The sequence below is a fragment of the Schistocerca cancellata genome, chromosome 9 (genome assembly GCF_023864275.1).
Source record: "Schistocerca cancellata isolate TAMUIC-IGC-003103 chromosome 9, iqSchCanc2.1, whole genome shotgun sequence".
Taxonomy (NCBI): Eukaryota; Metazoa; Arthropoda; class Insecta; order Orthoptera; family Acrididae; genus Schistocerca; species Schistocerca cancellata.
In genome coordinates, this window is record NC_064634.1 from 184,868,995 (window position 1) to 185,157,352 (window position 288,358).

The following is a 288,358-nucleotide window of genomic DNA, read 5'->3' on the forward strand; positions in this document are numbered from 1 at the left end:
TGACCTTAGAAGTTAAGTCCCATAGTGCTCAGAGCCATTTGAACCCTACTCCCGTCCCCTACCGCCCCCCGCCACCCAATGACCATGGACCTTGCCGTTGGTGGGGAAGCTTGCGTGCCTCTGCGATACAGATAGCCGTACCGTAGGTGCAACCACAATGGAGGGATAACTGTTTAAGAGGCCAGACAAATGTGTGGTTCCTGAAGCTTTTGCAGGGGAAACAGTCTGGATGACTGACTGATCTGGCCTGATAATATCAACCAAAACGGCCTTGCTGTGCTGGTACTGTGAACGGCTGAAAGCTAAGGCAAACTACAGCAATAATTTTTCCGGAGGGCATGAAGATCTACTGTATTGTTAAATGATTATGCCATCCACTTGGGTAAAATATTCCAGAAGTAAAACAGTCTCAACATTAGGGTCTCCGTGCGGGGACTACTCAGGAGGACGTCGTTATCAGGAGAAACAAAACTAGCGTTCTACGGATCGAAGCGTGGAATGCCCGATCCCTTAATCATCAGGTAGGTTAGACAATTTAAAAAGGGAAATGGGTAGATTAAAATTAGATATAGTGGGAATTGGGAATTGTAAAATTCGGTGGCAAGAGGAACAGGAGTTACAGTCAGGTGAATACAGGGTTATAAGTACAAAATCCAGTAGGGGTAACGCAGCAGTTGGGTTAATAGTGACGAAAAATATGGAAACGTGGCTAAGCTACTATGAACAGCATAGTGTACGCATTATTGTAGTATCATTGACACGAAGCCCACACCCACTACAGTACTACAAGTTTATAAGCCAATTAACTCCGGAGATGACGAAGGGGTTGAAGAATTGTATGATGAGTTAAAGAAATTATTCAGATAATTAAGGGAGACGAAAATTTAATAGGCTGGAATAGACTGGAATTCAATAGTAGGAAAAGAAAGAGACGTTAAAGTTGCCTGTGAATATGGACTGGGGTAAAGGAATGAAAGAGAAAGGCATCTGGTAGAATTTTGTGCAGAGCGTAATTTAATCGTGGCTAACACTTGGTTTAAGAATCATGAAAGAAGGCTGTATACGCGGAAGAGACCTGGAAACATCAGAAGGTTTTTAATTATCTATATAATTGTAAGACAGAGATTTCGGAACCAGGTTTTAAATTGTAAGCCATACCCACGGGCAGACGTGGAATCTGACTACAATTTATTGGTTATGAACTGTAGATTAAAACTGAAGAAACTGCAAAAAGGTAGGAATTTAAGCAGATGAGACTTGAATAAACTGAAAGAACCAATGGTTGTAGAGAGTTTCTGAGGGAGCATTGGGGAACGATTGACAAAAACAGGGGAAAGGAAAACAATAGAAGAAGAAAGGGTAGCTTTGAGAGATGAAACAGCGAAGGCATCAGATGATCAAGTAGGTAAAAAGACAACAGCTAATAGAAATCCTCGGGTAACACAAGATATATTGAATTTAATTGATGAAAGGAGAAAATATGAAAATGCAGTAAGAAGCAGCAGAAAGGGAATACAAACGTTTAAAAAGTGAGATCGACAGGAACTGCAAATTGGCTAAGCAGGAATGGCTAGAGGACAGATGTAATGATGTAGAAGCATATGTCACTAGGGGTAAGATAGATGCCGCCTACAGAAAAATTAAAGAGACCTTGGGAGAAAAGAGAACCACCTGTATGAGTATTAAGAGCTCAGATGAAAAACAAGTCCTAAGCAAAGACAGGAAAGCAGAAAGATGGAAGGAGAATTTAGAGGAACAATACAAGGGAAATATACTTGAGGACAACATTATGGAAATGGAAGAGGACGAAGATGAAGAGGGGACGGGAGTTATGATACTGCATGAAGACTTGACAGAGCACTGAAGGACCTGAGTCGAAACAAGACAGTGGGTGTAAACAACATTCCGTTAAACTACTGATACCCTTGGGAGAGCTATCCATGACAAAACTCTTCCATATGGTGAAACTGGCGAAATGCCCTTATACTTCAAGAACAATATAATGATTCCAATTCCAAAGAAAGCAGGTGCAGACAGGTGTGAAAATTACCGAACTCCCATTTTACTAAGTCGCATTTGCAATATACTAATACGGATTCATTATAGAAGAATGGAAAAACTGGTAGAAATCGACCTCGTGAAAGATCAGTTTGGATTCCAGAGAAATGTAGGAACACGCGAGGCAGTACTGACTCTATGACTCATCTTCGAAGATAGGTTACGGAAAGGCAGACCTGCATTTCTAGTATTTTTAGACTTAGAGAAAGCTTTTGACACTGTTGGCTCAAATTTTCTCTTTGACATTCGAAAGGTGACAGGGATAAAATACAGGGAGCGAAATGCTATTTAAAATAGGTACAGAAACCAGATCGCAGTTACAAGAGTCGAGGGACACGGAAGGGAGGCAGTGGTTGAGAGGGAGTGAGACAGGGTTGTAGCTTATCCCTGATGTTATTCAATCTGCATATTGAGCAAGCGATATAGGAAACAAAAGAAGAATTTGGAGTAGGATCTAAAGTCCAGAGAGAAGAAATAAAAAATTTGAGGTTTGCCGATGACACTGTAATTCTGTCAGAGACTGCAAGGGATTTGGAAGACCCGTTTAACGGAATGCACATCAATAAACATCAACAAAAGCGACAATGTCATGAAAGAAGGATATAAAATAAAAATCAACAAAAGCGACAATGTCTTGAAAGAAGGATGTACGATGAACATCAACAAAAGCAAAACGAGGATAATAGAATATAGTAGAATTAAGTCAGAGGATTAGATTAGGGAAAGAGAGACTTAAAGTAGTAGATGAGTTTTGCTCTTAGGGCAGCAAAATAACTGACGATGGGCGAAGTAGGGGTGAGACAAAATGTAGACTGACCATAGCAAGGAAAGCGTTTCTGAAGAAGAGAAATTTTTTAACATCGAGTATAAATTTAAATGTCAGGAAATCTTTTCTAAAAGTATTTGTATGTAGTGTAGCCATGTTTGACAGGACGAGAATAGAAGCTTTTGAAGTGTGGTGCTACAGAAGAATGCTTAAGATTAGATGAGTAGATCACGTAACTAATGAGGAAGTACTGTACAGAACTGCGGATGCGGAGAAGAGAAATTTGTGGAGGGATCGGTTGGTAGGACATTTCCTGAGGCATCAAAGGAAAACCAATTCAGTAGTGGAGTGAAGATTGGGGGGGGGGGGTGTAAAAATCGTAGAGAGAGATTAAGAGATGAATACAGTAAGCAGGTTGCAGTAGTTGCTCGGAAATGAAGAGGCCTGCTGTGGATACAGTAGCAAGGAGAGCTGCATCAAACCAGCCCTTGGATTGAAGACCACATCAAACAACAACATCCTACATTCTCTATCGAGACAGTCTGTTTGCATAACACTGCCTGTTGCGGGATCGCCAGTGGTTATGCCGACCGTACACGACGTTGTTAGAGCACCGCTTCGAAGTTAGTCGGTTATAATAACTCCAGGCTGGCTACTAGTGGGCGCCCGGATCGCTCCAGATTCACCGCAACATTGACGGGTGGCAGTTCACATGAAGACAGAGACCGCCACAAACGGCCACTCGCAGAATAGACTAGACTGTATCCTTCTGCCCTCTGTATAATTCGACGCACGCAGAGAAGACACAAAAGGGTTGCAGGCGCAACTTGATTTGATAGCTCAATTGTTAGGTAAAACAAAATTAAAATTAACCACCTAAATACTGTATACGTTTGCAAGAAACATCCTAACTTAGACCAAACATTAAATCTTGAAGGACAGGACATCCCATGGACTCCTAGTAACTGTAGAGTATGCCTTATTTCACAACCATATACAAGACCTATGGCACAAGGCATCCCTGATGGCAAAAGAACTGCTTCCCATATTTAATTGCACTCAGCTTGCTTCCCAGAGCAAAGTGCGAATGCATCGGCTATTGCAATCCAAAAATGTTGTGTGATAGCATCATCTGGGATCTGACAAGCGACACACAAAGGAGAAAAAAATATCAGGTCTGCAGAACAAATGCCTCAGGTAGATCCTGAAAGAATTCAGATAGCCTAGAGTAATATATTTACATTTGGAGACAGATGTGCAAACTATAGATCACGTGATCTACACTCCTGGAAATTGAAATAAGAACACCGTGAATTCATTGTCCCAGGAAGGGGAAACTTTATTGACACATTCCTGGGGTCAGATACATCACATGATAACACTGACAGAACCACAGGCACATAGACACAGGCAACAGAGCATGCACAATGTCGGCACTAGTACAGTGTATATCCACCTTTCGCAGCAATGCAGGCTGCTATTCTCCCATGGAGACGATCGTAGAGATGCTGGATGTAGTCCTATGGAACGGCTTGCCATGCCATTTCCACCTGGCGCCTCAGTTGGACCAGCGTTCGTGCTGGACGTGCAGACCGCGTGAGACGACGCTTCATCCAGTCCCAAACATGCTCAATGGGGGACAGATCCGGAGATCTTGCTGGCCAGGGTAATTGACTTACACCTTCTAGAGCACGTTGGGTGGCACGGGATACATGCGGACGTGCATTGTCCTGTTGGAACAGCAAGTTCCCTTGCCGGTCTAGGAATGGTAGAACGATGGGTTCGATGACGGTTTGGATGTACCGTGCACTATTCAGTGTCCCCTCGACGATCACCAGTGGTGTACGGCCAGTGTAGGAGATCGCTCCCCACACCATGATGCCGGGTGTTGGCCCTGTGTGCCTCGGTCGTATGCAGTCCTGATTGTGGCGCTCACCTGCACGGCGCCAAACACGCATACGACCATCATTGGCACCAAGGCAGAAGCGACTCTCATCGCTGAAGACGACACGTCTCCATTCGTCCCTCCATTCACGCCTGTCGCGACACCACTGTAGGCGGGCTGCACGATGTTGGGGCGTGAGCGGAAGACGGCCTAACGGTGTGCGGGACCGTAGCCCAGCTTCATGGAGACGGTTGCGAATGGTCCTCGCCGATACCCCAGGAGCAACAGTGTCCCTAATTTGCTGGGAAGTGGCGGTGCAGTCCCCTACGGCACTGCGTAGGATCCTACGGTCTTGGCGTGCATCCGTGCGTCGCTGCGGTCCGGTCCCAGGTCGACGGGCACGTGCACCTTCCGCCGACCACTGGCGACAACATCGATGCACTGTGGAGACCTCACGCCCCACGTGTTGAGCAATTCGGCGGTACGTCCACCCGGCCTCCCGCATGCCCACTATACGCCCTCGCTCAAAGTCCGTCAACTGCACATACGGTTCACGTCCACGCTGTCGCGGCATGCTACCAGTGTTAAAGACTGCGATGGAGCTCCGTATGCCACGGCAAACTGGCTGACACTGACGGTGGCGGTGCACAAATGCTGCGCAGCTAGCGCCATTCGACGGCCAACACCGCGGTTCCTGGTGTGTCCGCTGTGCTGTGCGTGTGATCATTGCTTGTACAGCCCTCTCGCAGTGTCCGGAGCAAGTATGGTGGGTCTGACACACCGGTGTCAATGTGTTCTTTTTTCCATTTCCAGGAGTGTATATACTTTAGCAAGAAATATCCTAACTTAGTCCAAACATTAAATCTTGAAGGACAGGACATCCCATAGACTCCTAGTAACTGCAGAGTATGCCTTATTCCACAACCATATACAAGACCTATGGCACAAGGCATCCGTGATGGCAAAAGAACTGCTTCCCATATTTAATTGCACTCAGCTTGCTTCCCAGAGCAAAGTGCGAATGCTTCGGCTATTGCAATCCAAAAATGTTGTGTGATAGCATCATCTGGGATCTGACAAGCGACACACAAAGGAGAGAAAAATATCAGGTCTGCAGAACAAATGCCTCAGGTAGATCCTGAAAGAATTCAGATAGCTTAGAATAATATATTTACATGTGGAGACAGATGAGCAAACTATAGATCACGTGATCTAGAACAGAACCACGCAATACAGCTACGACTAGATCAACTTAGAAACTCATCCAGACATGTTCAGGACTTCAGAGTCATCGCTGTAGCACTTTGGCACATATATAAAACACTAAAATTCCTCACTCCTTGACTAAATACAAAAAGTAGGAAATATAGAGAACTGAATAAGCAACAATATAGGATCAGAATAACGGAGCTTCTCGGTCCTTAAAAGTCCATCTCAAGAGACTAATAACAGAGAATTAAAACCTTCGTGCCAACATCCAGGACCTATGGCTTACGAAAGTGTTGAGTATTCCATCAACAACAACACAGAAAAGAAGACACGGGCAAGACAGGGAGGAAATACGACGAACCCTGGTGCACTGCCATCGACGCCTGCTCTGCAAACTCAATTACGAGGACAACAGTATAAAAGCAAATAAACTTTGTTAACATTCTGTATCTTTACTCTTCATGACTACATATTTTCAGCCCTCTGTGGCTATAGGTCTCCGAACTTACGGCGTAACGTGGGGGTGTGTAATATACACTACTGGTCATTAAAATAGCTACACCAAGAAGAAATGCAGATGATAAACGGGTATTCATTGAAACAAATATATTATACTAGAACTGACATGTGATTACATTTTCACGCAATTTGGGTGCATAGATCCTGAGAGATCAGTACCCAGAACAACCACCTCTGACCGTCATAACGGCCTTGATACGCCTGGGCATTGAGTCAAACAGAGCTTGGATGGCGTGTACAGGTACAGCTGCCCATGCAGCTTCAACACGATACCACAGTTCATCAAGAGTAGTGACTGGCGTATTGTGACGAGCCAGTTGCTCGGCCACCATTGACCAGACGTTTTCAATTGGTGAGAGATCTGGAGAATGTGCTGGCCAGGGCAGCAGTCGAACATTTTCTGTATCCAGAAAGGCCCGTACAGGACCTGCAACATGCGGTCGTGCATTATCCTGCTAAAATGTAGGGTTTCACAGGGATCGAATAAAGGGTAGAGCCACGGGTCGTAACACAACTGAAATGTAACGTCCACTGTTCAAAGTGCCATCAATGCGAACAAGAGGTGACCGAGACTTGTAACCAATGGCACCCCATACCATCACGCCGGGTGATACGCCAGTATGGCGATGACGAATACACGCTTCCAATGTGCGTTCACCGCAACGTTACCAAACACGGACGCGACCATCATAATGCTGTAAACAGAACCTGGACTCATCCGAAAAAATGACGTTTTGCCATTCCTGCACCCAGGTTCGTCGTTGAGTACACCATCGCAGGCGCTCCTGTCTCTGATGCAGCGTCAAGGGTAACTGCAGCCACAGTCTCCGAGCTGATAGTCAATGGTGCTGAAAACGTCGTCGAACTGTCCGTGCAGGTGGTTGTTGTCTTGCAAACGTCCCCATCTGTTGACTCTAGGATCGAGACGTGGCTGCACGATCCGTTACAGCCATGCGGATAAGATGCCTGTCATCTCGACTGCTAGTGATACGAGGCCGTTGGGATCCAGCACGGCGTTCCGTATTACCCTCCTGAACCCACCGGTTCCATATTCTGCTAATAGTCATTGGATCTCGACCAACGCGAACAGCAATGTCGCGATACGATAAACCGCAATCCCGATAGGCTACAATCCGAACTTTATGAAAGTCGGAAACGTGATGGTACGCATTTCTCCTCTTTACACGAGGCATCACAACATTTCACCAGGCAACGCCGGTGAACTGCTGTTTGTGTATGAGAAATCGGTTAGAAACTTTCTTCATGTTAGCACATTGTAGGTGTCGAGACCGGCGCCAACCTTGTGTGAATGCTCTGAAAAGCTAATCATTTGCATATCACGTTATCTTCTTCCTTTCGCTGAAATTTCGTGTCTGTAGCACGTCATCATCGCGGTGTAGCAATTTTAATGGCCAGTAGTGTAATTGTCTGTGCGTGAGAAACAGCGTGCTGTAACGAGATTCTAACGACAGAAAACATGGTCCACACATGGAGCACCCCCTCCTTCAGAATGACAATGCCAGATCACACACGAGCGCTGCGACATCTGCCTTGGGTTCTCTGTCGTCGATCATTCTCTATACAGAGCGCGACTTCGGCCCATAGGATTTTCATCTGTTTACAAAACTTAAAGAATACCTTCGAGAACTTCAGTTTGATAGTGATGTAGCGGTGCAACAGAGGTGAGGTTATGGCTCCATCAACAAATTTAAACATTCTACAGTGATAGTATCGAAAAACTGGTCTCTCATTAGGAGAACTATGTTCGTCACCAGGTGACTATTTTGAGAAATAAGTATGTAGACTTGAAGAATAAGGATGTATAATGTTCATAACATTTGTTTTATTAAACATGCGCTAAGAGTTTCCGCATAAAAGGATTCAGAGGTATTACTTTGCAGCGCGCCTCCGTACTGGAAGCATCTAGTCAGAAGCAAGGACAGTCTTCAGTGAGACAAACCAGTCTAAATCTAACAGAAGTTAAGTCTCTGTTATCGATTTTGCCAGCTGCGCTACATATTGATATTGTAAGTAAAAGTGTGTGAATTTTACCCATGTAACTATCTCTTTGTGTTTGCAGCATAAATATTTACGAAGTATCCGCCGTCCAGAACTGCGGACGCCATAGCACAAGTATCTTTTTCCTCTTACCAACTTAAACGTCCACAGTATTACAGTCGAGTTGAAGGTATCTAGTTTCTACTACGTTGCAACAAATTATTTTTTTGCTAGATAATGTGTTTTCGGTGTTCACAAATTAATGGCATGTGTGGACGCAGATGAACTCACGTACGGCGTACAAATCTTTCTTTTGACAAATGCTCTCTTTGAATATTCGTGTGGACATTGGCAGTGGGATTGTAAATGAGTCACACATCCTTCCTCGCGGCCGTGTCCTCCTTCCTCTTTACGCTCCTAGAACGACTACCTGCCTCAGGAGTCACACACTGAACTGTGGTACATGTATGGCAAAGTGCAACTAGCATTCAGCTGCACAGTAAGGTCGTTAATGCACCGTACCTAAGGCGATGGATTGGCCAATATCTGTCATAATTTTAACATCTAGTTGCGCCGTCGTTGAAACTATAGGTGTATTAGACTCGAATCAACAACTGAATGTGCTGTATATGTGGAAACGTTCACTACTGGCCATTATAATTGCTACATCACGAAGATGACGTGCTACAGACGCGAAATTTAAGCGACAGGAAGAAGATGCTGTGATATGCAAATGATTAGCTTTTCAGAGCATTCACACAAGGTTGGCGCCGGTGGCGACACATACAACGTGCTGACATGAGGAAAGTTTCCAACCGATTTCTCTTACATAACAGCAGTTGACCGGCGTTGCCTGGTGAAACGTCGTTGTGATGCCTCGAGTAAGGAGGAGAAATGCGTACCATCACGTTTCCGACTTTGATAAACGTCGGATTTATGCCTATCGCGATTGCGGTTTATCGTATCGCGACATTGCTGCTCGCGTTGGTCGAGATCCAATGACTGTTAGCGGAATATGGAATAGGTGGGTTCAGGAGGGTAATACGGAACGCCGTACTGGATCCCAACGGCCTCGTATCACTAGCAGTCGAGATGACAGGCATCTTATCCGCATGGCTGTAACGGATCTTACTGCCATGGCTCGATCCCTGAGTCAACAGATACAGACGTTTGCAAGACAACAACCATCTGCACGAACAGTTCGACGACATTTGCAGTAGCAGGGACTATCAGCTCGGAGACCTTGGCTGTGGTTACCGTTGACGCTGCATCACAGACAGGAGCGCCTGCGGTGGTGTACTCAACGACGGACCTGGGTGCACGAATGGCAAGACGTCATTTTTTCGGATGAATCCATGTTCTGTTTACAGTATTATGATGGTCGCATCCGTGTTTGGCGACGTCGCGGTGAACGCACATTGGAAGCGTGTATTCGCCATCGCCATACTGGCGTATCACCCGGCGTGATGGTATGGGGTACCATTGGTTACACGTCTCGGTCACCTCTTGTTCGCATTGACGGCACTTTGAACAGTGGACGTTAGAATTCAGATGTGTTACGACCCATGGCTCTACCCTTCATTCGATCGCTGCGAAACCCTACATTTCAGCTGGATAATGCACGACCGCATGTTGCAGGTCCTGTACAGGCCTTTCTGGATACAGCAAACGTTCGACTGCTGCCCTGGTCAGGACATTCTCCAGATCTCTCATCAATTAAAAACTTGTGGTTGTGGTTGTTCTGGGTACTAATTTCTCAGGATCTATGCACCCAAGTTGCGTGAAAATGTAATCACATGCAGTTCTAGTATAATATATTTGTCCAATGAATACCCGTCTATCATCTGCATTTCTTCTTGGTGTAGCAATTTTAATGGCCAGTAGTGTATTTGCAGTACTTGCCTTAGCGATCGAGCTGATCTCGGTGTGCTACAACGTGCAACAAGTCATATGCGAGTATAATGTCGCAGTCCTATATGCGTGGGAATGGGTGCATCATTCTTAAAAACACTGTATGCTTTAACCGCAAAAAAGCGTTCTATTTGAAATTAATGATAATCAGTTGTTTATAATTTGTACGTATTTTAGTTTTTGTCCGTCCCAATGTAACACAATTTAATGAAAAATTGATTAGATGCATTTGTATCAAACTATAGGCCAGGCTGTCGATTGGTTACGTCTGTAGCACGCTGAATGGTACAACCCGCCCGGATATCAGTTCACACGCTGCGCACGACGGTAGTGCGGGTGGCCTGCCTCCCAGGCAACATCTTTCCTATTCACCGAGGAAATGATTTCTGCGTTAACGATGGAGGTTGCTCTTATTAGAGGACGACGTTTTTAATTCTTCTGAAAAGCAGCTTTTAACACGTGTAAACGAGTTTCAATTACATTTCAGTGTCCGACCACTTGTTTAATGCATGAAGAGATGTAGTCTTTGTAATATCGTGTCGTGTCTTAGTCTATTGTCTATTGTGGACATTCGTCTGTATGAAATTTTCGTTGTTTTGTAACTGGCGTCTTTCACTCCTTTCTTGAAAAACGTATATCGAAGTGTGTAGCTCATTCACCAATCATTTTAATTTGTACTCGTATTGCTCTATCTGTTCCAAGGAATGTGCTCTCGGCGGGTAAGATAAAACATATTCAGACGCGCCTACAGCAGTGCCTTCAGAGCTTGACATTTAGGTCTGTTAGAACTTCTTATTTCTTCTACCACCTTTTATTGTGACGTGTGAAGATAACACTACAAACCTGCCAAAAAGTTTTCGCTGTTTCTATAACAGCACCTGTTTGCAGTGTGGTTCAAATGGCTCTGAGCACTATGGGACTCAACTGCTGTGGTCATAAGTCCCCTAGAACTTAGAACTACTTAAACCTAACTAACCTAAGGACAGCACACAACACCCAGCCATCACGAGGCAGAGAAAATCCCTGACCCCGCCGGGAATCGAACCCGGGAATCCGGGCGTGGGAAGCGAGAACGCTACCGCACGACCACGAGATGCGGGCGTTTGCAATGTGATTTATTTTTCCATTATAACGTGTTTATATTTGGAAATTGTTTGTGGTTTTCATACTGTTCATTATCTATGTAGAACTGACAGTCCGAGATAGAATCCACTGTAATCAGGTTCTTCTTAACTACCACGCGAACTGGTGGTGAACGATAAGGGATCCTAGTTCGTAGTATTTGGAGGGGTAATCCTAGTTTGAGCATTTGCTTTACAAGAAAGGGAATCCCACCGGAAGCCTTCATAAAAACTGGGGGATGGAAGCTAGTTTCAATTAAATTTAATATTTTGTTCCATAGATCCGTAGTGAGGAGATCCTCAAGAATGTAGAACAAGTTATAAAACAAGAATACATAATACATATCTATAGAAAAAAGATATGTCAGTATCTCTTTCACAGATTCCAAATAAAACAGATTTCATATGGAATACGCCAAAGAATTTGAAAAACATTTTCGTTCCAAAGGTAGTAACAAATCTGTCACAAAACATATAAATATACAATACATGGTGTATAAACAAGAGACGACAGTAGCAGAAAGATTACGTAGGATTGGGATTCAAGAGGCCAGTAAAATTCTCAGAATTCTTGATGAAGAAAAATCAGTTTCTGAACGTGCCATGCGAACCAGGATAGATAGTCAGTCACTGCTATAAGAAATTTCTACCATATCACAAGAAGTTTTAACTGGGAGATGCGACATGGATAAATACTGCTTGGCACACGCTAGATAAATAAGAGTTTGTTTTTAATGCTGTGAAGTCAGACACGATTATGAAGGACACGTTGACGGACACTCGCTTCGGCAGAGGCAAGGAAATTATGATAACACGAGAGGATATTCAGCAAATGGAAACCAAGACTCGAGTACACCAGGAGGAGCAAGCTGGAACAATTATGGGCCGAAGAATGGAGACTGGAATGATGACAGAAGAAACAGTAATGGATTCCAAAACGGAGGTTGGAGCAGCCAAAGAAACTGCAGTAGTGGACTAAAAAGCACCAGATGGCGCAATCCAGAGAATAATCAATGTGGAGAACGTCTTGAAGCTCACAACAGAGGTGGTGTGGTGAACCAAAACAGAGTCAAGATCGTGGAAATACGAGGACCAAACCGGCAATCCCATAAATGCGATTACAACCTTCCTAGAAATTGGCTGCAGGAAAGTTAGGTGGCGGCAGATATAACGCACACAACATCTATCAGACCCAGCCTCACCTACATAATTCAGCACGACGATGATTGGAATACAGTACTTGATGAAACTAGCACAAGTGAGGGAGTACCATGTAGGACAGGAAGTCCAGGTTAGTCTTTCCGTCTGTCAAATAAACAGAAGAAAGTTTGGTACAAGTTCTTTTCGGTGTGCAACGGACTACACTCCTGGAAATTGAAATAAGAACACCGTGAATTCATTGTCCCAGGAAGGGGAAACTTTATTGACACATTCCTGGGGTCAGATACATCACATGATCACACTGACAGAACCACAGGCACATAGACACAGGCAACAGAGCATGCACAATGTCGGCACTAGTACAGTGTATATCCACCTTTCGCAGCAATGCAGGCTGCTATTCTCCCATGGAGACGATCGTAGAGATGCTGGATGTAGTCCTGTGGAACGGCTTGCCATGCCATTTCCGCCTGGCGCCTCAGTTGGACCAGCGTTCGTGCTGGACGTGCAGACCGCGTGAGACGACGCTTCATCCAGTCCCAAACATGCTCAATGGGGGACAGGTCCGGAGATCTTGCTGGCCAGGGTAGTTGACTTACACCTTCTAGAGCACGTTGGGTGGCACGGGATACATGCGGACGTGCATTGTCCTGTTGGAACAGCAAGTTCCCTTGCCGGTCTAGGAATGGTAGAATGATGGGTTCGATGACAGTTTGGATGTACCGTGAACTATTCAGTGTCCCCTCGACGATCACCAGTGGTGTACGGCCAGTGTAGGAGATCGCTCCCCACACCATGATGCCGGGTGTTGGCCCTGTGTGCCTCGGTCGTATGCAGTCCTGATTGTGGCGCTCACCTGCACGGCGCCAAACACGCATACGACCATCATTGGCACCAAGGCAGAAGCGGCTCTCATCGCTGAAGACGACACGTCTCCATTCGTCCCTCCATTCACGCCTGTCGCGACACCACTGTAGGCGGGCTGCACGATGTTGGGGCGTCAGCGGAAGACGGCCTAACGGTGTGCGGGCCCGTAGCCCAGCTTCATGGAGACGGTTGCGAATGGTCCTCGCCGATACCCCAGGAGCAACAGTGTCCCTAATTTGCTGGGAAGTGGCGGTGCGGTCCCCTACGGCACTGCGTAGGATCCTACGGTCTTGGCGTGCATCCGTGCGTCGCTGCGGTCCGGTCCCAGGTCGACGGGCACGTGCACCTTCCGCCGACCACTGGCGACAGCATCGATGTACTGTGGAGACCTCACGCCCCACGTGTTGAGCAATTCGGCGGTACGTCCACCCGGCCTCCCGCATGCCCACTATACGCCCTCGCTCAAAGTCCGTCAACTGCACATACGGTTCACGTCCACGCTGTCGCGGCATGCTACCAGTGTTAAAGACTGCGATGGAGCTCCGTATGCCACGGCAAACTGGCTGACACTGACGGCGGCGGTGCACAAATGCTGCGCAGCTAGCGCCATTCGACGGCCAACACCGCGGTTCCTGGTGTGTCCGCTGTGCCGTGGGTGTGATCATTGCTTGTACAGCCCTCTCGCAGTGTCCGGAGCAAGTATGGTGGGTCTGACACACCGGTGTCAATGTGTTCTTTTTTCCATTTCCAGGAGTGTATTATATATACGCAGAATCGCACGTGTCCAGATGGTGAAGTGGTGTGTGCATCTAACTACCAAACAGGAGACACACTTTCAAATTTCGGTCTGTCACAAATTTTCAGGTTGCCCTATTGATATAAATCAGTGCCCACTGGCAGCTGACGTCTTTAATTCCTTTGTGTCTTGATTTTCTAGTGCCTACAAGATCAAAATGGTGTCTGTTCTTTTGGAGAGAACAGACACCACATAGATATTTCCCAGATTCCTCATTATGTCTTGTAGACAATGATGCTCAGGAATTTCTGTAACTGTTCATCCGGCTTCTCCAGATGTGTTGATAGAGGGATGATAGTCTTGTTAACAGCACTCATGTCCAAAATTAAACGAACATTGCCATAGTTTGCTGTATTCAAGCCATGGTCTTGCTCTACAGTTTTTACTCCTCAGGTTGCCCGCCATTTCCAAATCGACAGTTGCTTGATGCCTCTGGCTATGTCCTATCAACTGATCCCTTCTTTTAGTCAAGTCATCCCGTATCATTCTTCTTACTCCAATTCAGTTCAATACCTTATTAGTTATTCAATTTACCTATCTATTTTTCAGCAATCTTCTGTTCAACCACATTTCAAAAGCTTAAATTCTCTTCTTTCCTGAACTGTTTGCAGCCCACGTTTCACTTCCGTACAAGGCCTCACTCCAGACAAGTACATTAGGAAAAGTCTATACTAAAATTATTAGTCCTTACTAACAAATTTCTCTTTCTAAAAAATGCTGTTCTTGCTATTGATAGTTTGCATTTTACATCCTATCTACTACTGCCATTTTCATTTATTTTGATGTTCAAATGCCAAATTACGAAAATACGAATATTTAATAGTTACGGCTGACTGGAATTCGTGTGTAGGGAAAGGGAGAGAAGGAAACATAGTAGGTGAATATGGATTGGGGGTAAGAAATGAAAGAGGAAGCCGTCTGTTAGAATTTTGCACAGAGCATAACTTAATCATAGCTAACACTTAGTTGAAGAATCATAAAAGAAGGTTGTATACATGGAATAAGCCCGGAGATACTAAAAGGTATCAGATAGCTTATATAACGGTAAGACAGAGATTTAGGAACCAGGTTTTAAATTGTAAGATATTTCCAGGGGTAGATGTGGACTCTGACCACAATCTATTGGTTATGAACTGCAGATTAAAATTGAAGAAACTGCAAAAAGGTGGGAATTTAAGGAGATGGGACCTGGATAAAATGACTAAACCAGAGGTTGTACAGAGTTTCAGGGAGAACATAAGGGAACAATTGACAGCAGTGGGGGAAAGAAGTACAGTAGAAAAAGAATGGGTAGCTTTGAGGGATGAAGTAGTGAAGGCAGCAGAGGATCAAGTAGGTAAAAAGATGAGGGCTATTAGAAATTCTTGGGTAACAGAAGAAATATTGAATTTAATTGATGAAAGGAGGAAACATAAAAACGCAGTAAATGAAGCAGGCAAAAAGGAATACAAACGTCTCTAAAACGAGATTGACAGGAAGTGCAAAATGGCTAAGCAGGGATGGCTAGAGGACAAATGTAAGGATGTAGAGGCTTATCTCACTAGGGGTAAGATAGATACTGCCTACAGGAAAATTAAAAGAGACCTTTGGAGAAAAGAGAACGACTTGTATGAATATCAAGAGCTCATATGGAAACCCAGTCCTAACCAAAGAAGGGAAAGCAGAAAGGTGGAAGGAGTATATAGAGGGCCTATACCAGGGCGATGTACTTGAGGATAAAATTATAGAAATGGAAGAGAATGCAGATGAAGATGAAATTGGAGATACGATACTGCGTGAAGAGTTTGACAGAGCACTGAAAGACCTGGGCCGAAACAACCCCCCCGGAGTAGACAACATTCCATTGGAACTACTGACGGCCTTGGGAGAGCCAGTCCTGACAAAGCTCCACCATCTGGTGAGCAAGATGTATGAGACAGGCGAAGTACCCTCAGACTTCAAGAAGAATATAATAATTCCAATCTCAAAGAAAGCAGGTGTTGCCGGGTGTGAAAATTACCGAACTTTCAGTTTAATAAGTCACAGCTGCAAAATACTAACGCGAATTCTTTACAGACAAATGAAAAAACTGGTAGGAGCCGACCTCGGGGAAGATCAGTTTGGATTCCGTAGAAATATTGGAACGACTTATCTTAGAAGAAAGATTAAGGAAAGGCAAACCTACGTTTCTAGCATTTGTAGACTTAGAGAAAGCTTTTGACAATGTTGACTGGAATACTCTCTTTCAAATCCTAAAGGTGGCAGGGGTAAAATACAGGGAGCGAAAGGCCATTTACAATTTGTACAGAAACTAGATGGCAGTTATGAGTCGAGGGGTGTGAAAGGGAAACAGTGGTTGGGAAGGGAGTGAGACAGGGTTTAGCCTCTCCCCAATGTTATTCAATCTGTATATTGGGCAAGCAGTAAAGGAAACAAAAGAAAAATTCGGAGTAGGTATTGAAATCCATGGAGAAGATATACAAAACTTTGAGGTTCGCCGATGACATTGTAATTCTGTCAGAGACAGCAAAGGACTTGGAAGAGCAGTTGAACGGAATAGACAGTGTCTTGAAAGGAGGATATAAATGAACATCAACAAAAGCAAAACGAGGATAATGGAACGTAGTCGAATTAAGTCGGGTGATGCTGAGGGAATTTGATTAGGAAATGAGACACTTAAAGTACTAAAGGAGTTTTGCTATTTGGGGAGCAAAATAACTGATGGTGGTCGAAGTATAGAAGATATAAAATGTAGACTGGCAATGGCAAGGAAAGCGTTTCTGAAGAAGAGAAATTTGTTAACATCGAGTATAGATTTAAGTGTCAGGAAGTCGTTTTTGAAAGTATTTGTATCGAGTGTAGCCATGTATGGAAGTGAAGCATGGACGATAAATAGTTTGGACAGGAAGAGAATAGAAGCTTTCGAAATGTGGTGCTACAGAAGAATACTGAAGATTAGATGGGTAGATCACATAACTAATGAGGAGGTATTGAACAGAATTGGGGAGATTAGGAGTTTGTGGCACAACTTGACGAGAAGAAGGGACCGGTTGGTAGGACATGTTCTGAGGCAGCAAAGGATCACAAATTTAGTATTGGAGGGCAGTATGGAGGGTAAAAATCGTAGAGGGAGACCAAGAGATGAATACACTAAGCAGATTCAGAAGGATGTAGGTTCCAGTAGGTACTGTGAGATGAAGATACTTGCACAGGATAGGGTAGCATGGAGAGCTGGATCAAACCAGTCTCAGGACTGAAGACCACAACAACAACAACAATACCAAAACCTATCTACCAGTTTTTAATGTCTCATTTCATTATCTAATTCTGTCAGCTTTGCCTGGTTTAAACCGACTACATTCCATTACCCTTGTTGTAGTTGTGTTGGTATAAGGGTCGATCAAAACGTCTCCGTTCGAAGGCCTTAAAGTCCAAAGCCTGAACGCCAATCAAGAAAAATCGCCGTGAACATTCAGCCAGTCGTTCCACTAACGAATCACGCTGAAGATACTCGTTTGGTAAAACATCACGTCCTGCTGCGTGAAGAAGTCCTTAACCGCCTGTTGCTCATCCTCGTCGGACAAGAATCGTCGACCCTTCAAGATCTTTTTTAAGGGACCGAAGGCGTAATAATCGCATGGGGAGTTATCAGGACTCTAGGGCAGGTGGTCGAATGTCTCCCCTAGTCCGTAATGGACGAGCTTTTCCCCCCAGATCGATCGGCGTCTTTTGTGTCGAATAGCGATGAGAACGGAACTTGGCGCACCATTCCATAACGGAGGCCTTAAACAGAGACACGATGCCCTATACAGATTCTTCATTCCCCGATGGATGTCTACCCGTGTTTGTCCTTCGGTAGCCAAGAAAAGAATAACGACTTGTTAGCCTGTTATGACACATTTTATATTTATCTTACAAACACTTTTCAAGATACAACAGATATTTCAATTTTTGCTGTCCTTGACAGCAACACACTTTCATCTGCAAACGTCGTAGATTTTATTTCTTCTCCCAGAACTTTAATTCTGTGTCTAAATCTCTCTTTGGTTTACTTTATTGCTGATTAACATGGTGATAGGTTTCAACTCTGTCTCACTCCATTCCCAATCACTCTCACCCTTTCATGTTACTAGAATGTTATTACTTAAATCTGGTTTTTGTACAAGTAGTAAATAACGTTTCGCTAAGTGTATTTTTTTTATCCCTTCTACCTTAAGAATCTCCAAGAGTATATTCCAGTCAATGTCATCAAAAGCGAATGGCATAAACGTAGGCTTGCCTTTCTTCTGAGGTATGGCATACGGTCAGTATTTCCTCATGAGTTCGTATATTTCTCTGGAGCCCAACTGGGCATGACCTAGGTCGGCTTCTATCATTTTTTTCCATTCTTCTGTAAATAATTCAATTCATGTCAGTACTTCGCAACCATGACTTGTTAAACTGGCGATTCGGTAATGAAATAATAAGCAACCAGTTGCATAAACGAGGTTAAATTTCTTTACCGGTTTCGGGCAATTAGCGCCTTTCTTCAGAAGGTTACGCCTATCGCACTGTTTGCGAGTGTCAGTAATAAATTGCATACAGCAGAATGCCATGGTCATAAAAAGTACATGCAGGAGAAATAAGTGATACAGTACTTATTTTTCCTGAATGTACTTTATAGGACCATGGCATTTTACTGTATACAATTTAGTACTGACACTCGCAAATAATGCTGCATGCACAACCTTCTAAAGAAGGGCACTAAGTGCCCGGAACCTGTAAACAAATTAAATTTCTTTTAAGAAAGTGGCTGCCTGTTATTTCATTATATACGACTGGAGTTGCTGAAGATGGATAAAATACGAAACAGGTGATTCTGTACTATAGCCTCTGTATTAAAGCAGTGTATGTATAATCAATTATATGACTGCATTTACATAACATCGTTTATCACTTGCAAGATTTCATTTTCATTTAATCAAAAGACGCTCCCAGACAAAATAACAGGTGGTTAACTGCGAATAATATCGAAATTTGTGCCTTACTATAGTGAGATCGTCAGTGCTTAACGTTCAACCTTCCGTCTTAGCCGTTGATCATTTATTTTAAATGAGTTATATTGAATCCCTCATCCACATATAAAATTATAAAATATTACTTGTTTTGGTATTTCGTTGGTGGCCTCACTGTTTTCGTAGGATATGACCCTCGTCCCGGATCCTGTTTCTAATATGAAGAAACATTAACTGGTGAAAGGATTGTGTTATTCAGGCGGCTTGCAAACATTATTCAATTAAATAATGTTTCTGAACCTTTGGAAATGAAGTCCCATTCTTTGTGACAGAGCGTAGGAGAACCATAATAGGGATGAATGATGATGATGACGACACAAAAAACCCAGTCATCTCGGGGCAGGTGAAAATTCCTGACCACGCCGGGAATAGAATCCGGGAGACCGTGCTCGGGAAGTGAGAACGCTACCGCGAGACCACGAACTGCGAACTCTGAACCTTTAAACAACTATTTTCACTAATATTTGCTGACACTGAACTATTAACAGAAGATAGTTCTGCCTTCAGTAGTATTACAAAAACACTTTAGCTCCATTTACAATAGCTCTTCCGCCAAGACCGTCCATTTCACATTAAATTCTCACAAAGGCTGTCCATTTAAAACCACTCTCCCGACAAGACTCTGCACAACGAAGAAGAATAGCTATGTAATATAAAATCAAAGAGTTTACAGATTGTCGATGGTAAACTCTGGTACATCTTCGAAGTAATTCAAATGAGTATAACATAAAAGTATAAGTATGAAACTTTTTTTTAATATGTGCATATGCAAAATTACACTACTGGCCATTAAAATTGCTACACCCAGAAGAAATGCAGATGATAAACGGGTATTCATTGGACAAATATATTATACTAGAACTGATGTGTGATTACATTTTCACGCGATTTGAGTGCATAGACCCTGAGAAATCAGTACCCAGAACAACCACCTATGGCCGTAATAACGGCCTTGATACGCCTGGGCATTGAATCAAACAGAGCTTGGATGCAGCTTCAACAAGATACCACAGTTCATCACGAGTAGTGACTTGCGTATTGTGAAGAGCCAGTTGCTCGGCCACCATTGCCCAGCCGTTTTCAATTAGTGAGAGATCTGGGAATGTGCTGGCCAGGGCAGCAGTCGAACATTTTCTGTATCCAGAAAGGCACGTACAGGACCTGCAACGTGCGATCCTGCATTATCCTGCTGAAATGTAGGGTTTGGTTCAAATGGCTCTGAGCACTATGGGACTTAACTTATGAGGTCATCAGTCCCCTATAACTTAGAACTACATAAACCTCACTAACCTAAGGACATCACACACTTTCATGCCCGAGTCGGGATTCGAACCTGCAACCGTAGCGGTCGTGCGGTTACAGACTGTAGCGCCTAGAACCGCTCGGCCACCTCGACCGGCCAAATGTAGGGTTTCGCAGGGATCGAATGAAGGGTAGAGCCACGGGTCGTAATACATTTAAAATGTAACGTTCACTGTTCAAAGTGCCGTCAATGCGAACAATAGGTGACCGAGACGTGTAACCAATGGCACCCCATACCATCACGCCGGGTGATACGCCAGTATGGCGATGACGAATACACGCTTCCAATGTGCGATGTCACAAAACGGATGCGACCATCAAGATGCTGTAAGCAGAACCTGGATTCATCCAAAAAAAAAAAAATGTCGCTTTGCCATTCGTGCACTCAGATTCGTCGTTGAGTACACCGTCGCAGGCGTTCCTGTCTGTGACGCAGCGTCAAGGGTAACCGCAGCCATGGTCTCCGAGCTGATAGTCCATGCTGCTGCAGACGTCGTCGAACTGTTCGTGCAGATGGTTGGTGTCTTGCAAACGTCCCCATCTATTGACTCAGGAATCGAGACGTGGCTGCACGATCCGTTACAGCCAATGCCGATAAGATGCCTGTCATCTCGACTGCTAGTGATACGAGGCCGTTGGGATCCAGCACTGCGTTCCGTATTACCCTCCTGAACCCACCGATCCCATATTCCGCTAACAGTCATTGGATCTCGACCAACGTGAGCAGCAATGTCGCGATACGATAAACCGCAATCGCGATAAGCTACAATCCGACGTTTATCAAAGTCGGAAACGTGATGGTACGCATTACTCCTCCTTACACGAGACATCGCAACAACATTTCACCAGGCAACGCCGGTGAACTGCTGTTTGTGTATGAGAAATCGGTTAGAAACTTTCTTCATGTTAGCACATTGTAGGTGTCGCCACCGGCGCCAACCTTGTGTGAATGCTCTGAAAAGCTAATCATTTGCATATCACAGCAATTTCTTCCTGTCGGTTAAATTTCGCGTCTGGTCATATTCGTGGTGTAGCAATTTTAATGGCCAGTAGTGTATTTATATCTAGCAGTAGATATCGATACGCACTGGTGTCGTACGTTTCCTATTCTTTTGTTGACTTCATTGCGTTGCATTATACTTGTATCTGTTGTAGCATAGGTGCAGCAGATCTGAAGTTAGTGTTCGAAACCAAAATCACCTAAGAAAGTGTTCGAAACCAAAATCACCTAAGAAGAAATGAAAATTTGTGAAAATATAAACAGCAAAATTATAGGAACAGTTTACTCAATAATAGAATACTTTCAGAATGATAGAACGTAGACGTTTATGCTGTTACTTATTGTTGATTATCTGCATTAGACGAGTGTGGGCAGAAGTAATCATCAGACACAGTTGAATATTTTATTTGAAATACCCTTTTGCCCGAGAATACAATCAGAATATGTAGGAAAATAGTGTTCTTTCACACTGTTACTACTTCATATTGTGCAAGTTATACATACATTCCTTTAATCCATTATTCTGTGTTCCTAGGTCAAGATCTACATCTCTCAGGAATCTTCCAACGAATTTCAGTCTGAAACGTGTTTTTCCTAAATTTAGTTGCACGTGGTCGTTCTACGTGAGGTCGTACCCGACGGCGATTCCCAGTTGTTTTACAGTTGTTCGTGTCTCCAGTGATTTATTGACAATAGCGTAATGGAACAACAGTGCATCATCCACCTATTCATGTGAAAGTTATTACATTTATTTACTAATGGGTCAACTGCAAGTCCTTTCACCAAACATCAATCTTCTGTATCACTTCGCACATTTCGCTAAGATTATCTTGCTTTACGACTATCCAAAATTCCATTGGATCAACTACGAACGGCCTGATGGATCTTCCTACGATGACCGACATGATACTTACAAACATAGTTAACAATAATTGTTCGTTAATACTTCGGTGGAGTATTCCGAAAAAAATGCATTAACTTTCGATAGTTTCGCGTCTTTGAGAATGACACGTTGAGTTCTGTCTGCCGGATAACCCTGAATGTAATCCTTTTCCACATTTAGAAAGCCCGTATTTAGTTCACACAGTTTTAGTGGGAAACTGCTTGAGAAATTTCTTGCATGAGTCAAGGAAAACGGCGTCAATCTTGGCGCCGTTATCTGCGGTCATCTGGATCTCATGGACGAACAGAATATGATGGGTTTCACAAGACAAGGGGGGCACATGTTGACTCGTACAAAGACGGTTTTAGTTCATCTTCTTCAAGAGAATCATAATGCTATAGCATATGATATGTTCTACACTTCCACAAAACTTTATCAACTGCGAGGAACATCCATAACCACGTGCAACAATCCGGCGATCCTTCTTGAAAACGATAAGGAACTACCCATTTCCTCCAATCGCTTCGTGTATTTGGTGGTTCCAGTGACTCACAATAAACTTCTGTTTGAAAGAAAACAAAGGCCTTTGAATTAATCTGTTCAGAATAGAGTAAGTGTGTCATGAGATCCAGATACCTTTCGGCTGTTGAGAGATTTTCGGTTGATTTTCTGTTTCCCAGTCACTTATCTCACTGTCTTTCATTCCAGCGTCTTCATGATGATTGGAATCAGCAACCACAATATAATCTTCCTCAGTGAATCAGTTTTAGAAGACCGAATTCAGAATTTCGACTTTCCGTCTATTTTTTCCCGTTTCAATTCTTAAATGATGACTAAATGATATTGATCATTCATTTTACCCAAGATCAACATTTATGAGGTTGTTCTCCCTCCTCACCTGTCACTAACGGACGCCTGTGCTGTGACACTCTGCTCGCAGCTACCTGTTCGAACCCCGGTGGAAGAAATGTTCACTGCCAGTATTTGGTCTGAAAGCGGGGTAAGGAGGTGGTGTGAAATTCTTGATCACCATACCATTGACTGTTCAATGACGTGGCCATTATTGAAAGTAGCGTCAAAGCAATGGCACTGAATAGTCAATCACGTTCCTTTACAAAGATAAACAACGGAATTTGCTCTCCATAAATTTTTGCAAAATTTTGACACTTCGCACCGTGTGCAGGCATTTCCAGGAAGATAATCTCAACAACAAGGCTGAAACGTTAGAGTGAAAAATTCTGTGCAAGAATGAAGCGATACCAAAACCGAAGAACTTTCCAGTCACAGTTAGCATCGGGAATAACAGTGACGCGAGTTCTTGTGCTAATGAGCAACGTGGCTTCTTTCAGAGGAAAGCCAGAGTGTGTAGAAACACATACTAATGAAATGAACCTTATACCACATGTTAGCTGCATGAGAATACATAAATGGCTTGAAATCAATTCCATACGGAATTGTGGCAGTCACACGAGGTCTAGAGGTAGCGTCTCTGATTAATAGTCCTTTGAATAATAACGCCCTCCGTCCGGGATTAGAACCACGCCACTGTCTAAATTTTAAATAAAAAGCGTCAGGAATGGTGGTCGATGGCTTCAGACACCGTCTTTCCACCATTGGCCATGTTGAAAAGGACGGAGGAGCGAACTGAGTTTCAAGGTACTCTCTTGTCCTTCGGGTGGGGAACTGCCTCTAAAGGCTGAAGGATCAGCAGTGATCAACAGCTCGAGGATGCAGAAAGCAATCAAAACCACTGCATTAAAAAATGAATATGTGTATCCAGACGACATGTGATCTGTAGTTGATAAAGTGTCATGATTGGCAACAGACTCCCTACTAGTGCCCCATTCGGATCTACGGGAGGGCACTGCCAAGGGTGATGTGATCATGACAAAAAAGTTGAATAACCAACGTAAGGATAACGTTCTATGAGTCAGGGCGTGGAATGTCAGTAGTTTGAAAGTGTGAGGCTCCATCTAGATATAGTGGAAGTCAGTGAAGTGAAATGGGAAGAAGACAAAGATTTCTAGTCAGATGATTATAGAGTAATACCAACAGAAGCAGAAAATGGTATAACGGGAGTAGGATTCGTTATGAACAGGAGAGTCAGTTACTGTGAACAGCGAAGTGACAGAATTGTTCTCATCAGAATCGACAGCAAACCAACACCCACAACAGTAGTTCAGATACAAATGCCTACGTCGCAAGCAGAAGATGAAGAGAGAAAGAAAATATATGCAGATATTGAAAGGGTATTTCAGTACGTAAAGGGAGATGAAAATCTAGACGACATGGGTATTGGTAAGCAGTTGTAGAAGAAGGAGAAGAAGAAAGGGCTACGAGGTAATGGGGGCTTGGTAGTATGGATGTGAAAGAAGAGAGACTAAAAGAGTCCAGCAATAAATTTCAGCTAGTAATAGCGAATACTCTGTTCAAGAATCACAAGAGGAGCAAGTGTACTTCTGTAATACGGGAAGATGTCAGACTATATCATGGTCAGGTAGAGATTCCGAATTCAGACATTGGATTGTAAGGCGTACCCAGGAACAGATACAGACTCAGATTAGAGTTTATTAACGATGAAGAGTAAGCTGAAGTTTAAGAAACTTGGCTTCAAGAATCAGTGAGCAAAGGAATGGGAAACGCAAGTATCAAGGACTCAAGAGATACGCTTTAAGTTTTCTGAGGCTGTAGACATTGCGATAATGAATATCTCAGAAGCAGTTCAGTTGAAGAGGAGTGGACATGTCTAAAAAGCGTAATCAAGGAAGTAGAAGAGAAAAACAGAGTGCAACGAAGGTAACTCCAAGGAAACCATGGGTAACGAATAAATCTAATGCCAGTTGATCGGCGGAAGAAAAAAGTAGAAAAATATTCAGGGAAATTCAGGAATGCAGCAATGCAAGTCACTTGCGAACGAAGCAAACAGAAAGAGCAGGCAAGCTAAGGCGAAATGGCTGTAGGAAAGATGTGAAGAAATCGAAAAAGAAATGGTTGTCGGAAGGACTGAATCAGCATATAGGAAAGTCAAAACGATCGGTAAAATTGGAAGTAAGAGCAGTAACATTAAGAGTGAAATACGAATTCCATTGTTAAATGCAGAGGAGAGAGCTTAGGTGGAAAGAGGACACTGAAGCCCTCTATGAGGGGGAGCACTTGTCAGATGTGATAAGAGAAGAAACAGGAGACGATAGGGAATAGATAGTGAATCCATTATTACAATCAAAATTTAAAAGAGTATTAGCAGAAGGAAAAGATAACATTTCAACGGAAGTTCTAAAGTCATGGGGAAAGTGGCAACAAAACGACTATTCACGTTGGTGGGTACGTCTATGAGGTTGCCGATATGCCATTAGACTTTCGGAAAAACAGTAACGACACAATTCCGAGGATAGCAAAATTCGACAAATCCGAGAATTATCGTACAATCTGCTTAACAGATCGTACAATCTGCTTAACAGCTCATGCGTCCAGTTTGCTGACAAGAATAATATACAGAAGAATGGGAAAGGAAATTGAAGATGTGTTACATGACGATCAGTTTGGCTTTTGGAAAGATAAAGGTACGAGAGAGGCAATTCTGACATTGCGGTTAATAATGGAAGCAAAGCTAAAGAAACATGAAGACACGTTCATAGAATCTGTCGACCTCGAAAAGCGTTCGAAAAAGCCAGATTGTAGAAAATGTTCAGAATTCATAGAGAAGCAGGGGTAAGGTTTAGAGCAAGACGGCTGAAATCCTATACGTACAGTAACCAAGAGGGAACAATAAGAGTAGGCAACCAAGAACGAAGTTCTCGGATTAAAAAGGAGTAAGGCAGAGATGTAGCCTTTCGCCTCTACTGTTCAATCAGTATATTGAAGAAACAACGACGGAAATAAAATAAAGGTTCAGGGTGGTATTAGAATTCAAGGTGAAAGAATACTAGTGTTAAGATACGCTGATGACATTGCTATCCTGAGTAAAGGTGAAGAAGAATTACAGGATGTGTTGAATGGGATCTAATGGGTACTGAATATGGGGTGAGAATAATTCTAAGAAATACAAAAGTAATAACAAGCAGCAGAAATGAGAACAACGGGATACTGGTGATCACGAAGTAGATTAAGTTAAGAAATTCTGTTACCTAGGCAGAAAATAAATTATGATGGATGAAGGAAGGAGGACATAAAAAGCAGACGAGGGCAGGCAAAGAGGGCATTCCTCGTTAAGAGAAGTCTACTGGCATAAAAAAGGCCTTAATTTGATGAAGAAATTTATGTGAATGTACGTTTTGAGCACAGCATTGTATGGTAGTGAAACATGGACTCTGGAAAACCGGAACAGAAGTGACTAGAAGCATTTGAGATGAGGTGCTACAGAAGAATGTTTAAAATAACTGATAAAGTAAGGAATGAGGAGGTTCTGCGCAGAATCAGTAAGGTAAAGAATATTTTGAAAACGCTGACAACAAGAAGGGACATGTGTTAAGACATCAGGGAATAGCTTTCGTGGTACTGGAGGGAGCTGCAAAGGTTAAAAACTGTAGAGGCAGACTGAGACTGAAATACATCCAGCAAATAAATCAGTACGTAAGTTCTAAAAGCTACTCTAAGACGAGAAGTTTGGCTCAAGAGAGAAATTCATGGCGGGCCGCATCGAATCAGTCAAAAGACTGAAAAAAATAATCAACATGGAGAGAGATCACCATGTACTCATCCATTCAATATGTAACCAAGATAGGCATGGATACATTTCAAGGGAATATGACTCTATTTGACTTTCATGAAGCCCACATAGCATCAACAGCTGTTTTTGGTGGTAATGTGAGGAATTAGTTACTCATCAACTTTATCTCAGAAACGTTCGAATGGCGACGTGTCAAACAGATGCGTACCAAAATGTGTGTGAAATCTTATGGGACTTAACTGCTAAGATCATCAGTCCCTAAGCTTACACACTACTTAACCTAAATTATCCTAAGGACCAACACACACACCCATGCCCGAGGGAGGACTCGAACCTCCTCCGGGACCAGCCGCGCAGTCCATGACTGCAGCGCTTTAGGCCGCTCGGCTAATCCTGCGCGGCAGATGCGTACCCAGGGAAATCAATCGGATTCATCGTTCTTGGAAGAGAGGTAGCACTGTCCTCGACACACTGACCGGGAATTGTCGTGCTGAAACATTGCGTCTTAACTTTCCTGCAGGAGGTGCAGAACCATGGCCTTTAACTTTCTATGATAGTGTGGTTATTACTAAGTTTTCCCACAGTATCCAGGAATCAAGATCGCTTGTTGTATCAAATCGAACCATCAAACTTGACATTGAACCACTATGGCACCAAAGAACGAACACGGTCTGAATGTAGTGTTTTTCGAAAACAGTACGTTTTGTCCCTCAACAGACAAGCGACACCGGTGATACACTTATTGAAGTTTGCGGTACATGAAGATCCTCGACGACGGAGGAGTGCGAAATGAAATACACACTAACACTACAGCCGTCAGCTGTGAAGGATGTTGTACAACCTGTTAAGTTAATTTGGGTAAACCGACGGTTATCACGTAGTCTGATTACATTGCCTCGGCATATACCAAATCGCTGTTGTACACGAAGGTCCGTCTCTGTTAGTTTCACACATGGATCACCATCATAACTGTATATTCTCTATACTCCCAAAAGAACGTACACCTATTTCGTGGAGGCCGATATTTCAGGCTTTCAGAACTCGCGCACATGATTATAGAGTGGCCTACGAAATCGAACAGTCATACCCAACATTACATTTTTTGTTCAGACTTCGCTTGCTGGCTCTTCATCGAAAGAGTATGGCGCGAAACAAGCCTTCCCAGTCATGCATGAGAGGACAAGATGAAAGTGAGGCTGCCTTCCGAGCCACTACGTTAGTTTGGTTGCCGACCTGCAAGGCGTTAACTTTGAATACTAGGGCTATTCGGAAAGTAAGTTCAGATTCTTCGCGAAATGGAAACCACTGTGATAATCAAAAATATTTTATCAGCAACAGTTAGCTACTGCTTCCAGCCAATGATCTACATAGTCACCACTCCGACTTAGAAATTTGTCGTAGCGTTGTACCAACTCTCCAATACCCTCGTCATAGAATGCAGCCGCCTGTGCTTACCGCCAATTCTCTACGCTCATCTACAGCTCGTTGTCTGTGCGAAAATGTTATCTTCATAGCCAGTAGTTGATGTGAGAAGAGATGAAACACAGAGAGAGCCAATTACGGGCTGTAGTGCGGGTGATCAAACACTTGCCATCGAAAACGCTGCAGGAGCATTTTCAGTGCCCCTGCAGATTGCGACCGAGAATTGTCACGAAGTAGGAACCATATGACAGTTCTGTAATGTAGGCCGCATAACATCAGGCGAAATCTCTCACCAGGACCTCATATTTGGTGGGAGACAATATTTTATAAGCATCTTTACGTGCTCACCACACGCTCAGAACTGAAAAGAGCGGAGTGATGTAACCGACAGACATACTAGAGACACTGTCGAACACATATGTGCAAAGATTTATTAGATTTTCACTGTGGTTTCCATTTCTTGACCGATCGGAACTTACTTTCCGAATGTCCCTTGTACGTCCAGCGCGGAATTTATCGCTGCGAGTTTACTTAAGGCACATGTCCCAATTTGCTAGCGGCGTTCTTGAAAATCCGTATAAGATGTGCTTAGCTACAAAATTCGATTTCCGAAAAGCGTTCAACGCTGCTACATTGTCGACTACCAGCCAATAAAAATGGATGACTGATCGAGGAATATATCTCTAGAAAATTGACAAATGTTCCACAGGAACGAAGAAAACGTTGAGAGCGCCTACAAAGAAACGTAATAAAACTTCTGTTTACAGCTACATCTACATCTACATGGGAATTCTGCAAATCAGATTTCAGTGATTGTCAGAGTGTTTATCGAACCACCTTCACAGTTCTCTGTTATTACAATCTCATACAGTGCGCGGAAAGAACGAATATCTAGATCTTTCCGTGCGAGCTCCGATTTCCCTTATTTTATCATGGTGATCGTTTCTCCCTATGTAAGTCGGCCTCTACAAAATATTTTGCATTCTGAGGAGAAAATTGGTGACTGGAATTTCGTAAGAGGATTCCTCCTCAACGAATAACGCCTTTTTTTCAATAATGTCCATCCCAAATCCTGTATCATTTCAGTGACACTCTCTCCCCTATTTCGCAGATAATAAAAAACGTGCTGCGCTTCTTTGAACTTTATCGATGTACTCAGTCAGTCCTATGTGGTAGTCTTTTTAGTAGATCTGTCACATTGTCTATGTGTCCTGCCAATGAAACACAGTCTTTGGTTAGCCTTCTCCACAACGTTTTCTATGTGGTTCTTCCAATTTACGTTCTTCGTAATTGTAATTCCTAGATATTTAGTTGAATTTATGGCCTTTAGATTTGACTGATTTATGGTGTAACCGAAGTTTAACGGATTCCTTTTAGCACTCATATGGATGACCTCACACTTTTCGTTGTTTAGGGTCAATTGCCACTTTTCGCACAATACAGATATGTTTTCTAAATCGTTTTGCAATGTGTTTTGATCCTTTGATAACTTTACTTGTCCATAAACGACAGCATCATCTGCAAACAACCTAAGACGGCTGCTGAGATTGCCTCCCAAACCATTTTTATATACATAAGGAACAGCAAAGGACCTATAAAACTACCTTGGGGAACGCCGGAAATCACTTTTGTTTTACTCGATGACGTTCCGCCAGTTACTACGAACTGTGACCTCTCTGACAGGAAATCACAAATCCAGTCACATAACTGAGACGATATTCCATAATCACACAATTTCACTACGAGCCGCTTGTGTGGTACAGTGTCAAAGACCTTCCGGAAATCCAGAAATACGGAATCGATCTGAAATCCCTTGTCAATAGCACTCAACGCTTCATGCGAGTAAAGAGCTAGTTGTGTTTCACAAGAACGATGTTTTCTAAATCCGTGTTGACTGTGAGTCAATAGGCCGTTTTGTTCGAGGTAATTCATATGTTCGAACACAATATATGTTTCGAAATCCTGCTGCATATCGACGTTGATGATATGGGCCTGTAATTCAGTGGATTACTCCTACTACCTTTCTTGAATATAGGTGTGACCTGTGCATAAACGATTTATCAGACAGGATCTACGACAATGTCATATTATTGGTTGATGATGCTGGCGTTTGCAGGAAGGTATCGTCCTTAGACGATAGTTACGAAATGTACAAACACTTGGACAAAAGTTACACTTCGTGGAGAGAATGTGGTGTGGATAAACGCAAGATAATAGATTATGCTTACATCAAGCAGAAAGAATCCGACAGTGTCTGATTACAAGACCTTGATCATGTATCATAACTATTTAGAGAGAATATTAAGAAACGACACGAAATGAGATGACATTGCAATATAAGTAATAGGTCGGTGAATGGAATACTTAGGTTTGTTGAAAGAGCTTGCGAAGGAAATCCCAAACGAGAAGCCAGCATGACAAGTTATAAAGCGTTGTTCCAATGTTCGGAGTCCTTATCAGGTACATGTGATACAACAGCGAATTCATAGACGCGTTGCTAGGATGGTAACAGATCGGTAAAGCCCATATGAAACTGTAACAGAATAGCTCGAGTAACTTTAACTGGAATCGTTGGAAGAAAGATGACGTAGATCTCGCGAAACTATGTTGGATGAATTTAGAGAAGCAATATTCGAAGAAGACTGAGTGAATATTATGCTGCACTATCGTATGTCTCTCGTAGGGATCATGGGAGTGAGAAAAGATAGATTAAAGCAGGTACAGGTTCATACAGATTGTCATTTTTGCCTCGCTCAATACGCGGTTGGAGTAGGAAAGCCAACCGGTAATACTGCTGCGATGAATTTTCCGCCATACACTCTACAGTGTGCTGCAGAAATTATATGCAGAAGTTTTCACGTAAGCTGTAAGCGAGGATTATGTAACAGGGAACACGTATTTTGAATTTCCTTGGTACAGCTTTCTGAGGAAGGTTAATAAGTAATGCAATTTTTTGAATGATAACATTCTGCCATTTGGTAGACTGGCCTTCATTTCGTTTTCATTATTGTACAATTTCAGCAGTGTGGCCATTTTCAAATTATTGTATAATGCAGTCCGTCAGAAGAACATACTGAGGTAACAGTAAAGTATTCATGAAGGGTGACGCAATAGACAGAAGCCCTAAGGGGTTGGCCGGATTTTACAATGAAAGATATTACATCTAGTACTTCCTTGACCAGTAGTGTAGTGACTACCTCGTGGAGGGGTAAGCGAAAAAAAATTGTTTTCATCCATCCAGTGGCCGCCATTGTGGCAGGATGTCATCATGCAGGCGAACTGACAAGGCTGTGGACCATACTACAACGAAAACATTACTGAAAAATTTCATTGCAAAATGTAATTTAATATACATCATTTTAAAACTGATTTTTGTATCCATGCAGTGAAAAAAATGAAATGTAAAATAGTCCAGACTTTTTTTTCCAAAGTATACTAGGGGAGAGTACTGTACCTTGGAACACTTTTCAGACCATAGCCTCTTGCTACCTCTGTAGTATAAGTTTACTATATTTCCTTAGTCCATTTTTAAATGATAGAATTCTTTTTATGTTTGGTGCAGTCTTTTTCTGAAACCTCAAATGTACTTCAGAAAAGTAAGATTTTTCAAAATGTGAAAAAATTGTTTCAAGTTATAACTTGTTAATACACCAAGTAACGAATATTCTGTTGTGGCGTATCAAGACAGCCACGCCACTCGGAAGTAGCCGAAATGCACGCGTTACACACGCCGGCTGGCGTGAGGTCTGAAACAGGATACGTAATGAATGCTATAAAGAAAAGTACGTAGCTGCTGTAATACTTAACTTTAATCCATCATTGTGGTACATCGCTCTTGACGATACAAATGAGACTCTCTCTAGAAATGGTTAATGGCGCCTTGCTAGGTCGTAGCCATGGACTTAGCTGAAGGCTATTCTAACTGTCTCTCGGCAAATGAGAGAAAGGCTTCGTCAGTGTAGTCGCTAGCAAAGTCGTCGTACAACTGGGGCGAGTGCTAGTACGTCTCTCTAGACCTGCCTTGTGGTGGCGCTCGGTCTGCAATTACTGACAGTGGCGACACGCGGGTCCGACATGTACTAATGGACCGCGGCCGATTTAAAGCTACCACCTAGCAAGTGTGGTGTCTGGCGGTGACACCACATATTCTATTCAAATTTAATCTTATTGCAATGGAAAAAATTTTGTCAATAATGTACATGTACACAACTGTTCCTGTGTTAACATAATTACTCTGCTACACACCAACAATCAGTAAGCGAAATCAAACTAAGCAGCAGCATTGTCAGAGGCAGTCAGAAGTAAGAAATAGTAGCTATTGGACACTAACATAAATTACCATTTTCAAGATAGGGGAAACTCTTACGACATTAAAGAAATTCAGTTCATTTATAGAAACCACTATTTTATGCTAGAAGACCTTCTCCCGTTTCAAGGGACAATGTATGGGTTAACCGTTCCCACGATATGTAACTAGTTTTAAATATATACAGAATTTCACTCAAAATAAAACTCTGTAACTGAAGGATTAATAGAATCCTCCAAATAGATTTGACATATTATACAGCAGTTAAATATGTTGAACTGGTAATACACACATCAAAAAAGTGTTGCATCACCTCGGTTCCAAGGTCTCCTGAACACCGGCGTCGAATGTGTATATTTCATCAATAACGAATAACGCAGTTCCTTAGATTTCCTATAAATGTCACTCAACCCACACAAAGATGTAAACAACCATTCAGGCGTACTGCCTATGCGACGGAGTGGGTAAGACAGCCAGTCTGTTCCAGTCATAAAACCAGGAAGGAAGTACACTACGTGTACTTAGTACCGCCATGCCTAGAAGGTCAATACCAAAGCTTGGTCGTATCAAAATTGCGTCGATGTGTCAGGAAGGATTCTCATCAAGGGAAGTTCCCAGACGTCTCAGAGTGAATCAAAGCTACGTTGCTCGGACATGGAGGAGGTACAGAGATATAGGAACTGTCGATGACTTGCCTCGCTCAGGCCGCCCAAAGCCTACTACTCCAGCTGATGACCACTACTTATGGATTTTAGCTCGGATGATCCCTGGGAGGAGAGCCAACATGCTGAATAATGATTTTCGTGCAGCCACTGGACATCGTGTTTCGACTCGAACAGTACGATACAGGCTGCGTAATGTGCAGCTTTTCTCCCTACGTCCATGGCGAGACCAACTTTGACACCTAGACACCATGAAACGTCCCCTTAGAAAAATTTATGAATTAGTGTGCTGGTAAACCTCTTACGTTATTTGATTTACAAACAGCTGAGCAAAACTCAACGTACTCAAACAGCTATCTCTTTACTTATTCTGATCGTCACTAAACTGACACACGAAATTTTTAGCACAACGCAATCTGACTTTCAACAATCCCTACAAAAGATTATACCTTTCATGAATCACTTACCTCACAAAAATCTTCGTTACTCGAAATACTGCAACACAGCGAGTGCCAATACTACCAGCTAAATAAAAGATTCAAACTACTGAAGGCACTAACTACTGATAGGCATAGTTAGCAAATGAAAGATTTTGATAGAGAACGAACAATATATTTACCTTAATAACGTTCAAAAGTCATCATATATACCAATTCATGACCTCCATCTTTACAAATTCCCTTTTTCTGGCGGACACACGTACAGATCGTCCGCTTATAGTAACCTCTCAAAAGTCTGGCATCTCTCTCTCTCCATCCACCACTGCTGGCGGCTCACCTCCAACTGCCCAACGCTACACGCTGTTCACATCGAACTGCCGAACACTACACAATCGAATATTCCAACAATGAGTCCAACCAGCCACAGACTGCACACATCATAGTCACTGATTTTCATACAGAGCGCTACGTGGCGTTACCAACATAAAAACCTTAACAGCCTACTTACACCCATGCAGCGAGGTACAGATGGGTCCAACAGCGTGCTGAATGGGCATTGTCAGAATTGGCATCAAGTTCTATTCACAAATGAGACTCTCATACGCCTTCAACCAGACAATTGTCGGAGACGGTATTGGAGGCAGTCTGGTCAGCATGAACGTCTTAGACACATTCTCCAGCGAGAGCTCCAAGATGGCGATTCTTTGATCTTCTGGGGTGACGCTATGTGTACGCCACTGGTCGCTGACGGCAACCAAACAGTAACAACACAGGGATGACATCGTCCGGCGCATAGTGCAACCATATCGGCAGCATTTCGGAGTTGGATTCGTCCTAATGGATACAATTCTCGCGTCCATTGTGTACATCTTGTGAATGTGTTCCTTCATGCTAACGAAATCGCTATATGAGAATAGCCAGCATGTGATCCACACATGAACCCTATAGAACATGCCTGCAATACATGGGCTATTTTTTGACGAGATGACCCACCAACCAACCTGAGAGATTTACGCCGAATCGCAGTTGAGGGGTGGAACAGTGTGGACCGGCAATGCCTTGATGCCAGAATGACATCTTCACTCTGCAGTGGTGTGTGCGCTGATATGAAACTTCCTGGCAGATTAAAACTATGTGCCGGACAGAGACTCGAACTCGGGACCTTTGCCTTTCGCGGGTAAGTGCTCTACCAACTGAGCTACCCAGGCACGACTCACGACCCGTCCTCACAGCTCCATTTCCGCCAGTACCTCGTCGCCTACCTTCCAAACTTTACAGAAGCACTCCTGCGTACGAGGGCTGGCGGAATTAAGGCTGTGAGGACAGGTCGTGAGTCGTGCTTGGGTAGCTCAGTTGGTAGAGCACTTGCCCGCGAAAGCTCCCGAGTTGGAGTCCCGGTCCGGCACACAGTTTTAATCTTCCAGGAAGTTCCATATCAGCGCACACTCCGCTGCACAGTGAAGGTTTTAGTCTGGAAACATCCCGCAGGCTGCAGCTAGGCCATGTATCCGCAATATCCTTTTTTCCAGGAGTGCTTGTTCTGCAAGGTTCGCAGGACGACTTCTGTGAAGTTTGGAAGGTAGGAGACGAGGTACTGGCCGAATTAAGGCTGTGAGGACAGGTCGTGAGTCGTGCTTGAGTAGCTCAGTTGGTAGAGCACTTGCCCGCCAAAGGCAAAGGTCCCAAGTTCGAGTCTCGGTCCGGCACACAGTTTTAATCTGCCAGGAAGTTTCAGTGCCTTGATGACCTAGGGGACACGACGAATGCAGGCATCCATTAGTGCAAGATTGCGTGTTACCGGTTATTAGAGGTACTGTGATGTGCTGCAATCTAGAACACAAATTCAGAAAGTCTACATTATTATTGAACAACTTACATTTTTTTGTTTTCATGGGCAATAAAAGAGGACTGAAATATTGTTTTTATGTATATCTGTTCAGTTTTAAGGCCAGGAAATCGTAGAACAGCGGTGATACAACACTTTTTTTGATGTGTGTATTTGCATAGCTGCACAAAATACAGCCTCATGTCTCACAACAACAAAAACAGAAGAAAATGCCAGTAGCTGCTTATGGCGATTTTTAGTGCGCATTCCTCCCTTTAATTCCAAAATTAATCATTTAATTGAACTACTGACAACGAAACATAATGTGTTCCTGGCTACACTATCCTTCAGGTACGACAGTGTCCCCTACATAACGACCAAGTCGAAACTCTCAGTTTATAGAGTAGGCACAAACTTCACCAGATCAATTACATGTATTGTAATGATGCAAACTGCTGGGCAACAAAACTGATACATTAAAAGATGGCATCAACAAACGTCACAAAATGTAGCTCATGATTAGATGTGCAAGTGTTTAGTATCTCAGTGAAATCACTGGAAGCAGTTGGGAGTAACACCATTCACATTATGTGTATGAGGACAGATTACGCAGCTGGTTTCTCATTCAGAAATTGATGAGAAGATAGTGTTATTTCTCATGTGAGAAGAAGAAACATCGGTTAAATTCTAGAATAGGACCAGTGGCGCACTTACGTGTTTTCTGCAGGAATCTTGTCAGCGGTTGGCGGGAGGTACGATGGGAACAAAAGATGTGTGAGATGTTTCTATTACGTAACCAATGAGAGAGAGCAGCAGGTAGACGACGTGTATCGAAGTAATGCATTGGAAGAAAGGGTGAGGCACTGCTGCAAATGTAAATTTAATTGCTCCCTGTTTGAGTCGCAGCTGTTTACACTGTGCTAGTATCTGCAAACCAAGGATAGCGTCGCGACCCGAGACATATTCGACAAAGCAGTGAAATATTTCTCGTATTTCTCTGCTCTTGTGTTGCTCTGCAATCGATCTGCGCGAGCACGCTGAGTAAGTGGATAAATTTTTTTTTTATTAAATCGTGGGAGAAAGTAGAATGATCAATGTTTTCTTAATTAAATCATGGGAGAAGGTAGGTGGATCAATGTTTATTAATAAATCTAACTTGCGACCAAGGACGCCCATACGATAGTTTGTGAGGGGGGAAGGGGGAACCCTGTGTAGTACTGACCTTTACATGCTTTTCTTGAAAGAAAACACCTGAAAACGCTATACCTCTTCTTTTCCCTGAGAGCTGTGGGAATGGAGGGAGGCTTGCTTATAGGTATGGGCGCCCTTATGTGCGAATCTATCATTAATAAACATCGATTCACGTACCTTCTCCCATGATTGAATTAATAAAACATTGATCCTCTTAACTCAAAGTGGCGGCTCTTGCTGTAGTTCCAGATGATTTCATCCATACAAACCTTTCAGTCTTGAAGAGGCATTTCACGACCACATTCGGTTGATATTCGTGTCCCTGTAATTAATCCATGAGACATGCACCAACGGACGACGTCCCGTGTAGAATTAAATCACTTAAATCATTCGACTTTATAGCACTCGCTGACATAATCACAAAATATTTCTCTCAGGACTGGCCAATAGAACGACAAACAGCAAACAAGAAAATGGTTTTAATTTCGGCGCTAGAAATACATTGCATCTGTTCTGACCTTCCATTGATTGTAAGAATCATTCCACTGGCTACGCGAAACTGATGCGTTGCCAACCTATGAGGAGTAGATACGCACCGCTATGACTGCCGCTCGGTCTGATCTAGACTTTACCCGAAACGTCTACCAGCACGTGTCAGAATTCGATTCTATGACATCATTTTGAGTTCAGGACGGTCTTACACAAAGTCATGCAGGATCTGAACGGTTCCACGCGACTAGCGCTTGAAAGGATAGACATATTGTTCACTCGGTCAAACATTATTGTACAGCCACGTCACTTACCTTCAGTCAGGAAATGGGCTTTTCTGCAACAAAACAAGTGGCATCGTGGATAATGCGACGCCCGGAGCACCACGAACTGTCAGCACGGAGACAATAGCCACGGTGTCCTTGAGGCGGTAGCAGAGGGAGGCTACAGTGGTGCGCTTTAAGACAGCACTTGTCACAGAAATGGAATTACGTCGTCTTCCACAGAAGTCTCTGTCCTGCGTACAGCATCACGATGGACGCATCTGTGTATGAAGGTTCTAAGTAGAACGAATCTGGCCAGACTGCGTTCCTTATTGTCACCTAGTCCCAGCACCCTGCATGATGGTATGGGGTGTCATTGGGTACAAAACAGTCGCTTCTGATAGGCCTACACAGATCTTGTAATTAGGACCGCAAGCTTTACATTTCAGCCGTGTTAAGGTCAGTGGTTTCGCCATATTTTTGATGTCTCTGTGACAATGCAGCGTAACGAGACAAATCAAGACCGCATATAGGCTGTTTCAGAAGTGATGGCCAATAATTCACGTAGGTAAAGAACAGGCCAAAAGTAGCTAAAAAACTGCTGTAAACATGTGTCCACAAACCAACCGTTGTCGAGATGCAACACATTTTCTATCAGTGTCTAGAAGCGCATGGCATCCCTAAACGTTAAAATAGGTGTTCGAATTGTTGTCCATGCCTCTGAATGCAACACTGAACTCGTATTTTAAATGAGTTGAAAATCATCTCAGGCAATTTTGGGGAATTCTGTACACGTTGGAAGGCTGCTTCAACCCGCAAACGTAATTCCACAAGAGAGTTGTCCTCGGTAGCATATAGCAGGCTTTTGACATGAAACACAGAAATCCATGGGATTTAAATCCTGAGGCCTTGGAGGCCATGGCACAGGTCCCCCAAGTGTTGACCATACATCCAACTTAAAAACAGGTGGACTCTTAAATGCAGTTGTGCTGGAGCACCGTCATTCATGAATCACCTGTTCAGGTGTTGCTTCAGTAGGACATCATCATGTACATCTGGAAGTACAGTCCGCAGAAACCGACTGTTGTCCAGTTAGTCTCTGTGGTAGGAAGTGTGCTCCAATTGCGCGGTCTCCAAACAGTCCTGCCCAGACGTTCAACGAATAACGCTGCTGATATCGTGATACGTGGGTTGCTTTAGGACTGACATCGGCCCAAATATGACAGCTGTGGTACTTGAAGATACCGTCACGTGTAAATCCAGCCCCATTCGTGAACAGAATACTGCTTATAAATAGTGTATTCAGGGTACACTGTTGTTGCATCCGTTGGTAGAAATTCTCTTTAAGATGGAAGTCTGCAATGTTGAGGGCTTGCACTCGCTGGAGATGATATGGATAGAGTACTCGCCGATGTAAAATCCGCCACACACTATTACGACCCAGATCACAGTCTTGGGCAGGAATTCTCCTTGTCAAAGTACTCAGACGTTCGTGTACAATGCGTAAGACCGTTTCCTCAACATCTGGTGTTATGCATCTGGATCGACCTTCTCGTACATGTGCGAAAGTTCGGGTTTCTCTAAGGCTCTGATGTAACAGCTAAATGTACGCCTGCCAGGCTGCCTGCGGAGGGGAAGAGCTTCTCCATACAGTCGTGCAGCCTCAAGGGCACTGCCATTGCTTTGCCATAGATGAAGTGCATGTTAGCGTAAGCTCTGTGCATGATGCCTTCACGTTGATAACCGAATGTGAGGCCGGTACGGCACAGTGCACGAAGGGGGAAAGGGAAGTAGTTGCGCATGCGTAAACATACAGGTACTCGAACACAAACCTTGAGATATCAGTGTAAATACTGCTGTATCCAGAGGCGTTTACAGTTGGTTCTCAACTCGAATTAATGCGATACGTTGACTAAGATTGATTCGAGGACCCACGTTTATTAGAGCTTTTTACCTACTTTTGACCTTTACTTTCCACGTGTGAATTATTGACCATCACTTCTGAAACACCCTGTATTGTCCTTGCTGTCCTTACTTCTCGGTACAGAGGGTGTTCGACTGTTTCACTGGAAAGCACGTTCTCCAGGCCTTTCATCCATCGAAAACAGTCGGCCATCAGTTGACATCACTCAACAGCTACTACGACTGGTGAACAGTTGAAGCAGCATGGGCTGACGTATCCATACACAAGGTCAGTTTAACTCACACCCAAACCTCCAGACGTCAGACACTCAGATCATTACCAAACGTTGTACATCGATAAAGTATCAACCAAAATATCAATTTAGTTCGTTCTGTGTGCTGTCGTTCAGCAGAACATGTGTAAATGGCGATTAAAAATAACACCAGAACTACGGAGTGTACCATAAGCACATCTGTGTGGTAAAACAAGTAAAATCCATGGTAGGTGAGTTGGCAGAGTGTCAAGTCGTCGTACTAATAGTCTAGAATTTGGAACCCACTACATAGAGGGCGCTTTGGCTATACTCCGTAGTTCTGGTATTACTTTTAATCACCAATTACACATGTTCTACTGGACGACAGCACACAGCACGAACTAAATCGGGGTTTTGGTTGATACCCTATCGACACACAACCTTTGGTATCGATCTGAGTGTCTGACGTCTGGAGGTTTGGATGTCAATACCGAGCTGGCTGTGGAACATTGTTATTGCCAGATGCGGTAGGTCTCTGTACTAAATTTCTCACCTCGCTCACCCACAGACCACCGGCAAATTTAACCATACACTGGTCAGCCAGAACATTGTGACTTAGAGTCCTGTATGACCGAATAAGCGAGCACAAAATACGAGATGGGGCGAGCACACCGTAACCTGATTGGCTGCCCGCACTACTTATAGTGACCGAGCATAGAAGCCGTGACAGAATACGTAGCACGTAACTTCAAACATATTACATGCGCCATTATCCGTGTGAGACTGGAGCCAGTACGGGCTTCTCATTTGTGGACACTCTCTGTAATCATGTAGCGCGAGGAAGCCAGTGCAGTAATGCATAAGATTGAAACCAATGTTTACACATTGAAGAAACGGGAAGGTCTAAAAACCCAAGTATGTAGTACATTTCTGTTGGTTGTAGACGAAATCAGTGCGTCTACTGGGTACGTATCGTGCATAAACTGCTCCACAATATTGTGTTTCCAGTCGGGAACCACTCATTTAAAGAAACACAGTTGCAAGAAACCTCACAAAGATACAGCTCCTTCAGGGATACCGGCAGTAATAAAAAAAAAAAAAAAATACAGCAAAGTGTGTTGCAATGTGTACTAAAGGTATGAGACCTTTTAATGCTGTCTCCGGTGAAGGTTTCAGAGAACTAGGCCAAGAATTAATACATCTAGGTGCGCATTATGGAGAAGTTAACGTGGCAGATGTCATGCCACATCCCTCTTCTATAAGCAGACATGTCAAAGAACAAGCTGATGCAATACGAAACAGCATAATGCCTTCTGTTATTGCGGAAGTTATTAATAAAACATGTGCTGCGACAGTTGATATGTGGACTGATTCGCATAATCAGGTGCACTATTTGACGCTTACAGCACATTACAAAATGGCTCAAATGGCTCTGAGCACTATGGGACCTAACTTCTGAGGTCCTCAGTCCCCTAGAACTTAGAACTACTTAAACCTAACTAACCTAAGGACATTACACACATCCATGCCCGAGGCAGGATTCGAACCTGCGACCGTAGTGATCGCGCGGTTCCAGACTGTAGCGCCTAGAACCACTCGGTCACTCTGGCCGGCAACACATTACATTAACACAGATTGGTCTCTTGTGAACAATATTTTATTTAAACAAAATTCCCGGGCGTTAAAAAGACGGGAGTAAATATTACGAAATAAATTGAAGAGAGGATGGCTGATTGGGACATTTCGCCGGACATGTTGCACAGTTTTGCTGTTGTCTCCGACCAGGGTGCCAATGTAATAAGGGCTTTGGAAAATCACGAAAGGATTCCTAGTGCTGCTCAAAGTATACACACAGCACTTAGCCATACTTTCGATGAAGATAACTTCCTGTTAAATCATCCCCGAACAACACATCAACAATAAATACTGCAAAATGCGTTGTAAGATACATTAAGAAAAGTGGCCTCTGCTCGTCGTTGAAATCATCGTTGAAACAAGAGGTCTGCACACGTTGGAACACTTGTACGCTATGCTGGAATCCTTACACACTCAGTATAACGAAGTTGCTGCCTTGCTTACAGAAAAGAACTCCGCTTACAGATTGCAAGGATATGATATTGAGCTTGCAGGAAAAATTGCACATTTTCTGAGACCATTTAAAGAGGCCACAGATGAATTAGAAGGCGACAAAGAACCGAAAATCCAATTTGTTGTTCTTTGGTTTCACACACTGCAAAAGATTTGCAGTGTCAGTGGCACTGACTGTCAGGTGGGTAATTACTGCAGTTAAAAACACTGTTTCATTATGGTACGGAATAGATTTATAATTAACCAGCGTAACAGGATGTACAAAGGATTAAAAATCGAGCCTTGACTTTCGTTTGTGAGAAGATTGTGATCACTTCCAGACATAAAATTGCTACGTTTCTTTGGCCGTCTTTCCGTGATCTTGATATGTTTGAAACAAATGAAAAGCAGAAAATTCTTAGCAATGTGCGGCAAATGTGTGCTACTTACGGAGGTACATCATGCAATGCAATCATTAACATAATCGTTTTTGTATAGTTAGTGTATAGTGTATTATAGAGAAACGGGAATGTTATAATTCGTATAATATTTCATTAACATAAAACACCTCATTTTTACGGGAACGTTTCGATGATTTCCACATCAGTTCTGTATTACTTGTATCTTTTGTTTATTATCATAGATCCTTCAAATATTGTGTCATCACGATACAGAAAGAGAAATCGTTTCAAGAAACGGCGGAACAACAGATCATCTGCAGCAGATGAAGTAGATTTCTACATTGTAATGCACCCCGGAGATGATGATGACAGCTTAAAGTGGTGAAACAGACATGAAACAGATCTGCCAGGCCTGGCTGCAGTTGCAAGACGTATTTTATGTATCCCAGCAACAAGCGCACCTAGTGAAAGATGCTTTAGTAAAGCCGGCATGTTACTAACAAATCGCCGCAGTCAATTACATCCGGAATGCTTTATTGTTGACCAGCAGTGAATCACTAACTATAATTTTGTTTCTGTTGCAAACAAGTGAAAAGTATGACAAGTTACGTCTGTAAATGTTTAATGTTCTTTGCACGCTTTCTTTATGAAGATGGTTGTCTTCTAGATTACAGGGACAGCAGTTATTTAATGTTTCCTATTAATGAAAGGCAAAAATGTCTTCTGTTTGGAAATGAGACTCGTCTTCTATCCGCGACTGTATTGGAATATAATTTTAGTTTCCAAGTGCTTCATTAATTTAGCTGTGTCACGTACCCGTTCTTGGAGACTTTACTTTTGTATTAAAAGAGAGAGAGAGACAGAGATAAATACATTGTGTGTGTGTGTGTGTGTGTGTGTGTGTGTGTGAGAGAGAGAGAGAGAGAGAGAGAGACAGACAGACAGACAGAGGCAGAGAGGCGTTGGATTTGTACAGTAAAGTACAGTGCAGCGATCCGGGGAGAGGCGAGGTGAGATGTCAGCGGTGACCGGTCATGCTCGGTTATCCGCGTGTCGGGAATACGGGCAACAGACGTGGGGCGACTACGTGACCGAACCGAGTCGTGTGGGGCCGGACACGAGCGGCTCGGTCCCTCTGTCAACAGGCGAGTCGTGACCGGTCAACCATTGAGCGTTGCAGCACTCTAATTGTGACCACCCAGCTAATAGCCGATACCTCCACCTTGTGCACGGAGAATAGCGACGGCGCGTCGTGGCACGGAACCAATGAGGCCTTGGTACGTCGCTAGAGGGAGTTAGCACCACATCTGCACACACGAGAAGTTAATAAATTCCCGTAGATTCCGGAGAGGGGGCCGATGATCTCTGACGCCACGTTCAATCACATCCCAGAGGTGTTCGATCAGATACAGATATGGGGAATTGGGGGGACAACACATCAATTGGAACTCGCCACTGTGTTCCTCGAATCACTGCATCACCCTCTTGACCTTGTGTCATGGCGCATAATCTTGTTGAAAAACGCCACTGCAGTCGGGAAACATGATCGTCGTGAAGAGGTGTACGCGGTCCGCAACCAATGTACAATACTCCTCGGCCGTCATGGCGCCTTGCAGGAGCTCCGCTGATCCATAGATGCCCAAGTGAATGTTCCTCAGAACATAATGCAGCTGCCGTCAGGTTGTCCCCGTCTTGCAGCATAGGTGCCAAGGAGCTGTCCCTCTGGAAGTCCACGGATTCATCAGACCATGCAACGCTCTGCCAGTGCGCCAACGTCCAGTGCCTGTGGCCACGTGCCCATTCCAGTCCTAGCTGCCAATGTCGTGGTGTTAACATTGGCACTTGGATAGGTCGTCGGCTGCGGAGGCCCATCGTTAGGAGTGTCCGGTGCACTGTGTATTCAGACACACCCCTTGCACTCTGGCAGGCAGTAAAATGCAGTTTCAGAAAAGATAGTGCGAAGCCTCCAGGCCATCACAATTTGCTCACACTCAGATAGATTGCGCGCTTCCTCAGTCTACACACGGACAGCACGCTCTCTGATACTGGATGCACCATGCGTTTATTTAACTAGCAGTTATTCCTCGACAGGTGACGTTATTATCGTGTGGACGCGATTCTATCGATAGTAGGTCGGTGGTCATAATGTTATGGCTGATCAGTATATTCTCCATTCTACACTATAGGCAAAAAAGTTATATTTCGTTGTTCAAAATGGCTCTGAGCCCTATTGGACTTAGCTTCTAACGTCATCAGTCCCCTAGAACTTAGAACTACTTAAACCTAACTAACCTAAGGACATCACACACATCCACGCCCGAGGCAGGATTCGAACCTGCGACCGTAGCGGTCACGTGGTTCCAGACTGTAGCGCCTAGAACCGCTCGGCCACCCCGGCCGGCTATTTCATTGTTAGCTATCCCTTTTGGTGTTGCTGTTTTAATGGCCAACATTGTATATAACTCAGACAAACGAAGTGCATTCAATAACTAATGCATGTTTTTCTCAACCAATTTCGGTTGAAAAAATTTGAATTCGTTGAGGGATATCGTCGTATACTTTCGCTTCTGCCCATAGTTTCATGAAGCTCCTATCAGTAGCGGCGCTATTGGTGAATTCAAAATGGCATCTGTAACAGAGATGCGCTCCGACCAGAGCGTTCTCGTTGAGTTTCTTTTGGCGGAAAACCAAAGCGTCGCAGATATTTGTAGGCGCTTGGATAATGTCTCCGGAGACTTGGCACTGAACAACAGCACGGTGAATCGTTGGGCGAAGCGTCTCTCATCATCGCAAGAAGGTGGCGCTAGCCTGTCCGATACCGCCCGTGCCGGCCAGCTGGCCGCACACAGCTGTGACTCCTACAATTCTGGAACGTGCGGACACTCTCATTCGAGGTGGTCGACGGACCACAATCAGACACCTTGAAGTGGTGATGAAATCCAGTGAAAGCGAGGATAAAATACAAAAGATAAAGCATACAAAATGCTGAATTACAGATGATGATATTGAAGAGGAAAATAGATGACCTGTATCATGTATATCATTGATCTGGGATTAAGTGACACATACACCGATCATGTGAAAATATTCTGAATGGAAAATACAGCACCTAAATCACGTACATCACGGATATGGGAGGAAGCGACACACACATAGCATTCACGTGGAAACTTTCTGAGACTCATGGCATAAGAGCATCTGTTTCAAATCAATTAAGTGAATACCCAGGATTATTAGAATTATTTTCTATTATGTTTGATGACTAGTTGTGGGAAATATTGCAGAAACAAATCTTTTCGCACGGCGGATATTAGACAATGAAGGGAAAGGACGGGAAAGTGGATGACACTTGATACTTCTTTAGTTTTTGACGTGACGAGAGACTACTATGTACTGTATTTGTTAATGGCTCAATTCATAAAACCAAATATCCAAATGTATTGATGTAAAAGCCACGCCAGTATCTAAAAAATAGTGCCTTTTTAAAAGAGTTAAACAGGTTTCGAGATTCTTACATTTTTGCGATAACAAAGCTGCTGATAGCACTGACCAGGTTCGAAAGATAAGACCTATCATAAACCTTTGGAAAGAGAAATATAAAAAAAAATACACAAACCGGATAGAAATGTCAGTACAGATTAATTCTTAATGAAAGACACTGAAGCGCCAAAGAAACTAGTATAGGCATGCGTATTCAAATACAGAGATATGTAAACAGGCAGAATACGGTTCTGGGGTCGGCAACGCCTATATAAGACAACAACTGTCTGTCGCAGTTGTTAAAACAGTTACTGCTGCTACAGTGGCAGGTTATCAAGATTTAAGTGAGTTTGAAAGCTGTGTCATAGTCGACGCACTAGTGATGGGAAACAGCATCTCCGAGGTAGTGGTGAAGGGATTTTCCCGTACCACCATTTCACGAGTGTACCGTGAACTTCAGGATTCCGGCTAAACATCAGTTCTCCGACATCGCTGTGGCCGGAAAAAGATCCCGCAAGAACGGGACCAACGACGACTGAAGAGAATCGTTCAACGTGACAGAAATGCAACCCTTCCGCAAATAGCTGCAGATTTCAATGTTGGCCCATCAACAAGCGTCAGCGTGCAGACCATTCAACGAAACATCATCTATATGGGCTTTTTGAGCCGAAGATCCACTCGTGTACCCTTGATGACTGCACGACACAAAGCTTTACGCCTCGCCTGGGCCCGTCAACATCGACATTGGACTGCTCATGACGGGAAACACGTTGCCTGGCCGGACGAGCTCGTTTCAAATTGTGTCGAGCGGATGGACGTCTATGGATATGGAGACGAGCTCATAAATCCAAGGACCCTGCATGTCAGCAGGGGACTGTTCAAGTTGGTGAAGGCTCTGTAATGGTGTGGGGCGTGCGCAGTTGGAGTGATATGGGACCCCTGATACGTCTAGGTACGACTCTGACAGGTGACACGTACGTAAGCGTCCTGTCTGATCACCTGCATCCATTCATGGGAAATCCCAGCAGGGCAATGCGATACACACACGTCCAGAATTGCTATAGAGTGGTTCCTGGAACACTCTTCTGAGTTTAAACACTCCATCTGGCTACCAAACTCCCCAGACATGAAGATTATTGAGCATGTCTGGGATGCCTTGCAACGTGCAGTTCAGAAGAGATCTTCACCCTCTCGTACTCTTACGGATTTATGGACAGACTTACAGGGTTCGTGGAGTTAATTCCCTCCAGCACTACTTCAGACATTAGTCGAGTCCACGCCACGTGCTGCGGCAACTATGGCGTGCTCTCGCGAACCTTACACGATATTAGGCAGGTGACCAGTTTCTTTGGCTCTTCAGTTTATAAGGGACGTTTAGCACGAAAACTATGTAATCCATTGAAAAGAGCGAGATTATGATTAAAAATTCACAATATACCGGTTATTGTTTCGGAGTCACAACATGTGCTGTCCAGGACTAAACCGACCGTCATAACTGTGCAGAAGAGAGCGTTGTCATGAAGTTACCAAATTCATTTTGCATAAGGGATATATTTTGTTTCTTCGCAACTGGTACTCCTCCCACAGTATTTCTTTAAATTCACGCGAGAAAACAAAAATGTTATTGGGACAGTACGTATCAAAAGGTGAAATATGCGAAAAACATTCAAATCAAACTTTAAAGAAAGGTGATTGTTAATGGAGAAGTTGTAACATTTAGTTGACTCTGAGATGGAAAGTCTAGATATGACGGGACACATTGACCAACAGTTAAGAAAAACAATGAAGCGCAAATGTAACCCCTCATACAATAAGGGAATGGTTGGAATTGATATTCAAGATCAGATGTTGATCTGCTTTCTAATCATGAAGAAACTCGTCAGAGGTTACCGACAACCTTTTTACATGTCATATACGGCTCTATTCAATATGTACGTCGTTCACAAAACAATACACGGACAAACAAAGGAAACGTTTGTTGACTACTGAATAAAAATAGGAAAAGCAATTTTAAAGATGTACAATTTCCTCATTACGAAAAGCGTGCAAAACCTTCAGTAGATCTAACACCTATTCGACTCCAAGCGCCATGCTGGGACCATTTCCCAAAACATATCGATTTGACGCCTAGAAAAAGACAGCCAACAAGAACATGGCGAGTTTGCTAGGATTATAATTTTTATTAAAGTATTGTTTATATGTACCATTTTATAGATATATTGGTGTTTTGAAGTATTGTTTCATACAAGTAAAAAGAATTAAATTAGTGTTGACGGCCGCAAGGGCAATATCGTGTCAAACAAAAAGAAAACATCTGCTTGTAGCTAGTTATCAAGCATCCACATGTAGGCTTTTATTGTGATTCTCTCGTGCATCATGCTGGCCTATTGAACACGCTTCGTCTCCGACTGTTATGGCATGCATTTCGCCGAACTAAGCGGTAAGGCTAGGGATTAATACATTACTCAACCATGACAGCACCCTTGCACTTCGAAACTCGCTATAACAGATCTTTTGATAAAGTCTCATGGGTTATCTTTTGTGCCTAGTTGAATGGTCCTTGATGGACATGATAATCTGAATTACAAGTTGCTATATATCAGTATAGTATTAGGGCATCATCAGAATGAGATGCTTCAGGAGAACTAATTCAATCTGAGTTATATCAGATTAAACCTACACTAAGTAGGGACCTCTCTGATTTGTGTCACAATGTTTTCCACTGTTAAATGAATTACGCATGACATACCACCCTTAGTAATAGGACAGGTGCTGCTTACAGCATTTCGGATCAGTTTGATAGGATACATCGAGATGACGTAGATCATATTAGCCCTTCGTCTAACCGTGTATCTTATAATTGGGGTAGCTTCTACTTTGTCATCTGTTCTTTTACAGGAAAGTCTGAGAAAGCAAGGGCAGTACCAGGTCCTCTCACCTCATAAAAAAAGCACGCATGCAGTCATTTTCATAATATTGTTTAAATGAGTTTTATCTGAGACGTGGTCTTATTCACAAAAAAAATTTAAAAAATAAAATAAAAATAAAAATAAATGCCGTTCACTACAGGATTTACAGGGAATAGTAACACAATGGTAATAGAAACTGCCGAGTGTTGTCAGTGTTGTAAACAATTCAAAAAGGCTTTTTTATTCTAATATTGGTCTACATGTGTACAGGAAAGACTCAGGAAAGAAGTTTATAATCCAGAGCCCTTCTATAGCCGACAAGGTAGTTCACATAAATACTTCGAAAAATATTTGACCGAAGCATAAAATTGGGATGAACCGATCTCCCACCAAGAAATGCTGCGGATTCTTCCAAGGTTTCCTGAAACAAAATTACAGCATTTTATATCGATGCTGGTCTCTGCTGACTTGATACATGAGGACTGTAAAAGAAATAATATTACTTGCACCGGCCACTCCACTCCACTCCACCGCGTAACCGTATCAACAATCAACGAATAACAAACGATTGCCGCAACAGCTGTGTAGCACCGTCAGTAGGGCCTGTGATGAATAACCTTATGCAAGGAAACTAGAGTCCAACAAACCTAAATAAAAGAAGACGACACAACAGTTGGTACAATCCCGGCTATTTTGCCAATCAGTGGTAAAACTGTTATCACAATTGGTGGAGTACTAACTTAAGAAATCATGATCAATCAAACAGAAATAATACTATGTTACTTATAATCCGTCTTGAACGCAAAAATGTTTATTCACATGACCGATTTCGGTTCATCTAGAACCATCTTCAGATCTGAAACGACAATGATACTACTTTCCTATATCACAAATGCAAGCCTTTTTCATCCTATCCGATCAACATTTGATGTTGATTTTAGGCATTTTGTACCTAATCAGTTACGAAACTGTGAGGTACTCCTGAATTTATTGAAAAAAAAGCAGAGTGTTTTTGGTCGAAAGACTGTCAAGTAGCTTTTCATTCTATTAAGTTAGCCTTGATAAATCCTTAACTTTTGCACCATCATCATGTATCTAAAAACATCTGTACTGCATCAGGTGCTATCTTCTAGCGTTTGAAAACTTCCTTATTCCAAATCAATAAAGTTGAGAGCAAACCTTACATTTGCATCATAGGATTCGTTAGCCATGTCCCTTGTGAGTATGAAGGGGCGATTCTACAACAGAATTAGAGACTTAAGCCACATGGACTTTTAAAATGACCCATTATTGTATTTATGGTAATCATGTAAAAAAAAATTGTGATTATTAGTCTCTGAGTTTTCTTTTAAGCTGCAAACTCTTACACACCCAGCTAGCATGCTAGTCTTTATTTTTGCTGGAATGTGATTTAAATAATTAATATTAGTGGAAACAGTAATGTAGTGGTATATGCTTCATTCTGCCTTCCACAAAAACTTCCGCAAATCCCAGAATTAACTGAACAAACTTCAAGCTACAGAATCTTCCGTATAAAGAAGAATAACTCTTAGAGGCTATATACATAGACGTAAGTAAGAGTATGGAGACTCTCCAAGATAAATAAGTGCTGTCGAAACGAACTACATTCAAAATCGGTAACTAAACCACGACAAATGATGTCGATTAATGTTTCCATTCCCATGCCACAAGCTTGGAATGGAGTGAAATGCTTGGTCACTCTTTACAGTAGCTTTTCGAAATATATCAGGTTGTACGAAAGCAAACTCTACCACAGTAATACCTATTATTAACCTATTGTTAACAAAAGAGCATGATTCCTTGTAAAACATCTACTCATCTCGAACAAAAAGAAATTTTCATTTTTACATTACACAAATGTATGCTGCTTTTGTAAAAACTATTATAATCTAACGAACTCTATATAATTTGGTTATTCGTTCTTGGACAAAACATACTTAACAGAACTGTATGTTACTGCTCATGGATAAAATTTAAAATTTGTTTGTGTACTATGTATTGCGAAATCTCTGTACTTTTACTAATCTTGGTTGAAAAATGTTCAAATGTATGTGAAATCTTATGGGACTTAACTGCAAAGGTCATCAGTCCCTAAGCTTACACAATACTTAACCTAAATTATCCTAAGGACATACACACACACACACACACACACACACATGCCCGAGGGAGGACTCGAACCTCCACCGGGACCAGCCGCACAGTCCATGACTGCAGCGCCCTAGACCATTCGGCTAATCCCTCGCGGCAATCTTGGTTGAAGCATATGAACTTCATATAAAAGCCATATACTACAATGGTTTTCAAGAATCTTAATTTCATTATCAGGTGTGTGCAAAATAAATTCTAAACTTTATTTGGCATGTATACTACTTATAATCATCAATTATGTTAATGTCTGTTGACTCGGCCCCAGTTTTTAGCTCAGGTTACCCATGGAGTTCAGCTAATTAAGGGCGGCAAACATATGAAATATGATCCTGAGTGCTGATAAAGTAATTGGGAATTCAACAAAAGATGTGGCCTTTAATTGTCTAACACAGACTTAATCAGATTTGCAATTAATTGATGAAGTGGATACCTCAAAATGGAAAGATCCTAATGATAACGACTGTTTTACAAAGTTACATTCGAATGACAACGAATATTATTCAGTCAAATAATTCTTTTATCCCAAACACTACGTAATTATCTTGTTAAGGTAATTATGAGCTTGGAAATACTTTATAAAATGCATGACACACGGAAGCTGGCTTATTTATATTTTATATCGCCCAGTTTTTGTCATAAACAATGTTGACAGACGGCGAAAATCTAATCCACAGCCAACATTACATAACAAAACTAAAATTATTGTTCATTTCGAACATTACAAGTATGATATCTGTGTGAAGAGCAACTGACTGAGGAGTTCTCATGTTGGTTCTTTTCAGTTACTCTTCACACAAATATCATATTTGTAATGTTCGAAATGAACGACACATACAGTTGGCTGCCGATTCAGTTTTCGACGATCTTGAACATGGCTTATGACAGAAACCGGTAGGAATAAAATATAAATAAAGTCAACATTGGTTTATCATGCTTTCTATAAACTATGTAATCAATTATAATAACTAAGTATCTCAAATTTACTGTACATTTCCAAAATTTTGGTAACAACTGAACTGAATAATATGCAGTCAAATGGCTGAAAGTAAGTTACACTAATGAACATAGCCTACATCATTCAAGGGGGCTGTATTAACATATCTTTTGATAAAGTCTGATAATAATAGTGTGAAGTAACTTTCTTGCTTATGAATTGACACGTAACAATTCCTAATATTACTTCAGTGAAATGTTTGCAAGATTACGCGAATTACATTGAATGAATAGCAAATAATTATTTCTTTCGACTGTGCTTATATTAAAGCCAAGTCTTAGAACTGATGTTATACCAGTCTTTGTTGTTCGATAATTCTAATTGTTCTATCTGAGAAAACCCGACTCTAGATCGTTGCCTTCTTCTTGTTCAGCCATTTAGGAGTACTCCATGTACTTTTTTGCCTAAAATAATTGGATCATTCTATTTCAAACTTGCTTTCATTAGGTAAAACGACAAAGCTCTCAGTTCTCATGTTCTAAGTGAAATAAGAAATTAATTTCTGGGCATTTAAATTAAACTGGAAGCGACTTGTTTGATGACGCAACGTGCGGAGGCCTTAAGCACTCAATCTTTAGTTATTTTACTATTCTTGAAAAGTCTAGCCTACATCTTAGTTCGACGACCCATTAACTCGTTACAAAATGTTTTGTTCTGTATGAACAATTAATTCAATACATGTACATTCATCACCAAGCACGCCGTTAACCTTTCTGCCCTGAAGCTCATTTTTATTCATTCTGTTAAACTTAATCAATATAATTTTATTTAAAGTAAAAAATAATCAGCATTTAAAACAGTTTAGAAATGAAAACAACTGCACATTCCCTCCTTTAACGCCTTTGGAGTTTATCCGTTTGTTTGAAATTTTATGATACTTATAATCTGGAAATGAGTCAATTTTTACGAAAGGAACCACTTCAGCGCCGATCTGAACACCAATCAAGTCCGTTTGAACCGCAAGTTCCCACCTGAAGATGTGGCGCGTAGCTCTCTGACTGGCTGGCGTTACAGCTCGCCAGTGTTTCACCTTATACCCTTATCAGCTACAACATTATGACCACCTACCTAATAGCCGGTATGTCCGGGACGGATAACAGCGGCGACGCATCGTGGCATGAAAGAAATGAAGCCTTGTCAGGTTTCTGGAGGGAGCAGGTACCATATCTGCTCACACACGTTACCTAAGTCACCTAAATTCCATGGAGGAGGTGGGTGAGCTCTGACGCCACATTCAATTACATCCTATCAGGATCAGATCCGACGAGGTGAGGGGTCAGCACATCAAATGGAATTTACCACTGTGTTCCTCAAAGCACTCCATCACATTCCTGGCCTTCTGATATGGCGCATTATCTTGTTGATAAGGGTATGTGGTCTGCAACCAGTGTTCGGTACTCCTTGGCCGTCATAGTACCTTGCACGACCCATGGACACCCTCGGGAACGTTCCCTAGAGCATAATGGAGCCGCCGCCAACTTGTGCCCGGCTTAGGGTGTCCATTTCATTTTCACTGAAAAAGGGGACATTTAAAATAAATTAGAGAAAAATCTGGGACAATGAAGAAAAAAAACGGGATATAAATATTGTATTGACTAAATTTAATACACATACAAGTTTACCTTTACAACGTGCACTCAGATGATCTCAAATCACTTTTTACAATTATTCTGCCACACTTTCAATTTCGTTTGAAATTGTATCACAAAAGTCAGTACACTATGCACCATTAAGGTGTGTTTTGACAATGAGCAAGGCCCTCACTGTTTCAACTTTCATTCTGTTTTTTTCATCTGACCACAAAGAGTTCATTAACGAAAACACACGTTCCACAGCAGCATTTGACCCAGGAATTGCCAGACAAAACTCCACCAAGTGAATCATGGTTTTCATGTTAATGTTTTTACTTTTGAAATAAGCAAATATTTTACACCACGTAGCACTAACACTTTCTTTGTCTCCTTCTTCACTTTTTATGAAGTTCTGTGCACATGACATGAAAATTTGGTACAATACTTTTAACAAAAACACAACAGTCCTGAATATCCTTCCACTGTAGCTGCTCCTTTTCACTATTAACCCAGTCAGATGCTTTAAAAGGTGTGAGAAATGGTAAACACCATTCTTTAATACACTCAATGCAAGAGTCATAGAAGATGTCAGCATAAATATGAAATTGTTCTACAGTAATTTCACCCTCTTCTTCCAGCTTTCTTAGAGTTGTGAGAAATCTTTCAGATTTTCTACATTCTAATTTGCCCAATAATTTGTTTATTTCTTGATAAACTTCTACTATTGTGATTTCTTGTTTCTCAATACATTTAATTGTTGTGGAGAAAGGTTTTAGCTGGCTAACAAGAAAATGTAGAAGAACAATAGACACAGGGTTATCAAAGAATTGTTTAAGGATAACAGGACACTTATCAATGGAAATGAAATATGATTTCAAAGCAGGAAATATCTCTACAATTCTTTCCAATGCTGGTCGCAGAGATAGCCACCTTGTCTTGCTGTGCCCAAGTACAGTTTTGTATTCAGTTTCAGTAAACTTACAGAATGACTTCAGAGATTCAACCCTTACTGTATATATGTGTAAATGCTGGTAGATTTTGTTTACAATTAACTGCAGTCGATGGGTAGGCAATCTGAGCCAGTTTGTAAGGAATTGTGCACCACATGTGCTGGACAGCCAACACCTACTATATTATTCGCTGTGTTCTGTTGCAGTTTATAGAACATATTGTCTTTTTCCTTTCCTCTGCTCTGCCACCAAAATTGGTGTTAGTATTGTCTGCAGAAACTGCAATCACTTTTCCCTCAAGATCATATTTCTTTAAAACCTCCAGCACATAATTCTGAAGTAAATCTGAAGCTTCTCCAGCTAAATTAACCAATTCGAGCACTTTCACCGTGATGCCATTTTCAGGGTGAAAATACCTGATGAGGAGAAGAACCAACTTCAAATCGAGATGATTCGATGTATCAATCATTACAGAAATGAATCGAGCACTTTTCAGTTCATTTAAAACCTGCTGAGCTGCATACGGAGCAATAACATTTCGAATGATTGCATTACATTTTGTGTGTCCACATGTGAATTTAGGATTGAAAAGTTTTTTAACAACTGCTGTAGTACAGTCCATTGACTTAAACCTATGGTTATACAGTGCACTGTATTATGCAAACGTAGCTTCTTGTGCTGCCAACTGCCTATCCATTTCTGTTACTGACTTTATGTTTACATAGTAGTCACTCACGCATTAATTTGCTCTTTTCGTTTGATCACTCATGCGATGTTTCTTCGTCTTGATGTGATTCACAATGTCAGACCTTCCACCATGACCAATAGCAAATTTTGATCTGCACAAAGTACATTCAACAGTCAACAGTTTCTCCACTACCAGTGATTAAAAAAGTCGCTTTTTATATTGCTGTTGAAATTACACTTTCGTTTTGGCATAATGAAACAGTGATTGCACAGTGCAAAACATTAACAGTGTGGTGACGAAAGCCAGAGAGCAAGTATCAGTGGTGTAGAGTATCTTTGGACCGAAAGGACGGATTCAGTGGATCGATTTAAAAGAATCTGCGTTGTTATTCGTAACCTATAGTGCGTTTAAAATTACTTGCGATTTTTGACAGTTCGGTACATGTTTGGGGTATGCTGAAAGTCATCACACGCTTCCTAGCATAAATACACTCCTGGAAATGGAAAAAAGAACACATTGACACCGGTGTGTCAGACCCACCATACTTGCTCCGGACACTGCGAGAGGGCTGTACAAGCAATGATCACACGCACGGCACAGCGGACACACCAGGAACCGCGGTGTTGGCCGTCGAATGGCGCTAGCTGCGCAGCATTTGTGCACCGCCGCCGTCAGTGTCAGCCAGTTTGCCGTGGCATACGGAGCTCCATCGCAGTCTTTAACACTGGTAGCATGCCGCGACAGCGTGGACGTGAACCGTATGTGCAGTTGACGGACTTTGAGCGAGGGCGTATAGTGGGCATGCGGGAGGCCGGGTGGTCGTACCGCCGAATTGCTCAACACGTGGGGCGTGAGGTCTCCACAGTACATCGATGTTGTCGCCAGTGGTCGGCGGAAGGTGCACGTGCCCGTCGACCTGGGACCGGACCGCAGCGACGCACGGATGCACGCCAAGATCGTACGATCCTACGCAGTGCCGTAGGGGACCGCACCGCCACTTCCCAGCAAATTAGGGACACTGTTGCTCCCGGGGTATCGGCGAGGACCATTCGCAACCGTCTCCATGAAGCTGGGCTACGGTCCCGCACACCGTTAGGGCGTCTTCCGCTCACGCCCCAACATCGTGCAGCCCGCCTCCAGTGGTGTCCCGACAGGCGTGAATGGAGGGACGAATGGAGACGTGTCGTCTTCAGCGATGAGAGTCGCTTCTGCCTTGGTGCCAATGATGGTCGTATGCGTGTTTGGCGCCGTGCAGGTGAGCGCCACAATCAGGACTGCATACGACCGAGGCACACAGGGCCAACACCCGGCATCATGGTGTGGGGAGCGATCTCCTACACTGGCCGTACACCACTGGTGATCGTCGATGGGACACTGAATAGTGCACGGTACATCCTAACCGTCGTCGAACCCATCGTTCTACCATTCCTAGACCGGCAAGGGAACTTGCTGTTCCAACAGGACAATGCACGTCCGCATGTATCCCGTGCCACCCAACGTGCTCTAGAAGGTGTAAGTCAACTACCCTGGCCAGCAAGATCTCCGGATCTGTCCCCCATTGAGCATGTTTGGGACTGGATGAAGCGTCGTCTCACGCGGTCTGCACGTCCAGCACGAACGCTGGTCCAACTGAGGCGCCAGGTGGAAATGGCATGGCAAGCCGTTCCACAGGACTACATCCAGCATCTCTATGATCGTCTCCATGGGAGAATAGCAGCCTGCATTGCTGCGAAAGGTGGATATACACTGTACTAGTGCCGACATTGTGCATGCTCTGTTGCCTGTGTCTATGTGCCTGTGGTTCTGTCAGTGTGATCATGTGATGTATCTGACCCCAGGAATGTGTCAATAAAGTTTCCCCTTCCTGGACAATGAATTCACGGTGTTCTTATTTCAATTTCCAGGAGTGTAATTGCGCAGTTAATTGCAAGTCAAATAACCAGTAGCGTAAAATACTCTAGCCAAGCGGATTCTTAAAAATCGGGATATTTGAGCGTCCCCAAAAAAACTTTCGGGACAGCGGGCCAATTTGGTAAAAAACGGGACTGTCCCGGGAAAAACGGGACGAATGGACACCCTACCCCGGCTCGCAGTACAGGTGTCAAGGAGCTGTTCCTCTGGAAGTCGAAGAATTTGCACTCTCCCATGGGGATGATGAAGAATGTATCGGGATTCACAAGACCATGCAATGCTCTGCCACTGCGCCGACATCCAGTGCCTACGGTCACATGCCTATTCTAATCGTAGTTGCCGATGTGGTGGTGTTAACATTAGCACATACATGGGTCGTCGGCTGCGGATGCCCATCGTTAGGAGTGTTCGATTCACTGTTTGTTCAGATACACGTTTACTCTACCCAGCATCAGATTGTGAAGTTAGTTCCGCCGCAGTTCGCCGCCTGCCCCCTTTTGCCAGTCTGCCCAGCCTACGACGTCCTACATTTGTAATGAGGGTGGCCGACCAACTCCACGACGACTGGACGTGGTTTCACCTTGGCTTAGCCACGTGTTGAAGACGCTCACCACAGCATTCCTCGGACACCTGATAAGTAGAACAGTTTCCGAAACGCTCGTGCCGAGCCTCGGGGCTATCACAGTCTGTCCTCGGTCAATCTCAGACAGATCGCTCCCATTCCCTGTTCTGCGCACGGACAGTGCGTTCACTGATACTTCCTGCACCTTGTGTTTCGTACTAGCAGACATTCCTCGACAGGTGAAGCAGCTGTACTTGGACGGGTTTATATTGATAGTAGGTCGGCGTTCATAATATCCTGGCTTATCAGTTTATGTCATAACTGAATTCGTCAAAGACAGTAATACTTTCAGAGATCGATTGCTCGGCACAGAAGTATCGTTGCAGCGAGTGTGCGGTTTAGAATGCGTGGAAGAAAGTTAATTCTGGAAGTTGTGTCAGCGGCAGACAACTTTCAAGCTCTAACTGATGAATTCCCTGCTTACTGTTTCCCTTAGGAATTGCGAGCACAAGATTAAACTAGTTACAGCGCACAAAGAGGCATTTACGCAATCATTCTTACCCCGCTCCTTCCATGAATGGAACGAGAAGAAGCCCTCATTACTTCCACAATGGGAAGTTCCCTTTGCAATGCACTTCACAGCAGTTTGCGGTGTATGACTATACTATAGTAGTAGTAGTAGTAGTAGTTATAGTAGTAGTAGTAGTAGCAGTTACTTAACCTTCCTGCTAAAATTGTAGCCTAGAGAATGATATTTCTCGATAATGTTTGCAATTTATGGATATCGAGGGTAATCAGCTGCCTCACTTCACATTAGTTCACTCCCATCCCCTACACACACCACGTACACACACACACACACACACACACACACACACACACACACACACATACACATACAGGCCAGCCGCTGTGGCTAAGCGGTTCTACGCGCTTCGGTCCGGAACCAAGCGGCTGCTACGGTCGCAGGTTCGAATCCTGCCTGGGGCATGGATGTGTGTGATGTCCTCAGGTTAGTTAGGTTTAAGTAGTTCTAAGTCTAGGGGACTGATAACCTCAGATGTTAAGTCTCATAGTGCTTAGTGCCATTTGAACGTACACATGCACATGCACACACGCGCGCGCGGGTCATGTAACTCCGAAAAATAACTAAAAACACAGTATGAAAATCAAAAGAATTACGTTGACGTGGTGTTTACACTTCCAGCATTTACGAGACACTAAAACTATGTCCCAAACTGAAACTTGGAGGCGAATACCAGGTGTCCGCCGATAGTACTTGCTTCAGTTCAGCCATTCCGATCGGCTATAATTTTCTATCCACCCAACCTACCTTCTTGCAATGTTAAATCTATTGCGATTCTCCTATCTGTGCACTGTTAACAATCCTACTCTCTAAGATAGTCGCCTGTTGCCACTGTGGGAAATTGTTTGTAGGAGAGTTTTTCTAGTATATGGCCTGCCTGGTGCCAATGCATGATGTACCAGATGCCTGTATAGTCCCAGTTGTAGCGTTCCGCATTGTATTCAATGCACCAAAACAGTTTGTTGAATTTTTTCTCACATTTTAATGGGATTTGTAGCAGCTGAGGCCTTTATTCGTTTAAGAAAAAAATTTGAGCAAGCAACTATTACACATACCTATTTTCCAAACAGGTTATAAGAGAATATAGCGTGTATTTGAGTGATAAAAAATCATCTATGATTCTTTAAGGAGCACAAGCGTATCAAGTTACACGAATGTCCCATCGAGAGGCGTGAGAAAAATACAAAGGCTCTAGCGCACGTATTATTTTCACTCCTATCAACCATCTAGAAGTTGCTCAAGGAAAGTATGTACCTGGGAAAAACAGATATTTGTATGAAGGTCATAGTCAGATGCAGAATGCCCAGAATGTGTTTAACCCTTACTGTACTGACTCTTTCTTAAAAAAATACCGTAAAGCAGATGGAAAAAGTTTATGCTCGAGGATACAGCTCTTATACGCTCTGAGTATATCAGTATTTCCATCCGTTTCTTTCAGAAGTTCAAGCCTATACACTTCTACCCTTCAACAGGCACATGTAACGCTTCGTCAATCTGAAACTTCTAATTTTGTTGACGTTAGCTTCGATGGTGGAAGCCAAGTGCGTATGGAGCAGATACATCGATTTAAAGCAGAAACAATATCGGACACAATCTACCGTACATTTGAACGTTATCCTTTTCTTATCGGGATTTTAGCAAAAAATCTGTAAAATATTTGAAACATGTTGTAACAGTTCTTAAAAAGTTCACCATTTAAAAGAATGATCTTCGTTACCCCGAGTCACAATGTGAGTACGCCGGCACTCTTGGTTGAAAACCAGCTATCAGCAGCAGTAACGTTGTAAAGCCGTGATGCACGCTTCGAAGGCAGTCTGTCGGTGAGCTGAGTTCTCGTAGTTCCCCAAATACACTGCTGCGGAGAAAGTAGTTCGTGAACAAATGTTCATAAACAGATTCAAGGTATAGCGGGATACGACGTAAGCAGATGTCTACTACTCTGATAGGATCTCATGAAAAGTTTGTAGTGCCTATCAAGTGCTAGGAACTGACACTTTGTTATGAGGGTCGAGTCTATTAGCGCGGGCTAAAAAATTTCATCAACTAAATAATTCTTTTTAGTAATAAACTATTGCCTTACAAGAATGTAATACAACGCTTTTGTGCATGCCTTTGCATTCACCATTTGGTGATTTCTGCCGAGGCGATTTAATTCAGTGAAACTAAAAACGGGACTTCAAACTGAATACGTGTATAACAGTTGCCACTATGAGTAGTAGGCTCGCATTAGCCCAAAGATCTTCACTTATTGAGAGATGTAGTTTTAGTACGTCCATTACAAATAGCTTAATACAATAAGTATATATTGTTTACTGTAAGTAATTCAACGTTACTATTTTTTAAATGACGCAACTTGTAATATAAAGAAACATACACATGTACACAGTATTACCGTTTCGTCGAAAGTGTGTATTGTGGTGTGGTGGCTTAACTCTACAGTGTTTCCTGTAATATTTCTATGGATTTAGTTTTCCTACTTCTGAGTTCTATAGCCCAAACGTTTGAGCTAATGTATTTTGCGTGTTGAGAATTTTCTTCGTGTACATCATTAATTGTTTTTGGCAGTCTGACGCTATATATCCGCTTCAGATGATCTATAGTTAGGCCACTCGACAGTTCTGTCACTAACTTACGGGGTGTTCCAGTGAAAGTGTTTGCCTCTGTAACTTACAAAGTAATAGGTGACAGGAAAATTTATTGCGGTACGTGTATTGGGACTTATGGTGGGTCATCTATATGTGTATACTTCCTGTTTTTTCGGTCCATCTTTTACCATTCATTCGCCTAAGTAATTTATGTGCAAAGGTTATAACGCGGTATGTCCGTAGCAATCAAACTTCCGGACCTAGCGAGAAAAGATTAAGATTAATTTCCTTATGTTTTTAAAAACTACTATCGGCTGTTTCATCGATCTTGTAATGTCTGTCTCTTCCCGTCATCGATAAAGAGAGGACATGGGTTGCTGTTTGGTTCACTAATAAGGTAAAATACATGAATTCTTATATTCTTCATTAATTAATTTGCTAATTCTACCTTTCACGTGATTATCTCTGTTAACGGTATCTGTAATACTTCGGAGAGGCAAGAAATTTAAGCAGAGCAAGTTCGGCGCCCTAGCATTATCTTGAAAGAAGAAGAAAAGAGGAGGTAAACAACTTCAGCGCTCGAAAAACTATAACCTTATAATCCAACTTTATAAGTAACAGATTTTTCGTGTGTACGAAAAATCATAAGCATGACTGTCTTTAATGTTCGTCGGTCTGCATAAATTAGCTGAGACACATGCTCCCGAGCGAATTCACTATTGTTGCGCCTCTTGTGTGGCGCCAGCAAATTCCACTGTAATTGTTATTCTTAAAATTATTAACTAATCAATGGACATGGTGTGGGTTCCTGTAGTCATGTCCTAGTTCATGAACCACGGGCAACGTATGAGTGGCCAAGTAAGTGGTCCCGACAGTAGGGATAACAGTTACTTTGGAATAAGGCTGGGCATCTCGGACATATTCTGAGTCGTGGTCACCTTTGTGCTCATACGGCAAAGACTACTAAATCCACCGGTTAGTCCCTCAGCCGTTAGGGGTAAAACCCAATAGGACTCGGGGCAAGTAAGGCTAGCAACCTGCTTCCCTGGTACTTTAAATATGATGCTGGCAACAATCAGAGCAAAATGCCTCGGACCTTTGGAGGTGACGGAGTCCCCCCTCTAACTGACAAACTAGGGACTCCTAAGATACGACTTGGCAAACAAATGGTAATGAGATGGGGAGCTGTTAATATCAATGGGGGCTACTCTGGGAAGAAGGTAGAGCTGGCAGAGGCTGCAAGTAAGATGGGGCTGGACGTTTTAGCTGTTAGTGACATTCGGGTAAGGGGTGAGAAAGAAGAGGAAGTGGGAGAATACAAGGTCTACCTGTCAGGAGTCAAAGCAGGAATAGCACAATGGGGCGTAGGGCTTTACATCAGGAAAGAAATGGAACCCAGCGTAGTTGGAATAAGATATGTAAGCGAACGACTGATGTGGATAGATTTGACAGTGTCTAGCAAGAAAATTGGGATTGTGTCAGTATATTCGCATTGTGAAGGGACAGATCAAGATAAGATGGATAGTTTTTATGAGGCACTCAGTGATGTAGTTTTTAGAGTAAAGGACAAGGACAGTGTTCTGCTCATGGGTGATTTTAACGCCAGGATTGGAAATCGAACAGAAGGGTATGAAAAGGTTATGGGTAAATTTGGAGAGGATATGGAGGCCAACAGGAACGGGAAACAACTCTTGGATTTCTGTGCCAGTATGGGCTTAGTAATCACAAACTCCTTTTTTAAACATAAGAACATTCACCGGTATACCTGGGAAGGCAGGGGAACCAGATCTGTCATTGACTATATAATAACAGATCAGGAATTCAGGAAGGCTGTGAGGGACACACGTGTATTCAGGGGATTCTTTGATGACACTGATCATTATTTAATCTGCAGTGAAATTGGGATTGTGAGGCCGAAAGTGCAGGAGGTCAGGTCCATATGTAGGAGGATAAGAGTGGAGAAACTTCAGGATAAGGAAATCAGGCCGGCCGGTGTGGCCGTGCGGTTCTAAGCGCGTCAGTTTGGAACCGCGTGTCCACTACGGTCGCAGGTTCGAATCCTGCCTCGGGCATGGATGTGTGTGATGTCCTTAGGTTAGTTAGGTTTAAGTAGTTCTAAGTTCTAGGGGACTGATGACCTCAGTAGTTAAGTCCCATAGTGCTCAGAGCCATTTGAACCATTTGAAAGGAAATCAGGCACAAGTACATAACAGCGATCTCAGAAAGGTACCAGTTAGTTGAATGTAGTCAATTACAGTCAATGGAAAAGGAATGGACAAGGTACAGCGACACAGCACTAGAAGTGGCTAAAGAATGTCTTGGAACAGTAGTGTGTAAAAGTAGGATGAAGCAAACAGCTTGGTGGAATGATACAGTCAAGGCAGCCTGTAAAAGGAAAAAGAAGGCGTATAAAAAATGGCTACATACCAGAACCCAGGTAGACAGAGAAAGTTATGTTGAAGAAAGAAACAAAGCCAAACAGATAATTGCAGCATCCAAGAAGAAATCATGGGAAGACTTTGGAAACAGGTTTGAGACTATTGGTCAAGCTGCTGGAAAACCATTCTGGAGTGTAATTAGCAGTCTTCGAAAGGGAGGTAAGAAGGAAATGACAAGTATTTTGGACAGGTCAGGAAAACTGCTGGTGAATCCTGTGGATGCCTTGGGCAGATGGAGGGAATATTTTGAAGAGTTGCTCAATGTAGGTGAAAAAGCGATCAGTAATGTTTCAGATTTCGAGGTAGAAAGGGATAGGAATGATGATGGAAATAGGATCACATTTGAGGAAGAGGAAAAAATGGTCAATAGATTGCAGTGCAATAAAGCGGCTGGGGTGGATGAAATTAAGTCGGAACTCATCAAATACAGTGGAATGTCAGGTTTTAAATGGCTACACAGGATAATTGAAATGGCCTGGGAGTCGGTACAGGTTCCATCAGACTGGACAAAAGCAGTAATCACACCAATCTTTAAACATATAAAAAATAGTAACAACTACAGAGGTATCTCTTTAATCAGCGCTGTGGGTAAAATCTTCTCAGGTACTGTTGAAAGGAAAGTGCGAGTATTAGTTGAGGACCAATTGGATGAAAATCAGTGTGGGTTTAGGCCTCTTAGAGGTTGTCAGGACCAGATCTTTAGCTTACGGCAAATAATGGAGAAGTGTTATGAGTGGAACAGGGAATTGTATCTATGCTTTATAGATCTAGAAAAGGCATATGACCGGGTTCCTAGGAGGAAGTTATTGTCTGTTCTACAAGATTATGGAATAGGAGGCAACCTTTTGCAAGCAATTAAAGGTCTTTACATGGATAGTCAGGCAGGGGAATTCATGGTTCAGAGTAGTTTCAGGGGTAAGACAAGGCTGCAACCTGTCTCCACTGTTGTTCATATTATTTATGAATCACATGCTGAAAACAATAGACTGGCTGGGTGAGATAAGATAAGTGAACACAAATAAGCAGTCTTGCATATGCGGATGACTTAGTTGTGATGGCAGATTCGATTGAAAGTTTGCAAAGTAATATTTCAAAGCTAGATCAGAAATGTAAGGACTATGGTATGAAGATTAGCATCTCCAAAACGAAAGTAATGGCAGTGGGAAAGAAATATAAACGGAGTGAGTGTCAAATAGGAGGAACAAAGTTAGAACAGGTGGACGGTTTCAAGTACTTAGGATGCATATTCTCACAGGATGGCAACATAGTGAAAGAACTGGAAGCGAGGTGTAGCAAAGCTAATGCAGTGAGCGCTCAGCTACGATCTACTCTCTTCTGCAAGAAGGAAGTCAGTACCAAGACTAAGTTATCTGTGCACCGTTCGATCTTTCGACCAACTTTGTTGTATGGGAGCGAAAGCTGGGTGGATTCAGGTTACCTTATCAACAAGGTTGAGGTTACGGATATGAAAGTAGCTAGGATGATTGCAGGTACTAGTAGATGGGAACAATGGCAGGAGGGTGTCCACAATGAGGAAATCAAAGAAAAATTGGGAATGAACTCTATAGATGTAGCAGTCAGGGCGAACAGGCTTAGATGGTGGGGTCATGTTACACGCATTGGAGAAGCAAGGTTACCCAAGAGACTCATGGATTCAGCAGTAGAAGGTGGAAGGAGTCGGGGCAGACCGAGGAGAAGGTACCTGGATTCGGTTAAGAATGATTTTGAAGTAATAGGTTTAACATCAGAAGAGGCACCAATGTTAGCACTGAATAGGGGATCATGGAGGAACTGTATAAGGGGGGCTATGCTCCAGACTGAACGCTGAAAGGCATAATCAGTCTTAAATGATGATTATGATGAAGATGATGATGATGATGGACAGGTTAACATAAGAATCGTTACACTTTCTGCGGAGCTATGAACATAGTTTATTGGGTTCCAAAAGAGTTAGAGCATACAGATACAGTTATTTAAATAGAACAATGGTTGTTGTACATAATACGTGACTGTGTGCTGATGATGGATGTTCTGGGGGCGGAATATTGATGCAAATGAAATGTTCAAATGTGTGTCCATATTCCTGAATGTACGACATAATGCTCCTTCGAAAGGATCTGCAGACGAGATGTAACGTCTCCGGTGCCACGGAGCGACAAGCTTCCTCACTGCGACGTTTTAGATCACTTGGGGTTGTGGGTTCAGTGACACAGACACGATTCTATAGATATTCCCACATAAAGAAATCTACCGGTGTTAAATCGGGAGACGGTGCGGGCCATTCATGAGGACCGTGGCGCTCGAACGATTTTCCACAGCAGCACAAGCAAAATTGGCCGGGTGACCATCGCGCTGCATTCACATATAGATTCTGATGTCTAGACACACATGAAACTTCCTGGCAGATTAAAACTGTGTGCCGGACCGAGACTCCAACTCGGGACCTTTGCCTTTCGCGGGTAATTGCTCGCAGGAGAGCTTCTGTTAAGTTTGGAATGTAGGAGACGAGATACTGGCAGAAGCAATGCTGTGAGGACGCTCCGTGACTCGTGCTTGGGTAGCTCAGTTGGTAGAGCACTTGCCCGCGAAAGGCAAAGGTCCCGAGTTCGAGTCTCGGTCCGGCACACAGTTTTAATCTGCCACGAAGTTTCATATCAGCGCACACTCCGCTGCAGAGTGAAAAGGAGGGCGCCCAAACTGTCGACTGTAAGAGGCCGATAGATCTCACCCGTCAGTGCACATGTGAAGTAGTGTGAACCGATGATTTCTTCCACAAGCATTCCACACCATACTCTGGTAGACCACCGACGTTCATGTTCGACAGGTCCTATCCACCGAGGATGGTCTGCGGCCCAGTAGTGCATGTTATGACGGTTCACTGCAACAAAATTTCCGAACGTGGACCCATCGGAGAACATAAAACTTAGTAAGGATTCCGGAGTGAAATTAGATATGACCCACTCACAGAAATCAATACTCCTCTTGAAATAGTTCCCATGCAGATCCTCTTTCATCGACAGGCGGTATCAGTGAAATCTGTCACCCTGCACTATACACCACAAAGATGTGAGGCTGAGACCAACGACCACAGCAACGTCTCGTAAGCTGACATGTGAATCATGGTGAACTGCAGTTAAAACAAACATCTGCGTCTAGTCACTTCTTGCAGGTCTTCGTCTGTTACTTCTGCGCCTTCGCAAGCTGCCTCTTTACCGAAATCATTGTTCAGCACGTAAGACCGTAATGGCCGCAGGAGCTCTGCTCCTAGGATACCTCACGGCATACGCCACGACTGCTTCAGTGGCACCGTGTCGGCATTCGCCGAGCATCAGCAACATGTCGAGTACTCGTTGTACGTGTTTCCCGTCTTCGAGGCCTACGAGAAGGACAGGCCGTGGCGCGTACGTCACGAAGGTAGGCCTGAACTCGCTGGCTCGCTCAACTCCGCAAACAAACTACGTTTCTACAACTGTTAACTTGTAACTAGGTGGGTACGTACAAACGAGAAGCGCATCTTCTACTGGAATCCACTATTACGGAGTCTTACTGCTATTAGTCCTGCAATGATCGGAAGTCCATAGGCCTACTTATAATTTGTTAGGGCTGTACTAGGATACAATAAAATTAATATCATCCCCAAATGATTATCATTTGCATAAGGCACCACTTCTTGAGTGAAATGAGGACTGTCAAGCAGAGTAGACTAAATGCTATAAGGCCGGCAGTTGTGGCTGAGCGGTTCTAGGCGCTTCAGTCCGAAACCGCGCTGCTGCTACGGTCGCAGGTTCCAATCCTGCCTCGGGCATGGATGTGTGTGATGTCCTTAGGTTAGTTAGGTTTAAGTAGTTCTAAGTCTAGGGGACTGATGACCTCAGATGTTAAGCCCCATAGTGCTCAGAGCCATTTGCATTTGCACTAAATGCTGTAAACAAGCCTTATACCGTTTATATCGAGTATTGGTCTTAAAGTTTAGTGTAGTACTGTAAATTAATAACACTTCATAATAGCATATTCCAGTAGAACATGGAATTCTCGTTGGTACGTACACGCCCAGCTGCGAGTTAACCGGTTCAGAAACGCATTTTGTCTGCTGAGCTGAGCTAGCGAGTTCACGCCTACCTTCGTGCCGTAAGCGCCGCGGCCTGTCTTTCTTGCGGGTCTCGCCCGTCTCCATCTGACGTCAGTGAGCACGGCACACAAAACCCCGTTTGTGGTTCGACCTGTCACGTATAGGGCCGTGTCTAACAGCGCATCGAGGAAGCTCGTCGGTGCGTGACACCGGCTGCTTTACATATAGTCCGCAGGACTTCTAGAAGGCGCATTGTGTTACGTACAGCGTGTGGTATTCGCTCCTGAAACATGAAAGGGTTGTAGCTCCCAAACTAAACATGATAGGAATGTGATTTTAGTTGGTTTGTACATTGATCGTTTAAATGATTCCAATGGATGACAGAAACAACTGTTGTTCCATTTAGCCGCGCGGGGTAGCCGTGCGGTCTACGGCGTCTTGTCACGGTCCGCGCGGCACCCCCCTCCCCTCCTCTCCCCGCATGGGTATGTGTGTCGTCCTTAGCGCGTAAGTTAGTTTAAGTTAGATTAAGTGGTGTGTAAGCTTAGGGACCGATGACCTCAGCAGTTTGGTCTCATAAGACCTTACCACAAATTTCCAAAAACTGTTCGATTTAAAAAAAACTGTATCTCTTTTCTAAAGCTCTTTGGAAAATAACACAGTAAACTATGTTCATTTCTCAGCAGGAAGTGTAACGTTTCCTATGTTTACCTGCCGCAATAGATTTTCCCGTCAACTATTACTTTGTAAGTTACAGAGGCAAACGCTTTCACTGAAACATACTGTATGGCGTTAAGTCATGTGTATTTAGATTCTTTTACTGCGGGGACATGGTTCATTACACACAATAGCCACCACAGAGTATGTCCCTGCCAGTCAAAAGCGTGTAACAACACTTGCAGCGCGTCATGTTTATATTCTTGACACTAGGAACGTTCATTGTTTGTGCTGGTACGAGTATAAAAGTGAAAGTAAACCAATTAATTATATTTTGTTCCACGACCCATTTTGAGGGTTTACACTCATCTTCAGGTGTATTAGTGGATTGTATTACGGTTTGTTTGTCTGGTGCACTGAGTCGTCTGTTTTGAGTTTCATTTCACAGATATTCCAGCAAAAAGATATCCAAAGATCGTTATAAATATTCATTTACGTTGTTGAACGTCACACAAACAGCCAAGAGACTTAAAATGTATGTTACAGCGTACCTCAGGTTTCTTTTTGATGGAATACTTCAGAAATGAAGTTAAAAACAGACAACTGGTTACTTCCGGACGAATAAATAGAATTTTAATCCACTGATCCATTTGAATGTAAGAATGAAAGCCCACGAAATGCGTCGTTGACGAAAATAAAAGTGGTTACACAGATAATGATTTTAATTTTTGGTTTATGTAGTAACCAGTCGCAATTTACTAACTACAATGCAACATGAACGACATAAGGTGAAGTGAGTACGCTAATCTCTGTGCTCCCTGGCCTACTGCTAAAGCATCTCTACACTGCATAGAGCGATGAGAACCGCACGAGGTGGTCACATGTGCACTGGTCATTTATACGAGGGCGTGCTGAAGAGTAATGCCTCCGAATTTTGTATGTGAAGACTGTTAAAACTTTTTAAATAAAGCAAATTTTATTAACAGTCTACATATTCATTCTTCATGACTACAAATTTATTTCTCAATGTAGACACCTAGCGACGAACTCATTTCTTCCAAGGAGAAGCCAGTTCGTTGACACCGCCACTGTAGAATGTTTCACTCTATCGACGGAGTCGGAACCTCACCTCTGCACCGCTTCACCACTGTCAAAGTGAAATCCTAGATGGTGCTCTTTAAGTTTTCGAAACAGATCAAAATCGGGTGGGGCTATGTTGGGATTGTATGAAGGATGGCAATGAAACCAAAGCCTTGGGCAGCTGCAGATGCTGGGCTCGTGTATGGTCTCGCATTGTCATGCTGAAGGAGACGGTGCTCCATGTGTAGACGAACTCTTCGAATTCGAAACTCGATTACAGCACGCTGTTTCTCAGGCACCGACATGGTTACGGTACACACTGCCACGTTACCCATTACAGTTCGGAGCTCTCTAGCGACAGACGTCGGTAAATTATGTAGACACGAAGAATAAAGATGTGGAATGTTAATAATATTTAGTAACGTAAATGGTTCAAGAGCGTCCACATAAAAAATTTGGAGGTAGTACTTTTCAGCACGCCCTCCTAGTGATGTGACAGTGTGTCTGGCCAGATCTAGGGATGGGAAACAGTGCAGAATGTCACACAGAAAGAAACCAAGTCAGATGTTGTCATATATGAAGGCGAGATAACGTCTCCCAAAATAACGGTTCCAATTTATTGTCATGGATGCTACAACAGGTGCAGAATTAGTAATAACTCACTTAAAAGTGCAAGATTTCAACTACATAGTCGTCACAATTCTCTATGCACTTTTGACAATGATGAACGACAGCGCTAGTGATGACCTGAACCAGCTGGGGCGTGCAAATGTGTTACGGCTTTCGCGACAGCATCTGCATCCGTAAATGTTGGCCAAGTAGTCGGTATTTCATAGGCCCAAGGACATGAAAATTAGAAGGTCCTTAATCGCTACTGCACAGTGAATGTGGTAGGACAATGCAGCCAAATCTGACAATGAGCTCCGTTATCACAAAACTGTTGTGGTGCCTGGAATCATGGTATTGCAAACGGAATTTATCTTCTTCTCGGGCCTGACTTTCGACATTCCGGCTTTCAGACTAGTCAATGTCATCATGTACTGTTAGCAACTGACATTACTTTAGGCTCCAAGACCTCCAGAACAACAGCACACTAACCCAGAACATAGTGTGCATCATTTTCCCTATAGATCGCTCACTTCCCCTGCAACTTCACTGAAGAATTCAAACGTCGTTGTGGAAACGACAGTCTTCGTGGCAGAACTGATTTTATTCTTTCATTTATTCGTGAATTACGTTCCGCCTTAGTACAGTGTATCAGACCGGAGAGCGAATAACGGTGCCTCCAGAGTATTTTCCATGTGACAGACCATGTACAGGCCTCATCCTGCCGTACATCCAGTGGTGTATGCTACATAGACTTGCAAGGATTACACGTGTTACCCTAGTAGTACATGACGTGAGCACATACTTGCTTCGGTTTATTTTACTGTATGTGATGAAGGCAATCTATTTTTGCTGATCCCCCGATCACCCAGAAGCCATTTACCAACACTATACTGGTCAGTCTGAAGAATCTTTATACTAGGCGAAACGCGCGTCATGAATAAATAAAGAAATAAAATTAATTCTGCAAAAGAAGACTTGTTTCAATCACATTCTGCATACTAATTGCTGTACTAACATGCCATGAAGTGGAATCCTTTTGCCGAGCGGTCTGAGGCGCTGCAGTCATGGACTGTGCGGCTGATCCCGGCGGAGGTTCGAATCCTCCCTCGGGCATGTGTGTGTGTATGTTTGTTCTTAGGATAATTTAGGTTAAGTAGTGTGTAAGCTTAGGGATTGATGACCTTAGCATTTAAGTCCCATAAGATTTCACACACATTTGAACATTTTTTTTTGAAATCCTTTTAATTCACATGTCTTCAATCCATGGACTGTCCTTTGGATTCCGGCTCCTGTCAATGACATTACGTTTCATTACCTTCACTCTCGTATTGGTCCAGCATAGACCAGTAAGTTTCCGTTCGAAGACACTTTTGGACGTCCATATGGCCCGTCTCGCACACGTCGACACTCTGACGTACATACGAAGGCGGCCCTTGCAGGTCGAGACAAGGATGGGGATTTCAGCGTTGCCAGTTTCAAACGACAGTTGCGGTACCTGCATGGAGATTCTTGCTTGCTCTTTAAGAAAAAATATATATGCTGAAAATTGTGTTTCTCGCTTGCATATGTGCAATTTGTCGCCCACCGCCAACATCAGTCATCACATCTCGCAAGAAACGGACCAAAAAAATCACTAAATAATTCGCAACGGTCGTGTGTATTCATCGCACTGGTTACGACATTGACAGCAAAGCGCTGAAACCAATAGCGTATGCTCTATTTCCATTGGAGGATGCTCGACGTTAGATGCGCACAACGAGCCTAAACTCGACCACCGTAGTTCGTGATTCCGACTCTAACGATAACTAAGACTGTGTAACATCTTTTGTGTAAGACATTACAGCGAGTATCCTGTTGTGCACACAATTCCTTGGTAGTAGTCCACATATCATCCCACATGAGTCGATGGCAACACTGTTACTTACGTGAATGTCGTATGACAATCCTGGCTGGGATATCAAATAGGATGGCTTCAGCCGCCTGTCGAAAAAGACGTTCTTCCTACATGCATACTGCTCCATTTCCTTGCAGATATATGAGAACCACACTTTAAATGTATTTATAGGGTGTAGGTGAGTGTAAAGGATGCCTGTATAGTGTTCAGTTTTGGTTATATGATAATGACTGTGTCGTAAATGTATTTTTAGGGTGTAGGTGAGTGTAATGGACGCGTGTATAGTGTTACGTTGTGTTTTTTTTATTTTTTATTTACAAGTCAAGTTCTGTAGGACCAAATTGAGGAGCAAATCTCCAAGGTCATGGCACGTGTCAGTACATGAAATTACAACATAAAAGTAATAACAGATAAAAGTAAATGTTCATGCACCCGAAAAAAGTCAATCCATAAGTGTAAGTAAACGCTATCAGCAGTATAATAGGTTTCAGCTTAATTTTTCAAGGAACTCCTCGACAGAACAGAAGGAGTGACCCACGAGGAAACTCTTCAGTTTCGATTTGAAAGCGCGTGGATTACGCTAAGATTTTTGAATTGCATTCCCACTGCCTTGTTATTGTTGCAACAATAAGAATGCAGTGGGAATGCATTTACATCTGTTGGACGAATTTTATGAAAACAAACACTCGAAACTGACGTTTCACATAAGTCACATGCAACGAAAATCTGTAACGCAACCACCTGTGTGTGGCGTGTTTATAATTATGTATTATTTATATTTTAGGACAATTAATCTGTAAAAAACACACTACATGTCATAAAGAAAGCATGTAAACCGTCTGAGGATGAATCACAACGATTCGAAACCGATAACGGTACCCTTTGAATAAAGGAACTGAAAGTAAATTTGTGGCTGGTTGCTGTCCTAACACCGTCAACATTTGTCAACGGGATGGAAGGGAGAAGATTCAAAAATTGGTACTAAGCCAACATAAAATGGCCCGGGCCCTGAAAGTAAACACAAATTGACAACAGGTATCAGTTTCGGAATGACTTCTATTAAACCTCAAACCTCGTCGTTGCAATATTAATATTCTGAATTGGGACTTGTGGGGACAGTTATCAGCCTATGTGTTAGAATTTCAAAATAGTGATTGAAATTTAGATGATAAAATTAGTTCTACTCAAATGCATGTCTTTATTTTTGATATTTGCATGTAAACACATATTTAATGATACATCATATTACGGTCTGATTTCATTCACTTTGGGAAGATATGTTTATACGGTAATTGTACTTAAATAACAGAAATTAAAAAAGGAACAGCCGGATGGCGCTCAGTCCACGGTGAGTTGTCGGAAGGAACCCTCCAGACCGAAGAGGTCTGTCTGCGACTTGGGCTTGCCCGGCCGCTTCGACTCGTCCACGCAGAACTTCTCGTCCTCCCTGAAGTAGGCGGCGTGCGACTCGAGCCGCTTCTGGCACGCGGCTGCGGAGAAAGCAGGAAGCGTTAAGAGTGTGCGGCGCAGCTGGGTGGGCGGACAGGGACGGGAATTGGAGGGATGCTAGGAGAACAGTACCTGAGGAGCAGGACAGAAATTTTTTAGAATTTGAGCCCATTTTGACTATTTTTCGATCGTGACTGTCTCAAGGAATATGTAAAGGTTTTTTTAAATTACTGCTACCAGTCACAAATTTTGTCACCTGTTGTATTACTTATTTGTTTGGCGACATGTTTCGATGTAATACTTCATCTTCAGGCTAGATGGCATTACAAAAACAACTTTACAATAAGGCCATATTGACGTTACATAGTCTTTTCGTAAACGCTGTGGTCATCCTGCTCAATTTGTAATGTATTTTGTCTACCTACATCTGTAATACTATAAAAACACATCCAGAATATAAAAAACTGGCCTATTTTGCTTATTTTCACTCCATTATGTCATATGCTATCACATTTTGGGGTAACTCCACAAACAGAGAAAAATGTTTAGAGTACAGAAGCGTATAATAAGAGTAATGAGTAGTGTAAATCCAAGAACATCATGTCGAAACCTACTCAAAGAATTGGGCATATTAACCACAGCTTCTCAGTATGTTTATTCCTTAATGAAGTTTGTTGTAAATAATACATCTCTTTTTCCAACTAACTCCTTAGTACACAGTATCAATACTAGGAATAAGAATAATATACATGTTGTTGTTGTGGTCTTCAGTACAGAGACTGGTTTGATGCAGCTCTCCATGCTACTCTATCCTGTGCAAGCTTCTTCATCTCCCAGTACCTACTGCAACCTACTTCCTTCTGAATCTGCTTCTTGTATTCATCTCTCGGTCTCCCCCTACGATTTTTACCCTCCACGCTGCCCTCCAATACTAAATTGGTGATCCCTTGATGCCTCAGAACATGTCCTACCAACCGATACCTTCTTCTGGTCAAGTTGTGCCACAAACTTCTCTTCTCCCCAATCCTACTCAATACTTCCTCATTAGTTATGTGATCTACCCATCTAATCTTCATCATTCTTCTGTAGCACCACATTTCGAAAGCTTCTATTCTCTTCTTGTCCAAACTATTTACCGTCCATGTTTCACTTCCATACATGGCTACACTCCATACAAATACTTTCAGAAATGACTTCCTGACACTTAAATCTATAATCGATGTTAACAAATTTCTTTTCATCAGAAACGCTTTCCTTGCCATTGCCAGTCTACATTTTATATCCTCTCTACTTCGACCATCATCAGTTATTTTGGTCCTCAAATAGCAAAACTCCTTTACTACTTTAAATGTCTCATTTCCTAATCTAATACCCTCAAGATCACCCGACTCAATTCGACTACATTCCATTATCCTCGTTTTGCTTTTGTTGATGTTCATCTTATATCCTCCCTTCAAGACACCATCCATTCCATTCAACTGCTCTTCCAAGTCCTTTGCTGTCTCTGACAGAATTACAATGTCATCGGCGAACCTCAAACTTTTTATTTCTTCTCCATGAATTTTAATACCTACTCCGAATTTTTCTTTTGTTTCCTTCACTGCTTGCTCAATATACAGATTGAATAACATCGGGGAGAGGCTACAACCCTGTCTTACTCCCTTCCCAACCACTGCTTCCCTTTCATGTCCCTCGACTCCTATAACCGCCACCTGGTTTCTGTACAAATTGTAAATAGCCTTTCGCTCCCTGTATTTTACCCCTGCCACCTTTAGAATTTGAAAGAGAGTATTCCAGTCAACATTGTCAAAAACTTTCTCTAAGTCTACAAATGCTAGAAATGTAGGTTTCCCTTTCCTTAATCTTTCTTCTAAGATAAGTCGTAAGGTCAATATTGCCTCACTTGTTCCAGTATTTCTACGGAATCCGAACTGATCTTCCCCGAGGTCTGCTTCTACTAGTTTTTCCATTCGTCTGTAAAGAATTCGTGTTAGTATTTTGCAGCTGTGGCTTATTAAGCTGATTGTTCGGTAATTTTCAAATCTGTCAGCACCTGCTTTCTTTGGGATTGGAATTATTATATTCTTCTTGAAGTCTGAGGGTATTTCGCCTGTTTCATACATCTTGCTCAAAAGCTGGTAGAGTTTTGTCAGAACTGGCTCTCCCAAGGCCGTCAGTAGTTCCAATGGAATGTTGTCTACTCCGGGGGCCTTGTTTCGACTCAGGTCTTTCAGTGCTCTGCCAAACTCTTCACGCATTATCGTATCTCCCATTTCATCTTCATCTACATCCTCTTCCATTTCCATAATATTGTCCTCAAGTACATCGCCCTTGTATAGGCCCTCTATATACTCCTTCCACCTTTCCGCTTTCCCTTCTTTGCTTAGAACTGGGTTTCCATCTGAGCTCTTGATGTTCATACAAGTGGTTCTCTCATCTCCAAAGGTCTCTTTAATTTTCCTGTAGGCAGTATCTATCTTACCCCTAGTGAGATAAGCCTCTACATCCTTACATTTGTCCTCTAGCCATCCCTGCTTAGCCATTTTGCCCTTCCTGTCGATCTCATTTTTGAGACGTTTGTATTCCTTTTTGCCTGCTTCATTTACTGCATTTTTATATTTTCTCCTTTCATCAATTAAATTCAATATTTCTTCTGTTACCCAAGGATTTCTACAAGCCCTCGTCTTTTTACCTACTTGATCCTCTGCTGCCTTCACTACTTCATCCCTCAAAGCTACCCATTCTTCTTCTACTGTATTTCTTTCCCCCATTCCTGTCAATTGTTCCCTTATGCTCACCCTGAAACTCTGTACAACCTCTGGTTCTTTCAGTTTATCGAGGTCCCATCTCCTTAAATTCCCACCTCTTTGCAGTTTCTTCAGTTTTAATCTACAGCTCATAACCAATAGATTGTAGTCAGAGTCCACATCTGCCCCTGGAAATGTCTTACAATTTAAAACCTGGTTCCTAAATCTCTGTTTTACCATTATATAATCTATCTGATACCTTTTAGTATCTCCAGGGTTCTTCCATGTATACAACCTTCTATCATGATTCTTAAACCAAGTGTTAGCTATGATTAAGTTGTGCTCTGTGCAAAATTCTACCAGGCGGCTTCCTCTTTCATTTCTTAGCTTATCCAGGTCCCATCTCCTTAAATTCTCACCTTTTTGCAGTTTCTTCAGTTTTAATCTACAGCTCATAACCAATAGATTGTGGTCAGAGTCCACATCTGCCCCTGGAAATGTCTTACAATTTAAAACCTGGTTCCTAAATCTGTGTCTTACCATTATATAATCTATCTGATACCTTTTAGTGTCTCCAGGGTTCTTCCATGTATACAACCTTCTATCATGATTCTTAAACCAAGTGTTAGCTATGATTAAGTTGTGCTCTGTGCAAAATTCTACCAGGCGGCTTCCTCTTTCATTTCTTAGCTTATCCAGGTCCCATCTCCTTATATTCCCACCTTTTTGCAGTTTCTTCAGTTTTAATCTACAGCTCATAACCAATAGATTGTGGTCAGAGTCCACATCTGCCCCTGGAAATGTCTTACAATTTAAAACCTGGTTCCTAAATCTCTGTTTTACCATTATATAATCTATCTGATACCTTTTAGTATCTCCAGGGTTCTTCCATGTATACAACCTTCTATCATGATTCTTAAACCAAGTGTTAGCTATGATTAAGTTGTGCTCTGTGCAAAATTCTACCAGGCGGCTTCCTCTTTCATTTCTTAGCCCGAACCCATATTCATCTACTACGTTTCCTTCTCTCCCTTTTCCTACACTCGAATTCCAGTTACCCATGACTATTAAATTTTCGTCTCCCTTCACTATCTGAATAATTTCTTTTATTTCATCATACATTTCTTCAATTTCTTCGTCATCTGCAGAGCTAGTTGGCATATAAACTTGTGCTACTGTAGTAGGTGTGGGCTTCGTATCTATCTTGGCCACAATAATGCGTTCACTATGCTGTTTGTAGTAGCTTACCCGCATTCCTATTTTGCTATTCATTATTAAACCTACTCCTGCATTACCCCTATTTGACTTTGTATTTATAACCCTGTATTCGCCTGACCAGAAGTCTTGTTCCTCCTGCCACCGAATTTCTAATTCCCACTATATCTAAATTTAACCTATCCATTTCCCTTTTTAAATTTTCTAACCTACCTGCCCGATTAAGGGATCTGACATTCCACGCTCCGATTCGTAGAACGCCAGTTTTATTTCTCCTGATAACGACATCCTCTTGAGTAGTCCCCGCCCGGAGCTCCGAATGGGGGTTCAAATGGTTCAAATGGCTCTGAGCACTATGGGACTCAACTGCTGTGGTCATAAGTCCCCTAGAACTTAGAACTACTTAAACCTAACTAACCTAAGGACATCACACACAGCCATGCCCGAGGCAGGATTCGAACCTGCGACCGTAGCGGTCGTGCGGTTCCAGACTGTAGCGCCTGTAACTGCTCGGCCACTCCGGCCGGCCCGAATGGGGGACTATTTTACCTCCGGAATATTTTACCCAAGAGGACGCAATCATCATTTAATCATACGTAAAGCTGCATGCCCTCGGGAAAAATTACGGCCGTAGTTTCCCCTTGCTTTCAGCCGTTCGCAGTACCAGCACAGCAATGCCGTTTTGGTTATTGTTACAAGGCCAGATCAGTCAATCATCCAGACTGTTGCCCTTGCAACTACTGAAAAGGCTGCTGCCCCTGTTCAGAAACCACACGTTCGTCTGGCCTCTCAACAGATACCCCTCCGTTTTGGTTGTACCTACGGTACGGCTATCTGTATCGCTGTGGCACGCAAGCCTCCCCACCAACGGCAAGGCCCATGGTTCAATTGGGGGGGAGGGGATATTATACACATATAATATACATAAAGATTTAAAATCACTTACTCTTGCCCAGTAAGTAGTCTAGTATTCAGCAATGCAGATTTTCAATAAGTTACCAGCAAACATTAAGAGTTTAGTTTCAGACAAGGCACAATTTAAACATAATTTAAAAGAATTTTTGGTGGCGAACTCCTTCTATTCCATCCATGAGTTTCTCAACAAGTGCAGTAGACCATTTTAACGAAAATTATTATACTTTAATTTTTGACAATACTTGGTTGTGAATGATGGATGTATGGAAAGCAGATGTAAGTCTTAAGTCTGTAAATAGTGGAAGTTTAATTTTAAATCTTGTACATAATCTGACTGTTTTTAACTGAAGATCACTGAAATGAATAATTTACGTTAATTTTTAACAATACTTGGTTCTAATAGCCAAGAAACTAGCAAATGTCTGAATGATGGATTTAATGAAAGCGGATGTAAGTATTAAACCTGTAAATATTATAAATTTAAATTTAATTCATGTACATAATTTTACTGTTTACTGACTGAGGATCATCAAAATTAATGAAACTCAGGTTTTTCTAATTACATTTTTTGTAATGTGTTTATCTGACATGTTCCACACCCAGGTGGATTCCCTCTTTTATGAGTCTATGGAATGAATAATTAATCTGATTTAATCTATGACAGGTAAACATCTGGCACCACATAGATCGACAAATCGATAGTCAAATCGAAACCAGCTGTATTTCGACCGCCATCTTGTCCACTGCAGCACAGAACTGTTTGTAATCGTGTTTCCAAGTTACTGCTAAGTTACTGACAATTTGTGAACTGTGACCAGCAGAGCCACGGAAATGGAGGCATCCCAGCGCATCACAACGAGATTGCCTCGCCAGAAGAAAAAAGTGAGTGACCGTTACAAAACATTTTCGTGCAAACACCAGTCCAATTTACAAAGTTGCATCACCTCTTGCTAAGTTTTCTCTTCTTCCACAGGATGACCACAGCATTTACGAAAAGACTACGCAACATCAATATGGTTTTATTATAAAATTGTTTTTGTAATGCCATTTAGCCTGAAGATGAGGTATTACTTCGAAACATGTCGCTAAATAAATAAGTACTACAGTAGTTGACTAAGTTTGTGACTGGTACCGGTAATTTTAAAAAAAACCCTTACGGAAATTTTTTACTTGTTAGGGAAGCTGTCGGCGAAAATCTATATTGAGATTCTTAATTTTATTCATAATTTGGCAGTGCGGACGTGTCTATAATGAGTACATACATACATCAGTCACACATATTCGTCCTTAAATGTGTTGTAGTTTTTGTTCTTGCCTCTGCGGTCTTCAGTCACGAGACTGGTTTGATGCAGCTCTTGACACTAGTCTGTCCTGTGCAAGTCTCTTCATCTCTGTATAACTACTGCTACATACTTCCTTCTCGTTTTTGAATCTTGGTCTGCCTCTAAAATTTTTGCCCACGACTTTCTACATTACCAAATTGACGATACCTTGAATGCTCATGTTCTCAACGAATCCCTTCTTTTAACAAAGCTGTGCGACAAAATTCTTTTCTCTCCAGTTCGGTTCTGTACACGTTTATGGATTACCTGATGCACTCATCTGAACACAAGACTTCTTCTGTTGCGCCACTTTTCAAAAGCTTCTGTCCCCTTCTTGTCAGAACAACCGAGCGAAGAGGCGCAGTGGCTAGCACACACTGGCCTCACATTCGGGAGGATGACAGTTCAGATCCGTGTCCGGCCATTCCAGTTTATGTTTTCCGAGGTTTCCGTAAAGCGCCCCAGTCAAATGCCGGCGTGGTTTCTTCTAAAGAGCGTGGCCTGTTTCTTTCCTCATCCTTGAAACTATCCAAGCCTGTACTCCATCTCTAATGAACTCGATATCGGCGGTACGCTGAACCCTAATATTCGTTCCTCTCTAACTGATCTGAATCGACTATCGTCCACGTTTCATTACAGCACACGGTTAAATTCCTGTCAAATACCTTCCTGATACTTAAATGTATATTCGATGTCTTCAGTATTATTTTTTTGCCTCCCAGTCTCCATTTTACATCTATTCTACTTAGGTCATCGTCAATTATGTTGTTGCCAAACTAGCAGAACTTCTATACTACATCTGGGCTCTCAAATAAAATTAGAGCCACAATGGATAAATGGCACATTCATTTAAATAGTTTATGGTTATGACGCCTAGTATGAAAAAATAATAAGTAATACCTGAGATTTCATCGAATGTTCCAGCGTCTCCACCATACTCCTTTGGTAAAGAAGACTTCGGGAAGAAGTCCAGAAGCGTGTCTAAAGTCGTATGTAAGTGTATCTGCAACCAACAATACAGAATATTGTTACCCACAGTTTAATATACGTTCAAATATAATATACTTATCAACCCTCTCCAAGTTTCATATTCATTCAAATGTAACATGCTTATCAACCCTCTTCCACAACATAGCATAACAGTCAATTATATATGACACTAAGGCGTGATAATGGTTATTCAGTGAATATTTGCTCTGCCACACATCTCATAAAAAAAAAAAATTGTGACAAAGATTTTCGATAACTGAACCTTTCACAAGAAATGCAACAGAAAAGTATTTCTTTCTTGTAATTTTCGCCTACATATTTCGAACCTCTAATGTGTCCTCACAAAATGTTATGTTTTCGTATTAACGAGCACCCAACTGTCTAGACCTTTAGAGTCAAAAGTATACGAAAAGTAAACATTCCGACAATGCATATTTATTTACGCTACTGGCCATTAAAATTGCTACACCAAGAAGAATTGCAGATGATAAACAGGTATTCATTGGACAATTATTTTATACTAGAACTGACATGTGATTACATTTTCACGCAGTTTGGGTGCATAGATCCTGAGAAATCAGTACTCAGAACAACCACCTCTGATACGCCTGGGCATTGAGTCAAACACAGCTTGGATGGCGTGTACAGGTACAGCTGCCCATGCAGCTTCCACACGATACCACAGTTCATCAAGAGCAGTGACTGGCGTATTGTGACGAGCCGGTTGCTCCCCCACCATTGACCAGAAGTTTTCAATTGGTGAGAGATCTGGAGAATGTGCTGGCCAGGGCAGCAGTCGAACATTTTCTGTATTCAGAAAGGCCCGTACAGGACCTGCAACATACGGTCGTGCATTATCATGCTGAAATGTAGGGTTTCGCAGGGATCGAATGAAGGGCAGAGCCACGGGTTGTAACACATCGGAAGTGTAACGTCCACTGTTCAAAGTGCCGTCAATGCGAACAAGAGGTAACCGCGATGTGTAACCATTGGCACCCCATAGCATCACGCCGGGTGATACGCCAGTATGGTAATGACGAATACACGCTTCCAATTTGCGTTCACCGCGATGCCGCCAAACACAGATGCGACCATCATGATGCTGTAAACACAATCTGGATCATCCGAAAAAATGCCATTTTGCCATTCGTGGACCCAGGTTCGTCGTTGAGTACACCATCGCAAGCGCTCCTGTCTGTGATGCAGCGTCAAGGGTAACCACAGCCATGATCTCCGAGCTGATAGTCCAAGCTGCTGCAAACGTCGACGAACTGTTCGTGCAGATGGTTGTTGTCTTGCAGACGTCCCCATCTGTTGACTCAGGGATCAAGACGCGGCTGCACGATCCGTTACAGCCATGCGGATAAGATGCCTGTCATCTGGACTGCTAGTGATACGAGGCCGTTGGGATCCAGCACGGCGTTCCGTGTTACCCTCCTGAACCCACCGATTCCATATTCTGCTAACAGTCATTGGATCTCGACCAAGGCGAGCAGCAATGTCGCGATACGATAAACCACAATCGCGATTGGCTACAATCCGACCTTTATCAAAGTCGGAAACGTTATGTTACGCATTTCTCCTCCTTACACGAGACATTACAACAACGTTTCACCAGCAAGGCCGGTCAACTGCTGTTTATGTATGAGAAATCGGTTGGAAACTTTCCTCATGTCAGCTCGTAGTAGGTGTCGTCACCGGCTCCAACCTTGTGTGAATGCTCTGAAAAGCTGAATATTTGCATATCGCAGCATCTTCTTCCTGTCGGTTAAATTTCACGTCTGTAGCACGTCATCTTCGTGGTGTGGCATTTTTAATTTCCAATAGTGTATAAATTTTTCCTTGTTGTTAGGGGAGACTCATGCGAAAATTTTGTTGCACATTCACTTGTTGCAATACTCCGTCTTTTTTGAACCCACTTGTTATTAAGCTTCAGAAAATGTAAACAAGAGGTAAAAACACCCTACGTAAACTATCCGTCAATTTGGCAAAAAAATTCTGGTGGTAAGTTCCTATGGGTCCAAACTGCTACTTGGCTTCCACACTACTTAATCTAACTAAAACTAACTTACGCTAAGGACAACACGCATACCCATGTTCGAGGGAGGACTCAAACCTCTGACGGGGGTACCGCGCGAACCGTGGCAAGACACCCGAGACTACGCGGCTACCCCACGCGGCTAAAAATCATGGCTTTAACTTGTAAATATCAAAACGTAAAATGATATTGTGTGTATCACACAGTGAGGCGACAAAAGTCATGGGATAGGGATATGCACAAATAGAGATGGCGATAGTACCGTGTACACAAGGTGTAAAGGGCAGTGCATCGGCGGAGCTGTCATCTGTACTCAGGTGATTAATGTGAACCTTTCAGGCATTACCTTCCACCAGGGACAACGCATGGGCCGTCGGCCTTCACTTAAGGATCCAGAGCAGCGGTGTTTGCGCAGAGTTGTCAGTGCTAACAGACAAGCAACACTGCGTGAAATAACCGCAGAAATCAATGTGGGAAGTATGACGAATGTATCCGTCAGGACCATGTGCAAAATTCGGCCTTAGTGGACTATGGCAGCAGACGACCAACGCGAGTGCCTTTGCTAACAGCACGACTTCGCCTGCAGCGCCTCTCCTGGGTTCGTGACCATATCGTTTGGACCCTAGACGACTGCAAACCGTGGCCTGGTCAGATGAGTCCCGATTCCAGTTGGTAAGAGCTGACGGTGGGGTTCGAATGTGGCGCAGACCCCACTTAGCTGTCGACCGAAATTTCCAATAAGACGTTGCGCAAGCTGGGGTTCGCTGCTTTACTACGAGTGAATCTATGTGAAGATTCCATTTCACGGCGAATCGACGAAGCTGGGACTCAGAATCTCGCTGGAAGTCCCCTGCAGCAATATTGAGCCATGTTGCCTGTATAGCCGTCCATAATTGCGGAAATGTTGCTGGTGCAGGATTTTGTGGACGAATTGAACTCTGGATTATGTCGCATAAATGGTCAATGGGTGGCCAAATCATTCGCTTGAACTGATCAGAATGTTATTGAAACCAGCCGGCGAACAATTGTGGACCACTGACATGGCGCAATGTTCTCCATGTAGCCGAATACGACCATTTCCAGTCAATGATCAATTCAGCTGGACCATAGGATCCAGTCCATCCCAAGTAAACACTGCCCACATAATTATGGAGCCACCATCAGTTTGCGCAGTGCTTTCTTGATAATATTTTGACTAAAGTTCAGTCTTGATCACTCATGTATGTTTTAATGATATAGGTAACCGGTTTCGGTTCTTTCTACAGAACCATCATCAGACCCATGGCTCCCTTAGGATGGTAGGCGGAGCTCTCCTCGCTGCTACGCGTTGACTGCGTAGCAGCGAGGAGAGCTCCGCCTACCCTCCTAAGGGAGCCATGGGTCTGGGATGGTTCTGTAGAAAGAACCGAAACCGGTTACCTATACCATTAAAACATACATGAGTGATCAAGACTGAACTTTAGTCAAAATATAACAATTAATTGATCACTGCTTTCCAAAAAATGTTAACCAAAACTTTGTTGATAACTTGGGTCTATGGGTTTGTGGGCTCCGTGCCACATTCGAACTCTGCCATCAGCGCTTACTAACTGAAATCGGGAGTCATCTGACCATGCCACGGCTTCCCAGTCGGCTAGGGTCAACCGATATGATCTCGAACCCAGGAGACGTGCTGCAGATGATTAGCAAAGGCACTCGCGTTGGTCGTCTGCCACCATAGCCCATTAACGCGAATTTCGCGGACTGTCCTGAAGCATACGTTCGTCGTACATCCCACATTCATTTCTGTGGTTATTTCATGCAGTACTTCTTGTCTATTATCACTGATAACTCTACGCCAACATCTCTGCTCTAGGTCGTTAAGTTAAGCTGTCAGACACTGCTTTATCCGTGCTGAAAGGTAATGCCTGAAATTTGGTATTCTCTTGACACTGTGGATCTCGGAATATTGAATTCCCTATTGATTTGCGAAATGGGATGTCCCATGAGTCTAGTTCGAACAACCGTTCCGGGTTCAAAGTCTGTTAGTCCCTGTCGTGTGGCCATAATCACGTCAGAAATTTTTTCTAATCAACCATATGAGTACAAATGACATATCTGCCAATGCACCGCTATTTTTTGCCTTGTATACGCAATACTACCGCCATTTGTTTACGCACATAACGCTATCCTATGCCTTTCATCACCTCAGTGTAACTTCACAAAATAAATACAACTAGACGACTACAGCAACAATTTAATATCCTTATTTTCAGTCCATTCAAGATTGCGTCAATCCCTTAAAAAAATTATATTTTCTGAGAAAGCTAGTCTGCTACAGCTTAGATTGGAGTAACTTCATGGATCTTTGAACCGAATCTGTTTTGTAAATGAAAAGAGCCTTTTATTGCTGCACTTTATTTTATTTCTCCCAGATACGTTTCGTATTTTTAGCTTTAAGGCATCTTCAGTGGGATCTATAATGATACAGTTTTATTTTGATATGTGTTATTTGTAGATTATAAAACAGTTCACTCTCGTTTTCTTTGTAGATAAGTGATTAGTTACAGTTCTTCGACTTTTTGGTTGGCATCTGCGTTTCCTGTCATCTGGTTATATGCTGGATGTCACACCACAACTTCATTCATGAATGATAAGCAAGTTTATATCTTTCAGATTCGGAACATAAAACGTGATTATGTTTCGTAAATGAAGTTGTAGTGCGACCTCCAGCATGTGACCAACGGAGAGGAAACGCCGATGCCGATCAGGAAGTCGGAGAACTGTAAGGAATCACTTATTCACACATAAAACGAGAGGTGAACTGCTTTATAACCTACAAATAACACATATAAAGAAAACCTATCATTCCAGATCCCACTGAAAATGTCTTAAAGCAAAAAGGCGAAACATGTCTGGGAGAAATAAAAAACAGTGCTCTTAGTGTGTAGAAAGTTCTAAGTTCCTAACCGAAAAATGGTTACAGTGATATGTATACTATTTGAGCAATAATCAGGAGATGGATCAGAATGTTATGGACGAAAATAACCAATAGATCACTTGTCACTGACTTTCCCGCTGATTTGAAATGCCCCAAAAACAACAAAGTCTGCTTTAAAAGGTAACTGTGTCGTGTCGTCGACCCCTCGTTATAGATGGGGGACACAAAATGATACGTGGAAAACGAGTCGAAGTTAAAAGAATGATGTAGTAAGGTAAAAGATAACGACACAATACATTTTATTTAGTCCTGTGATGAGAAAATTAATCTGCGGGCTTCTGGGATTAGAATAATAATAGAGATGTTACGCAGGCGTACAAATAAGGGGAAATAAATGCTTTGACTAGACAACATGCGTTTCATTCCTGTTTCGAACACCGTACAAAAAGGAAATGTGAGCGTATTCAACCTACATCTCATAAACATACAGGACTAATTTGGAACTGTTCTGTCGGAAAAGTACTTAATTTTTCTGTACGTCAAACCAATGCATTCAAACGAAAATCAGATTTGTGTGAGCTGTATACGTTGGTACGAGTACGGTTGTAATTTAAGAGAAAATTAATATGGTAAGCGAGTTAAAGAACTACCCATAATCACATTAGCGGGATTAGTGCCCCTTCTATATGAGTTGTGTTTCTGCTCTTTGCGTCAGAGTACTGCGAGTCCCAAATGCAAATTTACGAACTGGTAGACGAAGACGAAGTATATAAAAACGAAGGTCCACGAGCGTTTGACGTCACGGAGGGAAACAGCAGCCCAAGGACAGATAGGCTATGAAGCGGTCACAGGCAGCAGAGAAGTTAAGGCTACTGAAGGCAGTATCGCTGAGCATATACAGTCAAAATCTGTTTTAATCACGGTAAGATTAACAACTAATGAATTTCAGAGCGGGAGACGGAATTACTCATTAAATGTTTTGGTGTAGTCTCTCATAATATCATAATAGTTTGAGTTATTGCATTCCTCTTTTCGAGGAAACGTTCTAAAAGAGTTATATAAGGGATTCGACAGGATCAGAGGCATGCGTACAGAGAGTGTTGGAGGTATGTCCTTGAGAGTCACCATACAGCGTCACCGAACATCACAGCACCCCCAATATTTTCTGTTTTCTACATTCCACAGAGTCTCGAACCCTGTGGGCTAGTAACGAATACAGAGAGAATATCCGAGGCATTATGGATTCTCTTGATGCAAACTAGATTTGGAATTAAGCAACAACACACTTACTTTTCGGTTACGTTCTTGAAATTCGTATAAAAGTGGCTTTTCTTTTTTCCTCAGCCATAAAGCACACAAAGCTGTATTCCACTTAAAAATGGCTTAAGGCCGAAACAGCATTCACGAAGTTCATAAATAATTTCTTAAATGAGAGTGGGCTCTCATTAGTAGCCGTAACGCAGATGATAAGAGATTGAAATGAGTAGTTGTAGAATTCACTGACTATGCTTTGCGTAGTTGCTTTGGAGAGCCAGCCGCATCTCCTGCAGTTTCCGTATTAAATGTATGTCGAACTTACTACCATTTCCAACATTCCCTGTGGACATAAATTCGAAACGCAAATGCCGCACTTCTATGTGCTGCCGACGAGCACTTTTGAAAAGCGTCGTAAGTCTGAAAGATGTTCAGAACGGAAAATAAAGGTATGTAGTGCAGTAGAAGGCGTTAAAAAGAAAGATATTTATTGCAGTTCAAGGTGCTCAAGGACTTCTAAACCTTTCACCTAGCACGAGGACCTATTGCAACTACAACAAATTTAATCAGACAGTCAATTCATCAGATCCTGCTTTCATATATTAAACAAGTAAGGATTGCACAGTAATCAAAAGATTGTTGAAAACTGGTAATTTTCTGACTTTAACGATGCTTAAAGTCATCACCATCAAGTGCCGCACAGAGCACAGTGGACGGCGAGAAGTTAGCTAGTTGTGTGCTTTGTGAATCATTTTCAGCTACGTCCCTGACTGATTTATCGAGACCTGGTTCTCTACTCTCTTGAAGTGGTGCACACTACAGAGTTACTTTCCTGTGTCTGCATTTGTAAATACGCATGACGTATCATGAATAGTGCATCTTGGGAGCAGTTACTGTTTGGGAGACAATGAGCGATGGCAGTGAAGGAATTTTTTTTCTCTGAAACCTGTGCCGCGAGCGGCGGTGTCGTTCGTCGTACGTCTTCTCACATCTCATTACTGTGCCACACTCCCATGTATTTCAGTGGGATCCAACTAACAGGACGAAAGACATCAGAGTGTATTTAGTAAAGGCATCAGATCATGCCTTTGAGTTGGTAGTGGTCGTTTGTGAGGGCTCTGTTGAGCAGGCATCGACATACAGGACTTAACTCTAGAATCACAGTGTGCGAAGCCACCTTTTCCGTTCACCGTGTGGCCATAAAGAGTGCGAGATAAACATAGAATGTCATCTATCCTATTTATATGTTATTCCTGAATAATAATGGAGATTTTCTTGAAGTGGGTCAATGACCTCGAACACACAACTGTCACTTTCAACGTGCTCTCCCTAATGTTCGTTAAGTCCCACTGGCAGTATATTGGCCCGACCTGTTCTTTACTGAACATCGTTTGTGTATAATATGACGATGAATAATAATGTGTTTTCTGCATTGTTGGTAGTACCTCTTGACGATTAGCGTCTGCAGATAGGAGCAGCGTGGGGCGACATCCTCTAAGACGGCACTCAACGCCTCTTCGATAGTATGCAAAACTGAAAGACTCTAGTGCAGTTATAGAAGGCTATACAATGCGCTTATGTTGAAGTGCGTCAACAGGCATATGACGCAGTAATTCTGTTCACAGTCAGTGCTCAGCTAGTACACAACATGCATAAAACGTCGTTAAAGTGCGGTCTTTTCAGCGTTGAAAGTTCATTTTCCACCAGCGTAGTTTCGGTTTCCTAGTGACTGCGAAATATTATACTGCTATCAGGATCTCTTATCTTACATCTTCCAACTTCTTAATTTTCGCCTGGTGTCAAAAAACCGAACTTCAGATTATCGCTTCCTATTGTTAATATACAGCGTGTTTCAAAGTCTTTGCATTAGTTGTCTAAAGTGAAGGAGAACAACTTCTGTTCGAGACAAAATGTTCGCTGACGTTTTCTGACACCGTTAGGCCTCCTTTAGTACGCAGCGGCCCTGGGACTACGATATTACACCGAACTAACAGGGTCTATTAACCAGATACGCTGCAAACTACCTACCCCAGTGAATGATTTTCAACCAGAAAATCTTAAGAATGAATGTCTCTAAGAAGGAGACAACATTTTCGTAATTTTTTGTATTAACGGTGCGTGAAGTTAACTCAAATATAAATCATCCAAAGCAGTTAGACGCAACTCTAAAACATTCGCTAGGACATCGAGTCTAAAGTTTTCCGAGTGTCTTTGAGACCTTACACTAAGGTCGATTTCTATACAGGCCACACGGCTGTGTGGTAGAATGCTCGCCCGCCACGTAGGGCAGACCAGGTTCGATTCCTGGCCGGCGTAGAGTTTCCAAACCAAGGTACGTGTTCCACGAGCATTTCCTTGAAGCGTGAAATACTTAAAGAGGAAAAAAAATCAATTCGTAATGTTTTAATTGAAACAATCTTTATTAAAAATCTTTTACAAAATATAGGTAATTAAGATTTTTTATGGAAACGCGTTTTGTGGGTGTACATTTTCACGAAAAATGAAAATTATATATGTATTAATGAGAACATATTTAATGAATTTTACATATGTATAATGTAGGTATACGAAACTAATAGAAAAAAAAAAACGAAAAAGATAATGACAGAAAGTAAACTCGATCCAGCTATTGCAAGACTGACGGAAATGTATACCTTTGTTTAAAGGTATGCATCGATCAGGAATCGAAAAGGCCTGCCACTTAGTAAATAAGCACTGTACCAGACAGTCACACACAGGCCATCGAAAAAGTCGACCTTACTTTCCATTTTTAAAGATTCTTAGAAAACTTAAGAGTCGAGTTTATCGAGAATTTTTGCGTGTTCCGTCAAACTGTTGGAGAGTGTTAGTATTGGCGTTCTGAGCTTCACGTATGGTAAATACACAAAAAAATACAAAAATTAGATTGCTTTGCGGTATCTTTATAAGTGGAAAAGATGTTTTAGAAGCAAATCAGGTAATTTAATTTTCCTGCGCCTAACCTCTTTCACACGGAGCAGGTGACTGCATTGTAGGCAGCACAGAAGGCATACCAACACAGCAGTGTGTCTATGCTCTGACGCCTCTCCGAGCATAACCAATAAGGAGGCCTAGCATTATGGGGAAGCGTCAGTGTACATTTCGTCTCTGACAAAAGTTATTCCCCGTGATGTGATCTGTCATGCCTAGAAGTCTGATGCAAAGACTTGATACACGCCGTACATATGGTCTGTGTAATGTGGCAAATTGATCTCTGTTCTGTCTGGGTGATTCTGGTAACTGTAGGTAGCTACTATCCTGAAACGAAGTGCTAGCGAAAGTATACATAACCTTACGTAACTTGTTCCAGTCTCTTAAATCATGACTAATTGTTCAAAAATAGCTTGTAATTTATGTCACTACTATTATAATAGTTGCTAACATTACGTCTTCATGAAGTGTTAAAAATGGATGAAAAGTGTATGACAACATCTTTTTATAGTACACTTTTGTTAATGTACATGCGTAATTTTCGAGGTACACCGCCAATTTTGATTTATCTTTTAACAATCCGGATCGCTATCCCTATTAACCTGATCTCTCTCTCTGTTTCCCTCTCTCTTTCTCTCTCTTTCAAAGACACACACAAACACACACACACACACATACATACAAAACGCTTTTGCTTGGATGTGAAAATGAGCAGCACTGTGTAAAGATAGAAGAATCACTTGTATACAGTACAGAAAGCAGACGAGTGTAGCGGACCATGTCAGGGGGAGAAACTCATTCTGCCGCCTGACAGCCGTGCGGTACCCACCCTCTTCTTGAGCTTGTCCTTCATGACCGCCTGGAAGAGGTTCATCACAGTCTCGTAAGACGGTGGCGCGTGTACATAATGGATGCCCTTCAGCCGCAGTGGGTACCCTTCCTGAAAGACAAAACAAGTAACTCAGTAAATTAGAAAGAAAAGATTATATCGATTCTCAGCAGGGAACTACACTCCTGGAAATTGAAATAAGAACACCGTGAATTCATTGTCCCAGGAAGGGGAAACTTTATTGACACATTCCTGGGGTCAGATACATCACATGATCACACTGACAGAACCACAGGCACATAGACACAGGCAACAGAGCATGCACAATGTCGGCACTAGTACAGTGTATATCCACCTTTCGCAGCAATGCAGGCTGCTATTCTCCCATGGAGACGATCGTAGAGATGCTGGATGGAGTCCTGTGGAACGGCTTGCCATGCCATTTCCACCTGGCGCCTCAGTTGGACCAGCGTTCGTGCTGGACGTGCAGACCGCGTGAGACGACGCTTCATCCAGTCCCAAACATGCTCAATGGGGGACAGATCCGGAGATCTTGCTGGCCAGGGTAGTTGACTTACACCTTCTAGAGCACGTTGGGTGGCACGGGATACATGCGGACGTGCATTGTCCTGTTGGAACAGCAAGTTCCCTTGCCGGTCTAGGAATGGTAGAACGATGGGTTCGATGACGGTTTGGATGTACCGTGCACTATTCAGTGTCCCCTCGACGATCACAAGTGGTGTACGGCCAGTGTAGGAGATCGCTCCCCACACCATGATGCCGGGTGTTGGCCCTGTGTGCCTCGGTCGTATGCAGTCCTGATTGTGGGGCTCACCTGCACGGCGCCAAACACACATACGACCATCATTGGCACCAAGGCAGAAGTGACTCTCATCGCTGAAGACGACATGTCTCCATTCGTCCCTCCATTCACGCCTGTCGCGACACCACTGGAGGCGGGCTGCACGATGTTGGGGCGTGAGCGGAAGACGGCCTAACTGTGTGCGGGACCGTAGCCCAGCTTCATGGAGACGGTTGCGAATGGTCCTCGCCGATACCCCAGGAGCAACAGTGTCCCTAATTTGCTGGGAAGTGGCGGTGCGGTCCCCTACGGCACTGCGTAGGATCCTACGGTCTTGGCGTGCATCCGTGCGTCGCTGCGGTCCGGTCCCAGGTCGACGGGCACGTGCACCTTCCGCCGACCACTGGCGACAACATCGATGTACTGTGAAGACCTCACGCCCCACGTGTTGAGCAATACGGCGGTACGTCCACCCGGCCTCCCGCATGCCCACTATACGCCCTCGCTCAAAGTCCGTCAACTGCACATACGGTTCACGTCCACGCTGTCGCGGCGTGCTACCAGTGTTAAAGACTGCGATGGGGCTCCATATGCCATGGCAAACTGGCTGACACTGACGGCGGCGGTGCACAAATGCTGCGCAGCTAGCGCCATTCGACGGCCAACACCGCGGTTCCTGGTGTGTACGCTGTGCCGTGCGTGTGATCATTGCTTGTACAGCCCTCTCGCAGTGTCCGGAGCAAGTATGGTGGGTCTGACACACCGGTGTCAATGTGTTCTTTTTTCCATTTCCAGGAGTGTATTACAACAACATCGGTGTTCAGCATCAGCTTCGTGGTAGTAATTTTCAGTTGGAGGACTATGTTTTATACGGTTAACTATGGACGACCATGATGATTAATTGTAAAGTTACTCCTGTTTTGTAGACGAGAGTGGCATGTAAGGTCAAAAGAATACATTCTATCTAAGAGTAAAGAAATTTTACAGGATGTCCTCAATCCTTTTAGAAACACACTAGATGCACATGAATTTACTATAACCTTGTATATAGCATCTTCTTACCCTAAGGTAAGAAACACAACACATCCCGTATGTTTCCTGACGGAGACATCGCGCTGTTTACCACATAACCGATTTCGAAGACAGTTTTACCAAGGTCAAAACGATGCATACAATTAACTGGTGCTGATACACTTGTCCTCTTCGTAAGTTGTATTGCACTGGGCAGACGTACTGCAGCACGTTCCATCAACGACCATCCAGAGGTTGTTAACCGCGCAGGTGGAGGAACAGAACAGTCTACCATTAAGAAGTCCTTACCAACCTTGTGCCCAGCGTGGGAGCACGTTGTGAGGTAGCGTGCGAGTTGTGGCGCCCTAGAAATAGTCTAAGTTCGGAGTTGGCGTGGCCGCACGGGCCGCTCGGCAAGCCGGGGCCCGGCGGCGGCCACGCGGTGCCGAACGTTAGCTGAGCAACAGGGGCAGCCCCAGAGCGCGGTCCAGCGAGCGCGTGGCTGGGAATTTCTCGGTGACGCTGTGTCCATGAAAGAGACTTGTACCCCAGGAGAGCCAAAGATGGCGAACTTTGTGAAACCTTAACGGCAGACATTTCACAGTGCGTATAGAAATTAATAGTAGCCACATGAATAGTGATAACTCAAAATGAAACATGTACTTTACCATTATTTTCACGACTATTCTGATGGTGTAATCAGATTTTCAATATCTTTATTAGTTTAAATTTTAGTATCTGACTGTAAATTATACAACAAATTTCCAAAATCCAAAAGATTCATCCGATTTCGTCAATCGACGTGTCTTTAGAAAGGTGTTAGTGTAAACCTAAATGGGTATAAATTACAGGCATGTAACTTGAATAGTACGTGAGTTATTGGAGATCAAAGTGGCCGACTACTATTGCTCACGTCAGGCTATAACTACTCCACAGTTACACGAAAAAGCGGTAGCAGCATGCTTATAAATATATTGATTCATCTATGTCTTTGTTTATATCCGATATGTGCTATTAATGAAGAAATTGACGAATTATTTACTGTGTTTTAGAAAACACAGAGACATTAGGCAAGTGGCCTACTTTGCTTGCTATTCCTTTGATATATGTCTATTTATATATGACGGTAGTATCTGTTCCCGAAAGAACAGTTACCGTTGATGACCATGCAGCTTTGATAGAATGAAATGATAATTAAAGGGACACCCTCGCTGCAAACAGGCGTTTATATACTTCATTGGGGGCATGTTGAAAATGTGTGCCCCGAACGGGACTCGAACCCAAGATCTGCTGCTTACATGGCAGACACTCTATCCATCTGGGCCACTGAGGGCACAGAGGATAGTGCGCCTGCAGGGCCTTATCCCTTGCACGCTCCCCGTGAGACCCACATTCCCAACATGTGCACGCCACTACATTCGTAGTGCGCTTAATAGTTGTTTGCCCATCATATTCATTACTCGTGGCAGATTAATCTACCAAGTCCAGTACGAGCTCGGGCATAGCGTGTGCGTTCTTACAAGAAGGTCAATGGCCAGGAAGCCATATTTTAACCCTGCAGGGGCATTATCCTCTGTGCCCTCGGTGGAGTCTGCCATGTCAACAGGAGATCCCGGGTTCGAGTCTCAGTTGGGGCACACATTTTCAACATGTCCCCAATGAAGTATATAAACGCCTGTTTGCAGTGAGGGTGTCCATTTAATTATCATATGTCTATTTAATTTATTAATATATTTAATAATATGTGTTAGAGCGTGTTTATAGTCCAGCCGTAGGAATATTTATTTAATTTCAAGTTATTTAAATGTAAATCCACTATTTAGAAAGTGTTTTATGTTTGTGAGTATGCATTGGCTTGAAGACATGGTGGGAGCGGTCTAGCCAATGACAGTGCTCGTGAATGAGGAGACTCGATAGAAGTGGGAGAACAGACGGGGCAGGACACGGGAAGTGCGGGACAGTTGGCGGGAGGACTTGGTCTACGGAGCAGTTTGCGCGTGGTCGCGAAGGATACAAATATTTCGGAGTGCCGACGTGTGCTCTTGTGTGATTTCCGTGGCTTCTGCAGTGAAGATGTAGTATGCATTCAGAAGTGAATATCCCGCGAGCTATGTTGTTGTCAATAACTAATTATGTGAAGTAGGAATCTATTGTTGCCCTGTTATTCAACTTACATTTTACTTAAATGCTGGACCATCAACACCAATAAGTGTTTTGCAGAAATATGCCGCATTCTCAAAAGTGCTTCTACTATCGTACTCATCATTTACAGTCGTTAAGATAGTACCAGCAGATTTTATTTAATTGCAATCTTTCATTTATTAATTTGTGTGTTTAACTCGTAATTCGCAATTACCGAATGATAGAAACCTTTCTACCATTCGATTCATGTGTACAATTTTATCGTATACTGTAGACTCAGCAGTATTTGGCCTGTAATGCAGCAACTTCGTATCCCAGCCCCTACACAACGCAACCAGACAAAACATTTAATATTGCAACTCCGAGACGGAGGGTACGTAGTTGAGGGCTACCATCACCATAATTTAATTAATATTTGAAAGCCCGCGACGTTAAGAGCATGCACTGCCGCCCGTGGCGATCACACGCCTATTAAGAACCATCTCCCGTTGTTTTTAACGTCCAGAGGGCCATAATAACTAGCGGTAAATTCAATGTAATTATCGTCTATGAATAAGAGTGTCATTTCTGTTCATCTCACTGCACATTTCTTTCAGTTCCCTTGTGTAGTGTAATGATGCAGTTCAACTGCGCAGTGACTGAGAAATGTAGATGAGCACAGGTGGTCTTAATGCGTTAAAAGAATCACAAACTTACTGTAAGCTGTTCCGTGAAACTTCTGACTTCCAGCTGTAGGAAGTCAATTTCTACAACAAATGCACTACTGCCCATTAAAATTGCTACGCCACGAAGATGACGTGCTACAGACGCGAAATTTAACCGACAGGAAGAAGATGCTGTGATATGCAAAATATCAGCTTTTCAGAGCATTCACATAAGGTTGGCGCCGGTGGCGACATCTACAACGTGCTGACATGAGGAAAGTTTCCAACCGATTTCTCATACACAAACAGCAGCTGACCGGCGTTGCCTGGTGAAACGTTGTTGTGATGCCTCGTGTAAGGAGGATAAATGCGTACCAACACGTTTCCGACTTTGATAAAGGTCGGATTGTAGCCTATTGCGATTGCGGTTTATCGTATCGCGGAATTGCTGCTCGCGTTGGTCGAAATCCAATGACTGTTACCAGAATATGGAATCGGTGGGTTCGTGAGGGTAATACGGAACACCGCTCTGGATCCCAACGGCCTCGTATCACTAGCAGTCGAGATGACAGGCATTTTATCCGTATGGCTGTAACCGATCGTGCAGCCACGTCTCGATCCCTGAGTCAACAGATGGGGACGTTTGCAAGACAACAACCATCTGCACAAACAGTTCGACGACGTCTGCAGCAGCATGGACTGTCAGCTCCGAGACTATGCCTGCGGTTACCATTCACGCTGCGTCACAGTTAGGAGCGCCTGCGATGGTGTACTCAACGACGAACCTGGGTGCACGAATGGCAAAACGTCATTTTTTCGGATAAATCCAGGTTCTGTTTACAGCATCATGATGGTCGCATCCGTGTTTGGCCACATAACGGTGAACGCACATTGGAAGCGTGTATTCGTCATCGCCATACTGGCGTGTCACTCGGCGTGATGGTATGGGGTGCCATTGGTTACACGTCTCGGTCACCTATTGTTCGCATTGACGGCACTTTGAACAGCGGTCGTTACATTTCAGATGTGTTACGACCCGTGGCTCTACCCTTCATTCGATCCTTGTGAAACCCTACATTTCAGCAGGATAATGTACGACCGCATGTTACAGGTCCTGTACGGGCCTTTCTGGATACAGAAAATTAAGGACTGTTGCCCTGGCCAGCACATTCTCCAGATCTCTCACCAACTGAAAACGTCTGGTCAATGGTGGCGGAGCAACCGGCTTGTCACAATACGTCAGTCACTACTCTTGATGAACTGTGGTATCGTGTTTAAGCAGCATGGGCAGCTGTACCTGTACACACCATCCAAGCTCTATTTGACTCATTGCCCAGGCGTATCAAGGCTGTTATTACGGCCAGAGGTGGTTGTTCTGGGTACTGATTTCTCAGGATCCATGCACCCAAAATGCGTGAAAATGTAACCATTGCCAGTTATAGCATAACATATTTGTCCAATGAATACCCGTTTATCATCTGCATTTCATCTTGGTGTAGCAATTTTAATGGCCAGTAGTGTACTTCGACGCTATAGCTCGGGGCCATCATTCGACTGAAACTACAGATTGAAGATACACGAGGAGACATGGCCATTATAAAGCAGAAGGTCCACAGAGCAATGTCCCATGTTTCTGCAGCTGATTAGAACAAATCTGGTGCAACGATCTACGAAATACGTTACTTTTTATGTGTATGAGAGCGACGTCTTTCACGACGGCGCTGTTGTATAAAACATTCTCGGTCTTTTTGTCGCGTTAGTTGAGGTTAAAACATCGAGCTTTCTACGGTTACCTCCGTCGTCTTCGTCAGGAGCAAATCACTGTCAAAACTGCTGCTGAGGTTGCCTCATACAGCGCAAAAGCGTATTCTAATTGGTCGTTAATTACGTCATGCTGTCGCATGTGGTGTCACCGTCTGCGCTTTTGACGCCACCGCTCCCGCCATAGCGTAAACATTGCGATGAATATGTCTAGCTCTCCTCTGAAGATGTGTGTCATATGAGTTCTTAAAGTGGCATGTAAGAATCACCTCTGGTTTTTTTCTGAATTGAATTTAGGGGCTGTTGGTCTACTAAATTTATGAGGTTAGGGGACGAAAAATTTGTTTTCATATAAACTGTAATGAATTTTCTCTAAATCACTTTGTTGATTAATGGTTGGCCTATGTGTTGTCTAAGCTGACTGTAAAGCCAGGAGAATTTATTTTAACCTGAAATATCTTGTTTGGAAGACTTTGCAGTCGTTTCAAATACGTGTCGGAGCCATTGACCACACTTTCGAATCATACAAGATGGCCGAAAATAAGGAGGCGCTCTTACAGAGCGGGTACAGATATTAGATGGGCCGCAACCCTTACTGATCCTACTGCTTATTTGCGATATGCAAGACTGTACTCTATAGTAAGTCCGTTCCAACAATTCTGAGATCGCGGATTTGGTGCTTGACCTTGGTGGGGAACGAAATTGCTCGGCGTTTTTTGGGACTGAATTTCACCTTGCTTACAGTGCGCAATCAGGTCCATTTATCGAGATGTCTCTGGACGCGCATAACAATACAGGGAGTTTAAAGCGAAATAGTAAATGTTTTAGGACGTGCTACTAAAAACTAAGTCGAATGAAAGCTTTCGTATAGCTATGTCTGTTTTCTAGTATTTACAGAGATACAGCTGTTAGAATGTAACTCAAACAAATACTCACAGGAGGTGTTAGTAAAGGCTAAACACAAAAGTTCATCGTTTATTTTCATAAATTCCATCTCTGATTTTATTGCACTTTCGAATGCTCTTAGCCGGCCGCTGTGACCGAGCGGCTCTAGGCGCTTCAGTCCGGAACCACGCTGCTGCTACGGTCGCAGGTTCGACTCCTGCCTTGGGCATGGTTCAAATAGCTCTGAGCACTATGCGACTTAATTTCTAAGGTCATCAGTCGCCTAGAACTTAGAACTAATTAAACCTAACTAACCTAAGGACATCACACACATCCATGCGCGAGGCAACCGTAGCGGTCGCTCGGTTCCAGACTCTAGTGCCTAGAACCGCACGGCCACTCCGGCCGGCCCTTGGGCGTGGATGTGTGTGATGTCCTTAGGTTAGTTAGGTTTGAGTAGTTCTAAGTCTAGGGGACTGATGACCTCAGATGTTAAGTCCCATAGTGCTTAGAGTCATTTGAACCATTTTTTCGAATGCTCTTGAAAACACAGTGTGTAGTAGAGATGAGTCATATGTGATCTAACGGGTCCAAAGGAACGGTTCACCAAGATGAACGGAACGAGCGAGGAACGAATTCTAAGGAACGGTCTTTCATAGTTCACTTTGGTCGCGACTTTCTACTTATAGATCCCGGGAACGGGAAACGGTCGGTCTCGTTCCCGAACGGCACATCGGCCGGTCTCGTTCCAGACTCGGTTCCGTTCCCGTCTGTCTCGCCCAAGGCAGACCATCTTACAACGGAATGAAGCCCGCGCTTCGTAATAGAGTGTATGATGCCACATTTTGTAAGGAGGACATGATAACTACTCCAATATTATTTCAGTGGTACAGTGTGGTGCTCGAAATATCGGCGCCGAGTACTAGACTGCTCATTGTCGCTTACCAATCGTCATCTGTTGTTTCGAAGGTGTTTCCATTATCTTATTTGATATTTCTTAACCGCCTAATTATTACATGTTTATCTATTCTGCTCGTAGCGGCCAACAAATAGTGCGTAATTGGCAAGCAGTCTGTACCCGGGGCCAGTTTTTCGTGCGCCAGCTTATATTATTTCACTGCGATCAGTCACATAACGCAGCAGTTAGCTAATCGAGATGTTTGACAGAATAATGAAAATTACAAGTGCATGAAAATTTTGTTATGAATAAAACTTCTCTACTCCAGGGGAAGGCAGGTGCCCCCTCTTGGCGACTTCCATCTTCAGTCACCTATGCTACTAATTTTCAATTTTGCATAAGAACCATATACCAAGCACAATGAACGGTGAACGAGTAAAAACGAACGGATCCCAAAAAAGAGCGATCACCAGTGAACTATTTACCGAGGATGAACGACTCTGCCCATCTCTAGTGTGTAGCACTTCTGTGATCACCTTGATATTCTTTTAGGGGGGCGGCGCTAGTCATAATCCGAAAGATCAGTTCGACTATTGTGTATGCTTTTTCTTTGTACATTTCCCCTTTTAGCCATCCCAGGTAAAGGGTCCTGTACGACGATGTGGCAACACAACATGCCCAGTCAGTCTTGAAAATGAGCTTCCAGCAATATTAGAAGATGTTCCTTTGGCTACGAGTGTATGACCCTTGTACTTGACGGAGTCCTGCACATTCTATTCGTCAAGTGACACATCATCTGCAGCTGATATTCCCTGGAAGATGGATTGGCAGAAATTGTCACGATTCCTGATCACCAAGGTACTCCGACTTTACGTTTTTGGCTTTTTGCCTATGGGTATGATCGAAAGATGAAGTTTACAAAGAACAAAGTAAACATAAGAGATTAGTTGATCGCCCGGATTATTAACAATTCTGTCTCATAAAAGAACGCCAAGTGCCCATGTGGCAACACAAGGACCGGAGACGTTGTTCGGTAGCAAAGAACTTTGCATGAACTGAATGTACTGTTAAACACTTGATCTATGTGTACGGCCTAAATTTGAGTTACAGAAACAAAGTTTCTGTGACAGTACGACCGAGACCTGATGTATCAGTCAATGTACCGCGAAAACAGGAAGCTGCTCGCACTAAACGACGAGCTTACCTGACTGCACGTCATGACTCTCTTGACGAACCACGGCGTCAGCGGCGTGGCGTGGCCCAGGGTGACGTCCTTGAGGTCGATGATGGCCACCTCGCCCGCGATGACGGCCGCGTCCTCGTCCAGCATCATCACCTCGGTGGACATGAAGTTCAGTTTGAAGCTGCGCTCGGCACCAGCGCGGCTCGGTGTCATCCTGCCGGCGCGCACCACCACCGCCAAGCGGCCCTCCAAGTCCGGGCCAGGCAGCATCGTTATCACCCTGCAAACACGCAGCGCCAGTGTAAACCCTGTATCCAAAGAGACGCCTATTTACGTCAGCGTCTACATACAGCGGATGCAAACCATTACAGTTACCTTCCACCCATTCTTTAACCAAACTTTTGCTTGCAACTAGTTTGAATGCACGTCAACTTTCATAGGTCTTTTCCTGTATGTCAACTCGTCTTATTACGGTCGAAAACGGATAGAAAAATCTTCCAGTCCATATAGTACATACACTGAGATGACAAAAGTCTTGGGATACCTCCTTGTATAGTGTCCGATCTCCTTTTACCCTGCAGCAACTCGACATGAACGCAACAAGTCGTTAGAGCTCCCCTGCAGAAGTATTGAGCCAAGCTGCCTCTATACCCGTCCATAATAGCGAAACTGTTGCTCGTGCAGGATTTTGTGCACGAAGTGACCTGTCGACTATGTCCCGAGTCAGGCGATATGGTGGGCTCGAAGCGTCCCGAATATTCTTCAAACAATTGTGACCCTCTGACACTGCGCATTGTCATCCACAAAAATTCCATGGTTGTTTGAGAACGTGAGGTCCATGAATGGTTGTAAATGATCTCCAAGTAGCTGAATATTACCATTTCCAGTCAACGATCGTTTCAGTTGGCCATTCCATCTAAACACAGCCCACTCTATTGTGGAGTCACCAGCAGCTTACGCTGTGCTTTGTTGACAACTTGCGTTCTTGGCTTCGTGGAGTCTGCGCCACACTCGAATCAAACCATCAGCTCTTCCCAACTGAAATCGGAACTCATCTGATCAGGGCGCGGTTTTCCAGTCGTCTAGGGTCCAGCCGGAATGATCACAAGCCCAGAAGAGCCGCTGCAGGCGATGTCGTGCTGTTAGCAAGGGCACTCGCGTCGGTCGTCTGCTGCTATACCCTGTTAACGCCAAATTTCGCCGCATTGTCCTGACGGACACGTTCCAGGTGCATCGCACAGTGATTTCTGCTGTTATTTCACGTACTGTTGCTTGTCTGTTAGCAATGACAACTCTACGCGAGCGTCGCTGTTCTCAGGCGTTAAGTGAAGGCCGTCGGCTACTGCGTTATCCTCGGTGAGAGGTGATGCCTGAAATTTGGTATTATCGGCACACTCTTGACAGTATGGATCTCTGAATTCCCGTATGATTTCCAAAATGAAATGTCCATTGTGGATAGCTCCAACTACCATTCCCAGACCAAAATCTATCAAATATCGCTGTGCAGCCGTAATCACTTAGGTCGTCTTTTCACATGAATTACGTGAGTACAAATGCGTTTCCCTTTTACACCTAGTGTACACGATACTACAGGTATATCGCTATTCCATGACTTTTGTCACCTCAGTGTACAGTTTGCATGGGGGCTTTCTTAAATAAATTTTATAATTATGCAAATAATTTTTTTTTTACTGTCTGTCCGGTTACGCAGTCTCTCGTAAACGGCTGGCCCTGACTAGTATTAGTACGCAATCTGACTGCATAGAACAACAACAAAGAATGAAATGAAAATTTCAGTTAATACAATTAATTAATTAAGTCCCCAGCAACTATAAAACCTACGAAACCAACAAAGCACAAGTGTAGCTGTTCTGTATGTGGTAGTATGACTCAACGCACATCTGGCACGGTTCTTCTTCAACAAGAGAAGAATTTTTAAATACCAGTTATACTGACGTGATAAAAGAAAATTAGAAATACTATAATTGTGCAAGAAAACCAAAATTACACTCTAATACAAGAACACAAGCCAGATGCTTTGTTGACTGAACCTGTAATGATGCATTATTTAGGTCACTGAAATAATGAGAGAGAAAAATAAAAGTAGTTTGTTACCTTAATTTATATTGACGAAATGCACTCTGATCATTACAATGTCTCCATTAGAATAACATCTGCTATCTCTTCCATCAAATAGCTGCATAAAACATGGAACAAACACTCACTACTACCCCATCTCACTCCAACTTCACGACAAGCAGTGTCCACCACAACTTCTCGGTGAGAACTGCCTGTCGCTGCGTCTCAATAATCACTGCCAGTGGAGGCGGCGGAACAATACTCTCTGGCGCGATTTCTGGCGCTGTGGCTCAGTGTAGCCACCTTTCAAGTTCACAATAGAATATGAACTGCACAGAATCATCAAACTATGCATTACCTGACAGTAAAAGTGAAGCACCCAGACAATATGGTCAGATTCAGTGTAATTTCGTACACATGCACGCCATCGCCCCAGGCATATAAATGATTGAGAGGTGCAGTTATCTGTGACAGGTAGAACGACCACCACGGCGCATTAGTGTTGCTCGTGTTTGGTGTTGTTGCCAGGGCTGCTAGGATATTGAGGCGTCGTGAACGGCGTCAGGTGCTGAGTGCTTGGCGTGAAGGACACGGACATGCAACGTACTCGTGTGTGAGAGCGTTAGCGTCATCTGACAGTTGAAAGGTATCTCATCGTATGTTTCCTTTTGGCTGGCTGGGCGAATTGTATAATATCCAGACTTCTGTGACATTAGGATGCTGGACTGCATGGGAACGTGAGGTTTGCTGTGTCTTGCACCAACAACTCATAACTGCGTCTGCAGTCTGAGAACACGTAATGTACTCACTGCATGGTTTTGTGTCATTCTGTACCACTGATCAGAGAGTAGCTGTATCCGGATCAGGTAGTTACCATCCCATGCATAGGCTGCCGTTAACGTCTCAACACAAACAGCTGCGTTTGGAAAGGTGCCATGAACAGAAATCATAGCCGCCTGATAAATGGCTTCGCATTGCGTTCAGCGATGAATCGTGGTTCTGCACTTCCCCTGGATGACCATAGTCGGCGAGTATGTCGGCGACCTGGTGAGAGGTCGTATTCCTCTAATATTTTGCAGAGACTCACTGGTGTTAGTCCCTACACGGTACACTTCGTGATTAAGGTTCATTGTTAAGCTGCTTCATAATCTGTCACCAAGGTTGCTGAATTTTGTTAAGTTCATAACTAACCTTCATTTCCAGCATTTCTAATGCCACAGTTGTGCACACATGCGGCTGTACCAATGTGTTCAAACTAACTTCTACCAAATATATAAGAAACTGTCAGCCTCGATTGCGGTAATGAAACCAACCTTTACCTTGGTTTCAGCCCAAGTAATTGAACCTTCCTCAGAAGATACACCTGAATCTATAATTTGTCTAAGAGGGCATGATCTAGAAATAAAACTAAAACAACCGGTGACTACGACTATTCAGGCTCTTTTAGTTTTATTTCTACACCATGCCCTCTTAGACAAATTACAGATTTAGGTATATCTTCTGCAGATGGCTCAATTATTTGAGCTGAAACATAGATAAAGGTCGGTTTCATTACCGCAGTCGATGCTGACAGTTTCTTATACATTAGATTATCACGATTGCTGACTGTGCTGCAATGTTCAAAGTAGAGTAACTCCTATCACGTCTTCACTGTACCGCGAACAACATGCAAGTCCCTTCGTCCCCGTGACCAAACCAGTTCTTTCTTCACTACAATCATGAATGATACAAGTGACTATGAATTTCTTAAAATTCTTAACTTTCAAACCAATAGGGTGGTATGAAATTCAAAAAGAAGTTCACACTTAGCACATTGGTATAAAAATGCTATAGGTAGGTAAGTTAATAATGATGAAATGATAAATTTAATATCTACTTTCACTAAAAACATCCTACAAACACATGTAAACCATCATTTTACATTTTTTCTTCATTGCGTTTCGTCTTATGCTAGCAAAGCTTCATTATCTTACACTGTTTGCAACTGAATCACTACAGTAGGATAACGAGAGTTAACAAAAACATAATTGCACATATTCACTACACTATGGAAAGAAAGAATGAAGGAATATGGTGAGTAAACTTTTCGTGCTGTGGTGTGTTATTACCTGTTGATTAATGTTACTCAGTGGTTGTTAACGCTGATGGCCACATAAAATTTTTTAGCCTAAATATAGTTCCGACAGCAGATATCTCTTTCCAAGTGCCATCTAAAGACAGCTTGCTGATATCTGCTTTAGTTCATCAGTATTAATTTTAACTACATGATTTATTTCTCGAACGATGATGTTAAATGTCCTTTTTTAAATAAATAAAATGTAGCAATTTTCCATATTTTATATTGATCTGTATGGTATTACAGTCGGAGGAAATTAAATTATTTTTGATTTCATACTAACGTTAAGCAACAGAATTATTGTGGTAACCATTTCTCGCAGCAGCTGTATGTCAATTGCAGTAAGTTATGAAAAAACATCTTTTGCATGCTGCACATTAATTTGTTGTCTCATTTGTGCACTCATTCACATTTCACCTTTTAAAAAGGCTTCTTCAGTGGGTGTCTTGGAATATAACATGATTTTTTCGTTGCTGTACATTGGGTACTGTATAGATGCAAAAATTGTTCATGTAAGTTTTAAGTAATAAAATGGAAAGGTAGTTGCAGCACAACATCTGATTCATTATTTGAAACCCGTGCAATCTTCCCTCGTGTAGAAGCTTTATTGAAAAGGTGAAACATGTCTGGGTGCATGAGCAAAACAAAAAAAATTGATGTTCAGCAATTAAAATATGTTTTTGTTATAAACTATTCCAATCTATACACAGCTGGTGCGAAAAATGGTCATCACAAGGATCTTGTCACGTAATTTCTACCAGGCAGTTGTAGGTGGCCACTATTACAGATTCAAAAGACTGCATCTCATGGCTCCATAAAACCTTCAAACACATTAAATTTAACAGTATTTGTCAATCCAGTATTCTTGTATCTAAATCAGTATAAATATTAAAGTAGCCCAACCAGTGGTCTTAAACAATGCACGTAGCAGAGAGAGTTAAAAACACTTGACTCAAAAATTATATAAAATCAATTTACAACTTGGAAATATGTTCTTTTTTCTCTTAGCTACTCAACAAGATTGGAATTTGTGCAGATACTGTCATGAGGGAAATCGAAGAAAACATAGGAAAATATAATGGAGCTCGTGATATGACAAACTCAACACAGAAAAATAAAATGTGAACAGTTAAAAACACATGCGCCAATTTTATCCCAGAGTGATGAATCTCACAAACATACAACTAAACAATGAAAAATGACAGCTATTAGCAAAAGGAGTGGAACATGATTTGAACACAAAAGTAGATCAAAAATACATAGAAAACCTCATAATACAGTCAGACACTCTTCTAGAACAGAAAAGGGGAAAAAATAGATTTGATGGAGAAAGAACAATAAACCGACAAAAAGCATGAGTTAATTACACAAAATAACATTAAAAATTGAAATCGGCCCGAGACAGACTTTCAACAAAGTTAAAAACACTTTTAAAAATACAGACCACACACTAAGTTGGAGAGAAAAAGAAATCTTAATACAGAGTAATCCACTGTACCCATCCTCCAATGCCAACCAAAAATTCCAAAACCAAACATCCCTGTAATACCCACTGTAATCTCCAATAAAGCTCCCACTTATAAACACGCAAGACACGTATTAAAATTAGCATCTGAAAACAAAAGATGACGGAACTATAAGGAATATCTCCCAGTTAATACAATTAATGAAAGATCTAAAAATTCTACACAAAGCTGGTCTTCTTCCTTTTGATAAAGGAAACATGTACTCAAACATACCAGTAACACATACAATAACCATCATAAAAGAAAACCCAAAACATACAATGTGTCTCAAGATAAACACACAAAAATATCGAATAAATAATGGAATGAAAATACTTTCAGTTATAATGAATACCATTTACAAGATGATGTGCTAACAAGTCGCTTCCCACTGTCAGGAGCTCCAGCGAACATTTTCAGAGTTCATGTAGAAGATGAGATTCTTAAAAACGTAATCAAAAATAGATATAAGACAATCTGAAAACCTACAACAGTTGACACTTTCGTACATTAGACGTCAAATTACCCTCCCTCACAAAAACAAGCAGCACAAAAGCACATGCTTTGTAGACGCAATACAGTGTCACTCAACACAGAAAACTACCAGAAAGAACTAGACATTGTCATACAAACAGCCACAAACAATAGGTACAGTAGTGACCTAATCATAAAATTTAAAAAATAAAAAAAAATTCAGTCAGTAACTGCAATAAACACACAGCCACAAATGACAACACAACCAACACAACAAAACTCCACACCAACAAGTGCAAATAGTTACAAAACAACAATAGCACACAATATACGTGACAAAAAGGAAAAAGGTTCTAGTTCGTAACAGTGATTTACAAGCACAAACTCCTACATAAAACGTAAAACATTTTCAAAAGACAAGGCGTAAAGACAGCATTCAAATAGACATTTCAATTCAAAAGTACACCCTAAAAGTAACAATAGACACAGACATCTACAAGAAACAGAAATATACCAGCTACTATGCAACACCTGTGAGATATGGTATGTAAAGTTATTCGGCAGGAATTTCGTCACTAGATAGAAGAAGACATAACAGGGTCTGGAAATATGGGACAAGCCTCTCATCGTTTACAGAACAAGTAAGATATACTAACCAAAAGCCAATTACTCGAGAGAAAGACAGAGAAAGGTTAGAATAGATAATGAAAGATGACTGATTACTTTATAAGAAAATTATGAAATATACAAAATAAAGGAAAAGAAATCAGTACTAAATTATGCATTATGTAAACGGCAGTCAAAGTGTACATACAGACACACAAACACAAACACTCACGCACACACACACACACACACACACACACACACACATACACATACACATGCATGGAGGTGCATGTACGTGCTCTATACACAAACTTAATCCTGAATGGAATAAACTGATTGTTCTGGATAAGAATTTACAAAACGGTCGATCAAAGAGACAGAGGCCAAGGTACCTCACAAATAATTATTGTAACACTGGAATCTGAAGATTCGGTGTTGGATTATTTGAGAAAACATTCATCAATAGACATCTGCCAACTTACGAAATTGATACTTCGCTCGACATAATGCACATACTTTGAAACGGCAATCACAGTTCTTTCAAAAACAATAACTGGTAATAAACTCGAAGTAAATTAAAATTTTAAACATTAAATATTATCATCTTATTTATGGACGTTAAATACTAATAAAGATATGTAAAGTAAAACTTTTATTAATAATAACAATCACGAAGTTTTTCCCTATTTTTTGGATAATTACTATTAAACAGGAATACAATGCCCACATAACATTGATGTTTCCTTATATTATTTTAATTTTTTCAGATAACTTTTGAGAACGAACGCAATTTTCTTCACACCACTCGTAAACTGATAATCTGAAGTTGAGTAATTACCAGTTACGAAATTCATGATTTACATCTTATTGCAACAAACCGAGGTAATATTTGTATCACAGTCCCAAAGGAATTACTCGTAGTATTTCAACAACATAAAAACTTATAAGAAATTAAAGGGCCTTACGACGTGTGCTGGGTGCTGGTTGTATCTTCAGGCACTACAATGATCTTCTTTTGGGGACGTTTACACATATTTTTGATTGAAAAAGTATAGTTTGTAGTATTTCGCCTTTTACGGCTGTCAGTAGGCTATAACAATATTTTTTATTTTTTATTTTTGGAGTGACAGAAATTGGCTTTTGGGTTGTGGTATAGGACATATCAAAAGTTTATCCCTTACTACATCTTCGCTGTTCATGCAGTAAAACTGCCCTGATGCATGACGTTTTATCTTGTTACTTTTTCACTATGAGCTGTATTTGTGACACATTCTGCAGAAAATAATCACATATACCAGTGAAGGTACCAGAAAAATTACATCATTGTTTGGTACTTAGTTTAGGAGATGTGACGCCGCAAACACTGAGATAAAAATTTACGGCATCATGCTTTGTTGCTACTAAGTCTATTCGCAGCGCTTTTCGTAGAAAATATCCACAGCTGAAGGTAAATGTACCTACAAAAATATATCACTGTGCGACACAGAGTGCAGAAGATTTGACGTCATAAATATTGAGATGCACGAAAAACTGCCGCATCACGCATAACGTTTTAATTTATTACTTCTTTACTACTAACTCGAACCACAATAGAATTCTCAGACAGTTGACGTACCTGCAAAATTATATCACTGCACAGCACATAGTTCAGTAGATACATCATGAGCATTGAGCTGCGTGATGAAACTGTACGGAGAAATTCATTAGGCTTACAGGTGAAATATGTGTACAAATATGTGTAAAAAATGTCAAATATATGTAAAATGTATTCGACTGGTGCGTATGTGGACAAATCTACGGGTAAAAAGCTCACCATAAACCCCCGGAACGATGTCACCCAGTTTTAGTACACATTTTAGTTAGAATCTGGAAAGTAATACAGCAGCGTTGAGAAGTGGAGAGGCAAGGGAGGGGGAAATGGACAGAGAGATAGTGGTAAAGAGATGGTAGGCACAGACAGGAAGAGGAGGACATGGACAGAGAGAGGGGGATAAGGACAGAGAGAAGAGAGAGGAAGAGATCGACATAGAGAGGAAAGGGGACTAGGGAGAGGGAAGGAGGAGATGCACGACAGAGGAAGGGGGAGGAAGAGATTGACAAAGAGTGGGGGCAGGAGAGGGAACATTAATGGGGAGGAGGAGAGAAAGAGAGGTGAAAGAGAGGGTGGACAGGGGAGAGGAGGAGCAGATTGACAGGGAAAGGGGGAGGAGGAGATGGATGGAGAGTGGTGAGGGGAGGAGGTGAACAGAAAGAGGGGTGTAGAAGAAGGACAGAGGGGAGGTTAAGGACGAAATGGACGGAGAGAGGAGGGGGAGAGGAGGAGATGGACCAATAGCATAATGGAATAAACACACAATCGGGCAATGCCAGGTACTTAGCTAGTTGGTAATTAGACACTAGCAGGGTATGAGAATAACCGGAAAGAAGGCCAATTCTCCCAAATATAAGGCTGAGTAACTGTCAGACAAGGTAATAACACAGTTTGGAAGAGCTCACCCGGATTTCATGGTGGCCTGCATCTCCTCGGAGAAGGGGTCCCTGTTGGTGATGAATTCAGGGAGCGCGGTGCGCATCGTGTAGTACATGTCCAACTTTTGCTTGGTCTTCTCCAGCGAGAACTTGCAGCCGCGGAGGAACGTCAGCAGCCACTGGTCGTCTGTAAAACATATACGGCGGCAAAGGGATAACACCGCTGTTGATCCAAGTAACGAACCACAAATACTTCATAAAGACGTTACCGCGAAAACTAGTTTGATTCTTTCTCCGTTGGTGGAGGCTTGAGGCCTACACTACGTTCATACATTCCTTCCCATGGAAGTCACAACATACCGAAAAATTTCCATGTAAGACATGCATCACATCATAAGCAGAGCGAAAATGATTCATGGAAATAAAACACCATCTGCCGTTTTTGATCTGCTAAAGTATGGGCTTCGTGATGGGAAACCTTAGATGAAAGGCGATGTAGACTGCCGTAAAAAAAGCTATACCATCAAGGACAAGGTCACTTTCATAAATTTTGACAAAATAGTCCACAGAGAGTAGCGACCTGATTGTATATTACAAAGTGAACAGTCGAAATCGCAATAATATTTCTTTATTAACCGGTTTCGACTTATCTATAAGCCATCTGGAGCCATATGGAGCCTAAAAATTCTGAAGATGGCTTGCAGATAAGCCGAAACCAGTTAACACAGTAATGTTATTGCGATCTCGACTGTTCTTTTTTTCTTTTTTTAAAAAAAAAGAAGAGGTCATTTTATTGATAAGCGAGGTAACAGGTAGTTCATATCGAAACACTAAACACCCCCCCCCCCCCCCACACACACACACCTACACATAGAGCTCATCACATGATAACAAACCCAGACCAAATGAAAAACAGGTATCACTGTATTGGGTGCCAAAACAGTCACATAAAAACGCAGGGTACCCCTGTCTGACGGCAATTATGGCGATATTCTCACATGCAAACGATCTTAAAGGTGCCATCTCGCGATAGACCTCGACGGTTCAATCCCGCGTCCGGCCATCCTGATTTAGGTTTCCCGTGATTTCCCTAAATCGCTCCAGACAAATGCCGTGATGGTTCCTTTGAAAGGGCACGGCCGACTTCCTTCCCCGTACTTCCCTAATCCGATGAGACCGATGACCTCGCTGTTTTGTCTCTTCCGCCAAACAATCCAATTCGCGATAGACTGTACCAGGCAGCTCGTCGCAATTCGTGAATGGTGCTTGGAGAAGCTGAACAACTTATATGTTTCCGTTTCACTATGTCCAATACGTGTTCAGTTGACAGAGATCTTGTGATCTTGCTCGCCAGGTTCAAAATGGTTCAAATGGCTCTGAGCACTATGGGATTTAACATCTGAGGTCATCAGTCTCCTAGAACTTAGAACTACTTAAATCTATCTAACCTAAAGACATCACACACTTCCATGCCCGAGGCAGGATTCGAACCTGCGACCGTAGCAGTCGCGGCGGTTCCGGACTGAAGCGCCTAGAACCGCTCGGCTACCGCGGGCGGCTGCTCGCCAGGGCAGCTGTGCATCACGCAGGGCACAATGCGTCGCAGCAGCCGTATGTGGACGTGCATTGTCCTGCTGAAAAAGTACGTCACCATCAAATCGAAGAAATGGAAGCAACACGAGGATAATAGCCTTTGCAGGGTAGAGGGCACTCGTCACTTTACCCTTCATAAAGATCAGATGTGACAGCGAGTTGTATCTGTTGACCAAGCACACCATGAAGCTTAGGATGGGGCCTGTGTGTCGTGAGCGAAAATACTCTGAAGAAAGCGGCTCACCTCGTGTACGCCATACAAGTGTACGTCCATCACTCGCATACAGACACACTCACAACACTCAAGACAACAGAACGCCATTCCTTCACTCTCCAGTCGACAGCAGGATAGCCGTGCTTGGCTCTCTCGCGGCGTCGCTGGTAGCCTCGCCAGAGGGACACGTGACCTTAGTCCTCCAGAACACGGTCTACAGCTGTGGGACTGTTCCACAGACCATTGCTGAAAACAGCCACACAACCCACAAACACGAACATCAATCCGTTAATACGTCTATCCAGCTCCCCCAGACCCGCAGTGTGACCCCGTTTAAACGGGTGAAGTACGTACTCGCCGGCGGGGAATGGTTGTACCCTAGAATAAATGTTGCAAACACTGTTAACCTCTAAAACTCAGCACAGTTACTGTAAGCAGAGTAAAAACGCAGGGTGTACAGACAGGCCTACTAAGCAACATCTGATCGTCGATGACCATGACAAATGAATAACTAACACTACAGTATACACATTATTGAAGCGCCAAAGAAACGTATAGGCATGCGTATCCAAATACAGAGATACGTAAACAGGCAGAATACGGCGCCACTGTCGCCACAGCCTATATAAGACAAGTGTCTGCCGCAGTTGTTACATCGGTTACTGCTACAATGGCAGGTTAACAAGATTTAAGTTAGTCTGAACGTGGTGTTATAGTCGGCACTCGTCCATTTCACGAGTGTACCGTGAATATCAGGAAAATATCAAATCTCTGACATCGCTGCGGCCGGAAAAAGATCCTGCACGAACGGGACCAAAGACGACTGAACAGAGTCGTTCAACGGGACAGAATAGCAACCCTTCCGGAAATTGCTGCATATTTTAATTCTGGGCCATTAACAAGTGTCAACGTGCGAACCATTCAACGAAACATAATCGATATGGGTTTTGGGAGCAGCAGGCCTACTCGTGTACCCTTAATGACTCCACGACACAAAGCTTTACGCCTCGCCTGTGCCAGTCAGTACCGACACTGGACTGTTGATGACTGGAAACGTGATGCCTGGTTGGGCGAGTCTCGTTTCAAATTGTATCGAAGGGATGGACGTGTACGGGTATGGAGACAGCCTCATGAATCCTGGACCCTGTAGGGGACTCTTCACGGTAGCAGAAGCCCTGTAATGGTGTTTGGTGTGTGCAGTTCGAGTGATATGGGTCCCCGATACGTCTAGATACGACTCCAACAGGTGACACGTGCATAAGCATCATCTGCAGCCTTTCATGTCCATTGTGTATTCCGACGGACTTGGGCAATTCCAGCAGGACAAGGCGACACCTCACTCGTCCAGAATTGCTACACAGTGGCTCCAGGAACACTCCTCTAAGTTTAAACACTTTCGCTGGCCTGAAAACTCCCCAGACATGAACATTATTCAGCACTGCCTTGCAGCGAGCTGTTCAGAAGAGATCTCCACCCTCTCGTACTCTTACGGATTTATGGAGAGCCCTGCCGGATTCACGGTGTCAGTCCCTCCAGCACTACTTCAGAAATTCGTCGAGTCCATGCCACGGCGTGTTGTGGCACTTCTGTCTGCTCGCGGGTGCCTTGCCCGATATTAGGCAGGTGTGCCAGTTTCTTTGGCTCTTCAGCGTAACATACCGTAGCAGTCACTGGAAACAGTCGAGGGTGTTGTGTTTTTTTTAACGGTAGCTTATTTCCTGTGGAACTCTGATGAGTAAATTCAGAAGTATTCGAAGAAGACTGTGCGACCGTTATGCTGCCAAAATCGTAAATTTCAAGGATGAAGAGAGATTAAGGCGGCTGAAGAGACATACGAACACAACCCTCCTGGAGAGCGACTCACGTTAAGAGGCCGTTTCCAGGAAACTGAGGCACGCCGGCCCCATATAGAATCCGCCCTGTGGGCTACCGACGAGAGCATGCAGGCTGTTTGCCACATACGACTAGGTGAAAACCATGCTAGTAGCCACATCACGCCACAGTTATACGATTTGCAAACTTTTGGAAAACGTTCGAAGACTTGGACTTGAATTTACTCCAGTCAGAGACTGTTGGGGTACGCAAATACCGTCGTGAGGAAGGAAAAGGGGACTGCAACACAAAGGGCACCTGGCATAACTGTACCACGAACACTGCCAGATACTATGATTATTATGCTGAGCCCATGAAGAAGTGGGAGAGACGACAGGAAAAACAAGATTTTACATTACCGTTTTTTCGGAAACTGTCCCATGACACGTATAAAATCATACTGCAAAATCCTACTGAATCGCAATAATTAATCAATGCCTAGAAATGTGATATATAGCAGTGCTAGTGATTTTCGGTAGATGACTAATGTAATTTGCTCTTCATTTACTCTTTTAATCGAATTTGCGTGCATTATATAAATGAGAGAATATTGAAAGCAGATTAGGACAACGGGAAAACACTGTGGAGTTACGTAGTCCACCTCCCTTGGAGCGGTTTTTGGGAGGGAATTCTGGGAGGTGTGCAGGTCATTGTCTTGCAGGCCACTGGACAGTCTTTTGTAGTGCCGCGACTGGACGCCTGAAGACTATGGGCAAACAGAGATAAGCTCACATGTGGCGCAGGACGTGACCGGTTTTACAACCCAGAAGTGAAATGACAAGGAATGTCGTTTTTAATTAGGTCCACGAAGGCGCTATTGTGCATAAAACGTATTACGCAGAATGTGCCCGATGTTATGGACGCTATCTCGAAAACAGTGGAGACTCGCAATTTTGGGATGCTTTGTAGGCGCCAGACGCCGCCGGACGTTGACTTCACAAAAACCAAGTCTTTACAGCACGTAAGTACTGCCATGACTGGATAATATGAGTAAACCAGAGGTCAGAAATTCAACTGTGTCGATGAGGGCCCACCCCATTGGCCACAGATACAGATGGAAAGAAAGATGTCTTTTCATTGCTAAATGGTAGAATGTGTGTTACTGGCTAACTGCCTAAAGAATAGCCGAAGAAAGGGAAGCAGCCTTTTCTAAAGAACATTTTTACGTATCGGCACTCGGAAGATCCATACCTTAGCCAATCCAAACGGACTAAGAACGAGTACATGGAAATGTGAGTTTTCCTTTTAATGAATACCCGGTAAAAAATTCCTTCTTCGTAGAGAACTGTCATCGTTTCACCCCCAAGATTATCGATCGCCTGGGTCCATCGCAGGACCAACGTATTGAAGGGTGTGTAGAGATTTCGCGCTGATCTGCACTTAACCACTGGTGACGTTCGTTAGTGTGCCGCCAATGACTGATTCTGCAGCCACTTCAGGCTCCACCTAAAACTTACTATGATGAACCGCAGGTGTGATGCTTATGGTAATAAAAGTTATTTTATAGAATTATGTAACTCCAAGCTTCACTTTGAAGGTTTGCATTCAGATTCAGTACCAGCTTGCTTTCAAATTCGGTCACAGTTTCAAAGGGTTCCTTTCTGCAGTACTGTCTGTCTTTTCTACTGATGTCACGAGAATCACGGTACAACTTCACGTTGGCAGTTGCTTCATTTAAACGATTATCAGAATCTTTCCCCAGACGCTTAAATCAGATGTGTCAAAGTTTTATTAGAATAATATTATCATTTCTTGTCAAATGTTTTCTTCGACGGAATAGACCGGATTGTTTGTGATTTTTGCTTCATTTAACAGTCTTTTCATTTCCAGTTAATTATTTTAGAGAGTGTTTAACTGATGTATGTCAGATACAGGGCCCAATTTCCACACCTCCACCCTGGAGGTTACCGTCTGTAACCTAGCAAAACAGTCATTTTTTCGCTCGCTAAACAATCAATTTCCCACTCCCTCAAGACGTCAATGGAATAAGGCACAAAATCGGTAACATTGGAATGAAGTACCCTCCATTATGCACCTGTAACTTGCGAAGTATACAGGATGTCGCAGGAGGAACGGTCAGTGTTCAGGGATATGACAGCAACGATCATTCGAAGCAAAATGTCTAGTAAACAAGGGCTCTAAAACGAATACGTTACGTGCTATTACCACTGATTCTTCTTCGCTACTGTGAGACACATCTCTTCCACCGAAGAACTGCTCATTACTCCTAAGGTTTGCATTTTAGAGCCCATGCTTACGATACAATTTTTTCTTTTTTTGTTTCATACCATCTCCTCCGAAAATAGGGAAAGCAAAGAGCTTGCTAGAGAGGAGATTTGTTTTACAGTATCGAAGATCAAGAAGTGCTCTTAGTACTTAAGCCATGCATTTAAGAGCCCATGTTTACTTGACTATTTTCCTTCGAATTATAGTTCTTGTCATAGTCCTGAATACTGACCACTGATCCTGGAATACGCCCTATATCAAGACGTGGATACAGAAATAAGGTCTCATGAAATTCCACTACTTTTTCCTGTACGAAATAACTTATTCTGTCCGGAGTGCTCGACTATCGGCGAGGCACGAAAACGCCTGTGAATGACTTTCTTAGTTTTGAGTGCACTTACGAAAGAAATATAAAAACAACAATGAGAGTTACTGATTTATGATGCTCAGTTTGCAGTCAGTTCTGAGTATTATTAGTAACTACGCTCCAGTCCCTAAACCTAGTTACAGAAAGCGAATCAGACGCATTACGTATTCCAGGCCGTAGCAGCCGCGACTTGGAGACACCAGCTATGGTCACTTCCCAGACCGCTGTAGGATCACATCGGTTCGTCTTCTTCCTGCTGGTACTGTAACTGAGATTTGGCAACAAGGCAACGTATGTTTGGCAACTCTGTGATCGACGAGTTACTTCCTGGTGTGCACGGAATTAAGCCTCAAAGTTCACTTGATTTTACCTGTCATTTCCATTGAATAATCTGAGTTATTATAGCTTGAAGGGTAACAAAAGATTGAAAATTTACGGTTTTCAGCCCAGGAAAGTCGTTGCAGGTGGAAATCGCAACTAATCTCGACCTTTAAATAGCGGTTTACGAGTTCTAGTCACTATTGTCGTCGTAATAGGAAGCCGAGACCCATACCTCTTCACCAGCTCTGTGGTAATGTGCTGACCTGTGAAACAGCGTCTGTTACGGTTCGCAGTTCCAGTCTCACTGACTGAAACGTTTTTATCCCTTCTGTGAAAGAGCTACAAGCAGTCAGATCAAACATCAATAAGGAAATCGCAAGAAAATGCTTTCAGCTCATAGTTCAATGTCGAAAAACTTACAATGCTGCACAACAGGTAACGCCTCTTTCCGCTGCTGACAAGCGAATTTTGGGTTTCTAGGAATACGTAACTATATTTATGAAATGCCACATTTGCATACCTCTTGAGTATGACACAGCATACCAATTAAACACAGACCCAATCAAAATCTAAGTTAGTAGTATTTTACTAATTCGTGTCGATAGAGGCATGCTTTTGTACAGATACTTTCGTCGTAAGGTTATCATGGTTAGTTTTATTTCATTTCTTATAATACAGTGCACAATTTTCGTAAGGTTTCCTTTAGTGTTGTTAAAACAGTAGTAAACATGAGAGAGAAATTAATCATCAACGTTATATGCGAATTCTCTGATGTTACCTATGACAGTCTGACAATGCACATGCAGTTTATTGATTACATGCATGTAGAAAATTTGTTCTGAGTTAAAGCTGTCAATCAAAGTTTGAAGAAGAAAAAATTATCACTGCCACACGACGGCTAATGTAGAAAATACTTTTCTGACATATTATGGCACGATGCGCTCTCCCTGCACATCTTCGAGATGCATCTGCTGCCTGCTGTCTATTAAACCTGAATAGAACAAAATGTCACAGTAGTTAGTCCTTTTTCCACATGCGACTACTTTGGGTTGAGAAGTGAAGGGAATTATGTTCAAAGTTCCATTAGATTGATAACTTCAGCAGAGAGCAGAATTGCGTTTTAAAAAATGTAGCACTGAATGTATTCGAACTCGCGACATCTTATTTATGCTACAAGCTGACACGTAGCTACAACAGCTCCAGAGCTCGGCAACTATTCCTCCAGAACTTTTGGATTCCACAGCACTGTGAGATTATGCATATGGCCAGGTCTTGACTTCTGAGAGACAAACAGTTACAGCTTTTCTTTTGGACTGAACGACGTTTTCTAGTAACAGATAGCGCAATAGAATAGCTCAAGTGGAAAGGAACACTTCCTATTTAAACTTCTGCATCCTACAATGTTGGCAGTTGTGTGTAGGTGGCAGTAACGTGATTTTATTTCTGTGATTACAAAATAGTCGAATATATGCACTGGGTAGCCGAGGCAGCTAGTTCATGGTGATTCGGTCAACCAAGTAAATGAATTTACTGAACATGCTGCAAATTACTACAGGGAGCCTGTGTGTCAGAATTCTCATCCAGTGTGGCGCAACTGCGTTACGATAGAAAAATGACTCGCATAGAAGAGGATTTCGTGGTCTGTTGGACGGATGGTAGGTTGTTATACCTATGGTCTGGGTTCGATTCCCACTTTTGTCAATGATTTTAGATACGGAGAGACAGATTCCATTCTCTCCTGGCTACACCAAGTGAAGGAGATATAATGGCTGCGTGGTCTGAAAATTCACATTAAAGATGATATTCCTTCTTTACCAAGTAGACGGTAGGTTGAACCACAATAAAGTCTGGAGTGGCGACATGTAGAAACTCTATCACCAGTAACCTTTCTTATACTAGTTATTTATTTCAAGTGACGACACAAACGCTATGTATGGTCACAGGACACTTATTCCATCTTTTATTTGAGCTTCTGTATGTCGATAAAATTGGTTCTGAACTGGGAATGCAACTCAGACCGCCCTTAACGCGGTCTGCATGAGCTGGGTTTGAATCCATATGCAGAACAAGGCGGTTCGTCGTGTCATTTAATGTTCATACATATTCTCAACTAGCTGCTCGTGAATAACTTAAATTTTTAATGTCATTTTGTGTTAAATAGTTCAAATGGTTCAAATGGCTCTGAGCACTATGGGACTTCTAAGGTCATCAGTCCCCTAGAACTTAGAACTACTTAAACCTAACTAACCTAAGGACATCACACACATCCATGCCCGAGGCAGGATTCGAACCTGCGACCGTAGCGGTCACGCGGTTCCAGACTGAAGCGCCTAGAACCGCACGGCCACATCGGCCGGCCCCCACCATCTGGTATCAATGCATTACCTTATAATCCATTATATATAATCATTTTCATAGTACATTTGATATTATAGATGAGTAGGACACAAGACAGGACACAGATAATGTCCGTTTGACGTCAACAGTGTGTAACATTTTACTTTTTTTGAATAGGACAATGTTCCTCTTCAATAATTTTTAGATTAGTTACAATAAGCTTACGCTGCAAGAGAATTCGCTTGTATTTTTCAATATGTGGTCTGTTGTCGGTTTGAAGGCCTTCCATAACATCGGCAACGTAGTGCAACTCCACCGAGAGCTGTCTGGAGTATGGTGGAGATAACAATGTGAAAGTTGCGAGCTGTCGAAGACGATCTTCATATTCCTAATGCGATTAGGACATCGTATACTCTTGACGACGTTTAGCACCTGTGCGGTCAGTCACCCAATTTCAGAATTCATTTTGTGTAATCCTGCTAAATTCCCAAAATATTGTCTTTTTATATTGATGAGTAATATGGATAGTCGTCACGTTCATGTGCCGTCTACAACGCAAATTTAATGTTACTATCCTAGGAACTAACCTGCAATACGTTTTGTATTTCATAATCGGAACTATCTGCATTAACCGTCATCAGAGCAATGTCAGGGAACAGAATGCAGCGGTGCCTACTTGAGGACCTGCTTGAGTCGTGTTCTAAGGAAAGGGTAGTTGCTGGTTCACATTATATTACACTAGCGAGAAGTACCGACTTTTCCTTTTCTCTGCAAACATCCAGAACTAAATTCAGTAACTAAATGCTAAGAATATATTTGCATTGTGCCAACTCAAAGATCAATAGATATGGATATAGATATAGATTTTTATATTTAAAGCCATTCTCGTTCTGCGTTGGAATAAACATCATTCATTATTTGCTTGTTCTTGTTACGATTGTTATTGTCATTCTCTCACTCGCAAGAGTCTTATGCTGATGCTGTATGAATAAATTATGCCATTGGATACAAAGCGGTTTAGTTTTGAGACCTAACCCACGAGGGGGGAAGGCACAGTGGTCTGCTTCAGGAATTCCAAGCAATAAAACACAAAAAACAACCCAGGAAGGGTTCGAACAGCTACTTTCACGCAGAGACATGCATTTGGAATCTGTTCATCGTTACGGGGTCAAACAAGAGGGTAACATTACTGAAACAATGATCGGGCTACTTAGTATATAATAGAGCATACAGATTTCAAGGAGGAAACGTATGAAGACGCAGACTTCGTCGTTATCAATATGTGCGGCATATCTTTCGTGTTAACGAAAGTAAATTCCCGCTTTACCTCTTCTTACGTGTCAAATGAAATGAATGCCATGAGGAATAGAATATTTGTTGACTGCGTCTCTTCTTGCTTCCATCCTTACCAACATATTTCTTCATTCTCGTGGTAATCATGACATTCTATGTGCATGCTGCAAACGATTGCAAGTGGACAAATTCGACATCGAGGTGCAAAGCGTTTGGTATCTTACATTATATTCAATTCGAATAAGCTTCCGGTGTATTTTTACTTCGTTTGTATTTTTAGATGATTATGAACGTTACGGAAATTTATCTCACATGCTTTATGTTGAATGAGAAACATTGAATGATCCGTTTTGCTTTCCCTACGTTGAAATGATATAATGTCGGCGTCAACAGCCTTCTTCCACGCCGGAAGCTGAAACTTGTATCATTCTGGATTAATGATAATTGAATGTCTCATATGTATACATAGCCCACAAGGCTACGTCAGAAACCATCAGGGGAGAATGCCGCATAAAAACCAAACGTGCGCGCGCGTCTCCACTCTGAAGAACCGTATCGGAGAATCACGGCAAGCATTTCGCTGAAGAGCTGCCTCGTCAGAGAGCCGAGCAAGCAAGTATTTGTCAACACTCTGATAGTGCATTTACTTCCGGGTGTAGGTCGGCGTTACCTCGCTAAATTCACTTGACATTCGTTTTCCACATCGAAGACTCGTACGATATAATCCACTGCAAGATGACACAATTAGAAAGTATATTTAATTTCTGGACTCCAAGAACGGCGTTCTTCACATAAGTAACACCTGTTTGTGTGTGCATTCGGGAGGACGACGGTGCAATCCCGCGCCCGGCCATCCTGATTTAGGTTTTCAATGATTTCCCTAAATCGCTTCAGGCAAATGCCGGGATGGTTCCTTAGGAAGGGCACGGCCGATTTCCTTCCCCATCCTTCCCTAATCCGAGCTTGTGCTCCGTCTCTAATGACATCGTTGTCGACGGGGCGTTAAAACAGTAATCTCCACCTCCTCTGTTTGTGTGTTTAAAGTTGCGTTTTGAGGCTCAGGCAACATCGCAGTGACTATAGTCCGCCTCTGGCCGCCAGTGTGTCGTTAGCTCAGAGGTTCCCTTGTGCGTAGCAGTGCTTGTACTATAAGTTCGAATCACGGTAGAAGCCGCTGCCTACAACCTTTTATTTTCCATTTTAATTAATGGAGTTGCAAACTGCTAGTAAAAATTTCTTATGCGAAATCTGAAGAATGCCTTTAAACATCAATCTTCGTCCGATTTCGACTTAGTAAATTAAGTTAATATCATGGATTTCTGCTTTGCAAATTCCAAGGTGCTTCACTGTAAAATAGGTCCTGAAAAGATTCAAACCGACTGTCAACGATACAAATTTGAGCTTTGTTCGTCATATAGGTCTAACATGTCAGAAGGTTGTTTATGAAGTGCACATGTTCATTAATATAGTTCCAATCTTCTAAATTTTTGCAATAGCATTTAACTGTAGACGTTTTCTAACACCGGCGTTAGCAATTCCTTTCTGTTCTCTGAAACCTTCAAAACGACAAATTTTTCTGGTTTAAATCTGATGACCTTAACTATCACTTCCGATCAACAATAAATACTTCATGAACCCATACATGGAACTCCAAATGTGCAGTGTGCCTGCACTGCTATAGAGCATGCATTGCAAGGTATTCACACAGTTTATCGCATAGACTTACCATAAGGAATGAAACAAGAACTGTAATACACTTTACACCACAGACGCTCACTCTGGCTTGACGAAAACATCCAAACATTGACCAAAAGTTGCACAAATAATTAAGTTTGAAAGGAAAAGAAACGAGGTATGAAGCATTTATAAATTCATCGAATGTAGTGAGGTGGTTTAATTTCGTCCCAGTCAATAAAATTAATTTCGGGCCACACTCAGCTCTTGCCCATTACCCGCCTACTAATCGGGGCGTCTGTCTCCGTTGCTTTTGAGCGTGAATGGAAATTGTAGAAATTTTCTGTGGAGCAACATTTAATAATAAAGCGTTTTAAATCATCAAAAGCGATGAGCGGTAGCAGGCGCTTTCGTTAAAGAACGGGGGAGTGCAGCGCCGCTGCTGTCGCCACGGCCGCTGCCAGTAGCCAGCAAATGGATCCCGGAGCTTTGCCGCATACGGCGTCCAGAGGAGGACAGTCTGCAGGAAATCTGCCGCAAAATCGTTACTAGATAAAATTTTGATATCGGTGTGTCACAAAGCGAAATAGATTGAATCTGCGCTACCATTACATTCACGTCTTCAGCATTCAGACAGAAGAGGCTATAAAAATATTTTATGCCAGCTGCTCTCGATCCACTGACATTATAAACAGAAACAACGCACGCTACCGCTAGACCACAGGCGTAATCAGCCTAGAGTCTCTATATCTTGGGACAAGTTTTCCTCCAGGAAGTGCCGCAGTCTACAGTGTTGCCAGATTGTGCAGATAACCGGACTTCGAGAATTAGCGAGTTGGCCAGTTTTTTTGTCCCATGTCGCGATCGGCGCGGACTTAGCCTCTGAAGCGGCCGGTCGCTGGTCGAGTTTTATGTGAAAGAGTGTACGTCAGTATGTTCAGCAGAAATGATCAGCATTTCAACCATATCGGCACCCGTATTCAAGGTCAACATCGATATCGCGGCGTAACACCAACTACAGGTAAAATGGGCCTGCGACTCTCGTCGATGTAAACCGAAGGTAATGGATCAGCAGACACTCAGGATACCTCGCAGACGTATGCGCGAACCGTGCCGTCGAATCGGTGAGTTTGAAAGAGGGCGCATTATTGGAATGAGAAAATGTGAGGCATCCATCAGGGGACGAAGTGTTTCGGCAGTAGAATGGGTGTGTGCAGAATGGTTCAACGGAAGACCTTAGAACACGACGGGATGGTTCAGGCCGCAACATCTAGACAACCCCTGAGAAGCTCGACACCTCATCCGAACGGCATTGCAGAACGGATCTGACTCCTGCTCGGTTCTGACGCAACACTGTAACAGTGGAACACACCGTACACTATCAAGGGTGACACTCCGTCGCCGTTTATTACGGCATGGGTAACGTGCATGCTCTCGACTTCTCGGCCTGCCTTTGACGAAGGTGCAGAGACATGCTAGACGGCAATGGTGTGCGGAACGATATCACTGGAGACAGGAATGGCATCATATAGAGATGGTTCTGTTTATTTGAAAATGTTGGCCGCTTTCTGGTTCGCCGCAGACATTAGGAGCGGAATCACAGTGACTTCATTCACACAAGGCATACGGCACCATATCAAGGCCTTATGATGTGGGGTGCTGTTGGGTACAACCACAAATCACAGTTGGTCCTTGCATGACATAGTGCGACCCGTAGTCATACTCTTTCTGCACAACACCCCCGACGCCATTTTTCAGCAAGACGATGCACGACCACATGCTGCTGCACGAACACATGCTTTCTTGGTGTCTCAGGACGTCGGCCAATTCCCCTAGCCCGCCAGATCACCGTAGTGGCCGCCAATCGAAAATGTATGGTATACGGTGAAACAACGGGGGCAGCGCTGTGACCCAGTGCCAATCACCACGGATTAATTTTGGAACCAGGTGAAAGTAGCATGGATGGCTATACAATAGGACGCCAGTTATCAGGGCCCATATCGGACCCTGTGCCTACTAGGCAACAGCACATACGCTGAACCGAGGTGACTGAATCATTTCTGCAGAACATACTAATGTACATATCATGTGAATATGAAAACCCTATATCCAGTGTTCTGTTTTTTTCTGAACATGAGTGTAATATTACTGTGCATGAATCGTACAACCATAACGGGACCACACTCCATTCGTAAAAGACAGGCGCCACACTGACTTGTCCAATACATAAAACAGAGTAAATAAAAAGTACGTAACATCAACTGTGTGTCCTGGGTTGGCGACGACTTAGAGCATGGAGCCGTTGTAACTACGGACCATCAGGCCAGACTATTTCAAGATAAGACATAAAGAGTATGTGAATATCTGCCAATAAGAAAATTGACAACGAAAGCTTCAACGTGTGTATGTGAAAACTGTGTGCTTCAGTCCGGAACTGCGCTGCTGCTACTGTCGCAGGTTCGAATCCTGCCTCGGGCATGGATGTGTGTGATGTCCTTGGGTTAGTTAGGTTTAAGTAGTTCTAAGTCGAGGGGACTGATAGCCTCATATGTTAAGTGCCGTAGTGCTCAGAGCCATTTGAGTCATTTTTTTTGTGAAAACTGGTGCCAGAACATCATTGTGGGGCAAAAACTGCTGTAACAGCAAAGTATATAGTTGCAGTTATATTCAACGAAGGTTATTCGTCTATTATGAAGACCACGAACGTGTCACAAATCGTCACAGAAACGAACAGCAAGAACTTTGCGGAGTTATCTGACAGGAAACGCGTGGCCGCCGCGTAGTACAAATATTTCAGTTTGTTAAAAGATCCCGGATTGAAAAACTACAACACCAAGGTCAGAACCAGAGCATGTTTGAGGAAAAAGAAGGATGCCTCTAAGGCCCTGGTATCACAGATTAATAAGTTTTGAAACAACGTTTGTTCTGTTACTCCCAACTTTACATGCGTTTTTTTCGAAACAACATTTTTCAGCACGTTAAGCGCTCTAGAACCATGACAGATTAACCGGTTCATTTGAGTTCTTTTTAAAAACGAAAGGTAATTAAATTTACGATGCCTTAGTCAGAGCTTATACTTTTGTCAAATTTTTAATATTTTTTAAACATTTGAGTTTAGAAAAACATACCAAGAGATTGACATCTTTTTCGAGGTAATTTTCAAAATCCCATCGTCATAGCCCCCAAAATTCATTTTCATTTAAGAATTTTTTTGTTTTTATGGGTTTCAGAAATAGCTACGAGTCTGTGTAAAACACTTTGCCCAAATAACGACATGCCGAGAGGCGCATACTTCCACAAGGGTTGCAGCCGCCGTTTTTAATTTGGTACGAGATAATTTTTTTTCATACACAAATGTATGTATAATAAAGTGGCAAAACCTCCATTTTAAGAAAAACAACCTCTGTACGAAAAATTCTTTACTGCACCCATTGACTGCTACGGTCGCAGGTTCGAATCCTGCCTCGGGCATGGGTGTGTGTGATGTCCTTAGGTTAGTTAGGTTTACGTAGTTCTAAGTTCTGGGGGACTTATGATCTAAGATGTTGAGTCCCATAGTGCTCAGAGCCATTTGAACCATTTGAACTGCACCCATTATGCTGAGAGGTTGTATGTGATGTGAGATGCGTTGCGAGTTAAGGCTGCTAAATTCATTAAAAGGAATGATTCCAGAATGGAGAGGATGTACTGGCAGTATTGAGGTTGTGAGGAGGGGTGGTCATGCGTGCTTGGGTAGCTCCATCGGTACATCACTCGCCCCACAAAGCCACAGGTTCCAAATTCAAGTCTCGGTCCGGCGCACAGTTTTAATGTGCCACGAAGTTTCAAAAGGAATGATACCTTACTGACTCACGTCGCACTTCTACAATTTCCATTCCGCCTCTTTCAAGATGACTTTTCCTCTCTAGAATGTTGGGCGTTTTAGGGGACTCACTCAGCAGTGTTGCCGTGGCTGTGGGGAGATGCACGTTTCCTTACCAGTTCTGGCTGTGATGTGCGGCTGCTTGCTGAGCCAGTCCCTGATGTGCTGGATGTCCTGGTCCCTCCTCTTCGGGTCCTCGTTCAGCTCATTCTTCGCCCGTTCTTCCAGCTCCGGTGGGAGAGCGCGGTACGCCATTGGCGAATACTGTTCCTGCACAGAGAAAACGAAATTTGCCGTTAGACACTGCCTCTCTGGATTAACTTGTACTTTCAGTTGCAGCTACAGTGAAATCTGGTTTATCCGGACTAAGCGGGACCGGAGATTCGGATTGTCGAAAATAACATTAAACTGGAAATTAAGATAAAAATTAGTCACATTGATTAAATGCCACTAGCACAGCCGTTATACAAGAATGATTTCATAATGATGTTACAAATGTTTAGTGATGATGGTGAAGGGTAAGTGTATAAATGTGAGGAAAAGGACACAGGTCCGGAAGCAACGAAGTCGAAAGTTACGGGCGAAAATCGCTCTCATAATTGTGACTGCGCAATACATGTCCCGGTACTGTTTTTGCAATGACTATAGAGTATGCAACGCACAGGCGATGGACCGAAACAAGAAAAATAGTGTAGTAAACGTGAGTTCTAAAATACATGCCTTAAGAGCAATGAGCACTTGTTCATCTTTAATACTGTAAAACACATGTCTCCAACCCAAAGCACTTTGCTTTCAATATTTTGGGATGAGGTAAATATGAGCTCTAAAATCATACCGTCAGAGCTATGCACACTTATTCAGTAGAAGAGATGTGTTTAACAGCAGTGAAGAAGAGCAAGAGCTCATAGTTCTTAAGGTATCGGTTTTATAGCCCATGTTTACTAGAAATTTTTGTCTTGCTTAGGTCCATACAACCACCTCTGAAAGTTTTATACCCTACAATATTTGCAACAACAGTACCAGTACTTGTTTTCTACTGTAAGTGGTATCAGAGCGATTTTCCCTTGTAACTTTCGACTCGGTCGATTCCGGACCAATGCCCCTAATATCAAAGTGGTGCATTTGTTCTACTCCATCGTCCATGGAAGTATGTAACATCACGGGATCACCCTGTATTTATTCTTACGTAAACATACAACTTACACATTATTTTCACATATTATGACCGGGCAATGAAAAAGAAAACAGAGTACGTTTCTAAGGTTCCGCTGGATTTGACAAGCGAATTACCTATGAAAAAAAGTCCGAATATGCGCCGAGTTAAGACAGATTCCCTATTATATACAATGTTTCCTCTCACGAAACGAACTAGAAGGCAGTCTTACTGCACAAATGTTGCAGAGAAAGAATGCCGCGCGCGATTAGCCGAGCGGTCTGAGGCGCTGCAGTCATGGACTGTGCGGCTGGTCCCGCCGGAGGTTCGAGTCCTACCTCGGGCATGGGTGTGTGTGTTTGTCCTTAGGATAATTTAAGTTAAGAAGTGTGTAAGCTTAGGGACTGATGACCATAGCAGTTAAGTCCCATAAGACTTCACACACATTTGAACCTTTTTTTTTTTGGAAATAACGCATACTTTGGTCAACGGTATTTCAATGGGCATAGCAAGAGTAAATTGTATTAATGAGAATCTTGAGTAATCGTAGCGGCTGGAAACAGTCGCATCGCGTAGCTCATCGGAATCTAACGAGGAACGTTTGTCATCCTGTCCTATCGAACTAGCCATCACAGCTTACCAGGTAGCCTGCCGGGACGTCAAACCTACATCCACCATGGAGCAAATTTTCATCAGGTTCCATTCTTCGTTTCTGAGACGTCCATTCCCTAGTTCTCGTCCTTAATAAGTAGGGCGTCACTTTGTGACATGGAAATAGCCTATCACATTACCGTGGGATCCATTAAAACGCAGGCATGTGTGGAATGATCATATAAAATTAATTGTTGGTAAGGTGGGTGCCAGGTTGAGATTCATTGGGAGAGTCCTTAGAAAATGTAGTCCATCAACAAAGGAGGTGGCTTACAAAACACTCGTTCGACCTATACTTGAGTATTGCTCATCAGTGTGGGATCCGTACCAGGTCGGGTTGACAGAGGAGATAGAGAAGATCCAAAGAAGAGCGGCGCGTTTCGTCAAAGGGTTATTTGGTAAGCGTGATAGCGTTAAGGAGATGTTTAGCAAACTCAAGTGACAGACTCTGCAAGAGAGGCGCTCTGCATCGCGTTGTAGCTTGCTGTCCAGGTTTCGAGAGAGTGCGTTTGTGGATGAGGTATCGAATATATTGCTTCCCCCTACTTATACCTCCCGAGGAGATCACGAATGTAAAATTAGAGAGATTCGAGCGCGCACAGAGGCTTTCCTGCAGTCGTTCTTCCCGCGAACCATACGCGCCTCCATTAGTATGAATCTTGATACAGGCTGCTCTTTCTGAAAGGGTATAAGTACTAGAAAAAGTATTCCATGGGGTATTCATATCTTTAAATGAAACAATAAGTTATTTCACACAATGGTACACTCCTTAAGAGCCAGTAGTAGGTATAAAGGTTACTGTCAGATCACTGACATGAGAGGCAGCCACTACATGAGCGTATCTAGTTCCTGCGGCGTAATGTGTTCTTGCTGAAAAAATTAAAGAAATCACCGGTTCCCACGCCTCATCCAGTTGGAACCCACCATCACGATTAAAAAGGTTTTGCGCTAAACGTATTTCCACAGATTACTTAATAACTAGAAGGATCTCGTCTTGGCCAAGATTTGAGTGAGGGAATAATCCGTGTAATGTCCTGCGGACATACAATGCTCGGCTGTAGCTTACTGCAAAAGGCAAGTGTGCCGATCATGTTCAACGCATCTTTCACGCGCTGTGCGACCAATGTCGGCTTTTGCCACTGTGGCAAGGTATTCTGTAGATTCCAGCCTTCCATAAATCTAGATCGTCCTTTGGCGAAGCGAGAAGAGCATGAGTCTTAGCAGGGGGCGGGAATATTACTTTTATAGGATGTTTCCTTAAGGTTCTGCCTAATTTCGATGAAATATAGCCGACACATGAGAGGAACGCCGTGGAATTAAACTGTTTCGCCTCCTCTTGAGCTTGTGGATAGTCGCGTTCATTCTTCCTTAATGCTGTGCTGATGTGATTTGGTGAATAGCCACTATCTTGGAACAGTGACTGTAAGTGCTCCAGCTCCTTTGCAAGGCTGTCTTCATCAGACATAACATGTGCCCGGTGGACCAGCGTTCGAAGGACGCCCATAGCCTGTGACAGCCGGTGGCTGCAAGTACAGGTCTCTATTGACGGACTACGGTAAATGGCCCCCCCCCCCCCATGAACCACGGACCTTGCCGTTGGTGGGGAGGCTTGCGTGCGTCAGCGACACAGATAGCCTTACCGTAGGTGCAACCACAACGGAGGGGTATCTGTTGAGAGGCCAGACAAACATGTGGTTCCTGAAGAGGGGCAGCAGCCTTTTCAGTAGTTGCAGGGGCAACAGTCTGGATGACTGACGGATCTGGCCTTGTAACATTAACCAAAACGGGCTTGCAGTGTTGGTACTGCGAACGGCTGAAAGCAAGTGGAAACTACAGCCGTAATTTTTCCTGAGGGCATGCAGCTTTACTGTATGATTAAATGATGATGGCGTCCTCTTGGGTAAAATATTCCGGAGGTAAAATAGTCCCCCATTGAAATCTCCGGGTGGGGACTACTCGGGAGGACGTCGTTATCAGGAGAAAGAAAACTGGCGTTCTACGGATCAGAGCGTGGAATGTCAGATCCCTTAATCGGGCAGGTAGGTTAGAAAATTTAAAAAGGGAAATGGGTAGGTTAAAGTTAGATATAGTGGGAATTAGTGAAGTTCGGTGGCAGGAGGTACAAGACGTTTGGTCAGATGAATACAGGGTTATAAATACAAAATCACATAGGGGTGATGCAGGAGTAGGTCTAATAATGAAAAAAAATAGGAGTGCGGGTAAGCTACTACAAACAACATAGTGAACGCATTATTGTGGCCAAGTTAGACACGAAGCCCACGCCTACTACAGTAGTACAAGTTTATATGCCAACTAGCTCTGCAGGTGATGAAGAAATTGATGAAATGTATGATGAGATAAAAGAAATTATTCAGGTAGTGAATGGAGATGAAAATTTAATAGTCATGGGTAACTAGATATCGACAGTAGGTAGTGGAAGAGAAGGAAACGTAAAAGGTGAATATGCATTGGGGCTCAGAAATGAAAGAGGAAGCCGCCTGGTAGAATTTTGCACAAGAGCATAACTTAATCATAGCTAACACTTGGTTCAACAATCGTGAAAGAAGGTTGTATACAGGGAAGAACCCTGGAGAAACTGACAGGTTTCAGATAGGTTATATAATGGTAAGACAGAGATTTAGGAACCATGTTTTAAATTGTAAGACATTTCCAGGGGCAGATGTAGACTCTGACCACAATCTGTTGGTTATGAACTGTAGATTAAAACTGAAGGAACTGCAAAAAGGTGGGAATTTAAGGAGATGGGGCCTGGATAAACTGAAAGAACCAGAGGTTGTACAGAGTTTCAGGGAGAGCATAATGGAACAATTGACAGGAATGGGGGAAAGAAATACAGTAGAAGAAGAATGGGTAGCTTTAAGGAATGAAATAGTGAAGGCAGCAGAGGATCAAGTAGGTAAAAAGACGAGGGGTAGTAGTAATCCTTGGGTAACAAAAGAGATACTGAATTTAATTGATGAAAGGAAAAAATAGAAAAATGCAGTAAGTGAAGCAGGCAAAAAGGAATACAAACGTCTCAAAAATGAGATCGACAGGAAGCGCAAAATGGCTAAGCAGGGATGGCTAGAGGACAAATGTAAGGATGTAGAGGCTTATCTCACTAGGGGTAAGATAGATACTGCCTACAGGAAAATTAAAGAGACCTTTGGAGAAAAGAGAACCACTTGCACGAATATCAAGAGCTCAGATGGAAACCCAGTTCTAAGCAAAGAAGGGAAAGCAGAAAGGTGGAAGGAGTATATAGAGGGTCTATACAGGGGCGATGTTCTTGAGGACAATATCATGGAAATGGAAGAGGATGTATATGAAGATGAAATGGGAGATATGATACTGCGTGAAGAGTTTGACAGAGCACTGAAAGACCTAACTCGAAACAAGGCCTCAGGAGTAGACAACATTCCATTAGAACTACTGACAGCCTTGGGAGAGCCAGTCCTGACAAAACTCTACCATCTGGTGAGCGAGATGTGTGAGACAGGCGAAATTCCCTCATACTTCAAGAAGAATATAATAATTCCAATCCCAAAGAAAGCAGGTGTTGACAGATGTGAAAACTGCCGAACTATCAGTTTAATAAGTCACAGCTGCAAAATACTGACGCGAATTCTTTACAGACGAATGAGACGAATGGAAAAACTGGTAGTAGCCGACCTCGGGAAAGATCAGTTTGGATTCCGTAGAAGTGTTGGAACACGTGATGCAATACTGACCCTACAACTTATCTTAGAAGAAAGATTAAGGGAAGGCAAACCTACGTTTCTAGCGTTTGTAGACTTAGAGAAAGCTTTTGACAATGTTGACTGGAATACTCTCTTTCAAATTCTGATGGTGGCAGGAGTAAAATACAGGGAGCGAAAGGCTATTTACAATTTGTACAGAAACCAGATGGCAGTTATAAGAGTTGAGGGACATGAAAGGGAAGCAGTGGTTGGGAAGGGAGTGAGACAGGGTTGTAGCCTCTCCCCGATGCTGTTCAATCTGTATATTGAGCAAGCAGTAAAGGAAACAAAAGAAAAGCCCGGAGTAGGTATTAAAATCCATGGAGAAGAAATAAAAACTTTGAGGTTCGCCGATGACATTGTAATTCTGTCAGAGACAGCAAAGGACTTGGAGGAGTTGTTGAACGAAATGGACAGTGTCTTTAAAGGAGGGTATACAATGAACATCAACAAAAGCAAAACAAGTGTAATGGAATGTAGTCGAATTAAGTAGGGCGATGCTGAGGGAATCAGATTAGGAAATGAGACACTTAAAGTAGTAAAGGAGTTTTGCTATTTGGAGAGCAAAATAACTGATGATGGTCGAAGTAGAGAGGATATAAAATGTAGACTGGCAATGGCAAGCAAAGCGTTTCTGAAGAAGAGAAATTTGTTAACACCGAGTATTGATTTAAGTGTTAGGATGTGGTTTCTGAAAGTATTTGTATGGAGTGTAGCCATGTACGGAAGTGAAATGTGGACGATAAATAGTTTATAGAAGAAGAAAATAGAAGCTTTCGAAATGTGGTGCTACAGAAGAATGCTGAAGATTAGACGGGTAGGTCACATAACCAATGATGAGGTATTGAATAGAATTGGGGAGAAGAGCAGCTTGTGGCACAACTTGACTAGAAGAAGGGATCGGTTGGTAGGACATGTTCTGAGGCATCAAGGGATCACCAATTTAGTACTGGAGGGCAACGTGGAGGGTAAAAATCGTAGAAGGAGACCAAGAGATGAATACACTAAGCAGATTCAGAAGGATGTAGGTTGCAGTACGTACTGGGAGATGAAGAAGCTTGCACAGGATAGAGTAGCATGGAGAGCTGCATCAAACCAGTCTCAGGACTGAAGACCACAACAGCAACACAGTAAATGGAATGGCCCGATGATCTATCCACTTTCGAACGGACCAAGACGTCCAGAAACTGCAGACAGCCGCCTTTCTCCACTTCCATCGTAAATCTGATGGAATTCAGATGTTGCAAGAAGTGTGACAGTCCTTCTGCATCGTGGGGCCACACTAGAAAAGTATCATCCGAACATCGCCAGAAGATTTGGGGTTTAAATTCTGCCGAATCAAATGCCCACTCCTCAGTCTTCCATAAAAAAAGTTTTCTACCGGGTAGGAGAGAGGGCTACCCATGGCAACGCCGTCAATTTGCTCGTAAAACTCACTGCTGAATAAAAAGTACCTTGTGGAAACGGCATGATGAGGTATCGCTGTTATATCATCTCTGAACTTACAGCGGACGAGTGACAATGAATCTATGACAGAGACCCAAGTGGAGAGTGAGACAACATTGAAGCTTACTAATAAGTCGGACTCGTTGAGTTCAAGTGACATCAGTCAATCCATAACGTTACCGGAATTGCAAATATGATGTGGGCACTTCCCCACAAAAGGTCTTAGTAAAGACGCAAGGTGTCCAGCTAAGTCACACGTTGGAGCGCCGATATTGCTCACGATATGACGTAAGGGAACACCTTTTTTTGTGTATTTTGGAAGACCGCATAACCGTGGTGGAACAGAGCTGAGAAGTTGGTTCCTCAACAAGCTACAAATCTTCTGGTCGTATATCTCATGTGGCAACAGCACAGTGGCTTTCCCTTCTTTCCCTTGTCCGTTGGAAGGACCACTGTGTGAGGATCATCTCGTAGTCTTCGTACTGCGGTCCTTTCCATGGAGGAAACGTTACTCCTTGGGGGTGGAGCACTCGTAAGTGCATGACGTGTTTCACGTCTCATTTCTTCTGAAGCGTCATTGGGAAGAAGTCTAAGAGCTTCGTCAACAGCACTAATGAAATCAGTTAAAGGCAAGGTTCTAGGCATAGACGGGAATTTCAAGCGTTTCCCATGCACTAACAGCGTTATGTTGCCCAAATCTTTATCCGTAAAATTCACCACGGAGCGTCAAAAGCATCTTCTTGCACTAATGTTGCTGACAGGTGGGCAAATTTCGAAGATTGTCCTGAAGTAGACCGCTTATGGACCCAGTCCGACTTGCGCTTCATGTCCTGTCTAGTGGGAGGCACTGGTTCTTTAACGGCCAGACGATTCCTTGCAGAGAGAGCACACGTGGACGCCGCAAGCCTTCTGAAAGCCGACATGCGGCGTGTAAGGTGGACTCTCCTGTGGGTTTCGGTAGAGGACGCATTGCACGGGGAGCGAGCCAGAGACTTCGCTGACGAGAGAGTCGGTGAAGAGTCTCAGTGTTTGCTTCTCCATAAGCAAAGTGACGATTCTTTGGTTCTCTGTGGAGTCTTAGGCGTACTGAAGTGCCTTTTTTTTCAGACGAGTACTTGAGTTTCTGTTCCAGCCTTATGAAGAAAGAGAAATATCGAATCGTGTGATGTAACATATTGAAGTAGTTTGAGCTCAACTGTTGGAGTTTGCGGGAGGTATATTACGTCCACTGTGCACTGTGAAGAAAAAATTTATAGATTCGCAACGGCGACCAACGGCGCCGAGCAGATCGACGTTGCAGTACCACGTCCCGCAGCGCTGTAATTAGTGATACACGTATCACGGCTCAACAGACAAGGCAGAGTTCCGTTTGCTTATTCCCCGACTCTCTATTGTCGGTGCCTGTCAGGGTGGAGGCCTTTTGTTTCACGGGGCTACTCAGCATCAGCTAGCCTAGTCTGACCTCCTAATAACACAGGTCCGCAAAAAAATATTTTTGAAAGTTGTTTGAAATTTTATAACTGACTTTTATGTACTTTTCAGCGCTGATTTAAAAAATGCAATCTATTATTTTCTATCACGTCAGGTTTTCTCACAAAAAATGGAGTTTTTTTTTGTATAATAACAAAATTTAAGCAATTTATCATATTTTAATTTATTTATCACACTTTATTTTATTTATAAATCATGTTCCAAACTACATTTCCATTACACTTCCATTTCTCTGTAAACTCATAAGTCTTTATAATATCTCTTTCGCTTTCTGTCGAAGCTTCTTTTATTGCTTTTCCGGCCGTGGACTCGTTGAGGATCATCTCTTTTTATCAGTTAAAAAAAAAAAAAAGATTGTTCAAATGTGTGTGAAATCTTATGGGGCTTAACCGCTAAGGTCAGCAGTCCCTAAGCTTACACACTACTTAACCTAAATTACCCTAAGGACAAACAAACACCCCGATGCCCGAGGGAGGACTCGAACCCCCGCCGGCACCAGCCGCACAGTCCATGACTGCAACGCCTGAGACCGCTCGGCTAATCCCGCGCGGCCTATCATCCAGCAGTAGTCCACTATTATGTTGACATTCCATCTTCCTTGATACCTTCTTTCCATTTCTTTGATGTCTTGGTGGAATCTTTCGCCCTACTCTTCACTTACATCACCAAGGTTTGAAGGGAAAGTAGTGAAGATGTGAGTGGAGAAAATGAACTTTAATACTCATGTTACAGCCCAGCTTCTTAAAGGTGTCGAACATGTCTGCGATGATTTTGTCTTAGTATGGATCTCTTAACCGGAAACAACTAATTTAAAAGATATCCATGCTGCCTTTTGTTTTATTTCCATTTTGTCCACGAAGTTTGGATCTGTCATTAGTTTTCTAATGTCTGATCCGACAAAATATCCTTCCTTTAGCTTTGCCTCGGATAAACCAGGAAACTGTCCACAAAGATACCTGAAACACTCTCGTTCTTTTGGCAATGCCTTAAAAAATTGTTTCATCAGTCTCAAATTAATGTGAAGAGGTAGAAGTAACACAATTTTGGGATCCACAAGGCTTTTCCTCTCAATATTTTTAACTCTCGCCAGTAAGGTTTATCTCAAGGGCCAAGCATTTTTTATGTAGTGTTGCTTTCTGTCTCTACTGTCCCATTCACAGAGAAAGCAAGAGACCTTTGTGTAGCCACTTTGTTGACCAATCAGCTTTTAAATCACTTTTAAATCACCACATAAGGTCCATTTGTGGTCTGAATAGCAGAATTTGCTTAAAACCAGTTCAAGGTTTTCGTAAGTTTCTTTTAAGTTAACCGAGTGTCCAACTGGTACAGAAGCATACTTATTGCCATTGTGTAGAAGTACTGCTTTAAGGCTTCTTTTTGAAGAATCAATAAAACTTCACTCATCAGGAGCATATTCTATTTTTAAACGTGCTGTAAGTCCAGGAACATTAATGCAAAACACCAGGTCACCTTCTTGAGAGAAGAAAGATACAAACTCCTTTTCCCTCGATCGATACCAAGGAAAGGATGTACCCGGAGCCAACAGATGTTTATCTTTCAATCTAGATCCTAAAACCTCTCCCTATTCTTTAGAAAGTAGGTCTCTAACTAAATCGTTCAGTTCAGATTGTGAGAATGAAATGGGGTCGGTAGTGCCAGGATCGTAGCAATCTCTATCACCTTGCTCAGCCAATGGCTCGTGATCATCTATATTATCCAAAGAATCTGGAGGAGAGCGTATTGGTACTTCAGGTCCACGAGGAACAGGGCGAATGGCTGATTGAGTGTTAGGATAAGAAATATCCTTTTTGTTTTTCAAATTGAAACCTCGTACGTTGCAAGAACAAAAATAGCAGTCATCACAATGATTTTTGGGCTCCCTCCACAGCACTGGTATTCCGAAACGTAAGGACTGCTTTGTACGTTGAAACCATTTCCTCAGTACTCCAACACACACTAAACAAACGTTGTGTGGGGCCCATGACTTATCTTGACCGCCCACTTTATACCAAAATAGGCGGAATATATTTTTTCAACAAAATCGTAAATGTTTCTTTGTTGCTTTTTAACGGTATAGTTACCATAAATGCAGCAGAAGCAATCTGGCGAGTTTATACATCCTCTGGTAGCCATTGTCTAGTGTCCATAAAACAACTTCACAACACATGAAAACAGTCACTGCTTTACAGCACTAGTAACAACAACACGTGAACAGCACAGAGTGAAGCGGTACTGAGAACTGAAGGAGAACAGCAGAAGCTCACTGATTGGTGATGGCGGGGGAAGGGACAGCGGCACAGACAGGCACTGACATGAAGATACTGCTGGTTTCTCCTAATTACTCTTTATTTTACGTATATCTAGTATAAAAACGGCTAAATAATAGTTCATAGAGATCCTAAAAATCAGAATTCAAACTCACTAGAGTGCTGAAATATCGAAAAAGGCTAAAACAAACAAGCAGTTTGTGAAATAACTGAACGTGATGGAACTTCTTCCCTATTTTTCCCGAATTTAGCGCTGTAAACACTATAGAAATCACTTCATAAATTTGAAACGTTTTTTATGTCGGAGACCTGTGTAATTAAACGGGGCCGCGATTTTGAGAAAAGTCTCAGATGTTCTCCCATTCTCAAAGCTACAAATTAAGAGTAGGTTTAACAGTCTGTATTGATTTTATGCATTTAATTCATTTCTCTGTTGTTTGGAAATAAATAATCTACACTAATTAGTTGCACTCATTCTAGCAGGATATCTGTTCAACATTATCGATCTCCTGATTAAGCCAGGGTAGAGTAACATTACAACTAGGTATATCATCTAATGCCTTCCTCTTCGTGTAGGCTGCCAGTGGCAAGACTGTTTTTAATTATTTATAGGGGTGATAGTTGCGTTACGGAAGCAGCATTGGCAACCACTCATACGAATGCCACATGTACACTATAACACTGGAGGTTTACAAACAAATTTTTGTTAAACTGACACGTTCGACATCATTGCGAGATGTCGTATTCAAGATCTATGGAACAAGTATTAATCTAAATTTAATCAGATGATTACACTGTTGATTACGTCTCTTATAGTCACCTGTTTTAGAACAGATTGGGCCATGCTTCCACTCATATCCTTCGTTTCAGTGGGAATCTGCTTTACCTTGTCATTAATCCACTGGTTTGTCAAACTTAAGGGCTGGAAAGGTAAAGTAACATAAGAATTAATTATTAGGTGGAAGTGGGCGCGGGAGCATGTTGCCGGAGTTCTCCCAGTCCTGCAAACAAAGTTGGAAGTCGCTTGAGGATTAGGTGAGCGTGACTATAGCGACAAATGCTGGCAGCTGAACACACGTGAGAAGGCAGTCAGCCAGGAAGCTGTTACAACGTACTGTGGTGGTGGTGTTCTCAATTAAAACATGGCCTCGTGCGAACACTTGGATGACTCCACACGGGAAAGAAATATCGGGGAAATACAAGAAGGATGACGTGCGACGAGTGTACCCAGGTATTTCGTGTTGCTCGTAGCACTGTTTTACGTGCATGAGGAGCTTTCAGGACCACAGCCACTGCGCCTAAAGGAGAAGAGGTAATCGACCACGATCAACTACAGCAGCAGATGACCGCTACATTGTGAACAGATGACCGCTACATTGTGAAAGAGGCAAGAAGGGACCAACGTCAAACGACAGATGCAACTGCAAACATAATTAACAAGTCTGAAAGGCTCGCTATCTCACGCTCCACAGGGGCTCAGTGACTGCATGGGGGAGGTCTCTATGCCCGACGACCAGTAAACTGTGTTCCGTTGTCACACGCACATCTACGGCAGCGTTTGCGCAAGTTCTAGTGGCATGGGGAATTGGCCAACGAGGAGTGGGTTCGTGTGTTCTTCTCAGATGAGAGCTGACTCAGTCTGATTAGTGTTTTTGGACAGCGAGAGGTGCAAGTACTCAGTGCACCGAGGACATTGTTGAGCATGATCGTCTCGGTGGTGCTGGGAGGCATAATGGCCGGCCGGAGTGGCTACAGTCTGGAGCCGAGCGACCGCTACGGTCGCAGGTTCGAATCCTGCCTCGGGCATGGATGTGTGTGATATCCTTAGGTTAGTTAGGTTTAATTAGTTGTAAGTTCTAGGCGACTGACGACCTCAGAAGTTAAGTCGCAGAGCCATTTGAACCATTTTTTTGAAGGCATAATGTTGCATGGCTGCACCGACCTCCAAACCTTTCAACACGGTACACTCAGCGGTCAACGTTATTATGACACTGTACTTCTTCCCCATGTGTGTCTTTTCAGGGGTGCGTTCGGACCTTACTTCATCTTTTTGAATAACACTGCACGACCGCATCGAACAGCCCTGATGAAGGAGTTCTTGAAACGAGAGTATATTTTGCGAATAAATTGCCTACTCTTTCCCCCAACTACAGTCCTATCGAGCAGGTGTAGGCTGCACTGGAGAGACGTATTACAGTACGTCCACATTCACCAACAGCCGTCCAGCATTATGATTTTCGGTCATAATGGCCACGTTTGTGAACTGTGACTGTGTAGGATACAGAACACCCTTTGAAAATCGAAGACAACCTAGAAATTTTACGCAAAATAGAAAAAACTAAAAGAATGGATATCATGGAAGAAATGGAAATTTTAATTCGTAATTCAAAACTTGGACACAACATTCTTCATGAGTTAACCGAATTGAAAACTCAAAAATCTTCAGCAGTCTTCAGCCAGTTCTAACTCAAGAGATTCAAGATGTGTCAGTGTAAATAAACGACTACAAATCTGTCAGTACCAAGAATATCGATAGAAGATCTCGATAGTCGATACTGACTACACGCTACAAGACCCCATCTTGTGTTAAGTGCATGTGCATAATGTTTACATGTATGCCGAAACAATTTGTGTAGTGGATTACGTCGGAAAACAGTGACAAAACAGACAGTGCAATACTATACTCTTACTCAACAGCTCTGCCATTACACCAACGATGCAAGTGAAGCTACGAGGCGATAAAATCGTAAGTGATCAACTGTCAAAAAATGGTTCAAATGGCTCTGAGCACTATAGGACTCAACATCGTAGGTCATAAGGCCCCTAGAACTTAGAACTACTTAAACCTAACTAACCTAAGGACAACACACACACCCATGCCCGAGGCAGGATTCGAACCTGCGACCGTAGCAGTCCCGCGGTTCCGGACTGCTGCGCCAGAACCGCACGGCCACCACCGCCGGCGATCAACTGTCATGTAAAACCCTTTCACATGATTTTCCCAACACATCTGATGCGGAACTATATGCATCCTGTACACGCTGTGATATCATTCATAACCAGCAATAAGAAAAACCAGCAGAAGATATCACTCACTTAGATTTCTGGTCATGCACTGCCCCCCTCCCCTCCCCCCTCCAATGCCACACCAGCCACTACAGTAATGAACAATGGACATAAAGTTCTACGTTAATTTAGTTTAAGGCAATTTATTTTTAAGTAACATTTATCTGTATGTATGCCGTATAAACGCCTGATGATGAACAGAACATGCTCGAAATGAATTATATTATGTTAGATTAAATATAAAACAAATAAAAGTTAGTGGTAGCAAAAATTGCAAATAAATAAATAACCATTCCAGCAGTTGTCAACTGCGGTGGTGGAGGGCCTACCATAATAACTTGTTACCAACCTTGTGGTCAACAAGGAAGCGTTTTGCAGAGCATGCATTGCAGCCCATGGTGATCACATACTCTATTAAGTATCATGTCCTACCTATTGTAATGTTCAGGGGACCATCATAAATCGCGAAGGCTTTTCTTTGAAAAAAGTGTTTTTTCTGCCTTTGTCTCACTGAGTATCTCTTTCAGTTACCTTCTGTACTATCCTGTAGTAGTTATTTCGAGGTATGGTCGAAGTTTCATCGAAAAATGTTACCCGGCGGTGACATATCATGCGAAAGTTACTTTCGTCTTTAAGTTTTGAACAACAATGTAGTATACTACACACGTACACATGACGTCATTAATTCTTACACACAACACTGCCGATAGATAAAAGTAGCCTGTAAACCCTCCCTATTATGAAAATGATCAAGAAAGCGATTCTGAATTCTTGGTCGCGCTAAAGATAGGGATTGCATTCAAAAGTAAACAGATAATGAAGCACGTGAGTGTCTGATATCAAAAAAAATTAAACGTCTGCACTGTATTATGCATAAAGCGTTTGCCTGACCTCACACGCTGCCCGTTCGGATTTTCCATCTGCATCATCTGCAGGTTTATGACTTTTATGCTTATCTGCAGAAATGTAGCAGAGTCAGCGGTTAATAAACACTGTTTAAATGCAGTTCAGCGTTAAAGGACAAAACTTCGTAAGCTGATGCTAACTGCTGATTGCGGGAACTTTCCTGTGAGCTTTGAACACTAATTTCTTCTGCAAGGACGACGCATCTCTCTTCCAAAGAGGGGAGACGGCTCATAGAAACTGTCAAGAGTGACTCAGTCTTCTAAGGTGACTTGAGTGGTATTTAGGACTGATCGTGTCAAGGAGAGTGTCGATTTGGAGCCGCTTGTCGTTTGCAAAAATTTTTCGAGATACCTACAATTAACTTTTGCATTGTTTATGATTGTAAGTCAGCGTAAGCAGTAAGAAGCAGTAACGTAATAAACAGGCATCAATCGTGTACTGCCGCGTAATCCTACATTGTAAGAGTCCCAGAGTATGTGGAGTACTGATGAACGAATGGAACGATTGTTTTGTAATCTACCTCTATTGCTATAAGAAACTTTTATTGAATCTCGTTCTGATATGCGCTTATCTTACAGCTTGACATTCGAGGGCTTTCCACTTTAAATTCTTCGTAACGGTTTCTCCCAGATTTTTTTGTACTATTGATACCCTTTCTACTGACTGTCTTTAGTGTAGTTGTGCAGTAATATAAGGGGCAGTAAAATGAAAACGAGACAGATGGAGAAAAAGTAAGTAAACTATTTATTATTTTAAAAGTAATCGCCGTACTGTTAATACGTCTGCCCCACTGTGAGACAAGAAGGTCAGCGCCTTCATGGACAAAATATTTAAAACTGTCTACTGAACGATGATTGTACCCAAGCGCGCATCTCTGCGAAGGGCCTTACGGAGGACGTGTAACGGCTTGCCAACGAAATTTCTGCGGTTCTAGGCGCTTCAGTCTGGAACCGCGCGACCGCTACGGTCGCAGGTTCGAATCCTGCCTCGGGCATGGATATGTGTGATGTCCTTAGGTTAGTTAGGTTTAAGTAGTTCTAAGTTCTAGAGGACTGATGACCTCAGATGTTAAGTCCCATAGTGCTCAGAGCCATTTGAACCATTCTGAAATTTCTGCAGCGTAGTCAAAACAATCCGTCAACAAGACGCCAGCCCTTATGTTGTCAAGATTGTTTCGAATACGCGGCAGTAGTTTCTCTGGGAGGGCCTGACACATCCCCCATACAGTCCAGTTCCCTCCTCACATTTCCATATTTTTGGAGCCCTGAAGAGGGACGTTAACGGCCGTCGATTTGATTCGCACTAAAAGGTGCATACTTGGGTACTATTATGGTTCCGCAGGCAACCGCAAATATTTTCCATGAAGGAACTGACAGTCTTCTTCCTCAATGGGGCAAGTATACTAACAGTTACGGTGATTAATTTTGAAATAATAAACAGTTTGCTTTCTTTCCATCTGTGTCGTTTTCATTTGACTACGCGTTATAGGTGTTTCCAACTTCATGTTCAATACACGACATTTATTTAAATAAGGGTCAACTGCCAATTCTTACAAGAATTATCTATCCTCTGGAAGTTACACTGTATTTCGCAAGAATTTTCTAGAGTTACGACTTCGCTACGTACAACGGGATCATCTGCGAAAAGCCCCATGGAGCTTCCGGCATATATAAAGTGTGAAAAGTAATCGTCCTATAAAACTCCCGTGGGGGACGCTCAAGGTTATCTTTACCGCTGAAGATTTTTGTCCATTGACAATGATGTGCCGTGTTCTTTCTGCAAGGAACTCTTCATCCAGTCACACATCTGCTCTCATATTCCGTATTTTCGTATTTTGTTCATTAGGCAGCAGTGTGAAACTATACAGAATGCCTTCCGGAAATACGGAATAGACATGAGCCCGGGCGTCGGTACCTGCTGCTTTCTGGTCTCGTCGACGAATCGATCGAGCTGGTACAGTGTTACTCCACTTCGCCTGCCATATCTGTAGCTAATGATGTTAAATCTCATAGTAATGTTGGCAAACATTGGCTATTGGACTTCGCAAAGAAATGAATGTTCTACTTTGTGACGTAAAATCAATCATATAATTAAACTTTGTTATCAATTATGAGTTCCAGATAGGAGCAAGAAGCTGAGCACACCATAAATCTAAATTCAAACAGAGCTGAAAGCTCTTTAGTTTAATTATATTTTATTAGCTGAACGCTATTTGCTTAATTTCATATGTCACAGAGGATAACATAAAGTTCAGTCTTTTCAATAAATGTCGTCGTTAACAGTGTATTGCCAAAGAAGAAAAACCACGTAGGGTAACACTTTTTATTGTCTCTTCAGAATATCGTACCTGAGCAATTGACAAACGTCAGTAATAAAGTGGAAGTCGGCAATAATAAGAAGTAGGGAAGAAGTAGGCTGTAGCTAGCACTCAAGCCATTTTACATTCCATTTTATAATAAGTAGACAACCAGCGATTGGATGCCATTAGCAGCACGGAATCCCTACATTGATAAGTGATATAGCTTCTCTGGATAGCAGCCGCCCAAAGAAAACGCCTCGCTGCCAAATGTAATGCGCACTCGTACGTATTTTAAATTTATTTCAGAACACTTTCCCCTAATGGTGATCAATTTGGTTATTGACAATAGCCAAGGAACGAGCCATTCTACATTCACACATAATTGCGACTTCATTTTATTTGAGATATTTAACAGGGTTTCATTTTTTCGTATTGGTTCGGGATACATTTCGTTGTTAGTACCATTTTAATTTTGTGGTTCATGTTAACAAGAGATAATATTACATAGTGGTAGATAATTTTCCTTTCTGAAATATTCTGCATGCAGTCTATTAGGTGTTCATATAAATTTTCCATTAGCGTTAGAACAATGACGATATTTCATGAGTTACATAACTCAGTATCTGTGCTCGTTATTGGCTCTTCATGCACTTGAATGCTTCTGGCTAAACCAGGGTAGTATTTATTGATTCGCCTCCCATTCTGGGTAGGTTCCTACGGATAACCAGGCGAAAATCAAGGACTATTGCGTCAACTTCATGAAATATTAGCATAAAGAGCAATGTTCTGTTATAAATTGACGTTTCACTATTATTTTTTCCAGTTTCAGCATGTGTATTAAAAGAGTCCTTTTTTTAAATAATTTAAGTTTATTTCGGATACACAATGTAATAACGGTTTGACCTTTTGTTTTAAGAAGTTACAATTAGAAAATAATAAATATTTCATTAGTGGACTGTTTCCATTCTCTTCCCTGTTTACACGATTTGACACACGATGGTAAATAATAAGAAAATGCGGATGGAAGCAGTCAGATGCGGCTGTAAGCAGTCGGATGGAGCAGGCTGTTTGGTTTCATGCAGGTGTTATGAAGTCCATACGGGTAGATCTTTCGTGGTAGAAACTTTTGACCCACCACTCGACATGCGAAGGTGAAGTACATAAAACATTTCCAACAATAAAATTAGAACATAAAAAAAGTCCTGTGAAAGAACACAACTGGATTAAACAACGAGATGGGTAGAGTTACTATGTTACTTTGCTTCATGAAATAAACTGAAGTCTGGTATTTGTTGTATCAAAATATGTGTCTGTTAACGAATTTAAGTAAGCCACTTTACTGTTGTCATATCAGTTCTCATAGAGCTCACACATAGTTTTTATCTACACGCCCCAGCACTTTGCAGTCACTACACTCACTTTTCAAGCGTCCTTCCGCTCTCCCATTAGACTTGGTTGGTGCACGTAGCTCATTCTGGAGGCAGCTGATTTAGTGTGTTTCCGTGACCACGTCGTTAATTGGCTGTCGTGGTTGTTCCATCAAAGGCGCTAGCCAATTCCAGTTTCTTTGTTGGCTACGCAGCGCATAGAAGACACACCATTTCTCCCTGATAGACACTGCGGTTGCTGTTCACATCTGGTGTTTTGCTTTCACTCGAACGTCACTCAAGAAGTGTCCAGTTTTTTCATATACAACAGCGCAACTAACGGTTACTGTTCATTTGTCCCCATTCAGCTTGCAGGGTGTGTACAACTTTCCTTAGTAACCTCGTTCAGTTCACAGTGCACAGTCAACTGTCCCTTATCACACATGTATTTTCAGTTTGCAATTGTACCTCGGGAACGGTGGGTGCACCATCTTGTGATATTTTATGTTTTATGGTTTTTTTAATTGACAATACACGTGTGCAGCTTGCTTTTTTGTTTCGACGAGGCGCACAAGCATAAAAAAAATTTAAGCACTTGAAAACAGGATAATGTCATCATGTTTTGGCAATAATCACACGATTTACAACTGGGCTGAATATCCTCAATATTACATATGTCTTAACCGGACATCAGCCATTATAGTTCATTTCGTCAGTTGCTATACGTCTTTCAAAAGACCATCATCTTACAACACTAACGAAGCTAGATTTACCTACCTATTACATTCTCTTAACTACTTTGTACGAAAGAACCTTATATGCGTTGAAAAATAATAAATTTCTTCAGTACTCTACTGCTTTTTATTTAAGGAATGTACTAAACAAAAACTAAACTGCATCTGAATAGGTCCAATGGTACAGTTCGACCGTCATGTCATCCTCAGCGCCGGCCGGAGTGGCCGAGCCGTTCTAGGCGCTACAGTCTGGAACCGCGCGACCGCTACGGTCGCAGGTTCCAGTCCTGACTCGGGCATCGATGTGTATGATGTCCTTAGGTTAGTTAGGTTTAAGTAGTTGTAAGTTCTAGGGAACTGATGACCTCAGCAGTTAAGTCCCATAGTGCTCAGAGCCATCTGAACCATCTTCCTATAGCTTACCCCTATTTTTCTCAGAATTTCAATATGTTGCACCATTTAACATTGTCGAACGCTTTTTCCAGGTCGACATATCCTATGAACGTGTCTTTATTTTTCTTTAGTCTTGCCTCCATTATCAACCGCAAAGTCAGAAGTCCCTCTGGTGCCTCTATCTTTCCTAAAGCTAAACTGATCGTCATCTAACACACAGCTTGAATTTTCTTTTCTATTCTTTTGTACATTATTCTTGGTAGTAACTTGGATAGATAAGCTGTTAAGCTGATTCTCGCAATTGTCGGCGCTTGCAGTCTTCAGAATTGTGTGGATGATATTTTTCCGAAAGTCAGATGGTATGTCGCCAGACGCCTACATTCTCCATACCAACGTGAATAGTCGTTTGTTGCCACTTCCCCCAATGATTTTAGAAATTATGATGGAATTTTGTCTATCACTTCTGAATTATTTGATCTAAAGTCCGCCCAAGCACTCTTACATTCTGTTTCTAATACCGGATCCCCTATCTCTTGTAAATCCACTCCTGTTTCTTCTTCTATCTCATCAGAAGACATATCTTCCCCCTCATAGAGGCTTTCGATGTACTCCTTCCACCAATCCACTCTTTCCTCTGCATTTAACAGTGGAATTTCCGTTGCACTGTTAATGTGACGACCCTTGCTTTTAATTTCCTATATGCTGTCCTTCCAACAATCACTTCTTTTTCGATTTCTTCACATTTTTCCTGCAGCCATGTCACCTTAGCTTCCCTGCAATTTGTATTAATTTCATTTATCAGTGACTTGTATTTCTGTATCCACACATATAAATCTCTGTCTGCCCCATCGTTTGCTACGCAATTGTTGCACGTATATCTGCCCCGCCAGCTCTGCAAGTCCCTCCAGATCCTCGAGCGGCATATACACTACTTTGCTTGCCGCATCCGTTTACTTTCCCCCACAAGGATCCTCTACCGACTCATCACAACCCCTCCTCTCTTCACTCATAATGAACACCTCCTAGCGATCTGTATCATCGGCAAACTCGACTGCAATAATCCTATCGATTACTCTCTACTATTCAGTTATCATACGCTGCCGCACCGTTACCAACACATTCCACCACCCCTACATCCACACACCCTCCACCTTCTCTTCCACAGAAACTTCAACCTTCTCCCCTTCCAGATCATGACATCTTTTTACTCATCCTACTGGCTCTAAGTTCACCCCACCCATTCCACCTCATCAGAGCTTCGTCTCCGTCCCCACCTCACATTTCCTTTTTTCCCTATCTGCCTTTCTTTTCCCACCCCTTTTTTACAACAGTTATTATCGTCTCCAAGTCCCCCGTCTACTTCATCCCTTATTCTATCCCAACAGCTACTCATACCCCATCGCCGCTATGTGACACTCCTTCATCTTTATATCATCACGTTTCTACGTTCCTCGATGGCCAAAAAATTTCCCCCATCAGCAACAGTCTCTCTACCCCACAGTAGGTACCTCTGGTTCTTAGTAATAGAAAAGTGCTCCTTTTAAAAACCAGTGTTTCTGCATCAAATTATAAAGGGTTTTAAATGCACGCTTATTGTTTTTCGTTTTACGATTGATTATTACTGTTTTTAATTACTGGTGCAAGAAGTGATATCACTCGTACATCTAAAAATTCCCATTAATTTTTGCCCCTCAAAAAATTCAAGGTAAATATCTCTCCTATTTGTTTCTTGTTCCCTTTTCATCCAATTAAATTTTCACTGTGTTAATGTGCTGGCGAACGGATTGCCTGTACCCCTGACAGCCCATCAACACCCCCCCCCCCTCCCCTCCTCCCATATGGTGCGTGAGGGGATGAAATAACAATTTTTTAAAAACTAGCAATCTCCAGTGCAAAACACTCACCTGAAGACGGGTGAACGGTTGCAAGCCGAAATATAGAGGCAAGAAGTCGATGATACTCGACTTCAATCTCGAAACTTCATAGAATACTCTTTGCACTGGGAAAGTTTCAAGAAACACAGTAATAAATCAGTTTTTGCTTATATTCTCCTTTCTTATAAAGTTTTAAAATTCTACATACAAGTGATCACAAGTCGTTTGGAATTTTCTTGCAGTACTCCGTATCAAGAATTTATAGTCTGCTGTAGACTAGCAACACTATGACAACAATGAGACCAGTCAGAAGGTCTGTAGTCAGTACTTTTTTGTGATTCCCAGCTGATTTGAACGTACCTGTAGAACCCTCAAGCCATCTTGTCCACAGCTATCATCAACCTTAATGTCAACCCACGAGATAAACGCGTTTCGAGTGTAGGCGCCAGGTGGTATCTAGAACTGTAAGATAAGCGTGAACTCTGCCCTTAATCCAGTCTGTCTTAAAGCAGTTTCATCGGACAGGCAAAAAAAGAACTACGTTGATGTGATACGGAGTAATCAGATTAGATAAAAATAGAGTAGCAAGTTAAGCTAAATCTTTAAGCGAAAACAACTCTCCTTGGTGAGCTTATACACTATTGCTTACGTAATGGAATATTTCTCCAGATGCACCCATAATGTTCATACTACCTCCTAACCAACTGTCGAAAAGCAAAAGTTTGTTACAGTCCTGTCAGGAGTGACACCATGTTTCGTTTCGACCCTTATTAAATGTGTTTATTTGCGATCGCGATTTCGGCTATTGTGCCATTGTAAAGCGAGAGCTCACTACAAAATGCGTCAGTACATATTCATCTACATTATTAAGTGGCTAAAACGGTCAGCCTGTTCCAGTTGCAGATAGCTTATCTATACGCTTTCAGGGGCTTAAGGTTAAGGTTGGTTGGGGTGGGTTGTTTTGGGGGAAGAGACCAAACAGCTAGGTCATCGGTCTCATCGGGTTAGGGAAGGACAGGGAAGGAAGTCGATCGTGCCCTTTCAAAGGAACCATCCCGGCATTTGCCTGGAGCGATTTAAGGAAATCACGGAAAACCTAAATCAGGATGGCCGGACGCTGGATTGAACCGTCGTCCTCCCGAAGTCCAGTGTGGCTTCCACGGCCAACAAAATTTGATTTCGCGTGTATCACACAATTGTTGCCCGAATTTAAATCGGTATGCATGCGACAAAATGCGCACTTAACATGTTCAAAATGCTGCACCTAAAAACGTGATTTTTCGTTGCTCATGGCTTGGGTTCTGTTGGTGATAAAAAGGTAAAGTCTTTCGGATAGCGCTTAGGTTAGGGACCATATGTATAAACAACAAAAGGTTCGTCTTAGTGTCACTATCATACAGTACAGGATCAAAATAAGAATATTACTCACTTCCTCTTGCTTAGGCAAATGGAGCTAGTCTGTTGGTTCTTTCTGCATTTCATGTGGTCTTCGGTAGGCTTGCTAGGACTTATGGAGGCACCATTAGTTCATGGCGGTTCCTCGGAAAACCGCACAAATGGGAATTTTTATTATATTTTCCCCGTCAACAGCGGACGACATTCCAGAGGAGGATTCCAAGACCGCTATGCAAGCAAATGCTGATAATTTTCCTATATCTTCCTATGATCCAAATCTCGAACAATCCTTAAAATTTTCACGATATCTATATCTGTTTCCAAGATAGAGATTTTACACGTAAAATCCGGTGTGAGGTGAAATCTAAGTAACAAACAACCGTTGGAAATTGCTCAAATTTTAACGGCGTCTTCCTGTTTTCAAAAATGTTTATCATTTATCGAGAATCACACCAAAAACTTATTTGTTGGGTACCAAAACCCAGTACGGATTCAGAGACGGCTAGACACAGAAAGTGGCGGTAATTTTTACGGCGCCGAAGTTCTCTATTTCGAAAAACCTTGAAAACTTTCTTCATATCTGGTCTGAAGTAAAAAATTACTTTTGCATCATGTCAATTTCACATAAGTAAACTTTACTGACCAGTACAGTCCGTTGCTTGTGATTTACATACCATGCTGCACCAGGAAAAACAGGGAACCAGCGGAGAAATGTTCCTATTGAGCGCAAAAAATGCGAATATGATTCTGTTTCTTTAAAAGACTGGCTGAAGAGTGGGATACCACGTATCTCATTCTGTTTTCCTCCGCACCTTTAAAAATTTCCCCTAACATTTTGGCCAGCGAACGTATTCGCACATTTTATGCTGTGGTAGAAGAAGATAGCGGCATTGGCAAAGAGACGGAAAAGTAATAAATACTGAAAGATAGATGACAGTGTTTGTGTTATAGAAACTGCCAAGGAGACAATGGTAGTGTGAAAGAAAGAGAGGGACGCAGTGGCAGTGGAAAATGTTTGACAGTGACAGAAGAGTGTCAGGAAAAGAGTCAAGGAGACAGCGCCAGTCGCAGAGGAATAAAGACAAGGAGAACGTGGAAGTAAGTGAGAGTCAGTGATAATGGAAGACAGAGACTATAACAATGACAGCGAAGAAGAGAGAGTAGTGGTAGTGAGAAGAGGCAGCAGCAACGCGAAGGATTGAATGAGGTAGCAGCAGTAAGAGAGAGCAAGAGGGAGACAGTGAATGTGAAAGGAGGCAATAGTAATGGACAGAACGAAGACGACTGTGGCTGTGAATCAGGACACAGTGAGAATTAGACAGGAAGATGTAATGACAGTGAGTTGGGCTGAATGAATGACAAGGGGGGAGAGGGGGGGGGCGACGTTTGGAATGCGGATTTCCTGCAAACTTCGTACAATCGTAGTACTCCATGAGGACAACAAAATGTGTAAGCAGGAGCGCGTACTTCTCAAGCGTTACTGAGAAAATCGCAAGATAATTTCGGTCGTCGAATATGTATATCTGTGCGTGGCCATTTTAACCACGAAGCGGCTGCAGCCGAGTGGTGCCGGCACGGTAGCTCAGCGTGTTCGGTCAGAACGTTAGCATTCCTATATATAACTGAGAGAACGGATCACCGAACAAACTGAACGGGTGTCGTCGTACGTCCGCCCTGAACAAATTCAACGAACAATATACAGCAATTTTTTTTATTTAAAGTGTTTGTTGTTCAAGCCGCTGGATCGCTGGATCGTGTTCCGTTCGTCAGTTTTTTTTTTATTTTCAACACAGTCGTTTGCTTTATTATTTATATTACAATTGATATAATGGGGAAAATACACTCCTGGAAATGGAAAAAAGAACACATTGACACTGGTGTGTCAGACCCACCATACTTGCTCCGGACACTGCGAGAGGGCTGTACAAACAATGATCACACGCACGGCACAGCGGACACACCAGGAACCGCGGTGTTGGCCGTCGAATGGCGCTAGCTGCGCAGCATTTGTGCACCGCCGCCGTCAGTGTCAGCCAGTTTGCCGTGGCATACGGAGCTCCATCGCAGTCTTTAACACTGGTAGCATGCCCCGACAGCGTGGACGTGAACCGTATGTGCAGTTGACGGACTTTGAGCGAGGGCGTATAGTGGGCATGCGGGAGGCCGGGTGGACGTACCGCCGAATTGCTCAACACGTGGGGCGTGAGGTCTCCACAGTACATCGATGTTGTCGCCAGTGGTCGGCGGAAGGTGCACGTGCCCGTCGACCTGGGACCGGACCGCAGCGACGCACGGGTGCACGCCAAGACCGTAGGATCCTACGCAGTGCCGTAGGGGACCGCACCGCCACTTCCCAGCAAATTAGGGACACTGTTGCTCCTGGGGTATCGGCGAGGACCATTCGCAACCGTCTCCATGAAGCTGGGCTACGGTCCCGCACACCGTTAGGCCGTCTTCCGCTCTCGCCCCAACATCGTGCAGCCCGCCTCCAGTGGTGTCGCGACAGGCGTGAATGGAGGGACGAATGGAGACGTGTCGTCTTCAGCGATGAGAGTCGCTTCTGCCTTGGTGCCAATGATGGTCGTATGCGTGTTTGGCGCCGTGCAGGTGAGCGCCACAATCAGGACTGCATACGACCGAGGCACACAGGGCCAACACCCGGCATCATGGTGTGGGGAGCGATCTCCTACACTGGCCGTACACCACTGGTGATCGTCGAGGGGACATTGAATAGTGCACGGTACATCCAAACCGTCATCGAACCCATCGTTCTACCATTCCTAGACCGGCAAGGGAACTTGCTGTTCCAACAGGACAATGCACGTCCGCATGTATCCCGTGCCACCCAACGTGCTCTAGAAGGTGTAAGTCAACTACCCTGGCCAGCAAGATCTCCGGATCTGTCCCCCATTGAGCATGTTTGGGACTGGATGAAGCGTCGTCTCACGCGGTCTGCACGTCCAGCACGAACGCTGGTCCAACTGAGGCGCCAGGTGGAAATGGCATGGCAAGCCGTTCCACAGGACTACATCCAGCATCTCTACGATCGTCTCCATGGGAGAATAGCAGCCTGCATTGCTGCGAAAGGTGGATATACACTGTACTAGTGCCGACGTTGTGCATGCTCTGTTGCCTGTGTCTATGTGCCTGTGGTTCTGTCAGTGTGATCATGTGATGTATCTGACCCCAGGAATGTGTCAATAAAGTTTCCCCTTCCTGGGACAATGAATTCACGGTGTTCTTATTTCAATTTCCAGGAGTGTATCTTGCGATTTTCTCAGTAACGCTTGAGAAGTACGCGCTCCTGCTTACACATTTTGTTGTCCTCATGGAGTACTACGAGTGTTCGAAGTTTGCAGTAAATCCGTGCTCCAAACGCCGTGTCCTCCCCTTGTGAGTAAGAATGGCGAGTGAGATTGGAATGGTATTAGCTACTTGTATTTACATCGATGGACTAGTGGGTGTGAGCTTCTTACAGTAAGGGGAGAAGTGAGATACATGTTAAAAAGAACACGAATATGTTCGAATGCCAAAATTTTTTGGAAAGTTTGTAGTGGTGCTGAGGAAGGTAGAATGAGGCAACTGGTACTCCACTTTTAAGTCAGTCTTTTAAACAGGAACATATTCGTCTTTTTTGTGCTCCAGTACGAGCATTTTGCCCATGCCTTATCTATAGTAGTAAATGGCTAAATCAGCGAATAGTTTTCAATTGCAGGAAGCCTGTCTAACAGTTTTCAGGGGTAACCAAATTTTGTTTTCAGTATTTCATATATTTATTGACCGAATTTAAATATTTATAATGCTCATTAACATGTTAAAGACGTTAAAAGTTAAGCACAACCAGTCAAGTACTATAGTTAGGAACTGTGTATATGTCTTACGATGTAAAAAACGAGAACCATGCTGAATTCTTGAACCGTCCAACTATGTGAGAATGTACGTCGTCACAGTGCTGGCGGAATCAAAAGGCTTCCTGTGCAATTTCTGTGGGACATTTTCTGTCGTCTGTTGTACAGTCCCGACTAAGCGGCGAATGACTCCCATTTTTTCTGTGAACTGAAGAAGTGGCTAAGAGGGCAGTGCTTACAAACTAACAAGGAACTTCAGGACACGGGCAAGACTCACTTCATTTTAATGGCTGCAATATCTTATGTAGAGGGTATCGGAAAGCTTGTGCATAGGTACGACATGCGTCTACAGCGTTATGGTGATTATGTCGGAAAGTAACTATAACTGAATGTAACTATTAATAACAAAATTATTTTTATATACACTTGTCTTTTGTTTATGGCTTTGAAAATAAAACATGAAATATAATATCACTCATAATTTAAGTACTATTTTTTTCTATTCTAAAGTTGTTCCCTTACGTAATACACATAATATGCGCATATTAAATCCCCAAATTCTTACTCGAGTTCCTGCTGAAAACAACAGTGATAATAAAACTTCCTGGCAGATTAAAACTGTGTGCCCGACCGAGACTCGAATTCGGGACCTCTGCCTTTCGCGGGCAAGTGCTCTACCATCTGAGCTACCGAAGCACGACTCACGCCTGGTCCTCACAGCCGTAGTTCTGCCAGTATCTCGTCTCCTACCTTCCAAACTCTCATTCTGGAAACAGTGATAATAGTTTGTGTAGAAACATATTATTTAAAGAAACGTTTGTACTTTACTATCCATGAAAATAAAATGCTCTTCAAAAATTCGACCGCGTTTAATATAGTTTGTGCTTTTGAACTGGCATACCTTATTCGAAAGCCCCATTCTTTCTTTCTTATGTCTTTATCTTTTCTGGGAACTGGGAATTTCAAAAGTTATCCTTATTCAAAAGTTTTGTTGTCGTAACAAGTCTAGAAAGTTCGAATCTCAAAGTGTAATCTTTCCGCGTTCATTAGGAAAATTTTACTTTCCAGAAATATTTCGGCAGGATTTGTTAGATTCCACGGATAAAAAGACACGTCTGCAGTTCCGATCATAGAAGTATAACCTGCTACTTGTTATATTTTAAGGACATTTCATCAATTGTTAATCAAACCAACATCACTGCATAATGTGTACGTATTCTCGACTTTTGAACCAGTACTGAAAATGTGCTACACCTATTGGCAATTTACTTGGGTATCGCCAGGCGCATTTTTAATTTCTGAATCGATTTATTGTACATTTAACTAGTTGTCAACCTACTACAAGAACGTTATGTGGACCAATGCACATATATGGTTTTGTTTCGAAAGTTTGTCATTAACTGAATTTCCGCTATTTCCTACTGCACCACGACCATAACGTTTAGCTTCACATGGTTCAGAATATGTTTCAGTAACACCTCCTTACTGAGTATGGGCCTTCAGCGGCTTTAAAACTAGTTAACGGTTCAATAAATCGAATCAACATTAAAAAAACGACAGAGTGAATACTATACCCCACATAATCAACCATTTTAAATCACAGTTTGCAGTCCACCGGCCACAATGGATATGGTGTAATAATTCTACATTTTCACATTTTGTGAAAACCGTCCTATGCCGAACAATCACCGCCGAGGTTTAGACGTCAGTCCGCCTTTAACCTTCCTTATGTAAAGATCCGTGTCAGTCAGTCCAAAAAGTTACGATAATGTTCGACAGCTACATACATACTCGGCAATCAGCCATGCGGCGCCTGGTGGACGGTATCTTGTACCATTACCAGCCATTTCTCATCCTGTTCCACACTCAAACAGCGAGAGGGAAAAACGACTATCTATATGCCTCGGTACGAGCCCTAATTTCTCGTATCTCATGTTCGTGGTCCTTACGCGAAACCTATATTGGCTGCAGTAGCATCGTTCTACCGTCAAAATGACGCTCTCTAAATTTTCTCTACAGCTTTCCTCGAAAAGAATGTCGCCTTCCCTGCCGTGGTTCCCATCTGAGTACCCGAAACATCTCCGTAACACTTGTGCGTTGATCGACCTACCGCTACTGAATTGCTTCGATGTCTTCTTTAATTCGACCTGATGGGGATCCCAAGCAGTCTAGTAGTACTCAAGAATGGTTCGTACTTAAGTCGTATATACTGTCTCCTTTACAGATGAACCATACTTGCCGGCCGCTGTGGCCGCGCGGTTCTAGGCACTTCAGTCCGGAACCGCGCTGCTGCTGCGGTCACAGGTTCGAATCCTGCCTCGGGCAGGTTTAATAGTTCTAAGTCTAGGGGACTGATGACCTGAGATGTTAAGTCCCATAGTGCTTAGAGCCATTTGAACTATTTTTTTCCTAAAACTCTCCTAATAAAATGAAGTCGACCATTCGGCTACCATACTTCTTCCATTTCATGTCGCTTTAAAACGTTACTTATAGATATTCAATCGATTTGCCGGTATCAAACAGCATACTATTAATGCTGTAGTCGAACATTGCGGGTTTGTTTTTCCTACTCATCTGTATTAACATTTTCTACATTTAGAGCTAGCTGCCATTCAACGCACCAATTGGAAATTTTGTCTAAGACATCTTATATCCTCCTACAGTCTCTTAATTTCACACCTTCCCGTACACCACAGCATCGTCAGCCAATAACCGTAGACTGCTGCTCACCGTATCCGCTTACTTTGTATGTTCTTCTTTAGCATTCGAAGACTAAAGTAAAATATATTGTGTGTTCAGTAAAGTTACATAAAGTCAGTATTCTGCCTAATTATGGACAGCCACTTGTTAAATTATGTTATGCTCCTCGATGTCTAAATACTTTACTGATCTTTCGAATTACTTGGGTAAAATGTAATTTATGAAATCTGATCACCATCAATTTGAAGAATGGAAATAAATAGCTACGAAATGTAAATCCATGTTGAATACGTTGTGTAAAGTTATTTAAGATTAACTGAAAGCACCCAGCCAACAGTGACTGGCTTTCAGGAAGGAAGACTTGGTAGACACCCATTCAAACGAGTCAAACAACTTACAAACTCTATGGATTTGCCAGCAGTATTTTATAAGTCTGATTGTCATATGAGCAGATGGAAACGGAAGGTTGTTTTACACTGCAACGTCGAGTTTTTTCACAGACTTTCATACTTACGTAACTTCTGTTATTGACGCAGGTAGATTAATGTCTTACCTTCAATTCTAGCAGATAATTTTTTGTGGATGATAATGGCACCCCCCCCCCCCCCCCTCATGAACCATAGACCCTGCCGTTTGTGGGGAGGCTTGCGTGCCTCAGCGATACAGATAGCCGTACCGTAGGTGCAACCACAACGGAGGGGTATCTGGTGAGAGGCCAGACAAACGTATGGTTCCTGAAGAGGGGCAGCAGCCTTTTCAGTAGTTGCAGGGGCAACAGTCTGAATGATTGATCTGGCCTTGTAACACTAACCAAAACGGCCTTGCTGTGCTGGTACTGCGAACGGCTGAAAGCAAGGGGAAACTGTGGCCGTATTTTTTCCCGAAGGCATGCAGCTTTACTGTATGGATAAATGATGATGGCGTCCTCTTGGGTAAAATATTCCGGAGGTAAAATAGTCCCCCATTCGGATCTCCGGGCGGGGACTACTCAGGAGGACGTCGTTATCAGGAGAAAGAAAACGCGTTCTACGGATCGGAGCGTGGAATGTCAGATCCCTTAATCGGGCAGGTAGGTCAGAAAATTTAAAAAGGGAAATGGATAGGTTAAAGTTAGATATAGTGGGAATTAGTGAAGTTCGGTGGCAGTAGGAACAAGACTTTTGGTCAGGTGAATACAGGGTTATAAATACAAAATCAAATAGGGGTAATGCAGGAGTAGGTTTAATAATAAATAAAACAATAGGAATGCGGGTAAGCTACTACAAACAGCAGAGCGAACGCATTGTTGTGGCCAAGATAGACACGAAGCCCACGCCTACGACAGTATTACAAGTCTATATGCCAACTAGCTCTGCAGATGACGAAGAAATTGAAGAACTGTATGATGAAATAAAAGAAATTATTCACATAGTGAAGGGAGACGAAAATTTAATAGTCATGGGTGACTGGAATTCGGTAGTAGGAAAAAGGAGAGAAGGAAACGTAGTAGGTGAATATGGATTGGGGGTAAGAAATGAAAGAGGAAGCCGCCTGATGGAATTTTGCACAGAGCATAACTTAATCATAGCTAACACTTGGTTCAAGAATCACAAAAGAAGGTTGTATACATGGAAGAATCCCAGAGATACTAAAAGGTATCAGATAGATTATATAATGGTAAGACAGAGATTTAGGAACCAGATTTTAAATTGTAAGACATTTCCAGGGCAGATGTGGACTCAGACCACAGTCTATTGGTTATGAACTGTAGATTAAAACTGAAGAAACTGCAAAAAGGTGGGAATTTAAGGAGATGGGATCTGGATAAACTGACTAAACGAGAGGTTGTACAGAGTTTCAGGGAGAGCATAAGGGAACAACTGACAAGAATGGGGGAATGAAATACAGTAGAAGAAGAATGGGTAGCTTTGAGGGATGAAGTAGTGAAGGCAGCAGAGGATCAACTAGGTCAAGAGACAAGGGCTAATAGAAATCCTTGGGTGACATAAGAAATATTGTATTTAATTGATGAAAGGAGAAAATATAAAAATGCAGTAAATGAAGCAGGCAAAAAGGAATACAAACGTCTCAAAAATGATATCAACTGGAAGTGCAAAATGGCTAAGCAGGGATGGCTAGAGGACAATCTCACTAGAGGTAAGATAGATACTGCCTACAGGAAAATTAAAGAGACCTTTGGAGAAAAGAGAACGACTTGTATGAATATCAAGAGCTCAGAGGGAAACCCAGTTCTAAGCAAAGAAGGGAAAACAGAAAGGTCGAAGGGGTATATAGAGGATCTATACAAGGGCAATGTACTTGAGGATAATATTATGGAAATGGAAGAGGATGTAGATGAAGATGAAATGGGAGATACGATACTGCGTTAAGAGTTTGACAGAGCACTGAAAGACCTGAATCGAAACAAGGCCCCAGGAGTAGACAACATTCCATCAGAACTACTGACAGCCTTGGGAGAGCCAGTCCTGACAAAACTCTACCATCTGGTGAGCAAAATGTATGAGACAGGCGAAATACCCTCAGACTTCAAGAAGAATATAACAATTGCGATTCCAAAGAAAGCAGGCGCTGACAGATGTGAAAATTACCGAACTATCGGTTTAATAAGTCACGGCTGCAAAATACTAACGCGGATTCTTTACAGTCGAATGGAAAAACAGGTAGAAGCCGACCTTTGGGAAGATCAGTTTGGATTCCGTCGAAATATGGGAACACGTGAGGCAATACTGACCCTACGACCTATTTTCGAAGCTAGATTAAGAAAAGACATACCTACGTTTCTTGCATTTGTAGACTTAGAGAAAGCTTTTGACAATGTTGGCTGGAATACTCTCTTTCAAATTCTGAAGGTGGCAGGAGTAAAATACATGGAGCGAAAGGCTATTTTGTACAGAAACCAGATGGCATAAGAGTCGAGGGATATGAAAGGGAAGCTGTGGTTGGAAAGGGAGTGAGACAGGGCTGTAGCCTATCCCCGATGTTATTCAATCTGTATATTGATCAAGCAGTGAAGGAAACAAAAGAAAAGTTCGGAGTAGGTATTAAAATCCATGGAGAAGAAATAAAAACTTTAAGGTTCGCCGATGACATTGTAATTCAGTCAGAGACAGCAAAGGACTTGGGAGAGCAGTTGAACGGAATGGACAGTGTCTTCAAAGGAGGGTATAAGATGAACATCAACAAAAGGAAAACGAGGATTATGGAATGTTGTCGAATTAAGTCGGGTGATGCTGAGGGAATTAGATTAGGATATGAGACACTTAAAGTAGTAAAGGAGTTTTGCTATCTGGGGAGCAAATTAACTGATGATGGTCGAAGTAGAGAGGATATAAAATGTAGATTGGCTGTGGCGAGGGAAGCGTTTCTGAAGAAGAGAAATTTGTTAACATCGATTACAGATTTAAGTGTCAGGAAGTCGTTTCTGAAAGTATTTGTATGGAGTCTAGCCATGTATGGAAGTGAAATGTGGAAGATAACTAGTTTGGACAAGAAGAGAATAGAAGCTTTCGAAATGTGGTGCTACAGAAGAATGCTGAAGATTCTCCATGGATTTCTCCTTTGAAGATCACATAACCAATGAGGAGATATGGAATAGAATTGGGGAGAAGAGGAGCTTGTGGCACAACTTGACTAGAAGAAGGGATCGGTTGGTAGGAATCGTTCTGAGGCATCAAGGCATCACCAATTTAGTATTGGAGGGCAGCGTGGAGGGTAAAAATCGTAGAGGGAGACCGAGAGATGAATACACTAAGCAGATTCAGAAGGATGTAGGCTGCAGTACGTACTGGGAGATGAAGAAGCTTGCACAGGATAGAGTAGCGTGGAGAGCTGCATCAAACCAGTCTCAGGACTGAAGACCACAACAACAACAACAATGGCATAGTCGTTCCATATTCATGTCAAGATCTGCGTAATACGCCAAATACAATTTTATAGTTTGCTTAATAACCTACAGGGTGACACGTAATTGCAATGAAACCACATTTCACCATTTCATCACGCACAATTCTAATCGCGCTATCATTCAACACTCCCACAACGGTGGCACAATTAACTAAGCAGAAGACACCAGGGATCATAGACTGACGGTAGACGGTAACCTCTCGGGATAGTAATGTATTAACTATCTTTTGTAGAAGCTGAATATGGCCACATGTGCGATTATGACACTGTTCGGATTGATTAGCAAAGATACACCGAAACTTATATCATTGCATATTCCCATTCCTTCATGATGTATCCTATAATATTTTGTAGAAAATCAGTTTAAGGAGAAAGGGTACATGCATCATATTAACCCGTGACTCGTCTAAACACTTCTACTTAACGAGATGGGTATTTGTGGTTGATAAATGAACTTTTTTCAGAGGAAAAACAGCAAAAATTCACTAGCTGCAAGATAGAAGAAAAGATCTTATCGTTAAAAACTGTCCGAAAACTTGTGCCGCACTCTATCACATGCATAATCTACTACTAGATTTTAAGCATTTTAAGGAAGAACTACATTTTTTTAATTTGAAGTCCTTCGTCCAAGTTACGTCCTTCCAATGAATACACTAGCGGAAAAGAAATCGCAACACTATTTGAAAGACGATGTCTATTCAAATTTCGTGCTAGACGCGTAAGATTGGTGCATTTAGCGCCACTATTAGGATCCATATTAGGTTTGCTTAAAATACGTGCTGTAATGGCCGTGAGACGCAAACCAAAGACTTCAATTATTGGCAGGGCACTTAGAAAATGTAACAGATCTACTAAAGAGATTGCAGGCTCTACGCTTGTCCGTCTTTTGGAGTTCTGCTGAACGGTGTGGCATCCTTACCAGATACGATAAAATGCCGTGTGACTAGGGCCTCCCGTCGTGTAGACCATTCACCTGGTGAAAGTCTTTCGAGTTGACGCCACTTTGGCTACTTGCTCGTCGATGGGGATGAAGTGATGATGATAAGGACAACACAACACCTACTCCCTGAACGGAGAAAATCTCCGACCCAGCCGGGAATCGAACCCGGGCCGTTAGGTATGGCATTCCGCCACGCTGACCACTCAGCTACTAGGGGTTGACCAGATAAGATTAACGAAGTATATGGGGAAAGTGCAAAGAAGGGGAGCACGTTTTTTACCATCATGAAATTGGGGAGAGAGCGTCACTGAAATGATGCACGATTTGGGATGGACATAATTTAAACAATGGGATTGCTGCAACAGCTATTTTCGTCGTAATTTTTACTCGGCCGTTGAAAAAGTACACGTATTATTACGTAGTCATGTTCTCACATAGGATTCAAATTAAAACAGATGCGTTCGCCACATATATAATTAATATCTACGATACATTTTGTGCGCTTGCACCCTCATCCGTAGGTGAGTACAGTGGTTTGCGTGTAGCTCACAGCCATTCGTCTGCTTAAATCGGTTTTTGTGCAGCATTACATCCACCTAAATGTGTAGATGTAAACTTTCGAAACGCCTCATGAACAGTTATCAAGTTGCTTGTTCCACACATCTAAAGATTCTCCTTCGCAGTAGAATCTAGTAACAAGGTAAGTAAGTAAAGCATCAGTCACAGGAGGATTTTGATATTTGTGCATTTAGTTAAAAACTGTGTGTTATAATTGGCTTCAAACACATCAAATATTTAGTCCTTGCGATAAAGTTACATTGCTATCTAAAAGACAAGAAAATCTCGCCTTTAGGAAGGGCGGATGGCTGGATCTCGTGCAATCAGGCATGGGTTTAATTAATTTTGAGAAAGTCTATGTAATAATAAAATGGTTTTGAATAGAAATATATTCAGCAGCCAACAGAAAATAATGCCTAACAATGGTTCTCTCTTTGCTTTGCATCAGTTTATTCTGCAGAAATTGCAAATTAATATAGGCTGTATACAGACTCACCGTGAATCAAACAAGGCTATACACGTACCAAAATGTACAACACACTTTGTAAAGTATTTGTGAAACGCTTAACTGTATTACAAACTTTTACTGGCTTTTATAATTAATGTTGTACATCAATTTACACTTCACTACTACGGTGCAGCGTTATCTGTCGCTCTGCCGAGCCTGACAGGTCGTGCTGATACCTTACGGCCCAATAGCCGCCCACTACAATTCATATCGGTCAGTGCAAGGTCCAAGGGGGGAAAACCGCACTCCACAGCATCTCGCACGTGCGCAGTAAGACTGTTTGTGGTCGTACGACCGCGAGGCCCAAAGTAGTTATGCTGTCCGATCAGAAGTACATGCAGTGCAAGGATGACCACTAGATGTCACGAGAGGCAGACCCACCACTATAAGAGGAGGCGGGGAGTGTTGTGCTGTCAGCAAAGAAGCATTGACAGCAGATTGGGTCGGCCAGGAGAGGTCAGTGATTTCGAATGTGGAGTAGTCACTGGATGTCATCTGAATACCAAGGAGCGTTTCAACCCTTAAAAAGTTGCCCAAATCCATTTATGATGATGTTAGTGTGAAATGCAAACGCGAAGGAAAAACTATAGCTAACGCCAGAACAGGCAGAGCTCACGTATGCTGGACAGGAATTGTCATGCATTGCGCAGGATGTGTGTCAAAAATAGCATGAAGTCGGCGGAAGTAATCACTGAAGAGTTCCAAAATGTTAGCAGCAATCCATGTAGCACAATGCATGTGCGTAGGGATACAGTGGTAGGGCAGCTCCTCGGAAGCCACACATTTCTATAGTTAATGCTAAGTAGAACTTGAGATGGCGTAAAGAGCGATACCGGTGGACAATGAATAACTGGATACGATTCATATGGAACGATAAATCACGCTATACCTTGTACAATGTGAAATGATATGGTTTTGGGGAATGCCTGGAGAATGTTAGCAGCCATCATGTGTAGTGTCAATAACGACAACAATAATGTACAGAGGAGGTGGTGTTACCATATGGGAGTGTTTTTCGTGGCTAGGGCGTGGTTTCCTTGTTCTTAAGTAAGCAGTAGATGCGGAAAGGTGTGATCATATTTTACAGTAATGCGTATTGCCTATAGTGTAGGAACAACTAAGAGACGGTGATTGCTTTTATCAGCGTGACAAATTATTGCTCAACTTGTCCGTCATGTCATTTATGTGTGTAGAGAATAAAACCGGCCGCGTGGTTTGAAGCGCCGTGTCACGGACTGCGCGGCCTCTCCTGCCGGAGGCTCGAGTCCTCCCTCGGGCACGGGTGTGTGTGTTGTTCTTTGCATGTTAGTTTAAGTAGTGTGTAAGTCTAGGGACCGTTGACCTCAGCAGTTTGGTCCCTTAGGAATTCAGACGCATTTGAACATTTTAATAAAGGCGGTCCTGTCACACTTCCCTGGGGCACTCTTCGCGGGTCCCTTGTCTCTGATGGACACTCGCCTTTGCAAAACGTAGTGTGTTCTATTACTTAAATGGCTTCGAGCCATTCACATACCTCGAACCATACGCTCGGACTTCGTCAGCGGTCTGCAGTGAGGTAGCATGTGACATGCTTTCCGGAAATCTAGGGACATGGAAGCTTGTTGACTTACCGACGGTCGGTCATCAGTCGTCCCAGTTCGCGGGAGGGGCTCATCTTTGCCAAAACAGTGAAGTGCACGGATCTCTTACTACGAGGCTAAAACTTCGACCAGAACCTGCCAATTACAGCGCTAGGCGCCCAACGTTCGGATGTTCCCATCAAGCTGTTTGAAACACAAAGTCTTTCTCATCTCGTCATACTACCTGATCTCTCCGAAGCAGAAGTATTAAGACATCTGTCTTGTTAATTTTGATACTGGCGCAATCGACCAGAATTTTCAGCACAACGATGAGATTACAGCAAACAGCAAGTATTCCGGACGCAGTCTTACATTTGGGAACCTTGATAACATCAAAGTTAGACAAAATCGTGCCCGTTCAGTGTTTATCTTTTGCATTTGCCGTGCATGATTCTGGCTCTTTGTTCTTATTTTTGTTTCCAATGGAACACATGGTGACTGATATTCTACCCTGAGTTATCCATCAGTAAATTCAAGTGGCTTGAAAACATATTCGCGTAGCCGCAAGCATATTTTTAAGCTAATATATAAGAAACTATCCGCCTCGATTGCGGTAATGAAACCAAACTTTACCGAGGTTTCAACCCAAGTAATTGAGCCTTCTTCAGAAGATAAATCTGATTCTATAATATGTCTACGAGGGCATGGTCTAGAAATAAAACTAAAACAGCCTGAATAGGCGTTGTCACATTTTAAAGTTAAAATGAAGTTAAATCTTGGTGGTGACTTTGTTGTGTCTAGACAAGACAGTCTAGACACAAGGCGAGGAAGCCGAAAGGGCACGCGTCAACTCCCGCAGGCTTGCTTATGTCTGAAACAGGATACGTAATGAATGCTATAAAGAAAAGTACGTAGCTCCAAGAATACTTAACTTTAATCCATCATTTGTATACAGCTTTCTTGATGATACAAGTGAGACTCTCTATAGAAATGGTTAATGGCGCCTTGCTAGGTCGTAGCCATGGACTTAGCTGAAGGCTATTCTAACTATATCTCGGCAAATGAGAGAAAGGCTTCGTCAGTGTAGTCGCTATCAAAGTCGTCGTACAACTGGGGCCGAGTGCTAGTAAGTCTCTCAAGACCTGCCGTGTGGTGGCGCTCGATCTGCAATTACTGACAGTGGCGACACGCGGGTCCGACATGTACTAATGGACCGCGGCCGATTTAAAGCTACCACCTAGCAAGTGTGGTGTCTGGCGGTGACACCACAGACTTAGTACCTATGTACCGCATTTTTAAAATGTGACTACGTCTATTCAGGTTGTTTGAGTTTTATTTCTAGACCATGCCCTCGTAGACATATTATAGAATCAGGTTTATCTTCTGAAGAAGGCTCAATTACTTGGGCTGAAACCTAGGTAAGGGTTGGTTTCATTACCGCAATCGAGGCTGATAGTTTCTTGTATACTAGATTGTCACGGTTGTTGACTGGGCTGCAATGTTGAAAGTACTAAAATATTTTTAGCCCTTTACAAAGGTTTGTTACTCAATGTTTTACCACGATGTTCGGAAGGGACGTTAAATGATCTGACTTGATATTTGTTCGTAGCCACGACTAACCTGTGTACCATACCTGTTTGTGGATTATATGCGATTTTTCATACATTTAGCCTTAGTGTATTCAATGTCTCACACATTTCCTTTGTTCATAAGTTACACAACGTGTATCTCGCCAGCTGTTTCAGTATAATCTTTTTTGATACTAACTTTCTCCATTCGCTTGAACTGCGTTTTCCTCAGGGGCTACACTACGCTTACTCGTACTACTTGTCTTTATTATCCGTAAGAAATTTCGACAATCATAGTGCAGAGTTTCAACTTGTACGGCAGCGGAGACGGCGGTATTGTAAATTATTGCTTCCACCAGACAGGCTTTTGATTTTCACGTTATGAGATAGCGTAGGAAACGGATAAAAAAAAATTATTCTTACGCATATCGAACCTATAAGGCATGATTTTAAAACATTTGAGGTTGTATAATAAGAGATTTGCAGTGTTTTAGTTTAATGCACAACTGTGTTTCGGGTAACTTCCCGCTGACCTTCGTTGCGCTATGCCTAAGTTTTGCCATTCGCAAAGTAAATTATTTGCGTTATTAATGGACCACATTCACTGTCCTGGGGAGGGGTACGTCTTAGGGCATAAACTGAGTTCATAATGTTGTGTGAATTTTCATTCATAGTTTTGAAAGGAGAGGCACTTACAAAGTCGCTCGTGATAATGAGTATAACAAAGAGAAAGAAAATTCGTAGTATCCGACTACAGCGTTTGTGTCGAACATCTAGAGGACGTCACACTGTGTAAGTATTTTTGGATGATATTGAGAATTGATAAGAATAGACGGTTGCGTAAAGTCCGTGTTGTGGTGAGCAATCGGAAGACAGATTTGTTAGAAGGGGTCTATGAAAGCGCGGTGCATCTGTAAAGGAAATCTCCCGCTTGTTTGCAGTTTTTATCAAGTAGACGTGAAAACAGGCGTCAAAGAAATTAAGAGACGCACTTATGGGGACGCAAAAGCGGGAAGTGTTTCACATGAAACTGTGAGAAATGTTCTGGGAATTTAAACAGGAATCTTCCGAAGAAAGGACGACCAATTTATCGCGATCCGTGATGGATAAATTTAGGGAATCTGTATTCGAAAGAGACTTTTCAACCGATGAGATAAGAAAGATTGGGGCCTGTACTAGTGCAGACGGACGGTAATTTTTCCCTCGGTCAGTAAACGAATGGAAGAGGGCAGAAAATGGATAATATTAGTAGCATAGCACTTCCGTCAGGCACTAACTGCTGCTTCTAGAGTATACGGGGTGAACACTAATAAAATCGACGAACAGCAGGGACGGGTTCCTGACTGGAATTGGAGGAAAAAAGAAAAGTCCTCTAAACGTGTGTCCGGAAATGGACGGTGTGTGCGCAAGGACAACAAATCGGCCAGGAACACAATACAGAGATGCATCGCATCGACGTCACAACAGATGTTCAGAGTGTTCTCTATGGGATTCAATGTACGCGTTTACACGTCACATCAGGGAATGCCGCACTGGTTCCCACATTCCATCCTCCCTCAGAATGCTATCACAGACATCGTGAACATGCCATTGAAGGGTCTGCACATCAGGAATTGGTTCAGCACACACAACGCTTTTCGGACGGCCCAGAGGTAAAAAGTCCAGCACGTTTAACTCCGGTGATCTACTAGGCCATGCCACAGGGCGTCTGTGTCCTATCCAACGTCCGGGGATGATGATGTCGAGGTGTCCGCGAACTGCAATGCGGAATTGGAGTGGTGTTCCGTCATGCAGAAACCATATCGCCTGTCGTATTGCCAAAGGCACATTGTCAAGCAGCCCAGGCAGAATATTCTCCATGAAGTCCATGTATGCTCCTCCGTCGAGGTGTCGTATAATAATAACCGCTCCAAGAATCCATAAGGTCGTCAAGAATCCCTGCCCCCACATTTATGCTGAACCGTTAGTAATGAGACGCCTCAACCATTCCCCGAGGATTTCCCACAGATGACGACTCTGCAGACTGATGACAGTTCTGTTAAGGTTGCTTCATCGGTAAAGAGGACTGATGACAAAAATCCCGTAATTGTGATGGTCTGGTGCAAAAACCATGGACAAAATCCTTCCTGTAGAGAAAATTCCTCGCCTGACAACCCTTGCACTCGTCGCAGCTGACAGCAATAGTAGCGGCTGTCGTGCGGGATACACGTAGTCGTACTTTGGTTTGCAACATATTGACGGACCACTTGCCTGCGGTTTATACAGAGGTTAGTCTCAATATCCTGTCAAATCTGGTCCCCCAAATCTGGTGTATACACAGTCCGCCGCCTCCCTGTACGTTTGTGTGTCTGAAAGGACCTACGATCACACAAACGCACAAAAAGGGCTTGAAATGTTGTATGATTCGGTTGGTGTCTGTGCAAGTGCCTGTTTTGGTATAGCCGTGCTATCTCCGACCGCTTCCATCTGCTTTCTCGTACACAAACCCCATCTCGCTTTTTTTCCCGGCATGAATATCGAACCATTCTGCTGCTAACAGTACGCCGCGTGAGTCACACTCTCTTCAAGACACAAAGAATACACGGCAAGGGTCAGAGGAACTTCCATTTCTCAGCGCCATCTGCTGTGGCAAGGATGCATTTCCGGACACATGTTCATAGGATCATTTTACATCCGTCCCTGCAGTTTGTCGGTTATACTACTGTTCACTCTGTACATGTAGATGTAGATTTATATATCGTCCTACAAATACCAAATTTATTTCACCCTGCTTAAGACGTGATGCACACAAAAACTCTAAATATACTGTACGAAGGCTGCATTTCATCTATTTAAACTAATATTAATGTAATCTTTTTTTCACATTCGGTTTCGGCTTATGAACCCGTTGTCCAGCGATAATCTGCATGAAAAAGCAGACTACGATACCGAAACGAAATGAGAACACCGTGATGTTAAGGAAAACTATCGTAAAAATAATTATCTTTAAATTTATCGAATTTCTAAATTGGTACCATCCTCACAGTCTGTGTCTGCATTCGTATTGTTTACAAAATGCAACTGTTCTAGATGTTTTGACAGTTTTAGCATTTGGTTTGTGCACATAAGGCGGGAAATTTGCAATGATATAATGGTGACCAAGAATGAAAGTGTGGGTGTGTAACAATCTAAGTGTATACATAAAGAAAGGATCTAATAAAATAATATACAATAAAATTATAAAAAGTTATTACAAAATGGGGAGATCGAAAATTTGAATTTCATTTAGTATGTAGGTAACACGAATAATTTTATCCATTAGCGTGGACATTATATATAACTAACTTAACTGTTAGTGTGGGAATTACGAATGGACTAGTTATCTTAGTCTTGGTTAGCTGTAGGCAGAATGCTAGTAAAGCTGTCGAGGTATATTTTGTTTGTCATTTCAGTTTGCTAGCTAATAAGTTTATCTAGCTGATTTTAATTGTGAATAAAAGTTTCGATCTCTTCCAGCATACCCATTTCGCTTTAATTTTTTGTATGTTGGTTGTTGTATTTAAAATCTGTTGAACATCATATTAACAGAATCTTCTGTCGGTTCTTGGTAGAACAACATTATAATAAATGAAAAGCACCAGTTTGCTTTTGTTCTACAATATTACTTTTATTGTTAACCGGTTTTCGGCTTACAAGGCTATCTTCAGACATTTACTGAGTATTATCACCAAAGAAGTTAAATGTTAGCAGACAACATTGGAAGACAAGTAACACATCTAGACTGAAGTATAAACATACAGTAAGCAACATCTTTGCAATGTTTTTGCTTTTTCATTGAAAAGATGTTACTTACTGTATGTCTTCTGCATCCTTCTCCAGAACTAATGTGTCATCGACATAGTGTTTATAACAGCCAAAGCAGAAAAAATACAGAATTCATTCAATAAAAATTTCGCTGTGTTACCCTCCCTGAAGAAGGATCCATTAAACTGCCAGGGTTGATGAATGTTACAAAGGGCGTTAAAAACATTTTGCACAGTCGTCTCTAATTTTTTTTATTTTTTGCAGGAGGAGAATGAAATCTTTTGTGAACATACTAGGAACATTTAGCTATACATTGAGCCTACTCAATGTAGCCTCCATCAGCTGTGACGCATTTGGCCCAACGTTCTTTCCATGATGTAAATGCACTTTGGCAAAATTCTGGGGATTGACTTTTACACCATCGCTTGACACAGGAAATAGGGTATTTCTCACTATCAAATGTTTTGCCGCGCAGGAGGGCGTTTAGACGAGCAAAGAGGTAAAAATCAGACGGAGTCAAGTCCGGATTGTAGGGAGGATGAGGAACAATTTTGCAACCCATTTTCCTCATTTTCTCCTGCGTCGTAAGGGCTGTATGGGGTTTGGCATTGTCATGGTGTCGTCTGATGATCTGACCCTGAAGCTGTGGTGTGTGGGTCTTGGTGGCACGTCGCAGCTTGTCCAGTGACAAACACTAACGGTTCCGGTTAAATGTGGAGCCAGGTTCCAAAAAGTCATTGAAAATGACACCACACTGATCCCAGAAGAAGGAGGCCATCAATTTCCGGTCTACTGTTCGTGAAAGTCTTGATTTCCGAGGCGAACCCGGATGACGCCACTCCATGGATTGAGTTTTGCTCTCAGCTTCGGACAAAAACAACCATGTTTCATCCTGGATAATGACGCCGTCAAAACACTGTTTCCACCCTTCAGCAAATGTCTTCATGAGACCCTCGCACACATTCTTCCTAATCGCTTTCATTTCTCTGGTCAGTAATCTAGGCACCCAACGTGCACAGATTTTTCTGTACCCTAGTAACTGTACCTGTGATACCACACTACCCAATGACGAACGAGTCGTTCCAGTAAGCTGTCGTGGCGTCACACAGATGTCATTTTGGATGATCAGATCAATGGTCTCCTTATTCACATCACTCACTGCCGAAGATGGTCTACCGCATCGTGCATTGTCCAGTAGGGATAAATCACCTTGTTTATACCTCTGCAACCACCATTGGAGACTGCTGCGATCCACTGTGCCCTCCCCATAAACAGGGAGCAGCTTCCTGTGAATCGCTGTGGCAGAGTCATCGCCGGTCTTGAAGAGGAACTCCATGACCGACCGTTGTCGCAACCTCACATCTACTTCACGGTCCATTATGGCTCACTTGTAAATAAAAGAAAATACTTTTATATACGAAATTATAGCTAAATGTTCCAAGTGTGTTCACAAAAAATTTTGTTCTGCTCCTGCAAAAAATAAAAAAAAATTAGAGATGACTATGCAAAACTTTCTGAAGGCCCTTTGTATGTGATATGGATATGACTGTATTTCTTTTTACTGGAACGATTGCGTGAACACCGAGAGGGAAGAAAGAGGGAAGATTTTAAGAAAATGGAGACCGGATAGAGATTTGAAACTTCGTCCTCCCGACTAGCAGTGCAGTGTCTTACCACTGAGCCGCTTCGCGCAGACACTCTCAGAGAATTATTAGGATTACAGTGTATCTAAAAAACTGGCAGCGCTCTCCTTAGCGTGCACTAATAGCCTCCAGAGTTGTTTTGCTGCAGAAACGGTACGCACGAAAACTGTTGCCGTGCTGCTCACCATGATGACACGAGGGCGTATCGCCCGACCGCGGACTGGCTAATGCTCGCGCTGTTGACTGTGGTCGCTTAAAGCCAAGGTGAGCAGGTGTAGCCTGCCACGTAATGGTCGCTAACCGCTCCTGCGCGCACTGAACGCTTCGTCTTTCCCCGGCAGACAAGCGGGCGACTTCGAAGGTCATGTTGTGTCCACTGCTCATGAATTCGAAGTTGGATTATACTAGATTTATTTGTGTGTGCCTTTCATCACTGTTTTTCAAAAGACACTAGCTGACTTCTTTGAAAAGTGCATATGCTTAAGTTATCTCGTCAGTGTCTTGAAAAGACCTGAAAGCAATGTTTTACAATCCTACAAGAAAGGATTTTGTGAGTGTGTAGTACTGTCTTCACTTGGAGAGAGGTGGTGTTGTGGTCTTTAGTGCCAAAACTTGTTTGATGCAGCCCTCCACCATGGCCAATCCTGTACAAGAGTCTTCATCCCTGCGAAACTACTATACCCTACATCCGTTTGGATCTGGCTCTGTAGTTAAGTCGTAGCCTTCCTCTTGTAATGGTTCTTTATTTACGTGACCATTACGGCACTGCAACCCCAGTTCTCGATACCAGTAATATCGTACTACTTTTCTGCGAAGTAACAGACATATTTTTGTGACAATATTCACATTTGGTTTTATTAATGTATAGGTACTCCGATGTATCGATATATTACTGTGATATGGTTATTGTGTGTATTCATTTCTGTGAGACTGTCATAATCTTTGACTTACTTGTAACCGTTTAGGCGCGAATGCGCACAGAGCAGTCTTTGTTTCACTTTGCAGAAGTTAAGTTGTTATTTCGCTTTGTAAAAGAACAGTCAAATCTTGTGTTTGGTTAAAGTGGAAATTAAATATATGAAGATTGATACAAAACTGTTTTCTTGATGATGTGAGAATTAAGAAGAAGAATATGTGAATTTAGAAGAAGTTTAATAAAAATGTGGATCATGAACACCAAGTCAAAAATTATTTCTACCATTCCATTTTTCTGATCAGGCATTGTTTGATTATTAAGAATTTCCTGAAAAACGCATTTCTTAGGTCTTCAAATATTGCTAAAATACAGATCTGGACCTTCTAGCAGTCAAAGAATCACCCTAGAATCAACAAGATGAGCCATAACAACTTCGACGAAGGGAATCCATTCAAGATAAGTGCCAAAATTAATGACTTTTTGACAGTGACTTCATTATTTCCATTCTGACGATACCATCCACAGTCAATAACTTTGTTGTTGCTCGATAACGCGAACATATGCTGTGTGAGTAGCATTATTAATCTGATTTCTAACCTACTTTGCAAGTGGTTGTATTGTTAAACTCTTCAATTTTTATCACACACACTTCGCTCCATTGTCAAACTAAGAATTCTTTTATTCCTCGCAACCGATAACTGCCTTTAGTCACTATGTGCCATTAATTTCCTTTCTTCCCTGCTCGATTGAGTATCTTCTCATTAGTTACCCGATCTCATTGCCTGACTTTTATCATTCTCATGCAGCATCACCTTTCAAAAGCTTCTATTCTCTTCTTGTGTGAACTGTTTATCGTCCATGTTTCATTACCGCAGAAGGCTACATTCTAGAAAAATATAAGGAACGATAAAAATGTTTTCGTCCGAAGACCGTACAGTCCAGAATCGCTATGTCAATCAGGCAAAATCGCAGTGTGCATTGATGCAGTCATCCCACAGAGGCACCAGGTTGAAGTACCCGTTTCATAAAACATTGTGTCCTGTTGCGCGAGGAAGTCTGCCTCCCGCACACCGTCCTTGAAAGGAATCTTCGATGTTTCAAAGCCTTTTTTTAAGAGGCCGAAGGCATGGTAATTGCATGGGGAGAGGTGAGGACTACAAGGCTAGTGCTCGAATGTCTGCCACTTGTCCGTAATGGTTGGGGCTGGCCTACCAAAGTGACCGGCGTTTTATGTAGAACCGCGACCAGGACGGAATTTTGTACACCATTCCACGACGCTAGCTTTCGACCGACAATTAGCGTGATATACATTCTTCACTCCACGGTGGAAGTCTGTCGGTGTTTGTACTTCGGCAGTGAAGGAAAGAAAAACAGGTGTCAGAGTAAGTCGTACAAATTATGGTGCCACCATAAGGCATAAAATTTACTAGCAAACATCCACTTCCTCTCCTGAAACTGCCTGAACTGCACTTACTTTAGTAATGTTGAATGCCGCCATTCCATGGGTTCCTGCTTTGGTTCAGGTGCAACGTCAACCTCCCGTTTTTCATCACCTGTGACAATTTGCTTTAAAAACACGTCACTCGTCTCACTGTGGCGCTCCAGGAGAGTCAAAGAACTAGCTAAACATCTACTTTTTTACACCTCAGTCAGCATTTGTTGGCTTGCGGAGTATAAATTTAGATGTAGATGTAGGTGTAGATGTACCCAGATTGAGCTTAAATGTTCTGTAACATCTAAATGAAGCACACTTTTTGACGCTGAGAAAACTTATCACATAAATCCGCGACTGGGAAATACCATGCAAATTCCACAGCCAGTCGCCAGCCTAGAGTAAGAAAGTGGGTTGGGCATGGGGCTAACACGCCTATCACGGAAAAAGAGCTAGTTACGGAACCAAAGGACAAAGGAAGCCGGACGGATGTAACGGGTGATGGCCTCGGCATCGGAGACGGCATAGATGGAGAGCCAAGGCAGCCAGCAGAGAAGAGTGGGCGGAGGTACACCAGGAGGCCAAGGCCCTGCACGGGTTGTAGCGCCAAGGAGTAAGCAACGTACCACATGACGTCGAAATCGTGAAGTGTCCGTTCTTCCTCACTTTTTACATCAACTATCTGCACCAGATCGTTTTCTCTATACGCTTCCCTGATCTGGCAATGAATTTCAGCCGTTTACACGTCTTTAGCATTAAGAATACGAACACAGTGCATATTTCACAGTCGGCGGGATTGTCAGTCGGAGGAGGCATTTTAAATACTCAGGAACAAACACCGAATGACTCTGTATTAATCGACCACAGTGTTATTGCAGCTGAAGGGAGGACTCTTCGTGAGGCTTATCGTGAGATTTCATAGTGATATTTCACGAGGACTTGCTGAACCACTTGATAGTATATGCACGACGATCTTGAAAACATTCGCAATGTGATGCGTTTTCCTTAGTCACCACAACAGTATTTGTTCTCTGTAACGTCGCCGTTTGTTTCCGATAACGGCCACGGGAGACCGCGTGCAATAATATCGTGGTCGGGCAATAAAGGCGTCTATGGCTTGCCAACAGAGTGCGGTACAAAGCGCGCATGCGCCAAATGCCAATGCGATGCTGCAGCGGCGGAGTTTCTAAAAGATACTTACACTACTGGCCATTAAAATTGCTACACCAAGAAGAAATTCAGATGAAAAATGGGTATTCATTCGACAAATACACTCCTGGAAATTGAAATAAGAACACCGTGAATTCATTGTCCCAGGAAGGGGAAACTTTATTGACACATTCCTGGGGTCAGATACATCACATGATCACACTGACAGAACCACAGGCACATAGACACAGGCAACAGAGCATGCACAATGTCGGCACTAGTACAGTGTATATCCACCTTTCGCAGCAATGCAGGCTGCTATTCTCCCATGGAGACGATCGTAGAGATGCTGGATGTAGTCCTGTGGAACGGCTTGCCATGCCATTTCCACCTGGCGCCTCAGTTGGACCAGCGTTCGTGCTGGACGTGCAGACCGCGTGAGACGACGCTTCATCCAGTCCCAAACATGCTCAATGCGGGACAGATCCGGAGATCTTGCTGGCCAGGGTAGTTGACTTACATCTTCTAGAGCACGTTGGGTGGCACGGGATACATGCGGACGTGCATTGTCCTGTTGGAACAGCAAGCTCCCTTCCCGGTCTAGGAATGGTAGAACGATGGGTTCGATGACGGTTTGGATGTACCGTGCACTATTCAGTGTCCCCTCGACGATCACCAGTGGTGTACGGCCAGTGTAGGAGATCGCTCCCCACACCATGATGGCGGGTGTTGGCCCTGTGTGCCTCGGTCGTATGCAGTCCTCATTGTGGCGCTCACCTGCACGGCGCCAAACACGCATACGACCATCATTGGCACCAAGGCAGAAGCGACTCTCATCGCTGAAGACGACACGTCTCCATTCGTCCCTCCATTCACGCCTGTCGCGACACCACTGGAGGCGGGCTGCACGATGTTGGGGCGTGAGCGGAAGACGGCCTAACGGTGTGCGGGACCGTAGCCCAGCTTCATGGAGACGGTTGCGAATGGTCCTCGCCGATACCCCAGGAGCAACAGTGTCCCTAATTTGCTGGGAAGTGGCGGTGCGGTCCCCTACGGCACTGCGTAGGATCCTGCGGTCTTGGCGTGCATCCGTGCGTCGCTGCGGTCCGGTCCCAGGTCGACGGGCACGTGCACCTTCCGCCGACCACTGGCGACAACATCGATGTACTGTGGAGACCTCACGCCCCACGTGTTGAGCAATTCGGCGGTACGTCCACCCGGCCTCCCGCATGCCCACTATACGCCCTCGCTCAAAGTCCTTCAACTGCACATACGGTTCACGTCCACGCTGTCGCGGCATGCTACCAGTGTTAAAGACTGCGATGGAGCTCCGTATGCCACGGCAAACTGGCTGACACTGACGGCGGCGGTGCACAAATGCTGCGCAGCTAGCGCCATTCGACGGCCAACACCGCGGTTCCTGGTGTGTCCGCTGTGCCGTGCGTGTGATCATTGCTTTTACAGCCCTCGCGCACTGTCCGGAGCAAGTATGGTGGGTCTGACACACCGGTGTCAATTTCTTTTTTCCATTTCCAGGAGTGTATATTATACTAGAACTGATGACATGTAATTACATTTTCACGCAAGTTGCTTGCATAGATCCTGAAAAATCAGTACCCAGAACAACCACCTCTGGCCGTAATAACGACCTTGATACGCCTGGGCATTGAGTCAAACAGAGCTAGGATGGCGTGTGCAGGTACGGCTGAACATGCAGCTTCAACACGAGACCATAGTTCATCAAGAGCAGTGACTGGCGTATTGTGACGAGCCAGTTGCTCGGCCACCATTGAACAGATGTTTTCAGTTGGTGAGAGATCTGGAGAATGTGCTGGTCAGGGCAGCAGTCGAACATTTTGCGTATCCAGAAAGGCCCATACAGGACCTGCAACATGCGGTCGTGCATTATCATGCTGAAATGTAGGGTTTCGCAGTGATCGAATGAAGGGTAGAGCCACGGGTCGTAACACATTTGAAACGTAACTTCCACTGTTCAAAGTGACGTCAATGCGAACAAGAGGTGACCGAGACGATTAACCAATGGCAACCCATACCATCACGCCGGATGATACGCCAGTATGGCGATGACGAATACACGCTTCCAATGTGCGTTCACTGCGATGTCACCAAACACGGATGCGACCATCATGATGCTGTAAACAGAACCTGGATTCATACGAAAAAATGACGTTTTGCCATTCGTGCACCCAGGTTCGTAGCTGAGTACACCATCGCAGGCGCTCCTGTCTGTGATGCAGCGTCAAGGGTAACCGCAGGCATGGTCTCCGAGCTGATAGTCCGTGCTGCTGCAAACGTTGTCGAACTCTTCGTGCAGATGGTTGTTGTCTTGCAAACGTCCCCATCTGTTGACTCTGGGATCGAGACGTGGCTGCACGACCCGCTACAGCCATGCGGATAAGATGCCTGTCATCTCGACTGCTAGTGAAACGAGGCCGTTGGAATCCAGCATGGCGTTCCGTATTACCCTCCTGAACCCACCGATTCCATATTCTGCTAATAGTCATTGGATCTCGACCAACGCGAGCAGCAATATCGCGATACCATAAACCGCAATCGCGATAGACTACAATCCGACCTTTATCAAAGTCGGAAACGTGATGGTACGCATTTCTCCTCCTTACACGAGGCAACACAACAACGTTTCACCAGGCCACGCCGGTCAACTGCTGTTTGTGTATGAGAAATCGGTTGGAAACCTCCCTCATGTCAACGCGTTGTAGGTGTCGCCACCGACGCAACCTTGTGTGAATGCTCTGAAAAGCTAATCATTTGCATATCACAGCATCGTCTTCCTGTCGGTTAAATTTCGCTTCTGTAGCACGTCGTGGTGTAGCAATTTTAATGGCCAGTGCAAACACTGCCAAGCAGGGGTTTAGGGTCCAGGCTGATTAGTTGTACAACGTAAGGTAGACCTGCACTACAAAAACAAAGCTCTATTTCCTCTTGAACTAACTTACGACTTAGATGCACTTACGAATGTTGTATGTGGAAATACTACATAGGCTAGAATCTAGAGTATCACAAAGAGCTTAGAAAAACTATTTAACACTTGTGTATCCTCTCGGATTTACGTGAGCTGAAAAAGAGAAATAAACTATTCGGTCTTCAAAAATAAAGAGATCTTATGCGGTGCAAGAAGCAACTCCTATATTAAATAACTAAATGATTTAATCTTTATTTTCCTGTACGTGGCTTTGTGCTTCTCAGAGGTAAAAGACATGTTATCGGACAGTTGTGGTGATGGTAAGTTTATATGGGACCGAACTGCTGAGGTCATCGGTCTGTAGGCTTACACACCACTTAATCTAACTTTAACTTACGCTAAGGACAACACACACACACACACACACACACACACACACACATACACACACACACACATATGCCCGACGGAGGACTCAAACCTCCGAACCGTGGCCGCGCGAACCGTGGCAAGGCGGCGCGAACCATGGCAAGGCGGTGAAGACCGCGCGGCTACCCTGCGCGGCTCGGACAGTTATCACTACCTACCCCGCTCTAAATTATATCATATGGATACATTCGTTGAACTAAAAATATTATTAAAAATACTTTGGTGACCAACTGTACACTGCAAAATAAATATTCTTCTTAATGTAACACCGAACAGATTCAATTACAATGGATGATATGGTAGAGCGTGCACTGGCTATTCCACGGCACATAACGTCTGGCGTAGTTGGCACTTCGTCATACAGTTCATCTCTGAGTGCTTCCAAAAGAAAAAAAAATCGATAGGAGTCAAATCGGGCGACCGCACAGGCAATTAGACAACAGACTTTTGTCCCATACCTTTACGCTCCACGGCCGTTGAGGTTGCACCTGACGGAGCCAGTGTGAATTTTCGACTACCCATTGGTGCACATTATGCAAAATTACATTAACTTGGTTAGTGAACGTTGTTTCATCGGTAAAGAGCACACGTTGGAAAAACGTAGGGTCGTCTCTCAGACTATTCTGTTCGACGTTCGGTAACACGGTTGCCGAGTGCCTGATGCAGTGACTGACGATAGAGATGGAAATTCTGTCGATGCTTGCCCGGTGTCGGAGGATAAATATGATTTTGTAGTGCCTGTGTTATTCCGTATTACGATGCAAGGTTCCTTTGTACATATATGGGCGCCCAAAGAGACAGGCACTGCGGCGATTACAGCCGTTGCGAAATACATGCAATGCATTCGCAATTGCGAATATGTACAAGTATCAGCTGTATAATGAAATGACAACAATGAAAATTCGTGCCGGACCGGGACTCGAACTCGGATTTCATTTCTTAACATTTCTTAATTTTTTTCCACTGCTGGGCCTTGATTAACCTCTTCTAGCCCGTCATTTGTGCTCGCCGTTTCTACCTTCATTATCTTGGCTTCATTGCCGTTCATAATATTTTATTAAAAGCAAGTCGAAAGATCATTAACAAAATTGTAATGTTTTCTGCATTCGTTGGAGTTTCTTATTAAGAAGAAACGAAAGCCACTGAAAAGTGCAAACCCTACCTTTCGTGTTTGAAGACGTGAAGAAGCTGACGAAGATAAAGAAAGCAGAGCTTCTTTCTTAAAAAGAATGTAGAATTTTATCTTTGTATTTTAAGTGATTTCTTATTAGGACTATAAATATTTCTTCTTATAAAATTAAAATAACCTTTTTCTTTAGCGAAATAAAAGAAAACTGTAACTCCCTCTCATAATAAAACGAACTGAAAAAAAAATGAAATAAATAAATAATGACTCTGGTTCCGTAGAATTTATAGCACTTTCTGGTAGAGTCAGAAATATTCTTTCTCTGTTGCGAGATGTCCACAGGACGTGTTACTAGAGGGTTCTACTTATGAAATTTGCATAATTTTCTTGAAGATTTTGGTTTTTGTCAGGTAGTGACTCCCAATAATCTTCTTTACTCTTGTTTCCTTCTTTGAAGATGTATTCGGTTTGCCCATTGACCCAATTAGTGGCGTTCTGTTTCGTCGGAACTGTATCTGGGGCCAAGAAATTTGTTGGGGTGCAGACGTTGTGAGAAATTCCATTGATGAGTGTTGACTTCTGTCTGACTAGGGCCCAAATTTCTTTCACTTCCATGCATGTTGTGCGCATGGATGAGTCCGTGAGAAGTATGGCGTGACGTTTGGCGTTCGCTGGTATCTTCCTGTTTACTAATGTGTACTACGTCGCTTTGACCTCTGGCGATAGATCTTTACTGTGTATATTCTTCCATATTTTTTCCAGTCTTTGTCTTTATACTTTCGTTCAATAATATTTGTAGGCTTGCATTCCATCAGTTTTACGTATATTTCCTTTGCATTGATGATGTCTTTTTCTCCAAGTGTAATTTGCACATAACTGTATTCGAAGAAAAAATGTTTGACATGATAAAGTCTGTTGTGGATGTGTTGCACGTATATGGGAGGATCAACTTTGGTTGGAACTATTTTATTAAGCAGGTGGGCTGTTAAGCTGTGTGGTGCTTTTTCCACATTTTGTGCGTATTGCACCCGTATAGGGCTTGCAGCCTGTTATAGGCATCCGTTAGGTTTAGTCCTTCATCTTCTGTGGTGAGCGTGATCCTGTCAAACCTAACTATGAATGCGTGGCCGAGGCTGACGAAATAGCCTGATGCGGCATTAATTCTTTGGGCTGTTCCGCGAGCTATCCGCAGATTTGCGCCACGTTATTGATATTTCATATATGTATACATCTGCGGGATGGACACTTTGGATCCGGACTAATACTATGGTCTTTAGCTCTGGCTCTAGTGGTTGTGAGGAGCTTCCGATAGTTAACAGCTATGGTGTGCTGATGCTGTGTCCGAAATCAAATTCTAAGCACGTCGTATTTATTATGACAGGTAACTGTCCACTTTGCTGTGGATTGATTGCCCAGTCCGAGGTTCATAATGCCAGGTTTCCTTTTGTTGAGTCCGACGCTCGATAGACGTGACTGAAAATCTGTATTGCTCTGTCGAGTAAGCATGTCTTGATTATCTTACCAAAAGTTCAATGTCACCTGCATACGCCACACTCTGGAGCCAAATTTCGTACTGTGAGGCGTTGATCGCTTGTTGCGGTTTGCATCATCCTGCGGCATACCTGTTGGCTGAGGTCACAACGAGCTCCCACGTTAAGCAACGCTTCTAATGTGTTATCTTGTGCGGAAGCAAACAAGAGCTGAGAGGTGCGTGAATTATTGATTTTTCCTCGTCGCACGGACAAGGTCGAGGCAACAGTGCTTAGTACATGCTGTGAGCTGCTAGCGAAAAGATTACACGATACACTCGTACTTACGTAAAATTAAATGTTTAAAAACTGTTTTAAGACCTGGACATACTATGTAAGATTGTGAAAATGTTAAATATTGTGAATCTCAACATTATTCGCTAATCACACTGAAGCGCCAAAGAAACTAGTATAGGCATTCCAAATTCAAAGATATGTAAACAGCAGAATACGGTATTGCGGTAGGCAACGCCTGTATAAAACGACAAGTGTCTGGCGCAGTTGTTGGATCGGTTACTCCTGCTACAACGGTAGGTTATCAAGATTTAAGTGAGTTTGAACGTGGTGTTATAGTAGGCGCACGAGCGATAGGACACAGCATCTCGGAGATAGCAATGAAGTGATTTTCCCGTACGACCATTTCACGAGTGTACCTTGAATATTAGGAATCCATTTAAACATCAATCTCCGATATCGCTCAGGCTGGAAAAACATCCTGTAAGAACGGGACCAACGCCGACTGAAGAGAATCGTTCAAAGTGACAAGAGTGCAACCTTTCCGAAAATTGCTGCAGATTCCAATGCTGGACCATCAACAAGTGTCAGCGAGCAAACCATTCAACGAAACATCATCGATATGGCCTTTCGCAGCCGAACGCCCGGTCGCGTGGCGTTGATGATTGCACTACACAAAGCTTTTCACCTCTCCTGGGGGCGTCAGCACGGACATTTCACTGTTGGTGACTGGAAATATGTTGTCTGGTCCGACGAGTCTCGTTTCAAATTATATTGACCGGATGGATGTGTACGGGTATGGAGACTACCTCATGAATCCATGGACCCTGCATGTCATCAGGGGACTTTTCACGCTGGTGGAGGCTCAGTAAAGGTGTGGAGCGTGTGTAGTCGGAGCGATATGGGGCCACTGATACGTCTAGATATGACTCTGACAAGTGACACGTACATAAGCATCCACTCTGATCACCGGCATCCATTCATGTCCATTGTGCATTCCGACTGACTCTAGCAATTCCAGAACGACAACGTGACACCCACATGTCCTGAATTGCTACAGAGTGGCTCCAGGAACACTCTTCTGAGTTTAAACCCTTGCACTGGTTACCAAACTTCCCAGAGATGAACATTATTGAGCATATCTGGGATGCCTTGCAACGTGCTGATCAGAAGCGATCTCCATCACTTCGTACTCTTACGGATTTGTGGACAGCCCCGCAGGATTCATGGTGTCAATTCCCTCCAGCACTACTTCAGATATTAGCTGAATCCATGCCACGTCGTGTTGTGGCACTTCTGCGTGCTCGCGGGGGCCCTACACGATATTAGACATGTGTACCAGTTTCTTTGGCGCTTTAGTGTAGTTACTTCAAAATACACCTTTTGTAAAACGTTAAGAGACAGCGTAATATTAAATATAGAAAGTTCTACTTTTGAAATTAGATACAGTTTATCATTAGAACAGATGGTAGAAGTTTCCATACAGTTACCTCTTTTACTTTTTGATTTATTCCACTTTTTCCAAATTTTAGAAGTGCATAATATTAGAGAGTTCTACTCCTGGAATTACGTTTAGTTTATCACAAAAAAGTGGTAGAAGTTTTCATGGAACTATCTCCCCTACTTCTTTAATTATTGCGAGAAAACTATTTTCGTTCCCGAAATTTGTTAAACGAGTTAGATTAAGTAACCTTCGTCTTTATGATACAATTCCAAGACATCAGCAATATATTTATTATATGTAGTAGTGAAGCTGTACCAAGGTTTAGATAACACTGTAATTTTACAAACTTAAATAAAATATAAGGGAGACAAATCGGAGGCCAACATCCACCTTCGGTTCCATTTGAAAAATTCTTTTGTTCTAAATTTAAGAGTTATCGAGCTTAGGATTTGATAGAACATAAATAGAGTACAAATTTACTAAGAGAAAAATTGTGATTGTTATAGTTCTTCAACTAACAACAATATAAATAATTTTGGAGTCATAGAAAGTGTTGATAGGAGCTGTGTTTAAGCTAGAAGCGATTTCCGAGCGATTGCCTCGTTCGCCGTTTGCACCGAGCATATTTAAAGAACGAGTTGTCTGGACCTGGAAATTATTCGAACGTTGTCATTCATATGGAAATGTGTTATGCTCCGCTATAAGAATGTGCCGTGATTTTGTCCAGGACAGTAACCGCTTAAGCTTCGAATGGCTTTAACGATGACGGACGTTAGTGTGTTTAGATCGAGTGATATATCACTTATATCTCGTGAAACTGTGTAAAAGTGAACTTAACTTAAATTAAGAATTTATTTTTAATTTCCGTGTTTCGTTCGCGGCGTTCTGTCTTTGTGTGCCGCTCGCTGTATTAGAGAAAACCACGTGGCTATTGACTGTAATTATTCTCTACTTTTAAGGCAAGCAGGAAACTTTACGTAATTAGGAACAAAAAGAAGAAATCGTTTCTGAACTGTGTCGAGTTCTGAGTGCGATAAGACAAGTCTTAATGATTTACGAAACTACACGAAATGTGTTCGCAGTTGCGAATACGAACATCTTCCATCTGTGTAAGGGAATGACGATAGTGAAAATTTTTGTCTGACCGGGACTCGAACTTGAATATTCCGCTTTATACAAACGGTCGCCTTAATAGCTTTTATCCTTTCTTCTTTATTTGGTTCGACACAGTTATGGCCATTTGGTATGCGGTGGCGTCACAGGACGCCCTTTCAAGTTCATCGCTGAATACTTCGGTCAGTCCTCTGATCGGACACGCTGACCTTCTGCCGGCAAGCGCTTTGGCTACCCGTGCAAGACCCACGGCCAGTCCCAAACTGCCATATGTCACAGTTGCTGCGTCACAACCTTCGATGTACTCACATTATGTAATTTCCATACGGTGGAGGATATATCAACTGAAAGTCACTGCCTCGTATCGGCGGATAAATACAATATTGCAGTGCCGGTGTTGTTACATAGACACTGCAAAATCGTATTTGTAAAACTGATACTTATGCATGTGAAATTTAGCTACAATATAATGATCAGTAAATCACGGTCGTCCCTGACTCCTTTGCATTATTCTTTGATAGTTAGAGCATTTTATTTCAGTTTTGGCGAGGTGAATGGTGGACCTGTGGTCAGAACACTACGAATAGCACGTTCTCCATCTCTCTCTTACTGTTCGCATATTAGTTCTTAGGCTCTTGTAAAAGGTTGAGGTATCCAAAAATTGCACAAGACTACCAAACGTTTCAACTTGTAAACTAAATAACAAACCACTCACGCCTGTAGAGCGAGTGTGTTTACGGGTCATGTTTAGCTGAAGTGAATTCTCATGAGGTGCTTGTTCGGTTTAAGAGGGCACTTTGTTTTCCTTCGTGATCAGTCGAGAAACATGCATCCACATGGATAGCAGTATCGAGTCATACTTAATTCATCCATGAGCGCTCGTAGCGTCTAGTCCCTCTATCATTCGATTATACGTGGCCAACTACTTTGGTGAATTTGTTTTCGTGAATGTTGTGAAATCCTGGTATATTACGCCCCTTTATAGCCGCTTATGTAAAGCCGTTTGCTAAGTTTCTCAAATAGTGAACATCAGACATATTTTGGGGCGTTAAACATATTTATCTGCTTGCTGTGTTGTTCGTTCTTGGAAGCACGTGGCTTTGCATGTATACAAACAGCACTGGTTATATCGTGACTCCTTGACCTACCTAACGACTCTGTTTCGACAAGTGAGGCACTCGCTTCGAAGCACCTCATGTTTTACATAATATTTCAGTTCCCTGGTAAGTGTTTGTATCACCGTTTGCTGAAGAATGGAGTACAGCAAGCATTCCACGAGTGTTGGCGTATAAGATGAACCTCTTTACACCAGAAATCTATTGGTTTTGCAGTCTCCTTTTCTAATATTAACTAATCTGTTTCCTTCCGAGACACATGAACAAATTTTAATACAAACAGTCCAGACCACAAACAATATTTTAAAAACCGGGGACAGGTTTCGACCAATATCTGATCACCCTCAGGCCTTCACATACAGTCACTGTTTTTTAAAAGAAAATATTTTACGCGGGCTACATTTTTTTTATCACATTTATAATAGTATTTTATGACAGATGGCATATCCTAAAACCACGTTTCAAAAAAATTTGTTCCGGACAGTGGCAAGACACTAACGCCTAAGAAGATAGCTTTCAGTAGATTAACAGAGAGAAATGACTACGGCAATGGTAAAGCTCCGGAATCGCATTCCGGAAGGACTGAAGACCACATCCTCACCAGGCCATGAAGACTGACGTTATCAGTAATTTTTCTAGGTCGCTTGAAATAAAGGATATGATGGTTCCTTTAAAAAAGGGTACGGCCGATTTCCTTCACTTTCATTCGCCATCTCTAACTTGTGCTCTGTCTCTAATGACCTTGCTGTCGACGGGTCGGTAAACCCTAATTTTCCTTGCTTTTTCTGTTAAATGTTAATTAATCTTCCTTCGTTTTTCTGCGAGAATAGGAGCAATCTTGGACTAAGGCAAAGAAAGCACTGCAGTAGGCTAGGTAGCGTCACTTACCTACAGGCAGAGTGTTTGTCGTGCTTATAATGAGAAACTATGCCACTGAACCAGCGGAATACAGTGGCTGCAGGACTTGCATTCGTACACCACTCGACTGAGACTGCCATTAGCGAGCTGGCGCACGGCGCCACAGCTGAAATCTCTTCATGACTTTTACTCCTATTAAAACTCGTTATCTATTCATGAGGCGTACAGTGTATTGATGAAATCATTGAATCGACCTCTCAGCGGTATTAGGTCAACGAGGAACTGGAACGGCTCCGTGAGATGTGGGCTGTAGCCGTCCCGCTACCAAACGTTGGTCGCGTCTGACAAAATATGCACCATAAAACTGTTATCGGTCGTTCACTTGCACAGAAAGAGAAACGTATCACTAGAGTTTTCTCTAATTTTTCACTCTGTTTAATAAGTAAAATTTTATTTTGAATTATAGCAGCTGACAATCGGTAACTTTTGAGTTTCAGTACTGTGTAGCATTTCAATCTTTGTAACTCCTACGTAACACCTTCTCAGAATAATAATTTGGTATACCGGGTGAAAGGTGGAAAGAGTACATTGCGGGCCTGATAACATGACAGAAGAAGAAACAGAAGTCGACAGAGAAGGGAATTCAAAGAAGATCAGAATTTAAAAGAGCTATGAAAGACTAAAGAACAAATAAGGGAGAAGAGATAGATAACTTTCCTCGGAATTTCTAAAATCATTGGAGGCAATGGCAAAAAAACGACTATTCGAGTTTGTGTGTAAGTTACGTGATATACCTTCACAATCGCGGAAAAAACGCCGTCCATGCTGTTCTGAAGATAGCAAGAGCCGGGAAGTACGAGAATTACTGCACAATCAGTTTAGCAGCTCAAGCATTCAAGTTGCTGACAAAAATAATATACAGAAGAATGGGAAAGAAAATTGAGCATCTGTTACATGGCGATGGGTTTGGCTTTAGAAGAGATAAAGGAACCAGGGAAACAATTTTGAAGTTGCGGTTGATGATGGAAGCGAGACTGAATAAAAATCAAGACACGTTCATTTGTCGAACTGAAAGAAGCGTTCCACAGTGTCAAATGATTCAAGATGTTCGAAAGAATCAAGAGGGAACAATAATATTGGAAAACCAAGAACGAAGTTCAGTATTACACAGGGTGTAAGACAGGGACGTTGTGTTTCGCCAGTATTGTTCAACCTACATTTTGGAGGACAATGACGGAAATAGTAGGAAGGTTCGAGAGTGGTATTAAAATTCAAGGTGAAAGGGTATCAACGATAAGATTGGCTGATGACATTGCTTTTCTAAGTGAAGATGAAGAATAACTACAGGATTTCTTGAATGGAATGAACGATCTAATGACTACAGAATATGGACTAAGAGTAAATAGAAGAAATACGAAAGTAATGAGAAGCAGCAGAAACGAGGACAGCGAGAGACTTAACATCAAAATTGGTGACGACGAAGTAGACTTACGGCTATGTTTGAGGAAGAAATTTCTGAGAATGACGTTTTGTGGCACAGCATTGTATGGTAGTGAGTCATGGCCTTTGGGGATATCGGAACGGAAGAGAGTCTAAGCATTTGAGATGTATTGCTGCAAAAATTAGGTGGACTGATAAGGTAAGGAATGAGGACGTTCTTTGCAGAAACTGCGAGGAAAGGGATATATGGAAAACACTGAAAACGAGAACGCGTAGGAAGGTAGGACATGTGCTGAGTCGTCAGCTCCAGGGTACTAAAGGGAGGTATAGAGATTAAAGCTATACTAGAAGACAGAGTTGGAAAAACCAGAAAATAATCGAGGACGTAGGTTGCAAGTGTTACTCCGAGATGAAACGGTAGATGCAGAGGAATAATTCGTATCGGGTCGCATCAAACCAGTAAGAAGACTGACGACTCAACCAGGGCCACACGAATTAGCGCTCTCGGACGCCACAGCCCGATTCCTTGCATACTGACGGTACAAAAATTTCTTTACTGTGATCTGGTCTCATGCATATTTTTAGTAAAAATGGACAGGGTAGTCTCTTGGCCTACAAGTGTATCAATTCAGTACCACGAAGCTATACTCACCAGACTACTTTTTTGCTGCAATAAAGAATGAAACTGGAAATGTATCCTTAAAAAGCAATCTTTACTGAACAGAAGCACTGTGACGACCGTAAAGGTGAATGACTCCCCTTAACCCGCCTGGAATAGTTACCTAAGTGCAAAGCACAACTGCACGTGACTAATGGGACATTTTGTGCACTTCGTCGTAGTTGACAAATGACCCGTTCTAGAGGACTCTATATTCCGTGTTGCTCGAGAGCATCACAAACTGCAAAACTATCCCAAATACAAGACTCCCTTTCAAAACTTTTTAAGTTTGCACTGTCATATACGGGCATGCCTAACCCAAGTGAGACGAGTCTTCTGTATCGCGTTAATTTAGTGGACCGAGTGTTAATAATATTTCAGCCAACCTCCGACCAACTACGACGAGGCGGTCATGAAGAGAATGATAGAGTGACGAGGCGTTCACTCTGCTTGCTAGTGGATTTCCTTCCCTTCTTTACTTTTATTTCATTATAAGATACATTTTAAGCCCACGACTCAGGTCCTGTTTTACGCCTGCAGAAGACTCAAAATTATGTAGCTCACGAACTTAACTTTATTTCATAGTTTCTTCATTCGTGTTTTATTAAGTACACGATGCATTTCGGCTATGTGCGTCCACCTTCAGGTGTAGTTTGTCATAATACATGCTTTATTTATTTAAGGTAAAATGCATATTCCTGTCATGAAAAGGTTTGATGTTAGATTATGGATTTCGTAAGTCAAACGAAGAAAATATGTTCGGAATATTGGAAAAGATGAACTGTGTAAATTTACCACATGATCCAAGAAAAGCATCTTTAACGTTGTAGTACCATCACACATTCTTTTTACCATGCTGTTCGTACATATCACTTCACTCAAGAGCCACAGTTAAATACACTTGTTTGTAAACGCTTCACATATGGTTTTATTCATGGTGCGATTAATGACCTAATTATTAAACACTTGACATACGCAGGGAATAACCTTAGAATAGGTCTTCAAAATTATTGAATAACTGGCTTGCGAAATCTGTTTGTTCATTTAACATAGATTGTGGTTTTTTTGATTTTGTGGAGTTATATCTCCAGTTGTTCTAACAAATTAGGGTCCTACTATTGCATTTTTTTGGTATTTTAGACTGTTTGATTGTATTTGTCTTCTTAATAATTGTTCAGCAATTACATCAGGTCTTATAGGAAACACATGCAATTATTTAATCCTAACACTGAAATGAGAAAACAATATCTGTTTATAGTATTCCACTTTTAAAGAGGTTTTTGGTCTTAAAATGTATGCTCTGTTATTTTTCATGTAATGCAACCGACCATGTTTTCTAGTCCATTGTCAGAACTGTCTCCCTGTTGTTGAGCTACGTTCTTCCTCCAAAATTAAAAAAAAAAAATGCCGACTCCAGCTCTCTCTTTCTTCGTCCATCCCTGTTTCTTTTATCCTAGGTAATTCCCCTTTAACTATGCAAATAACGTCATCTACATGTATTGTTTCATATTGCTTCCTCAGCTACATTCGAAAGTAGTTTGCGCTATGCATTCTTCCCATTAGTGCAACCGACTGGTGCCGAATGTCATGTCTACTACGTTTCTTCAATGCAGTTAGTTAGTTAGTCAGTTACGTGTTCCATTGATAAATAGCACGGAAAAAACCGTTATGATGTGGAAAGTGTCAAACGCACAAGAAATGCGCACAAGAAACAAGTTTTTTTTACGTTATGGTGTTATACCTAAATATTTCTATTATCTATCCCATTCCCTTAAATTGCACAAAATGCATATATTATATCTCCAGATTCATTTACTCATACTCAAGAATTCATCTACGGTATAGAAGGAGTTGTCAAGGAGGTATGATTTCAATTTGTTTTTGAAACTATTACTGCTGTATGTCAGACATTTTATTTCATCAGGTAATTTATCAAAAAGTTTTATAGCACCATATTTTACCCCTTTCTGTGCCAAATATAGGTTAAGTAAAGGATAGTGTAGGTCTTCCTTTTTGCTGGTATTGTAATCTTGAATGTCGCTGTTGATTTTAAACTGGTCCATGTTGTTGAGAAAAAATTTCATTCCTGAGTAAATTCACTGTGAAGCAATTGTAAGAATTCCTAACCTTTTAAACAGATGATGCCGGCCGGGGTGGCCGAGCGGTTCTACGCCCTACAGTCTGGAACCGCTCGACTGCTACGGTCGCAGGTTCGAATACTGCCTCAGGCATGGGTATGCGTGATGTCCTTAGGTTAGGTAGGCTTAAGTAGTTCTAAGTTCTAGGGGACTGATGACCTTAGAAGTTAAGTCCCATAGTGCTCAGAGCCATTTTTTTAAGCAGATGCCTACAAGATGTGCGACTATGAACCCCACACATTATTCTAACTACTTTCTTTTGAGCAGTGAATACCTTTTGCCTAAGTATTGACTTGCCCCAGAATATTATTCTGTATGTCATCAGAGAATGGAAGTATGCAAAGTATGTTAGCTTACTAATTCCTACATCCTCAAAATTAGCAATTATTCTGATTGCAAAAGTTGCTGAACCTAGTCGCTTTAGGGGATCCAAAATATGACTTTTCCAATTAAGATTCTCATCTATATGTACACCCAAAAACTTAGTATGCTCTACCCTGGCTACTGACTTCTTTTTATGTGTTATGTTTATTGAAGGAATTATACTTTTTGCAGCAGAAAATTGGATGTACTGTGTTTTTCCAAAGTTTAGAGCAAGCCCATTCGCAGAAAACCAATTAATAACTTTTTCCAAGACCTTATTTGTATCATTTTCTATCGGTCTTTCCTTTACTGGGTTAATAATTATGCTTCTATCATCAGCAAATAGTGTCAGTGCAGCATCTTGTGTCCCATAAGATGGGAGGTCATTGACATATATTAAGAACAAGAGGGGACCCATGATCGAACCTTATGGAACACGTAATGTAATTTCACCCCAGTTAGATGAAGTGGCAAACTCCTTTGAATCATTTGAAGCATATAAATATACTTTTTGCTTCCTGTTCTGTAGTTATGACTTAAACAACTCATATGCTGTTCCATTTATACTATGAAATTGTAATTTCTCTAACATAATGTCATGGTTCACACAATCAAATGCTTTGGATAAGTCACAGAATATTCCTACTGGTGACATTTTACTATTTAAAGACACTATTATGTGGAAAGTGAAATTGTATATTGCTGTCTCAGTGGAACAGCATTTCTGAAATCCGAACTGTGACTTACTGTTGAGATGGCTAACCACTCTTGAGTACAGTACTTTCTCAAAGATTTTTAAAAATGCTGTAAGCAAGGATACTGGTCGATAATTATTGACATCTGTGGTTTCCCCCTTTTTGTAGAGAGGCCTGACAATGGCATATTTTAACCTGTCTGGAAATATACCCTGAGTCAGTGATGCATTACATATGTGACTCAAAACATCAGCTGTAATTGTTCCAAATTGTTTTAATAACTTGTTAGAGATGTCATCTACTTCAACAGAACATTTATTTTTCAAAGATTTAGTCATTTTCCTTATTTCACAAAAGGTTGTTAGATGAAACTTAATCTGACTAAAAGATTTCAAAACTGACTCTTCCATGTATTGCGTGGCTTTTTCTTTTGAACTATTCTCACCAATTTTTTTCTCCTACACTTAAGAAGTGATTGTTAAATACATTGGCTACCTGTGTACTGCTGGTTAAGATGGTCTCATTCTCTTTAACAGTAATACTACCTACCCCAGTGGTTACTTTTCCTGTCTCCATTCTAACAACATTCTATATTGATTTGATTTTATTGCTGGAGTTGTTAATTTCTTCTCTAACATACACAGTTCTTGATTTCCTTACAACTTCTCTCAGTATGTTACAATAATTTTTATAGTGTAAAACAACTTCTGGATCCTTACTAGTTCTTGCTGTCTCATACAGTTTTCTTTTTCTTTCTGTAGACACGTTAATACCTGTAGTAATCCAAGGTTTCTTTGAAAAGTTTGTGGTGTTACATTTAGTAATTTTCTTTGGAAAACAATGTTCAAAAAGGGAAATAAATTTATCAAGAAATATGCTGCATTTATCATTAGCATTTGGCTCATTATATACATCTTCCCAGTTTACATTTCCTAAACTTTCTTTGAAGTGATCTATAGATGCCAGGTTGAGCACCCTCACACTTTTACTTAATGGTTTCTGAAGTGTACGCCCATTTCGTTACCAGTACGGCTGGCAACTCACATCAAAGGTGATTACCAGACTCTGTTGCTATTTTTACTGTCATCGTAATAAAACGAATAATTACGATTTTTAGTTCAACTAGCTACTTTTTCTAAATGTGTTATGCATGTTTAACGTCTCCACACTGATAAGTTTTGCTATTATGTCTGCTCTATGACAGATAATTTCAACTGATTATTCTCTTTATGAATATTTCTGACGTATCCCACCAATAGTTGTTATTTTTAAGATTAAAAACATTGTAGTTGTAGGAGAACATATAAGAAACTGTAGTTTGCAGTATTATTGAAGAGATCAAAATTAGAGAGAAAAACAAAAATGAATAAACCTAGACCGGGAATCGAACTCTCGAACTCGAATATTCTAAAGAAAAATTCAAAATTCCAGGAAAATTATTGGAACTTCTTTTTCACTAACTGGGCAGCACAGCTTAGCAGTATTGAATAAAGGCACCTGCACATATATTTATATTATTGCCAAACTGTCCCTCTTTGACGTCAGTTTTCTACACTTACGAGACGAAATTTTGTTAGAGACATCTCTGTACTGTTAGCAAACAAGGAATCACAATGTGGCGACCAAGAGCGCGAACTGTGGTTAAACCTATATATATTGACAGCTTTTCACTTGTTTTCCGAAGTACAAAAATGGTTCAAATGGCTCTGAGCACTATGGGACTTAACATCTGAGGTCATCAGTCCCCTAGAACTTAGAACTACTTAAACCTAACTAACCCAAAGACATCACACACATCTACGCCCGAGGCAGGATTCGAACCTGCGACCGTAGCAGTCGCGCGGTTCCGGGCTGAAGCGCCTATAACCGCTCGGCCACCACGGCCGGCTGCAAATAATCGGAAAGAAAAAGAAAACAGAATGGAAAATCACTGAGAACTATCTGCAGGATCTGTGCCTTATTTATGTAAAAGAGTATTCCCTGCTTATAATGAGCACAAGACTGAAAGAGGACGAAATCATTGCACATGGCGCATTTTGACGAAAGCTTACACTATTTTACAGGTCAGGGCTCATACTGGATTCGAACTCGTGTGGACGCCGTTTTAAATCACAACCTGGCCACCCAGATTCGGATTTCATCAGTGTATTCACTGAATCGCTTGATGCAGCTTTCTTGATTGTTCCTTCGCAAAAGACAAAGCAGGTTTCCTTTCGCAATCCGAGCTTGCTTTCCATCTCTAAAGACTTTGTTGTCGACGGTACGTTAATCCACAATTTTCCTTTTTTGACATTAAGTAGCTCTGAATCAGCCGTAGAGCGAGCCACACTGCTCATCTTATTGATGTGCTCTTCGTTCCGAAAACGAATCTTAACATGCAACTGTTCTGTAGAGTCATTTTATCTTTTACTTCTTCTTACCTTTATCTTCGTATATGATGAATTTTACATATTACTTATCAACATGTGTACAAACACGGATCAAACGTAACTAACACCGAAAATTAAATTACGCACTGGCTGACAAAAACCTTGGAGCACGTGAAAGACATGTCAGCGAAACTTCGTGCACGTACGCTCTATAGGCCGATATGTAAATCAAACTTTTTGGTAACATTTTCGGGAAACAGCGCACTTGAAAGCTGTATAAAATTACTGAAAAAACAGTCTATATCGTGATGGATATTTTGTTTAAAATGACCGGTTTCGGCCTAGTCTTAGACCAGATTCCGAATAGCACTGTGAAAGATAGAAAACGTGCTAGTTAAGAAGTCAGTGACTTAATATACAGGGTGTTACAAACTTGGAGCACGTGAAAGACATGTCAGCGAAACTTCGTGCACGTACCCTCTATAGGCTGATATGTAAATCAAATTTTTGGTAACATTTTCGGGAAACAGCGCACTTGAAAGCTGTATAAAATTAGTGAAAAAACAGTCTATATCGTGATGGATAATTTATTTAAAATGACCGGTTTCGGCCTAGTCTTAGACCAGATTCCGAATAGCACTGTGAAAGATAGAAAACGTGCTAGTTAAGAATTCAGTGACTTAATATACAGGGTGTTGCAAAAAGGTACGGCCAAACCTTCAGGAAACATTCCTCACACACAAATAAAGAAAAGATGTTACGTGGACATGTGTACGGAAACGCTTAATTTCCATGTTAGAGCTCATATTAGTTTCGTCAGTATGTACTGTACTTCCTCGATTCACAGCCAGTTGGCCCAATTGAAGGAAGGTAATGTTGACTTTGGTGCTTCGGTTGACATGCGACTCATTCCTCTACAGTACTAGCATCAAGAACATCAGTACGTAGCATCAACAGGTTAGTGTTCATCACGAACGTGGTTTTGCAGTCAGTGCAATGTTTACAAATGCGGAGTTGGCAGATGCATATTTGATGTATGGATTAGCACGGGGCAATAGCCGTAGCGCGGTACGTTTGTATCGAGACAGATTTCCAGAACGAAGGTGTCCTGACGGGAAGACGTTCAAAGCAATTGATCGGCCTCTTAGGGAGCACGGAATATTCCAGCCTATGACTCGCGGCTGGGGAAGATCTAGAACGACGAGGACCCCTGCAATGGAGGAGGCAATTCTTCGTGCAGTTGACGATAACTCTAATGTCAGCGTCAGAGAAGTTGCTGCTGTACAAGGTAACGTTGACCACGTCACTGTATGGAGAGTGCTACGGGAGAACCAGTTGTTTCTGTACTATGTACAGCGCGTGCAGGTACTATCAGCAGCTGATTGGCCTCCACAGGTACACTTCTGAAAATAGTTCATCCAACAAAGTGTCAATCCTCATTTCAGTGCAAATGTTCTCTTTATGGAGGAGGCTTCATTCCAACGTGATCAAACTGAAATTTTCACAATCAACATGTGTGGGCAGACGAGAATCCGCACACAATTGTGAAATCACGTCATCAATACAGATTTTCTGTGAACGTTTGGGCAGGCATTGTTGGTGATGTCTTGATTGGGCCCCATGTTCTTCCACCTACGCTCAATGGAGCACGTTATCATGATTTCATACGGGATACTCTACCTGTACTGCTAGAACATGTGCCCTTACAAGTACGACACAACATGTGGTTCATGCACGATGGAGCTCCTGCACATTTCAGTCGAAGTGTTCGTACGCTTCTCAACAACATATACGGTGACCGATGGATTGGTAGAGGCGGACCAATTCCATGGCCTCCACGCTCTCCTGACCTCAACCCTCTTGACTTTCATTTATGGGGGCATTTGAAAGCTCTTGTCTACGCAACCCCGGTACCAAATGAAGAGACTCTTCGTGCTCGTATTGTGGACGGCTGTGATACAATACGCCATTCTCCAGGGCTGCATCAGCGCATCAGGGATTCCATGCGACGGAGGGTGGATGCATGTATCCTCGCTAACGGAGGACATTTTGAACATTTCCTGTAACAAAGTGTTTGATGTCACGCTGGTACGTTCTGTTGCTGTGTTTTTCCATTCCATGATTAATGAGATTTGAAGAGAAGTAATAAAATGAGCTCTAACATGGAAAATAAGCGTTTCCGGATCTAACAACCCTACCACAATAAAGGTCAAAATTTTAATAACGATTGTGGTGTTGCTCACGCCGATAAATACTGCATTGTCGGGCAACAACATCAAATTATGTGGCAGGTGTCATTAGAGCACAGTTAAGAGTCATTTCATGTAATAATGAAAAAAATAGGCACTCATCTTTTTGTGTTTCCCACGCAGGTCTCGTAAAATCATGGCTCAATCGTTGAAAATCTAGGTGGTTATGATTCCAAGCTCGGATGCAAAGAGGCCTAGGTTTTATTCTGCTATATGCAAAAGTTTTGTAGATGCGCTTCTCAAACCTTTCTTGGAGATTAAACCTTTCAAAGTTTGCACAATGGTGATGTAAAAAAATAATCAGCACTCCGAATTTAAGTTACACTTCCATTTAACTGCTTTTATTGCAATATCACGTATCACTCAAAACATCACTTCACAATACAAAACATACTTGAAAACATCTTCCTCACATTTTATAACCCAACTATAATATGTGTCTTTCCAACATGACGTCCAGGACTTGACCTTTTCAAGGTTCGACTCTCTAACAAGTCAACAACTAACTAACAATCGCTTACGCGCCCAAAAATCAGAGTTACAAGTACGTCAAAGATCATAGTGACAAAAGAAAGATACCACATAAGATTAACATCATTGCAATATAAACATATCGATGTATCAAAAGTGAAATCAAATCTGAATGGCCGGCCGGTGTGGCCGAGCGGTTCTGGGCGCTTCAGTTTGGAACCGCGCGACCGCTACGGTCGCAGGTTCGAATCCTGCCTCGGGCCTGATGTGTGTGATGTCCTTAGGTTAGTTAGGTTTAAGTAATTCTCAGTTCTAGGGGACTGATGACCTCAGATGTTAAGTACCACAGTGCTCAGAGCCATTTGAGCCAAATCTGAATGTTGTCTCAGAAATATGTCAACTACTTTGCAAAACACCGTAGAATATTACTGGTATCGAGAGGTTCAGGTGAGGTACCATAATGGTTACGTAATTCAAGTACCATTACGCGGACACATGTCCACATAACCATATTTTCTTTCTTTGTGTGTGAGGAATGTTTCTTGAAAGTTTGGCCGTACCTTTTTGTAACACCCTATATATATCAGTCCATCGGTCACCGAATCTGTTGTTGAGAAGCGTACAAACACTTCGACTGAAATGTGCAGGAGCTCCATCGTGCATGAACCACATGTTGTGTCGTACTTGTAAAGGCACATGTTCTAGCAGCACAGGTATAGTATCCCGTATGAAATCGTGATAACTTGCTCCATTGAGCGTAGGTGGAAGAACATGGGGCCCAATCAAGACATCACCAACAATGCCTGCCCAAACGTTCACAGAAAATCTGTGTTGATGACGTGATTTCACAATTGCGTGCGGATTCTCGTCAGCCCACACATGTTGATTGTGAAAATTTACAATTTGATCACGTTTGAATGAAGCCTCACCCGTAAAGAGAACATTTGCACTGAAATGAGGATTGACACATTGTTGGATGAACCATTCGCAGAAGTGTACCCGTGGAGGCCAATCAGCTGCTGATAGTGCCTTCACGCACTGTACATGGTACGGAAACAACTGGTTCTCCCGTAGCACTCTCCATACAGTGACGTGGCCAACGTTACCTTGTACAGCAGCAACTTCTCTGACGCTGACATTAGGGTTATCGTCAACTGCACGAAGAATTGCCTCGTCCATTGCAGGTGTCCTCGTCGTTCTAGGTCTTCCCCAGTCGCGAGTCATAGGCTGGAATGTTCCGTGCTCCCTAAGACGCCGATCAATAGCTTCGAACGTCTTCCTGTCGGGACACCTTCGTTCTGGAAATCTGTCTCGATACAAACGTACCGCGCCACGACTATTGCCCCGTGCTAATCCATACATCAAATGGGCATCTGCCAACTCCGCATTTGTAACCATTGCACTGACTGCAAAACCACGTACGTGATGATGCTACGTACTGATGTGCTTGATGCTAGTACTGTAGAGCAATGAGTCGCATGTCAACACAAGCACCGAAGTCAACCTAACATTGAACTTAAGCGTTTCCGGACACATGTCCACATAACATCTTTTCTTTATTTATGTGTGAGGAATGTTTCCTGAAAGTTTGGCCGTACCTTTTTGTAACACCCTGTATATATGCTCATTGCCCATTTCACCATCTTCTTCTGTGCGGATGCACAAACAGTGCCCGAACTCTTACGGGAATCGGCAAAAAGCCGTGTGTAAAATAATGGGCAGGGGCACTATGAATAAAGTGCGGGACAATAAGTTGAGAATGTGGGTCTCACGGGAGGCGTGCCAGAGATAAGTCCCTGCAGTCGCATTATTCTCTGTGTCCTCGATGGCTGAGATGGGTGGAGCGTCTGCCATGTAAGCAGGAGATCCCAGGTTCGCGTACCGGTCAGGGCACACATTTTCAACTGTCCCCGTTGACTTACATCAACGCCTATATGCAGCTAAGGGTATTCATTTCATTGTAATCAAACCAGAGTAATTTATAGCTATTAAAATCGAAGAGTCACTACGTATCTGCTGAAGCTGACGACGTCCAGAGCAGTCAGTAGACCTCAGTCGCTGAAACTATGCTGTTGCCTCGGCAGCATTGGGTTATATAGGTCTAGTGAGGGCGTGTCTGTGCTGTATGACGTCAACGTCAGCCAGTGAGGAACGATTACATAAATTACGTATCATCTGCAGGTACAGTTTATCTAAAAGTGAATAATTGTAAAAAGTAGTGCCTACAGGACAGAAAAAATTGTTAAAAATAGGAACTGTAATAAGAGTATTTAAAAGTTATTTATCTTATATCTTGTAATATCTTCTGGCGAAAATAATTTATTTAACTGGTACAAAATATCCATAGCAGTGGCTATTTAACCTATAGAATGTGTGTATAAACAAATGATTTTATGATAATCTATGGATTTATGATAATCTATGATAATTTTGCTGTAATTACACTATGTTCTACACAACACAAAATTTAGTGCAGCACTGGCGCAATCTTCTGGCCTGACTTGCTATCTTCAGACGCCATTGCTATGGAGACGTCATAGTTAGATGGCTAGCCATTATCAAAAACGTATATCAAGGCCATCACAGTCTAGACCGGTTTTTCACTAATGTTATGCTGCAATCCTCTGTGACTTGTGGAATGGTCACAAGAGAGCATTAATGTTTTTTGTGCTTAGTGTTGTTACCACGCAAGGTAGATTAACAAGGGGCATGAAATGCATCAGATGTTGAGTGGTCGATGAGAAGGAACCCAATAAGTCACCTACTCCTCTGTCTGGCCGGACATGGGGATTGCATTCTTCCACCATCTTCCACACCTACAAATCCCTCATCCGTCCTATCCTCTGTTTTGCCAGCGTTGCCTGGATCTCCGCACCCACCCGCTTTTACAAGGCCCTCCAAATCCTCAAAGACCATGCGCTCCGCCTTGCCTTCCGTATCCTCCTTCCTTCCTCCACGCGGCTCCTGTACGTCCTCATCCCCTTCCCCCACCTTCTCCTTTTCCTCCATCATCTCTGCATGCTTTATACTGTCCGCAGGCTTGATCACCCCCACCCGCTGGTTTCCTCCTTCCTCTCCAGCCCCTGCCAGCTTCCGCGCCTCTGTCGCTGTATCCCTCCCTCTCTCCACCTCCACACCCTCCATCTCCTTCATCTAGACAATTTCCAGCACCTCCCCCTCTCGGATGGTGAACTTTGCTGTGACATACCCTTCCTTCCGACTGTAACCTGGCCTTGTTCCTCTCCCCCCCCCCCCCCCAGGGCCTCCCTTTTTCTTTCCCCTCCTTCTCCCAGAGCGAATTTTCCTCCTTTCCCCCCCTCCCCCCGAGTCCCTGTGCCCCATCGCCCCATCCTCAACTCTTTCCCTCCCATGTCCTTCCCTCCCCTGGCCCCCTATGGCGCGCCGCCCACCTGTCTCCACCCTCTCCTCCCCTCCCACCATTCTTCCCTTCTCCCTCATCTCCATGTGCCTGGCAGATCCTCTGTTTGCTCAACATCATCAGTGGGCTACGTCAGTGTTTTGTCTGGCGCTGTTCTCCTGTGTGTCGAGAGCTGTGATTTCAATTGTATGCGGGACTTGTACATAGCGTTCCTGTCAGTGATTGTTATGTGCTGAGCCGTCTGTCGATACTTTTATGCTCCAGTCGTGCTTCGCCTTGTGTTCTTTTAACTGCCCAGTGTGTGATTTTTTGGTGTGTGCTACTTTCTTATGGTTTTTATCTCTGTTTTACAGTAGCCCCCTTTTCCTCTATTGTCTTCATAATGTTCTCCCCTATTTTTATCTCTATACATGGTATTTTCTCCTTTGTTATTTTTAATGTCTTCTGTTGTATGATCTATGTCCTTCGGTTGAGGAGCAGCGCAAGATCACCCCGATGGGGAATTGAAATACAATAAATGAAAAAAAAAAGTCGTCTACTCCTGTGAGGAAGTGTCAACTACAGCTGACACAGTTTGGAAGGGGCCTCATTGTGGGTCTCCATTTGACCACCTAATCGAATCGTGCAATATACAGATTCCTGAGGCATTCAGACGTGACAGTGGCCAGATGTTGGACAGCATGGAAATGTGAGGGCAACTACACACGTCTTCAAGGTTCCAGGCGACCACGTCTAACCATCACAAGGGAGGGTCGCCTACTGTGTGCCAAGCACTTCGTAACCCCTTCACGTCTGCCGAGAGTAACGGACCCTGCAACATTCTGAGTCATCAAGCACTATTGGTCGGTGGCTAGTAGAAGCAGGACTAGAAGTGCCGTCCCCTGCGTAGACTGCCGTTAACAGCGCAATACAAACGCTTGCGTTTGGAATGGTGTTGTGATTGGGTAGCATGAACAGCTTGTGAATGGCGTTCCATTGTGTTCGGCGATGAATTGCGGTTCTGCACTACACCAACTGACTATCATCGACGAATATGGCGAGTATGGAAAGACGTCCCATTCTACCAGTTGTTACGTATATGCAACAGATATGTAACGTGGCTACAACAAACATATGCCTATGTTCGTTTGTGAAAATGGACTCGATAAGCAACCTGAGCTGTCAGCAATCGAAGTCTAACCTGCATAACACTGTGTGCGTGTTGTATGAGTGTCAGTTTCACTGCCACTTGAACCCTAAACAGATCGTTACATGAAGAACTTAAAACTAACAGCTATCTGGCAGCGAATTTGAACAAGAATCTACGAGTGATACAGAATCTGACTTGTGCTACGGAATTTACTGGATTAGAGTATATAACATTTTGTGGTGTGTCAGTGTCTCTGTACTAACCCTAAGTTTTGCACTCACATCTTTAGATGACTGCTTTTTTCCGTGTGGTTTACAGCAATTCGCAGAAGCATGCATCAGCAGTGGCTAAAGTATATTGTTACTAAGAATGAATTTAATGAAAAGCAGTTAGTTTGGGTCCTGTTAACTACTAAATAACTTGTGAGGAGAAATTTCATAAATTAAGTCTATTTAAAACTTCAGAATCATCATAACCAAGTATTAATAATGACAATGACAATTACAGCGACATAGGTATCAATAATCGCTGAGCTCCATATTAACAAATTATTTCAATTTCAAAGTTACATTAACACTTAATAACCACAGCATATTAATTAATTAGATGTGGAGAATAATTATTTGGAGGATAAGGAGGCTTCTTTAACTGACAAGCAAAACGTGGGATTATTGTAAACTCGGACTAACAGTCACGAGCCTAGCCCTGCAGTTGGTTTTGTGTTATGCTTGCAAATTTTACCTTGAATTCCATCTTCCAGCGTAGTTAAGCCATCTAAATCTCTCCTGGCTATATAAATGAAATTAGGTCTTGAGTGTGGTAAGTTATGCCATCACCGACGTGAGGGCGTGACACGTCTTCTGTCTCCGAGCTCTCGACCGACGCAAGAACTTCCACTCTCACAGACAGACCTCGTCTGACAAAATGCTTAGAATCGCGCTCCCATCTGCCGCCCTCAGATTGTTACTATCGATATCTGAGTGCTTACACAATGCAAATAATAGTGTTGACTATATTGTTTTCGATGTAATGGAGAGTTCTGATTATTTAAAAATAGAACAGTACAGGAAGGGCAAGTGCTCATCAAAGCGAAAGTAAAATAGAGATTAAATTCTTTAGAACGAAAAATTGTTCACGCTGAAAAAATGCCAGCTCCTAATGCAGCGCAAACAGATTGTGATTACGCAACAATCAGATTGCGCCAGAGGTCAGATACCTGTCGACCGTATAGGCGACAACAATAGAGGACAGCCTCATTCAAAACGCATTTGCACTAATGTCCATCAACCTGAATATTACATACAGTAGGCAACATTGGCTGTAGCTACGTTACATATATGTATTAGTTGTACATATGTTACACAATGTTTTAGAGATTCAGAGTAATGTTACTTCCGGTGTCATGGTGTGGGGAGCCACGAGGTTTGACTTCAAGTCACGAATGGTAATGACTGTTGGAACTCTGAACGCACAACGGTACGTCAAGGACACACTGTGTGTTCATGTGTTACCTCTCATGCGCTAGTCCTTTGGTGCAATTTTTCAACAGGACAATGCTCGTACGCACTTGACACGTGTCTTCATGAATCGTCTGCGTGGTGTAGAGGTAGTTCCGTGGCCAGATAGATCACCAGAGCTGACACCCAGAGAACATGTGGGGACCAGCTTGGACGTCAGCTCTGTCTCAGAGTCCATATCCAGGATATCAAAAGCCAGTTACAACAACTGCGAGTCAGACTGCCTCAGGAAAGAACACGACGGTTTCATGACGCCAATCCCAAACGAGTCAGTGCACACACTCAGGCCAGACGGCAACGTCACTACGATAACTAGACTCATACAACCAAGTTCTTTGTAAATTTGACTCGATGTAATCACCAAAATAACATAACATACTCTGTCAACCAGTGAAGTTCCATTTCGTTTCCTCGCGCCTTTTTGGATAAATCACTTTTTTGTCAGGCAAAGTAGTTGTTGATGTGCTTTTGTAAGCAATCTGCCACATTTACTAACTATCATTTTACCTTTCTCTGTTGTAAATGTGTGACAGAGAAGTATTGTTTATTCGTGAATCATAAAAATATTTCGTTGGTGCATAAGTTCTTAGCGTTTTTCCTGTGTTTAATAAACGGAACACAGACACGTAACAGAGACTTGAGTCATCAATAATATATTCTTATTCTCTGTTGACAACAGTCTGCCAACGCTGAGGTGACTTTTCGATTCCGCGATTGTTGAAATCGTGCGGTTTGGAAGCGAAGTACTCGTCGAACCATTTACGAACGCATTTCCATCCTTGAAAGCTGAAACGTTGAAAATCTGAGGGCACAAGATAAGGTAAATAAGGTGGGTATGGAATGACGGTCTTACTCAATTCCTGTTAAATGTTTTTGTCAGTCTAGCAGAATGGGGGTATGGGGATGGGTGTTATGGTGAAGTAGTATCACTTCTCGAAGTCTTCCTGGTCGTTGGTATTGTATTGCGTCTGCAAGACGTCTCAGTTGTTGACAATAAATGTCAGCTGTGATGGTTACACCTTGGAGAAGCAATTTATAGCCCACCACACCGTCACTGTTCCACCAGGAGCATAACGTTATGTTTTGTGACTGTCCAGGTTTTTGTACGGGGAGCTGCTGCGTTGTTTGGACTCAGCTGTTCCTTTCCTTTTCTTATATTAGCAAGAAGACATCATTTTTCGTCACCAATAACGATACAGAATAGAAATAGTCGGTACTGTTCACGAGCAGCGGACATGCACATATGCCACCCACCGATTTTCGTAAATTTGGCTTAGAGTATGTGGTTCCCTTACACCCGATTTTTGAACGCTTCCCATTGCATGAAAATGTCGCACGATAGAGAAGTGATCGCAGTTCAACACCTTTCCCAGTTCTCGAGTGCACTGACGTGGATTATTATGGATTAACTGGTTTAGACGATCTTCATCAATCCCCGAAGCTATTCCTTAACATGGAAAGCTACTAACGTCAAAACGTTCGTCCTTAAAACGAAAAAACCGCTTTCTTGCCGTGCTCTGTCCATTGGCACTATCCCCATACATTGCGTAAATGTTTCTGGCTGTTTCCGCTGCTGGCACCTCTCTACTGAACTCAGAAAGAATAATACACACGTCAAAAAAAGTTTTGCGTCACCTCGGTTCCGAGAGTTCCGGAACATGTACAGAATATTGGAGTAAAGATTAACATAAACATCATTTCCGTCCGTTTCATTGCTCATGAAAACCACACATTGCATGTTGTACCACCATACAGCTAGAACTTCAGAAGTGATAGTCCAGATTGCTGTACACTCTGTACCTCTAATACACAGTACTCTTGCATTGATGCATGCCTGATTCGTCGTGGCATACTATCCACAAATTCATCAAGGCACTGTTGTTCCAGATTGTCCAACCCCTCAACGGCGATTCGGCGCAGATCCCTCCGAGTGATTCGTGAGTCACGTCGCCCATACAGAGCCCTTTTCAATCTATCCCAGGAATGTTCTATAGGGTTCATGTCTGGACAACATGCTGGCCACTCTAGTCGAGCGATGTCGTTATCCTCAAGAAAGTCATTCACAAGATGTGCACGATGGATGCCCGAATTGTCGTCCATGAAAACGAATGCCTCGACAATATGCAGCAAATATGGTTGCACTATCGGACGAAGGATGGCATTCACGTATCGTACAGCCGTTACGGCGTCTTCTATGACCACCAGCGGCGTACGTCGGCCCCCCATAACGCCACCCCAAAACATCAAGGGAATTGCACGTTGTTGCACTCGCTGAACAGTGTGTGTAAGGCACTCAGCCTGAACGGGTTGCCTCCATACAAGTCTCCGATGATTGTCTGGTTGAAGACATTTGCGACACTCATTGGTGAAGAGAACGTGATGCCAATCCTGAGCGGTCAATTCGGCATGTTGTTGGGTCCATCTGTATCGCTCTGCATGGTGTTGTGGTCGCAAAGATGGACCTCGCCATGGACGTCGGGAGTGAAGTTGCGCATCATGCAGCCTATTGCACACAGTCTGAGTCGTACCACGACGTCCTGCGGCTACACGAAAAGCATTATTCAACGTGGTGGCGTTGCTGTCAGGGTTCCTCCGAGCCATAATCCGTAGGCTGAGCGAGGCATGTAATCGACCCTGTCCCTCTGTATGGGAATGATGACCTCAGATGTTAAGTCCCATAGTGCTCAGAGCCATTTGTCTCTCTGTATCTCCTCCATGTGCGAACAACATCGCCTTGGTTCATTCCGAGACACCTGGACACTTCCCTTGTTGAGAGCCCTTCCTGGCGCAAAGTAACAACGCGGACGCGATCGAACCACGGCATTGACCGTCTAGGCATGGTTGAACTACAGACAACACGAGCCGTGTACCTCCTTCATGGTGGAATGACTGGAACTGATCGGCTGTCGGACCCCCTCCGTCAAACAGGTGCTGCTCATGCATGGTCGTTTACGTCTTTGGGCGGTTTTAGTGACATCTCTGAACAGTCAAAGGGACTGTGTCTTTGATAGAATATCCACAGTCAACGTCTGCCTTCAGAATTTCTGGGAACCGGGTGATACAAAACTTTTTTTGATGTGTGTAGTATTAGATCGTACCGAAATGTAGGAAGACTGGCAGAAGATCGACGATTACAGGAAGAACTGGCAGGTGATCCATTAAATCTCCTCCCTTTTCTATTCTTCAGAGGGTCGTCATCTTAATCTTAATTTCGCAGTGTTAGTCGAACACGATGGCATTATGCTATGTGTATGTGTGTGTGTGTGTGAGAGAGAGAGAGAGAGAGAGAGAGAGAGAGAAAGAGAGAGAGAGAGAGAGAGAAAGAGAGTGTGTGTGAGAGAGAGAGAGAGAGAAAGTTTTTCGGAAAGAAGAGATGCTACGCTTAGATTCGGTGAAAACATCTTTAAAAAACATAATTCATTCGTGTAATAAAGGGCTTGCATAGCGGACTGATTCAATAATACGGTTCATCTCTGGGACTCTTACACATACGATTAACAGGAAAGAGGAAAATCCAAGAAGAGCGGAATGTTTCGTGGAGGGTTCGATTCGTAAGCGTTACAGAGATGTTCTTGTTTCCAGTGTAAGACGACACGAGACAGACGTTATGCGCAACAGACAAGTTTATTTTCAGACTCCGAGAGAGTGCGTTTTAAGATGTGTCTGACAAGACAATACTTACTCCAATGTACACTCCTGGAAATTGAAATAAGAACACCGTGAATTCATTGTCCCAGGAAGGGGAAACTTTATTGACACATTCCTGGGGTCAGATACATCACATGATCACACTGACAGAACCACAGGCACATAGACACAGGGAACAGAGCATGCACAATGTCGGCACTAGTACAGTGTATATCCACCTTTCGCAGCAATGCAGGCTGCTATTCTCCCATGGAGACGATCGTAGAGATGCTGGATGTAGTCCTGTGGAACGGCTTGCCATGCCATTTCCACCTGGCGCCTCAGTTGGACCAGCGTTCGTGCTGGACGTGCAGACCGCGTGAGACGACGCTTCATCCAGTCCCAAACATGCTCAATGGGGGACAGATCCGGAGATCTTGCTGGCCAGGGTAGTTGACGTACACCTTCTAGAGCACGTTGGGTGGCACGGGATACATGCGGACGTGCATTGTCCTGTTGGAACAGCAAGTTCCCTTGCCGGTCTAGGAATGGTAGAACGATGGGTTCGATGACGGTTTGGATGTACCGTGCACTATTCAGTGCCCCTCGACGATCACCAGTGGTGTACGGCCAGTGTAGGAGATCGCTCCCCACACCATGATGTCGGGTGTTGGCCCTGTGTGCCTCGGTCGTATGCAGTCCTGATTGTGGCGCTCACCTGCACGGCGCCAAACACGCATACGACCATCATTGGCACCAAGGCAGAAGCGACTCTCATCGCTGAAGACGACACGTCTCCATTCGTCCCTCCATTCACGCCTGTCGCGACACCACTGGAGGCGGGCTACACGATGTTGGGGCGTGAGCGGAAGACGGCCTAACGGTGTGCGGGACCGTAGCCCAGCTTCATGGAGACGGTTGCGAATGGTCCTCGCCGATACCCCAGGAGCAACAGTGTCCCTAATTTGCTGGGAAGTGGCGGTGCGGTCCCCTACGGCACTGCGTAGGATCCTACGGTCTTGGCGTGCATCCGTGCGTCGCTGCGGTCCGGTCCCAGGTCGACGGGCACGTGCACCTTCCGCCGACCACTGGCGACAACATCGATGTACTGTGGAGACCTCACGCCCCACGTGTTGAGCAATTCGGCGGTACGTCCACCCGGCCTCCCGCATGCCCACTATACGCCCTCGCTCAAAGTCCGTCAGCTGCACATACGGTTCACGTCCACGCTGTCGCGGCATGCTACCAGTGTTAAAGACTGCGATGGAGCTCCGTATGCCACGGCAAACTGGCTGACACTGACGGCGGCGGTGCACAAATGCTGCGCAGCTAGCGCCATTCGACGGCCAACACCGCGGTTCCTGGTGTGTCCGCTGTGCCGTGCGTGTGATCATTGCTTGTACAGCCCTCTCGCAGTGTCCGGAGCAAGTATGGTGGGTCTGACACACCGGTGTCAATGTGTTCTTTTTTCCATTTCCAGGAGTGTATGTCTATCGAAATGACCTCAACGAGAGCATCACATAGTTCCGAGCCCACAGACAGACATGTGACCGTCATTCTTCCCGCAGAGCTTTCGCTAATGGAACGGAGAAGGGGACATTGATTGTGGTACCAGGCGTAGGCTACCCCCCTCCCCCCCCCCCACACACACACGCTGTGACATGGCTTGCGTAGGTGTACATACAGAAGAAGATACAGATGTAGAACAGGATGTGCTGGCCTTGGAGGTGACTGTAGGGTTGACTCTCCACGCAGGTGTGGCCTCCCTTGTACTGCAAGGTTTTGCCAGTGAGAAATAATGATTCTGAAAGAGGAAACTGACCAATATACCAGAAATGCCCAGTCCCGGAGATTTTTGTTTGACAATGAAGTCCGCAGAGTGTGTTCATCACATACCTAACTCTACGGGCTTTATTGTCAAACTAAAATCACTCAAACTGAATATTTCTGATATATTAGTCAGTTTCTTTGTAGTAGCGTTATTCGCAAAGGTTCTTCTTTTAGAATCAATATTTTTCATTGGCAAAATTTTTGATAAATAGACTTTAGCTTTGTTTAAACAAGTCTTGACCTCTAAATATTTTTTATTCAATAAGGAATTTTGTGAACAGACTTACGGTGTCGCCATGGGCAGCTCCTTGTTAGCCAACTTCTTTATCAAGGACGCCGAGGAAACGGCGCTAGAATCTGCTAGTTTGAATCGGACAGCATTTAGGCGGTATGTCGATGACACGTTTGTAGTGTGGGCACATGGTGAAAATAAATTAAAAGGGTTTTTAAATCATCTGAATTCCATCCATACGCATATTCAGTTCACAATGAAAATGCCTTTCGTTTTCCGATGTTTTGGTACGACGCAAAGATGATGACACTTTGAGGAGCGCAGTATATCGGAAACCGACCATTACGGATTTATATTTACGTGCATATAGCTACCACCATTTTTAGCAGACGATGAGTGTTCTCAGAACTCTGGTACACAGAGCATCCGTCATTGCTAACGAGAGCAGTCTCGAGGACGATCTTGTACGACTGGAAGTGTTTTTGAAGCCATTTGGTATTCTCCACAACCGATATGTAAGGCACTACGAATGAAACCAACAGTGGACATAAGGAATGGAGAAGAAAACGAGGAAATTTTTAAATCCTTGGCTTTTCTGCCATATATGGGAACGTCAAAAACAGGATGGATCCTCAGCAAACAGAAAGCGAAAATTATTTTACGCCCTCCACCAATGGCAGCAGCACTCCTGGGTTCCATTAAAGATGATTTGGAGAAGTTCACAAGATCGCCTGTGAGTGTGGCCGAGCATACATCAGACAGACGACAAGTAGAGTCGATGGGAGTTGCACAGAGCCAACCGAATTCGGCAGGAGACGAATTTAATAAACAGAGATAGCGGATTCAACTTGGACAAAGTACGGAATCCAGCACTTTCTGGAATAAACTCACAACGACGTCGCAATGATGCAATTGACAGTGATACGTCGATAGCACCGTGTGGGTCGACCGTGCATCCTATTTTATGCACAAGTTGTTCCTCTTTGCCGCCGATCAACGTCTCTGGCGCCTTGTGTATCTGTGGCCGCAAGCGCATTAGCGCGGTCCACGGGTTTAAAAGGACGGAGCAAGAGCTGAGGCGTCAGTCAACCGACTCACTGGAGATATCTTGATGGTATACAGTCGAACCATCAGAAGAGGAAGAAGAAGAAGTGAAATTGATGAGGCTGCACGTCCGAAGTTTTATGGGATAATCATGCTCCGCGAAAATAAGAAATACCCACAGTTGTTTATCCTGCTGTAGGGTTTAAGCTTTATGTAACTAAAAACAACCAGTCACGCTGTGATATGCCTGACGTAAGATTTTATTGTCCTGGCACACAGTGTATCAACATGTTTTCTTTTCTTAGATCTGTAACGATGTCTGCAACACATGGCACTATGACGTTCAGACTGCCCGTTTATTTCAGTTACTATATCTATCTTCGGGTGGCATTAATGATTCCGACCTGGGATGTTTCTAAATGGCCGGCTTTGAATTTTACGCAGCATATACAGGACGCCTTCGAGAAAGGTCTCGTCACTGGTGTTACCTTTGTCGACCTGAGCGCGGCCTGCGACACAGCAAACATCAGAAGACATGTACCAAACGTGTACAACTCCAACAAAAGATAACAGCTTTATGAAGATCATCGTAGAGCTGGACAGCAACAGAAAATTCTGTGTTAGCTTTCAAAACACCAAAAGCGATTGCGGAAAACAAAAACTGTTTGTTTAGTTAAAATTGCTCTTATTTAGTTTTACATCAACGACCAACCACTTAACAAGGCCTTCACCTCGTTTGGTGATGCCGACGATCTGGCCCTCTCGACCTAGCAAAAGACATTTGAAGGCGTCGGAAGACAACTTTCTGCCCTCCATGACCTGGGAGACTATTATGAAGCCGACACCCTGAACCCAATTCGTAGCAAAACATTAGTCAGCGCTTTGCACCTCCGCAACAGACATGTCAACTACAAGTTAAAAGCCTCACGGCTAGGAACACTTCTCAATTACACCTCCACCCTTGATTCACGTCCGAAATTCAAGGAACAGAGCGACAGAGACAGAATGAAGAACACAGCACCAAACAGTATCTTAAGAAAACTCAGAGAGAGAAGTTGAGGAGAAAGCATACATGTGCTTCATGCGTTGGTTATAGGGTTGTATTACTCGGCACGAGAATATGCTTTTCCATAGTGATACCAATCTTGCCAACTAGAAACAGATTCACATAGCTCTACAAAAACTTACCTGCAGGCGACAGAATACCTGCTACCAATCCCAATCGAGAAAGTTCAAGTTCTTGCATTTACGTGAAAAGTATATATGTTATTTTTTTAAATTTTATTTTACCCATCTAGTTCCGTAGGACTAAATTGAGGAGCAAATCTCCAAGGTCATGGAACCACTCGGTACATGAAATTGTAACATGAAAATAATAACAGTTAATTTAAATGTTTATGAACCCAAAATGTTAAGCCATAACTTTATGTAAACGCAATCAACAATATACCATAGGAATCAGCTTAATTTTTCAAGGAACTCCTCCACAGAATAGAAGGAATGACCCATGAGGAAACTCTTTAGTTTCGATTTGAGAGCGCGTGGATTACAACTAAGATTTTTAAATTCTTGTGGTAGCTTATTGAAAATGGATGCAGCAGTATACTGCACAACTTTCTGCACGAGAGTCAAGGAAGTGAGATCCAAATGGAGATTGGATTTCTGCCTGGATTAAATAAGTGAAAGCTGCTTATTCTTGGGAATAAGCTGAAACTGTTAACAAGAAACGACAGTAAAGAATCTACACTACTGGCCATTAAAATTACTACAGCAAGAAGAAGTGCAGATGATAAACGGGTATTCATTGGACAAATATATTATACTAGAACTGGCATGTGATTACATTTTCACGCAGTCTGGGTACATAGGTCCTAAGAAATCAGTTCCCAGAACAACCACCTCTGCCCGTAATAACGGCCTTGATGCGCCTGGGAATTATGTCAAACAGAGCTTGGATGGCGTGTACAGGTACAGCTGCCCATGCAGATTCAACACGATATCACAGTTCATCAAGAGTAGCGACTGGCGTATTATGACGAGCCAGTTGCTCGGCAACTATTGACCAGACGTTTTGAATTGGTGAGAGATCTGGAGAAAGTGCTGACCAGGGCAGCAGTCGAACATTTACTGTATCCAGAAAGGCCCGTACAGGACCTGCTGAAATGTAGGGTTTCGCAGGGATCGAATGAAGGGTAGAGCCACGGGTCGTAACACATATGAAATGTAACGTCCACTGTTCAAAGTGCCGTCAATGCGAACAAGAGGTGACCGAGACGAGTAACCAATGGCACCCCATACAATCACGCCGGCTGATACGCCAGTATGGCGATGACGAATAGACGCTTCCAATGCGCGTTCACCGCGATGTCGCCAAACACGGATGCTACCATCGTGATGCTGTAAAGAGAACCTGTGTAATGTCCCCACAGAAAATACCCTCTACCACGCACCAATTAATCATTGTCAGTCAAAACATCCACATTCATTCACTTTGGAAAAGTATCTGATCTGATTTTCTCGTAACATATGCGGCGACAGTTTGACGACTCCAAAGTATTTTCTAGTGCGTTTATTCTTTGAAATAACAGAGATGCATATATGCATTCTCCATGGTTGTTAGAGTGGTAACTACGACAGCTTCTGGACTATCTGTTGAGGGATTGACGTGTTTCTGAGAGATACATATTTTGCTTTTCTTCTCGCTAAAGCGAGCCAATTAACATTTGTGCCGCTAGCGGTTTGTTTGAAGAGAAAGAGACTGTAAACGTAAAATAATTAAGACGTGGAATCACTGGAGATCTGGACATGCAATGGAGATGGATTGAATACACAATTTCCTACATAAATAAGGTTCGTGACTTTTTTGTTCTGGAGTGAATAAACGAATGAGTTTCTTCTGAATCATTTGATAATCACGTTGGCCCTGTAATTAGTGAGGAAGTCTCAGCTGCCGGCCGCGGTTCTAGGCGCTCAGTCCGGAGGCGCGCGACTGCTACGGTCGCAGGTTCGAATCCTGCCTCGGGCATGGATGTGTGTGATGTCCTTAGGTTAGTTAGGTTTAAGTAGTTCTAAGTTCTAGGGGACTGATGACCATAGATGTTAAGTCCCATAGTGCTCAGAGCCATTTGAACCATTTTTGAAGTTTCAGCTGTGTCGAAGAGAGCCTGCAATCACTGAGTCTGTGTTAAATCGTCTAAAAAAGCTTCGTACACATCTGGAATTCGCAATCATTCGTAAAAGGAACAAATTGATTCTCCCGACTGAATGCAGTGTTTAACAGTAATAATAAATGTAAAGATTTCTTACAGCAAACCAGCCGCTGATTACCAAGACGAAGGACTCCACCAAAGATTCTATTTGGCTGATTTCACGTAATGAAATATTATATTAAAAACTGTACATAGATAAAGGCGAGAAAGAGAGAGAGCGAATGAGAATAGAGAAAATACTAATAATCCTCCATTAGTCTAACTTTTCGCCTGTCTTATCACGGATCAGCCGACAAATGGAAGGCCCTTACTTTACTGTATAGATTTATGTGTGAAGGTGAAGGGATCTTAAAGGCAACAGATACAAGTCTATACAGACAAGACATTACACAAAGTTAGCGGCTAGCTGCATTCATCATCTATTCTTACATGAAGAGACGGCAACTTATTATCCTTCACATTTAATAAAAAAAAGGTTAAACCTGGATTCATCCGAAAAAATGACGTTTTGCCACTCGTGCACCCAGGTTCGTCGTCGAGTACACCATCGCAGGCGCTCTTGTCTGTAATGCAGCGTCAAGGGTAACCGCAGCCATGGTCTCCGAGCTGTTAGTCCATGCTGCTGCAAATGTCGTCGAACTGTTCGTCCAGATGGTTGTTGTCTTGCAAACGTCCCCATCTGTTGACTCATGGACCGAGACGTGGCTGCACGGTCTGATACAGCCATGTGGATAAGATGCCTGTCATCTCGACTGCTAGTGATACGAGGCCCTTGGGATCCATCACGGAGTTCCGTATTGCCCTCCTGAACCCTCCGATTCCATATTCTGCTAACAGTCATTGGATCTCGACCAACGCGAGCAGCAATGTCGCGATACGATAAACCGCAATCGCGATAGGCTACAATCCGACCTTCATCAAAATCGGAAACGTGATGGTACGCATTTCTCCTCCTTACACGAGGCATCACAACGTTTCACCAGGCAACGCAGGTCAACTGCTGTTTGTGTATAAGAAATCGGTTGGAAACTTTCCTCATGTCAGCACGTTGTAGGTGTCGCCACCGGCGCCAACCTTGTGTCAATGTCCTCAAAAGCTTATCATTTGCATATCACAGCATCTTCTTCCTCTCGGTTAAATTTTGCGTCTGTAGGACGTCATCTTCGTGGTGTAGCAGTTTTAATGGCCAGTCTTATATATATTGAGAGGCCATGTCAGAATCCCCAGACTGGTGAACAGAGGGCGACAAGAGACTCGTGAACTTACACCATTTATTGCCCGAACCAACCGTTTCTGAGCCAAAAATATCCTTTGAGAATGGGAAGAGTTACCCAAATATATAATACAACGAATGAAAATAAGCAGAATAGACTCCTTTTCGTGTCGAATTGACACTTATTTCAGATATCGTTGAATAGCAAAAATGGCAGCATTAAGTCTCTGAACAAGATCCTGAATGTGGGCTTTCCACGACAGTTTACTATCTATCTGAAAACCCAGAAATTTGAACTGTTCAGTTTCACTAATCATATGCCCATTCTGTGAAATCAAAACGTCGGGTTTTGTTGAATTGTGTGTTAGAAACTGTAAAAACTGAGTCTTACTGTGATATAGTGTTAGTTTATTTTCTACAAGCTATGAACTTACGTCATGAACTGCACTACTTGAAACAGAGCCAGTGCTGCACGTAACACCTTTTACTGCCAAGCTAGTATCATCAGCAAACGTAAATATTTTAGATTTACCTGTAATACTAAAGGGCATGTCATTTATATAAATAAGGAACAGGAGTGGACCCAGCACTGATCCCTTGGGCACCCAACATTTCACTGTGCCCCACTCAGACCCCACATAACAGCCATTCTCAACACTGTGAATAATGAACTTTTGCTGTCTGTTGTTAAAGTAAGAGGTGAACCAATTGCGAGCTACTCCCCGTATTCCATAATGGTCCAACTTACGTAGCAATGTTGTATGATCAACGCAACCAAAAACTTTTGTGAAATAAAAGAAATAAAAGCCTAGTGTTTGAAACATTTTGTATAATCCATCCTGTACCTAACAGAGGAAAGAGCATATAGAATTTTAAGTTATTGAACCACTTCTAAAAACGAACTGTACATCTGATAGCAAATTCTGTGAAATAAAATGATCAATTATCCTTACAGAAGGAAAAATTACAAATCTGCCTAAGTACAGGGCTAACATGTGCAGCACAGTATTTTAATATTCTACTAGGCACTCCATCATATCCGTGAGGTCCTCAGTCTTCAGTGTTTTAATTAGTGACTCAATCTGCCCCTTGTCAGTATCACAGAGGAGTATTTCAGGCATCAGTCTCGGATAGGCATCTTCCAAGAGTGTTACATGACTCCCTGTAGAAACTAAGTTTTAATTTAATTCACCAGGAATGCTCAGAAAATGATTATTAAATACTGTACGCATATCTGACGTATCAGTACCAGAAATATTGATAGTGACTACTAAAATTTTGATATAATTCTCACTTTTTTCTACATATTATCCTTACCCCACTTGTCAGCAACCCAGGCTGCCTCTTACTGCTAGTATCCTTTTCAGTATGTTCTATTGGAAAGCAACTTTCAAAGAGCACGAGAAATGTGTTAAGGAAAGCATTATATTTGTCACCTATGTTATCGGCACTATTAACATCCTGCCACTCTTGTTCCTTAAAAAACTCTATATTGCCGCTGGATAGCTTTTCTACATAGTACTCAATTATATGCAACATTTGTTTGAGTACACAATCCTATTTGTGCTAAAATTTGTGCATCACGATCTGAAAGGCCATTCGCCCTTTTTCTAACAGAATGCCCGTCTAGTAATGAAGAACAAATAAAAACATTGTCTATGACGGTGCTACTGTTCTCCTGCACCGTAGTTGGTAAAAACACAGTCTGCGTCAGATCTAATGAGTTTAGGACATCTTACAACATCCTTTTTCTTGCACAGTCACATGCAAAATTAATATTGAAGTCCCCACATTTAACTAATTTTTGGTAAAAGTATAGCTTGAGCAGAAATGCCCTGAAGTCAGAGTTAGGGGACCTATAAACAACAACAATTAGACGTTTAGTTTACTAAATACAACTGCCATGCACAACATTCGAACACCTGTTCAGTACATTGACATGATACGTCTACGGACTCAAATGAAATACTGTTTTTTACGTACATGGCCACTCCCCCATTCCGCCAGAGTGGCCGTGCCGTTCTAGGCGCTGCAGTCTGGAACCGAGCGACCGCTACGGTCGCAGGTTCGAATCCTGCCTCGGGCATGGATGTGTGTGTTGTCCTTAGGTTTAATTAGTTCTAAGTTCTAGGCGACTGATGACCTCAGAAGTTAAGTCGCATAGTGCTCAGAGCCATTTGAACCATTTTTGAAAAACAGCCAACTAATCTGTATCCTGGTGAAGGAAGCCTCCGAATCGTCAAATTATTTAAGTGGTGCTCCGATATACCAATAATGTCAGTGTCAAGATCTATCGGCAGTTCACTAACCTTATCTCTAATACTTCTTATATTGTGATGAAATATGCTAATTCCTTCTCTGCTTGGATACCTGACCTCATCTGAAGATGATTCCTTTGTTAGAGGGACTTCCTTTAAGGAGGGATACCTATCAGCTGACTTGAATCTAAAAATGGTGGCGCTGTAACACTAACTACTACAGGAATTTTTCCATGAGTGATCTCACTACCACCCAATACACTGTCACCTATAAGCTTTGCAAGCCTCCGCTTCCCTTACCTATTTAGGTGGAGGCCACGCCTAGTGAAACCCGATCTATTGATAATTTCTGTCTATGTATACATTTTCATTGTACTTCAACATGGCCTCTATCCATTTCCAAGCATTGCTCCCATCGTTGAAGAGCAGACCTCTAACCATTCGGAAGCATACCTTGTGCAATAGCCGACGCTGCTTTCTTAGAGGTTCCTTACTTTCGTTTCGTGCAATCTTGCCTTCATATGTCCCCAGGAAAAGAAATCCAAAGGAGTCAAATTATGTGGACGCGGTGGACGCCTATCCAGCTCTTAGCGAATCTTCGATTTAGGTACTCCCTACCTAAGGCTGAAAAATGACAGAGGGCTTTATACTTGTAGGCATACAACAGTGTCAGCTATGCCTTCTTGCTATAGCTTTGGTTCCAGGAGTTGCTGGAGCGTATGTTTCCTGTAATGGCCTCTTGTGCCAAACTGATGGTTGCATAGACCGTAGTCTCCATGAGTCCAGCCTCACTATCATTTTCGATGTGTCTCTTTGCCATTCAGTGAAAGAGTAAGGTGCCGTTCGGTGTAAACGTGAGGTGATTCGTTACTCCGTATGCTGCAATTTTGTTCGTTAACTTTTCTAAGATATGGAATGTCGCCTCATCAGTAAACAAAATGTTACTCATAAGGGGTTCGCTGTGTGCTGCTTCTATAAAATCGTAACAAACAGTTTGACGAGATGAGTATTTTGCGTGGTCTAATTTATAAAGTACCCTTTTTCTTTACTGTAATGTGCGAACCTCGCGGTCCAGAAGGGCACGATAATTTGTTTTCGGTTTAATGGTGTAAGCATTTGTGAAATTGCTAAGTTTTTGAACTGTTCACATGCTGTCATGGTTAAAGGATAAAGTGCATGGCGAAATCAAATGTGTGTGTGAATTCCTAAGGGACCACACTGCTGAGGGCATAAACTAACTTACACTAACTTATGCTAAGAACAACACACACACCCATGCCCGACGGAGGACTCAAACCTCCGGCGGGAGAGGCCGCACGTTCCGTGACATGGTGCCTTAAACCTCGCGGCCACTCCACCCCGCTGCATGGCCAGATCGCGCTATCCAAAAACTGCGCTGAGGCAACCGTGGAGCACCACAGGCCATAGATGACAGAAGTGAGCGAAGACTGTGGATATGTGTACAGTGTAACACCCTAACGAACCCCAAAACCCAATTAGGAAAGACCATCATGATGTAAATTAGGGAAACGTTATCCTGACAGGTACGACAACTTTGCCGATGATATAACACCAGAAACTCTTGATAAACACCAACAGTAACCATTACAGAGTGTGTTTCGGTAGAAAGGAAGAAGAAAGAAGGGTCATCTTAAGTTATTTGCCAAACATCTAAGTAATAATTGCAAATTAATACCATGAAAGTTAAGTCCAAAGAAATGTCGCTCAGAGATAACTTTTATGTGGAAGAGAGTTGTAAACGCAACGAAGAAATGCGTCTACAATACTCATTCAGGGACAAAGTAAGTCGCTTGCTAGCTATCGTGCTATCAAGTCATACGAGAGCAGCTCTTGCCATAGATGAGTGAACGGAGCGCGACGAGATTGTTTGACTTTCAAGAGTCGTTGTTGGGTAACGTAGACACACGGATTTTGTGAACTGATATTCAGACTGAGACTAGAACCGAGATAGTATGCTGACTGTGTATACCGAGCTGATCGACTTTATTAACGGAAGTAGGCAATATTGGACTCAACATTCATATAACTGAACTTATAGAAAGGAATGGACAAAGTTTCGAAAGACTATAACACACGTTTAGTCTCGAGTAGGAGACACTGACACGAATACACGAAGAAGATACAATTACGCCGAGGGTTAAAGCTGTCGTGATTGTCACGATACTTGAACCTAATGGAGCTGCCAGTGCTAATTAACCGTGTGTGCGTGTGGCGTGATGTTTATAAAGTATTTAGCGAAAAGGAACAATAAAATTGTTCATCAAAAGTGGAAATTCAACGCGATTGCTCATCAAAAGTTAAAGAACAGTGAGTATTTAACTTGGAAGTAAATTCGTGGACTATTAGTTGTGACAAGGAAGGTTTGGACATACATAATATTACGACGCAAGATAATTAAGACATTGTTAAAGAGTATCTGTGGATCTCGCGTCATATAGAGCGAGCAATTTTACTTAGCAACGAAAAAACAACGACCAATACGATCTGCAATTAAACTTTTTTCTTGCTTTTGGTGATATGGACGATGCGCATGAGGTAAGATTCATCAGTTACTGCACTAAAAACCGGGCACATAATAATTCAACTTCAAACCGTAACAGACAATCCGAGTGCGCAGTTCGCATTAAGAAGGAAACTGTGCGGACTCGCAATCAAATTTTAATCATTAGGCGAGGAACGATTTCTTAAGAGCTTTTTTCAGATCTTATCTCTCGTTAACCGACGGAGACATCCATCATCGCGCATCGCGTCTCGACTCCACCGACCGAGCTGTAGCAGTAACAGCTCCGCGGCGTCGACGACGCCAGCACGCAGCGGAGAGGGGACGTCACTACAGGCGAAAAGACGAACTGTTGCGCTACAGACAGCCCAGGTGAACCAAAGGGCTACCAACAGTGTCTCAAAAAGGACCATTCCGAGTATGTTGTTCAGTTTGGTGCTCCGCAGCAAGCGTCTGGTTTATGCATACGTGATGACTGCTGTTTGTCGATGACGAAGAATGGAATCTGCACGCCAATAAGTGGACGTCCATTGAATGGTGACAGGTGGCCTTTTCAGATGAATCACGTTTTATAGGTTGAGACTTTATGACCACCCCGTATTACAGCCGGTCTTCTCTCTAACGGGTGCCTTAATCTTAGGTTATTACGACTATGGCGCCAAATATGAACAGTAAATTAAAAACTTAAATACTAATGCGAAGGGTTTCCAGAATGAGATTTTCACTCTTCAGAGGAGTGTGCGCTGATATCAAACTTCCTGGCAGATTAAAACTGTGTGCTGGACCGAGACTCGAAATCAGGACCTTCGCCTTTCGCGGGCAAGTGCTCTACCATCTGAGCTACCCAAGCACGATTCACGCCCCGTCCTCACAACTTCACTTCCGCCAGTACCTCGTCTCCTACTTTCCAAACTTCACAGAAGCTCTCCTGCGAACCTTGCAGAACTAGCACTCCTGAAGGAAAGGATATTGCGGACACATGGCTTACCCACAGCCTGGGGAATGTTTCCAGAATGAGATTTTCACTCTGCAGCGGAGTGTGCGCTAATATGAAACTTCCTGGCAGATTAAAACTGTGTGCCGGATCTGAAGTAAAGCTGTGAGGACGGGGCGTGAGTCGTGCTTAGGTATCTCAGATGGTAGAGCACTTGCCCGCGGAAGGCAAAGGTCCCGAGTTCTAGCCTCGGTCCATCACACAGTTTTAATCGGCCAGGAAGTTTCACTAACGCAAAGGGATGGTAGAAGCAAACATCCGACTGAAATCAATCCATTGTTCACAACCTTAAGAAAATAATGCTTCCAATATTATGTGGACACTATGTCGTGGCAGTTTTAGATGGGGAGTATTTTGAGATATTGTGTGAGAAAGCGGTAGAGGTCGGACATGAACTACCACTGCCAACCCCAGCAGACAGTTGCGCTGTAGCCACTACCACAAGTTGATCACCGGCCGGAGTGGCCGAGCGGTTCTAGGCGCTACAGTCTGGAACCGCGCGACCGCTACGGTCGCAGGTTCGAATCCTGCCTCGGGCATGGATGTGTGTGATGTCCTTAAGTTAGTTAGGTTTAAGTAGTTGTAAGTTCTAGGGGACTGATGACCTCAGAAGTTAAGTCCCATAGTGCTCAGAGCCATTTGAACCATTTTTTGAACCACTATCACACGTTCTGTGTACTTCAGTTTGCTTTGTGTTGTGGATTGCTTGTTTTCTTTTTCTTATTTTGAAATGAGTGAAGACCCTGGTGCATAAAGGGATCCGAAATCGACTCTGACTACAACAAAAGGAATTACCGATCCCTATGACCGTTGTGTCAGTTCAGCTTTCGTGCACGCACAGAATGAGGACGTAGGATGGCAGCCCTTCCACACGGAGGTGGGAGTAAGTCCCTCGCACCCCTCGTCTCCCGGGCAGTCCAAGTTCTCGTTTGTTCACGGTCGTGGTCGACTGCCACGACATATTGCCTGCATAATAAGCAGTCATGTAATTAAGCGAGAGAGAAAATCTAGATACAAAGTACATAGTATGCAGAAGTGTTGTCAGAGCAAAAACAATTACCGAGACACGACGATAAGTTTTTGCGACATAACCTTTATGTAACCACAACGTCAGCGTTAGGTAAGCCACATTATAAAAGAGAAAGTAAAAAGCGCACTGCGGCTGACTTCAGCCTCAAGTTGTTGGCCGCAGCTGTTGGTGGGAAACATCAGGGACAAAACGTAAAGGATACACCAGGACATAAAAGAAATTTGGGAATTTCATACTGTTGTGCTATGGTCGTCATTTCGTAAAGAGACAACTTGTCACTAGATTAATGACAGAAATATCTCTGTACTGCTCATAATTTGTTCATTATGTGCTGAACTATTTTGATCATTTTGTATGCAACTATCTGGACTGCCAATCTAGATTGTCTGCTGATCACATGCATGCGTATTTGACTGTATTTTAATTACTTACGAAAACGGATGATTTGAAGATGGACATTTAGTACGAAACCATGCACCACCAATAAATAAAGGATACTTCTTAACGCGACATTCGACAAACCAGCAATCATTTATTTCAATAAAGGAAAAGTTGCTGATCTGTTTCCCTGCAGCATGCTGATATTGGTCGTAGCAGTATTTCACCAGCTGCAAAGTATTTCAACGAAGATAGAGAGACAGTCACCAGCTGCACAAAAGAACTTTATTTGGTTCACTTTACCGGTTCCAACGGTTTAAACTGACATCTTTAGAAGTGAAGTAGGCTCAAGTCATTGGTAAGCCACCGCCAAAATAAGAACCGGACGGCAGCCTCTTTTGTTACAGAATGAAAATGTCTATATTTACTGGAGCCTATTTCACTTTTAAAGATGATAGTTTAAACAGCTGAAACGGGTAAAGTGAACCAAGTAGAGGTTTTTTGTGCAGCTGGTGACCGACTTCTTAGCTTTGCTGACATAAATATCACTCGCTGTGTTCGACGTCTTGCATTCCTACGAAGAAAATGCTAAGTTACTTTGAATTTATTAACAGTGCTTCATAAAGAGTAGTGGTAGTCTTTTGTATCTCATTTTGCACTTAGCCAATTACCCTACAGTACTGACTTGCCCTACATATTGCATCAATATAACTGAGGCACTGAGAATCGTAAGGATACCGTAGTACGTATGCATGCTCCTGATGTCTGTTCATCTTACTGTGAACCAGATTTATCCATATTTGTAGCCCCATACAGTATATATCATCAGTGACGAAAAGCTGTCTCACCTCTCTCACGGATATTCATTTGCATACGGGCCCAAAGCACAAAGGGTAAATTTGTTGCTCTGCACTATTCATTTGCTATCTAAGGTTGTCAACATAATTAAGTATGTGTTGTAATAATACTTCATAATGGGAGGTATATCGACAATTTTACCACAATCTTAACCCATGGAACGTGCTTAATGAAAATAGTGATAACGAGGACCATGAAGTGTTGGGATACATCATAATTGTTTGTGTGGTGCATTTTGTATCCGTTCTTTACGTTCTGATTCCAGCTTTACATTAATTAAAAGTACAACTGCCAGACTACACTATTGTCTCTAGCCCATATGTGGAAATTTTGTGAATTATAGTTCATTACCAGCAGAAAGCCGGCCGGTGTGGCCGAGCGGTTCTAGGCACTTCAGTCTGGAACCGCGCGACCGCTACGGCCGCAGGTTCGAATCCTGCCTCGGGCATGGATGTGTGTGATGTCCTTAGGTTAGTTAGGTTTAAGTAGTTCTAAGTTCTAGGGGACTGATGACCTCCGATGTTGAGTCCCATAGTGCTAAGAGCCATTTGAACCAGCGGAAAAATACTCCTACCGGAGCACAAAGAAAAGCGAATATCTTCTTTATTTCGCTACCGCCATTATCCTGCATTGTGCGGAGAATCAGCAGGGTTAAGTACGGAATTGGCATGGTTAATTGTTAGGGGTGGCCGGATGCCCTTCCTGCCGCTACCCTATACCCCCCAGTACGGAATTAGTGTACCCCAGCTGTCTGCATCCAGTGTAAATCGTGAAACAGTGTGAATGTGTTTCAAATGTCTGCGAGTCGTGTAACTGAGGCGGGACGTGGGGACCAGCCCGGTATTCGCCTAGTAGGATGTGGAAAACCGCCTAAAAACCACATCCAGGCTGGCCAGCACACCGGCCGTCGTCGTTAATCCGCCAGGCGGATTCGATCCAGGGCCGGCGCGCCTAACCAAGTCCAGGAAGCAGCGCATTAGCACTCTTGGCTACCCTGGTGGGTCGAAGAAAAGCGAATATGCCCCTGTTTAAAAGACACTGACTGAAAAGTTGAGTACCAGCTCCTCCTCCTACCTTCCTCAGGACTTTAAAAGTTTCCCAAAATTTTTGACATGCGATCAATATTCGTGCTCTTTCTAGAATGCTACTCACCTGTCGCTCTCATAACCTCCCCTAAATGTATTTCGGTCACCCCAACAGTCTATCGCTGTAAGTCGCTCACACCCATCCACTCCCAACTGCTCTCACTCACTCATTCAGCCGAACTCCTTGTCACTAACTCTTTGTGTCTCTCTATCTGTCACTGTCCCCCATCTCACACTGACAGTTTCCTTCTTTCTCTCCTACTACTACTGTCTCCACACACTGTCAGTGTCTCTCTCTTGCTCTCTCTCAACGCTACTGTTTCATTCATTCATTCCCACTGTTGCTCTCTCTTTTCACTACCACTATCTCTCTGTTCATCGTTCTCATCGTCATAGACTCTGTCCCTTATTATCACTGCCTCTCACTTCCACTTTTTTCTTCTCTTTATTCCTTCCCACTGACACTGTCTTGTTCACTCTTTTCTTAGCACTGTTCTGTCACTGTCAACTGTGCTTCATGGCCACTATCCCCCCCCCCCCCACCTCTTTCTCTCACACTGCCATTGTCTGCTTCACTCTTCCTATACCACAACTACTGTCTACTATCTTCGCGTGTTTGTTACTACCATCCATTTCCCACTGCCACTGTCTGTATCTTTCTCAGCATTAAAAAGCTCAAATATGTTTGCATGCCAAAATTTTTTGGAAAATTTTTAAGGGTGCTGAGAAAGGTAGTTGGTACCCCATTTATCAGTCAGTCTTTTGAACAGGAACTTATACGCCATCTTCGTGCACCGATAACAGCAATTTACTTCAGGTTCCTTCTTTTCCTTATAACAGCAGGTCATGTCACTCCTATGAAAAGAACTTTTTGGGTAAGTAAAATTTTGATGGTTTCTTTAGGTGAAATTGAAATACGTAAAACTTATTTTACGACTTGCACCGAATTTAACATGCATAAAAATTTTGTACGCGCTTTAGTAGTAAAACATGGGGTTCTCAGAAGCCATCTAATAATACAGGAGATAGTTTACAGCACATTTTGCCGCGCAACGTCAGTTTGTAAACCATGTTTCGCCTCATACCGGATTTTACGTGCGTGTAAGGTAACTTTGAACCTCTGTATCTCAGAAACGGATACAGATATCAAGAAAATTTTCAAGATTTGCGAGAGCGGGATCATAGAAATATATATCCTAAAAATTTCAACCATTTACTGTGCATAGTCATCTTGGAATCCGCGGCTCGGTTTTCGTACGAAAAAACGGCCATCAACTTGTGGTGCCTCCATAAGCATCTTAATGCCCACCATGGATCACATATAATGCAAAAAGAACCAACCGATTTGCTCCACTTCCCTAAGCAGGAGGAAATGTGTGATATTCATACTTTGACCCTACACTGTAGGACTGAGACACTACGACGATCCTTCAGTCTGGCACAGAAACGGTTCCTAGCCCAGAAGCTGTCCAAATCACTTGACCCTGCCTTTCTTTCACCGATAGAACCCGAGGTATGAGCCCCAGAGGAATCCCATTTTTATGCGTTGGGTTTCGGAATATAGTAACGCATGCTGTTATATGTGCATCAACAAATATGTTCTTAAATTTCAATCAGAATTACATAACATAAAGTGAATACACTAATTTTTTGTAAGACGTGTAAGATATTGAGACTTGTTTAAAAGACAATTCAGACCTATCAAACTGGTGTTATGTCTATAAAACTGATTTCGACAAATATCAATTTTTGCAAACCTTGTTCGTGTGCTTTGATGACTTTCGGTTCTCAGTGCCTCAATTGTTTCTTTTACATCTAGCCTACAGGATGAACCTTAATTCTGCACGTCTTTGACAGAGGAACTGCAACAGGTCAGGAGTATCGGGATGTCATTTTGCACCAGTATGTCCGCCTTTTCAGGTGTCCAATGGGTCCTACCTTTCTCCTGATGGATGATAACGCACGGGCCCACCGAGCTGCCATAGTGGAGGAGTACCTTGAAACAGAAGATATCAGGCGAATGGAGCGGCGTGCCTGTTCTCCAGACCTAAACCCCATCGAGCACGCCTGGGATGCTCTCGGTCGACGTATCGCTGCACGTCTTCAAACCCCTAGGACACTTCAGGAGCTCCGACAGGCACTAGTGCAAGAATGGGAGACTATACCCCAGCAGCTGCTCGACCACCTGATCCAGAGTAAGCCAACCCATTGTACGGCCTGTGTACGTGTGCATGGTGATCATATCCCACATTGATGTCAGGGTATATGCGCAGGAAACAGAGGCGTTTTATAGCACATGCGTTTCGGGACGGTTTTCTCAACTTATCACCAACACCTTGGACTTACAGATCTGTGTCGTGTGTGTTCCCTACGTGGCTATGCTATTAACGCCAATTTTGTGTAGTGCCACTTTGTCTGGCATCACATTCTGCAATTATTCTTAATTTATGAGCATGAGTGTAGATCCTAGCAGTAATAGGCAGCCCGGGTTGCTGACTAGTGGAATAAGGATGTCATGTAGAACAAAGCGGGAATTATATCAAAATGTTAGAAGTAGTCACAATCAAGCTACATTAGACCATTACAAATCGTACTGTAAGGTGCTTAAAAATGTTATTACGAAGGCAAAGTGTATGTGGTATAAAAATAGAATAGCTAATTCACAGTATAAAATTAAAGACATATGGTCAGTTGTGAAGGAAGTGTCTGGTCAAGAGCACAAGGTCGATGATGTAGAGTCAGTTCGTAGTAAAAATAGTTCTGTTACTGATAAATCAAATACATGTATAGTATTTAACAACTATTTTTTGTGCATTGCTGGTGAATTAAATAAAAATTTAGTTCCTACAGGGAATCAAATAACTTTCCTGACAAATGCCTTTCCGAGATTGATGTCTGAAATACTCCTCTCTGATACAAACAAGGGGTAGATTAAGTCAATATTTAATCACTGAAGACTAAGGACTCTCATGGTTATGATGGAGTGTCTAGCAGAATATTAAAGTACTGTGCTGCAGATGTTACACCCCGTATTTAGCCATATTTGTAATTTTTCGTTTAGGAAAAACTAACTCAACTATTAAAGTACTCAGTACTAAAGCCGGTTTATAAAAAGGCAGAAAGGGATAATGTAGATAATTTTAGACGTATTTTTATGCCATCAGTTTTTGCTCAAGTTATTGAAAAGGCTGCTTATGTAAGGATGATTGATCATTTGATATCATACGATTTGCTATCAAATTTACAGTTCGGCTTTAGAAGTCGTTGAACAATTGAAAAGGCTATATTCTCATTTCTCTGTGAGGTACTGGATGGGTCAAACAAAATGTTTCTGACGCTAGACATATTTCTTGATTTAACTAAGGCGTTTGATTGTGTTGATCACAAAATATTGCTACAAAAGTTGGACCAACACAGAATACGGGGAGTAGCTCAGAATTGGCTCACCTCTTACCTTAGCAACAGATAGCAAAACGTCATTATTCACAATGTTGATAACGGCTGTGATGTGGGATCTGAGTGGGGGGTGCCCCAGGGATCAGTGTTGCGGCCACTCCTGTTCCTTGTTTATATAAATGTCATGCCCTCTAGTATTACGTGTAGCTCTAAAGTATTTCTGTTTGCTGATGACACTAACTAGCTTGGTAGTAAAGGATGTTGTGTGCAACATTGGCTCGGTATAAAATAATGCAATTCATGACCTAAATTAATGGCTTGTAGAACATAAACTAACGCTAAATGAAAGTTTTACAGTTTCTAACACACAATTCAACAAAACCTGAAGTTTTAATTTCGCAAAATGGAATATGATTAGTGAAACTGAACAGTTCAAATTTCTAAGTACTCAGATAAATAGTAAACTGATGTGGAAAGTCCACGTTCAGGACCTTATTCAAAGACTTAATGCTGCCGTTTTTACTATTCGAATGGTATCTGAAGTGAGAGATGGTTCGACATGAAAATTAGTGTACTTTGCTCATTTTTATTCGCTTATCCCGTATGTTATTATATTTTGGTGTAGGTGTTCCCATTCTAAAAGGATATTTTTGGCTAGGAAACGGGCGGTTCGGGAAATAAGTGATGTAAGTTGATTAACCTCTTGTCGACCCCTGTTCATGAGTGTGGGTATTTTGACATTGGCCTCTCAATATATATATATATATATATATATATATATATATATATATATATATATATATATATATATATATATATATATATATTCCTTACTGTCATTCCTTATAAACAATATTAGCTTATTCCCAAGAATAAGCAGCTTTCACGCAGTTAATTCTCGGCAAAAATCAAACCTGCATCTGGATCGGACTTCGTTTTCTCTTGTGCAGAAAGGCGTGCAGTATACTGCTGCATCCCATTTTCGATAAGCTACCACAAGAATTCAAAAATATTAGCCGTAATCGATGCACATACAAATCGAAATGGAAGAGTTTCCTCGTGGGTCACTCGTTACATTCTGTCGGGGTGTTCCTTGAAAAATTAAGCTGATTTTAGCTGTATTGTTGATTGCGTTTACTGAAACTTATGAATTGACTTTTTTCGGGTTCATAAACATTTTATTTTTATCTGTTATTACATTTATGTTGTAATTTAATGTACTGACACGCGCCATGACCTTGGAGATTTGCTCCTCAGTTTGGTCTACGGAACTTGCCGTGTTAATAAATAAATAAACCCGTTCGACGGATTGAAAACCATGGTACACTAGCTAGCCTGACGGTGGTTTCTAAGCTGTTTCCCACGCTCGTTTTGACACTTGTATTAGGCTGATCCCCAAATCCCACCACGGGGAAGACGATACACAAACGTCTAAAGTACGATGACACATATAATAAACTTTACGCGATTCATAGACAGACAGCGTACACGAATTCCCCCCGTTATCGTGAATTTACACCTGCGCTCCTTGCTGGCAGTCGCCGTGCGCCACACGGAATAGAGGCGTCCAGTGTGAACATAGGTGTGAATGGAATCCATTCGCACCCACGTGCTGAGGAAGAGGCGCGCAGCTACACGCATGTCGCTACTGGTATGTGAGGCAAGCACGGCTGCGCGGGTACTAGGCGCGAGTCGCGCAGGTGTAAGTGGACGTTTAGGTTACCTTGATGATTGTGGCGACAGTAAGAGCATCTGACGACAAAGTTAAGTAACGAAATAAGGTTTTCTAATCTTATACTAATTATAGAACTATAAAGCCGGCCGCGGTGGCCGAGCGGTTCTAGACGCTTCAGTCCGGAACCGCGCGACTGCTACGGTCGCATGTTCGAATCCTGCCTCGGGAATGGATGTGTGTGATGTCCTCAGGTTAGTTAGGTTTAAGTAGTTCTGAGTTCTAGGGGACTGATGACCTCAGATGTTAAGTCCCATAGTGCTCAGAGCCATTCGAGAACTGTAAAATCGTCGTGTCTGTCGGCCTGTATCCCCAAAGCTACTAGACGGATTTCTATAGGGTTTTCACTAGCAAATTCGCGTAGATTGCGGCAACCCATAGTCTTTACTTCATAAAATTGGGACCAAGCAAAAAAATATATCGCAATTTGAGTTTTACTAAAATTTACTGATGTTTCTCCTTGAACAGTTTAATCTCCAAAACTATTAGAAAAATTTTCATGGTGTTTTCGCAGGTTACTCGAACGTAGCTTGGAGTACCATATCGGCACTGTTTCATCAAAATCGGATCACGAAAATAAGGTATCCATACACACTACTCGCCATTAAAATTGCTACACCACGAAGATGACGTGCTATAGACGCGAAATTTAACCGACAGAAAGAAGGTGCTGTGATATGCAAATGATAAGCTAGTCAGAGCATTCACACAAGGTTGGCGCCGGTGGCGACACCTACAACGTACTGACATGAGGAAAGTTTCCAACCGATTTCTCATACACAAACAGCAGTTAACCGGCGTTACCTGGTGAAACGTTGTTGTGATGCCTCGAAAAAGGAGGAGAAATGAGTACCATCACGTTTCCGACTTTGATAAAGGCTGGATTGTAGCCTATTTCGATTGCGGTTTATCGTATCGCGACATTGCTGCTCGCATTGCTCGATATCCAATGACTGTTAGCAGATTATGGAATCGGTGGGTTCAGGAGGGTAATACGGAACGCCATGCTGGATCCCAACGGCCTCGTATCACTAGCAGTTGAGATGACAGGCATCTTATTTGCATGGCAGTAACGGATCGTGCAGCTACGTCTCGATCCCCGAGTCAACAGAAGGGGACGTTTGCTAGACAACAACCATCTGCACGAACAGCTCGACGACGTTTACAGCAGCATGGACTACCAGCTCGGAGACCGTGGCTGCGGTTACCCTTGACGCTGCATCACAGACAGGAGCGCCTGCGATGGTGTACCCAACGGCGAACCTGGGTGCACGAATGGCAAAACGTCATTTTTTTCGGATGAATCCAGGTTCTGTTTACAGCGTCATGATGGTCGCATCCGTGTTTGGCAACATCGCGGTGAACGCACATTGGAAGCGTGTATTCGTCATCGCCATACTGACGTATCACCCGGCGTGATGGTATGTGGGGCCATTGGTTTTATGTCTCGGTCACCTCTTGTTCGCATTGACGGCACTTTGAACAAAGCACGTTTCATTTCAGTTGTGTTACGACCCGTGACTCTACCCTTCATTCTATCCCTGCAAAACCCTAGCAGGATAATGCACGACCGCATGTTGCAGGTCCTGTACGGGCCTTTCTCGATACAGTAAATGTTCGACTGCTGCCCTGGCCAGCACATTCTCCAGATCTCTCAGCAATTGAAAACGTCTGGTCAATGGTGGCCGAGCAACTGGCTCGTCACAATACGCCAGTCACTATTCTTGATGAACTGTGGTATCGTGTTGAAGCTGTACCTGTACACGCCATCCAAGCTGTGTTTAACTCAATGCCCAGGCGTATCAAGGTCGTTATTACGGCTAGAGGTGGTTGTTCTGGGTACTGATTTCTCAGAATCGATGCACCCAAATTGCGTGAAAATGTAATCACATGTCAGTTCTAGTATAATATAGTTGTCCAATGAATATCCGTTTATCATCTGCGTTTCTTCTTGGTGTAGCAATTTTAATGGCCAGTAGTGTGTCTTATAAAAATACGTGCGAGGGTCGTTCATTAAGTAATGCCCTACACTTTTTGGAAAAGCCCTTAAACTTAGACAAACGTCCTTGTTCGTGCATCACATTTGAAGTTTTTTCTGTGCGCCGGTGAAGTTTCGAACCTTTCTGGCAGATGGCAGAGTCGTAGTACAGTGTCAAAATGGCGTCTACATACGACTCATGTTACAAGCTGCGTGCTGTTATTGAATTCTTGTGCGTAGAAAAAGAAACCGTGGTGAACGTCCTTAAACGTTTATGTGCAGCGTATGGCGATGCTACAGCTAATACGAGTACAGTTGGGCGATGGGTAAAGAAAGTTACAGCTTCAGGAAATGCCGAAACAGAGCTCCATGATCAGCCACGCTCGGGACGTCCTGCCACAGCCACTGCTCCAGACGTGCTGAATCGTGCGGATGCCATTATTCGTGCCGACCGGCGCATCACAACTCAACAATTGGCTCTACAGTTGTCGGTCAGCATTGGAAGTGCGTCTGCAATGACCGATACTCTCGGATATTCAAAGAGGTGCTCACTATTGGTTCCACGAATGCTCACAGGGGACTGCAAGATTTAAAAAAAAGGCTATTTGATCTGAATTGTTGGAGTGTTTTGAGACCGACGGAGAGGCCTTGCTGTGACGGATCGTTACGGGGCATGAGAGTGTCAGTTATGCAGTGAAAACACGGCTACGCCTACAGGAAAAGAGCTTTCACTAGCAGGGAATACATGCTCTTCCACAACGTTGGCGTACGGCTATAGACCGTGATGGAGACTACGTAGGAAAATAATACATGGATAAGACGTATAGATGTATATTGTCACCAAATTCTGACTCTTAACAATAAATACGTTCTGAGAAAAAAAAAGTGGGACTTTACTTATCGAACGACCCTCGTATGTGTACTCCGATACAACTGGACCGATTTCAAAAAGAGTTGTCTGAAAAGCATCACTGTGGGGGTAAGAACCACCTACCTGTCTAAGGGATGGGGTGAGGGTGAAAACGCAGTGTTGGTCACGACGCGCGAATGTCCAGATCTTACTCATCCAGTATTTGTTGCAAACCTATACGAAACTTTTTCTCGACCACAGCCGCTGTAAAGTGATGGAAGGAAGCAAAGTTTATCACTTACTACGTTTTCGCTGTTCATACAGAAAACCTGTCGCATCATCTATAATGTCATGACGTTTAAATTTATTACTTGTTTGCTACTAACACAATTCGCTTCATATTTAGCAGACAGAATACACATGTTCCGCTGGGTGTATCTACAAGATTCTATCATTGTAGCACAAAGGACTGTGAAGAGGGGGAGGGGGGAGGAAGGAAGAGGGGATGGAAATACTCGTACAAATGAAAGAGGAGGTAGACAGAGCACGGAGGGAGAGGGGGGGGGGCTTGGAGAAGGTAGACAGAGGAAAGGGAGAGGCAGAGAAGACGGACAGAAAGTGGGAGGGGGAGGAGACGTACTACTAGAGTTGAAATTTATATAGACCTGGGCAACGCCAAGTACTGAGATAGTCCTGAGGAAAGAGATCCCGTACTAAAAGGGATAAACGCAAAGCAACAGAAGAAGGAAGAGGACTTTTGTTAACAGTACCGAGAATGGGTGGAATTAGTTTGTTCCGAATCAAGACACACAATGCGTACCGTCGACTTTGGAGTGTTGTACAGTTTGTTTCAGTGTAATATACACAGAGAGAGAAATGTGGGGAAAATAAACGGCTGAAATGAAATTATTATGTAACAAGCCACCGGGCACCACTAGCGCCTCGTACCAAAATGCTCAGAATACAGCCACAGCGTTGTTCGTTGCAGAGGCGACTTCGTACGAATATCAGTTATTTTCTCTCTAATTCCATTAGCGTACCGAGCGAGGGAGAAAGGAATGTCAGCCCCGATAAATGCCCTAATTCCCCATATCGTTTTCTCATTACTACTCCAGATGTACGATGAAAGCAACAGAATCATGCACTCTTTCCCTGAAATGCCTGTTCCCTCAATTTACCCAGTAGTTTTCCCCAAGAAAATCGACGGATTTCTTCAAAGTTATCAATTAAAATATCTAGTTAATCAGTTTTTCATGAAGAACGCCGTAGAAATCGGTGCTCAGGTTGATGCTGTATTCCTTTAGTTCAGAAAGGTACAGTTCCGGTTTGCCATTTAGAGAAAAAAACTACGAGCTTATCGAATATCGAACCAGATTTGCGACTTGATTCAAGGCTTCTTTGCAGATACTACTCTAGACGTTGCTCTTAGCGGAACAAATTAGGAAGATACGAAGCTAATTGCAGCAGTGCCCGAAGGAAGAGTGGTAGAATCGTTAGTGTTTACAGTATATGTATACATGCACTGACGGGAAAAAATCGCAACACTAAACACTAGTAATTAATGTAGAGTAATGAAATTTCGTAAATACGAGAGTTGGAACTTAAATAGTGGCAACTATTTATTCACAACCGATACAAAGGAGTTACATGTTTGCACGTGTTACTGTCCTCCAAAGTAGTCACCAGCGTTGTGTAGAACCTGTTGACAGGGATGTGGAAGGTGTAGTACACTGTTAGTAGAACCTGTTCTGTTGATGGTGCGGAATTGAGCGGTCTACTGCCAGTCGAATCTCTGGAACAGTTCTGATGCGAATACCACGAAGTGGTTCCTTCATCTTCGGAATCAAATCAGTCACAAGAGCTTAAGTCGTTTTACTGTTCGTTCTTGGGCATCACCTGCCACCAGCTTTGCGAAAGAAGCGGCGACACTTTCTGCGCAACCAACCTATCATTTTGCACGACAACGCGCAAGATGTGGCTGCTCTGTTCGGTCGATGTGACTGGTAAGTACTGTAACAACCACCATACTTACCGGACTTAGTCCTTGTGACTTTGATTTGATTCCGAAGATGAAGCAACCACTTCGTCGCATTCGCATCAGAACTGTTCGACAGGCAGTAGACCGCTCCATTCGCACGATAAAGAGAACAGGCTCTGCTAACGGGACACTACGCCTTCCACACCGCTCGCAACTGGTTCTACACAAGGTTGGTGACTTCTTTGAAGGATAGTAACAAGTGCAAACATGTAACACTTTTGTATCGGTTGTCAATAAATAGTTGCCACTATTTAAGTTCCAGCCCTCATACATTTGTCTAGGTAACATACTAAACTGATTAACATTGCAAAATCATAGATTAATGTAAGTGCAAGACAAGCCATTGAAAACGTGAAATTCTGCTGACAAATTGTAAATGTCGTGTGAATGGGGCCTTTCGTGGGGTAGACCATTCGCCGGATGCAAGTCTTTCGATTTGACGCCACTTCGGCGACTTGCGCGTCGATGGGGATGAAATGATTATGATTAGGACAACACAACACCCAGTCACTGAGTGGACAAAATCTCCGACCCAGCCGGGAATCGAACCCGGGCCCTTGGGACTGACATTCTGTCGCGCTGACTACTTTTTTTTTAATCTCATTTTGATCGATATCGTTCGTTGCATCTGCTCGGAGCGGACGTCGTAAGACACCCGTTTAAGTTCGTCGTTGATCGATTAACTCAGTTTTTTTTATTACAGAGGGCTTCTAACCGACCCTCAGCTACCGGGGATGGATTCGTGATACATTAATAACGTGTGTAACCGCTAGGAGGCTGAGTGCAAGCATGCAAATATGCGTGAATTGTGTTGTATAGGTTCCGGATGTCAGTTTGCGGGATGGAGTTCCGTGCTGTTGCACTTGGTCGCTCAGTACAGGAACAGTTAATTTTGTTTGTGGACGACGCTTGAGTTATCGTCCGGTGATGTCCTATATGTGCTCGACAGGAGACAGATCAGGTGTTCGAGCAGGCCAAGGCAACATGTCTATACTCTGTAGAGCAAGTTGGGTTAGAACAGCAGTATGTGGGCCAGCGTTATCCTGTCGGAAAACACCCCCTGGAATGCTGTTCATGAACGGCAGCGCAACAGGTCGACTCAACAGACTGACGTACATACACTCCTGGAAATGGAAAAAAGAACACATTGACACCGGTGTGTCAGACCCACCATACTTGCTCCGGACACTGCGAGAGGGCTGTACAAGCAATGATCACACGCACGGCACAGCGGACACACCAGGAACCGCGGTGTTGGCCGTCGAATGGCGCTAGCTGCGCAGCATTTGTGCACCGCCGCCGTCAGTGTCAGCCAGTTTGCCGTGGCATACGGAGCTCCATCGCAGTCTTTAACACTGGTAGCATGCCGCGACAGCGTGGACGTGAACCGTATGTGCAGTTGACGGACTTTGAGCGAGGGCGTATAGTGAGCATGCGGGAGGCCGGGTGGACGTACCGCCGAATTGCTCAACACGTGGGGCGTGAGGTCTCCACAGTACATCGATGTTGTCGCCAGTGGTCGGCGGAAGGTGCACGTGCCCGTCGACCTGGGACCGGACCGCAGCGACGCACGGATGCACGCCAAGACCGTAGGATCCTACGCAGTGCCGTAGGGGACCGCACCGCCACTTCCCAGCAAATTAGGGACACTGTTGCTCCTGGGGTATCGGCGAGGACCATTCGCAACCGTCTCCATGAAGCTGGGCTACGGTCCCGCACACCGTTAGGCCGTCTTCCGCTCACGCCCCAACATCGTGCAGCCCGCCTCCAGTGGTGTCGCGACAGGCGTGAATGGAGGGACGAATGGAGACGTGTCGTCTTCAGCGATGAGAGTCGCTTCTGCCTTGGTGCCAATGATGGTCGTATGCGTGTTTGGTGCCGTGCAGGTGAGTGCCACAATCAGGACTGCATACGACCGAGGCACACAGGGCCAACACCCGGCATCATGGTGTGGGGAGCGATCTCCTACACTGGCCGTACACCACTGGTGATCTTCGAGGGGACACTGAATAGTGCACGGTACATCCAAACCGTCATCGAACCCATCGTTCTACCATTTCTAGACCGGCAAGGGAACTTGCTGTTCCAACAGGACAATGCACGTCCGCATGTATCCCGTGCCACCCAACGTGCTCTAGAAGGTGTAAGTCAACTACCCGGCCAGCAAGATCTCCGGATCTGTCCCCCATTGAGCATGTTTGGGACTGGATGAAGCGTCGTCTCACACGGTCTGCACGTCCAGCACGAACGCTGGTCCAACTGAGGCGCCAGGTGGAAATGGCATGGCAAGCCGTTCCACAGGACTACATCCAGCATCTCTACGATCGTCTCCATGGGAGAATAGCAGCCTGCATTGCTGCGAAAGGTGGATATACACTGTACTAGTGCCGACATTGTGCATGCTCTGTTGCCTGTGTCTATGTGCCTGTGGTTCTGTCAGTGTGATCATGTGATGTATCTGACCCCAGGAATGTGTCAATAAAGTTTCCCCTTCCTGGGACAATGAATTCACGGTGTTCTTATTTCAATTTCCAGGAGTGTATTTGCAGTCGGAGTGCGTGCGATAACCACGGGAGTACTTTCTCCTGTAGTATGAGACCACACCCCAGACCATAACTCAAGGTGAAGGCCCGGAGTGTCTAACGCGTGGACAGGTTTGTTGCAGGCCTTCAACTGCTCTCTTCTAACCATAACACGGCCATCACTGGCACCAAGACAGCTGACTCGTAACGTAAATAAATGTGACATACAGACCATACTCCAAGCTTCAAGAATCTGTAACTAAAAGTCTAAGAAGCCGATGTTGCCTAGGGTATTGGACGGGTCACAGGTGACGGATGGTGAACGTTCCACCAGATATGGTGGACGGCTGCGAGTACAGAATAAGCAGTTCCGGACAAACGCAAAATAAAACCAAATCTACTTCGCGTCTGTCTTGTAGGAAGCGGCAAGGTGACCAGTGTCTGTTCACTAGTGGTACGGCTGAAATTTATATTCTGGAACTAACCCTTCAAGTCTTAACACTCTGAGTTCACTCAGTGAGTCTACTCAACCCCACCTCATCCCAGGTACAATAATCATGGATCATTTTGATAATCACAATATTTTCCCAAGTGGTCAATCCACCAGCATTATTACTGGCGCAACTGGTCTTCCGGGATCTGGGGTGGCCGAGTTAAAATGCAGTGTGATTCAGCAGAGGAAGTCGGAATCCGCTGGCCAACTTAAAATAAATGCATTTTTTGCAAGACTTAACACACAAACATTTTCGCAACCAGGTAAGCTTCGTAAATTGGGAGATACATTAAAAGAACAGAAGATTCAAATTTCGGCACTGCAAGAAACACGTATGACGGACAATCACACCATGCATTTTGGTAATTATCGTCTTTTTAAAAGTAAAACTGATAAAAGAATACTTAATAATACATCACATCTGGGAGTTGATTTTGCAGTCTCCATAAATATTTTAAATTCAATTATAGGAGATAAAACCAATTAATTATAGACTAATGACAATTACTCTTAATGCGCAAATAACACACACTTAATTAATGCCCATGTACCATTCAGTGAGGATTACCGTAAAAAAATATAAAAAAGTTAATGAAGCTTGGGAAACGTTAGAATGCATCAATTCGAAAATTCCATTAAACCATGTTAAAATTTTAACGGATGATTTTAAAGCTCAATTAGGTTAAGAGAAAAAATATAAGAAAACGGTGGGTGGATTTCCTGCGAATAAATGGGCAAACCAAAATGGCCAAAGATTTGTTGAAACGTGCAAAATTTCAATCATAAAATCGTGTCAACACATTTTAAAAGGATCTCTTCTCAACAAAAAATAAAAAAAAAAAAATAAAACTCAGTGGACACTCGATACATCTATTGGGTAATTTCAAATTGATCATGTAGCAATTTCATACCTAAACAACAAAGAAGTTTTAAATGCCCAAGTTACGAAAGGGTCTAATATAGATTCTGATAATATTTAACGCGAATAAAAGTAAAACTTTTACCTCAAAAACTCTTCAAAACAAAAAAATGATACCCCAAAATTTTACACTGTTAAAATAACCTCAGCTCTAACAAGCGAACTTCACAAAAAACAATGCAACAATTGGCAAAGCCTAAAAGAAAATTTAATCACAACAGCACAAAATTTAATTCCGCTTCGAAAGAAACAAAAACACCCTTGGTGGAAAGCGGTCTGTGAAACAGCAGGTAAGTCTAGGCATGAGGCATTCAAAAATTTGAATGGTAAAAAACCTGAAAATACGTACAACATCTTTCCAACTGTAAGAAAAGAACTTTTAAATTAATCCAACAGACTAAAAGAAACTATGAAAATGCCTGACTTTTTGAAATCGAAAAAGACTTCCAAAAGAACAATACAAGAAACTTCCACTAAAACATTCAAAACAAAACTAACTGGTTACCGACCTGAAAGTCTTTGCTTCAAAAATTGAAATAGCTATTTAGTTCTTAACAACCAGGAAAATTATATCATACCTGATAATTATTTTGAAAAACCATTAAACTGTCCAGAACCAGTGAATAAATTCCAATCGCAGAAAACTAGTAACTCCAACCCTGACACTAAAGAACCTGACGAAATAGAAATAATTAAACAAATTAAGAGATTTAAAAACAAATAAAACATCCGGAGAATACGGTATAATTGCAGACCTACTAAAATCAGCGGGCCCTAACACTATAAAAGAATTCACTCAACTAACAGGGCATATCTGGCAAACTGAGAAAATACCTGGGGAATGGAAAACTACCCTAATTCATCCATTGCATAAAAAAGGGGATAGAACCGATGTTAATAATTACCGAGGAACGTCTCTTCTCCTAGCATATACAAAATTCTCTCGCAATGTTTACTTGATCGAGCCCAAGAACAGTTTGAACCTAAAATTGGTGAATACCAAGCAGGCTTTAGACCAAACAGATTCAGTTCGGAACAAATTGTTAATTTAAAATTAATCCTTAGGCGCCAAAGGATTTCCGGTTACAGTATTGTATCTACATTTATGGATTTTAAAAAGGCCTATGACTCAATTGATCGTGAATCGCTTTTCCAGATTTTAAAGGAACAAGGGCTAGATAATAAAACTCTAACACTGATTAAGGAAATGTTAACTGACACTAGCTATAAAGTTAAATTCATGGGAGAAATTTCTGAACCAACTGATATAAGGACTGGTGTTAGACAGGGAGATGGACTCACCCCATTAATGTTTAACTATGATTTGGAAAGGGTGATTACAGAATGGCGAGAGCAAAAATGAGGTTAAAATATAGATCAATCAATCGAGTTAGGTAGAAGTAACAGTAGATTGCCTCGCCTTTGCAGATGGTCTGGCAATTTTAACTATGGATATTATCACAGCTAAAAAGCAAATTGAAATTCTTAAAGAAGTTGCAGAAAAAGTAGGACTACAAATATCATTCAAAAAACCGAATATATGACATGCAACAAACAAGCACCAAAGTTTTGGAACACGAAATATAGAAAAATAAAAACGATTTCTCAGTTTAAATACATGGGGGAAATCATACAAGAAACCGGTCTGGAAAAAGCTGCAAACTGGGATCGCTGTCAAAAAATGGAACTGCATTCAGATTAACACAAAATATTTATAATAAAAAGATCACTTTCTAAATTCAGTAAACGTAGGTATTACAGCACTGTAATCAAACCTGAATGTCTTTATGGGGCAGAAACTTTAATAATTTTAAATAGAAAGAGGAATATTGAAGAAATTGAAAAGAAAGAAAGAAAGAAAGATTATTAGGAAAATATTAGGCCCCAAAATTACTGTTGGAGAGACTGAGAAGTAATAAGGAAATAGAAGAATACGCTGACATACATGGTGAAATAAGAAAACGAAGACTTAAATTTTAAGAGCCGTTAAAAGAATGGCACCCAGTAGGTTGACAAAACAAATAGTAGAACTCTACGAAGACAGAAGTGAGGCGAAAACTGAGCCAATGAAATGGATCGCTGAGATTAAGGAGGATCTTAAAGTAGCTGGTATAACTCAGGCAGACGTTACAGATAAAAAAACATTCAAACAAAAGATATTTGCTTGAAAGTATGATCAGAGGAAAATTAGAAAACGAACTGGAACACCATGGTTGATAAAAGAAAGAGACTTCATTGTGAAAGGATGAAACAAATTTGAACATTAAGGAAGGACAACCATCAAAAGTGACAATGAAGGATTGTACCTCGCGTGGGCCTATTGGGTCCACACGTGAATAATAATAATAATAATAATAATAATAATAATAATAATAGAGCATACATAGCAGAAGAAATCCTCTACTGCACAATCACATTGTTGACTACAAATTACTGGAAACAGTAACTACAGCAGAGTAGCTGGCATTAACCATCCGTAGCGACCCTAATTGGAATGAATACATAAAGCAAACAGTTGGAAAACAGGTGCACGACAGAAATTCATAGGAAGAATCTTAAAGAAATATAATTCGTCCGCGAACGAAGTGGCTTACAAAACACTGATTCTACCGATTCTTGAATACTGTGGACCCTTACGGGTTGCATTAATGGAAGAGGTGCACAAGGTCAAACAAAGCGCGTTTCGTCATGGCATTCTGCGCGAGAGCTTTACGGAGATGCTGAACAAAACTCCAGTGTCAAAAGCTACAAGGATGCGTTTTGCATCACACAGAGCATTACGACTGAATTATGCGAGAGAGTACGTTCCGGGAAATGTCGGGCAACACATTACTTCCTCGCACAACAGTAGTTTCAGAAGTATCCATCCACCACCACTCACCGTCAGGAGTCTTTTGAAATATACACTACTGGCCATTAAAATTGCTACACCAAGAGGAAATGCAAATGATAAACGGGTATTCATTGGACAACTATATTATACTAGAACTGCATGTGACTACATTTTCACGCAATTTGGGTGCATAGATCCTGAGAAATCAGTACCCAGAACAACCACCTCTGGCCATAATAACGGCCTTGATACGCCTGGACATTGAGCCAAACAGAGCTTGGATGGCGTGTAAAGGTACGGCTGCCCATGCAGCTTCAACACGAGACCACAGTTCATCAAGAGTAGTGACTGGCGTATTGTGACGAGCCAGTTGTTCGGCCACCATTGAACAGATGTTTTCAGTTGGTGAGAGATCTGGAGAATGTGCTGGTCAGGGCAGCAGTTGAACATATTCTGTATCCAGAAAGACCCATACAAAACCTGCAACATGCGGTCGCGCATTATCATGCTGAAATGTAGGGTTTCGCAGGGATCGAATGTAGGGTAGAGCCACGGGTCGTAACACATTTGAAATGTAACTTCCACTGTTCAAAGTGACGTCAATGCGAACAAGAGGTGACCGAGACGCGTAACCAATGGCAACCCATGCCATCACGCCGGGTGATACGCCAGTATGGCGATGACGAATACACGCTTCCAATGTGCGTTCACTGCGATGTCACCAAACACGGATGCGACCATCATGATGCTGTAAACAGAACCTGGATTCATACGAAAAAATGACGTTTTGCCATTCGTGCACCCAGGTTCGTCGCTGAGTACACCATTGCAGGCGCACCTGTCTGTGATGCAGCGTCAAGGGTAACCGCAGCAATGGTCCTCGAGCTGATAATCCGTGCTGCTGCAAACGTTGTCGAACTCTTCGTGCAGATGGTTGTTGCCTTGCAAACGTCCCCATCTATTGACTCAGGGATCGAGACGTGGCTGCACGACCCGCTACAGCCATGCGGATAAGATGGCTGTCATCTCGACTGCTAGTGATACGAGGCCGTTGGGATCCAGCACGGCGTTCCGTATTACCCTCCTGAACCCACCGATTCCATATTCTGCTAACAGTCATTGGATCTCGACCAACGCGAGCAGCAATGTCGCGATACGATAAACCGCAATCGCGATAGGCTACAATCCGACCTTCATCAAAATCAGAAACGTTATGGTACGCATTTCTCCTCCTTACACGGGGCATCACAACGTTTCACCAGGCAACGCCGGTCAACTGCTGTTTGTGTACGAGAAATCGGTTGGAAACTTCCCTCATGTAAGCACGTTGCCGGTGTCGTCACTGGCGCAAACCCTGCGTGAATGCTCTGAAAAGCTAATCATTTGCATATGCAATTTTAATGGCCAGTAGTGTAGAATTAGATGTAAAATCCTGAATGTGGTGGTTGTAAGAAAGTTTTCCATCTATAATGAATTTTTACTCTGCAGCTGAGTACTCGCTGGTATGAAACTTCCAGGCAGATTAAAACTGTGTGTCGGACCGAGACTAGAACTCGGCACCATTGCCTTTCACGAGCAAGTGCTCACAGACTGAGCTACAGAGGCACGACTCACTATCCCTGCTTAGAGTTTTATTTCTGCCAGAACTTGCCGCCGTCGAAAGGCAAAAGTCCCGCGTTGGAGTCTTGGGTCGGCAAACAGTGTTACTCAGTCATGAGCCGCGAGGGATAAGCCGAGCGGTCTGAGGCGCTGCAGTAATGGACTGTGCGGCTAGTCCCGGCGGAGGTTCGAGTCCTCCCTCGGGCATGGGTGTGTGTGTGTTTGTCCTTAGGATAATTTAGGTTAAGTAGTGTGTAACCTTAGGGACTGATGACCTTAGCAGATAAGTCCCATAAGATTTCACAAACATTTGAACATTTTTTGAACAGTCAGGAATTTTTGAGAGCTATCTTCATTCTTGATGTTTTAACAAGTTGGACTTCACTGTTATTTCAACAGTGAAACATTTTATTAGAAGTAATTTCACGTGGATATTATTCCTGTATACGGGACTTTTGACGTTAGTGTGCCGTACACAAGCAGGTTTTTTTTACTAAAAGGGATCTGTCCGACATCACTTTGCCTACATCTGGCATAGTTTCGGTTTCAAATTTTATCACGAATGTTTGATACTATCTGTCTTGTTGTCAGTTTTTTGTCACATAGAACTTGACTTCAAAACTAACAATAAAACTAGAAGAAAAATATCTGTCTTTAGAATTTGTTTTTAAAGAATCTCTCAATAAGCGAGTCGTCACGTGTGCAATGGCGTCAGCAGAAATTTATCCAAGAGAGGGAAATTACATTTTCGTTATAATTGATTTAGCTTATGAAATAATTTGGCAGAATGTATACTAAACGTATTTACGTCAAACGATTGGTTGCTTCAGCTCGATATTTTTCTGAAGGTAGATAACTTCGATAGCTAAAAGGTAAGCATACATCATTCATGTATGCAAATTAAATGTTTCATATTATGAGTATGAATTTAGATTCTTTCTTTTCGTTTTAACAATCTAAAATTACATTTCCCATATGATTAAATCCAGCGTATCCAATGAGTTGGAAAATAAAGCTAGAAATATTCGCAAAAACTGTTTTCGTTCATATGCCAACAATGTTAGTTTGACACGGAAAATAATAAAATGATGAAATTTGAGAAAACCTTGCTGGTTATCAACCAAGATAAAAAGCAGGAATGTCACTGATTTATACTCTTCAATGTGAGGAACAGGATGTTTACTTCCAACACGGTTATTTAACTTTGACGCCTTCTACAACTTTTCGTTTGATACAAAACTTAGCATCACATAATTTTACTACATTTATTGAGTTTTTTCACTGCTTCAATTTTTCAGAGTTGACTAGCATAACCTAAATTAAATAAATTCATTTTAAGGGCTCCTTTTCTCTGTTTCTTTTGGTTAATTGTAACGCAGACCAGTATTCATAGATATGAATACGGGCAGCCTCTTCAAACAACCATTTAACAGACTAGGACTGAACTAAGATAATCCTCTTCTTTCCAGTTAGCCACAACGTGCGCAGTCAAAACATGACTTCTGAATGCAAATGGTTCAAATGGCTCTGAGCACTATGGGACTTAACATCTATGGTCATCAGTCCCCTAGAACTTAGAACTAATTAAACCTAACTAACCTAAGGACATCACACACATCCATGCCCGAGGCAGGATTCGAACCTGCGACCGTAGACTTCTGGATGCGTTATCTTATTACTGCGTCTTGCTATCTGTTGCACTCCACGGTGTTCGAGAAGGTTCCAATTCCTGGCGTGGAGATGTTTTCTGCCTTGAAATTTCTCTTTTTCTACTTTGTTTTATTGCTGAATATGAAATTCTTCTCCCTTCGATCGGTGCGTTTGGGTCCACAGACGAAGTATGCGAAATCATGATTTTCATGGTCTACTACAATCGCTAGCGATTCGAAAACAGAGTGTGGTCTCAACAGGCCATGATGGTTCTTCTCCGACCACAGACCAGTGCTAAAACCACTGCTGCGATTAAGTTGTGCAACAGCAGGGGCGGGTGTCCTTGTGGAAACTGGAAACGGATTTTGGACATGAATACTGCAAGCAGATTTATTTGGTGCTGGGAATACGTTTCCGAAATGCGCGCACCAGGGTGCTGGAACAGTTTTTGTTTTGCTTTCTTTTTTTAGCGGCACACTACGAGTTTCCATAATTGATCTCCATTGTAAACCGGTGCGTAGTTTTCAGCTGCATAGTTACGACATCTTTGTGTGCGTCTATCTCTGTTTTAGTGACGTCGGTTACCGACGAGTGTACCTTATCATGTGAATAGCTTAAACGGGGACGCCTATACAGTGTATCTCAATAGAAATGGTCAATATTTAGCGATTAGCGCCAGCTTCTCCGCTCGCATAAACGGTATGGTCCGCACTTTTGAAACTAATTAAGACTGTAGAAACAAGGTCTTTTCAGGATGTACTCCTAACAAACAACGATTTTGGTGCCTGGAGTAGGAGTCTTCGTCAATTCTGCCTTTGGATTTCCTTTGATACTATTTCCACAGCAACTTTCATCCCCTAACACATACTTTTTTTGAAAGACTTATACCAATTTTTATACATTTAGACTTGTAAATGTTTTACAGTACCGTAATATTGTCTTAAAGTTTTCATCCCCCATTTCACCCCCAAACGGGTTAAATTTCCAGAAAGAGTGAAACACGTATTTTTTATTTCCATCCGAGAAGTCAGACTGAAATTTTCATACATTTAACTTTACAAATGCTTTCGTAATGAAACTTTTTCATAAAAAATTTCATCGCCTGTTTCACCCTCTTAGAGGTGGAATTTCCAAAAACACTGGAACACGTATTTTCTTTTTACTTCTAAACGAGTTGTCAAATACTAATTTTCAGAGTGTATCTTTAAAAATACTTTAGTAGTTCTTTAATAATTTATGTAAAAGAAAAACCTTCAGTCATTGTATAACGCCCATAGGTGTTAAATTTTGAAAAATGCTGACCGAGAGACAAAATACCAATTCCTGTAAGTATAGCTTCAAAATTGCCTTAAGAGCGACATTTTTTTCAAAAAGCCTTTCATCACCTATTTTTTTCCACTTTAGGGGTGGAATTTACAAAAATTTCTTCTTAAACGACGCCTACAGTACCACGTCAACACCCTACCCAAATTCCAAATCTCTCTGCTTAGCGATTAGAGCTGGGCGATGACGAGTCAGTCATTCTGGACACTGCCTTTTGTATGTACGAATGTGACAGGAAGGATCATTTGAAGCAAGTTGGAAAGTAAGTTGTGGTAAGCTCTATGGGACCAAACTGCTAACGTCATCGGTCCCTAGGCTTACACACTACTTAATCTAAATTAAACTAGCTTACGCTACCGACAACACACACACCCGTGCCCAAGGGAGGACTCGAACCTCCGACGGGGAGAGCCGCGCGAACCGTGGCAAGGCGCCCTAAACCTCGCGGCTACCCCGCGCGGGCTCATCTGAAGCAAAAAAAAAAAAAAAGGTAGTAGTAAAAACGAACTCTAAAATGTATACCCCAACAGGCATGAGCACTGCTTCATCTTCGATACTGTGAAAAAAATTTCTGGTGCTGTATGCTCCTTTGCTTTCCATACTTTGGGAGGAGGTAGTATGGACTAAAAAAAGAAAATAACTGTCTACTAAATATGAGCTTTAAAATGCATTCCTTAAGAGCTATGAGCACTTGTTCGGCAGTAGTGATGTCTTTCACACTAGCGAAGATGAACAAGTGACCAGTAGCTCTTAAGTTACGTATTTTAGATCCCATGTTTAGTAAACTTTTTTTGCTTCGAATGATCGTTCCTGTCATATCTCTGAATAATGGCCGTTCTTCCTGGGACGCGATCTATAGTGGCACGAGACGCTAAGGTTGATTCCTGGTGAACAAAATATATTCATCTCCACTGCTTGGCTGACAAGTCGAGAACAGGTGATAACGTAAGGTATCGTAAAACTGAAGCCCGAAGTATTTTCGCTTCTGCCGATGCCTGTTACGTGGAGGCTAACGGCAAGACGAACGGCACAAAGGCTATGTGAATATGTCACGCACAGTGTTTAGGGGGCCGGACAGAAGTCTTGTGTACTCACCTGTTGCCTGGTAACCGAGCAGATCGCCACTTCGGGAATGCAGGCGCCGCCCCCTCCAGCCGGCAAGACACACGAACTGGAGCCGCTATCGCGGTCATCGGGCAGTGGCTTATCGCAGCCGAGCGCCTCTCGGTAAGCGGGCATCGCGGTGCAGATAACGCGGGCTCCGTCACCCACCAGTGCAGCTGCCAGACTGTGTTGTGGCTCGCTGCGCCCTCTCCGCCGACACGGGCGCCCGGCCTTGCCACCGCGGCTAAAAGCTCACAGCATACCGGTTTTGCGCGCACCGCCACAAAGAAGTGCTGCTACATGTTACACAATTGTTGCAGCGACATAGCGTTACGTAAAAGAAGTGAGAGGAAGTGGCTTCCAACAATTGGTTGGGGTCATATCCCGTACCAAGGTCTAAGCTTTTAGTTCTAGCTTGAGAATAATTAGCTCATAACATGTTTCTGATCCCTTTAGAAGGCATCAGCAGTCGGTTTGGAGCGCTGAGGCTGGCGTAGATCAGATATCAAAAAATGACTCTGAGCACTATGGGGCTTAACTTCTGAGGTCATTAGTCCCCTAGAACTTAGAACTACTTAAACCTAACTAACCTAACGACATCACACACATCCATGCCCAAGGCAGGATTCGAACCTGCGACCGGAGCGTGGTTCCAGACTGTAGCGCCTAGAACCGCTCGTCCACCCCGGCCGGCCAGATCAGATATCAAGCAGCTATGAGACCCCCCGTTCTTGACGTGTCATGATAGCGAAATAGTCTATATGTCTGCGCATGGACAAGCGCTTTAAGATGACATGACAGGATGTCACAAAGCTGGTATCGTGTTTGGACGCGTTCATAACCGCAAAGTGACTGATGTTACTCGATTTGTTAGTGTACCAGTGCGGATTGTACAGCGTGTCCACAGAGAACGGTGAACCAGACGCAGTAACGTAACACGTCGTAAGGTTAAAGGTCTGAACAAACGTCCTAACCGACAAGGTGAAATACCCCTCAGCTTCCGGCAGAATCGAGAGTCTTTTTGCCATAGTAATAAAATAATGAACATATCAGGCTGCCCGCATAATAATTTTGGCCTCAGCAGAGAGCAGCAAGAGGAGGACATTTATTACTCCGACCGCCCTTATTTATCGTATAACACAATGACCAGCTGTTTCGGAGATGCTCCTTCCCAGACGCAGCGCTGTAACCATGCGTCCTTCGTCAGAGTCGCTTGAATCAGTGCATTTCCCGATTTGCGGTCCGTATTCTCGCTGGTACAATTCGTTATTCGTCTCTCCTCCACCTACATAGGGTGAACATTAATAAAACTGATGATCTGCAGAAACGGATTCGTGACCAGAAATGGAGGAAGAAAGGTCCTACGAATATGTGTCCGGAAATGGACGATGTGCATGCAACGGGAACAAATCGTCCCAGGACGCAGTACAGAGCTGCACCGTATCGACGTCACAGGTGTTCGAAGGGGCATCCGAAATGCAATGAACGCTTCCACAAGTCGCATCATGGACTGCCACACTCCTTTGCACGTTCCAGCCGCTCTCCGAATAGCATCACAGACGTCGTGAACGCGCTATTGAAGGGGCTGCACATCAGGAACTGGTTTAGCATGCACAACGCTTTTCAAATGCCCCCACAGGTAAAAATCCAGGAGGTTTGAGTCCGGTGACCTGGTAGTCAATGTTACAAGGCCTCCACGTCCTATCCAACACCCGGGGAAGATGTTGTTCAGATAATGCGGATGTGGGGTGGTGCTCCGGCATGCAGAAACTTCACAACCTGTTGTAATCCCAAAGACACTTCTAAAGCAGCCCAGGCAGTGCATTCCGCAGAAAATCCAGGTTCGTTCCTCCGTCGAGGCATTGTGGCGTAATAACCGGTCCATGTATGTGATTGCCAAGAATCCCTGCACACACACTGATGCAGAGCCCAAGCTGATGAGACACCTCAACCATTCCCCGAGGATTGTCTGTAGCCCTCGGATGGCGATTTTGCAGACTGATGATGCCAGTTCTGGTGAAGGGTGCTTCGGCGGTAAAGAGAACTGGTGACGGAAATCCCGTAATTGTGATGGCCTGGTGCGAAAACCATAGACAAAATCCTTCCCGTAGAGGGAAATACGCTGCCGATATTCCTTGGGCTTCGTGCAGGTGATAGGGAAGTAGGGGTTGTCATGCAGGATACACATAATCGTCCTTTGCCTTACACCATGTTGGCGGGCCAATTGTCCTGTAGAACCTGGTCCTCCAAATCTTGTGTACGCAGAATCCGCCGCCTCCCTGCACGCTTGTATAAAAGGACCCACGATCCGACAAACGTTGTTTGATACGGTACGTGTCTGTGAGACTAGCTGTTTCGGTATAGACGTGCTACTTCTCGACAGTATCCATCTGCGTGGCCCTACACAAACACCATCTCGGCTTGTTTCTGACGTAAGTACCGGATCGTTCTGCTGCTCACCGTACGCTACGTCAATCACACAGAGTACAAGACACGGCACATGGTCAGAAGAACTTCCATTCGTCAGCGCCATCTACCGCGGCAACGATGCGTTTCCTGACTCCTTTTCTCCTCTATTTCCACTCAGGAACAGATCCCTGCAGCTTGTCGGTTTTATTAATGTTCACTCTGTATGAGTGATCTCTCTGCCGTGTCATGTGCCAGCGAGCCATCAGGAAGCTTCATATTTCGCGCTGGGCATTGGTCATTATGTTATGGATCATCGATGTGTATATGTTCTGCCAGTAAAGATGCGCCGGCCGTGGTGGCCAAGCGGTTAAAGGCGCTCCAGTCTGGAACCGCGCGACCGCTACGGTCGCAGGTTCGAATCCTGCCTCGGGCATGGATGTGTGTGATGTCCTTAGGTTAGTTAGGTTTAAGTAGTTCTAAGTTCTAGGGGACTGATGACCTTAGAAGTTAAGTCCCATAGTGCTCAGAGCCATTTGAGCCAGTAAAGATGCTGCTTTAAGAACAGATGCGTTGCTGCCATCTAGCGTTCATATGCCACAAAGAGTAACTACCAGTGACCTCTGCCTTCACTGGATATCGGACTGCAGCTGTTTGGGCTTGTGCGCCAGAGACCCTCGTACTTAGTTTCTAGGTTAGTTACAAAATGGCAGCCACGAAGTTTTCCTACAACGCAAATGAAAAAAAAATCAGTTATTGAGGACACAGAGCTTATTACATCGATTTTTCCATTTTGATGGACAAGGACAAAATGAAGTGCTTCAGAACTAGCTGAAAGCGGTGATTGCTCTGATATATAATTTCAAGATTCGTGTGTGATTTGGACACTGATAGACTGATCAGAAAATTAATTGTGCATTATTTCACTTACGCTTCAGTCATACATTGCGTTGTCAATGAAAGCAATGCCGTGTGGTGCGTGATATTTCTGGATTTGGAGCCAGAGTAGTCCATCATGAGATTCAATTTTGTGGAGACTGCAATAGCTGAAGCAGCACGTAAGGATTAGTGTGAGAGGTAGATAAAAGATGGTGCAGAGAGTACGTTCCATGAGAAACTGTGGGAGTTTAGTAGGATGGTCTCAATAGCTGCCGACACAGGAGCCAGCGCGCAAAATTTCCTAGGTTAATTTATCGATATCTGATAAAGTGTAATTCAGATTTAATTGCCCATCGCGCTAAATATACTCTAAATAGCAGGCTTTAGTCCACTAACTTTAGATTTCATTTTATAATAAATTTTATTAAGATTGAAATAACGATATTCAGAAGCATTCTTTAACAGTCTTAATCCAGTTCTAACTCAATAGGTTCAAGATGTGTCAGTGTAAATAAATGGCTACATATCTGATGATAAAATCTTCTCGGGCTGAGCCGAATCAGTGTGTTGTTCTCCAGCAACGTTTCAGCAAGTTTCTTACTTGCAATCTTCGCCTGAGGGTGGCAAGTATGAAACTTGCTGAAACGTTGCTGGAGGTTTCACATTGACTCGGCTGTCAACCCGAGAAGATTTTATCATCTAGATTCGCCGAGAAAGCCTGCATTCTCAAATATGGCTGCAAATTTGTCAGTACCAAGTATATCGATACAAAGCCTCGATAATCGATGCTGACTCACATGCTTCAAGTCCGCCATCTTGTGTTACGTGTGTAACGTTCACATGTATATCGAAGTAATTTGTGCAGTGAATCACGCTGGAAATCAGTGACAAAATACAATGTGCAACAGTGTAATACCAAACAAGAGCTTCGACATTACATCAGTGATGCAAGTTAAGCTGCAAGGTGATGAAATCGTAAGTGATCTACTGTCATACAAACTCAGTTCACGCTATTTTCGCAACACACAACTGGTGCAAAACTATCTGCCACGCATACAGGCTGTGATATCATACGTAGTCAACCAGAAAGAAAAACAACCGGCTGAAGACATCACTGACATCGATTTCTGGCTATCCATTGCCCACCTCCCCCTCCTCCCCCCCAAATGCCACCCAGCCACTACAATAACAAGAAATGGACAAAAAGTTCTAGGTTAATCTAGTTTAAGACAGTTTATTTTTAAATAACATTTATCTGTATGTATGTTTAAATGCCTGAAGATGAACAGAAAATGTTCGAAACACGTTGTATTATGTTGGATTAAACATAAAACAAAAAATAAAAAAGTTACTGGTAGCAGAAATTATAAATAAATAATTATCCCATACAGTCATGAGTCACAAACGAAGCCATTATAGCCGAAAATAATCCAATTCTTTGATTTGTTAAAACGCTACACACCTCTCTAAATGAGAGTATTTGTGAAAATGTCGTAACGAAAGGGAAAATTGAAACATTATAGTAAAGAAACCAAAAGTGGTAGAGATCTGAATTTACTTTTAATAAACACCTTGTTCCAAATACTATGAGACATGATGAATACATATGTATTTTTGAACTATTCCTTTTTTCTTGGAAAAATAAATCATGAAAATTTGTAACTTTTTGCGAATTTCCAAACTATGCTTTGAAGATATGAATAGTCACGGGATGTTAATTACCTTGAGAAATGATAAAGAGGAAAAACTGCTAACTGTCAGCTATGACATTAATGCATGACATTCTTAGAATGCCAAAATATTTGTGCATAAAGATGAAACAATCTTAAATTTTTTGGTTATTTAGAAATTATTTCCTCCAAAACCTCCATCCTAAATGCTCTAAAAATTTCATGTATGTTAGGTGCTCATTGTACTTAAGGAATGTACAAAATGTGAGAAAATTTTAGGTAGACTTAGCTCTATTCTCAAGGTCAAAAAATCGAGGACATTTGACCTCTGGTTTTAAGTTAATTCATGCAAAACTGGTATTTCTGAATCAAAATAATTTCTTTACAACATTATAAGTGAATGGGAAAACAATCCATGATTTTATTTGAAAGCATTTTATAACAAAAACGAGTTATAGAATATTTATACCCTTTTTTATGACATTCTTCACAGATTATTGTTGTGTTCTATCATGATTTTACTTGTTCATGACTTTCCATGAATTAAAATTGCCTACAATGCAATAATCAACACTGCGCTTTTGAAAAGAGTTCATTTGTTTCGCATTCAACTTGTTTAGCCAAGCTGAGATTGCACACGGACAAGTACTTAGGAAACAGGAACTGCATACTGATCATTTGATTATGACCATTTAAAAGCATTAACAGGGCCATGAGGTGCCATAAAGGAGACAGTTATATCTTGCAGCTCATGAGAGACACTTACTATTTGTTCCAACCACCAATGATTGTCATACATACAAGAAATGAAAGTGAGTCACTACGAAGTCTTCTAATGTAACTGTGGTCTCTGCATTTCGTGGAGAACCGTTCTTGCAGTGTATGTGCCACTCCAGGATGCAACCCAGTAGTGACTTGATTGAATTCCTACCACAGGCTTCATAGCAGACTACTTTTCTCTGTTTTTTAAACGGAATTTCCTTAATGTACTTTCATTTAGAATTAAGAGATTCATATTTGTTACTAATGTTGATATGGTGTGTACAAATCCAACAGCATCTCTTATAGCACCAACAGCTTCATGCTGCAGATTATATCTTATTGCAAGATCACATGCAATTTTCCCATGACCTGTTGCTGAAAGTATCCAATTTTTTGGCTTAATTCCTGTACTACAGTGTTGACCAAACTCATAAAGCTGAAAGTGGTTTTTAAAATGAGATGCTGCACCATCAGTCACTTACACATGTTTAGGAAATGCATGGCCTCTGGATGCTACGTCATCAATTATCATGCTGACAGCGTAGCATGCATGTGCACTGTCATGAATGAGTTCATCACTCACAAAAGCAAAACAATGTGATGTTCCAAGGGAGAGAGCAACACATGTGAAAATTGATACTTGTGACGTGTGCCAGTGGTAACTTTGAATTTCGTTTTGCAAAGCAACAGACCAGCTCTCAGCAAAGTCGAAATGAATAACTAATGTGTTAGTATTGTGGGATGTGGCTGATTTTACTTCTGCTATGGCCTGTCTTGGAATCCTACAGACATAACCCAATGTCTAACTTCCGTAACAGACTTCTCTGGCTTTGCTGTCTTCTTCACCAACTTTTCTCCCTCCCACAACGCATATAATACGCATTGTTAGTATCTTGAAGGCGCAATGCTGCAATAGCACCGAACCACACTGCACACTCTTACAACCAACATTTATCTTGCGGCTCTGGACGTATACTCAGAGGCATCAGGTCCATCTCTGTGTACTTCTTTCCTGTGACACTTGTTATGGCGAAACAACAAGTTTTAAATTAGTGCAGTAAATAGACGTGCATATTTCCTTCACTGGCTGGCATTTTACCCGTTTTGGTCGTTGTTGTTGTTGTGGTCTTCAGTCCTGAGACTGGCTTGATGCAGCTCTCCATGCTACTCTATCCTGTGCAAGCTGCTTCATCTCCCAGTACCTACTGCAACCTACATCCTTCTGAATCTGCTTAGTGTATTCATCTCTTGGTCTCCCTCTACGATTTTTACCCTCCACGCTGCCCTCCAATACTAAATTGGTGATCCCTTGATGCCTCAGAACATGTCCTACCAACCGATCCCTTCTTCTGGTCAAGTTGTGCCACAAACTTCTCTTCTCCCCAATCCTATTCAATACTTCCTCATTAGTTATGTGATCTACCCATCTAATCTTCATTCTTCTGTAGCACCACATTTCGAAAGCTTCTATTCTCTTCTTGTCTAAACTATTTATCGTCCATGTTTCACTTCCATACATGGCTATGCTCCATACAAATACTTTCAGAAACGACTTCCTGACACTTAAATCTATACTCGATGTTAACAAATTTCTCTTCTTCAGAAGCGCTTTCCTTGCCATTGCCAGTCTACATTTTATATCCTCTCTACTTCGACCATCATCAGTTATTTTGCTCCCCAAATAGCAAAACTCCTTTACTACTTTAAGCGTCTCATTTCCTAATCTAATTCCGTCAGCATCACCCGACTGAATTCGACTACATTCCATTATCCTCGTTTTGCTTTTGTTGATGTTCATCTTATATCCTCCTTTCAAGACACTGTCCATTCCATTCAACTGCTCTTCCAAGTCCTTTGCTGTCTCTGACAGAATTACAATGTCATCGGCGAACTTCAAAGTTTTTATTTCTTCTCCATGGATTTTAATACCTACTCCGAATTTTTCTTTTGTTTCCTTTACTGCTTGCTCAATATACAGATTGAATAACATCGGGGAGAGGCTACAACCCTGTCTTACGCCCTGCCCAACCACTGATTCCCTTTCATGTCCCTCGACTATTATAACTGCCATCTGGTTTCTGTACAAATTGTAAATAGCCTTTCGCTCCCTGTATTTTACCCCTGCCACCTTTAGAATTTGAAAGAGAGTATTCCAGTCAACATTGTCAAAAGCTTTCTCTAAGTCTATAATTGCTAGAAACGTAGGTTTGCCTTTCCTTATACTTTCTTCTAAGGTAAGTCGGAAGGTCAGTATTGCCTCACGTGTTCCAGTATTTCTACGGAATCCAAACTGATCTTCCCCGAGGTCGGCTTCTACTAGTTTTTCCATTCGTCTGTAAAGAATTCGTGTTAGTATTTTGCAGCTGTGGCTTATTAAATTGATTGTTCGGTCATTTTCATATCTGCCAACACCTGCTTTCTTTGCGATTGGAATTATTTTATTCTTCTTGAAGTCTGAGGGTATTGCGCCTGTTTCATACATCTTGCTCACCAGATGGTAGAGTTTTGTCAGGACTGGCTCTCCCAAGGCCGTCAGTAGTTCCAATGGAATGTTGTCTACTCCGGGGGCCTTGTTTCGACTCAGATCTTTCAGTGCTCTGTCAAACTCTTCACGCAGTATCGTATCTCCCATTTCATCTTCATCTACATCCTCTTCCATATCCATAATATTGTCCTCAAGTACATCGCCCTTGTATAGACCCTCTATATATTCCTTCCACCTTTCTGCTTTCCCTTCTTTGCTTAGAACTGGGTTTCCATCTGAGCTCTTGATGTTCATACAAGTGCTTCTCTTATCTCCAAAGGTCTATCTTACCCCTAGTGAGATAAGCCTCTGTATCCTTACATTTGTGCTCTAGCCATCCCTGCTTAGCCATTTTGCACATCCTGTCGATCTCATTTTTGAGACGTTTGTATTCCTTTTTGCCTGCTTCATTTACTGCATTTTTATATTTTCTCCTTTCATCAATTAAATTCAATATTTCTTCTGTTGCCCAAGGATTTCTACTAGCCTTCGTCTTTTTACCTACTAGATCCTCTGCTGCCTTCACTACTGCATCCCTCAAAGCTACCCATTCTTCTTCTACTGTATTTCTTTCTCCCATTCCTGTCAATTGGTCCCTTATGCTCTCCCTGAAACTCTGTACAGCCTCTGGTTCTTTCAGTTTATCCAGGTCCCATCTCCTTAAATTCCCACCATTTTGCAGTTTCTTCAGTTTTAATCTACAGGTCATAACCAGTAGATTGTCGTCAGAGTCCACATCTGCCCCTGGAAATGTATTACAATTTAAATCCTGGTTCCTAAATCTCTGTCTTACCATTATATAATCTATCTGATACCTTGTAGTATCTCCAGGGTTCTTCCATGTATACAACCTTCTTTCATGATTCTTAAACCAAGTGTTAGCTATGATTAAGTTGTGCTCTGTGCAAAATTCTACGAGACGGCTTCCTCTTTCATTTCTTAGCCTCAATCCATATTCACCTACTACGTTTCCTTCTCTCCCTTTTCCTACACTCGAATTCCAGTCACCCATGACTATTAAATTTTCGTCTCCCTTCACTATCTGAATAATTTCTTTTATTTCATCATACATTTCTTCAATTTCTTCGTCATCTGCAGAGCTAGTTGGCATATAAACTTGTACTACAATAGTAGGTGTGGGCTTCGTATCTATCTTGGCCACAATAATGCGTTCACTATGCTGTTTATAGTAGCTTACCCGCATTCCGATTTTCCTATTCATTATTAAACCTACTCCTGCATTACCCCTATTTGATTTTGTGTTTATAACCCTGTAGTCACCTGACCAGAAGTCTTGTTCCTCCTGCCACCGAACTTCACTATTCCCACTATACCTAACTTTAACCTATCCATTTCCCTTTTTAAATTTTCTAACCTACCTGCCCGATTAAGGGATCTGACATTCCACGCTCCGATCCGTAGAACGCCAGTTTTCTTTCTCCTGATAACGACATCCTTTGAGTAGTCCCCGCCCGGAGATCCGAATGGGGGACTATTTTACCTCCGGAATATTTTACCCAAGAGGACGCCATCATCATTTAATCATACAGTAAAGCTGCATGCGCTCGGGAAAAATTACGGCCGTAGTTTCCCCTTGCTTTCAGCCGTTCGCAGTACCAGCACATAAAGGCCGTTTTGGTTATTGTGACAAGGCCAGAGCAGTCAATCATCCAGACTGTTGCCCTTGCAACTACTGAAAAGGCTGCTGCCCCTCTTCAGGAACCACACGGTTGTCTAGCCTCTCAACAGATACTCCACCGTTGTGGTTGTACCCACGGTACGGCTATCTGTATCGTTGAGGCACGCAAGCCTCCCCACCATCGGCAAGATCCATGGTTCATGGTGGGGCGGGGGGGGGGGGGGGGAGGTTGGTCGTAAGGAGTAGAATTTTGAGAGATAATTTTTGAATTCGGATTGTCCTGTTTCATTAGGAGATAGGCTTCTTTTATTTATCTTGCATTATATCATGTCAACTCATTAACTTTTTCACTATTTTTAGTAACAGAGATAACATCAGTCTGGTTAGGACTCTGCCTGCTGCAATCTTTGTGATCACATATGTAATGTTTCAGAGCAACAGCAAGCGTATCATCTTGCAACGGATGCCCTCAGTAAGAATCTGGGCATGCCCAAATACCTTTCTCACTCTTTATTTTACGAGCTTTTGAAATCAATAATGTGAAGAATTCGTTATGTATTTCCGTATCTGCTGCTTAGAGTAGTTATCTGGTATGAGTGTCATTAACTGTACCGTCTCAGAATGGATGGCTGTTGAGATAGCAGTATTTGATTTTGATACCAGGCTTCACATTTCGTGCACTTATCACTATCTTCAGGTTCTGCACCAAATGTATCTACATTATACACTTGACAAAGTTTTGAAGATGTGGCTTGTATAAAACTTGTCTCAATTTCTCCCACTTTTCTTTTTACATACTGTTATTGCGATTCTTACCTTTAATGGACGTTTAAGGAGAGATATGGTAGGGGATACAGCAGAAATGATAACATTCAACGCATCAACGACTTCACACCCAGGAATATAAACACCTACACTGTCTTCTTCAGTTTCACATTTAGGTGATGGTGATCGTTCAGGGTGATTGACACTAACTTTCTTCTTTTAATGAATGTAGCAATTCCTGCACAATGGGTGTGATGCTAATACCGTTACCTGAGGACCAAAATATTTCAGCAATACTTCTGACAGATTTTCACATTTCTTAAACACTACCGTCTTGTGTCTTTTTTCATAATCCACACACCTCACTCTTTCGCTACTGTATTTTCTCACTGACGTTCCTCCAACACGGGTACGACACCTTGGGCTCATGGACAACAAAGTGTCGGCTGAAATTCGACGCCACAAAGAGCCAGGCAGTCGTCTTCACCCGAAGACTTCTGCAGCCAGGGCTTACGCCGGTCGAAATCCTGGGAGAACCTATCCCATGGAGTGGGATGGCGGAATACCTAGGGGTTACCCTAGACCACAGGCTCACCTGGAAGCATCACATCCGTGATGTGAAAGGGAGAGCCCTGTATCCGCTGCTAAACCCGCAGTCGTCATTGCCACCGCAACACGGCATCACGCTTTACCTAACATTGGTTCGCCCACTGTTAGAGTATGCGGTCGTGGTCTGGGGGAAAGCCTCAGATACTCACATCGCGACTCTGCAGCGGATACAGAACCGCGCCCTGAAGACTGCTATGCATCTTCCGAGGCGCTTCTCGACGCGCCAACTCCACGAGGACACCGGGATACTGCCTCTCCGAGACAGGTTCCGCGCCATCGCCAGGAAGTTCTACGAGAAGACGGGACTCTCCCGCAACCGGCTCATCCGTGGACTGGGCCAGCAACCTCATCACAGGCCAACCACGCGTTGGCCTGACCTGTTGAGGGATTAAGCTTTACTAATCCTTCAACAGAGTGTGTCTTTCTCTTTTTCGGGTTACACCAGCTAGGACCAATCAACAAGAGTGGTAATATATCTTTCTCTCTCTTACGGGAACCGCAGGAATGACAAATTTTGTCTAAACTGCACCACCACGAGCCAAGGACAGGCTCGTCATTCCAGCGTCAGCGTCAGCGACATTGTATCTAACAAAAAGTTCAAACCAAACACAAAGTTCGATGCAGAATGGTATAATTTCACACTATAAATTCAGAGACGCGAAATATGCAGAATGCTGAAAAATTTTCAACACTTTACACAGAGAAATATTGCCCACTGTGTTTGCACTGACTACTAACATCTTAACTAACAATATTTTGTGTAATTCTCAAAAGTTCTCGGCGTCAGCGTCAGCGTCAGCGACATTGTATCTAACAAAAAGTTCAAACCAAACACAAAGTTCGATGCAGAATGGTATAATTTCACACTATAAATTCAGAGACGCGAAATATGCAGAATGCTGAAAAATTTTCAACACTTTACACAGAGAAATATTGCCCACTGTGTTTGCACTGACTACTAACATCTTAACTAACAATATTTTGTGTAATTCTCAAAAGTTCTCGGATTGGGGTTTTCGAGCAAATAATTCGTAAAAACTCGTAAAAATGCAATTTTTTACGATTTTAGTAATAAATATTTACATAATACAGATACGGGAGCAGAGAAGATACTATTTGTGTAGCATCTAGTAATATTACTGAAGAGACAGCGTTCTTTAACTTTTAAAACTAGAAAAAAATTTTAAGTAGAAAACTTGTCTTAAATTTCGTCTTTTCGTCTGATATTTGTAAGCTAAACGAAGCCCATAAGTGTGAGGATCTGATATAAATTTGAACATACTAAGAGGGGGCTTTAACGCAAAACGTCTGCCAGGTCTCCAGTACTTTTTGTTTATCAGTTATATTTTTTCTCTGCTGTTTTAAGAGTTATTTACAAAATATACAATGCTTTTCAGACTTTATATTTTACTAGTAGACACGGCATGAACGACCACTATTCCCGCATTTCACACAAATACTTTCCGGGAAGAAACACGAAACTGCGACACGAGATCTTTTTCACTAATGCAATTTACGTGTTTCTTGTTTTGACTCACACATGTATTAATTAACTAGATTTTAGTATATATTTAGCTAATTAGGGTAACATAAATAAAACGCAATGGTGATAATTCTGAATGAGATTGGAAGAATATGGGCTGCCAATGCGCTCTCCTGCAATAGGCTGCCTAAACCACACTCCTGGAAATGGAAAAAAGAACACATTGACACCGGTGTGTCAGACCCACCATACTTGCTCCGGACACTGCGAGAGGGCTGTACAAGCAATGATCACACGCACGGCACAGCGGACACACCAGGAACCGCGGTGTTGGACGTCGAATGCCGCTAGCTGCGCAGCATTTGTGCACCGCCGCCATCAGTGTCAGCCAGTTTGCCGTGGCATACGGAGCTCCATCGCAGTCTTTAACACTGGTAGCATGCCGCGACAGCGTGGACATGAACCGTATGTGCAGTTGACGGACTTTGAGCGAGGGCGTATAGTGGGCATGCGGGAGGCCGGGTGGACGTACCGCCGAATTGCTCAACACGTGGGGCGTGAGGTCTCCACAGTACATCGATGTTGTCGCCAGTGGTCGGCGGAAGGTGCACGTGCCCGTCGACCTGGGACCGGACCGCAGCGACGCACGGATGCACGCCAAGACCGTAGGATCCTACGCAGTGCCGTAGGGGACCGCACCGCCACTTCCCAGCAAATTAGGGACACTGTTGCTCCTGGGGTATCGGCGAGGACCATTCGCAACCGTCTCCATGAAGCTGGGCTACGGTCCCGCACACCGTTAGGCCGTCTTCCGCTCACGCCCCAACATCGTGCAGCCCGCCTCCAGTGGTGTCGCGACAGGCGTGAATGGAGGGACTAATGGAGACGTGTCGTCTTCAGCGATGAGAGTCGCTTCTGCCTTGGTGCCAATGATGGTCGTATGCGTGTTTGGTGCAGTGCAGGTGAGCGCCACAATCAGGACTGCATACGACCGAGGCACACAGGGCCAACACCCGGCATCATGGTGTGGGGAGCGATCTCCTACACTGGCCGTACACCACTGGTGATCGTCGAGGGGACACTGAATAGTGCACGGTACATCCAAACCATCATCGAACCCATCGTTCTACCATTCCTAGACCGGCAAGGGAACTTGCTGTTCCAACAGGACAATGCACGTCCGCATGTATCCCGTGCCACCCAACGTGCTCTAGAAGGTGTAAGTCAACTACCCTGGCCAGCAAGATCTCCGGATCTGTCCCCCATTGAGCATGTTTGGGACTGGATGAAGCGTCGTCTCACGCGGTCTGCATGTCCAGCACGAACGCTGGTCCAACTGAGGCGCCAGGTGGAAATGGCATGGCAAGCCGTTCCACAGGACTACATCCAGCATCTCTACGATCGTCTCCATGGGAGAATAGCAGCCTGCATTGCTGCGAAAGGTGGATATACACTGTACTAGTGCCGACATTGTGCATGCTCTTTTGCCTGTGTCTATGTGCCTGTGGTTCTGTCAGTGTGATCATGTGATGTATCTGACCCCAGGAATGTGTCAATAAAGTTTCCCCTTCCTGGGACAATGAATTCACGGTGTTCTTATTTCAATTTCCAGGAGTGTATTAGGGCAAAATCATTTGATTTACAAAGTACTGAATTGTAGACCTCAAAAAGAACTACAAAAAAAGACTGCGAGAGCATGTTTCTATATTTTACATTTGAGTCACAATAACGCTTTTTCTGCTCTGTAGTTGCTGAAAAGAGCGACTTCAAAACACAAAAATCATCATTCTTGATCAACAATAAAAGATAAACATATATTCTCGTGGACTTCTATTTAGAACTTTCTGAGCTCCACAGCCTGATACTACGTAACAGGATGTAGCTTTTATATATTACGTAGCGTATACCGAGAGAACGCACTGGCGGAAAACATTTTTACTTAACTTATTAAATTTAAAAGCCGCAGGGAGTGGCCGCGCGGTTTGAGGCGCCATGTCACGGACTGCGCGGCCCCTCCCGCCGGAGATTCGAGTCCTCCCTCGGGCGTGGGTGTGTGCGTTGTTCTTAGTATAAATTAGTTTAAGTAGTGTGTAAGTCTGGGAACCGATGACCTAAGCAGCTTTGTCCCTTAGGAATTTACACACATTTGAATATTTGAAATTTAAACGGCTGAACATTTCGTGGAACATAGCTAAGAACCATCCCGGTTACACCAGCTTTCAAATAAAAGGAAGTGTATAAAAATATGACCTTTCCTTTGGGAGCTACGATGCCACAGACCGATACACACGCTAAACGGACAACACACCTAAGCTTGCATCGTGTGTTAGAAACATCGTCATCGACGTCAACAACATTATAAAAACGACGCTTACTATACGAAATCTCATAGCATCCGCATAGAAGGCATGTGGCTCTTAAACAATTGATCCGCAAACCGCCCAAGTAGAATCAGTCAGGTAATGCTAACACCTGCCAGTGATCCAAACATCTTGATCTCCTGTGATTAAAGTTGTAATGACATCTAACGGATCGGGTGGTTAACTAAAGAATGCTCACATAAAGTGAATCGCATTAATTACTTAAGACATGAGACATGATACATAGTGACAAAATGTATGTGCTAGGAAAGACTTCACAAACAAAACTGGCCAACAGCGTTGCAAGTAAACGATGAGCTTTTTACAGACCACAACGGACAATAATTTATTTTACGGTTTAATAAAAATGGTCTGTAGCTAGCATGAATTCAGCGGGCGTTTCGCTTCCAGTTCGCACCTGGCCGTCAGGTTTACGTTTCAGACAAGAAAACTTTGTAATCTGACTTCAGTCTTGAGGAAAACAGGTTCTGCAGGGGAATGAAAGTAGTCTAGCCTTCTCCGCACTATTATAGATCCGGAAAGAGATTCTGTGCTGAGAATTTCCGTTCGGAATTCCCCACGGTGCTCCTGTAAGAACACGCCACTATGTTGCAGTTATCAGAAAAGCGTTTTGGGAGAATTATTCACGGAGGATCGAAAATACACCCCTCCGAAGCTGTTATCGGATAAGAACTCAGTGCTGGATTGTTTGAAATCACATGGTGTCATCACATTCTTTGCAATGTTCGTCCTACATGCGTTAACTTTTTCGGATAAGCTCATTTTCATCCTTCAAGTTCAGCCAGCAAACAAAATTTTCGAGATTTGTCTCACCATAAACCATAAGAACTTGATTCAAGTCCAATTTCTCTTCTTCCTCATGTGCTGAGGCGCTTCATCACATTTTTTACTTTTTGACAGGACGTCGACACTGTTATGGTGATTAGTGTTCATAACCGTGCAGTGTCACGAAACTTACTCGAAAATCAATTCAGGTAACCTTGTCAATAAACGTGATTCAGTTAACTTATAGTTTCAACAAAATGTAGCAACGGTCTTCCCAATTTGTCAATCTCTTGTATTCTGCAGATAAATGTTCCCGGATAACCAGCCTCTCCTCGCATGGTTACGCCGGATGCCTTCCATCCTCACCAAATTTGTTATAAAGTGATTTTTTTGAGTGCTGTTAACACAAATCCAAAGAGCTCCAGGATCGGATCTAAAATTCTGAAAGTCTCTAAGCAGTAATAATCCTGTCAATTAATTTTATTTACACTACAGGCCATTAAAATTGCTACACCAAGAAGAAATGCAGATAGTAAACGGGTATTCATTGGACAAATATATTATACTAGAACTGACATGAGATTACATTTTCACGCATTATGGGTGCATAGATCCTGAGAAATCAGTACCCAGAACAAGCACCTCTGGCCGTAATAACGGCATTGATTCGCCTGAGCATTGAGTCAGAGCTTGGATGGCGTGTACAGGTACAGCTACCCATGTAGCTTCAACACGATACCACAGTTCATCAAGAGTAGTGATTGGCGTATTGTGACAAGCCAGTTGGTCGGCCACCATTGACCAGACGTTTTCAATTGGTGAGAGATCTGGAGAATGTGCTGGCCAGGGCAGCAGTCGAACATTTTCTGTATCCATAAATGCCCGTACAGGATCTGCAACATGCTGTCGTGCATTATCCTGCTGAAATGTAGGGTTTCGCAGGGATCCAATGAAGGTTGGAGCCACGAGTCGTAACACATCTCGAAATGTAACGTCCACTGTTCAAAGTGCCGTCAGTGCGAACAAGAATTGACCGAGACATGTAACCAGTGGCACCCCATACCATCACGCCGTGTGATACGCCAGTATGGCGATGACGAATACACGCTTCCAATGTGTGTTCACCGCGATGTTGCCAAACACGAATGTGACCATCATGATGCTGTAAACAGAACCTGGATTCATCCGAAAAAATTACGTTTTGCCATTCGTGCACCCAGGTTCGTCGTTGAGTACACCATCTCAGGCGCTCCTGTCGGTGATGCAGCGTCAAGGGTAACCGCAGTCATGGTCTCCGAGCTGATAGTCCACGCTGCTGCAAACGTCGTCGAACTGTTCGTGCAGATGGTTGTTGTCTTGCAAACGTCCCCATCTGTTGACTCAGGGATCCAGACGTGGCTGCACGATCTGTTAGAGCCATGCGGATAAGATGCCTGTCATCTCGACTGCTAGTGATACGAGGCTGTTGGGATCCAGCACGGCGTTCCGTATTACCCTCCTGAACCCACCGATTCTATATTCTGCTAACAGTCATTGGATCTCTACCAACGCGAGCAGCAATGTCGCGATACGATAAACCGCAATCGTGATAGGCTACAATCCGACCTTTATCAAAGTCGGAAACGTGATGTTACGCATTTCTCCTCCTTATACGAGGCATCGGGACCGATGACCTATGCAGTTTGGGCCCTCTAATCTTCAAACCAACCAACCAACCAACCAACGAGGCATCACAACAACGTTTCACCAGGTAACGCCGGTCAACTGCTGTTTGTGTATAAGAAATCGGTTTCCTCATGTCAGCAGGTTGTAGGTGTCGCCACCGGCGCCAACCTTCTGTGAATGCTCTGAAAAGCTAATCATTTGCATATCACAGCATCGTCTTCCTGTCGGTTAAATTCCGCTTCTGTTGCACGTCATCTTCGAGGCGTAGCAATTTTAATGGCCAGTAGTGTAGCATAGTGACTCGTGGAAGAATGAAAAACTTCCGGAAGGATTTCGACAGCTGCTGTAACTATGCATGGTGCCCCATAAGTAACATATTATGAGGTCCGTTCAAAAAATTCCGGAACATTTGAAATTTCGCGCCAATGTGTGTTGGAGCGAAATGCGGTTGGCATCCATGCGTATGCCTACATATAGTGTGTAACTCTCGGAAATTTCATTGTTGTATGTCTGTTGTATGTCTGCTCAGTGTTGAATTGAGTAGAACGTTGTGTCGTGCAGTTCGCGAATTTCGAGGTGGCAGTGTTAGAGGAACACCGCGACTGCATTAAATTTTGCGTGAAACTCAAGAAAACCTTTACAGACATACCGAATGATGCAGGAGGCCTACGGTGATGAGGGCTTAACCAGTATTAGGTGTTACGATTGGTTCACACGGTTTAAAAATGGTCGGAGGGAAGTTACGGATGACACTCGCTCAGGACGCTTTTCGACCTCTACCGACTACGCTGTTGTCAGGAAGGTCAACGAAATTGTGCGTGCCAATCGAAGACTGAGTGTCCGAGAGATTGTAAAAGAATGTAACATTTCAGTTGGATCATTTAATGAAACCCAGGCACCGCATCTTGGAATGCATCGTGTTGCCGTAAAGTTCGTCCCATGGCTCATGAGTCAAGACCAGAAAGACTTTCGCCTCGCAGTCTGTGAAGAGGTTTTGGATAGCGCAAATAAGAACTAAATGTTTCTTAAGAGAATCATAACTGGTGATGAGACATGGGCCTACGGTTAGGATGCTGAGACCAATGTTCAGTCTTCACAATGGGTTGAGATAGGTTCTCCAAGACCTAAAAAAGCTGGTCAGGCCAAGTCAAATATCCAAATTGCAGTCCTTTTTCCTTCGAACTTTTCGTCATCCATTGTATCCATCAGTGTCCGAAGCGAGTTTGTGTTTCATAACAAAGAGCTTTCTACTGGTCTGGTTTGTTAGCCCAATGCCGAAATCTCTTCCTCCATCTGGGCTTGGGACTGGCAGCGGCTGTTGCAACGCTACTCACTCAAGGCGGACTGGAACCATGGGTAAAAGTTAAATGTAGTACTCGGGCAGTTAGATACAATTGTAACATAGTAGTGCGAAAGCGAATTTGGCATCTGGCAACAATGGATTTCTATAGACCACCAACCAAGAGGACCTGGGGGAGTTTAGTACATACTAGTGGTTATGGAAGTGTTGTCTAAATTCATGAAGTTACACCCCACTGTCAAGGCTAAAATCAATATTGTGATGCGAATGATGGGCAATGAGAATTTCAACACCATGGGAAAACCATGCAAACTTTTATCAGACAATGGACCACAATTTAAATCTCGAATGTTTAAGGAATTTATGTTTCGATGAGGAATACAGCAAGTACATAAATTTCACCCACAAGGGAATCCAGCAGTGAGAGTGACGAAGGTTCTTAGTGCTCTGTGTAATGAAAAAGTCACTCCATGGTCATGAAGGGTACAAATGCAGAGATTATTTTAAACAATTTACTACATTCAAGAGAAGGTATGACGCCAATTGAAGCAACACGAGAATATTTGTATGGTGAACCTATTCTAAAGTTAGTACAATAGCCACAGATAAAGCTAAGGAATGAACAAAAAACTGAAATCGTAAACAGTAATATCCAAAGGAAATTTACACGAAGTTACTAACATTTGCAGATTTTAATGAGTTACTGAGGTAGCCTGGTGAAAAAAAGTTTCACATAGTTAATACTGGTGGTTGTGGGTCAGTTTGCATGTGTGTGGTGTGTGTTACCTATAGTAGATCTGTTTTAACTACATCATATGCCCACGATACAGTGAAATGCGTTGCTATAGGCTAACCACTTCGAGTGGTTCGTTTACGTGATTAGCTGGAGATATTTTTCAATTAACTTCGTCACAATGCGTTGGGACATTAATATGTTGGTTGCCGCAACAACAAATATCAACAGAGCTATGTCTATAACTATTACATATTATTTGACGTATGACCCTAACATCTCCGGTTATTATGTAAATTCGTTATCTTCTTTAACATCTTACTATTCTTCTTCTGCACTTCAAGGTGCAGGAATTTGTGCTTGTTCCGTCTTCAATTTCCATTACCACCTCATTCTCAGTCTTCCTAAGTCCATTCTTCCTCTTGGCAGGTACATTATGGCCAAATGTGGGATTCTCTTTGCGTATTATTTGTAGGTGATGTCTCCATAAAGTTTTATATTGTTCAATCTTTTCACTACCATTTATTTTACCTGGCAAGATTGGGGCCTTCAGACCCTCTCTTACAAATATCTAGTTCATTCTTTATATTTTCATTTCTTCTGTGGTACTCCCTGGTATCAGCTCTCACTTTCCTAAGAAGCCTCATTTCTGCTGTCTGTGGTTTGCTTTTATCTCGTTTTTAGGGACCCATGACACACTTTCATATAGCAATACAGATGTAGCCATGATTTTATGAATTTTTAACTTTGTTTCCTTCCTTATTTTGTTTTGGAATATTTTATCATTCTAAATATTGACTGATACTTGTTAATCTTATTTTCTGTGCACTTGTTCATGTCATATACTACATTGCATCCTACAAAAATAAAGTAAGAGGGGTGCTCAAGTGGCGTATTATCTGAGTTTGTTTATAAATAACTTTTCTGCTACCAGCTACAATTTTCTTTTACTCATATTGCGCTTTGGCAATTGATTCCCAGTTTTAAGCGCTTTTTCTATTTGCTCTGTGTCATTTCTATGTATTTCTTTCGATGTGGGAGATTCTGCTTTGTTTTGGTGACTTTACTCCAATACGTAAACAAACGCGCCATTGTTAGTAAGTTATCGATTTTTACATGTAGTGGCGAAATTGGAAGAACTTGTACGTACAGTTTCCTTATGGTCGATTTGCACGGAGTCTCACACACGTTAAACATTACACACCACTTTCAGTGCACAGTATTTATCGAGACTAACTTACATAAATAAACAGTTTCAAAGTGTTTTTAGATGTAGTTAACGGAGATGGTTACAGGTCTTCCCCAGAGTGTGTGAAATGCATAACAATATAGATCATTATTTGCTGTACTTATTTTACGGTGTTGCTTATTTCTGTGTGTCACCATTTTTATTTAAGTATATTGTCAAAACATCTGAAGAAATCTACCGATTCACATTCAAGTTTTTCATCGACATTTTGCCCTCGTATTTTTCGTAATGTGAATGTATCTCCAGTTCTTGTAACAAATCTATTTTATGATCTTTGTTCAGTCGACGTAGTACTTTGACCTTTTGCTCCACTTTTCCAAACGGGTGGCCTATATTATGTATGCGGGTTTATAAACAAACCCATTGTTTTCACAGTCACATGCATTCTCAAAACTATTTACGATGGACAAAATCAGACGGTGTATTATCTATCATTATTACTTTTTTTTGTGCGTGTTGTGTTTCCCATGATAATAATGAGCGGGACGATTCGGCCGCCGCTCCACAAGTTTTTAACGCCACTACGGCGACTTGCGAGTGAATGAGGATGAAATTATGATGAGAGCCATACAACACCCAGTCATCTCGAGGCAGAGAAAATCCCTGACCCCGCGGGAAGCAAGAACGCTACCGCAACACCACGAGCCGCGGACTTTCCCATGATGAATCATGATTTTGCTTTTCTTTTTTGACAATAGAAGGTTGTATTCTCTTTTCTCTAACCGGTGTAAATTACAGACTGCTTTCTGTAGCTCATCTTCACTTTCATCCAAAATGTTAACATCATCTGCGTACATACGGATATTGACATACTTATTTCTCTTAATCTGTGTATCCGACATTTACTTCTTGTCTCAAGTCCTTAGTCACATCATTTATGTACACATGAAATCAGGTTGGTGACAAACTGCAGCCGCCTTTGAGTCACTTATTGGTAATAATTCATTCATTTTTATTATTACGAACTTTGTTGTTATTTTTGTGTCCACGTATGCGCGTTTTATAGCTTCAATAAGATGTCTAGGACATACAGCTTTAATCGTCAAGTTCCATAATTTTTTCTGTTCACAGTGTCGAAAGCTTTTTCCGAAGCCAATAAAAGCTATACGTGTCTTTAAACTGAATTCTCGTCGTTTCTGTAAAAAAAAATTATGGTGAATATATTATCACTCAACGAATAACCTTTCTGAAATTCACATTGTTCTTCTAATAGGAGTGTCTCTATAAGGATTCTTAAACGATTAGTGATTATTTTTGAAAATTTTAATGCTGATTTTAGGAGACTAATTGCTAATTTTTCACAACTGTTTCTTTGGCCTTGTTTAAAAACTGATATAACTTCTTGTATTTTTCAAGTGATTGGGATTTTACACCAGCGCCAACATTTATTAGATAAATGTAATACTCTAAAACCACCAAAGGGACCAGTATATTTTAAAAGTCCCGTATTAATACTATCTGGACGACATGCTTTCTTGTCTTTCATATCTCGTAAAACTACATACTGTTCTTCTAATCTGACTGAATCCACTATATTATTATGTGACGTGATCTCCTCCTCCTCCTCCTTCAGTCAGGATTTTCTGTTGCCATAAGTTTTCATAAAATTATTTCCAATTCAAGTTCCACTTGTTTGAACGGAGACGCCATTGGGAATTTTACGTGACATAGTTTGAGAGCTGAATACTGACTTCATGCTTATGAGCTGTCACACTGAGACAGCAAAAAATCCACACAAAATAGTTACGCCTGCGTCTTTTACTACTGTGAGAGAGCCTTACCACGTGTAACGTTTTCTTAAAGTGACATTGCAAGTGGCAATTGAACTCTTTCATTACATATTCACACATAAATTTTGAAGCAATAGGCGTAACATCAGAAGAGGCACCAATGTTAGCACTGAATAGGGGATCATGGAGGAATTTTATAAGGGGGACTATGCTCCAGACTGAACGCTGAAAGGCATAATCGGTCTTAAATGATGATGATGATGTCAAACGTAATTTTAAATCTATATTTTAGGAAATTTGTGATAAGTTCTTATGGGACCAAACTGCTCAGGTCATCGTCCATAGGCTTACATACTACTTAATCTAACTAAAACCAGCTTACGCTAAGGACAAGACACACACCCAAGCCCGAGGGAAGACTCGAACATCCGACTAGGGCAGCTGCGCGAACCGTGGCAAGGCGCCGTCTACCGCGCGGCTACCCCGCGCGGCAAATCTTAACTGAAATCATCTTTACTTAGATTACAGTTTCAGAAGCAAATCAGAAACAGCTGCCGTATCTTCGTCACAAAAATTGCTGTTATAAATTACAAGCATTATACGTTTATGAAAACTGGTTTGTTATTTTGACCAGTTTCCTGCTTTCGTGTTTGACAGAACATTTGCAGCTTGGAGAAAAATGCAAATATTAATGAAAGTAGATAATAGAATGACTTCATAGCGATGTTTATTACCGATAGCGGTGGTGAAATGTCTTTTAGTAGTTGCTAACATGACCGCATTTACAGGCAGTCTATGTAGGCCGCAGTCTAGATGCCCACACTACAAACATTTAAAATAAAAAAGGTCTTTGTTTTAATACTGTGGCACAGGCTCTCTTACAACAGTAAAAGACGCAGACGTAACTAATCTATATGGAATTTTTGATGCATCAGTGGACAGCTGACATAACTTAAGTCAGCATTCAACTCTCGAATTATGTCATGTCAGATTACCAATATTGGCAGTTCAGACAAATGGAACTTGAATTGGGAAAACCGCTAAGACTTTTAAAAGAAGGATTAGCGGAATTCCTGGGGTCTGAAGTGAGTTCGAATTTTCAGAAAAGTAATTTCTTCCATCACTCATTTCTTCCGTTATTGGACACGTATTCTTGAAGTCATGAAACTGGGAAGAACTATTTTCAGATAATTTTAATCATTCGGGAGCTGTCGTGGAAGATGTCTTCAGATGCACAGAGTATGACGTATAGAGTAACTCGTGACGCCAAAGCATTGTCACGCGGCCATTGTGAGCCTTTTGGTGAGAAATTCAAAAGTGAAATAAACAAATATGTTTATTTTAAATACGAATGTATTATTACAGATGTATTTTATTGTAATAATTGTATTGCCACAAATTGGAAACAACAAAATTTCTCAACATCCATATTATCAGACATGGTGCAGACGAATAGAGAAATTCTGCATGATCCGCTGAAGTGTCAGAACATCGCTGTCGATGACCTCCTGAATGGTTGTTTCCGGCTCAGCAATGTTTTTGGGGCTATTGCTGTTCACGTTATCTTTAATATAGCCCCACAAAAATGAAGTCACATATGTGTGCCCTGGAACTGCCCAAATACTAGCAAACGAATTAAGAAAATATAGAGCGCAAATGGTAGCTCTCCAATAAATAAGTTGGCAGGGAACAGGTTCACTGAAAATAGCAGACGGGACAATAATTTATGGAGACTACGGTCAGCGCCATGCATTTGGAACCGGTTTCTACATTCATAAATCAATAGATGACTCGATAAGGGAATTCAAACATGTTAATAGCCGTATATCTTAGGTAACTATTCAGACGCAATGATTTCTGAATACACACTCACCCACAGAAGATAGAGATGACAACACGAAGGGAGAATACTGCAGCCAACTGGAACAAACGAAAAATTCATTAATTAGGCATGGTGTGAAACTGGTGTTAGGAGAATTTAATGCCAAAGTAGAAAAGGAAGGAATCTACAAGCCAACCATTGGCAATTTCAGCTTACGCGAGGAAAGTTCAAATAACGGGATTCGACTTATAAACTTTGCAATGACAAATGGTCTCACGATAAGCAGCACAAAATTTCAACATAAATGCATTTATTTAGCAACATGGATATCACCAGATGGAAAAGTAGTCAATCAAATATATCATGTAGCTATCCAGAAACGATTCTAATATAGTAGTAAAGATGTCAGAACCTTTAGAGGAGCGGATGGTGACACAGACCACATGTTAATCATATCAAAAATGAAGTGAAACTCAAAAGGAAAGTACATAGAAATAGAGAACAAATTACAAGATATAACACAGGAAACCTGGCGAAAGTAAATATAAAAGAAAATTTTACAAACGAAATTGAGAGCAATCAAATAAAACCGAGACTGACCAATACAGAACCACTGGATGTCGAAAGCAGATGGAGCCACCTGAAGGGCAGTATTCAAGAAGCAGCTTCCAAAATCATAGGTAAAAGAAAACGACCTAATAAAATTTGCTTTAACACAAAGTGCCATGAAAAACTGCTGGAAAGAAGAAATGCGAGGAATGCTTGGATTAAAGAAAGGGGCAATATGACAATGAAGGAAAGATACTATAAACTCCGCCAAGAAACGCAAAGAACCCTAAGACAAGAGAAAAGGGAATATTATAACAATATGATCAGAGAAGCAAAGGATGATTTCCAACATCACAGGACAAGGCAGATGTATCAAAATATAAAAAAAAATCCTTTGGTAAATTCAGTAAAAGGGAACAGTTTATAAAGGATCAGTATGGGAAAATATTGACCAACAAAAGTGACATACAAAAAAGATGGAAGACATACTTCTCACAACTTCTGAACTGCAATGACCCACACTTTTACATTAAATTGGAAGAACCTGATAAAATTGATACAGCTGATACAGCTACTACCCCATCAGTAAATGAAATACGGCAAGCAATAAAGAAATTAAAGAATAACAAGACTTGTGACGAAGACCAGATATACGCTGAGTTATTAAAGAATGGAGGCCCACAACTGGAATTAGAAATACAGGTGTTAATAGAAACAATTTGGAAGACAGAAACCGTACCTGCAGATTGGAAAACTGCAGTTGTGTGCCCCATATTTAAGAAGAATGATCCACTTGTTTGTGATAACTACAGAGGAATCGTCTTACTGGATGTCACCTACAAAATCTTATCGAGCTACCTATTAAACAGGCTGATTCCAATAACAGAAGAACTGAGTGGGGACTAACAATGTGGTTTCCGTAGAAACAGATCCACATTAAATCACTTATTCACCCTAAGACAAGTAACTGAGAAGGCGTGGGAATTCAATGCAGATGTCCTCATATTATTCGTAGATTTTAAAAAGCCGTATGTTAGCATACACCGACAGACACTCCTAAATATAATGAAGGAATTTAAAATACCATCAAAATTAATCAGAGTAGTTAAAATGTGTATAGACGAACCTTTATGTCACATAAAGACACCGGTAGGAGAAACTGAAGATTTTAATGTGTACACTGGACTGAAACAGTAGGATGCCATTTCACCTATTGTATTTAACCTTCTCCTAAAGAAGATCGATAGAGAATTTTCTAAAACCAGTCCACAAGCGATCCAGCTACAGTATGTGAACATTACAAGACTTGCATGCAGCTGATGTAGCACTAGTAAGTAGTTCCAAAACAGAATTAATCAGAATGATGCAAAATTACTACAAAATTGTTGAGAAAACAGAATTACATGTTAATGAAGAAAAGGCAGAATACCTGTCCATAAGTAAGAAAACCAGAAAAGATGCACCTTTCACTGTAGATAGATTCAATTTCAAGACTGTTGACCACTTTAGGTACCTATGAAGTCTTTTAAGTAATAACAACACAACAGATATAGAAACGGATGCCCGTTTAGCAACAGCAAACAAGACACTTTTCAGTTTCATCAAAATTCTAAGATAAAGATCACTTAGCAGTAACTTCAAAATCCGCTTACATCAATTGTCCATTGTACCTGTGATGTTATATGCATGTGAAACATTAATATTTAGAAAGAAAGATGAAGAAAAACTGTTAATATTCGAAAGAAGTACTAGGGAAAATAACATGGAATAACATGGAATTGAGAATAAGAAGAAATGAAGAATTAAGAGACTGTAGAAACACTGTGACATCGTCGAAGTGCTCAAGAGAAGAAGGTTGAATTGGGCAAGGCATATAGCAAGAACGATATAGAATAGACTACCTACAGTGGCATTCAGCAGAACAATGGATGAAACGAGAGGAAGAGGAAGACCCAGAATCAGATGGCGGGATAACACTCGGGACGACGCAACCAGGATGAACATCAACAGCAACTGGATAAACAGCGCATTGGGCAGACGGAAGTGTAAGAGGCTCATAGAACAGGCGTATGGTCGATAATGCCCTTGTCACATGTAAAGTAAAGTATGTGTTCAGATCCGGAAAATACGGCGACCAATCGAGGCCCATCCCATTGGCCACTGGGTACCCCAGAGACAGAATGCGTTCCCCAAAGTGCTCCTCCAGGACATCACTCTCCTGATTCGATGGAGTCGAGCTCCGTATTGCATGAACCACATCTTGTCGAAATCAGGGTCACTTTGGATAGTGGCGATGAAATTATCTTCCAAAACCTTCACGTGCCTTTCGGCAGTCACCGTGCCATCAAGGAATACCGCACCGATTATTCCGTAACTGGACATTTGCACACCTCACACTCACCCGTTAAGGGTGAAGAGACTTCTTGATCGCGAAATATGGATTCTCAGCCCCCCATATACCCCAATTTTGTTTATTGACGAAACCATCCAAATGGAAGTGGGCTTCCTCGCTACACCCAACCATGCAGCGCATACTAATTCCCATAATGCTCCGCGGCCAACCGCACAGTTTGAACGTCCTAACGCAAACTGATCAGAATTTAAGCACTATGCATAGAGGCGCATTCCTGCCCATGCTCCATTCTATACGCACTGCTCGGCAGTGGTGCTCCGCATGCCGACGCATCCTGTACTGTGACAGTGTTACAGCTTGAGAGTACGGGGGGAAGGGGGGGGGGGGGGGGAGAGAGCATACTTCCTCGCCATTACTCATCATAACGAAACAACTGATTTGTGAGCGCAGCTGCAGGTGACAGCAAGTCTACACTAATAATAAAACTGTAAAACCGCTGTGTCCATCTGTTCCGCTGTTTGAACACATTAATCTCCAAACCAAACAGGCGAATTTTCATGGGGTTGGCACAGGCAATTTGAGCGTCACTTGGCACAACGTATACGCATTATTTCATTACAATTGCATCACGGCGAATAATATGTCGTAATTTTAAGTTTTATATGAAACCTTCGTTCGGTCGTATGCTTGAGCACCCTAATCTCCAAAACTACTAGATAGGCTTTCATAGGCTTCTCACGGCTAACGTGATCGTAACTTGGGGCAACAAACAAGCTTTATTTCGTCACAATTGTATCACAGTTTTATAAAGGCGAAAATGTGTTCGTCTGTTATCTATTCAAGACTAAACAGCTTAACCAATGTCGATGAAATTTGATATCGAGAGAGCTTGAACACCGAGGAAGAACACAGGCTACTTTAAGAAGTCTGTAGCGTAAGTATTTATTGATTTAGTGAATATTCCGCGATTTAGGGAAATATATTTACTCTTTAAAAAAGTTATTTATTCTTTGACTTTTAAACTTTGTCATTTTGCGAAAATGCTGTTATTGATTGATATATTCTACATCATATGATTCAACATAATTAACACAATGCCTGAACAATACTCAACATGTTTAATCCGTACCTCCGTGCTATAACATACTACGTGCGAAAGTACCTCTGTCGTTTTCAGGAATAAAGCGCTGAATTACTTTAGATGAAATTTGGTGTAGCGCGCTGTATAGACGCATGCACATGTCCACACCATGCACATGTATTGCTCGGCAGCAATCCTGCGCACATGCCACGTCATCGTATGTTGGGGTATTTGGAGGGGGCAAGCATCTATTTATCGGGCTACGCTTACCCAAACAGGTAGACATGTGAGAGCAGCTGACGTTATTGCCTGTACAATACTTTACGTACTTACCGTCAAACATTATAACATAATTATGAATACGCGAGGGTAGCTGCTGGTAACAGCAAGTTAAATAATAAACACAGCTGGTGAAATAATAAACAGAGCTAGTTACATAATAAACAGAGGGAGGCGCCCCAGCCCTGGATCGACTCTTTCTGGGGGATTACAAACGAGGGCAGCTGTGCTGACCAGCCGGAATGTGGTTTTCAGCAGGTGTCTCACATCCCACTAGGTAATACAGGGCTGGTATCCTCGTCCCGTCTCGGTTGCATGATCTGTACGCCATTGGAAAATGTTCTCACAGTTTCACGTCAGATAATACTAGATGCAGATAGATGGGGTGCACAAATTCTGTTCCAGAGGGGAAGTGGTGGCCTAAAGAAGCGCATCCGGACACCCTTTACCACTCACTATGCGAAATCTGAAATAAGTTTGCGGCCCCGAAGAGACACCGGATAAATTCCAGGAAGAATAAAATGAAAACTTCCTACAAAATTTTTCTTGACAGGTTGAGCCTAGGGGTCAAAAGATCATAAAAACGGCCCTGAATTCTGGAATAGAAACCTTTTAGCCTTGGAGAATTTATCTGTATTTATCTGTGATTGCTTAACAATAAGTAACATTGCACGTAGGGTGGTCACAACGGATCAAATTCCTCTTGAAAGTACACCAGTACTCTAGATAAGAAACGAGCGTTCGACTGAGGTTGAGAATTTAGACACTTATCACTGCAGCGATGGAGTGTTGCGTCAATTGCCTGAAATTAATTCTGTATCTTGTTAAGTGTGAATTCAATGGATTAGTGCAAAAGGGGACAAACGGGTTCTTGGGTTGTATGCCAATGAACATGCATCATTCGTCCGTGAGGCCTCATGGTGGAAGGAGCACACAGAAATGTTGTGGGGAAGGCTAACCAAAGACTCCGTTTCAATGGTAGCGCGCTTAGAAAATTTAACAGATCTACTAAGGAGACTGCCTACACCACGCTTGCCCGTCCTCTTTGAGAATACTGCTTCACGGCGAGGGATCCTTACCAGATACGATTGACGGAGAACATCGAAAAAGGTCAGAGAAGGGCAGCATGTTTTGTATTATCGCGAAATAGGGGAGAGAGAATGTCACTGAAGTGATACAGGATTTGGTATGGACATCATTAAAACAAAGGTGATTTTAGTTGCGGAGGAATCTTCTCACGAAATTCTTATCACCAAATTTCTCCTCCACATGCGAAAATATTTTGCTGACACCAATCTACATAGGGAGAAACGATCACTACGATAAAAGAAGGGAAATCAGAGCTCGTAAGGTAAAATATATTTGTTCGTTCTTTCCGCGTGCTATATGAGATTGGAATAATAGAGAATTGTGATCGTGGTTCCATGAACCCTCTGCACTTAAATGTGATTTGCAGAGTATCCATGTAGATGTAGATTCACTGGGGACCCTGTTTAGTTTCACGTACGTGACTTTACAATGAAGCAAACAGTACATATTTTAATAATCCTTTTCTTATGATACAGTTCAAAATAACCCAATTGCTTGTAACAATAACGAAATCACTATTTCAAGCGTTTCATTGCCACATTGGCGCAACAAACAGAAGGAGAAAATGCAAAAATATATTCTTTACACTTTCAATGCGTTGGCTAATTTGGCATGGCTATCTCATAGCATTGTTTCCGGTTTCAAGCCAATCGTTATGCACTTGGACCAATAGTTATGGAGCGTCTTCTATGGATTCATTATTCCATGGCCAGAAGATATTTCTGAATGGTACAGTTGATCTAATATTGTCGTTGGACAGAAATAATTCGAAAATAATTTAGTGCGGCTCTTCTGACCACTTTTACAATTAGAGCTATCCAACTGTCACCTGCCATGCTGAAACTGCTGACCAAGGAGGTTGTCACTACTTGCGCAGGTAGTAGCCAAATCAACGGATTCGTGTTATGAAGTAACGGTACATCCCCGACACCGTGACCAATGAAAGATAGAATCATTAAGAAATTTAAGGAATTAAGTATTAAGAATTAGAAATTGTATGTAACTGTATGTAATGGGTTTACAGGCCAAAATGGACTATAAAGAAAAGTGTAATCTAAATAGGTTCCAAATAAACAGTTTTCAATATTTTACAACGTCGACAGATGCCTCGCAACGATTTTTTCGTGTAAGATAGTGCAGTAGGAATGAAGTTAGTAGTCTCCAGGAAACTTCTGACAACAGTACACTGTTACATTTTGTCTCCTGTAAACTTCGCTTACTGAAAGAAATAGTCATGGACAGAAGTAAATACCGTGCAGAATAACCTTGGAGGCAACCACAAGTTGCATAATCTTGCCACAAAATCTCCTCAAGAGGTGGGAGCCCTTAATTTGTTTTCTAGCGTTCAACCTGCCGCAACATTAGGAAATAAGTGACACATTGTAATAATACGTTAGTCAGTACTTGCAGTGTCCAGGAAGTCATTCGCCTCCATCCGGTTAGTGCTCTGAAGACGTCGACCCGCGGTTCATAACGACATTTCCGAGAAACCTTTTTGTTTACTAGGCACTCGACTGATGCCAGCTTTGCATTTCGTCCTTGTCTTCAATGTAACGGCGTACAACTGTAAAAATATATGTGCCGAATGTATCCTGGAAGACCTCGTTCCCACCGTTCGTAAAATGAGCTATTTCATAAGAAAATAAATTTCGTGAATCGTTATCTTAATTTCACAAAAAGCTGCAATCGATTATTCAAAATTTATATTTCTTCCTGTGTCAAGCAGTGGATATGTTTGAACAAATACAATTAATAAATATTTGATTCAGGACCTAGACTACATTTAGTGAAATGAGGATTTTACTTCAAAAACGACTCTTATTGGTACGTGTGTGACAGCATGCGCTGCTTACAAGGGTATCTCCCCACCGCACCTCCTTAGATTTATTGGTAACATGACCCAGTGGAGCCGGCTGCTGTGGCCGAGTGGTTCTAGGCGCTTCAGTCCGGAACCGCGCTGCTGCTGCGGTCGCAAGTTCGAATCCTGCCTCGGGCATGGATGTGTGTGGTGTCGTTAGGTTAGTTAGGTTTTAAGTAGTTCTAAGTCTAGGGGACTGATGACCTCAGATGTTAAGTCCCATAGTGCTTAGAGCCATTTGAACCATTTGGCGCATTGGATGGCCTTTCAAAAACTGAACTCATACCAAGCATGAAAACAGGAAGAAGGTGTACTGAACTGTGAAAAAATAACCAAAATCGAAACAATGAACGGTCCAAGCCAAGATGTGAAACATCGAGCGAATTTGAACAGCCACGGTGTCGTGGTTAGACGGTCAGCGTGTTTGACTGCGACGCATAGTTCCGCTTCGAGCACCGAGGGGGAAGCTCCTTGTTTATATCGCTTACTGCAGCGTTGCTTTTGTGAAGTTTTCCTCGTTAGTGTTGATCTGTCTGCCGAGTGAATCGTAGCGCCTCCGCTCCGCTTTACACTCTGTGTTCGTCTACTTGCAGCAGCGTCGGACGCTCCTCTATGGCCACTGTGGCTACCATGGTTTCCACGTGTATTCCACGGAAAGGTACTGTGAACTTTACTTTCGATAAAACAACGCGACACGTGCAGCCCGGGTCTCCAGAAATCCACAACTGGCTTATCGGTACAATTAATGTGAACTCTGATCACGTTCACACCGCTTATTTTGATGCAGACGAGTTTCACGTGAAATTTACGTTGAAAGATTACTGTCGCGTCACGGTTCTCAAGTCCCGTTCAGGCATCGCGATAATTCCGTTAGCGTGGTGTCAATCGCAGATGCCGAAACTGTCTATACGAATGTTCGCATGTTCAACCTCCTGCCGGAGGCTGGTGACAACTTTCTAAAGGACATACTGGCTCCTTATGGCAACGTGAAAAACGTCAGTCGCGAACGTTGGTCTATTCGACACACATTACAGTGTTATAGTCAAATTAGTTCCGTGGAAATGCATGTCAAACGCAATATTCCATCACATTTACAAATGTGTATTTATCGTTTTCGTGTCATGTGTAAGTGGGCTGTTTAGGTTTTTATGTTGGTAACGCCACGTAGCGCTCTGTATGAAAATCACTGACTGCGCTGTGTGCAGTCTGTGGCTGGTTGGACTCATTGTTGGAATATCTGCTTGTGTAGTGTTGGGCAGTTGGCTGTGAACAGCAGTGGAGCAGTTGGAGGTGATCCGCCAGCAGTGCTGGATGTGCGGAGAGTGATGCCAGAGTTTTGAGCGGACGATTTGGACATGTGTCCGCCAGAAAAAGGGAATTTGCTTAGTTGGATGTCACAAAATTATATGATATATATATTATGACTTTTGAACGCTGTTAAGGTAAATAAATTGTTTGTTCTCTATCAAAATCTTTCATTTGCTAACTGTGCCTATCAGTAGTTAGTGCCTTCAGTAGTTAGACTCTTTTATTTAGCTGGCAGTATTGGCGCTCGCTGTATTGCAGTAATTCGAGTAACGAAGATTTTTGAGAGGTAAGTGATTCATGAAAGGTATAGGTTATTCTTAGTCAGAGCCATTCTTTTGTAAGGATTATTGAAAGTCAGATCGCGTTGTGCTAAAAATATTGCGTGTCAGTTTAGTGATGATCAGAATAAGGAAAGAAAGAACTATCGGAATTCGTTGTGTATTACTCAGCTGTTTCTGTATCAAATAACGTAGAGTTTTCCGAGCACTGTCATTCATAATTTTTCAAAGAGGACGTTTCACATGTATACTGGTGAACAGGTAACCTGCTTTCTATGTAATGAAAGTGGACACGTTCGGTCTAATAGCCTGCGGAGGTTTTTTGTATTAAAGCCATCATTAGTGCAACGACTCAAATTGAAGGTTGCTGATATTGTTCCTTCCACTCCCGACGTCGGACATACTTCTGCTTAGTATCATAAGGAAAAAAAGTCAGTTATGATAATTGTATTAATGAATTTCCGTCTTTACCTCCGCGACAGGTTGTAAGAGGTCCATGACTAAGGAATTTATTGCTAGCGCACTCGAGCAGATGTAACTTCGATGGACTGCTCACGTGCTGCCTGCGATATGTAAACTACAATAGAATCGAAGACCAGAGAGCAGTGTCGGCAGCAGTAGTAGGTGGTGGTAGTAGTAGTTTGCAGTTGTGTCAGGTCGCTCGTAGAGAGCGGTTGTCGAGTTGTATAGCTCACAGAGAGCACACGTGTCCTGGAGTTCGGACAATGCAGTCCAGTAGTGGTGTTTTGTAGCTCGAGAAGAGCAGTAGAGTTATGGTATTACCAAGGCCGTTCATGGAGAACGATGGCGATGCCTGAGCGATGTAGTACAAGGTAAAAGCAAAAATTATTGTTCTTTATTGCCGTGCGCATATGTTAATTGTCACAACTGATTTTTGTATTATCGTTATATCAGAGTCCCATGTAAATGTTTTCAAAAATCTTTCTTATAAAGATAACTTTTGATAGTCATTCATTTGAATTTTTTACTAATTTCTCCTATCCATAGTCATGCCGATTATCGTAAAGAAAATCAGTTTTTTTCTTACATAACAAAATCTAGTGGCCAGCATTGCACTGGGCTGTGCCAGAAAAATTTCTTATAGGAGCAGGTATATACGCGTTATCCGGCGACATCACTGAGGTAAGAATTTTCAGTTTATTAAGAATGATTTTTCAGGGCCATGACGCAGCACTGCTGACGCCCAGATTTACCAGTTTCGATTCACAGTCAGTTAATTATTGAAAGGTTACATTATGAGATTTCTTTTGAAAGGTTATATATGAGTCACATTTTTATTGGGAGGTTATGGAATTTATCTGTTGGGAGGTTACAAGGTTCAGAATCCTATTGCCCGCATGGTAGAAACTGTAACAGTTACAAACAAGCGACGTCGCACTCAAGAAGGTGAGGGTGAGGATTTGGCTGTTCCCTCTGCCTCCGCATCGACTGTGTCCTCTGTTCCTCTCGATGTTACGATACCTCCCGTCTGTGGTACGGTGAGTGGCGAAGAAGTTGTATCCAGCATCCCTCCTGTTCGCGAAGGGGCTCCTCCTGAGCTGCCTGTGTGTGGAGAGTCCCCCCCCCCCCCCCCTTCGTCTTTGCGTCCCCCGTTACAGTCTGAGACTATGCAGTGTCCTCCTGCTCCTTCGTCTTCAGCTGCCGACGGTTTCCTGAATGTGCTGCCTACAGCAACTCCCCAGGAGAATAAAATTAGCGACCACGTATCACCTGTTGGTAGTTCCACAGAATGCTTCCGCCTTAGTGACTGGACCTGCATTACATGACCCTTGTTCTGAGGAGAGGAAGCTATGCCTATGACCCCTCCCACACCTCCGTCTGCAGAAGCTGCTATGGCACTTAGCCAACAGAAACAGCGTATATAACCTGACCATGCGGTGGCGCGTAAGAAATAAAAGGTTGCGACGACGGGGGCTTTGGCCTCCCGTTGGACCTTGACGCTCAGCTGCTTACACGTTCCGTTCCTTAAACGTTAATCGTGTGGAATAGGAACTGCGATTGGCTTCGTTGCGCCATTTCATTTATGATACATGTGCGGACATACTATTCTTACAGGAGGTGTTATTTAGGCGTTTCTCCTTATCGGGTTTCCGTGTGATCTTTAATGTAGCACCCGAATATTGTACGGGGTCCGCCTTATTCTTTCGCGAAGACATTCCTATTGCTGAGGCGGAAATGTTGGATTCTAGCAACAGCGTAGGTTGTCAACTTTTTAATCTTACCTTGTTTCTTTTACACGTCTCTTCTGGCACTGGTCGCAAAGTGCATCGTTCGCGTTTTTATAAAGAGGAACTTGTTTATCCGTTGCGTAAGAGTCCCCCGTATATTCTGCTGGGCGGTGAGGTTAACTGTGTGTTGCGTCCTGCAGATCAATCTCTAAATTTTAATTTCTGTCGTGAATTACATGAATTGGTCCGCTCCTTACGCCTGAAAGACATCTGGACATCTAAATACCCAACGTTAGTTAAATTTACCCACTTTACTGCGACTTCTAGGAGCAGGTTAGATAGGTTTTACTTATCACACTACCTGCGCGATAGTACTCTTAATGTTGGCGTCGTCCCAACTTCCTTTACAGATCACTGTGCTGTAATTTCATCTCTCAATCTTGAACGGCAACCAGTCAAATTGTTTCGCACTCCGTGGATGTTAAACGTCGCTCACCTAGTTGACCCCTCTCTCTCTGACGTGACGCGAGCAGTGTGAGAGCGTACTCTACGGTCAACTGTGAAGTACTCTTCCAGCCTTGACTGGTGGACACATCTGGTAAAACCGAGGCTCAGGCCAATTTTGATACTTTTATTGTGCTGCCAAAGCGCGAGACTTTCGGAGAACGAACGATTAGTACTATTCCACCCTGAGTGAACTTTATGCTGCTGCGAATCACACCCCTCTGCGAATTGCAGATGTTAGGCGTGTAGAGACAAAATTGTTGAGCTTGAAGAGAATGCAAATGAATAGTTTGAAAATGCGATCCAAGTCACGTACATTGGTGACGAAATAACTGACTTCCTCACACCATTTGCTTCGGTATCAGACCCGTTGCCGACGCGTTTGTATTCATTCCCTCACGTCAAATAATGGACGTATCGTATTGGCGCAAGCTGATATAGTGCGTGTCTTACACCAAAACCACGCAGTAAGTCCAGCGAAACCTTTTACGACCCACTAGTCAGCATCTTGGATACGACAATTACACCTGAACATAATGAAATGCTCACAGCTGCCTATCAGCCTGAAGAAGTTTACAAACTTATTGTGGGATCGCCTTCTCAAACGTCCCCGGGTCTGGATGGACTTCCCAAGGAATTTTACGTGCGGTTTTGGCTGCTGTTGGGTGCTACCTTTACGTCTTTTTAAATGAAGTGTTACAGGGTAGAGTAGACCTACCTCGTTCAAAGTGGGGAAAATTGTTTTAATCCCGAAATACCCTGGGCCGGCTGCCTCTGATAGCTTTCGCCTAATTTGTTGAACTTTGATTATAAGGGGGTGGCGAGGGCAATTAATGGAAGGGTGTCTGCTCTGATGGAGAGGATTGTTGCAAAACATCAAAGCTGCGTACCTGGTCGTACCATACTTACCCCTATAGTCAAGTGTCGTGACGTGGTTTCGGTTGTTCCTGTAGCGTCCGTCCCTTGTGCCCCTACTTTTCTAGACTTTGATAAGGCATTTAATCGTATTAATCACGACTTTTTGATTCCGATTCTGGAGGCAGTTGGTTTAATGTTGACACACGGTGAGTGCTCTCAAATCTGTTTATGGGTATTGCAGCTTCGGTGCTTGTTGATGGCCAACTGACGCCCCTGATAAATATTCTTCAGGGAGTGCCTCAAGGAAGCCCACTGTCAATGACTTTCTTTGTGTTGATTCTGGAGCCGCTGCTTCGGATGCTAGCATCCCAGCTGAAAGGTTGGACGCTTTCCGGAGGGACTATAGCTATTCGTGCATACGCAGACGACGAGATTGTTCTACTCCACAATTCTGCGGGGATACCTCGACCGGGGACTATAATCGATGATTATTGTCCACTTCTTAATGAAGGTAAATGCAGGCTGTTTACTTTGCGAGGTTTGGATGACGTGGTTCTTCCAAGGGCTACTGAAATGGGTAGGCATACGTCTCTCTGGACCATCATTGATCGTTGTCCACTCAAAATAGCAACACTCAGCTGGAAGTCTGTTACAGAAAAAATTAAGGGAGCGATACTAGAACATGAAAGGCATTCTCTTACTCTACTCCAGAAACTCCGAATCCTGGATACTTATGTCTTATGCAAAGCTTATTATGTGGACCAAGTATATCCGCTTCCCTCTTTTCTTACGGAAAAGCATATATTTCGCTTACTTACCGTAAGCGAAATATATGAAAAGGGAAATACATGAAATAGGTGGTAACGAAGCCTCGTTCCTTTGGGAGGTTGGGCATCGCTGATATACGAAGACAGATGCTACGTATGTGACATATTGTTTTGACGATGACTCAAGATATTCACACATTCTCGTCTCGTTTATTTCTCTGTGTCCATCCTGCTAGTCCTGAACCCCCTATTGATATTGGTCGTATAAACTACAAGTTAAAATACATTCGTGACTTCTATCTTGCGGTGAGCTATTTAGGGGCTAACATTTTATGGAATTCCGTCCTCACCATGAAATTCCTAAGGACTCATTGGGAAGCAGTCCCTTGCCCGAACCTCATTGAAAGAGAATAGCCAAAAACAACCTGTCTTCGATTTTGCCGATGCGCGTTCCGTCCTAGTGGTATTAGGTACTAAATAACTTGATTCCAAGGAACGAGCGACAAAGATTTATGTAGTCGTTGTACGCCTACAGATACGATACGATATCGCTTTATTCGTGGAAGTCATAAGGCAAATTGGTCTTGGATTAGAAGACAATGGCCTTCCTTACTCGACCTTCTGAGTTTGTATACACTACGGACATCATACTGCAACCAGATTCTTCCGTCTTTCCACGGTCGAAAACCCACACCGCAATGTGGTTGCTGGGACACATCGTTCATTATGTTGTAGAAGGTGAGGTGAAAGATAACATGAACTTCATGTAGTACAAAAAATGGTTCAAATGGCCCTAAGCACTATGAGACTTAACATCTGAGGTCATCAGTCCCTTAGACTTAGAACTACTTAAACCTAACTAACCTAAGGACATCACACACATCCATGCCCAAGACAGGATTCGAACCTGCGGCCACAGCAGCCGCATGGTTCCGGACTGAAGCTCTTGGAACCGCTCCACCACAGCGGCCAGCTTCATGCAGTTCATGATCACGGCTTATTGGACATGCTTGCGAAGCCTCATTATCGAGACCTCTTCGCCATGTTGAATCTTGTTTTCCGTCGGCAAGATGTTGGTTAATATCATTTTTCTGATGATAGGTGTTTTCTTTGCTATAGAAGTTCTCATCTGATCCGTTAGTTTCCATGCTAGTTTTGTCTTGTGTTTTGACTCGGAATCGTTCCAGTTCTATTGTAAAATGTGTGTAGAAATTTGGAAATTCGGTGGTAAGTTCCTGTGGGACCAAACTGCTGAGGTCATCGGTCCGTAGGCTAACACACAACTTAACCTAACATAAACTAACTAACGCTAAGGAAAACACACACAGCCATGCCCGAGGGAGGACTCGAACCTCCGACGGGGGGGGGGGGGGGGGGGGGGGGGGAGCCGAGCGGACCGTGGCAACGTTCCCGACACCGCGTGGCTACCCCGCGCGCCTGTGTGTTGATGAAGTATATACAGGGTGTTACAAAAAGGTACGGCCAAACTTTCAGGAAACATTCCTCACACAGAAAGAAAGATAATATGTTATGTGTGTCCGGAAACGCTTACTTTCCGTGTTAGAGCTCATTTTATTACTTCTCTTCAAATCACATTAATCATAGAATGGAAACACACAGCAACAGAACGTACCAGCGTGACTTCAAAATGTTCAAAATGTCCTCCGTTAGCGAGGATACATGCATCCACCCTCCGTCGCACGGAATCCCTGATGCGCTGATGCACTCCTGGAGAATGGCGTATTGTATCACAGCCGTCCACAATACGAGCACGAAGAGTCTCTACATTTGGTACCGGGGTTGCGTAGATAAGAGCTTTCAAATGCCCCCATAAATGAAAGTCAGGATCGTTAGGTCAGGAGAGCGTGGAGGCCATGGAATTGGTCCGACTCTCCCAATCCATCGGTCACCGAATCTGTTGTTGAGAAGCGTACGAACACTTCGACTGAAATATGCAGGAGCTCCATCGTGCACTTTCAGAGTCTATATAAAAACTAAAAATATATGTACAAAAATACAACATAAAAAATTTAGTAAAACTTACAAATTCGCTTTATGTTGTACATCTTAAGCTCGGATTGTCCACTGTTTCTACTTTACTTCTGTTTTCGCAGTGCAGCACGACTTCTTCCTGTTTTCAAGCTTGATCTGTGTTCCGTGTATTGTGTCGTACTTGTAAAGGCACATGTTCTAGCAGCACAGGTAGAGTATCCCGTATGAAATCATGATAACGTGCTCCATTGAGCGTAGGTGGAAGAACATGGGGCCCACTCAAGACATCACCAACAATGCCTGCCCAAACGTTCACAGAAAATCTGTGTTGATGACGTGATTGCACAGTTGCGTGCAGATTCTCGTCAGCCTACACATGTTCATTGTGAAAATTTACAATTTGATCACGTTGGAATGAAGCCTGATCCGTAAAGAGAACATTTGCACTGAAATGAGGATTGACACATTGTTGGATGAACCATTCGCAGAAGTGTACCCGTGGAAGCCAATCAGCTGCTGATAGTGCCTGCACGCGCTGTACATGGTACGGAAACAATTGGTTCTCCCGTAGCACTCTCCATACAGTGACGCGATCAACGTTACCTTGTACAGCAGCAACTTCTCTGACGCTGGTTATTAGGGTTATCGTCAACTGCACGAAGAATTTCCTCGTCCATTGCAGGTGTCCTCGTCGTTCTAGGTCCTCCCCAGTCGCGAGTCATAGGCTGGAATGTTCCGTGCTCCCTAAGACGCCGATCAATTGCTTCGAACGTCTTCCTGTCGGGACACCTTCGTTCTGGAAATCTGTCTCGATACAAACGTGCCGCACCACGGCTATTGTCCCGTGCTAATCCGTACATCAAATGGGCATCTGCAAACTCCGCATTTGTAAACATTGCACTGACTGCAAAACCACGTTCGTGATGAACACTAACCTGTTGATGCTACGTACTGATGTGCTTGATGCTAGTACTGTAGATCAATGAGTCGCATGTCAACACAAGCACCGAAGTCAACATTACCTTTCTTCAATTTGGCCAACTGGCGGTGAATCGAGGAAGTACAGTACATACTGACGAAACTAAAATGAGCTCTAACATGGAAATTAAGTGTTTCCGGACACATGTCCACATAACATCTTTCTTTTATTTGTGTGTGGGGAATGTTTCCTGAAAGTTTGGCCGTACCTTTTTGTAACACCCTGTATACGGATGAGCGTATATAATCCTTGCAATCAAACTGGAATTTTTCTTGGTTTGCTATTGAGAATACAATCTGATTTCGTTGTGCTGCTTTCAGAGTCTATATAAAAACTAAAAAACCATGTGCAAAAATACAACATAAAAAATTAGTAAAACTTACAAATTCGCTTTATGTTGTACATCTTAAGATCGGATTGTCCAGTGTTTCTACTTTACTTCTGTTTTCGCAGTGCAGCACGACTTCTTCCTGTTTTCAAGCTTGATCTGTGTTCCGTTTTCGATGGGCTATCCGCTGGGCCATTTTGCCACTAAATCTGAGTGGAATGCGATACTGAGATTCCCTTGTTATTATATTCCAAACCGTCGCGCGTGAAAACAGGATTCTTCCGGGGCTCATATCTTCGGCTGTGTTGGTGATAGAAAAGTAGGTCAAGTGCTGTGGATAGCCCTCAGGCTAGGGACCGACCATATGTATGCCCAACAGAAGGGTCCTCTGGGTGCCACTAGGCTACAGTACAGGTTCAAAGCACGAATATTCCACACTTCTTCCTGCTTAGGCTAACAGAGCAAATCAGTTGGTTCTTTTCGCATTTCATGTGGTCTACGGTGTGCCTTAAGGGGCTTATGTAGGCACCATTAGACCATGGGTGGTTCTTTAGAAAACCCAGAAGCAAGGGCTTTTTACTTTTTTTGTACAAAAACCGAGCCACGGATTCCACGACTGCCGCAAACAGCTGCAGTTTTTACTTTATATTCCTAAGATCCCAATCTCGAACAACCTCGAAAATTTTCTTGAAACCTTTATCCGTTTCTGAGATACAGAGGTTCTATGTTACCGTATCTGTACACTTAAAATACAGACGTAAAATCCGATGCGAGGTGTAAACGTAGTTTATAAAGTGACGAAGCACGGAGAAGCCGTCCGCGGTGGCCGAGCGGTGTTAGGCGCTTCAGTCCGGAACTGCGAAACTGCTACGGTCGCAGGTTCGAATCCTGCCTCAGGCATGGATGTGTGTGATGTCCTTAGGTTAGTTAGGTTTAAGTAGTTCTAAAGTTCTAGGGGACTGATGACCTCAGATGTTAAGTCCCATAGTGCTCAGAGCCATTTGAACCATTTGAAGCACGGAGAAATGAAGGTTTCCTGGAAAACCATGTCGTACTATTTACGCACATGCAGAATTTTTGTAAGCTTAAAATCCGATCTGAGGTTGTAAGAGGTCCGAGCAGATGTAATTTCGATGTATTGCTCATGCGCTGCCTCTGATATGCAAGGTATAAGAGAATCGCTGACCAGAGAGCAGTGTTGACTGAGTAGGAACTGTGTAGCTGTAGCAGTAAGTTGTTGCTTGTCTGTGCTAGTCTGGAGTCTGCTCTGGTCTGGTATGGTGTATCGTGTTGGCTGGTGGGTCGCGGTGCAGCGATGCTGGAGCCTGAGTATTATTGTATAAGGTAAAAAGCAGCCTCGCGCATATCTAGTAATGTTATCTGAACTACCATGTAAATGTTTTAAAAATGTCCTAATAATAATCTTTGTCATATAAAGTAATTTTTTACAAGCATTCATTTTAATTTAAAGAATTTACTAATTTCTCCAATCCATGATCATTCCGATTGTTGCAAAAAAAAATATCAGTTGCTTCCTTTCATAAATGACAAATCTATCGGCCAGCAATGCACAGAGCTGTGCCGGAAAAATTTATTATAAGAGTATATATATTCGGCGAAGGTAAGAATTTTTCCTTTTTTTTATTCAGAATGATCTTACAGGGCCATGACGCAGCACTGCTGTCGTCCAAAATTTACCAGGTTACTGAATTTATTTTTTATTACGAGGTTTAGGAATTTTTCTGTCTCGAGCTTACATTAAATGAGAAAAGAAATTTGTGGGTGCATTAAATGGGAAACCAATTTTGTGTGGAGGTTAAATGTGAATGAATTTCTGTATGGAGGTTATAAATGGGAACCAATTTTGTTCTGAGGTTACACTAAAATTAGAATCACTATAATATTTATTTTATTATTTTTTGTGGGGGGGGTTACACTTGGCGACAACCGGCCAGGATCGTATTTCTTTGTGAATCTCTGAGAGGTAGTCAGATATCTGCTCTTATTTACTTACATGTAGTTTGCATCTGGCGCAACACATTTACTAATTTGTCACTCTTTCTTTCACAGATCATCGGCAATTTATTGCTCTTTGTTGTAACTGTATTTGCACCATTTTTGCTTTGTCTTTGTTTCTTTTTGTGCTTAACTTTGAGTTGTAAAAAATGCCGCGAAAAACTGTTAACAGTACATCGCGATGTGCAATGAGTGAAATAGCCGACTCGAATAATTTGACCGATAATACTTTGCGACACTCAGTGTAATAATGATAATCCCCTAATTACAGACAATCAGTGCGTACCGACTACTAATAATGATTTTAATGCTAATGATGAGCAAACAAATTCAATTGTGTCCTCTGTTAATTTAACGACAATTGATGACGCGGCACGTTCTGATACAATGAACGCTGCCCAGTTTGACACGCCTGATTTGCAAAATTTGTGTAGTGAGCAGATAATTGTTTCTAACGAAGGTGAACAATATTCACAAAACACGTCAGATTTATTTGATTCCGGTGTGGTGACCAACAGTGCACATCCGATTGGCAAGCCTTTTTGTGAATCGGAGAATGACCTAATGGTTACACAAAGCGTGACAAGTGCACATACACCATCACACAGCACAGAGAATACAGCGGCTAATTTTGACATGGATCAAGTTATGGCATTATTGCTACAATTTGGTGAAAATGTTAAACAACTACTTAATGAAAGTTTCAAACAGCGGAATGAAATAATAGATAACCATTTCAAACAACTTAATGAAAAACTAGACAATAATTATAAACAACTTAATGAAAGTTTCAAACAGTCGAACGAAAAACACGACGATCTTAATGAACAGAACAAACAACTTAGTGAACAGATAACAGCCGTTGCCGTGCAATGTCATGATACTAAAGAACAATTATGTGAGGATACTAAGACTTGTGTTGGGAACAGTAGTGAAAAAATTAGATCTGTTGCACAAGAATTAAGTAGTACACGTGTAGCCACAACGAAATTACTTAGAGATGAAATTAATGCAGTCACTGAACAATGTTCAGAAAACGCAACACAGATACGCGACGAGTTTAAATTAATGTCAGCAGAAGTTTCACGCACTCTGGATACTGAAGTCGATAAGAAATTTGAACAACAGCTCAGGCAAATTGACGAACGTATTAAAGTGACGGAGATGAAAAATGTTTCAGCCTTTAACACATCACAGCATACGCCACTTTGCGAACATTTGTCAGACTCACACAGCCAGTATAATTTAAGTAATTTACAGAGAGTACGTGAGTTAGATTCCGAACAGTCACAGACAAACAGATTCTCATACAATCCTGAACCTGCTCAGAACAGAGACGATAATTTTTATTACAAACACTTTATATCTGTTAGGAAATTTAAAGTGCTTAATAATGACAGTACACAGATTCACGCTTTGGACTGGATACGACAATTTGCTTTTGTATTTTCATCAGCTTGGACTGTAATGCAGAAACTAGAAATGGCCTGGATACAACAATTTGTTTTTGAATTTTCACCGGCATTGCCTGTAACGCAGAAACTGAAATTTATTTGCAGCGCGTAATAGACCTCAGGGGATTCATTACACTTCGATGAATATGTGCCATAGCGTGCACAGGGGCCCGAGCCGTAGTAGTGCTATTTCATCTTTAGTTTTCTGCACTGCTGCCTTCTCTTCTACTATCCTTTATATCTATCAAAACAGCTCTTCAACTATCGATCTATCTAGAATTAAGGACGTGTAAAGAAAACCTAATATGACAAGTTTTACCGAAAGTGGCAATTTTCATTAGACACTCCAGAACTATCAGCGTAATTTTAATGAAAGACAGAAGTGTAATCACTAGTATGTACAAAATTATCAGCAATCGTAGACACACTTTGGCAACAATAGAGACTTTTCCTTACAACAGCAACAAAACAAGCCGGTTAGCATACCTAACCAACAATGTAGTCTGCAAGGTCAACCGAGTTTTAATGTTTCGCCGCCTACACGTATAGCGTCGGCCACACCAAATAGTAACGCACAGCAACAAGGAAATCAGTAAGTACAGAAAACACACCATTCCAATTCCTATCGCAATGCACCGTATAGAAATGACTACCATTACAGACGTAAAAGTAATGAGCACAATTTTCAGCGTACGTTTAATAACAGTCGGTCTTACCTGCAGCAGAATCATTCACAACAACAAATTATGGATGAACCAGACAGTAGATATCATCCCGAACGTAATACGTCAGGACGAAATAACAGAACAGTACAAATAGTCGAAATGCCACAGCATCTTCCCGCAAATAATAGCACGTCAGATAGAATTTGACTAGATACAGTACAGGTTGCATCTTCCAGCAATGCAAACAATACTTTTGACACGCAGAATCTTGTTCACGAAAATGTTATTACTTTTGATGACATCCGAGACACTCTTTTGCAGGAAAGACCAGTTATTAAAAAAAAAAAAACATTTCACACCCTGTCATTGAAGTAAAGATTGGATCATCCAAATTTTCAGCAGTAATCGATTCTGGATCACCTATGTCAGTTATAAATGAGGAAACTTTCAACGAATGTAACAAAGAGAATACCTATCCTACGTTACCATTAGGCAAAACTAAAGTAAAAGGAGCAGTATCTGGTAAAGGAGTAGATGTAAAATTACAGACACATTTATCATTTTGTATTGCAGGTCATACATTTCACTCAAATTTTTGGACTGTTCCCTTATTGACAACAGACGTTATTTTAGGTACGAATTTTCTGGTACAACATGACGCAATTATTGACTTTCAAAACTCCTATTTAATGTTAAAGGATGAAAATGTACAACTGGCTTTAGAATTTCAGCACTCTTTATCTGCAGAAGAACAAACAATAAATCCTACAGAGGTCATTTCCGCATCACGTAACATAGACTGTCATTCCACATTGTTCACAGATACGTACGTACACAACTATAATACTCCAGACGAAGCCGACTATGACGTTACACAGATGATTTCTGATAAAGTTAAACAGAGCAGTGCAAATACAGACGACGACGCACGCAACTACGCAAAATTCTTTTACAGCAAGCTCCAGTTTTTGACAACGTCCCTGGTACTATGTCCGGTTTTATGTATGAATTTCAAGTTTAACAGCACGACACATTTAAAGCCAAACATAATCCCATTCCGTATATTCACAGAGAACAAGTTAAGGAAGAAGTGCAAGCTATGCTTGACCAAGGAATTATTGAACCGGCAGTTAGTCCGTACATAAACCCACTCCATATTGTTAAGAAAAAGGATGGTTCACTTCGCCTCGTACTTGACTCGCGCCACATCAATGGCATTATTATTAATGAAACAGATCGCCCTCAAACACTGGAAGAACTTCTACAGAAATTTCATGATACTGTTATTTATTCCACATTAGATTTGAAATCGGGATTTTGGCAAATTCAGCTCCGTCAGGACTGCAGAAAGTACATGGCTTTTCTCTGTTTTGGTGACTGTTATCAATTTTGTAAATTACCGTTCGGTTTAACTATTTCTTCAGCAGCATTTATTCGCGGTTTGAATACTATACTTCCGACAGAACTAAAAGACGGAATCACAACGTATGTAGACGACATTCTTATTGCAGAAGCTAATTGGTCGGAACACAATCTGATTCTTGAACAACTGTTACGAACTTTTCGTGCACAAGGACTCACAGTTAATCTCAGTAAATCGCACTTTGGCAAAACTTCTATAAAATTCTTGGGCATGAAATTTCAGCAGAATGCATTGCGCCTGACCCTGAAAAACTTCAAGCTTTACGTGACATTACTGTTCCTACG

The 288,358-nt window shown here is 42.7% G+C and overlaps 1 protein-coding gene across 2 annotated transcripts; it reads right to left on the bottom strand.

The window, feature by feature from the left end:
* Window positions 1-72,730: 72,730 nt before the first annotated feature.
* On the bottom strand, window positions 72,731-241,923 carry LOC126100426 (alpha-tocopherol transfer protein-like). Of its 2 annotated transcripts, none has more exons than XM_049911030.1 (7): window positions 241,714-241,923; window positions 124,634-124,787; window positions 108,786-108,945; window positions 99,528-99,786; window positions 90,181-90,291; window positions 80,101-80,203; window positions 72,731-73,042 (listed from the first exon to the last, which is right to left on the bottom strand). In XM_049911030.1, the coding sequence occupies exons 1-7, from the start codon at window positions 241,855-241,857 to the stop codon at window positions 72,891-72,893; spliced, it is 1,083 nt and encodes a 360-aa protein (XP_049766987.1). In that variant the 5' UTR covers window positions 241,858-241,923; the 3' UTR covers window positions 72,731-72,890. The 2 variants fall into 2 exon arrangements, with proteins under 2 accessions (XP_049766987.1, XP_049766988.1); XM_049911031.1 differs by lacking the exon at window positions 241,714-241,923 and adding an exon at window positions 182,629-182,747.
* Between the last annotated feature and the right edge of the window lie 46,435 nt (window positions 241,924-288,358).

Bases quoted from the DNA above. Each gene is read 5' to 3' on its own strand.
- LOC126100426 (XM_049911030.1), bottom strand. From the start codon at position 241,857: ATGCCCGCTTACCGAGAGGCGCTCGGCTGCGATAAGCCACTGCCCGAT. The intron at 99,787-108,785 runs GTGAGCTCTTCC...GCGTGTTTGCAG, and splicing joins CAGGCCACCATGAAATCCGG to GGTGATAACGATGCTGCCTG. The intron at 90,292-99,527 runs GTAAGCTCGTCG...TTTGTCTTTCAG, and splicing joins GAGTCATGACGTGCAGTCAG to GAAGGGTACCCACTGCGGCT.